The sequence below is a fragment of the Stegostoma tigrinum genome, chromosome 19 (assembly GCF_030684315.1).
Source record: "Stegostoma tigrinum isolate sSteTig4 chromosome 19, sSteTig4.hap1, whole genome shotgun sequence".
Lineage (NCBI taxonomy): Eukaryota > Metazoa > Chordata > Chondrichthyes > Orectolobiformes > Stegostomatidae > Stegostoma > Stegostoma tigrinum.
This window is the reverse complement of record NC_081372.1, coordinates 54702606-54924922: the sequence shown is the minus strand read 5'-3', so window position 1 is coordinate 54924922 and position 222317 is coordinate 54702606. Positions and strand designations below refer to the sequence as shown.

The following is a 222317-nucleotide window of genomic DNA, read 5'->3' as shown; positions in this document are numbered from 1 at the left end:
CTAATTCTTTAATCTTGATTAGTAAGGGGGTTAAGGGTTGCACAGAGAAAGGCAGGAGAACAGGGCTGAGAAACAAATCAGCCGTGATCAAATGGCAGAGACTCAGTGGGCTGGATGGCCTAATATCTTATTGTCTTATTATCTTCACATCCATTTACTGCTCCTACGTTTCATTCCTTTCTGCTTTTAAGCTTCATCTTCAGAGCTTGGACTTTGCTATTGAGGCAGATGGCATAAATACATTTAAGCAGCAGCTAGATGAGCACAAGGAGGAAAGGAATACAATAGAAAGACACACGAGTAAGATTTAATGAAAAGTAAAAGGTTAGTATGGAATTCAAAAGCCACCATATACTAGTATAGTTAAATGGACAACTTCTATGCTGTAAACTTACTATCTAACATATACCTCAGAATATTACCATCTAGTCAGGATACCAACCTTGGTACAATAAAAGACTGTAGGAGGGGAAGCTACAATGTCAGACTCCATGCATGTCGAGTAACTGAAGCAGCATACAGTAGACAGGGTGAAACAACCCTACAACCAAGGGACCAGATCCAGGTCCTACATATGCTGTCACATTCAGCTGTGAATGATCATGGACAATTAAAAAAATTCAGTGGAGGGGGACACTCTGAAAATATCTTAATCCTCAAATGGTGAGGAAGCCCACTGAATCAGTGCAAAAGACTAAGTGTTTTCACCATTTTTAACCAAAATTGCTGAGTAGATGATCCAGTTTGGCCTCCTCTGAATCTCAGCATCACAGATGCCAGTCCTCTGCCAATTCAATTCATTGTGGGTTCCACTGGACTCGAGAGCTCATTACAGCTTCATTAAAACGTAGACGAGAGAACTGGATCTCCGTAAAGGCAAGAGTGACTGCATTTAACACGAAGGCAGCATTTGACTAAATGAAGGATCAAAGATAAATTAAGTCAATGGGAATGTGGAGTAAACTCTCCACTGTTTATCATAAGCTCAGAAGTCAGGAGTTCAGTAGTGATTGAGCAGCGCTCAGCATCTTGCTCAGAAACCAAAGCAGTCCAGGCCTGGATATGTTAAGACCTAGTTAATATTATGGTACCAGCCGAAGAGAGATAAGTAATATTTGTGTCACACAAATACTAATCAATGACTATCTCCAATAAGAGAGAATCTATCCATTTCCTTCTGTTGACTTTCAACAGCATTACCACGAGCAAGTTTCACATTATCAACAGCCTGGAGGTGAACATTGACCAGAAAGTTAACTAGACCAGCCACACAGACATTGTTGTTCTCAAGGTTGGGAGTATCTTACTGACTTTTCAAGGCTTCTTCCACTGCTGAGGTATCAAGTCAGGAGTGTGACAGAATACTCTGTGTAGTTCCAATATAATCCAAGGCAACGTGGCTGCCTTGATCTGTACTCCAAGCATTCGTTCCTGCCCCAACTGACAGTGGCAGCAGTATGTATCAATATATATAAAATGCACTGCCACTGCAGCAAGTCACCAAGATTCCTTCAACAATATCTTCTAAACGTACAACCTTTACCAAATAGAAGACTATGTACTGGAGTACTGAGAGTCTCCCTCCAAGTTGTCTACCATCCTAACTTGGAACCATATCACATTCCTTCACCTGTTACTGAATCAAAGTCCTGGAACTGCCTAACAGCCCTGTGTGTGACTGCAGTGGTTTAAGGCAGCAGCTCACCACAACTTTCTCGAGGATAATTAGGACTTTAGAAGTTGTAGAGCCACAGAACTGAGACTCAAACTGGAACTTAGGGAATGAAAGGGTGAATATAGGAGGAAAATACTTTTTTAAAAAATAGAAATGAGATTTCCTTTCAAAATAACTTTTATTTAGTGCCATAAAATGTACTCTACTGCTAAAATAAACTGTTGATCTTTATAACATCTATTGTCCATAACTATCTCAATAGATATCATTGTTACTGCACCTCACCAGTGCAATACATCAATAGGAACCTAGATTCACATTCAAAACTAGGCAGAATTACATTGCAGAGAGACACACAGTCACACTCCAAGCAGAACTGTATTATGTGCATAGGCACACGCATCAGCTAAAATTCCTTCACGTAGTCAAAAATCTCCCACTTAATTTTGTTGCAATCAATCTAGATCATGTGCTAGGTTGAGTGCTGCAACGAGTCCTTCATTCTTTAGACTTGGGCTCATGGCATTTACCCTTATATCAAAGTTTGCCTGTCCTCTACGCACAGAAGCTTTAACCAGAATGAATGAAAGGTGTCATGAATATTTCCTAATAATGGTTCATCTCAGTTCTCCAGATGTACAATAGATCATCCATGGTTAATTTGTCTTTTATTATTGCATACAAAGTTTATGATCTACATTTAGGTCTGCACCACTCTCTTGTACAACATTCACAGAACAAAGTAAACAAAAAAGCTCATTTGAAACACTTTCAATATGTAAAGAAAATTAAACTGTAAACATGACTTTGTTCCCCCACAGCAAATAGTGGTGCTGAAGAAATGTTTTCCAGTGAACTCTAGGTCCTAGTGAGAGAACCTTTTGTCAGATGTACTGCAGTTTGGGCCTGGGAATAGCTTGGACCATTTCATAATGCATCAACATTTAGATAACATGATCCACAACATTCATGCACCACTAGAGATATGCAGAACTCTTGAGCAATGCAGAGCCAGCATATCACAGCGTTTTGTCTGGTTTCCTCCTTTTTTGGTTGGAACCTGGAAAACAGCATGTGCCATAGAGTTGCAGTACACACAGAAAAGTGACCACTAGTTTGGTATTTATGACTACTGTTGTTCTGTTCGAAAACAATATATTCTACTGTATTGACACGGCAGTGGTTCACTCCAGTAGAAGCTTTCAATCTGCTTTTTACTGCATGGCTACAAAACCGCTTCAGCAGCAATACAACAGATTACACTGACTGACATTAGCAGAAGAACCCATCGGTGACATTACAGAACCCTCAAACATGTATCAGCCACCAAATAAATCAAATACTGGACATTTCAAACCACTGCTAGGAAATGGGTATACAATGCTTATGGTGGTAATCTTCCAGTCTCCAACCATTGAGCAAACAACTTGTGGCAGCACTTTCCATCTGTGAATTTGGAACATAAATCTCACTGCTCTTTCCAAACCTGGAGCTGCAGGAGATCTATTAAGAATGCTAGGGCAAATTACGCATACTCTAGATAAAAGATGAGTGACCTGGGTGTCAGCATATGAAATAAATGCAACAACAAATGATTTCGAGTTAGCACTCCCCGTCCACACAATTTACATTTGACCCATTAGGCAGCAAGAGGAAGAATTTTTCTTAAACATCAACAGAATTTTGTTTTCAGAACTACACAAACTGTAGTTAGACAACTAACTGATCACCTTATTCAAGGTGAAGGCAGCGTAATAAATACTGCAAATACAAACTTCCAGCTGAGTTTAGAATTTAGTTTAAATGACGAGAAAATTATTCAAGATGTGGTTAACAATTTGCAAGAAAACTAATAAATTGTTTTGAAAAACAAATTACAATATCCTTCATTAAGAGAAAATTCTCCTCAGGTTTAAACAAAATGATGGTGGGTTGATGGAATGGCTTTTCTGGTGTGCAAAATGGTAGAGAATTGCACTTTTTCTGAGAACAGCGAGAAAAGACAGTACAAAAATGTGAGAACTATACCAAGTTACAATAAAATCAATAACATGGGCAACAAAAATAAAATTTCAATACAGATGTTTAAACAACTGGAACTCAAGTCCCTGAATAGCCATCCCTGAATCTGTGAAATGGCTCATCACCTGGTGGTTAAAACCTCAAATGAATTCTTGTTTGATGTGATCACATTTTGGTGAATAGCCAGTGTCTAATTCTGTTTATTTTTAAGATCAGTGCAAAACAGTTTGTAACTAGATCTGCAGTTCTTCAGAAAATGCACCATTTTATTTACTAACAGCTTAGTGTATGGTTTAAAAGGTGCACCAACATGAAGGGTTCCTTCAGGAAGAACAGTAGAATCTGGATTGTAAACAAAACTGCTATTTCCCCCACTGCCCCTCCCACTCTTAAGCTGATGATGGCATGTCTTCACAGTGCAGCAGGACTGTCACATTGGGGTCCCATGACAACATTATTCTAGACAAAATTTTCCAAATCACCGGGATGTCTGCCAGGCTGGGTAGGGGCAGGGGTGCGAGAGCTGTGGGGGGTGGGGGGGGGGGGGGAAAGAATTCTGGAATGCGGAAAGATGACCTACTCCCTTTTCCAGGGCTTCTGTTCTTCTTGAATTAAACCTACAACGCAGCTACCCACAAGTGCAAAAGAATCTCAAACTAAATTAATAGCTATGCTAAGTTGTAGGAGTCACAGTACTATATTATTAATCCTTTTGTTCTGTTTGAATTTTTCAAATAAATAGAATTCTGACCTAAACCAAATGGGCTGGGCTCTAACTTCATGATTTCTTGTCTACCTACTCACATAGGTATTATTTTTGTTCATCAAAGCAAAGTAACATCTTATTACAACAAGATCCATTAGTAATAGATTATTCAAGGTATGAGATTCCATCTCATATGCAATGGATCCATCACAGAAGTATTGTCCTTACACAGTTATTAGGAAATATTCAATTTCCTCTCCAATACTAGGCAGTCTAATGCCAGTTTTGTTTTCAGGGATGATTATACATTGCAGCAGCTTCTGGCCAGCAACCACAGTGTAAAGTCTAGTCCATGGATTCCATCTTAATGCTCACTCACTCCCAAGCTTGGGGTGGAAATTCATTGATGTCTGCCATGACCTCGATCGGTGCTTCTCTGTGATTATACATCAGCTTCAGTCTCATCCTCAGTGGGTGCTTTAAGAAAGGGAGAAAAGAATTCTTTAGTTCAAACTTCAATGTATTGTTGAACTGCAATTACCTTGCATGCAGGAGGAGATGGTTCCAGCACTAACCTCACATAATGTTATTCTGAAATTATCTAAACAGAAAATGAGAAAAAAAATGCGAGACTTTGAGATTAATTTGACACATCCAGATGGACTGTCTTTTGAGAAGTAGTAAAAGTGAAATCAAAACAAAAGTTCCCTCCTTTCTGATAAACTAAATGGAGATGTTACTCAAAGTCATTCCATTTGGTTCAGCACGTTTTGGAATATTGTACCCCTATTATTGGCCAGCTGTTTGGAGATCTCAAAGTGAAACCTCCAATTATGGCTTTGTTGTCAGAAATTCTTTCTTGGGTGACAGATAAACGCTAGAAGGCCAAAACCCCAGAATATTCTTTTAGCAAACGAATGCTCATTTAATACAAAATAACAGAGGTCAGGAGAATGGGTCATCTCAGTGAAAGGTAAGAGTTGACCTATAGACAATTCTTTGGCCCCAACTTTGATCCATTGCTTTCACAAAAGATGTAATTTTATGTCACACTATGGTTGTGACTTAAGCCTGTAACTTGCCCAACTGGATATTCTTGTCATTAGATTATTCGGTCAAGTTGCAACTACAGCTGGGTCTGACTTTTCCTCAATACTCCCACGTACTTTTCCTTAAAGTCGAGGTAAGTGGTAACGGTGATTTGCAATGGATCTAAATACTCACTAAGCCTCAAGAAGTTAGGTCTTTTATCTCTATGTAATCAATACTCATTTACATCTACTTATTGATGAACTATGTAAATCTACATATTCTGAACAGGCAAAGAAACTCTCAAGGAGCAACCTGCCTGAAAGATGTCAATTGCTCATTTGGAGGCTGCTTCATAACATAACCACATGGCCACTGTTTCCATGCAAGCTTAGGGGGGGGGGGGGGGGGGGGGGTTGTACAGTCACAGCTGCCCTCACTGTGGTTCAGCCTAACGTTAGGGAATCTTTCTGATTTATTCCCTCCCTGGGCCAGAGATGCTGTGGTGAGCTGTAATACCTTAAAGTTGAACACAAGTCATTCTAATCTATATGCCTAGTTTCATTGTGCTGTCTGCATTTATCATAGAGAGAAAATTAACTGAAAATGTGATTTTGAGTGCAAGAGAAGCTTAGCGTTAAATACAAGGAACAAAATCAGATGTTGCTGGAAAAGCTCAGGAGGTCTGGCAGCGCCTGGGAAGCCAAAGAAAAAATAATCAGGTTAGCACAGTGGGTCCTGTGGCCCTTCCTCACGCAGACCTGAAACGTTAATTCTGATTTTTCTTCTTCACAGGCGCTGCCAGACCTGCTGAGTTTTTCCAGCAACTTCGGATTTTGTTCTGTCTGTTTTTATTAAGCTTAGCATTAAACCTGGAATTACGATTGTAAGAATTAGCCTAACATTAAAAGGCAGTTGGACTCAAACAACGTGATGGATCCATGTACAATACCAGTGCACTTGCAGGAAGTATATGCACTTCCTGTAAGAATCAACTGCCCCTCATTTTTGTTGCTAGCTCCCCATTATAAAACAGTATGTTCTGTCAGCGATGCCATGGGAAATCTATTAGAATTAAATAAACAAAACTGGTGACAATGAGTAGAAACAGCACCAGTCCACAAGATAAATTCACGTGAAGCAGAACAAGCTTTGATTTTCTTCCGTTCACAAGGCACTGACAATCCCAGTACACTACACCAGTTTAACACTAGAGGGAACCAATGAAGCAGGAACATTACAGATACAATAACATGCACCAGAAAGCACAGCTGTCATGGCCCTGCTTAACCCTTCTGTGATGTCTTGACAAAAATTCAGCACTGCACTACTTCTGAAGAAGGAATTCAATCTTTCAATCAAATAAAAGGAACACCCTGTAATGACGTTTTAAAGAATAGGAATGTAGCACATTACAGCAGTATTTCCCAAATCTTTTCCCACTGTTACTCCATTTGGAAACTTGAAAACTGCTGGCATGGACAGGAGCAACAAAGACATGCAGGCACAGATGCAGCTGGGGAGATAAAGTCATACAGCACAGGAACAGACCCTTTCGGTCCACCTAGTCCATCTTGACCAAGTTTCCCCAACTAAACTAGTCCCACTTGCCTGTATTTGGCCCATATTCCTTTAAATCTTTCATTTTCATGTACCTACCCAAATGTCTTTTAAATGATGTAATTGTGCCTGCATCTATCACTTCCTCTGGTAGTTCATTCCACATACCCTAACCTTAACCATCATCTGTGTGAAAGCTGAGGGAGCAAATAACTTATCCCACTAGATTTTTGGTAACAGCAATCAGGTCTCTAACATTGGTCAGTTAGGCTATGTTCACTATTAAGAATGCCTACATGTGTAATGTGATAGATATTCTTGCTGATTCTAACATTCAGCTCATCCATCTGATGATACACAGCCCTGAAGCCCTGACTGAGATAAACACTGAGGTTTCTGAAGAAGGGTCGAGGCCCGAAATATCAGCCATCTTGCTCCTCTGATGCTGCTTGGCCTGCTGTGTTCATCCAGCTCTACGCCCTGCTATCTCCTACCATCTCTAAACACTGAGGTTTGCTGGGTTATGGTGGTAAGCAGCTTTCATTGTCCTCAACACCCTGAGGCTAGTGTGAGTTGCCGAGAACACAATGAGGACACCCGAAGCTCTCAGAAGTTTGAAGCTGAAAACAGAGTCGAGCTCAACTGAATTGTTGCTAAACACTAAGAGCTCATAATTTGCCACAGTCCCAGAGGGTGATTTGAAGCTAATTATTCCCCAATTTTTTAAAAGCCTTTCAGAGAAAGGCCGTTAAGCAACATTATGTTACTCAACAAGAATAAGCATGTTAGCAAAATTCTTCCCCAGTCTTTTCCCATTGTGACCCCACTTGACGCATGAAAATTGTCATGAGTCCTCAGACGATGGGGCTGAGCAAACTTATTTGACCAAGAGGTGCAGGAAAGAAAATTTGAGGGTGCACTTGAGGGTCCCCCTGGGGAGGGGGAAAGAGTTCAGAGCTGCACAGCAGCCCTTGCCATCTTGGGATCCCATTGCCCAATTTGAGAAGCCTTTTGCTAACAAAAAAAGTGCAATTACTGTAAAATATCTCAACCCAATTTCTGTGTGTTAAACTAAATGGGCTTCCACACAAAGTAGATAGTGAAAGAGGCAGCCTGTGAAAACAGATGTATTTAAAGGGATAAATAATTAGGGTGGACAGGGGAGAGACATACCTTCTGTGTATTAAGAACTCTCATCAATTGTGTGACAGCTCCAGAATTCCTTGCAGGAATGTTGCTGCCACTGGGAGACATCAACTGCAACTGGAAAGACTGTAAGAAACAGGATGGGAATAAGCACAAGAGTTTGACTTTTCAAGGCACCAGCTCAAACTTGTTTCTTTCCCCTCTCAATAATTCCTTTCTATCTTTTTTTAACCTGCAGTTGGGTCCTTACTGAGACACAGCCCCTTCTGCTATGTTACCCATGAGTTTGAGTTTGCAAACTGTTTTCCTGTGGGTTCATTGCGCCAAATTCAATGCTACCATGATCGTCTGCTTCCGAACATGTAAGCTGTCAAAAACAATTTCTGGTGAGCATTCAACTTCAGGAGCCCTGGTTAGTTTCCTTCTCTATGACCCAAGGAGTATTAAAGTTAACTGCAACATCTCACCACCTCTTTGGTTAATCTGACACAGGGCAGGATGGAAATAGTCCCTGGGATATCTCAAACCTGAATTCACATGTACATTTCATCGCATCAGCGACTAACAGACCTTTTTTTCCTGGAACTCCCTCTAGTACTGTGGGTGCTCCTACACCATATGGTTTGCTGCAGTGCAGAAAGCTGCTGACCATTACCTTAAGGGTAATTACAGATGGGCAATAAATGCACATCCAGTCAGTGACACTCATATCTCAGAAGCAAATTTAAAAACAAAACACCTTACATTAGATAGCATTTTCAGTTTAGAAAAAATGTCTCAGATGAGACAGAGCATAAAGAAGAGATAGGAGACAAACGAGAGACATACACAAGCTCAAGCCTAGTCTACAGTTTGGTGTAGGAAAAAAGCAGCAGTTACCAGCCCAATGACACCCACCCCAGAGCTCTAGAAACTGTTCAGACAGACCTTTGGTACAGCAGCTTGCAAAACAAAGTTGCTCATGTCCATCTCGGTGGAATTTGATGCACGTAAGGTGATAAACAGCATGTTCGTATTTGCTTTGGACCGTTCAAAAGAAAATTCTATTTTCAGACCATTTTGATCATATGCGATGATTGAAGGTATATCTGGAACAAAATTGGATTTCTTAACAGATTTCAGAAACAGTAAACTTCATGAACAGAATACCTCCCAAGTCATCCCAATATGATTTGCGTTACATGACTGTATTTTATGAAGTAATTCACAGTTGCTGTTTATTCAATGTTACAGCTCTTTTACATACAGCATCTTGCATATGCTAGAGGTGAATGAACCATCGATTGACTTTGGATCAGGGAGTGGGGTGAATGTTGGCCAGGACACTAGGAGAACTTCGAATACTGATCTTTTGCATCCACTGAAACAAAGCAGATGGGATTTTGGTTTAATAGTGATCTTGTGATGCGCAGCAACGCCACACTGAAAAATCACACCAGAAGATGTGCTCAAATTTAGGAGTGGAACATAAATGCACAATTTTCAGACCATGAGAGATAGGAACAGGTGTGGGCTACTCGAACCTGCTCTACCTCTCAACAGAATCATGGCCGACCCAACACTCCTCTTGTCCACTTAACTCCATTTTATCTGTAACCTTTCATTCCACTACTGATCAAGAATCTATTTCATCCTTTTAAAAAAAAACAGACTTTACCTCAACAACCTTCTGGCCCAAAAGGCCACTACCGAGCCAGGCTACCACATGGAGGTACAAGACACATTACTCTACAGTGATTTCTTAAGTGTAAAACAATGAAACGTAACTTGAAAAGGAAAAACACAGCCCCTAAGTTGTCAGGATAGGTTTGACAGTATCAGTGGAGTCTTCACCCTTCCATCCATTCAGTTGGTTCATAGCAAACCATTTGTTTATAGGTAGTACATTCTCCAAGATCCCATTCGCGGCTGACAAAAAATCTGACATTAAAAGAGAAGTTCGACTATTGGCCGAGACAATGATTGCTCTGGACTTAAACCTACGTCTTGAATAATCCAGAGGCAACTAACCCTTTGATGAAGCCACTTCAAATTCACCAAACCCATCAAGGATTATCCTCTGTCTAAAATAAAAATCGCTCCATTCTGACTTTTCTTTGTCATTCCAAATGCTACTACAGTACCAAAATTTTTATATAAACAAATGAAAGACAGCCAGAAAGAAATAACTGATTAATTTGTGAATTAATTCGCTTTTGAGAGTTCACTGAACAGCACACTCCATCATTCAGGACTCAGAATCAAGATACTACAAATGGATTCAGATTAAGACAAAAGGGAATAGATGAGCCAGGATCCTTTTGGCTAATAGGACAACTGAAAGTTTGATTGATGAGGCCCCATTGTTCAAGGACAGTTTTGGCATTCATTGCTTTATCCACTTGCAGTTCTCTCATCTCTGAATGACCTTCAGTTTGATGTACTGACAATCCCACTTGTACCCATGTATGCTCAGGTCTCAAAACAAGTGTAAATTCTACAGAGTGTTTATGCCTGAGAGTGCTGCAAATAATTTGCAAACTACTTCACTTTCATGCATACAGCTGTGTGTTATTCTGTGGCACTATGGGCTTAGCGTAAAACTGTTGCTTGCTTACCTTGCTTTAAATTGACAGTACTGTGTGAACCAGGGGCGGCCATACCATCAAGTACCAAATGTGGCTGTACACCTGACAGGCCTGATGACTGTGGATCTGAAATATATTTACAAAAAGAATTAGGGGGATGAAAAGGTTTTGTTTTCCTCCTTCTCCTTTGCTACTCAGCAAAACCATTTATAATTCTTTAGGATACTAGAACATCTTTACATATTTTTTAAAAACTTCTAATACCAACAATGTTTGGGAGCAGTGGTTCAAAGATAAGAAATCGTTTACACAGTCATTAAAATAAAGCATTTGAACAAGATTTAAATAACATGCATCTTAATATCTCATTTGTCAGGCTTCATAATGCCTTACACAACGTATTCAGTTAGTAGCTTAGTCAACAAGACTAGGAATGGCCAGTGGCAAGAGTCATTATTTGGCAGCATTGCAAGATACCTGGGTGATTGAGGAGAGACACTAGCTATCTTGCAATAGCACTGGCAACTTTATGAGGAAATGATTGATTCCAGAGAAATCACAGCCTTAAGGAGGCCACTGCCAGTCATTCTGAAGGCTCACCCATCACAACGAGGAAGCTCTAGTAATTTGCCAAGTCCATGTGTCTTTTGAAACCTGTTCTTACACCCCCTTTCTCCTCAAAATAAAATATCCAGGCCATAATGGCTTCAGTAACACAAGTTGGAAAACTATTTTAGTATTAATCACACCCAAAAACACATCACTTTACATCAGTCCAGAATCTTTACCTGTTACAACAAACAACCTCATGAGAATATGAGGCATTAGGTGAGGTATCAGATCTGGGCTGTCATGTAGATGTGCTGTTATATCCCAGAAAGGTACCAGGGTCTTTGGAAGAAGGGGGCAGGCAGTGCATAACTCAAGAAATAAAAGACAATACTTTGTTTCTTTCTGCTTGCTCAACTGACTGTGGAAATCTAGATACTAGGACTGAAGTTCAGGATCTGGCTGGGGAGGCTGAGCCCAAAGCTCTTAACCAGTGAAATTATTCCTGGAGATTTTGAGCATATCTTATTCCAATTTTGGCTTACCTTCGGAGACACCAATGAGTTAAAGTTTTGCAGGTGATTCATTGCTGATTTAACAGTGGTCAGCAGGAATCTTAGCTCACATCCTTCCACTGCCCACAGGACTATATCATACTTCTGTATCCTACAATAGTTTAGTAGTTGCACCAGAGAAAAAATTTTAAATGTGCTTCGTTGCGCAAAAGCTCCACTGATGCATCCGTTATCCTTTTGGCAAGAATCGGCCACCCTTACCTAGGATCTGCACTGTGCAGTTGATGCCTTCAAGTCAAAGGACAGTTTTTTAAAAAAATGTTTACAGTGCCCACATCCCCAAAACCAAGTTTGAAAACTTCCTGAAGAACCCTGGAACTTTTATAAATTGCTGTATAAATACATGTTACCATGTTATCAGTCTCAATGTATAAGTAAGGGCAAGAAACAAAAGATGTGCATTTATAAAGCACCAATGCTATCAATTGCATACACAGTCCATAATGTTCTTGCACACCTGGCAGGTTTAATCCATCCAGAAGGTCTAGTAACTCTCCACCTGCTTGAGGTACTTTGCTTTCTTGAGGCACAGATGAAGGTGGGTTACTGACATCGAGCAGATCAAGTAAGTTGCTAACCTGAAACAACAAACATACTATAAATTAAAGTAGTGCATCATGCACCTAGTCCATTCAACTTTGAATGGACTTAACAAGTAGTCACAAAATTTAAGTCAGAATTGTGCTATGTATGGGTTCACCTCCACAGTTACATTCTGCTGTCATCTTGTGTTTTAAGTTTGGCTGATTGTGTCAGCTGTTACTTTATTACATCATGCCAATGGTGGCGATCAGATTTTTTTTGATCTTGATTTAATTTTGGTAATTTTTTTGTGAATTTTTGTTTCATTCCTACCTGTGAAACACTTTTCACTTTGATTGGACACCTTGTCAAGTTGCTGTTTTAGATGGAGGGGGGGTGCGGTTAGAGAAAGCAAGGGTTTGATGGAACTTGGATCCACTCATTGTCGATGGCTTCAGGAGATAACGTACTGCTGGATTTGAAAGTGTGCCATTTTAAAATTTTAAATTCCGAACAGCAAAAATGGATTTTTGCCCAAGACCTTCAGTTGAGCAAAAATAGTAGGCATTCTCAATACTCTATTTCATTTTTTTATATGTAGGAATATTATTGGCAATTTAAGTCTGTACTCTGCTTCAAATGTTCGAGTATGCAGAAGGTGGTAACTGAACTCCATGAATTTAATTCACTTGAACGTTATTACAACAATTGGGATTTAGAGCATGGGGGCAATTTATTACCATAGAGTGAGGATTGTTTAATGAACATAAGTAGAAATTAACTTGTTATTTTCCTGTGGGTAAGGATCAGTTTTTTTTTAATAATCTATACAATAACTAATAGTTATTTGTTAGTACAAAACTTGAATAATGTTGAAGACAGCTTTTGTCTTGCACTCATCGGGACAATTCAGCAGAAAACAAATTTAAAGGAAGGGCAGAACCCAACAATTATGCTGTATGAGACGAGAATGCTGAGTGATTGGCAGACGTGTTGCTATGGACAATGCACTAACTTATAAACTCAGCACCCTTCATAGTTGAGTAGAGTTTAATAACACGATGCATACCCAAATAAATGGTACAGTGTGGAATCCCTATTAGGTCCAGCTCTGGGAAGCACCTTTGGTGAATTTAAGAAACATGTCTTCGATGAAATGATGCCTAAACATCCCATCCACTTGCATATGTCTAATATATAAATGAATTTAGAATACTGTGTCCAATTGAATACTGTGCCCCCATTTAGAATACTGTGTCCAATTTTGGGCCCCACACCTCAGGAAGGACGTAATGGCCCTGGAGTGTGTCCAGCAGAGATTCACCCGGATGATCCCTGGAATGGGAGGTTTAACGTACGATGAACGGCTAAGGATCCTGGGATTGTATTCATTCGCATTTAGAAGGTTGAGGGGAGATGTAATAGAAACTCACAAGATAATGTATGGCTTAGAAAGGGTGGATGCTGGGAAGTTGTTTCCGCTAGGCAGGCAGACTAGGACCCGTGGGCACAGCCTTAGAATTAGAGGGGGTAAAGTTAAAACGGAAATGAGGAGACATTTCTTCAGCCAGAGAGTGGTGGGCTTGTGGAATTCATTGCCGCGGAGTGCAGTGGAGGCCGGGGCATTAGATGTCTTCAAGGCAGAGATCGATAAATTCTTGATCTCACAAGGAATCAAGGGCTATGGGGAGAGTGCAGGGAAGTGGAGTTGAAATGCCCACCAGCCATGATTTAAAAGGAGGATTGGACTCAATGGGCCGAATGGCCTTACTTCCACTCCTATGTCTTATGGGTTTTCTATATTTAAATCCACAGGTGCATGCAAAAATTTCCTTTCATGTCTTAATGCCTTCTGTATTGCACTCAAATTTGCATTTGAAATGGAACAGTCAAATCAGTTCCCTTTCCTCCATAGATAATAAAATGTGAGGCTGGATGAACACAGCAGGCCAAGCAGCATCTCAGGAGCACAAAAGCTGACGTTTCGGGCCTAGACCCTTCATCAGAGAGGGGGATGGGGGGAGGGAACTGGAATAAATAGGGAGAGAGGGGGAGGCGGACCGAAGATGGAGAGCAAAGAAGATAGGTGGAGAGGGTGTAGGTGGGGAGGTAGGGAGGGGATAGGTCAGTCCAGGGAAGACGGACAGGTCAAGGAGGTGGGATGAGGTTAGTAGGTAGCTGGGGGTGCGGCTGGGGGTGGGAGGAAGGGATGGGTGAGAGGAAGAACCGGTTAGGGAGGCAGAGACAGGTTGGACTGGTTTTGGGATGCAGTGGGTGGGGGGGGAAGAGCTGGGCTGGTTGTGTGGTGCAGTGGGGGGAGGGGATGAACTGGGCTGGTTTAGGGATGCAGTGGGGGAAGGGGAGATTTTGAAACTGGTGAAGTCCACATTGATACCATATGGCTGCAGGGTTCCCAGGCGGAATATGAGTTGCTGTTCCTGCAACCTTCGGGTGGCATCATTGTGGCAGTGCAGGAGGCCCATGATGGACATGTCATCAAGAGAATGGGAGGGGGAGTGGAAATGGTTTGCGACTGGGAGGTGCAGTTTCCTCCATATCCTAGTTAAGAAATTGGCCAGGGCCCCTCTACTACTGTCTACAACTCATGTACCTTTACTGGTCTGTATACACATTAGGATTCCTACAGTTCTACATACTATAAGATTGGCCTTTCAGGAAGAGGTGTAAGTAGAGCCCAAGCCGTTCGATCACTGTGCAAGCGTGATGCTAAAGTAAGATGTATGAAAATCATCCTGTGGGATGATAGCTACCCTGACCAGATCATTTTGCATTGTATATCGCGCAAACTTGTGAACTGCATCCTGAAAGTGCCCAGATTTCCTCGGAAAAGTTTGAGCACTAGCTGAAACTAGATGCTACATTGCAAAGTAACAACACAACTTTAATTCACCGTCTACAGGAGGCTATCAAGCCAAACGATGTTTTGCCTATCTAACAAATGAATAATACGTACATAAACTTCAGTGCTAATGTGATACCAAGTGTGTACACTGTAAAGCTCAAAGACAGGCAGACCACATAAACAGCTTATCCCTTTTATCCCTTTTGGCTATCTGCAACAAGCAAGATACTGACAGCACCCAATCAGACTGTACATGCAAAATTCTAACAGTGATCAACATTAGACGTAATTTTGCAATTAAACATCTGTGGGGTGAGTAATCCTGACAGACAGAAGAATTACACTGACAACCAATTTACAATTGTCAGCCTGATTTGCAGTGAGGTGCACTTGTCTGGCTTCCAGTACACACATTAAAATACAGACACCGTTTTTTTGCGGATAGAAAGAACAAGTAAAAACACGGCCTCTGTTTCAGCTCCACAAAACTGGTTAAGGCATTACCATTCCAAATTAACCTATCAGAATCAACCCACCTGGTTTAAAAACTTAAAGTCTGTGATGGCAATCATTAACTAGTGCATTCTTCACAGCAGCACTTGTATTATTCAAAAGATTCCATATTTCAACAGAAGTTGAAAAACACTCATTACAATCTGTTTACCTGGGCCTGTTGTGATAGCTGCTCTTGGGCTGGGAAGCTGACCCCCTCCTCCTTTTCTTCACCATTAACCACAGTTTGCACTGGGCCATTGGCTGCACTCTTCTGTATGAGAGGCATTCGCTCCAATAAAGCTGGTCTACAAGTAATATGAATGTTCAGTATCACACAATTACAACAGTATTCATTTGATGGGTTCTCAGGACAATATCTTCATGATTTCCTAAAGCCTCAAATTTCACAACTGTTTTAACACCAGTCTTGGCATATTTTCTGCTCATACTGTTTGGTACAAACAGAAACACCGAAAATTTACAGCACAGAAGGAAATTATTCAGTCATTTGGTTTAAGCCAGTCAAAAGGTAATTGTCAAGGCTATTTGCACACTCCGGCTCTTGGTCTATACCCTCGTACATTATATTCCACATGCCATAGTCTTATCCACTTACTAAACCTCTCCAGGTCCCCTTGAAGCCTCTTTTGCTACCACCTCAAAACTCTCATCTGCTGCTCTTTTGGGGATATGAGAAAATTTGAAAATTTAGTTCCCACATCCAAATCAATGACATGGGTTGCAAATAAGTGGGCCCAAGGACTGAACCTTGAGATACACTACCAGAAGCAGCCCTGCCAACCCAAGAATGTTTTGTTTGTTCCTATACTGATTTCAGTCCATCAATCAATAGTCAAACGTGCCAGCAAGTTACTTGACATCCTCATGCTAATTTCATAGATCATAAAATCCCTAGTGTGGAAACAGGCCCTTTGGCCCAACAAGTCCACATCAAGCCTCAGACACCCCACCCAGACCCATCACTCTATAACCCATCTAATCTACACTTCCCTGAACACTATGGGCAATTTAACATGGCCAAACCACTTAATCTGCACATCTTTGGACTGTGGGAGGAAACCAGAGCACCTGCAGGAAACCCATGCAGGCTCTTTTATTAATACTACATAAGACCTTATCAAAAGTCATAAAAATCCACAAACATCCACAATTTCACATTCAAATTCACATCCACAAGTTTCTCATTGTCTATTCTGCTAATTACAAAGAACTCAAACAGATTTCATCAAATATGATTTCCCTTTCATAAATACATGTCGACTCTGCCTAATTCTTCTATTATTTTCGAGGTACCGGTTAGCACATCCTTAATGTTTTTTTCTAGAATTTTCCCTGCTAAAGTTATCAAGATAATAGGTTTCAGTTCCCCAACTTCCTTCTTCATTAAAATAGTGGTGGATACAGTTGCCACATCCTAATCTGCAGGAACTATTCCAGAGACTATGACACTTTAGAAGATGACCACGACACATTCATCATTTGGGCAGCCACCATTTCAATACTTTGAGAAACAGCTAAGTTACCAGCTTTCAGTCTTAACTTCTTCAGCGCTACTTTTTAAACTTTCCATAAACAAACTTTCAGTTTTTCCATTCTTGATAGTCTTTTGGTTCTCTGTTATTTCTGGCAAATTTTTTGTGTATCTTTTTCCGTAAGGACAGACAAAGTATTTGTTTAGTTTCTCAGACACTTTCTAACTCCCCATAATAAATTCTTCTATCTCTGCCTGTAATAGATCCACAGTTGCTTTTGCTAATATTTATGTTTTTCATATCCTTAGGAGCATTAACAGTCTGATTTTAGGTTGCATATTCATTGTAAACCATTCATTCTTTTCTTTAACCCATTGTCTGTCTACAGTCATACCTTTTTATGACGTTTCCCAATTTTCCGCAGTTTACTTGCCTGTCAAGCCGACATTGTTTCCACTCCCCTGCCATTGACAAAAGGAAACTGTGTCTAGAACCAGACAACAAAGCCTCATATATTGGACAGATCATTTAGCACTGCAGCGAGGAGGAATTTCTTCCTTCAGGGGTGATGAATCTTTGGAATTTCTGACACAACAGGACTCACAGTGTCAGGTGTTAAATTCAAAACTGAGATTGACAAATTTCTACATATTAAACACATCAAGGGATATTCGGATAGTACAGTAAAACACTGTTGAACTAGACGAAGAGCCACAATCTCACCAAGTGGTGGTGCAGGCTTCAAGGGCTGATCGGATTACTCCTGTTGTACTACTTTTGTTCTTATAGTATAACCTAAGGAGCAAGTTCTACTACACCTCAAAGCACAAAGAGACAGAGATATTCAATAACTTCCCAATGTCTTGGTGGCAGTGATCACAGCATAATAGAATTTCATCTTCAGTTCTAAGGTGCAAAGTGAGTTTCTAGGGATATCTTTTTAAACTTAAATAAAGGTAATTATAAAGGTATGAAGAAAAATACTAGCTGAAGTCAACTAAACTAAACTAAATGAAAGATAAGACAGCGATGATGTAATGGTAGACATTTAAGGAGCTATTTAATAACTCACAGCAAAGAATTAGTCTGGTGAGAAAGTCATGCATCGTTGTGGTTAAATAAGATATCAATGATTTAGAGACAAATTAAAAGAAACACTACAACTGTGTAGAGATTGGTGGCAGGTCAGAAGATTAGACAGACTTTAACAACCAAGAAAATTTGATGAAGAAAAATGAAATTAGAGAACAAGAGGAGGCCAGATGAAATTTAAAAATCACGTAGTGAACTAAATTTCTACAAGAATCTAAAAAGGGCAAAAAGCAATGAAAGCTCGTCCTTCAGAGCGTCTGGGGGATTAATCATAGGAAATGAGTCAACGCCCAGAGGTTATGAACTGGATTTGTGTCCCCCATCATGGAAGACATCAAACTTCCCAAAGAAACTTGAGAATCAAGGGGAGAAAAGGAGGAAACTAAAACAAACATCACCATGGAAAAGGTAATGAGCAAACGATTAAACCTAAAGGTTCACACACCCTGAGAAACTGATGGCCTGCATCCTATGGTCTTAAAAGAAGTGTTGCAGAGATAGTAAAGACACTGGTTATAAATTTCTAAAATTACTTGAATTCTGAAGGGAAGGTGGAGAACAGCAAAAGTAACACCACAAATGCCAGAGCCTTAACCATTTACAATCTATATTAGTGAATCAGATAACAGGGCTAAATATATAGTAGCTAGATTTGGGAATGACGCCGAGATAGGTAGGAAATGAAGTTGTCAAGAGAAGACAAACAGGTTACAAAGGGGGAAAATATGAATTTGTCTAATTTGACAGGAGGAATCGAAAAGCAGCATGCTATATAAATCAGCAGAGATTGCAAAACTCTGCAACAAAGGGAACGCTGCACCCTGGTCCATGAATCTCAGATTTTGTATGTAGATACAGTGGGTGATTAGGAAGGCATATGAAGTCAGTGTACATTGCAAGAGAAATGGAAAATAAAAGTGAAGGTGTTTTACTGCAGCTGTACAGGGTTTTGATTGGATCACATCAGGACCACTGTGCGCAGTTCTGCTCTCCTTATTTTAAAAGGATTTAACTACATTGGAAACAATTCAGAGATGGTTCACTGGACTGAATCCTGGGGAGAAAGACTTATCAGATAAAGAAATGTTCAACAGATTTCACCTTTACCGACTGGAGTTCTGAACAACAGATGATCTTATTGAAACATGTAAGATCCTGAGGGAACTGTATAAGGTGGATATTGGGAGGATGTTGATCCTTACAAGAGAAACTTGAGTTGGGGAGCAGAGTTTATAAACAAGAGGTTTCCCTAATAAGATTAAGATGAGCTTATATTTTTCTCTCAAAGGGTCATTATTCTGTAAAATTCTCTTTCCCAGAAACAACAGGGGCCAGGTCATTACATTTATTCAATGCTGAATTAGATAGATAGGCAAGTCAGTCAATGACTATGGGGCTTTTCGGGGACCTAAGTTGCCAAGTCCTTCAAGGAAGGAAATCTGCTTTCATTGCTTGGTCTGATTTATATATGGTTCCGGTTCCAGTCCCACACAAATGTTGTTGGCTCTTACCTGCCCTCTGAAATAACCTAGCAAGCCACTCAGTTTAAGGGTAATCATGCACGTACAAACGTTGGCCTTGCTGGTGACACATACCATGATAAATAGAGTAAAGATAAAAAAAGGTTAAGGACAGCACAAGAGATCTTAAAAAACCTGGGATTGTGAGCATAGACCGTGAAGGATAGTGGAAATGAGTTGCACCTTACCTTTACATTTCAACAAATGCAGCAGGGCTTATTTTCACAAGAAAAAGCTGAATCCTACTCACCTCATGTGGTCAAACCTCATGAAGAGTGCACTGTACTCCACTGCTCGTTGTTGAAGTTCCACATCTAAACTACTTCCATAGATAGAAACTGCCTTCCTGATACGACTGTAGGAATCACAGGTTGCAATCAAAGAGTGAAACAGAATTTGAAAGCTTTGTATTGTGAACAAGTAATGTTTCAAGGAAAACTACAGGTACAACAACTCCCAACATAATTGCCCCATCCTTTTTCTTAAAAAAAGTGCCAACTTTCACTGGTAGATTTCAGCATTGGCACTTGTATAACAGACAGAGAAGAGATAGGTGACAAAATCAGGTTCAGCCAAAATTATTAAATATTGGGCCAGCTGATACCAATCCTACGACACTATTTCAACATAAGGGAACATTGACCAGCAGTCAGTAACAAAGACCCAATTTGAAATTTGTTTTCCTTAGGCTCATACCACAGAGGACAACTATAATATTCCTACTGCAGACAATGGCGGAGATCAGTTAACACAATAAAACTGAACCTCAGAACTTCTGTTCTGGATAATATTCATTAAAAAGGTAACAGATTTACATTTGTCTGTAAATTCTCTCATCTTTGTGAAGCCTCATTCTCTAAGTTCTTTTAGAATTCTCATCATTGGCAACTGCATTTGGTGAACTACTGTTTGCTCTCTGGATGGTCTAGTTTCTGTGAAGGCAATAAAAATGGTACATTGTGAAGGTTTACATTGTACATTATTAGGGAACTTGGGTTCTAACCTTTAAGAGGCAAATGGGTTTTGGGTTCCCTGTGCTGCAAATGCGATTGGTTTTCTTGTCATCATCTTTTAAAAAGGATCAGAAACTCAGTTTTTAATCTGTGGGTTAAAACTGGGAGTCACAGGGAAGAGAGAGACAGAAGCAAAAAGATGGCTTAGTTTTGATAATATTTATGGCCAAAGCTGGAAAAAAAATCCTAAATATTTTAGCAACCCAAGTTTAGACAGGAGCTAAATGAAACTCAGTACTTTTTCTTAAAATTCAGCAAGTGACCGTGTGCCTTGATGAGAGATAGCAACAGGGAAAACTAAATTGAGTGAATATGCTGAAATTTAGCGAAGGATCACTGCTTATGATCTTATTACCTGAATAAAAAAATTCACGGATGAAGAAAAGGAGTGAAACTTCACTGGGGTTGAATATCCAGTGATGATTGCAGGCAAGAGAGTTTGAATCATTTTTGCTGCTAATTAGGAGTTCTTTACAAATTGGCACATGTATAGTGTTTTTTCTACATTATGTATTAAACTTTGATATTCTTTTGTTAAAAACATATTGGCAGAATCTTGTGATTGATGAACATTTCAAACTGCAAAATTAAATCTTATGGTCTATAGAGCCAGGTTTCACTTTAGGATCTGACTTGGTCAAGACTACCATCAGTTGGGATTACTATTGTTTATACAGAATAGTTAAATATTTAAGTAAGTACTGCAAGCACAAAATGGGCAGTAATTTAACATACAACTATTATCCCCTTTTAACGATGTAGTAGAAACGTCAGATGTTAAAACAGGAATTGGCGTTGCCTGTGACTAACTAATGCCATGTGGCTGACAAGTAACACTTGTCAGATCTAGAAAGTGCCAACTTTAGATTGATAACCTTCATGAGGATGGGAGTCAGACTCCCAATGGATAAAATATCATTAGGTAAATGGGAAAATCTACAAATTATACAGTGGGATCCACAACCTGGACACATTGACAAAGCTGTAGCAGAGTTAGAAGGAGTAACCAAGGTTCCTATGCTTTTCTTGTGTGGGAATTGTAGACATAACTTCGATAGACAATTCAAGTTGGTTTATGCACTAGCAAAAATAACTTGGAAATCAAAAGGACATTTAATAACCAAGTTTCAGAACTCTTCAGATAAGACTGTTTTCAGCATTCATACTGTATGTTTCAGCTGTTTGAGCTTAGATAGGATTTAAGATTTCTTACAGAAAGAAAATAAATTATTATATGTTTTTCATGTTTTAGGAAGAGGAAAGGACAAGCTTTCTATTTATAAATACTTTTTATTTACTTTGTGCTGCTCTGTAGTCGTGTGCTAAGCTTCATAATGGCAGTCAGCGCATATTCCCGTGTCGTGAGTGCCGAGAGGCTGGATTGCAGAATCTTCTCTAAAACATCCAATATTTCATCTTCTGTAACCTACATTGGAAAGCAAGAAACTAAGTATAATTACCAAGCCTGAGAAGGCAGAGTGCCTTCATGATGCTAAATGAACATTATAGAACTCAAACAGTGTTTAAGAAAGCTTGGTTTTCCCAAATAGGAAACACACAGTTGGACTGAGGTAGGCACTGGAAGATCTGAAATTGGCAGTTTTCTCTGTTGTAGACTCTACATAATAAATATCCAATTCCAGCCTTCAGCAACTATAATCAACTCAATACAATTTTAGTACAAGTTTCAGACTTGTGGTCAAGATGTTTTCAGAAATTGGTGGTGGTGGATGGAGGGTGTGGAAAGAGAAAGAGCCTGCCGTGCAGTTCAAAAATCTTTGATAGAAGGCCAGTATAAGTGGGTTAGTCCTCCTATATCTGATGCATCTACTCTTCGGTACAGCTGATTATTCAGAGAAGTGAAATCTGATTTTCACACTGGCTAGTGATGATTGAACGCAATGATCCAGTACATAGCAGCAAATGAAAACATGTTAATTTTAAAACTTACATTTCATTTGTACAATCCAAATACCAAGGAACCTATTCAGCAGTCACCACAACATTACAGTCGAAAATATCATAAAATGCAGAATCACTTGTTTTCAACCAGTTTAGTGCAGATGCAATTCAGGTATTTGGGACCCTCAGTGATTCATTCAGGAAAAGACAAGTATTCCTTGTGTGCTACTATCATCCATGAATATAACCATACCTGAACTGGTGATTCCTCCTCAAAGTTGGCAGATAACAGTAGATCCCCATATTCTCCAATGCACCAAACTGCCACTTGCACTAAGGGTTGCTGCAAATCAGAAATGGGTCCAAGTTCAAACATGTATGCCCGTCACAGATTAGTTTGTTTATAGCAATCAACCTTATAGGCTGGGCACATGATAGGTTATATGGAAAATACATACTGGGATTGCAAAAGCATAATTTTCAATCAAAGTCCCTCAGAGAAATTGAATTTACAAAAATCTTGCATTTCATTATATAAAATTTAATTAAACAGCAACAAGCACGATCATCAATGTATCACTGACCTAGGAGAGGAGAAGTTGGTGGACAGAAAGGAGAAAGTACACAACAAGCAAATATGTGGGCAAGAGAATGGGATGGGGGTGGGGGGGTTTGGAAGAAGCAGACAGGGTGAGAGCAGGGGTAACAGGGGATAGAGATTGGGAGGGAGCGGAGAGGGTGGCAGTTTAGTGGAAGAGTCCTGAGATGGCAGGAGAGAAAGGCCAGGGACAAGAACAGGCGGAGCGAGGGGGGTGAGAACAGGCGGAGAGAAAGGACACTGAAGAAAACAACATGACTGATTAAACTGGAACTCAAGTGGCTGACCAAAGTACATAGTTCTAAGGAAATGTTAGCGACCTGAAACATCAGACTTATCTTCCTCTATTCACAGATGCTTCCTGCCCTGTGATGTAACACAATGTATTTTTGTTAAAAAAATGCTGAGCCCTTTTTGACACTAAAAATGTAAACATAATTGGCATGTACGCGAGTTGAAGTTTCTTATATCACTTTACAAACCGGAAATGGGCAACTTAATTGAATCTTCAACATCTTTAGTGATGAAAATCTACCATCTGTTTAGCATACATGACTCCAGGCCAAAGCAATGTGGATGACAATGAAATGCCTTCTGAAATTGCCACATTTCGTCTGTTGTAACAAACTAACAAGTAGTACAAAAGTAATAAAATTTGAATGGACTACCTGCTGTCATCTTATCCACTCAAGACAACACAACCAGTCCTGTAAAGTCCTCCTTACTAACACTGGGGCCTCCCACAGAATAGTAAAGTGACAGCGTGTAATGACCATATTTAATGAAGCATACCTTACAGGCAATATCCCAGGCAACACCATCAGAATCGCCAGATATATCTTGACTGACCAGCAGTGCACAGCCATCAGAGCTGCCAAAGCAAAGATGTACAGCTAGGAAGGAGCTGCCTCAGGAATCCTCAACTATAGGGATGGTGTCCCTCAAAGTCTCTCAACATCAGGTCAGATATGGGCAAGGGTACCCTCCTACTAATCACCATCGTGTCTCCTCCTAATTGTTGATAGCAGTCACTAATTATCGTCCTCCGTCAGAAGAAAGAAACAATACTTCTCTATGATGAGCCACCAAGAGGAGCTACATAGGAAGGCAAGAGAACATAATATACCTCTTGGAACCACATTGCTTTTCATTGATTTTTGCTGGGTCAAAGTCCCAGGATTCTCTTCCTAATTGCACTTGGGTCTATCCAAATCATATGGGTTGCAACATTCTTCAAGGGCACTTACTGGCATCCACATTCCATAAACGACACTAAAAAAAATCCACCGAGCACGTAAAAAAGAATTTAATCAAAGTTCTACCACCTAAAAGCTCACTCAAGTTCTCTAATTTTATCAAACACTTCTTCATTGCTCAGATTCAGAAACCATTTTAACCGAGAGAGTATTACCTGGTCACAATGTTCCTCTGCATTGCATTGTATTCTATGGTGTTTGCAGTCCTCTGTTACTTGTGATAAGCTATAAGAGTTAAATATTTAAAGCATTGCTAGCCATGATGGCTGGCCAAATGCCTTCTGAACCAACTAGAATAACATTCATTAATTGTGGACAACTGAAATGGAGGCAAGTATATCGTACACCATGCTCCTGACACTCTATGACTACGAGAGAAATGCATGCGCCCTGTTACATTTAGGTATCATTGGTTTAGACGTTTTAAAAAGACAGGTACATTTACATCAATGCTTTTGAATTTTCCACAGTTAATGCTCACTCTCATCCAAGATTAATCATTATTCTTGCAACGTAACTGCTTCATCCTGGTTACCTACCTGCGAAATATCCACCCGTATGGCTTGATAAAGCTTCTGCACAATGTATGTATGAAGGGAGTTTGCATTACTGATGAGTTGAATCAACAGAGGTACAGAATCATCACGGACATAACCACCAGCCTGTAGGAGAAGGGAAAATAGAACATATCGCAGCAGTGAAACTTACTCTGTTAACATTCTCACAACTTAAAACAGCAAAAATTGTAAACAATAGCTGGGATGTGATACATACAGTGGTGAGCACTCTCATGATAGTGTCAATATGCCATCTCTTGTTTGGTGCGTATCTGGAAAAGACATCACCCATAGGTGTAGAAATTAGCCACAATGTGCTTGGGTTTAGCCGATTAAATGAAGATAATGCAGTGGATACTCTAAGTAGACAAAGAGTTGTGGCATCCAGTACAAATACAACATTTGGACTTCAATTAGACTTTATGCCCATATTTTGTTCACAATTTTTTTTCTTATTTTGTCTCATCTGATATGCATCACTTCTACATAATAGGGAGGGAAAGCTGTTTCCGTATCGTGTTAAGTTGTCTCCAACTTGGAGATGCAAGGAAAAAGGCAGTCGGATTGGGAATCAGTCACCCTCGTGGCAACTGAATTAAAATGAACATGGGCCCTAACCTCCCCAAAATACTCAAGCTAAACACCATTAAATGTAGGGAAATGTCTTAAAATTGTAGGCTGCTTATAAGCCAAAGAATTCACAACCAAGGGGATTGGATAGAGTCAGCTTGTTTGTTGGTCCATGAGATGAGAAAGTCAAGGAGCTGGCACTGATTTATTTATTTTTTTAACCTTCTCCAGCACTGAGTTCCAGTTTTACCCCAATACTAATTATTTTCTCATCAATCTGTTCAGAGATGTTATGACACACCTCTGGAGGCTGTAGGACTTGAACTCTCCTGGCTCACAGGTGGGGGCATTACCACTGTACCACAAGATCCTCCCTATCCCATTCTGCAGCACAGAACTCATTTCGGCTGTGCGCCAAGTACTGGATTCCCCCAGTTGCAGCATGCGAGACATCACTACTTTCTTTTGCAACGCAGTATATGCTAGTCCATATCGAGTCTGTTAGAAGGCTGACAGGGTTCAGCCCTGCATTTGTGTGGTCACCGTTTGCAGCTCTCAAGGCTCATCAACATTTGGTCCTCAATACCTGGTGCATGCAGCTGCAGAAGCTTCTAGTTTTACTGTCAACAACGGCAGTTTCATTTTGTTTGTATACAACAGGAACTATAACAACACCAGATCACAAGCAACTGCCATCTAAACTGCGGCTTGCATTATGTTTGAGCGTGGAGGCAGGTCTGCACAAAAATACACCTTATTTTTGATTGAAGCAATTTGATTCTGATTGAGTCAAGTGACTTTTTTTTAAAACCCCTGTACACTTCAATGGCACAGAACTGGAATATAAAGCTAATTTCAAATGGTTGTTTTTATTCAATAATAAACATCCATCATATACAGCTTTTCCTATTGCTCTTGTTCAACCCCATTGTTGCATATACCTAATGGAATGACTGCATTGTTGATAGCAGTTACTAATTATTGTATAAGCTTGCCTTCTGAATGCAAAGGTTTACTGCAGAACAAACTATAGTTCACGAATTTACTCTGTACTTTTGCTTTAAAAGGTGAATAGATTATACTTTCATGAAAGCAACCTTATTCTCTCTCATGAAATCCATACAAAATGCATCAGATCAGTTTTCATTATTCTTCTACAATTTGGATTCCTTAGCCTCTTTCGGTCTGTAGGATTTTCATCTGGAGGAAAATTGCAGTGAAGTGAAAAAGTGTAATGTACGGTGTGTTAGGGTACAGAGATACAACATCTGAGAATGGGGAAAAGGCAGGGAGCCAGTGTATGTCTTTGATCTTTGCAGCACAAGATCCCAGGAGGAACTACATAATTTGCTGAGCAAGGCTGAAACATTGCAGCATGTGTATTGTGGCTGCTGAAAGGAAATAATCTGCTCCTGTTCCAAATTCAATAACGGCAAACATGTTTGTGAGTTCTCTATTGTCTCAGATTGGGGGAGAGGTTTCAAGAGCTCAGAGAGATTTTCAGAGAGGTAAATGCAATTTTCTAGGATATGGCAATGATAACACTATTGGTTCGGATTTCTGATGATCTTCACTGGAGATCTGCAAATAGTAGGCGTTTTATCAGTAGTTTTGAAAACTCGTGTCTTTGTGAGCTGACTAGTTCCATGAACATAATTCCCTGCAGTGGGGTCAAGGTCGACAGCAAGATATTTTGCTTTTACAGTCGGGGAGACAGAAACATTTAAAACTATTTGTGACTGTGTCCAGAGAATACGAACATGAACTGTGACTGCTGTCGACCAAAAACAAATCAACATTCCTTATTTTATCCTCATTGAGTCTGTATGGCAGGCTGATATAAAAGGAAACAGGAACCTTACTTTCAAAACAAACAGTGGATTCTGCCTCAATGTGTAATTTTCCCTCACTTACTTTTCTGCTGCCAAAAATATTCCAGAAGCGCAGTCTGCCTTAAACTCTGGGTCACAATGGTCCAGGAAGTAGAGTAGCTCCTTCATCATTCCTCGGACATTGCTGCCATTAACCAAGGCAAAGCACAGATCCATTGCACGCCTTCAAGGGACAGAGAATAGAAGATCTGCATTAAAACTGGGCTGAAATTAAACATAACATCCGTTCAGAATGTGTAAAGTTAGCTATCACAGGGAGCTAAACAAGAATGGACCTTAAAACTTTGGGTAAGATAATCCAGTAAAACGGTAATGCAGCAGGGTTTCTGAGCCCAGGGCTTGTCTACGCTATCTGCTTTTCTTTTCCACTCCATGCTGTTTTCTTGCTTTTTCCCTCTCTCTTACTTTATTTACCTCTAGTTGAAGAGGTCAGTGACAGTGACAACATTACTAGCAGTAAGTGAGCCCACTCATGACTGTGGACTCAAATTAGTGTTCCTGGAGGCTTCTGCATCGAAAAGGCAGTCCTAGCGCCTACTCATGGCTGCTGCAGTGGAGGCGAATTTAGATTCCTGGTGGCATCTGTGTCCAGTGCAAATTCATAGGTGGAGTTGAGTTTGGGCTGGTGTTATACCTGGCAGCATCAGTGGCATCTCCATTGGTGACGTCCAGCGAGGACTCAGCAGTGAGGAATTTGGCGGAGGCAACATGGTGCCAAACAGTGGTGACTTTCATTCTAGCAGCAGCAATGCGGCAAAGGGGACTTGAGCCTGGCCACGAGGCCCATGGTGGAGCACTTACCACGAAGGACTGTAAAGTTGAACACTTTTCCTTTACTTTTCTGCCTTTACATTCCGGAGTTTAGTTTATTTTTCTATGTTTTAAGATGGCCCCAGAGAGTGGTGACACTATACAATGCTTTCATTGTATTTTATAACAAAATACATGGTACAATAAATCAAATCATGTGAAGTATGCATTTAATTCCAGTAAAGTTTCCTGCCACTAGAAACAGTTTACAATCTTCTCCAATGAAATTCTCACAATTTTGACAGAATTCCAAAATGGATTTGGTGTCAACTAAAAAGCAGGTCACATACACCAGTTAAAGGGCTGAATATGGCTTCCTTTCTAATGCACCCAATTAGGTGGCAATTTCACACAAACATATTGTATCGGAATGTGAGTAGTGTGCACATCTTAAGAAGTACAAAGCAACTAAGATCACTTAAGTACCTTGCAGCATCTACTTTTGTTCGTTGAAAGATATGCATCCCAAGGTCACCTTGGGAGGAAGCCCATGTACCGTGTACAAAGACCAGCATGGCACTGATCACAAACGGAATTGTACACTACCTACTTCCCTGGAGTTACATGAAAAACCAGCAACTGCCACAGTAATAAAATGTGAGGCTGGATGAACACAGCAGGCCAAGCAGCATCTCAGGAGCACAAAAGCTGACGTTTCGGGCCTGGACCCTTCATCAGAGAGGGGGATGGGGGGAGGGAACTGGAATAAATAGGGAGAGAGGGGGAGGCGGACCGAAGATGGAGAGTAAAGAAGATAGGTGGAGAGAGTGTAGGTGGGGAGGTAGGGAGGGGATAGGTCAGTCCAGGGAAGACGGACAGGTCAAGGAGGTGGGATGAGGTTAGTAGGTAGCGGGGGGTGCGGCTTGGGGTGGGAGGAAGGGATGGGTGAGAGGAAGAACCGGTTAGGGAGGCAGAGACAGGTTGGACTGGTTTTGGGATGCAGTGGGTGGGGGGGGAAGAGCTGGGCTGGTTGTGTGGTGCAGTGGGGGGAGGGGACGAACTGGGCTGGTTGAGGGATGCAGTGGGGGAAGGGGAGATTTTGAAACTGGTGAAGTCCACATTGATACCATATGGCTGCAGGGTTCCCAGGCGGAATAGGAGTTGCTGTTCCTGCAACCTTCGGGTGGCATCATTGTGGCAGTGCAGGAGGCCCATGATGGACATGTCATCAAGAGAATGGGAGGGGGAGTGGAAATGGTTTGCGACTGGGAGGTGCAGTTGTTTTTTGCGAACTGAGCGGAGGTGTTCTGCAAAGCGGTCCCCAAGCCTCCGCTTGGTTTCCCCAATGTAGAGGAAGCCGCACCGGGTACAGTGGATGCAGTATATCACATTGGTAGATGTGCAGGTGAACCTCTGCTTGATGTGGAATGTCATCTTGGGGCCTGGGATGGGGGTGAGGGAGGAGGTGTGGGGACAAGTGTAGCATTTCCTGCGGTTGCAGGGGAAGGTGCCGGGTGTGGTGGGGTTGGAGGGCAGTGTGGAGCGAACAAGGGAGTCGCGGAGAGAGTGGTCTCTCCGGAAAGCAGACAGGGGAGGGGATGGAAAAATGTCTTGGGTGGTGGGGTCGGATTGTAAATGGCGGAAGTGTCGGAGGATAATGCGTTGTATCCGGAGGTTGGTAGGGTGGTGTGTGAGAACGAGGGGGATCCTCTTGGGGCGGTTGTGGCGGGGGCGGGGTGTGACGGATGTGTCGCGGGAAATGCGGGAGACGCGGTCAAGGGCGTTCTCGATCACCGTGGGGGGAAAGTTGCGGTCCTTAAAGAACTTGGACATCTGGGATGTGCGGGAGTGGAATGTCTTGTCGTGGGAGCAGATGCGGCGGAGGCGGAGGAATTGGGAATAGGGGATGGAATTTTTGCAGGAGGGTGGGTGGGAGGAGGTGTATTCTAGGTAGCTGTGGGAGTCGGTGGGCTTGAAGTGGACATCAGTTACAAGCTGGTTGCCTGAGATGGAGACTGAGAGGTCCAGGAAGGTGAGGGATGTGCTGGAGATGGCCCAGGTGAACTGAAGGTTGGGGTGGAAGGTGTTGGTGAAGTGGATGAACTGTTCGAGCTCCTCTGGGGAGCAAGAGGCGGCCACAGTTTTGTTTTGATCTAAATGGAAACTGACTAAGAATCATGAAGTCCAAACTTAGTAACATGGATTAGATAGATTTGATCATAAAACATGATTGATGCATGCCATTTGAAGAATGAAACTGACCTTACCAGTGGTTAAGCGTAAAAAAAAAACTTTGTTACGTCAAGTGCAATTGTTCTCATTTTTCCTTTTGTCTATAAATTTCTGAATCTCTGGTGAACTGCCTCCACCTATAAACTTTTTTCTTCAGATTGTTCAGATTCTTGTTCATCAATTGTAGATACATTTTTAATAATCAGAAACAAATATAGAAATTGCTGGAAAAACTCCAGGTCTGGCAGCATCTGTGGAGAGAATAGTTCTGACGAAGGGTCTCTGGACCTGGAATGTTAACTGTTTTCTCTCTACAGATACTGTCAGACATGCTGAGTCTTTCAAGCAATTTCCGTTTTTGTTTCTGATTTCCAGAATCTGCAGTTCTTTTGGCACTTTAATAACGCTTGGAGAGAATGGAGATCACATTAATATCCCACTTGTTAGTCACCCGCTAGAGCACTGTCAAATCTGTGGTTAGCTTACTGTGAGAGACATTTTACCACTTCAAGATAGATCCTCAGTACAATCTACTTTGAGAGGCTTGCTAATAACTTGTTATTTGGAGTTGCCCACATGGCCATCACGAGAAACTCTGTAAGGCTTTCACTTTGCTGTGAATGATGAATGAATCTGGAGGTGGGGCATTATTCTGCAGTTAGAACTTACGGAGGCAAGGATATGAAGGTTTGAATAAGCGATGTGCTAGAAGTCTCTGAAAATTTTGCATGAGGAATGTCCTACTCCTATTAATCCATGGGCAATCTTGAAATAGAAACAACCCCAAAAGTTCCTTATGATTTCACTGACTGGTCTATACTCTCAGAGTGGAACATGGATATTAGTGAATCAGCAAGACGATAGATGGATTTATTAAGGAAATCAAATTCTTCATGCAAGATCCTGCCGTTTCTTTAGAAATGTCTTGACTCACCATGGCAGAGAAAAATCGATACACAATCTGTGCTCAGGAGCTGTTAAAATCAAGCTGAAAGTGGAGTGGAGGTAGGTCATGGCCTAAAAACACATCCACTGGTAAACATGCTACATCTTCTCCATACCTTCCTTCTGCAAATGAATCAGTGGATGGCCCTTTAAGGTAACTCTACCATGGAAAGAATCTCTATAATTTACACCGAGCTTGGGGTGCGTTACAATATAAAAGGTACTACACAAATTTTTCTGAAGAAGGGTCCAGAACTGAAACGTCAGCTTTCCTGCTCCTCTGACACTGCTTGGCCTGCTGTGTTCATCCAGCTCTACACCTTGTTATCTTACACAAATGCAAGTTGCTATTATTTTATTTTGTCTTTTGTCCATGGAGAAGGATGCTGGCAGCAAGTCATAGCCACTTATAACAGTACTTTCCTTTTCAATTTTAGTGGGATATTGCTTAGAAATTGGGTAGAGTATTCATGAATTGTAAGGCAGGAAGTTAGAATTTGTTGGTAAAAGTGATCAAGGAAGGCTTGCCTGACCCCAAATGTTAATTGATTTCTTTCCACAGATATGACTACACTTGCTGAGCTTATCCACCAGTTTCTGTTTCTAGCTCCAATTTACAGCATCTGCAGTTCTTCAGTTTTTAGATGATCAGACAGTTTGGTGGCACTGGTTGAATTTTGAGACACACAGGCATGAGTTGAGTCCAAATTAGAGAAAATAAGGTCTATTGTTTTGGAGATATTACTCAAGATGACTTTTGCCCAATCTTAACTGAGCTGGTGTGGGTTCAAACAACACTGCCTAAAATTTGGCAAAAAAAACACTAGAGGGCTTACTAGAGTACTAGCTGGTTTGCAAAGCTGTGTTACAATTGTGACTGCTGAATAATGTTGAGTTCACAGCTCAGACAGAGGAGAAACTGTTGCTGATACATTGTGTATAGTATACCCAAGTAAGGAGTAGTAATGATACTGGTTCGATCAGAAAGCATTCTTTTGCTAGCACCAGCTTTATCAAGCAAAAAAAATTCAGATGAAAGGGATAGAAAGACTACTAGCGATATTTGTGATGTAAAACTAAAATTCATGAACAATCACTGTTCTTTTTAAAAAAGAATTCTGATATCCTGATGAATCAGGTCATGAAGGAAACTCAGTTTGCTAATGATAAACATTTTCACTTATAAAAAGTTTTGCTTTAAAACATGGCAAATAATGTGATCTGAAATAAACTAAAAACATTTGAAGTGCTCCAATGTGGCCACCACATACAAGCTAACAAAACCAAGTATGGACATCATTGTATACTGCCGCAGGGAACTGGTTAGAGAACTTCAGCAAGATCCACAAAAAAACCCGACTTATCTTCATTTGTCCAGTGGTAAAGACAAGGTAGGTCTGAGACACATAGGCAAGGAGCTGTCAGGTTAAATGTCACATCACTATTGACTGATCCAATTTTTAAGGTTGCAGTAGAAGTCAGATCCAAAGCCAATCAGGGTAGAGGGAAATTATCTAGGGTCTGATTCAACTTGCATCTGACCACTCCTGTTCAAAAGGGGTTTAGTGAGACCGTCAAAAACCAAGTGGTCTATTAACAATTGCAGTCTGGACCTGTAAGAAACAAGCTGTATGGGTGGAGCTTTCAAAATACATCTTAGAAATACATGTTCGCAGCAGAAGGAAAAGAAACACAGGAAAAAAAACCAATTATATTTCTTACTCCAAAAAGGAATATAACCAGCTATAGAGAAAAAAAAACTGGTGTTGAGATGAAACACTGAACTGAAAAATTTCCAAAACCCAGAAGATTAAAGTGCATGAAATATCCTCTATCTGAAACCGAGTAACAACAGCCTGTAAGGGACTGTGTTGGCGGAGAAACTGAAATTACCCCACCAATGGATCAAGTTCTGCTTTTGAAATCACATGACCATCACCTTTTAATGGAGACATCAAGATCTGTTAGGCAGTCTACGATTGTGCTCCTGTGTCTCTGTACCGCGTTGTGGTCTGTCTGTACCATTTTCAACAGTGACGTCAGTGCAACGTACCTTCAGAGAGAAGAAAATGTAAAAGCCTTTAGCATAAGTTATGTATTTACTGGCACAAAAGCAAATTAGTTTAGAAAGAGGAAGTTGTATTTCCCCCGCAAAACATGCACATGATCAAATATAGGAACAAGGCTTTTGTCACTCAAGAGTCAGAATGACTGAAAAAGGAACAAAAAAAATCACACAGTGATGCTTGGAAGCCAAATCATTGAATTACAGTAAATTCAGGATCATCCTGGATTCAACCACCTCACAAAAGACAGCTGGGTAATGGGTGTCTCTTAGCTATCGCGATGAAGGGAAATACATTTTGAAGGTCGTCTTGAACATTATAGTCATCAAAAGTGAACAAGACAGAACTTTTAATTCCCTGCAGGAGTATCGATGGAGCCACTGGTTGAGTGGGAAGTAATAAGCCCATTGAGAACGCAACTGTGTTTAAACAACTAAGAGAAGTCTGCACTGCCTCACCCAATTTATGCAAATAAAAAGGTTGCTCAACCCGATCAGTTTGTGTGGACTTATAAGCTCCACTGACCTTGGTGGGATGGCAGTCAGTGACCTGGAACAGAGCAGATGGCCAGCAGCCTGGAGCAGAGTGGGGATGGTGGCCAGTGGCTCAGAGCAAGGGATACAATCAGCAAGTTCCGAGTGAAGATGGCTACTGGTTAGGAACTAGTGGAGTCAAGACGACGATGTGGAAACTGTTGTAGAAAGACCGTAATGTCTACCTTTTAGCTTCATTATATATTGTTCTAACTTATCTATATCTATGACGTAATTTAATGCCTTTATTTTCTCTACCTTTTGTGCCCAAGATTTGTAACTAGGTACCCTGAACCTTAGCGCTGTGTATTGGTGACCTTATACAATTTTCACTGTACTCCTGTTCAGTATCAAGATGGTAGCAGAATTGGATGCTCTGGTCAGAGCTTGTCGGCTCACCAGTACCTTTCCCTTCTTTTTTTCTCCTCTTTGTAGCTTCTTTTCTCCAATACACCCTCTACAGCCACCCCACCCACCACCCGCCCTACCTAGTGTGTCCCAGGGTGGGGCAGGGCAAGGCGAGCACAGGCGGAGTTCTGCAGCACAGTCAACGGGCGACTCCTGGAGCAGCTGCAAAGTGAGTTCTGGATAGAAGCTGGCACGACCTCATGCTCTGGGGCCTGCAGGCACTGACTGGAACTTAAGTACTAATGGTCACTTGTTATCTTTCTGGATTTTTTCCACTGTTTCATGCTAATCTAAATTTTTTTCCACACTGTAACAAAATTTCTTTTCACTCTAAGATCTGTACATAGGTGCTTGTACCCAAGATGGTGCCATTAAAGGCAGCCACTCTTAAAAACCTTTCACAGTACTTCTGTACTGGAGCACATTTGACAATAAAGAATATTCTATTTTATTCTTTTCTATCTTGAATATATATGGCAATAAACCTAACTTTAATTCTACTTTATCTCACTCCATCAAAATCTACTTCAGTATTTTTTCCTTAACCTACTTGCCTAACTTCTGCCCTTTGAAGCTACATGCAGTAGGGTGTTCAACACTGTCACAACAATGCAGGATACAGAAGCTTCTCCTGAAATCCTTTATGAATTAATGAAATCTGAATATTACAGAAATATAGATGGAAAGAAAGGAAAATTTGGTGTAGACACAGACTAAACAACTGGGTCCAATTGCTCTCATGAATCACTTATGAGGTGAGGTAGATTGCTGCACACATGATCATGTTTAAGCCATGAATAATTTATGTAAATACATCATCACAAAATGACTAGCACCCCGGCATCTGACATCTGCTACATACTGCAAGATTAGTGCGATGGCCTTGACATTTCCCTCCCTCTGTGGAGCTGTCTGGCTTTGTCAGATCAGAATTGGTAGAGGATGGATATTCCTACTTGCAACTCACTCAAAATGATAGGGTAGACAGCATAATAATAATTAAATATGCACTTAACAATAACTTCGCATTTTGATCCTCCAGGTTAAAAATTTAACAGCATGATTATAACTTTCTGTGCTACTTCCCAAACCACAATCTAATATTATGTAATGGCTCTTTGATGCCTAACAAGTTCAGTTTCACGATATCTTGATTGATTTAACAATCAAACACTTAAAAGTCACCGCATCAATTTATAAAACAATAAATAGTATGCCCCTCGAGAGTACAGAGGAACAAAGGTACTTTGGTGTACAAGGCCACAGACCTCTGAAGATGCCAGCACGGGTAGGTAGGATGAAAGCGGCATACAGGACGATTGCTTTTTTTTAGCCAGAGGCTGGAATATAGGACCAAGGAAGTCTTGTTACAACTTCATAAAATATTCGTTAGGCCACAGATGGAATACTGTGTGCAGTTCTAGTTGCCACACTATCAGAAGGATGTGGCTGCACCAGACAGAACAGAGGAGATCCCCAGGCTGTTGCCTGGGATGAAAAGTAGGAGGAGAGACTGGATAGATTGGGTTTGCTTTCCTCCAAGTAGGACAGGCCGAGGGAGCTGCTGATTGAGGTAATCAAAATTATGACAGGCATAGACAGGAGAGATAGGACAACCTTTCTGCAAAGCAGACATGAGTAAGATTAAACAGCACAAGTTTAAGGTGAAGAGCAAGTGGGTTCGAAGAGAGCTGAGGAAAACTTTCTACCAAGAGGGTGGAAAAATGACAGAACATGTTGCCTGAGAAGGTGGTGGAGGCAGGTATTCTCACAATATTTAAGAAGCATCTGGTTGAATAATTAATTAAATTGCCAGAGCATAGGAGGCAAGTACATATAAATGGGATTACTATAAGTTGGCGTTTGTTGATCAGCAAAGACCTGGTGGGCTGAAGGACCTGTTTCTATGCTGTTGACTATGACTCTAACACACTGGCACAGGTGTTAGTTTTTCTTCATTCGAGGCTGTATCCCTTTCAGAAGAAATGTTGCCTTTCGAGGTAACATCAATGAACAGAGATGTCATATGTCAATATTTCTACCTTATAACTGTCATGGGTGGGGGTGCTGTTGTGGCACCGTGGTAGTATTCCTACGTCTGAACCATGAGGTCCGGCTTTAAATCTCAGCTGTCCCAGAGGTGTGTAATAACATCACTGAACAGCAGGATTAGGAAAGTAGGTTTAAAAAAAGCTTTAAAAATTAAAACTGTCAAGGGACGGCTCTTGTGGAATAGTAGTAGCATCCCTGCCTCTCAGCCAGGAAACCTTGGCTCGTGTCCCACCTGTTCAGAGGTGTGTAATAACACCTTTGATCAGATTGATTAAATAAATAAAATAAAACAAAACTGTCATATTTCTCCTGCATCTCCATGGGATTAAAGCATGAATAATCTGCAAAACGCCATTCTCTTGTTATGGAATCAAAAAATTGGAGAAAGCAGTTATACTAAATTACAGTTAAATTAATAAAGGAGAAGTCAATGTAATTGAAAGATTAATTACAAGGCTAACAGAAAGAGGACCAAACTGTAAGCCTACATTTTACTGCTCTTTGGGTCCAATTTATGTCACTTCTGTCTTTGCAAAACTAAAAACATATTTTATAACTGCCACTCAATTTTTATGTCAATTTATGGAATCCATAACATCACTGTATTCTCAAGAAGAATCATCTTGTCATGTTACTCATTTCTGTTTCATCATTTCATTCTTGAAAGATGAGCAGAATTGCAAGTCACTGCAGAATTAAAATGAAACTTTTAATTATGTTAAACATTTATCATGCACAAAATGTAAAATATTTTGACAACATACAAAGTTGAGCAGCACAGGAATGATGTTTCCATTATTCGTTTCACCCAGGAGAAAGAGTTAATGGTCACAGTCAGCATATTTTATAAGAACACTTACCGAATATTTTTATCATTGTTCAATAAAAATCTACCCAAAATATTTACAGCTAGAACCTAAGATTAAACAAACAAAACTTCAGTTATTACAAAACTAACTGACATGTGTTTCAATAAACAATAGATTTATCAATTATGATCCATTTGCTTCATGAATTCAGGCAGCTATGTATTTTACAGAACTATTGTCCCTGACTGGTATTGCTCAGCAAGCACTGGAAGCACTTCTAAATTCAACAAATGGAAAATCCCAAGTTTGATTAGTTTGGAAATACTCACCAGGACAAAGTAGAGGATGGTTGCTAGCACCCAAGGAATTGCATTCAATCATTACCCAAGGAGAGGAATAAGCTACCAAATAGTCATGTAATATATAGCAATTATTACAATATTAACCTTAATTGGGGGCTAAAATTCCAAATTCTGAATTTCAGTATCACTATAAATATGCTGTCCTCGAGATTCTTTTCTCATAAATTGCCCATTATTCTCAAATTTTAAAAGTACTTTTCATCAATACATCAATGTTGTGAGAAGGAAGACCTTCAGTAGTACTTCTAGAGCAAGGTGGGAATGATTACATCAATGTCATGCCCTCTTACTGTGGGAGCATCTGTCCTGATGTATAATGTTGATATTTCTACTGGGATTGGCAACATGATAAATCATGGTAGAAATGTGCATCCTTCCACTGCATGGCGCTACTCTTAAACAATCCCGATGAACCTTTGCGAACGTATTTTTTGAAGGAAAATAAAGCATCTACAAACACTTTACCGAAACATATACGCCTTCATTTTCTTTGTTCTCTACGGATGATAACAGCCAGTTTTGACAGATTACTGAAGTCGGAATTCCTGCTCCATCCAGTCACTGGCGACTGCTGTAAAGTCTTCCATTTACTGTCATATTTTAAAATACTCCCTTATCCCTTGCAAAAAGAAACTGATAATTGATTGATGCTGCCAATGTCTGAAATTAAGTATGTTTGTACAGGAAGACAAAATGGGACTGTACATAATGATCAAACTGCTCCACAACATCTAAAGAAGTTTCCTCTCCATATTCACTGCTGCTGGCAACAGTACCACAGTTAGTCTGTATGCCTTATGCAAATCGCCAAGGGTTGCATGCATGGCCCAACAGCTAGTATAAACAGTTCACAGCTAAATTCAATGCTACTCTCAACTATCATTCACCAACTTACATGCTCCAGCACAAACACTATAATGGGAGCAGATTAACGCTGCTGGTTGTGGTCTCCCTATCCCTAAGCTGTGATGTCAAGGGCAAATATACTACTCCAACTGTAATGTCATCCGAGTTCAGCTAACTCAGTACAGGATTGGAATCAAAATTAGGAGCTTTATTGTTTTGTTAACAAATGACCGAGGGCCACTGGAAAAATCAGCTTTTCTTTTTCAAAATCTTGTATTACAGGTTCCGTGGTAACAGGGGTCTGACAACTACAGATCAGACTCAGAGTTAGAATAATTCTATGTGGTTTACTTCAGTATTTTCCAGAACAATGTCAATTTCGTAACAAGTAAATCTTACTTACCCTCAATCCACTCTCAGACTTAATATCCATCACGGTTAAAACAGTTTCATATAAAATGGCATTGCCTACATTTTTACTGGTTTCAGTGTTGGTTGCAACCTAAAATGACAAACCATATCACAAAACTATGATAATTTTAAATTCAAGCACACTTCATAAATTAGGAGAAAGGGACTATATTTTGCAAGATATAGATGAGTGTTACATTTATTCAAACATGAAAAGTTTCATTATGTCATCACGTCAACCAACTTGTCATTTTAAACAGTTATTAGTTCTGCACTGCACTGCTCTGCATCATTACAAATAAAACTCATACAATTTGTGACTGAAATGTCAGGATGGAAAGGGACTATAATAAGAACCTCAGTCAACTGCAAACCAAAATCGAGACCTGTTTGTACATAGCAACCTGAGTTCAGACATTTTGTCTCCTGGGGTGGTTCACAGTTTCTATTTCAAGAAAGGCTCATGTTATAATGCTTTAATACAATACGGTTTTATCAATTATGCCAAAATGCTTTTCCAAGACTTTATTCTATTAAAATAACAAAGTCGTACAGCTGTAAATGCTGATGAAACAAAGAATCCTCAGAACTCAGTTCAATTAACAGATATTTTTGTTAATTGAAACATGTTCTAATATAGAAAACAAGGAATGCCCGGTGACAAGTTATTTCCTCCTATTCTTTTCTCTCTTGAAAAGGTTGATCACCAATATATTCCAAATGTCATTCTCCATCTCTATGCCATCACTGGAAGTGTTGAAAGACTATCTGGTCATGGACAGCCACAGCGTTGCCTGATCCTGTTGTCACTCACTGTTGACATGTACACTTGTGTGCAGAACTCATTATTGAGGGAACTAAACTATTGAATCATACGGCATAGAAACAGACCCTTCAGTCCAACCAGTCATTGCTGACCATAATCCCAAATTAAACTAGCCCCAACTGCCTGCACTTGGTCCACATCCCTCCAAACATTTCTTATTCATATGCTTACCGAAACTTTTTAAAACGTTGTAACTGTACTTGCATCTACCAATTCCTCGAAATTCATTCCAAACCATAAACCACACCTCAAAAAAATGTCTTTCACGTCTTTAAAAAAAATCTTTCTCCTCCCACCTTAAAAATACAGCCCCTAGTCATGAAATCCCTAGCGAAAGGGCACCTGCCTTTCACCTTATCTCTACCCTGCTTGATTTTATAAGCCTCTAAGGTCACCTCTCAGCCTATCCAGCCTCTCCTCACAACTCAAACCGTACATTCACAACAATATCCTGGTAAATCTCTTCTGACCCCAATCCAACGTTTTTTTTAGAAGTTTCATTTAATTCATTGTAGTCAATATGCACCCAAGTATAGTGAAAAACTTTGGTTTGCGAGCAGTACAGAAAACAAGGACATAGAGATCGAAAGGGTGCTTAGGCAGAGTGAAGCATACAGGTTAGAGTGCACAGGAGCTGCGCAAAGCAAGATAAACATTATTTGAAGTTAGACAGTCCATTCATCAGTCTAATAATGGCTGCGAAGAAGTTGTTCTTGAACCCGTTGATGCGTATGTTCAAGCTTCTGTATCTCTATCCTGATGAAAGAAGTTGCAAGAGAGCATTGCTGGGGTGGGAGAAGTTTTTGATGATGTAGGCACCTTTTGGCAGCAATGAGCCATGTAAATGGAGTCCACGGATGGGAGGTTGGCTCTGCAATGGACTGCACTGTGCACACAACCTTCTGCAGCTTATGGGCCTGGGCAGAGCAGTTGCCCTACCAGTCCATTTTGCACCTGACAGCATGCTTTCGATGGTGCATCTGTAAAAGTTGGTGAGGGTCCTTGTGGACATGCCGAATTTCCTAAGCTGCCCAAGGAAGTGACGTTGTTGTGCCTTCTTGACCATTGCATCTATGTGGCAAGTCCAGGACATGTTTGTCAGTTATCTTCACTCCCAGGAATTTGACGCTCTCAACCCTCTTTACCTTAGCTCCGTTGATGCAGGTGGGGGCGTGACCTCCTCTTCCTGAAGAGAATGATCAGTTCTTTTGCTTTGCTGACATTGAGAAAGATTGCACCATGACACCAAGGCCTTCATCTCCTCTCTGACTCAATTGTTGTGTGGTATCTGTCCTACCATGGTGATGTCACCAACAAACTTGTACATGGCATTCATTCATAATTTGGCTACATAGTCATGGGTGTACAGGGAGTGCAGTAGGGGCCTGAGAAACATCCTTTGGGGGGGATTCCGGTGTTGAAGTGCAATTGTCTGTCTACATTGATTGTGGTCTTTAGGTCAGGAAGTTGAGGATCCAGTTGCAGAGGGCAGAGTCGAGATCTAGGTCCCAGAGTATTGAGACTAGTCTGGAAGGGATTATGGTGTTGAAGGTGGAGCTGTAGTTGATGATAGGAGTCTAAGCTAGGTACCCTTGTTATGCAAATGTTCCAGGAATCAGATTAAGACTAGGAAAATTCCATTCACTGTGGACCTGTTTCCTTAGTAGGCAAAGTGCAGGGGATCGAGGCTGTGTAACAAAATTGTTCCTATAACAGATTGACCAGAACTGGACACAGTACTCCAGAAGAGGCCTCACCAACGTCCTGTACAACCTTAACATAACATCCCAACTCTCATATTCAAAGGTGCGAGCAATGAAGGCAAGCATGCTAAATGCCTTCTTAATCATCCTATCTATACGAGAAGCAAACTTCAAAGAATTATGTACCTGAATCGTTTTTAAAGAGAACCGCTTTTTAAAAACTCAAAACTTTTCATGTTACACATCAGGGCAGATGAAAGAACACTAAATTTTCAAAAGGAACAACAATTTGTACAACAAGAAAAGAGCACTGATTTTTTGACAAGTGAATCGTGCTTAGTCGAGGCTTGTGATGGAGACTACACCAAGAAACAGTTTTCCCCAAAATTTTTGCTTACACTCGAAAAAGGTATGCCTACTTGGATTGTTTGAAGCATTGGTCAAGGACTGCCTTACTCTCTGCTTCTATTTGTTTTTTAAAAAAGTGCAATGTCTGGTTATATTTTGTTTGCAGATGACAGAGCTCTGCACATGAATATGTGCAACCCATCGCAAGCATAAATGGACCATATTGCAAGCCCAACGTTGTTAAATTAGTTGTTACACAATTATTAGTATATATAGAATTGTTTGGCAAGTGTTGTCCAACAGTGAATTACAGGCATGGGGTTCATTGACATTGGCATTCACCATGACAAGGCCACTTCTGAACAAATCAGCACCTTTCTCACAAAATATAAATTGTCACTTCCTTTAAAATGTAATATTCTTGCACTTGCCCTGATCAGTGCAAGATGAAAAGCCTCAACAATGTATCTCTTTTTCAGCAATATTCAAGTTCTATACCACAGAGCAATTATGGGAACCAATCCTTATTCCATAGCCAGAGGAAAATTGTTGCATTTTAAGAAATAGATTAGATATTGTGCAATGGATCGGGGATAAAACATGGGATATCCTGGCCTGTAATTTATTGGTTCCAATTACATTGCAGTCTGAAGCAGCAGTAGAAAATTCAATTTTAAGATACAAGAACATAAGAAATTAGAGTAGGCTATTCAGACCCTCAAGCCTATCCCAATGTTCAACAAGATCACGGCTGATCTGCCTCAGACCTCTGTTCCTCTTCATGCCAGCTCACACAGTCATCAGCTCCCTGCTATTTCAAATATCTACCTACCTCACTGGTCTAGCCTCCACTACTCTGTGGAACAGAATTCTAGACATTCATTATCTTCTTGAAAAAACTCCTGTGCATCTCGGTTCTGTCCCCACATCTTCTAGTTCAAGACCAGCCCACTACTGGAAACATCTTCTGAAAATCTAACCCTGTTAAATCCCCTCAGAATTTTGCATGTTTCATTAAGATCCCCTCTCTTTTTCGGATTCCTACCTAATGAATAAAGGCTTACCCACTTCCGTTATTTTGAATAATGTGACCCCTCATTCCAGGAATCAACCTAGTAAATCTCCTTAAAACAGCCTCCTACTCCAGTCTATGTGGTTTTTAAATATAGGGCCCAAAACTGTATGTAGTATTCCAGGTAAAGTGGTACATTTGTAACAAGACTTATCATTTTTAAAATTCCAAACCCCCAGCAATAAGGGCTAAAACTTTCATTAGCTTTCTTAATTACTATCTGCACCTACATGCTATGTTTCTGCCCACTCAATTTCTTTCCATTTGCAGATTCTTTACACTCCCATCACAATGCGCTCTAACTATTTTTGTATCAGCAGCAATTTGGAAAAAATTACATTTTGCCCCCTTATTCAAATCCCCAATGTAAGTAGTAAATAATTGACTGCCTAGGGCTGGCTTCTACAGCATATAAGTTGCGTCTTTTGAACTTAAAAATTAAGCCTGAAGGTGTCTTCTGTGTGTTAACCAATCCTCAACCGATACTAATACATTACCCCTAATACCGCGAGCGCTTATTTTGGATGGGAGACTGCTCGCTGAGCAGGAAGGTTAGTTTTCAGACATTTCGTCACCATTCTAGGTAACATCATCAGTGAGCCTCCGACGAAGCACTGGTGTTATTCTGGATGTGAGATTGCTCGCTGAGCTTATTTTGTTCTTTTCTAAATGTCATGCTATTTCTCCCTTAAAAATGGACTAGTATTTTTCAAATGACAGACATCAGAATAACTGGCCTGGTTTCCTGCTTTGTCTCAATTCCTCTCGAACAGGGCAAACAATCGCAGGGTTCCAATCCACTGGAACCCTCCAGGAATCCAGTGAATTCTGGAATATTTCTACCAACGCCTCCATTATCTCTACAGCAACTTCCTTTAAAACCCTTGGACACAGGCCATCAGGTCTAGCAACTTGTATGCCTTTAATCTCACTCGTTTGCCCCGCAAGATTGAGATTGTTGCAAGATCTTTCCTTCCATTTGCATCTTGCCTCTTATCTTGGGATGTATACAGTGCCCTCCACCCTGAAGGCTGATGCAAGACATTGGATTAAATTATCTGCCAACTTCCTGCTCCCTGTAATCAACTCCCCAGTTTTGTTGTCCAAAAGGTATTCTCTTTTCATATACTCATAGAAGCGCTTGCTGTTTGTTTTCATATTCCTTACCAATTTACTTTCATAGTCAATTTGGTCACTATTAGCTTTATAAGCTGCCGGTTCTAAAAAGTTCTGGCCTACCACTAGCTTTCTACAATTTGTATGTCTTGGGTTTTGATCGGATACTCTACTATACTGGCTTAGTTAACTATATTTTCTTTCTCAAACTGATCAGCATTTCATAACGTGGAGAAAATTAATTTTTCTTTTGTTTAGAGAAATCAAACAAAATGTCACAAATAACATGGAGGACCAAGTCCACTTTCAACATCATTTATTATTGATGAATTTTGTTGATTACCAAAAACGATATTAATCATCGTAGTTTTATAAAAACATGTGGTGCAGTATGGAAAACCTACTGATTGCTGAACTGTGGCTGAAATTAGCAAACCGCATTCTACCTTTGAAGACCCAGAAGAATAGAGGCTGGAAATTACAACGTACAAGCATGCAACAGGTCTCACTGCATAGGAAGCAGCTACATCCAGGGCAATGTTCTACTCTTGATACAGCTGTAGGGTTTCCAAGATTTAATAATCTCAGATATGAGTATTACAAAAAAAAATTTTCTCAAAGCTTTTCATCTTGTACACATCAGGAAAATTCACAAGAAATACTAAAGTAAGGGAGAAAACGATATTCATACTGTATGAGGGCACAGTATTATTAAGATTGCAAGTGGCCTCTGGTAGAGGTGTTGTCATGGAGAATGCACCAGCATAACAATGACGACAGTTAACAACCAAGTCTTCTTTAAATTTTAAACCAGGAAGGTTCACTCTGACTGGTCAAGGCACTCCTTTGAGAAACAAACTAGAAAGTGGCTGTCATGTATTTTAGTGAGTTGAAACTAGGCTCATCTACATACCTGAGATAATGGGAACTGCAGGTGCTGGAGAATCCAAGATAACAAAGTGTGAAGCTGGATGAACACAGCAGGCCAAGCAGCATCTCAGGAGCTCAAAAGCTGACATTTCGGGCCTAGACCCTTCAGAGATGAAACGTCAGCTTTTGTGCTCCTGAGATGCTGCTTGGCCTGCTGTGTTCATCCAGCCTCACATTTTATTATCTCGTCTACATACCTGTTCTGTCAGCAATGACCTCGTCCTGTGTACTAAATACACGGAGTTTCCAGCAAATACTTGCCCACAGTAAGCATTGCAGACAATCTAAATTGGCAAAATGTTGTTCTATCACAAAACATATCTAGTGTTGGGTACATTGAAGGTTCTGCAAGAAGGGGCTGTTTGAGAATGGTCAATATCTTGCTTGTTGGGAACAGCCATTAAGTTGATATCTCTTACAGTTTAATACATTCAGCAAGTACGAGCATAACATCAACATTAACAGGATGCAGCAGTCAAGCCCAAAAGACATTCTGTTTCTCACTTAACTGAGTAATGTGATATAATTCATACAATCCCTGCAGTGAGGAAATGGGCCCTTTGGCCAAACAAATCCAAAGCATCCCACCCAGACCCACTTCTCTATAGCCTAACTAATCTACACATCCCTGAACACTACGGGCAATTTAGCATGGCCAATCCACCTGAACTGCACATCTCTGAACCGTGGGAGGAAGCCACAGTACCTGGAGGAAACTCACGCAGACACTGGGAGAATGTGCAAACTCCACACAGTCACGCGGGGATGGAACTGAACCCAGTTTCTTCGCACTGTGAGGCAGCAGCGCTAACCACAGAGCCACCGTGCCACCCCAAAGGTTGACAGGATCAGGAAGTGCCCAATTTGCCGAAACCCAGGAGTGAACCAGGGATCTTTAGATCTTCTATCTAATATATGAATTTCAGTGCTGGCTTGGTGCTATTGCTACAGGAATAAAACCAAATTAAGTGGTTCATCAATATTTGAATTCTGATGAAGGTACAGCAATTTATTTGTGCTTCCTGAGGCTTTGGTGCATTTCATACATTACAATTTTCTTTTGACTCTTGGCTGAGGACAAAGTGATACAGGTGCCTGGCATAGTTTGCCAGGCTCCTGCAAGACATCCCATATTTATACCACTCTTCCATGGCCCACTAGAGTTGGCGGTTATCAACTTCATAGTAGTGACCTGGCAGATGTGGCTCTAATTTATATTAACAAAATCTAAATGCCATTAGAGAGCACCTCAAGATAGAGGTTCCCTCTGTTTGGGCCTACAGCCTCAGGAGTTGCCTACAACTTTTAAATGGACAGCAAGTGGAAAAGAAGCAAGTTAGAATACCACCTCCTCATAAGATTGTGCAAATGGGTATGTTGCCAGTAATTGCAAGCTTGGGTCCTGGAAAGAACCCCAGGGAGCAAGTAGCTTTGAAATGGATAAAATTTCAATCACTATTTCTCTAGCTTTTAATGTGGCTTTCACAGGCTCAGGCAGCCCTCAGCCTAATCTGAATTCACATCCTTCAATTGCAGTGGAGGAGCTCCAGGATGCATAGTGATACTGCCAGACTTGCTAGCAATGGAATTCTGATCAAGGGTCTCCATGAAGGGAGTAGAATTGGTATTCTAAAAGTACAGGTACAATCAAAATTTCAGCTAAAATAATGAGTTTCTACTTTTAGAAGGAAGCAGCTTGGAAAAAAAACACAAACCTCTGAATTTTTTTTCATTAGCCCTGAGAAAATTATTCCCTGTGATGATAGTGGTAATTAATTTAAAGTCACAGAAGACAGAGACAATATGGCTACAAAGAGATGTGAGGGGGACTGATCTGTGGAGCACACGCATTCTGCATGCACCACCCAACCCAACCTTCCCGTTGCCATCCACTTTAACTCCCCCTCCCAACCCCTACTCCTCTGGTGACATGTCTGTCCTTGGCCTGCTCCACTGTTAGCGTGACACCAAACGTAAACTGAAAGAACACCACCTGATATTTCACCTTGGGAGCTTACAGTCCAATGGCCTGAATACTGATTTCACTGGTTTCAAAATTTCTCCACCGCCAACCTGTCCATCTTCTGAGTCACCTCCCGACTTTTCCCATTGACTAACCACAATAACCCCCTACCTGCATCCGCCCATCTCCATTCCACTTATCCTGCCCCTAGCCCCAGCCTTTCTATTATTTCTGGGCTTCCCTTCCCCTCCACAGTACTGAAGGAGGGTTTTGGCCTGAAACACTGATTTTCCTGCTCCTCTGATGCTGTTTAACCTGCTGTGCTTTTCCAAAGCCATATTTATTGACTCTAGGACCAAAGGGCATAGTCTCAGCAAAAAGGGGCGCCTATTTAAGATAAAGATGAGAATTTCCTCTGAGGGTTAACAGCCTTTGGAATGCCTTGCTATAGGCAGTGATAGGGTCATATTTAAGTCTGACATAGATTGATTCATGATCAGTAGGAAATCAAGAGTTATAGGGTAAACGCAGGAAAGTGGATGTGAGATGTGCCAAATTAGCCATGATCCTATCGAATGGCAGCTTAAGCTCAAGGGGTCAAATAACCTATTCTTGTTTCTACTTCTTATGATCTTATAGCCTAAAAGATAAGAGGTTGGGTCAAGATTGAATGACGAAGCCATGGGGTAACTGATGGAAGCCTCTAGGTTGAGGCTACCAGACAGTATGTTGATTTTTGATTTACTTAATGGAAGAGACTGCATATTTTACTGTGTGTAGAGGAACATATAGCACTCGGTGTCTGCAGTTCAGGAATCAAAGTGCTCAAATCCCAATTCATTACAACTTGGGGTGCAGGACACAGTTATGTTCAAAGCATTGCTGTAATAAAATCTAATAAATTTTTACACTAAGACTGTAGGTCATTAAAACATCTGAAAATGCAAGACTAGACTTTCATAGCAAATGGCTAAATAACAAGTGACCTTTTCTTTATCTAATGTTTTGGTCCTATACCCAAGAGATATTTTGCAGAGGGAATTTGTCACCGTGCTGTGAATTTATCTACTAAACCACTCACCTGAGCGAGAATATCATTCATTTGTTCACTAGCTTCATCATCACTTTTCCCCAACATCCTCAACAACCTTAAAATCTGGACCTGCAATGTAAAAAATAAACCCACAAAATGCATAAACCTGAATGAACAGTGGGACACTCAAACAGACAGACAATGGACAATGGTTCAGACAATACACTTCAATCAAAAGTTAAAAGCATCTCAACACGAGATTGGGAAACAAACTTAAAAACTAAAAATATTTATATTTACAGAGGAGCAAAATAATTAGAATTCAAAATCTAGTTTTCCCAACAGGAAATGGCAAATGAAAATGTGCACCACAAAAAGTCTGTTTTTTTGGTTTGAAAAACTTTGCCTAGACAGCAACCAAATGTGATAGAGGTTGTACTTACGGAACACGTGGAAGAAAAAAAAGAGAGGATTCAGAACCTGGGCAGAGTTCAATAATTCAACAGTAAGAAGTAAAAGTTTTAATTGGAACTTATGAGCAGCAGAAACAGGTGATGATATTCCACCGTACATATTACAGAAGTCTCAGTGTTGGTCACAACGAGGGAGCTGACACCCAGTTAACTTAGTGCTGACAATCATGATCGCTTTCATGCATAGCTGTTAGCCAGTTGATAAAAATAAATGGGGAGCTGCAGGGGATGGGATCAAGGGACCAAGTGAAGAATGGAAAGCAGCAGAAGATGCAAGAGTGAGATTTGGATAGTTGAGAAAGACAGAAGTCTTTCTGTCAGGGGAGACAGAATAAACAATAAATGGAAGATTAGAACAAAGAGGGAAAGATAAAATAAAGTCAAAGGGAAGGAAACAGGTTTGGAGGCATCACTATTCAAACCAGTAAAATATGACTGCTTTTGAAAATCTGTGTTTAAATTAAGTTAAAAGCAAGAACCAGGAGTTGTTTTTTTCTTAAAAAAGGTCATTTATTAACAGTTCTTATTTAAAAGGCAGAAATGCAAGCTAAATTTCTAATGAAAACATTCTATAAAGTAGTATTTTCCTGTCATGATATTGATGCCATTGGCAGACATCATTAGGTGCTTCTATAGTTCTGTAAAGAAGGCCATTGAAAAATAGTTATTTCTTAGACAAAGCTGATCATAGAAATAAGTGGGGAAAAAAATTGCACTGCCACAATAAATGGTAGAATCTTTAGAAGCATTAACATATAGAGGGATTGAGGCATACTGATCTAGAGATATCTGCAAGTGGCAACATACGTGGACAAGGCAGTCAAGGCAGCGTAAGGCATGTTTGCCCTCATGGGCTGGGGAATCGAATATAAAAGTTGGTAAATTATGTTACACCTGCATAATAGTTTAGTTAGGCCACATTTGGAATGCTGCATTCAGTTCTGGTCACTATACGACGAGGAGGACTTGGATGCTTTGGAGAGGGCACAGAGAAGACCTATCAGGATGTTGTCTAGTCTGGAACGTTTTAGGTATGAGGACAGGTTGGATAAACTTGAATTATTTTCACTGGAAAGTTGGAGCTGAGGGCTGACCTGATAGACTTCTACAAAATTATGAAAGACATAGATAAGGTGAATAGTGAGAGATTTTTCCCAGGATGGCAAGGTCAACCACAAAGCGGCACAGGTTCAAGGTGAGGTTGGGGGGGGGGGTGCTGGCGGTGGTGGGAGGACAGAGGTAATGTTTAGGGAAGCAGCATGGGGAAAATTTCTCTCAGTGGACAGTAGGTGCCTGGAACGCACTGCCAGTGGCGGTGGTGGAAGCAGGCATATTAGCAACATTTAAGGAAGACATTAAAATAGATATATCTTTCTGGAAAGTTATTAAAAAACTCAAGGATTCAGAAGAGGGAATAAAGTTTCATGATCCCAAAGTTGGCTGAGAGAAAATTATGGATCGGGGATTAGTGGCCATTTCTCAGACTGAACCGTTACAGTTGTGTACTACAGTTCTCAGCTCTTTTTCTTGGACTAAAGCAGAGGAACGTGATTTTGAAATTTGCCAAATACATATCTGCAGCAGGTATAACAAACACCAAGCAACGTAAAAAACTTCTAAAGGGTAGACAAAGACTGCAAATACAACATAATTTCAGAAGTCAACTTTTAGAAAGAAAAGCAAGGAATTGAAGAACACAGTCAATGAAATGACCTTGATGGATAAAATTTTTAAAAATTTATTCATGGGGTGTGCATGAATCGCAGAAAGGGCAGCATATATTATACACCCCTAGATTCTCTGGACAAGGTGGGGAGGGAATATGCTGCTACCTCGAACCACTGAAGTCCATACATTGTAGGAAACCTGTAGCACGGTTAGGGACAGCTTCAACAAACTGGTGCTTGCAAAGTACATCATTTCCTGAAAAAGCGTGTGTTGAAAGTTATAAAAAGACCATTAACTTTTTGAGTTTTATAAATCAGAACAAAAAGCATATGACTAAAGGAATAATGAAAAACTTCGTCCAAGATACATAAGGTTATTGTGGACAAAATTGTGATCACTTATCTCTGCTGGAGACTTAAATGAATTGGAACTAGATTGGTCTTAGTCAGGCTGCTGCAGGCATTTTGGAAACAATTGTTATTGTGGCTTACATATGAAGAATGACCAGGAGAGATATGTAGAAAATGGGTGCTAATTGATACCGGTCAGTAGTGTCACAGTAAAAATTATACTTAAAGGTCAGATGAGAGGAATGAAGAAAATGACAAAATGAAAAAAATGGAAAAAATGTTAATTTTGCCTATTAGTTAATTAGTAATTAGTTAAAACAGAAGTGAAGACAAGTCATCTGTATTGTTCAATTCAAATGCATTGTTACTCCCATATTCAAGGCAAAAGGAGTATCGAGTGCTTTGAGAAAAGACAAAACCAACAACTGAATAACAGATATTAAGTGGTTATTTTTTCAGTGGAGATTTTACCTGAAGAAAAGGGTCACTAATTCCAGATACATCATGTTCTGGAGAGTAACCAGACATAATCAGGTTCTTCAGTGATTTGACTAACTGTGGAACAACCTAAGATTGAAAAGAACACAGATCACATAGCAGAACTTGTGCGTCATTGATAAATAACATTAAAGGAAATTAACAACATTTTTCATTATCTAAATCAATTTTTATATAATTTTTAAAATAAATCAATGATGCTGGTTACATTAGTCACCTCAATTCAATAACGTTGCCTCAGATGAAGGTAACCAATTGAATTAAAATCTTGTAAGAAGGAAGAAAAGAGACTATTTTGAGATTATTTATTAACATTGTGTAGAACGTAGTATGTAGAACAACACAGCCCAGGATAGGCCTTTCGGCCCTCGATGTTGCGCTGACGTGTGAACTAATCTAAGCCTCCAAGCACATCTATGATGGGATGTGGGACCGTTAAAGTAAGGAATGTAATGTAATTAATGGCATGATAAAGTGAGAGTACAGAAATTGGCCAGGGCAACTTGGGATAACTCTTCTGCTCTTCTCCAACATAATGCCATTGTATGTCCTTGCCTTTCCAAACGAACTGGTAGATGGACTTCAATCTTACATCCCATACAAATAATGGCACCTTCAATAGTGCAGTACATCCTCAGTACTATCTGGGTGGTAAGTCTTGTACTTCAGTTATTTGACTACATGACTAAAGGGAGTAGTGTCTACATTTTCAGACACTATGCAAGTAACTGTTACTGAAGATAAGTTATCTTTATGCAAGCATATATTGATAAGGAGGTGAAATAAGGAGTTAAAAAGTGGTACATGGAATTCAATACCAGTGGTAAAGAAAGTAAATTGGATTTAAGGCCTCATCAGACATTGTCTTACTGAGCGGCATAGCAGGTTTGAAGGGTCAAATAGCTCACTCCAGCTGCAACTGCCATGTTTTAACACCCTCTATCCAGCAGGGTTCACTAGGTAATCATCAGCAAACACCTTGGTTAGTTTTCTAAACCAACATCCCAGCTAAGGTCAATTAATTTATCAAGGAGCAAGGTTTGGCCCAGTAGCCACCTCGTCCCATCTCAATGGCTGCAATGATACTGAATACATTCAGCAAGAGAGATAAAAGCATTATACATAAAGATATTTAACATTCTTCAAAAGGATCAAGATATTCAACACAAAACACTCCCAAATAAACATGCTGAAGATAATTTTCTTTCAGCAAGGCACTGTATATTTTGGGATACAGTTCCATAGGCATCAACTAACCTCTAATCTCGATAAAGTGACAATTCTTCGGTATGTAGTATAGAAATTTATTGTCACTTGTATTTAGAGAAATACGTTGAAAAGTATTTAAGTCACGATAGTCCAGTACCATTTTAATTACACAACATATAAAAAAAGAAATAATTAAGACAAGTTTCAAGGTGCACTGTGTCAATAGTTTTTAGATTAATGGAGGTATCAGAGTAAAAGGGCCATCAACTGGACTTTCAGAAATATTTCTCACTAGGAAAGCATAATCTATTGAATAACAGGAGGAACCCTAACTAATCTCTACCGTCTCTAAACCAGGGTCCATGAAGGCAGTTGCAATCTTTTCTACTGCCAGAGTGAGAATATTTACTGTTGGACTGCATGTCAGCAAAGTCTCCAAACCTGCATGGCTCAATATCATTTCCAACTACTAAGTTAAGAGAGTATCCAGCAGAACACAACTTCCGTGCTAACAACAATACAACATTATTAACACAACATTCAATTTCCTGTTAGAAGACGATATCACACAGAATTAAATGTCAATCCGAAAAAGCTATCAACATCTTGCAACCACTGCATATATTTCATGCTGTTACACAAAGCATGAGTTTACTGCAATAATTAATGTAACACACCATGAAACAACAAAACTGCTCCTTTCCTAGGCTCAATTTTGAAAAAAAACCCTAAGCTTTGGAAGATGTACATTTTACAAGTTAAAAATACAAAAGTTTATATGATGATTTACTTCTTAATACCTTGCCAGTTCTGACACAACTCTAAGGATTCTGGTCACTCACTTTGCAACTTCATTACCCACTTTGGGAAATCAAGGTTGAGAGACTGGACTTGAAGAAAATGAGGGGCGTGGATGGGAAGAAACAGGGGAATCTGGATGTGGACTTGGGCAGGTCTGAAATGATAGCTTGGTTCAATTATTACACTCTTCCCCAAGTCAGAACCCACTCCACATTAATCGATGCTGCCACCCAGCATGTACAGGAGTGATGCACTGGGTGAACTGTCTTTAGGATGAAGTGTTAAACTGAAATCCTTTCAGTTTTCTTAAGTGGATGCAATGCAAGCGAGTTACTTCTGCTGTCCTGGCCAGTCTTTATTCATCCATCAACACAAACGCTCCAGTCATTATTGCATTATGTTTATGGAAATTTGCTATATGCAAACTAGCCATATTAAACAAAGACAAAGGTACTACTTAATTTAGGTGTGAAAATAGAGAAGTAGTGACATTAACTGCAGCTGGTTGTACCTGCTATTTAATCCAAAAATGCACTGAACTTACTGAAAACAGCAAAGTCCGGTTGAAATTGTATCGTATCAGTTACTCAGGGTGTCCTGTCATGATCCACCCCCTGGACGTGGTGACTGCAATGCTGCCTCCCAAAATGCCCCTCAGTGACATCTGTACCACCCTCTTGATACAGTGACAATTCTTCAGTATGTAGTATATTAATTTATTATCACTTGTATTAAGAGACATACATTGAAAAGCATTTAAGTCACCATAGTCCAGTACCATTTTAATTACACAAGATATAAAAAAGAAATAATTAAGACAAATTTCAAGATGCACTGTGTCAATAGTTTTTAGACTAATGGAGGTATCAGAGTAAAACGGCCATCAATTGGACGTTGAGAAATATTTCTCACTAGAAAAGCATAATCTATTGAATAACAGGAGGAACCCTGACTAATCTCTACCCTCTCTAAACCAGGGCTCATGAAGGTGGTTGCAACCTGCGACCAATGCGAGGAACAGCTTCAAATCAGGCGGTGGCAAACATCACTGAGTGTAATATTGGGAGATGGCACTGCAGCCACCACGACTGGTCTGAATATCGCAGAGAAACTCGTTTCAAGGAGCGGTTGAACCTGAAATAAGTGTTTCCCGCTCCTCCCACCTCCTCTAACCAAAAAAAAAGGGTACTAAGGAGGAGGACAGGCAAGGTGAGATTCCTATTTTTATGTGAACAAGAGCGGAGGTGGCAGTTAGGGCAGTGGTATGCTCCTCCTGCCAGGTGTGGGAACTCATGAAGCAGTCTACTGGACATTGCCACACATACAGAGGGCAGAGAGGGTGATTCTGGGTCTGACGTATAAGGAGAAATTGACTAGGTTGGGATTGTTTTTGCTACAGCCCACATGAATGGGTGGGGTGTGGGGGGGGGGGGGGGGTGCAGTGGGGTGAGCGGTGGAATCTCAGAGACTTGTAAAATTCTAACAGGACTGGATGGGGTAGATGCAGGGAGGATGTTCTCAATAGTGGGCGTGTCCAGAACCAGGAGTCACAGTATGAGGATTCAGGTAGACAATTTAGGACAGGGATGAGGAGACATCCCAAGTGTTTTACAACAAGTTGCTGTTTTTAATGTAGCAAATGTGCTCTCCAACTTAAGCAAATTGAGTCCAACAAACAAAATATGAACGAAAGTTTTTTTGGGTGTATTGGTTGATTCAGGAATGTTGGCTGAGATAGCAAGAGAATTTCTATTTTACTTTTAATGAGTCTATGGGATCTATAGTGCAGACAGGCTTGGTTTAACATCTCAGCTGAAATTTATTCGAACATACTTCATTTTACGCCCTGAGATTGCTCCGACTCTTTTCAGGACATTCTTTGAGATTAGTTTTCCGTCTCTCACATATTTCAAGTGGCTGGTCAACAACTGCCCAGAGTCTTAAAAGCAGCACATTCCACGCCACCTAACCATCAGGTCTCCAGGAATGCAACACCCACCTGACACACAAGTACAGCAACATGTCGGTAATACTGCTGTAACATTCTCAGAATCTGTCCCCAGGATTATCCACAACACTAAGACATACCATTAAAAATGTACCACTTACAAAATACCACACCCACTGTGCACAAAAATTGTAATGGTATGGTAAGTTGAAATCGAAGAACTATTGTGCAAAGAATGAAAAAAAGTCAAAGGAGTTGGAAGCCTTTGTATTGCTAAAGATTCTGTACCGCATTGAAATAATTAGTAAAAATCAACTCTTCAATTCCAGAAAGAAATTTTTAATTGTTAAATATTTGTTAAATAAGCAGATAAAAAGAATATTCTGTTAAGCTACTTTCAGCTTATTACTGCCGCAGTTTGCAAGCACAGTAGGATTTTATTAACTCTGTGCAGGAATCTGGGAGCATGGTAGCAAATAAAGCCAAATGCTCTTCCCTAAAATATGAATTTCTTTTGCACTCATTTTGTGTCTTAATTTTTATTTTAAAAATCATTTAGATGCAAAGTTCAATGTTTACTAAAAACACAAACGTTCAGACGACATTTATATTGCATGTAGTTAGGATCCATTAGCAAAAACAACTTCAGCAGTCTCATGCATATAATCAACTTAATTTTACACAACCAATTTGTAGTTCTTGTATATACAATACATTGTAAAAATAAGATTTAAGGAGCATGGACAGGTCAAGAATATCAGTTAGGGGGGGTAATTATCCATCCGCTATACCAGGATACGTACACATTATGTTGGGAGTAGTTATTTGAGTACATCCTGGTGTATCATTGAGTATATCCTATTTTGTCTGGAGCATAAGAGGCTGAGGGGTGACCTTAGTGATGCTTATAAAACCATGAGGGGCACGGATGGGGTGAATAGTGAAGGGATTTTCCCCAGGGCAGGGGAGTCCAAAACTAAAGTATGAGGTTTAAGGTGAGAGGGGAAAGATTTAAAAGGGAACCAAGGGGCAACTTCTTCACGCAGACGGTGGTACCTGTATGGCATGGGCTACCAGGGGAAGTGAGAAGGCCGGTACAAATATAACATTTAAAAGGCACTTGGATGGGTATAGAAATAGGAAGGGTTTGGAGGGATATGGGCCAAATGCTGGAAAATAGTTCTAGATTAAATTAGTATATCTGGTTGGCATGGGTAAGTTGGACCGAAGGGTCTGTTTCCATGCTGTACAACTCTATGACTATGACATTTTTTCACCCAAAGAATGGTGAGCCTGTGGAATTCATTATCACATGAAGTAGTTGATGCCAAAACGCAATGTTCTCAAGAGGCAACTAAATATAGTACTTGGGGTGAATGGGACCGAAGGTTACAGGGAGAATGCAAGATTAGGCTATTGAGTTGGACAATAAGCCATGATAGTGAAGAACGGTGAAGCAGGCCTGATGAGCCAAATGACCTCCTCCTGCTCCTATGTTTCTACAGAACTAGCTTTAGGGAGATAGTCACACCACAGATCCAGAGAGATTGATGTGTGACCACCAGGAGAGACATGCAGGTGTCTCCTGTGATATTCCACTGTCAAACAGATATACCATTTTGGATACTGTTGCAGGGTTAGCCTCTCAGGAGATGGTACAAACAGCAGCCAGGCTTGTGGCACCACAGCTGGTTCTGCTGTTAAGGAAATTTGGGCAAAATCCAGGCATGTGATAGCAGTAGGTGACTGATAGTCAGGGGCACAGCCAGGTGTTTGTGGTCGTGAATGAGGGAAGTATGTTGTTTCCCTGGCGCTGTGGCCCTGGATGTTTCTGAGGGAGTACAGGACATCCTGAAACAGGAGGGAAAACAGACAGAAGTCATTGACCCCATTGACGTAGGAAGGAGGACGAGGTCCGACAAGGGCAATTCCGGGAGTTAGGTAGGGAGCTAAAAAGCAGGGCTACCAGGGTAGTAATCTCAGGATCTGGTGTAGGAAGGAGGGCTTTAGTTATATGAATCATTAGGATGTCTTCTGGGAAGGTGGGATCTGTACAAGAGGACAGGTTGCATCTGAACTGAAGGTGTGAAAAAACAGTAAAAAGGTAGTTACGGTGGGTGACTGCAACTTTTCTCTTATTGATTGGGACTCCCTTAATGCCAGGGATCAGGTGGAAAGCAACATGCTAGATGTGTCCAGGAGGGCTTTTTGAGACAGTGTGTTGACAATTTAATCAGGCAGGAGGCCATACTTGACTTGGTATTAGGGAATGAGCCAGGAAAGGTGATCGACGTTTCAGTAGGAGTGTATTTTGGGCTTCAAGACCATAACTCCGTAAGATTTTGAATAGTCATGGACAAGGACAAGAATAGCCCTCAAAGGAGGGCACTTAAATTAGGCAAGGGCCAATTACATCTAAATTAGTCAGGATGCTGACATAAGGGAAGAGTGTGTGAATATTCTAGAAAACGTCAATTTATCGAAGAAGGAAGTTTCGGGTATCCTAAATTGCATTAAGGTAGACAGGCTTACAGAGGATGTTAGAGATAGCATCTGCTCCAAGGAAGAAGCATGCGGATTGGCCAAGAAAAATAACATATCTGAGGATTGGGAGCGGTTTAGAATTCAGCAGGAAAAGCCAAAGGATTGATTAAAGAGGGGAAAATGCAGTATGAAAGAAAGCTTGCAGGGAACATAAAGGCTGACACTAAAATTTTCTCTGGGAACACAAGGAGAAAGAGATTGGGCAAGACAAATGTAGGTCCCCTAAAGGCAGAAATGGGGGCATGTATAACAGGGGACAACGAAATGGCTGAGCAACTGAACGCACACTTTGATTCTGTCTTCACAATACCAGACACAAATCAAATACCAGAAATGTTAGAGAATGCAAGATTTGGTGAGAGGGAAGAATTGAAGGAGATCAATATTGGTACAGAAAGAGTGCTGGGTTAACTGATAGGACTGAAGGTGAATAAATTCCCAGGGCTTGATAATCTACATCCCAGAGTACGTAAGGAAGTGGCTCCAGAAATAGCGGATGTATTGGTGGTCATCTTCCAGTATTCTCTAGACTATGAAACAGTCCCTGCAGATTGGACAGTTGCCTATTTAAGGTAGCTATGTAATTCCAATATTCAAAAAGGTAGGTAGAGAGAAAGCAAGGAATTATAGACCAGTAAGTCTAACATTGGTAGTGAGGAAAATTCTCAAATCTATTAACAAGGACTTTGCAGCAGAGCATTTTGAAATCAGTGGCAGGAGCAGACAGAGTGAGCTTGAATTTATGAAGGGGAAATCATGCTTTACAATTCTGTTGGAATTCTATGAAGATGTAACTAGTAGAGCTGACTAGGGGAAACCAGTTGATATGCTATATTTTGACCTTCAGAAAGCTTTTGAAAAGTCCTGAATAATCCCACATTATTGTCCACGATTAAAGTGCATGGGATTGGGGGAAGTGTATTGAGATGGATAGAAAACTCAATGGCAGAGAGAAAACAAGGAGTAGGAATTAATAAGGCCTTTTCAAACTGGCAGGCAGTAACTAGTGGGGTGCCACAGTGTTCAGTGCTAGGACTTTAGCTATTCACAATATATGTGAATGATCTGGATCAAGAAACAAAGTGTAACATCTCAAAGTTTGCAGATGGTACCAAGTTGGGTGGGAGGGTCAACTGTGACAATGATGCAAAGATCTTTCTGCATGATTTGGACAGGTTGCAAGAGTGGGCAATGGCAGTTGCTGTAAAATTTTGATAAATGTGAGGTTATTCACTTTGGAAGCAAAAGCAAAATGGGTTTAATTACATGTGTCTGTTCTTAGTTCTCTACGTGAGAATATTTAAGCCTGAGCAACGGTGAGATATGGGGCAGAATCAGATGAGGAATCCAGCAAAGACTTGACGTCTGAGCACCTCAATCAATCTTTTATGCTTTCCACACGTGGCAAGGTGAATTTTTCACAAGTGAGTTGAAAGCAGGCCATTTAGAAAGCAGTGGCAGGATCAGCCAGAGTCAGCAAGGATTTACGAAGGGGAAAACATACTTGACAAATCTGTTGGAATTCTATGAAGATGTAACTAATAGGTAGGACAAGGAGGAGCCAGTGATGTGGTATATTTCGGCCTTCAGAAAGCATTTGACAAAGTCTCGCCTAAGAGATTATTGTGTAAAATTAAAGTGCGTAGAATTGGGGAAAGTGTGTTGAGATGGATTAAAAATTGGTTGGCAGAGAGGAGACAAAGAATAGGAATTAATGGGCCCTTTTCAAATGGCAGACAGTAACTAGTGGGGTGCCACTGAGATCGGTGCTGGGACCCCAGCTATTCCCAATATATATGAATGGTTTGGATGAGGGAACAAAGTGTCACATCTCAAAGTTTGGAGATGATACCAAGTTGGGTGGGAGGGTGAACTGTGACGAGGATGCAAAGATTTTTCTGCACGATCTGGACACGTTGCATGAGTGGACAAATCAATGGCAGATGCTGTAAAATTTGGATAGATGTGAGCTAATCACTTTGGCAGCAAAAGCAAAATGGCAGATTACTATCTGAATGGCTGTAAATTAGGAGAGGGGAATGTGCAGCAGGACTTGGGTGTCCTTGCGCACCAGTCGCTGAAGGTAAGCAGTTCCCTGAAAGTGGCAACACAGATGGCCAAGGTGATTAAGGAGGCAGCACTTGGCATATTTGCTTTCATCAGCCATGGCATGGAGTACACGAGTTGGCAAACCATGCTGCTGCTACATAAAAACCCTTGTTACATCGCATTTGGAGTATTGTGTGGGGTTTTGGTCACCACACTACCAGCAAGACATGGAAGCTTTAGAGACAGTGCAGAGAAGGTTGACAAGGATGTTGCCTAGTCTTGAGGGCACTGGCTACGAGGAAAGGTTTAGACAACTAGGATTATTTCAACTGGAAAGATGGCAGCTGTGAGGAGAGCTGACAGAGGTCTACAAAATTGAGAGGCATAAATAAGGTGGATAGTCAGAGGCTTTTTTCCCCCGCAGAGTTGAAGTTTCATTTACAAGTGGACACAGGTTCACGGTGAAAGAGGGCAAGTTTAAGGAAAACATATGAAGGAGGTTTCTGACGCAGACAGCAGTATGAGTCTGGAACACATTGCCAGAGAGATGGTGGAAGTGGGCACATTGGTGACATTTAAGAGGCATCTTGATGGTTACACGAATATGGAGGGAATAGATGGATATAGATCAAATAAGGGCTGAATGTTTATTTTTTTAGTTTAGTTGGGGCATGATGATTGATACAGGCTTGGAGGGTCAAAGGGTCTGTTCCTGTGCTATACTTCTCTGTTGTTCTTTTATTCTCTTTTGTAACCCTTTGATTCACCTTACAAGTACAAGATAAAACACTGAAAGCCATTTGGCCCACCAACCCTTTTTTGGCTCTTTTGAAAAAGCTATCAATTAGTCTCCGTCCTCTGCTTCTTTTCTACAACCCTACAAGATTTCCTCTTTCAAGTATCCAAAAAACCACCCACTCAAAACAAATCTCACAGTACTGAGACAGATCTGCAACATTGTCCTGTCCTTCACAAATGGAGCAGAACCTGTGGGTGTGTTTTCACTCAATTTCAATTTAGGTTTGTGTAGTCAGATTCTAGCTGAATTTTTGAAAGTAACTGAATAAGTCTCTCTCACTCCTTTTTCCTCAGTTTTTATTTAGCATTCTGAGTTGGGATAGGCTGAAATGGTATATGCTCATGCTTTTTTAGGGCAGCCATGAACTTATTTCAATTTCATATGGTTCAATACATAACTAGCTTGATCACCAGCATATTTTTCTCCATTTCTGGATTTCAGCATATTCAATTGTAATCCATCCCTTAATGAAATAACAGCTTTAACAGGACTGAGAGAAAAACCACAGTACTCAGAAATTTACTTGAAACTACCTGCAAGGAACCACTTGGTAAATATTGCATTGTGTCTTGGACTTATTTCTTGGCAATTGTCAGCGTACTTGTACAAGTGACTTGATACAATTTAGCTCACCAGAAATGAAAGCTCTTGCTCCTAATTACTGTTACAAGTCAATGGTATCACTGATTTTGTGTTGTAATAGGTTAAAGCTTCCCTGCAGTAATCTCGATAAGGTAGGAGTATAGGCTAAAACCCACTCACTGATTACAGCCTTACCTTCTCATTCTAGAATCCAAATTATTGAAAGCAGGAAGAAAACAAACGGAGCAATTAAAGAAAGCCAGATGCAGACAGAGCAAAGCCACTGCACAACAATTAAAATTAATAGCATTGAAAGTTTAAGTATTGATTGATCATGCAGCAAGAATTGGAAGTCAGATACCACAATTTTGTTCACAAAGCATAACAGCTTGACCAGCTCGGTCACAACCCCAGTTTCTTTCCTCGTCACTAACCCCTGCAGAGGTAGAATAGAGAGATACAGAAAGTTTCCACTGTATCATTCTGGTGATTATACTTTGTGACTAGGTCTGCACAATCAGGCACGAGTAGAACATCTGAGCACAGGGGAAGATCACAAGAGTTGGACGATAGCCTTCACCAAAATGCATATATGTGCACTTGTTAAGACAATTCACAGGAAAGCCAAAACAATTCAAAATCACAGTTGAAATTCTTCCTTCCCCAGTCCATAGAACAGCAGCAAATCTAGTAATCCAAACAGTTACAAGGGACTGAACTTGGAAGGCTCATGACCTTTAACATGGGATGGTGCAACTGATCATTGGTCCACTGGGGCAGCTTCATCTTCCCACTCATAACCACATTATTAGTAGTTTTGGCTCCTGCTGAAGAAGACGTTATTGTTGAATACAATTCTGAATTATGAGTTTTCTGAAATGACATTTTTTCATGTTCTTCCAGTGCTTTGCAGTACGTACTTGGAAATATTAGAATGCCTATATTATTCCTATATTTTAAAAAAGTGAGGCAGGAAAAGTTCAAGAGGTTTTAGGCCAATTAACTTAAGTCAATGTTGGGAAAAGTAATGGTGTTATTGCTCAATGACGTAGCAGAATTACATTCAAAAACCATAAGCATAGTAAGTGGTTGCAGAAGTGAAGATCCCACTTTGAAGTGACACCAAAAGGCATTTTCTTGAGCTGTCACATAGTAGACTCATGTCAAATCAGATAGAGTCAGAAGACAGGTAGTTGAATGGATACCAAGGTGGCTATAAAGCAGAATAAAGAGGAGTCAAGCGCAGTTACAAGACTGGCAAAAACAGGCAACTTATGGTCCACATGGATCTGTGCTGGGACCAGCATTGTTCAAAATTCACATTGATGATGTGGACTTAGGAATCAGAAGTACAACTTCAAAATGTGTTGACACTAAAAATTAGAAGGAGTACTTACTACTTGTAACAAGTACAGCAAAATATTAATAGCTTGAAAATTAGAAGTACACTTGCTAAGTGAATTTCAATATTGACAAATGTGAGGTGGTGCTTTTAAAGTGGGAAGAGTAAGGTGGTCAGATGTTTGGGTTAGTACGGATGTAGTAAACAAATCAAGTGACATGTATGTAAAAATCACTAAAGAGGAGACGCAGATTCACATATGCAGAAAAGGAACAACAAGAATGTGTTTTATTTCGAGGGACTAGACTGAAAAGCAGAAAATGGTGATAAAATTGTGCAGAACTTTTGTTGTGCTGAAACAAGTGCTGTGTACAATTTTGTTCTCCAGATTATAAAAATGGAAATGGAGTCATGTGAAGATGCAAAAACATTTCACAAGGATTATACAAAAACTGACAGGTTAGAATTATACAGAAAACGTGAAAACAGTGAGGCTCTTCTCTCTGGAAAACAAATAGCTGAAAGGTGATCAATTAATGAAATCACAAAATATGGTCAATTCTGTGCTGGAATAATTGTGACATGCAAATAAAATGATTCCACTTGCCGAGTTCAAAACAGTGGGTTATAAATATACGATAACAGCTGATAAATCCAATTGGGAATAAAGAAATTTCCTAATTGCAAGAATGAAGTGTGTGGAACTTGCTTCCACCCGAAAAGTAGTTGAGGAAAGTAGCGCCATACATTTACAGCAAAGCTAGATAAACAAGAGAGAAAGGAATAGGAGGATATTTTGATAAATTGGTTAAATGAAGTAAATTGGGAGGAAGCTTGTGCAGAACATTAATGCCACAATGACCTAATCATAGAACGACATGACAGAATAAGCAGTTGCTATGCTGTGCATCATACAAGTTGATGAGTTACAAGGGGTGAGTTCACACTCCAGGAAGTTGCCTTTTTGTATTTAATTCCCAAAATCTGGCATACCAGGGAAAATCTCAGGAGGCAAACCTGAGACCTATCACTCCACTCCATGAAGACTTTAAAAATAAAATTCTACACAAATTAGCAACATTGACCTCTATTTTTAAATGGTGCACTTATCATGGTAATATCCCTAGAGTGACTTACTAAGTTTTGAGACTGAAAAACCTAAAGGAGATGCTCGATGTTAAGACTAAAAGTCTGGTCAAAGAGGTGTTAAAGATCATCTTAAAAGAAATTGTTGTGGAATGGTTTGGAAGGTAACGCCAGTGCTCAGACTCTTTGCAGCTTATGGCACAGCTACCAATGGTGCAGCAGGTTATAACCAGGGATGCAAAGTCAACCAAAACTAGTGGTGTGCATAGAGCTTGAAGGTTATAGTAGACCAGACAAAACCAGGGACAGATTTGAAAACAATAAGGAACTTTAAAATGGAATCACTCAACCAGGAAACCCTAGCTCAGCAAGGGTAACTGGTGAATTGGGGGAGGGAGAAGGTAACAACTGCTTTTTAATTCGCTGCTTTATGACAAATGTACATGTTAACCTTGAAAGCAACAGGTATAAGGGGAACTTTTTTGCTTAGAAAGCAAGCTGTAGACATGTAGTAATTTGGATGAAAGGACTTTAAAAGAATCATCAATATCGAACATTACAGATTTGAGGGATGAAAATCTGTGTAAGAATCAAACACCAGGACTCCATCTTTAGCAGAACTTCGAAGAACAAGATAAGCAAGTCATTGGACAGGGTCCTGAGGGACAAGATTGACCAACATTTGGATAATCAAGGTCTTAATATGGGAGCAGTCAGCATGGATGTGCGCTTGGGAAGTTTGACAAATCATTTAGAGTTTTTCGAAGAGTAAACCAAGAGGATAGATGAGGGTAGGGCAGTGGATGGACTTCAATAAGGCTTTTGACAAGGTCCCGCAAGGCAGGCACGAAGGTTAGGTTGTATGGGATCCAGGGAGAGCTAGCTCACTGGATTCAAAATTGGCTTGATGGTAGGAAGTAGAGTGTGATTGTTGAAGGCTGTTTTCTCGGACTGGAAGCCTGTGACTAGTGGTATGCCACATTGGTTGGTATTGGGACATTTGTTATTTGTGATTTGCATACTGGATGTGAATGTGCAACGCACGATCAGTAATTTTGCAGATGATACAAAGTTAGGTGGCATTATTGATAGTGAGGAAGATTATCAAAAATTACAGTAGGATCTTGATCAGATGGGGAAGTGGACTGAGGATGGGCAAATGTAATTCAATACAGGAAGGTGAGAAGTGTTGCACTTTGGAATGTCAAACCAAGGCAGGACATATACAGTAAATGGCAAGGTCCTCAGCAGTACTGTGGAATAGAGAGACCTATGAGCACAAGTACGTTGTTCGTTGAAAGCAGCATCACAGGTCGATAGGGCGGTAAAGAAGGCATTTAGCATGCTGGCCTTCATCGGTCGAGGCACTGAGTACAGGATTTGGGATGTTATGTTACACTCAAGTCGTTGGTGAGGCCGCACTTAGAACATCGCATACGGTTTTGGTCACCTTGTTATAGGAAAGACATAGTTAAACCAGAAAGTGTGCAAAGAAGGTTTACAAGGATGTTGCCAGGACTATTAGGCCTGAGTTATAGGGAGGGGTTGCCCAGGATAGGACTTTATTCCTTGTAACGTCGGAGAATGAGGGCTGACCTTATTGAGAGGTATAAAATCATGAGGGGCATGGATAGGATGAGTGCAGTCTTTTTTTCTCCCAGGGAAGAGGGATTGAAAACTAGAGGGCATAGTTCAAAGTGAGAGCGGAAAGATTTAACAAGGACCTTAGAGGCAAATTCTTCATGCAGACAGTGGTGTATATATGGAATGGGCTGTCAGAGAAAGTAGTTAAGGCAGGTACAATAGCAACATTTAAAAACATTTGGATAGATACAGGGATGGGAAGAGTATGGAGGGATATGCAACAAATGCAGGCAATTGGAACTGGTTGAGCGGGCACCAGGGCCTGTTGCCACGCTGTGTTACTCTATGACTTATATAAATGCAATTTGTAGTTACTGTGTGATTTTTTTTAAATAAGTAGCTGAATTAAACATAACTTGTAGTGATTTACCAACAACACAATACAGGACAATGAAATAGCTGTTCGATAGTTTAAGTAATGTTTGTCCGTCAAAAATTTGAAATTATACCCCTGTGTAGGATTGCGTTTGTGTGTATTCATAAGGCAGGGATTCCCTGTGTAGGACTTTGTGATAAGAACCTTAACTTCAATAATCCTGTTAGATCATATTTTCTAAGCTTCCATACTTTTAATGTATATTTAGTGAAATCTTTGCAAAGCTTGGATGAGAAACAAAATAGTCTGGTACAAAACTGTAGAAACTAGTATCAGCACACAATGAGAAGAATGACAACAGCCAAACCCCTCCCCCCAGCATTTAAAATGCTCGTGTAGAAGCATAGAAGTGGACAGCTAAATAAGGAGGAGGCTATCTATTACTCTATAAAACAGAAACACAGCTTGCCTAAAAACAAGCAGACTGCACACCACTGCAGCTATGAGCTGCTGCCAATCCGTGAAACAAAAACTGAATGAGAGGGTGACTAGCTCTACAAAAGCTATGAGTCAACTATATTGACAGAGAACTAAAAGGGAGAAAATAAAAACTTAGTAAACAACACTAGTGGCCTTAAGTGAGGCTATTAGCTAGTCTGGTTGGCCAGTGAAAGTGATAGTAGTGTCAGAAAGAGGTCATAGTCTGTCAAAGGTTCTACAAACAGTGTACATTACAGGAAATATGCTTAATTTCATTCTTTTCTTCAACAACTATTCCTATTCCTGGCAAATTTCCAACATTTAGGACTCAAGAATTCTGGATTCGAATTTATTCATTTTAAAGGTATACTTTCAATAGTCAAATTAATGGATAACACCAGAAAATTAAAGTTCCCCACATTCTGCACTTAATAACTAACAAGTATTCTTTGTTCAGTTCCTGCATGTGCCTGACTAAGAGCTTCCCCCAGGTATTCTTTTCACTTCTTCACAGGATGGGGGTATCAGTGGCTAGTCTAGCATTTATGGCCCACGCTCAACTGTCCTCAAGGTGCTGGTGAGCAGTCATCTTGAACCATAGCATTTGATGAAGGGTGGCACACCCAGAATGCTGTTAGGAAGTACATAGTTATAATTTTGAGTCAATGACTGTGAAGGAACAGTGATACAGTTCCAAGTCAGGGTGTTGTGTGGCTTAGAGGGGAACCTGCAGGTAAAGTTCTCACGTATCTGCTGCCCTTTTCCTTTTAGGTACAGGTCATGGATTTGAAAGGTGCTATGAAGGAACTTCAAGCTAAACTGCACCCTGAGGCATTTCCAGTTATATTTCCATAAATGAGACTGAATAGTTCAATATTTTAAATATTAAAACTATTGCAACTTCAAATTTACTGCATTTAATTATTTTTTAACTCTGCAACTTTCTCCTTCTGCTCTTCAAGACAGTGATCTGCCTTCGATATCAATGCACAGGCAGCAGGCACTCTCCGGTCCCTTGCCTGGGTGGCCATGTTTTCAATCATGAGCAAAGAGGGAAACAGCACAGCTAACTGAAACAATATGACCCTTACAACAGACTCCATTCCTGTCTTCATGTCACATCCAGACTAGGGTACTATCCAGCAGGAATATTTTCCATTTCCAAGGATAAAGTTAATATTTATGTCCCTCCAGCTACCCAGTTAAGACTGGTCAATATATCTACACAGGTTGGCAATAAAGCGTGCAGTCAGTCAATATGCAGTCGAGCACTCACAAAGCAGTCACTTCACACTTAAGTCAGAGAAGTTCAAGGTATACTTAAAAATACATTTTCTGAGAAACACATGGCTTAATCGATACAAATACCACACTACATCAAAATAAGTTTCAAGTTCACAGAACAACGTGCAAACAAAAATAAGTGGTTTACTTTACTCAATTTGCACCCTTCGTTACTTAGCACATTTTAGAATAAATTACTTTTTGCAAGTTCAAAATGCAAAAGATTTTAAGTATTCAACAAATTAAACTTTTCAAAAAAATTTTAAAAAAAGCTGGACACAAGTGACTACATTGAAAACCTAATTTTTGATAACAGTGGGCAAAATGATGCAGTTATACCTTGCGAAAATAAGCGTGAGTGTCAGGGCTATGTTTACACATTTCTATGACAAGGACAACAGCAGCATGGAGGACACCTTTAAGATAAAGAAAGAGAAAAAGTGTTTTAACTGATGAATGCACCAAATAAATGACAAGGTAATGAATACAATGCTGATGACTGCTTCCAGCAACCTCACTGTCAGTCATTTCTAATCTCTGCTCATTAGAAAGAGAAAGCATGAGATTGTATTCAGTTTTTAAAGCAGGAACACTGTAGGTCATGAACCAAATCAACACAATTTCTTTCTTTATACAGATCACAAACTAATACATCATTCTTTACTGGAAACCTTTATATTGCTAGGGAGGTGAGCCCAATCAGCATTTTACATCTCAGACAAACCAATTCACTGAATTGCAAGGTGCTAGGTCACAACCAAGATCAGCTTTACCGAAAGCACCCACGTCAGCTGTGCAGACATACAGAAGTGCTGTGTGAAGGCTAACCATTCATCCCCTCTCCAAATAATGTATGGCAGCAATCAGGCCATTCATATGTCTGCCAATAATACTGGGGAGATGGTTGGAGTGAACTACGCACTCTTTTGCACTGAGAATGCACACTGTAGAGATATAAAATTATTAATAAAGGAACAATACTTTCGTGCAGAAAGAATCATGGGTCATTCGAAAGATTTGCTTTAAGAGTCAACTCTAATCTGATTCTTGTGATACACTAGGAAGTTCCCATTTGCAATTATTGGTCTGAGCCTTGACGGGTCCCAGCAATTTGGGTTCAAAGGCAGCAACTTCAGAAAAGGGTTAAAACAGGATATCAATTGGGGATGCCATCAATATTATAATTCATGTTATTAAAAAATACCTTGGCATAATACTTCACTCAGTCCCCTGCAATTAAACTCATTGTCATTAAGAATGTGGAGGAATTAAGGGCCTTTTAGTGCATGTTAAATGTTATTCCAGCATGAAGAACATTTGAACAGGAGAAAGCCACTCAGCACGCCTGTGCATTTTCTGTCTTTCAATTTGACCATGCTCATGTGTAATATTTAATTAATTGAATTTTTAAAAATGTTCATTAGTATTCAAAATATAGCTGACAAAGTAAAAGAAACAATTACGTTAGTTAAAACTGCAATACTCATGAAAACGTTATGAATTCAGTACTTAATTTAGAGGGCTGTTTGACACTGGAAATACGATTGCTGCCTCAAATTCTCATCAATCACATGGTATTGTATAAATTTTCTGTTCTTTCTTTTGAATATTGACTTTTGTCGTTAGATTCTAGGGCTGCTCAAATCCACTGTACAATCAGACAGACTGTATATGGCAGCGATTTAAAAATAAGTTATAAACAACATACTTCAAAGCAAACAGCACGTACAGGTCCACCTTAGCACAGTCACTTGTTTCACAAGGCACTATCTCTGGTGGGATGTACAGCCAATTCAACAGTGCCAGGTCATACTTCCTAGAAATCAACTACAGTTTATTTCTCAACAATCTGTGATGTCATGTACATTACTGCTTTAGCATTTTGTCTTTTTTATAGTATTAACCTTTTCACGAATCAAGGACAACAACTTGCAACATCTGGGTAGTTGTAGCTAGAATAAAAGAGGCGAATCAAAAACACAATTAAAAATCAATTATAAAAGGCAGGTAATTAATGGCATAAACAGTAATAAGTACTAGGAAAGTTTGAGGTTGTACACAGAGGTATAGAATATTACAGCATGGGCAGAGGCCCTTCAGTCCATCATATCTAAGCCAGTCATCAAGCACCTAACTCCTCCAATCCCATTTCCTAGCCTATTTAGTTTCTCATCACAGCTGAACATGTTGCAACCTGGGCAACATCCTGGTGAATCTCTTCACCCTCTCAGTGCAATCACATCCTTTCTATAGTGTGGTGAACAGAACTGCACGTGGTACTCCAGTTGTGGTTTAACTAAGATTCTATACTGCTCCATTACATTTGCCTTCATAACCACACTATTCACCTGTCCAGTTGCCATCATGGACCTATGAATGGGTGCACAGAGGTCCTGGTGATCCTTAGAACTAGCAAAGGTTTCTACCATTCACCATGTACTCCCTTGCTTATCAGTCCCACCAAAATGCATTGTTTCAAACTTTTCAGGAATAAACTGCATTTCCGCAACTGCTCTCGTCATTTGACCAACCAGCTTATTTCTTCCTGCAATCAAAAGCTTTCCTCCTTGCTTTTTATGACACCATTTTTGGGTGTCATATGACTTTATCAATAAAACCCTTTACATTCATGACTAAATCATTAATGTACTCTACAATGACCAAGTGACCCAGCACTGAACCCTGTGGCATGCCACTGGACACAGGCTTCGAGCCACAAAAAGAACCTTCACCCTTTTGTCTCCTGTCACTAAGCCAAATTAAAACTGAATTCACCAAATTGCCTTGGATCCCAAGGGCTCTTAGCTTCTTGGCCAGTCTACTACAGAATACACTGTCAAAAGTCTTACTGAAGTCCAGCAACTGACTGATCACATCCACACATTTAGTCACCACCTCAAAAACATGTTGAACAAATTTGATATATGTTCTTACCCTGACAGATTCATGCTGGTTATCCTTGATTAATCCTTGACTCTTTACGACAAAACAAGTTTTGTCTCTCAATTTTCTTCAAAGGTTTCTCTACAATTAATGTCAGACTTTCTGGCCAATCACTCCCTGGTTTATCCCTTCCATACTTATTGAATAATGGCACCATATTAGCTGTCTTCCGATCCACCAGCACCTCTGCTGTGTTCATCAACATTATAGTAGCATTACACTTACTCTGCCCATGAATACACTTGAATTATTTGGGGATGCAACTTCTAACTCCTATCCTACTTATCATTATTGCTTCCTCATTGCATTTACAGCAGTACTGCATCAATTCTTTACTTTCTTTAAAAAAATAGTTCTTTATAAAGGATCAAGTATGGTAATGTATTAACTATATTAGTGGATTAATAATCTAGAGCGTCAAAGTCCAAAACCCAACAATGCATTTTGAGAGATTCTGATTTTGCTTTAAAAATAAATCTGTAATTAAAAAGTTGTTGTCAGCAAAATTATGAAAATGTTAAGCTTTTTTTCCAAAAAAACTAATTGAGTCAAAAGATGTCTTTAGGAAATGAATTTTAAAGTCCTTACCTTGTATTTGTGGGCTCTCACAAAAAAAACCTTAAAAGAAAGAAGTGGTGTTGCTGTGCAAACCATTACATATCAAATGCGTACCAAGTACAAATTACTCATGGGCGACATACCATGATTCTTATCATTAAGGAGATTTTTTGTGGCAGGCAGAAACATCTCTAGCAGCTCAGGTACTTTTCTGATAATGTGCACAGCAGCCAATGCAGCCTGTGAACAAGAGAAGAACAATGGATCATTTTTGTAAGGGCCAGACACAATCAGCCAAACCTTTCAAATTCTCAAAACAGACTTAAGCTTTTTATATTTAGTTGTCAAGAAGTCCGAGGGACAGGATAACTTCATATGCAGTGTGGCAAAAAAAACACAACTCTTCTCAATCAAATTAAAAGTTTTAATTGACTATGACTATTTCCAGAAATTCCTCTTGAATCATAGTTAGGTGGACATTACAAGAAATGCATATCCTATGTCTCAAGGGTACTGTGTAAGAGTTTTAAGATCAAAGTGAGGTCCCAAAAAAAAGTGGGCAATTTTCCTTACGTTGACAGTCTTCCCTTGATGGACATGGATGTCAAAATCCATCGTCCTTTTCAAACAGTCAGTTTTCAGCCAGCTGGTGAAAATGCCTTTTCAGCCGCAAGGTCTCAAACCTGAAACTAAGGCCATTGAGGAAGGGCCACCGGACCCGAAATGTTCACGCTGGTTTTCTCTTCACAGATGCTGCTGGACCTGCTCAGTTTTTCCAGCAATTTCTGTTTTTGTTCGTGATTTACAGCAACTGCAGTTCTTTCGGTTTTTATTCACAAAAGGTTAGTAGAGGGTTTGCATAGAAGTCCAGAGATGAAGGAAAAGTGAGTTGTCAAAGGGCTGCAGGGCTCAAAGAGATTAGAGATGGGGGAGGATGAAACCATGGCGAGACTTGAACATATGTAACAATTGTAAAATCTATCTGTTGTACAGTAAGTCAAAGTAGTTCAATGAGCGCAAAGATGATGAGTGAACAGGACTTGGTGCAACTTAATAAATGGACTGCACAGTGCTTGATGTTTTCAAGTTTTATGGATGATAGAAGATGGGAGGTTAACCAAAAGAGCAATGGAATAGTTGAATTTGGAGGCAACCACAGAATTAAAATATCAGAAACAGTTGGACGATATAACAGAGATGGTACAGGAAGACTTGGTGATTGAAGGTTGGAACCACTTTGAGTCAAATAGATTAAATGTGAAAGAAAGACAAGGAAAACTAAGAGAAAAAAACCTTGCAACTGATAGTTGAAGAGATGGATGAGCCACACGTGAGAAAGCAGCCAATGTGCTTTCACTCCAGGAAATCAAAGCACATAAAAAAGATAACTGTTGGATTCAATGTCTCCCAGACACAGTCTGCAAGACCACTGTTTGCAGGTGGCCTGTTTCCCCTTAGGCAGGGTTTTTCACTAGGGTAGTTTTCAGGAGTTTGCGTCAAAAGGAGCAATGACAATTGACTCTAAACAGATGAAAGAAGTAGTCAGTATTCTCTGAATCAGAAGTCACAATACCAAGTAGCAGTCCAACAGGTTTGTTTGAAATCACAAACTTTCACAGCACTGCTCCTTCATCAGGTGGAGCAGTGCTTCGAAAGCTTGTGATTTCAAATAAACCTGTTGGACGATAATCTGGTGTTAGGCGACTTCTGACCTTGTGCAAACCAGTTCAACACAAGCACCTGCATATTAGTATTTTAAGACATGGGTGCTCACAGACTTTGCTAGTGGGGAAAAGATTTTCCACCTGGAAGCAAATTAAATGAGTGTACTGATAATAGGGCTTATGGGAAAAATGTATAAAGGTGCTGCTAGTTAAAGCTTACTTAGAGAGTGAACTTGTTACGTGCCTGATAACATTAGCGATAGTGCTGAGCTTGGTAATGATAATATTTTAAGAAACAGAAAAGGATATCCCAGAGACTGGCAAGGCTAGACAAAGCCAGCAAGAATCAAAGAGATTGGGGCATAGTCAGGTTCAGAAGTCCTACATCAGAAAGTTAAATCTGAGACTTGGATGGCTCAGGAATAGTCTCTACAATTAAACACGACAGGCCAACAGTATCAAAAGGGAAAGATCTGGACCAACAGCCAGAGATCTGGTCCATGAATACCAGCTAGGCAAACTTACAAGAGTTCTCAGAAAGGGCATGAGAAACTGCGGGTAGTTCCTCACTTAAGGGAAAAGCCAAAGGAGAGGATAGAAACTGAACATTCAATTGATGGCAGCATTCTGAGGAAAGTGGAACATATTAGCACAGAACTTATTTCCAAAACAAAGGGTAAATGGAAGGGAACATACACACAGAAGACGACTCTGGAGGTCACCAGTGCATAAAGAAAGTTAAAAACAAAGTTACACATTGGCATTTCTAAAGGAACAAAACCAAGTTTCTAACCCCATTGAATTTCTTGGGGTTTACATAAAGTCTAGTGAGAGTAGGTACTGGATCTAAGTCCAGATACCATACAGTAAGTACATTTCAGTTAACCATCTACCAATTCCCTAGAGATCAAATTTGTCTCAATGTCCAAACCTGGAACATGGATTATAGAAGTGGATTTTAGAAGTGGTTTATAAAAAGGCAAATATTGACTTGAAGAAGTGTCTGCCATAATTACCTGATCACCAATTGAGGCATTGCCAGGGCAGCAATGTGGAATAAACAAAAGGACAGACTGAAATTATCACTTTACCTAAACACATCGAAACCAAGCAACTGAAACAGCATTGAGAAATCTGTATCTCATATCAATTCATATGTGAATAATGTGCCCATACATAGAACATTAAAGGTTCCCTGTAACTGTTCAGCACGGTAAGACATTCGAGCAAGATTGGGAAAAACATATATCAACCATCCTTCAAAAGGAATACAGTAGAGGTAATGAAAATTACTTTAGAACAATAAGAGCTGGAGTCTCTCTCCCGCCTATTGGTTCCACTCTTTAGACAGTTTCTGGTAAAACTGGAGAAATAACTGAGAACTCAATGGTTTTCACAAACTTCATTAAAGCTGAGGGCATGAATCAACAATTTTTAAAAAAATCTAATATTTCAAGGACTCTAAGCATTCTTAAACTGCACAGCCTTTACTGTTTGTCTTTACTCGACACACATTGCTCTCTGAAATTATCACCTTTTTATGCATGAGATGTGGATGCTGCTGCCATGATGTGGCCAGAATCATTGTTCATTCCCCAGTTGCCCAATTCCAGCCTTGCTAGTGCTACTTGATGTCACACTCAGTGAAGACTCAGTCCTGCTAAGAGGCGATATCACACGGGAGTCTGAACCACAAAAGCATGGCAGAAGCAGAAATCTAGTACAGGAGATATCTTTATGAGCTGCATCTCATTCTTCTAAACTTCACTAAGTGAAGGCCACACTACTCAAGCTCTCTCCATAAGGCAGTCCCTTCAAAACAGGAATCAGCCCAGTGAACTTCCTCTGGACTGCCTTGAATGAGTGTACCTTTCCTTAAGGAAGGGAATAAAACTGGTCTAAAGCATTAATTGAAAATTTACCAAGTGTCAGGAGAGGCCAGCTGAATGAACGTACAGCCTGTCATATGTGCGAGTCCTGGATGACCACATGTGCAGAAGTGCTCTCAGCTGCAGAAACTGGAGCTCTGGGTCTCAGAGTTTGAGCACTGTCTGAAGAAACTGCAATGCATCCATGAGGCTGAGAGTTGTGTGTATAGCACATTTACAGAGGTGGTCACACTGCAGCTCAAGAGAAGAGAGGAAAGAAGGAAACGGGTGACACCAGACAATCCAGAAAGAACAGGCAGGTAGTGCAGGAGTCACCAAGGGTCTCATTCATTTACGGGTATTCTATTTTGAAAGCTGATGAGGTTCCCCTCGGAGGAATGCAGTCAAAGCAAAGTTTCTGGCACCTTAAGTGGCCTGACTGTGCAGGGGGTGAGGAAGAAAGGAAGGGTAGAGGGGATTCTTTCGTCTGAGGAGCTGACAGGCAATTCTGCAGCCGAAGATGTGACTCCAGGATGTGGCGTTGCCTCCCTGATGCCAGGGCCAGGGACATCATTGGAAGGCTGCAGGTCATCTGAAATAGGAGGGTGATGAGTTAGAGGTCATGGTATACATTGGTATCAATGACATGGGCAAAGTGCAGAATGAGGTCTTGCATCAAGAATTCAGGGAGCTAGGCAGTAGATTAAAAAAAACAGGACCTCAAATGGTTGTGCCTTGTGCTAGCAAGATCAGAAATAGGGCAGATGAATGCATGGCACACGAGTTGGTGCAAGGGGGAAGGTTTTAGATTCCTAGAACATTGGGATTGTTTTTAGGGAAGGTGGGATGTGTACAAACAGGATAGTCTGCATCTGAACCACGCTGGGACCGACATCCTTGCAGGGAGATTTGCTAGCATTCTTGGAGGAGTTTAAACTAGTCAGGTAGGGGGAGGGACCCAGAATATCAATGAAACAGAGACACATTATGCCACAGTAAAGGAAACAAGACACAGAGTTCAGCTATATTGTGTATCGTGAGAAGGCGGCAAGGCTAGATGGTCTTTAATGCTAGGAATGTAATGGGTAAGACTGATGAGTTAATGGCGTGGATTGACACATGGAAGTATGATATTGTTGCCACCACAGAAACATAGTTGAGGGAAGGGTGGACTAGCAATTCAACCATCCTCCGTATAGTATTTTTACGCAAGACAGAGGATGGTGTGAAAAGGGTGGTGGAGCCAATTACTGTAATAAGGAGTTGATATCTTGGAAGGGTCCTCAAATAAGACTTCATTAGTAAAATGAGGAATGTTAAAGAGGCAGCTACTTGGCTGGGCTTGCATTATAAGCCCCCAAAAGAGTCAGTGGGAAAGAGAGGAGCAAATATGTAAACAGTTCACGAAGGTGTGTAAGAGTAATAATCGGGTAACTATACTTGGAGATCTCAACTTTTCCAATACAAACTGAGATACTTAGGTGTTGACAGTTTAGAAGGGGCAGCTTTCTTAAAATGTATCCAAGGGACTTTTTTGAATCAATATGTAGAAGGTACAACAAGGGATGGCACAGTGCTGGATCTGGTTTCTGGGGAAGCAGTCAGACAAGTGTTCAATGTGGCAGTAGGGGAACATTTTAGCCATAATGATCACAACATGGTACGGTTCAAATTTGTTCCGGACAAGGAAAAAGATGGCTTTGGATTGAGGGAAGACAGATTTTTATTAAAGTAATGCAGGATCTGGCCACAATTGACTGGGAACAGTTGCTTGCAAGTATGCCTACAGCAGAGCGGGTGGGAGGGGGGGCATTCAAAAGGAGCTGGGGGAGTACAGATCCAACATGTAGCTTTTAGAGGGAAATGGAGGATCAACAAGCTGAGAAAACCCTGGATGTCTAGGACAATTCAGGACTCGATGAGTGAGAAGGGCTTTTAACAAGTCCAAAAGGGAGCAATTCAGTTTCTGCCCTAAAGGAACACAGGAAGTGCAGGAGGGAACGTAAGCAAGCAATAAGAACAAAAAACAGGGCAAGAAAAAGGACTTGTGAACAGTATTAGGGGAGAAGATCCTAAGGTATTTTATAAATATGTTAAAGGGAAGAGGTTAACCAGGGAAACAGAAAGGCCCATTAGGGACCAAAGGAGAAAACTGTATGTGAAGCTGCAGGAAGGGTGCTAAATGAATACTTCTCTCCGGTCGTCACTCTGGAAAAGGAGAAAGTAGGTACAGAATTCAGGATTAGGGACTGAGAGGAGCTTGCACAATTTGACACAAGAAATGGGGAGGTATTGGAGGCTCTGTCGGACTTAAAAACCGACAAATCCCCAGGCCCCAATGACCTGCGTCCCAGGCTGCTGTGGGAGGTGAGGGAGGAAATTTCAGGGGCATAGACACATTTTTAATTCCTCTCTGGGCCACGGGGAAAGTGTCAGAGAACTGAAGGAAGACTAATATGGTTGCATTTTTCAAGAAGAGTGGCAGAGATGACCAAGGAAATTACAGACCAGCAAGTCTCATGTCAGTGGTAGGGAAACTATTTGAGAAAATTCTGAAGGAGCAAATTAATACCCACTCAGAAAGGCATGGATTAATTAGAGATAGCCAGCTTGGCTTTGTCAGTGGAGTTCATGCCTAACAAATTTGTTGGAGTCTTTTGAAAATATGATCAAGTGTATGGAGGAGGTAAGTTCAGGTGGCATAGTTTATATGGATTTTAGCAAAGCTTTTGACAAAAGTCTCACATGGGAGACTGATTGAGAAGGTTAAAGCACACGGAATTGAGGAAAATGGTGAGATGGATCAGAAACTGGCTTAGTAACAGAACTCAAAGGCTGTGGTAGAAGGCTGTTTCAGTGATTGGAGGCCGATGTCCAATGTACCACAAAATCAGTACCAGGACCCTTATTGTTTGTCATCTGCAAAAATGCTATAGATGAAAATGTTGGGGGGGGCTGTTAAGCAAAATTGCAGATGACACAAAAAATTGTGGTTAATAGCAAAGATGGTGATTGTAGGTTACAGGAACAGGCTGGTTGGTCAGATGGGCAGACCAGCAATAGTTTGCATTTAATCTTGATAAGTGTGAAGTGATGCACTTTGGAAGGAGAAACAAGATGAGGCAGTATTTAATGAATGGCAGGAGGCTGGTAGCTTAGAGAAACAGATGGATCTTGCGGTAATCATTCACAGATCCCTGAAGTCAGCAGAGCACGTGAATAGGATAGTTAAGAGGGCATCTGGGACTCTGGCTTTCCTCAGTTGTGGCACAGCATATAACAGTAAGAAGGTAACATTGGAGTTATAGAGAATGCTGATTAGGCTACAGCTGGAGTACTGTGTGCAGTTCTCGTCACCTCAGTAACAGAAGGATGTGATAGCACAAGAGGAGGTACAGAGAAGGTTCACCAGGATGTTGCCTGGGTTAGAGAAACTGAGCCACAAGGAGACACACTATAGACTTGGATTGGGGGGTGGGCGTGTCATGATTGCAATATAAGATGGAGGGATATGTGCAGGGTGAATAGAAGGTAGCTGTTCCCTTTGGTTCAGGGGTCAATCACGAGCGGGCAGTTTTAGGGCAAGGGACAGGAGATTCAGAGGGGATTTTTGGAATAAAACCCTTTCACTCAGCAGGTGGTGGGAATTTGGACAGCACTGCCTGGGAAGGTAGTAGAGGCCAAAAACCATACAACCTTTAAAAAAATGTTTAGATGAGCACTTCAGGTATCAGAAAATTCATGGAAATAGGACAAGCGCAGGAAAGTGGGATTAGTGCACCTGTAGTGGTAGTTATGTCAAAACAGATTCAACTGACAAAGGGCCTTTTCAGCTCTGCATGAATTTATGAGTCTAAAAATGTTCACCATATGCCAGCCACGGTCTGACACATACCTCATATAATTTCAGCAAGGTTCCCCAATTTTAATATTTCAATCCCTTATAAATAAATGTGAACATTCCATTTGCATTCAACAAACAGAAATTGGGGAAAATCTCAGCGGGCCCGACAGCATCTGTGGAGAGAAATCGGAGTTAAAGTTTCAGGTTCAATTACCCTTCTTCAGAAGAGGTTCATACCATCTGCTCTCTCTGTTATACCAGCTTTGTGATTAATGCACAAGGCGTTCCAATTCTGTGCTATAACTTTCTGCAATCGTTCTCCATTTAAATTAGTCAGCTAATGACAGGAAGAAAACAGGCTAGTTTGACAGATGGAATATAATGTAAATGGGCTTAAACAGGATCTAGCCTAGAATAAGAAGCATTTCAAATCATTGACCAGATATGGAAACTATTTAAAGGGAAAATCGATGAAAACATTAACAGGTTTAAGGTAGATTTTGCCTTTTGTCCATTGGAGTCATTTACATCCTTAAAACTGTCCCAAAGGGAAAATCTCACCTTTTTACGAATGTATGAGTTGGAGTTCTTCAACAGTTTCTCCACCTCTCCAGCCAGATCTCTGCACATATCTGATGACCCCATACAGCCCAACGTACAGAGAGATAGCCCCTGGACAAACTGTGTGCTGTGGCTTAAGTCGCTGGAAGAAAACAAAATATGCTTGCTTATCAATAAGTCATACCAACTCCAAAATTTACAGCCTTAAGAGAGTTCATTCTTGACTTGCAGAATTAACAATTAAATACAGAAAAAAACTATATGTTTTGCAAGTGGAAACAGAATTCGAACGTGTGGTATAAATTCCCAATTCTCAGCTCCCACATCAAATTCATTCAGCACTTCGCTATTGGGGTGGCCCTATGCAGTTCAATTAAATTTTCTAACATCAGTGCACTTGTCAGCATGGTTGGCAAAGCACAATAAGAGTAACGCTGATTTTCCTTGCCTGTTGCAAATAAATAGATTTACTTATACCAATTCCATAAAACCCGCTCATAAATTTTCAAGATTTGTATTAGATCATCCTTCAGCCCACTTTTTGTAGGGAAAAAGAAAGACACAATCTGTATAACTCCACTTCTTATTAAAGCGAGAGTCACTATAGTCGAGGAGGGCCATAGCCTGTGCACTCATGTGCGAGATAACAAGCACGTCACTGTGCCTCAGGCATGGTGGCGGGAGCATGCACGCATGTGCACGTGTGCACAAGTGTGTAACTTTCCAAACAACAAAAAATCATCAGAACTATAAAGAAAGATAAGGTTGCACTCTACAGCATTTGTCATGACTACCACATGTCTCAATATGGTTTACTGCCAAGTAATTATTAGTCAATTGTGTACACAATACTTCAGAGATGTTCCTGAAGGTTTAAACTTCCATGGCTTTAGGACTAACGTCTACCCCCTTCTTGAAATAAATCTGCATCTATAATCCAAACCCATTCTGATCTAATCACAATCGCTTTCCACTCCCAAATCGTTATGCACAGAGTCCCCAAGGATCTAGATATTTTCCATCCCCAAGGCTTTAGCCTTGGATCCCTCCTTCTTATCTATACCCTTCTCCTTGGTTTCAGTTGACAATACAACATTACATTTCTGCATGTACACTGAAGACACCCAGTTCTATGCCATCATCACCTGTGCGAACTCAAATGTTGTTAGCGAGTTTTGAGAAGATTTGTAGCTCAGGTTGAGGTTCTGGATGTGAGTTTGCTCGCTGAGCTGGAAGGTTAGTTTTCAGACGTTTCGTCACCATTCTAGGTAACATCATCAGTGAGCCTCCGACGAAGCGCTGGTGTTAGGTCCCGCTTTCTATTTATCTGTTTATCAGATAAATAGAAAGCGGGACCTAACACCAGCGCTTCGTCGGAGGCTCACTGATGATGTTACCTAGAATGGTGACGAAACGTCTGAAAACTAACCTTCCAGCTCAGCGAGCAAACTCACATTCAAATGTTGTTATTATCAGACTGTTTTTCAGATGGCCAGTGCAGATGAGCAGCACTTTTCTTCAATGAAATACTGGGAAGACATAGTGAAGCTGTTTCGTTTGGTCCCTACCTCAAAGTGCTATTCCCTAACTACTGGTTTCAGTCAGAGTCTTACAGCACAGAGAGGCGCCCTTCAATCTAACTTGTCCATGCCAACCACGTTTCCTAAACTAAATTATTCACACTTGTCTGCGTTTGCCTAAAACCCTCAAAACCTTTTCCTATCCATGTACCTGTCCAAAAGTCTTTTAAATGTTGTAACTGAACTCATCTCTACCACTTCTCTGGCAGATAGCTCCAATTACACACAATCCTCTGTGTGAAAATGCTGCTCCTCAGGTCCCTTTTAAATCTTTTTCCTCTCACCTTAAGCCTATGGACTCCCCTACTCTGCAGAAGAAAGCTTAGCTATTCACCTTATCTATGCCCTTGATTTTACGGATTTTAGCAAAGATTTATAGGTCAGGTTGTGGGCGAGGTTTTTGACTTGCTTGCCGAGCTGGCTTGTTTTTGTTCAGACGTTTCATCACCTTGCTAGGTAATGTCAGTGAGGCCTCCAAAAAAGCAATGTTTTGGAAATAAAGCATTGTAATTTATACTGTCTGGTCTTTTATGGCAAGTTGTGTTATTTATGGTTTTGTTCTGTAAGGGATTGTATACGAGGTCCAATTCGAAATGTTTGATGACTGCTTCTAGGAATTCCCATACATGTCTATGTTTGGCTTGGACTATTACAGTTACATTGCCCCAGGTAAACCGATGGCCTTCATTGTCTCAGTGTCCTAATACTAAGGAGAGCTCATTGTGTCATTTTGCTGCTAGCTGATGGTCGTGTGTTCTGACGGCTAGTTTCCTTCCTGTCTGTACGATGTAATGCTTGTGGCAGTCGCTGCATGGTATTGTGTAAGCTATGTTGGTTCCACATGTAGTGGGAATGGGGTCTTTAATCCTTAGGAGTGTTTGCCGTAGAGTGGCTGCGGGCTTACGTGCTACCATGATTACTAGTGGTCATAGGAGTCAGTTCTGGTATGTTCTTAACGTAGGGCAGTGTGGCCAGTGTGTTAGGGCCTACTGTGTCCACTTGTTATCTATTTAGCAGGCACCTGCAGATGAAGTTGCAGGCATGTCTGCTTGATGCAAAGATTTTGTATAGGTGCTCTTCCTTTCTCCTGCGTGGATCTGGCGTGTTGCCAGTGAGTGGTGGCCCATTTAAATGAGTGTCCTAACGCAGCTATATTTGTGGACATTGGGGTAGTTGCTGTGGAAGTTGAGGATTTGGTCAGTGTGGGTTGCTTTCCCGTAGACTGAGGTTTGCTACTCTTAGTTGGTCATATGTTCAACTCTGATGTCCAGTAACGGAAGCTGATTATTGTTTTCTTCTTCTCTCATGAATTTAATCCCGGCGAATACATTGTTGATGAGGTTGTGGGTCTCTTCCAGTTTGGTTCGTTTGATGATGAAAAACGTGTCGTCCATGTACCAGATCCAGAGTTTTGGTTGACTGAGAGGAAGGGTAGCTTGTTCTCGTCTTTGCAAAATTGCCTTTGGTGATGAGTCTGTGATGGATGAATTGGCATGCCATTGATCTGTTTGTATGCTTGACCATTAAAGGCCAAGCGTGTGGTAAGGCATTAGCCTAGTAGTTTGACTATGTTGTTGTTGCTGATTCGCGTTCCTGCTTCCCCTAGTAATGTGGCCAGTGGGATGTGAATGATGCTGTGACATCAAAGGATATAATAATCTCGTTGTCACTATTTTTATGTTCTTCAGGGTATCGAGGAATTCTTGGGTTGCGTGGATGGAATGAGTTGATCCCTATACAAGCCCGTACAGAGCAAAGCCGAAAATGACAACTCACCATAACAGACCGGACAGTATAAATTCCAAGCAGAGTAGAACAAATTTGCTTTATCGGTGACCTCACTGATAATGTTACCTAGCATGGTGACGAAATGCCCAAATGAAAACAAGCCAGCTCAGCGAGCAAAACAACAACCTATGCCCTTCACGGTTTTATAAATCTCTAAGATCGCCCATCAGCTTCTTGTGCTGCAGAGGGAGAACAGTATCAGCATATCCAGTGTCTCCTTATAATTCAAACCTTCCAGTCTCAGTAACCGCCTTGTAAATCTTTGTTGCACCTTTTCCAGTTTAAAGACATTCTTCCTCTAGCAGGACAACTGGAATTCTATACAGTACACCAAATGTGGCTTTACCAATGCCTCGTGAAGCTGTCAGAAGGTCCATGACACCAGGTTGTAGTTGAACAGGTTTATGTGAAATCACTAGCTTTTGGAATGCTGCTCCTCCATCACTTGATGAAGGAGCAGCACTCTGAAACCTTGAGATTTCAAATAAGCTTGTTTGGCTATAACCTGGTGTCATGACTTCTGACTTTGTCCATCTAAGTCCAACACCAGCATTTCCACACCATTGTACAGCTGTAACATGATGTCCTGTATTCAATGCTCCGATCGAGGAACTCAAGCGTGCCAAACTCCTCCTTTACACCCTGTCCATCCATGACGCCTCTTTCAAGGAACTGTGTACCTGCATCCCTAGGCCTCTCTATTCAACAACACTCCCCAGGGCCCGACCTTTAACCGTATAAGTCCTGCCCTGGTTTGTCTCACCAAAATGTAACACCTCACATTTATATGAATTAAACTCCATCCGCCATTCCTTGGCCCACTGGCCCAGTTGGCCAAGATCCTGATGTACTCTTAGATAACCTTCTCCACTGTCCACTATAATCACCAATTTTGGTGTCTCTAAACTTACTAACCATTCCTCCCATATTCTTATCCAAATCATTTATGTAAATGAAAAACAACAGTGGGCTCAGCATGATCCTTTTGGAACACCGCTGGTCACCAGCATCCAGTTTGAACAACATCCCTCAAGGACCACGCTCTTCTCTCCCACTGTCAAGCCAATTTTGTATCCAATTGGTTAGCTCTCCCTGGATCCCAAATGATCTAACCTTACTCACCAGCCTACCCTGTGGAAGTTTGTCAAAGGCCTTGCTAAAGACCACGTGGGCAATTACTACCCTGCCTTCATCTATCTCTCTCTCTCTCTCTCTCTCTCTCTCTCTCTCTGTTACCTCTTCAAAAAAAGCTCAGTCAAGTTTGAGAGATCTGGATTTTCTTTGCGCAAAGCCATGCTGACTATCCCTAATCAGTACTTGTCTTGCCAAATGCACGCAGATCCTATTTGTCAGAATCCCCTCCAACAACTTTCCAACAACACTGACTTAAGGCTCACCGGTCTGTACTTGCCTGGCTTTTTCTTGCAGCCTTTCTTTAATAATTGCACAACCTCTGACCCTCCTTATTGTAAAGTGATTCACTTGATCCCAGCTAGAAAAAGCCTACTTTTTCCCTTGACCAGAGTCTCCATACCTCCTGTCATCGAATGTTCCCTTCTCATATCAGCGTCGCCCTTCACTCTAACAGGAATATGTTGGCCCTTAACTCTGTCTCATTTTTGAAAGCCAGCCTCCCCAATCAACTTTTGAAAGTTCCCATCTAATACCAAAATTGACCTTTCCCGAAACTAAAATTTTAAACTTGTGGACCAGACCTATTCTTTTCCATCACTATTTTAAAACTAACCGAATTATGGTCACTGGTCCTAAAGTGCTCCCCCACTAACACCCTGGTCACTTGCAATGCCTTATTTCCCAAAAGGAGGATGAACTTTGCTCCTTTTCTAATACAGCCAATACATATCAACTTTCCTGAATGCACATAAATTCCTCCCCATCCAAACTCTTCATACTATGGCAGTCCCACTCTGTTTTCAGAAAGCTGTAAGCCGCTAATACAACTATTATTCTTAGGCTATCTGCAACCTCCGTACATATCTGCTTTTCAATTTCTTGCTGACAATGGGAGACGGGGTGCTTACAATTACAATCCTAAAGCAATCACCCCCTTTTTATTGCTCAATTCCAAAATTGTGGCCTCACTGTATGATCCATCAGGAATATTCTAAGTACTGCTGTAAGGCTTTCCCTAAACAAAAGCACCACACCCCCTCCTCTATTATGTCCCCTTCTATCCTTCCAATAGCATCTGTACCGCAGAACATTAAGCTTCCAGTCGTGTGCCTTCCTCAGTCATGTTTCTTTAATAGATATGATATCTAGTCCAATGTTCCCATCCATGCCGCAAGCTCATCTGCCAACCTGTCAGGCCTCTTGCATCGAAATAAATAGTTTAATTCATCAGTCTTCGCTCATTCTCTGCCGTCCTCTTCCCTGCTCTGTCTATTTAAATTAGTCTCTAACTCTGTACTAGCTTCAACCTTCTCTTTTGTGTGACCACTGTTTAGGGCCAAAATTGCAGGTGTAATCTATCCTGTCCAGGAGTCATCTTCAAGTTTGATTAATTTAATACTTCCCGTTTTATTTTAAATGCAGTTATCTCATTTCAATTAATACCATGTTTACCTGCAGTGTTTCTCTGGCATATGTGTAAAAAATTAATTCATTTTTCTGCCATTTGTCTAGCGCTGCCAGTAATATTAAGTGGCCCTTTTCGCAATCGATCCGTTTTTCTGTTTATAGAATATTTGACTGTTTGATTTTAGCCTTGTTGATAATTTAAGTGCATCCTTTTGTTCTCCTAACAAATTACCTTCAAATTCTGTAGTTGGTTGGCTCACCAAGCTGGTTCATTGTTTCACAGATGCTTCATTACCACGCTGGGTAACATCATCACTGCAGCCTCTGATGAAGTGCCATTGTGTCTTCCAGCCTGTTATTTTAACTTTGGAGTCTGTTGAGCTGGATTACCTCACTTCTGGTTTTCCTTCACAGTGGAACGTATGTGGGAGAACCACCAATTTCACTGGGACAACACCAAGATCCTGGGACAAGCAAAGGAGAGAAAAGTACGGGAATTCCGAGAAGCGTGGTACTCCACGAAGAAAGCCGTCAACAAACACAGAGCTTGACCCCATTCCACTGCGACGGAAAACTGGAAGTGAGGTAATCCAACTCAATGGAATCCAGAGTTTAAATAACAGGTGGGAAAACATCGGGGGCTGCACTGATGATTTTGCCCAGCATGATAACAAAACATCTACAGGACAACAAGCCAGCTCGGCAAGCCAACCAACTACATCGTCCACAACCCGAGCTACAAATCTACTCTAACACCTTAGATACCTTTTAATTTCTTGTATTTTCCAATGTCACAAGCTCCATTGCTATAAATGTAATCAGTGCATCTAACTTTGATTAAATTCATTTCTTCCCCCTTTTTATCATCTATCGTATACTCATTAATGCTGGGCTTGTTCTCATTTAACAATATATGGTCCAAATATTCTGACAGCCAGATAGTTGTCGAGGTCATGTAGAATCTGCAATGCATTTAACTCCATGGGAATTGCCCAGAAAATTGAGGATTCCGGTGGGTAACTCCTCTGTACCTGGAAGCCTCAAAAAATGTCCCTTTAAGTCAGAGAATTTAGAGGGCTCAGTTAAGTTTAATTGTTGCCCCAGAGAAATTAGAAATTCAAAATCTCAACTAACTTCTAGGTAACAAAACTTCCAGACTCATCATTGACCATCCCTTCCTGCAACTACCTGAATTCCCCTCACCATAACTCCTTGATGAGCTGTGATCCAACTTTCTGCTAGACCAAACCCACCCTCCAATCATACCCTGTTGGATCAAGACACTCGGTCCCTACCATCCTCTCCCCTACTGGTCCACCATCCTTCCTCATTAACCCTCCAAACCCTACTAAATGTGACCCTCATTCAACATGACCTGCATCTGTCCAACCCTGCAAAGAGCATGATCGAAATGAAGGAAAATTCAGCTAACTAAGTCAAGGACTAAATGTGTGAAACTGGAAATATTGGTTCAAAGTAAGAATTCAACTGATTTCTCTTGTCTAAGTTCAGTTTTAGACTTCAAGTTAGATTTGTAAGTTGAAATAGTTGAATTAACAGAGACAAATGATGGCGGCAGTTAGCACTTAAGGACCTGAAACCTGTTATCTAAGTGAGGTGCTGATTACTGTAGCTAAAAAGTGACTGAATAGATTCATATAAGAAAAAGATTTTATGGTACAGGTAGTTCTCCTATAACATGATAGTTGCATTCTTACGGGACTTCGTGCCATCGAATATCGTCACAGTAAATCACATTATAGGGAAGTCACCATTGAAAAAAAAAAGAAAAAAAACAAAAATCGCTATACTTGTACAGCAGAAAGTTTGTATTATCCAAACAGCATCCACTATTTAATCGCATTACAGCCCATTCGCTTTAACGAACCACAGGTTATAGCAGAAATAACTGTACTGGTGGAGACTTCACCTGATTGAGGGAAAGGCCAAGCTAGCAAAACATGAAATCTGGTTCCAGGTGGGAGTTTGGTAAGAAGGGAGACAGAGGTGCTTTTAACAAAGGTTTATTGCAAAACGTCACCTCACCAGAGCAAGAGATAAGCAGGAAAGGATAAAAAGTGCAGTTCAAATGGCCTGCCTGCAGTGGAACTAATGATAGTCATTTCATGAACCATGGTGTAATAAAACTGGAAAAATATTCATTTGGCCGCCAGTGTTTTCCAACTATCTTTTCTTAAAATAAAAACTGGTAGGTATAAGTTTGATACCCGAGTGGGGAATGCAGGGAGCATGAGTGATCTGACCACACAACTTGGTACAAGATGCCTTTGAAGTGAAGGAGGAATGAGCGAAGTAGAGGTGATACGAAACAATAGAATGAAGGAGATAGGTAACTGCTTTCTGTAGCTGTGAATGAGGACCCAAAGGCTGCGTTGCTGATGTGGTGCCAGAGTTAAGGACATCTCTTCAGGGTGGTAGGGAATGGGAGGGGAAAAGGTTGAGATGTCTCCGTTCAGGTTGGCACCAACAATATTGAAAGGGATAGAAAAGAGTTTCTGCCAAAAGAATTTGAACAGATGGGGGGGGGGGGGCATCCAAATTATAAAAGTGGAACCTTCAAGGTAATAATCTCTGGAATTCAACCTGAGCCACAGGAAAACTGCAAAGAGTAAACACGATCAATGGCGTTAAGTGCGTGGCTCCAAAATCAATGTGGATGGACTAGCTTTCAGTTCATCAAGCACTTGCATCAGTATTGGGGTAGAAACAAGTTGTTCCAGTGGATCACTTGAACCAGGCTAGAAGTAGTGTCCTAGAAAACCTAATAATTAGGGTTGTGGGGAGGGATAAAGGTAATTTCATGGGGAAATGAGGACAGCAGGGATGGTGAAACGTGGGTTTACAAAGCAAAGAGATGTAGCAGCATTACAGGACAGCTTTCTGAATAATGAAGAGTATACAAAACGTAAGAAAATCAGCAGCAAATAGCATAAAAGGGAAAAATAAGGTTAAAATGAAAAAATTAATGGCTCTTTACCTGAATGTGCATACAATTTGGAATGAAATGAGATGATGGAAGTGAATAAAAGGTAAATAGGCATGATCTTATAGCCATTATGGATAAATCGTTACAAGGAGATCAAGTTGGTAACTAAATATTCAGGGATGATTTTTCAAAAAGACAAACAGGGAAGGATAGAATTGTGGGACAGTTTCATGAGTACAGGATAGAGTAAGTAAGACGGCAACAAACAATTTCAGATTAGATGATGTAGGATGAACTAGGATGGAGGTAGGAAATAACAAGGGCAAGATAACAGTGGTAGTAGTGGTCTAAAGGCCCCCCTAACAACAAGCATATGATAGATTCTCTGCCCTATCAGGAGTAACGAAAGCATGTAAAAAAAGCAGTACATTTATCATGAGTGACTTTAATTATCTGTAGATTGGCAAAGATAAACCTGGAGGACAAATTCATAAAATGTATCCCGCACAACTTCCTAGAACATGGGTTGTGGGTTCACTCAGGGATCAGACTATTTTGGATACAGTGATGTGACATGAGACAAGTTTAAAAGATCCGTAAGAATACAGTGACCAGTAACTAGAAAGAATTTAGCATTCAGTTTGAGAGGGTGACACTTATATGAGAAACGACTGTGCTCAATTGAGTGTAATAACAAAGGAATGAGGGCATAATTGTCTGGAATGGACCGGGAAAACAATTTAGCAGCAAATATGGTTGTGGAATAATGGCAGATGTTTAAGAAAATATAAGATAACAAGGCATAGAGCTGGGTGAACAGCAGGCCCAGGAAAGCTGACGTTTTAGGCCTAAACCCTTCTTCTGACCATTTTTTGAAGGGTCTAGGCCCGAGGTGTCAGCTTTCCTGTTCCTGTGAAGCTGCTTGGCCTGCTGTGTTCATCCAGCTCTACACCTTGCTATGTGAGATTCTCCAGCATCTGCAGTTCTTACTATCTCTTTAAGAAATATACGTAGCTCACAGCAAAGATATCTCCCAGTAAGAAAGGAAGACTCCAGGGAGGGGATAAGCCAATTACAGCTAAGGGAAATTAAGGATAGCATCAAATTTTTAAAAATACAATGCAGCAAAACTTAGTGTTAAGACAGAAGATTGGAAAAGGTTTAAAACCAACAAAAGCAACCAAGAAAGTGGAAGAAAATAAACTGAGAAAACAAGCTGTGAGAAAACTTACAAGTGATATCAAGATAGACAGCAAGTTTTTTTTTAAATGTATGAAAGGGAAGAGAAACCCAAGTAATCATAGGCCCCTTAGAGAACGAGGCTGGAAAGATAATAATGAGGAACCGAAATGGCAGTGGAGTTGAATAAATGCTTTGCATCAGTCTTCAAGGGAGAAATGGCATTTGCAAAAATATTAAATAATTAAGGAACAAAGGGAAGGGGGAAAAATAAATACAAAAACTATCACTAGAAAAATTGATGGGGCTAAAAATCAATAAGTCCCCTGGACCTGATGGGATGCATCTAGAATATTAAAGCAAGTAACTAGAGAGATACACTGAAGGTCACCTTGCAAAAATCTTTACATTTAGGAAAAACTTCAGAGGACTGGAAAATTTCCTTCCTAATACTTTTATTCCAAAAGGGAAAGAGACAAGAAAAAAGGTGACTGCAGACTAGTTAGCTTAACATCCGTTATTAGAAAAATGGAAAGAACGTAATAGAGCATTTGGAAAAACATAATAAAATCAGGCAGAGGTCAGCACCGTTTCCTGAAGGGGAAATCATTCCTGATAAACTTATTAGAATTCTTTGAACAGGTAACACACAGAATAAAGGGGAAGCACTAAATGTAATATTTGCAAATTTCTAGAAGGCATTCGATAAGGTATCACACATTAAGCTACTTCGGAGGATAAGAACTCATGGTACTAGGGGTTGTATGTTTGTACTGTAAGAGGATTGTCTAACTAATAGAAGACGGGAGTTTGGATGAGGTGGGGGGGACATTTTCAGTATGGCAACCTGTATCTAAAAAATATACTGACAACTTCGATGAGGGAACTGAATACACTTTAGCCAGGTTTTCAGACAGAGGTGGGAAGGCAAGTGGCCAAGAGGACACAGTCTGCAAAGGGACGTGGAAAGGTTATGTCAGAAGACAAAAGTGTGGCAGATGGAACATAACGTGAGAGATACACCTTGGCTGGAAGAACTGAACACAGGAAGAAGAGGGGAACTGAATATCATTTAAATGGGTGATAGACTCAGAAAACTGCAGCAGTGGGAGCTAGGACGCTTCATGCATAAATCACAAAAAGCTAGTTCAGCTGGTAACAGGGAAGGCAAATGGAATGTTGGCCTTTAGTTTCCAAAAGGGAATGGAGTAATAGAATAGGGAAATCTTGCTGAAACTATACCAGGTACTTGTCAGACCACAACACGAATCCTGTAAACAGTTTTGGTCTCTTGCCTAAGGAAAGGTACAATGGCAACAGGAGACAGTCCAGAGAAAGTTCATTAGGTTGACCTGGGTGCGGGATTTTCTTGTGAGGAGAAATTGGGTATTTTGGCCTGTACTCAGGAGTTTTGCAGAATGACAGGCAACCTTATTGGAACTTGGAAAATTCTTTGGAGGCTTGACAGAATAAATGCAGAGGAATTGTTTCCCCTTGAGGGAGAGTCTAGAGTCAGAGGGCTGCCTAAATACATACCTTTATCTCTTAACTACTCACTGGCCACCCACACACCTCTCATTTATCCTATCTCAGTCCTGTTAAAGTGAATTTGGGGATCTTTAACTCCCAAAATACAACATTGAGAATCTTGACCTGCAGCATTACCGAGTGGATTTCTCCCCAGTTTCCTATGATGAACACATTTGGGACAAGCCAGATTCAGAATCATGGAAATAAAACCTGTCAAGTAAATGGGTAACTTTAAAGAGGATTACTATTGGTTACATCTGTCCCGATGGTAATCCAAAACTTCTGGGCCATAATTCCTGGACTTATTCATTCATGTTTTAAATGTTTCCTATTGGTATTCCAGATCATTATCAGTAAATACTCTGTCCAATGTATTTTCCCAAGTTCAGTTCTCAGTTCCAGTCCATTACCATCTGCATCATATTTGCATTGTTCTCAACTGTCTTAAAGCAGTATGGTCTCCATTAGCTAGATGTTCAACTTTTAGTTATGTTTATTTGCTCTGGTTCATTTGTGTTGTAGATCTTGTAGCAAATCCCCCTTTTGGGCTAGAAAGAAATCCTGCACGGTTGGCTTTCAGATCAGTGCAAAGCATCCATCCTTAGCTTGTGTATGGAATTCAAAGCACTTTATGTATTTCTGCATTAAACAACATTTAAATGGGTTAATCAGTTTCATTTGTTCCATTTGCATATTTGCACAAAAATGTTATCTAGTTAAAGCTCACTGTTTCCATACACTGCTTTTCTCTTTGTAGAACTCAGGCTGCTACAACCTTCCACTTCCATTTGTATGTTTGATCATTATTTATTACAGAAATTATTCCTCAACTTTGGATGATGAACAGATTTTTAAAAAATTTCAATTTTCAAAAATCTGTTCATCTGCCTTACATCTGCTGCAATTCAATCTCACTGTACCATTCCACCATGAAATATACTGCGATACTAGCTTTTAAAGTACTGCTCCTTGGCTTTAGCATCTGCATTATTTAACAATACTGAAATGCTTGTTTAGTAGCTCTCAATACAAAGGCATCACGCTCAAGGTAGCAATGGGTTATGTTGTGCTAAAAGTAACAGATCATATTACACGTTAATATATCCTGATAAAATCAACCAGTCTGATAGAAGTAGTTTTATGCTGGCGTTTGCAAAAGAATGTTAGCCAGATTTCTTTCTTATGCATTGCATATCTTGGGCAAAAACAGGATCAGACTAGTTTCGATGCACACCAAAGTGACAGCAGTAGCCCGAGATTATCAAAAATCAAAATCAAAAAAGAGATTTCATCTGAATTAGAAATTAAATAACATAATATTAATGAAACTATACCAGTATCAGGCAGAGTCTTCTGGAATAGAATTTAGGGAATTAGTTAATTCCCCCTGAAAGGAACAGCTAGAATTTATTTCAAGCCAGTGGCCCAGGCTGTGGTATCAAATGAAGCTTGAAGGAACGACTTAAGACAAAATTGATTAGCACCTACTTCTTAAGGCAGTTAGTCATCAGTAGATGTACATCTTGTCTCTCATCTAGAAGCAGCATAGCTCCAAGATAACCAATTCTCTTGTCTGTGAATCTCTGAGATGCTATTAACTTTAAACATTCAAGCTGTGCAAAAATAAGACAAAAACAAAAATAAAACTGTAAATTTCAAAATACAGCTGTACCAAATCAGTGGAGCTCTCTCAGTTAAAGAATAACATTGAATTAGAAACGCACACTAATATCAATAATGTAAAAGAGGCAGACACGTGACCATTCGTGAACTTAAACACTTGAAACATCAAAACAGTTTAGTTGAGGGTAGTCTACTTCTCCATCCACGACACAATTCTCATTTGTTACTCTTATAACATATCTCTTCTAGATTCGAATAGTCCACATCACTATTTTTTGCTTTGGTGCAGTTTCCATTCTCTTAAAAAGCCACCTTTGGATGCATTGTCTACATCGAAGTTGGTGTTCAAGTCCAACAGTTGGCATTCGCTTCAGGAAAGCAAAATAGAAGATGTTTTTTAAAGAAATCTATAAAGTTATTCGTAGTCTCGGGTCAAACCTCTAATGCATACACGGTTTTAACTGTGCCCAGTTTGTGTTATTTTACCTGGAATGATGAACTGTGTTATTCATTTTCAAAGCTGCTCTTTAAGAATCATTATGATTTTAATAACAGATAAACCATGCAGGGCATTTGTTTTGTTGTTTTCATCCACTGCTGGCCTTAGTGGAGTTGTATAACATACCAAGGTGTTTATTCAAAGTGTTTTGCCAAATTGTTAGTCAGTATGGCCAAGCTCTTGCATTGGTAGCGTGCAAAGCGTGACCATGCCATAATCAATAAGGTATTTCACCCAAGCAGAAAATGTAAAACAATGTAGAAACACCCAGAATTTAAACTCCATCACTTGCTTGACAATCTGCTTGTGAGGCAAATGGAAAGGCTATTTTCAAAACAATTTGCATCATGAGAGAAGCTGACCAGTGGATAGACCACTAATTAATCTACAACAAGTTGACATTAAAGATTCACACACAATACTTCACAGGCATGACCAAAGCTAGATGTCAAATTTCTCAATAATTCTACTTTTGCCTCTAACTTCACAACTCCACAGTCTGTGCTTCCTCCTTCAAGTAATGAAGATCAAAACTTCAACATACATCCTGGGGCATCACAAACACAGACACCAAGATGTTATAAATAAATGATGAAAATATACATTCTCCTTTCAAACTGGAAGTTAGTACATGCAAGTCCTAAAGCATGCTCATAAGCCAAAAGCTGAGCATATAGCCTATTAAAATGATAAAGAATAGTGCCAGTGTGCTGCAAGAGCAATGCAGAATGACTCATAAAATGAAATAAAAAACTGCTAGAGAAACCCAGTAGGTCTGGCAGGATCAGTGGAGATAAAAACAGAGTTAATGTTTCAAGTCTAATATGTAACTTTGTTAGAACTGAAGGCAGGTGGAATAAGTGATGGGCTTTATGTTGTAGAAAAATGTGGCAGAGCAGCAAGTGCAACAGAAGGGAAGGTCAGGTTGGAAAACAAGGGAGATTAGAGATTGCAGGTGCCACAGAACAGTGAAAGACAAGAAATCATGACCTACAATACTTACCTAGGAGGCACAGTTCATATTTTACAATGTGCTGAAGAGGGTACACGATCTCCACAACCTTTGCTCCTATACTAACAACTGATGGAAGCAAACTAATCATCAATAAGGCATTCATAATGAAAAACATGGCTCAAGCACTTTGTCAGCCACAAGTCAGAGGTGGCACACCTTTAATATGTTCTCCCAAGCACAACAATAACATGAATTGCCAGTTCTGGGGGCATCCATGCTGACCTTGCATCAGACTTTTAAGTCATTAAGGAGGACACAGAGAAAGAAACGAACCTCTTGCAACTTGGACATCATTAAACAAGGAGTTTACCACCATCTTAATATAACAAGAGACAAAACTCTGATCGGAACGGGCTGCATCAATGCACATGAAAAGTTAGTTGAGATAGCAGAGGCAGTATATGCGTATATAGGAAAAAAATGGAAAAAAAATGATACTGAGAGATCTGGAACAGTGATAATTTTTCTAAACATAGAAAAAGGGCAGAATAAGTCCATCCAGGTTAGGTATAGTGTGACAGTGCTATAGCTTTCGGAGGTATATTTTGTCCATTTCTTTTTAAATGAAGAAAGATTGATACAAAGCTACCAAGAAATCTGCTCAAAGCCAATAGAGTAAACAGATTAAGAGGTTTTGGGGATATTTTTAAAAATAAGGTTGGAACAACAAAAGCAGCCTGGTTGGGTGGGATCAAGTTCCCACAGAACCAGGGTTTTTAGTTTTAGCTTTCTGCAGATACTGGAGCCTTGAAGCTTGATGTGGAAGCTCTAAATCACCTCTCTGTTATAGCTAAAACTTAGGGACCTCTTCCAGCAGATAGAATTGCACGTGAGACAATCAGACAGAATTTGCCTCAATTAAAAATACAAAGTTTGTTTTGCTTAAACATAAAAGAGTAGTATGACCAGTCAAATTGCATCTGGAATGCAATGCCTTACACCCACCTTTAAAATAATGATAACGTCAGGGTCAAGGCTATTTTCCTAACATATTTTGAGGGGGCTTGACCTTGTCCAAAACAACAGTTAGTGTCATAGAGTCATACAGCATGGAAACAGACCCTTCAGTCCAACTCGTCCATGCTGACCAGACATCCCAATCTGATCTAGTCCCATTTGCCAGCATTTTGCCCATACCCCTAAAAGCCTTTCCTCTGCATATCCTCATCCAGATGCCTTTTAGATATTGTAATTGTACCAGCCTCCACCACTTCTCCTGAAAGCATGCTCCATACACACACCACCATCTGTGTGAAGAAGTTATTCCTTCAGTCCTTATTGAAATCTTTCCCCTCTCAGCTTAAACCTATGCCTGCTAGTTTTAGACTCCCTACCCTAGAGAAAAGACCTTGGCTATTCAGCCTATGTATGTCTGTGAACCTTTATACAGTCACCCCTCAGCCTCCAAAGCTCCAGTGTAAAAAGTACCAGCCTGTCCAGCCTCTCCTTATAACTCAAACCCTCCAATCCTGGCAACATCTTTTTAAGTCTTTTGCACCATATCAAGTGTGACAATATTCTTCCTACAGAACAGTGATCTGAATTATATGTAGTACTCTAAAAGTAGCATCACCAATATCCTGCGCAGCTGCAATATGACATCCCAACTCCTACACTCAATGTTCTAACCAACGAAGGCAAGCATGACAAACACCTTCTTCAGCACCCTGTCGACCTGTGACTCCACTTTCAAGGAATCATGCATGTGCACCCCAAGGTCTCTCTGTTTGGCAACATTTCCCTAGAGCCCTTGTTTTTATCTGTCTCAGTCCTGCCATGGTTTGCCTCACCAAAATGCAATACCTCACATTTATCTAAATTAAACTCCAACTGCCAGTCCTCAGCTCATTAGTCCATCTCATCAAGGTCCCATTGTACTCTGAAATAATCTTCTACATGGTCCACTATGTCACCTATCTTGGTGTAAACTAAAACTCTGCAAACTAACTAGCCATACTTATGTTCACATCCAATTCATTTACACAAATGACAAAAATCAATGGACACAGAACCAACCCTTGTGGCACACCGCTGGTCACAGGCCTCCATTCAGAAAAGCAACCCTCCACCACCACCTTCTGTCTTAGCTTCAAGCCAATTCTGTACCCAATTGGCTAGGTCCCCTGGATGCCATATGATCTAACCTTACTAACCAGTCTACAAAAAAGTAATCTGGAAGAGAACAGGGCCCCTTAAAGATCAGCATGGTTGGCTGTATGTGGAACCACGGGAAATGGGTGAGATACTGTATGAATATTTTGCGTTAGTATTTACTGTGGAGAAGGATATGAAAGCTAGGGAACTTGGGGAATAAAACAGATGTTTTGAAAAGAGCTCATATTACAGAAGTCATGGTGCTTGAGGTCTTATAACGCAGAAAGGTAAGATAAACCCCAGGACATGATCAGGTGTTTCCCAGAAGCAAGGAAAGAGATTGCTTGGCCCTTTGCTGAGATATCTACATCATTGACAGCCACGGGTGAGGTGCTGGAAGGCTGGAGGTTGGCTAACCCTATCGCAGGTGCCATTATTTAAGAAAGGATGTAGGGGAAATCCAGGAAGCTATAGACCAGTGAGCCATATTGCTGGAGGGGATTCTGAGGGCCAGGATTTACATGCAAGGACTGGTTAGGGATGAACAACATGGCTGTGTGTGTGGGAATCTGTGTCTCATTAAACTGAGTTTTTTTGAAGAGGTGGTAAAAAAAATTGTTGAAGGCAGAGAGGTAGACATTGTCTATATGGAATTTAGACAAATGTTCAGAATTGCTTTAATACTGCTGGTCAGTATCAGAGTTCAATATCAAAGTAAAAGCATTCAGAAACTGAAAATATAAATAAGATTAACTGCTACATATTTCAGGTTGTGCTTGACTATTAATTCAAATGGTTTATTCGAAACTAAAAAGAGAGTAGACAAGGGCAACTCGGTACATGTAATATATTTAAACTTTCAAAATGCCCTTGATAGTGTACTGCACGGTATCATTACCATTGTCAAAACATTGTGGAGTCAGAGCACATACAGCAGAATGGCTAGCCAGTTGCCTAAAAGGAAAATAGAGTTTAGGGATTAAGGGCTATTGAACTGTCAAAAGATGGGTAAATGATGTTCCACAAGAGTCAGTGATGGGGCTATCATTTACCCAATGGATTTTATAACTAAAAGTACAAGGTTAAAATTTGCTGATTTGTTGATAATATATAACTAGAGGTACAGTTATTGGTAAGGCAGATAATTGGGAAATACAAATGAGCACCAGACTTTCAGAGCTGACATGTAATTGGCAAATGTACATCAATACAGTTAAGTGTGAAGTGGCACTTGTCACAGCTGTGTCATAAATACAAGACTGTCACAAAGCAAACTGGGAATTCAAGAAAAAAATACTATTAACCTAGCTAGAATGCGGAGCTCACTACAACAGGAATAATGAGTGATGGTATAGGACATATATTAGTGGAAACTAGACAATTGTACAAGGGAAAAAGAAATAATGTTGATAGAGTTGGATGAAGTACAATCTGCGAAGGTTTGTGTGGTACTTAACTGAACTCATCCATGCTGGTGTTTAAATTATTTCTATGCTATAAACGGAGAGAGAGAGAGAGAGAGAGAGAGAGAGGGAGGGAGGGAGAGGGAGGGAGAGGGAGGGAGAGGGAGGGAGAGGGAGGGAGAGGGAGGGAGAGGGAGGGAGAGGGAGGGGGAGGGAGGGGGAGGGAGGGGAGGGAGAGGGAGGGAGAGGGAGGGAGAGGGAGGGAGAGGGAGGGAGAGGGAGGGAGAGGGAGGGAGAGGGAGGGAGAGGGAGGGAGAGGGAGGGAGAGGGAGGGAGAGGGAGGGGGAGGGAGAGGGAGGGAGAGGGAGGGAGAGGGAGGGAGAGGGAGGGAGAGGGAGGGAGAGGGAGGGAGAGGGAGGGAGAGGGAGGGAGAGGGAGGGGGAGGGAGAGGGAGGGAGAGGGAGGGAGAGGGAGGGAGAGGGAGGGAGAGGGAGGGAGAGGGAGGGAGAGGGAGGGAGAGGGAGGGAGGGAGAGAGAGGGAGAGAGAGGGAGAGAGAGGGAGGGAGAGAGAGGGAGAGAGAGGGAGGGAGAGAGAGGGAGAGAGAGGGAGAGAGAGGGAGAGAGAGGGAGAGAGAGGGAGAGAGAGGGAGGGAGAGGGAGGGAGAGAGGGAGGGAGAGAGAGGGAGGGAGAGGGAGGGAGAGGGAGGGAGAGGGAGGGAGAGGGAGGGAGAGAGAGGGAGAGAGAGGGAGGGAGAGGGAGGGAGAGAGAGGGAGGGAGAGAGAGGGAGGGAGAGAGAGGGAGGGAGAGAGAGGGAGGGAGAGAGAGGGAGGGAGAGAGAGGGAGGGAGAGAGAGGGAGGGAGAGAGAGGGAGGGAGAGAGAGGGAGGGAGAGAGAGGGAGGGAGAGAGAGGGAGGGAGAGAGAGGGAGGGAGAGAGAGGGAGGGAGAGAGAGGGAGAGAGAGGGAGAGAGAGGGAGAGAGAGGGAGAGAGAGAGAGGGAGAGAGAGGGAGAGAGAGAGAGGGAGAGAGAGGGAGAGAGAGAGAGGGAGAGAGAGGGAGAGAGAGGGAGGGAGAGGGAGGGAGGGAGAGGGAGGGAGAGGGAGGGGAGGGAGAGGGAGGGAGAGGGAGGGAGAGGGAGGGAGAGGGAGGGAGAGGGAGGGAGAGGGAGGGAGGGAGAGAGAGGGAGGGAGAGAGAGGGAGAGAGAGGGAGGGAGAGAGAGGGAGGGAGAGAGAGGGAGGGAGAGAGAGGGAGGGAGAGAGAGGGAGGGAGAGAGAGGGAGGGAGAGAGAGGGAGGGAGAGAGAGGGAGGGAGAGAGAGGGAGGGAGAGAGAGGGAGGGAGAGAGAGGGAGAGAGAGGGAGAGAGAGGGAGAGAGAGGGAGAGAGAGGGAGAGAGAGGGAGAGAGAGGGAGAGAGAGGGAGAGAGAGGGAGAGAGAGGGAGGTGGACTTTTAGCTCAGGTGGTTGGATAACTGCAAAATGGTGCCAACAGCATGGGCTCAATTCCTAACGGAGGCTATCATGAAGGATTCTTCTTGCCTGAGGGATGGTGATTCTCCCACTAAGCCTCCAACAGCAGTCTCCCTCTAACGAGACAGCAGTCTTATGTTCCTCTGGGACTATGGCAACTTTACCTTCTACATGTGATGGTACATTTCGGTAGGAATAATAAAGAGCTCACACGCTCATTTGAAAATAGTCCAAAACATGGAAGAGCAATAGGATTCAGCTTACAGAAACACAAATCACAAAATGCATTGACACAGGTTAATAAGACCATTACAAGAAGCAAAGCGCTGGGATTCTTTTACAAGGGATACATTTACAAACAGTTACTGATTTTAATGAGGCACCATTCTGCTCTTTACATTTTAAAAAGATAAAGACAGAGTCGAGAAGTGCAAATTAGAAAGAATGATACCAAAAATGAAAAGTTGTGAGCAGGAAAGACCAAATGGGATAGAAAATTAGCCGCTTTAAAAAACAAGTGAGGGGTCACCAATTAGAGAATTTTTAAGACCAGGCAAATATTGAATAGGTAGAGATAGAAGTACTGCTCCCAATTTGGTCATAAATACAAAATAGTCATTACTAAATACACTAGGGAATTCAGGAGAAACCTTTCTAACCCGTGCTTAGAATCCTACCACATTGAACAGCTAAAGCAAACAACAAAGACATATTTAAGATGAAATTAGATGAACACTGAAAAGGGTTTGGAAAGTCTGCTATTCGGGTTAGATAAAAAGTGAGGAAGGAAGTGTGGTGGGCATAAACATTGTATTGATTATTTCACCTGAACAGCCAGTTTGTTTACTATACCCTTTATATTTACAAAGGACTGTTACCAGACATTTTGCAGTTTGAAAATATTCCAAACAAAACTCAATCAAGTTTCTCACAGCTAAATAACTAAGCAAGTGAACCAGAAATCCTGCTTGGAGATCTATAGAGAGAGACTCATGCTGAAAATTGCACATGTACACATATAGATAGAGACTGACCATAACCAACTGGTTCTCAATTAAAAATGTGTACTCAAGCAAAGCACCAAGGTCAACTAACACTAACTCTATGCAACAATATGAAGCATTATCTCCAGTACAAAAGAAGAAAACTACAGAAACCAAACAAAAAACTTAATTTATGTTATTACTTCACTGACAGGAATTAGGAGCATCAGTAGGCCATCAGCCCCTTCAGCCTGCTCTGCAGGCTGATCAATACTATGTTTTGATTTCTATATTCTGCTCTACCTCCAAAAACATTGGATTTCCTTGACCAATAAGAATCTGTTTCCACCTTAAAAACATCCACTGACCCATCTCAACTAGCTTTTGAGGCACAATGTTCCAAAGTCACACAACCCTGAGACAAAACATTTCTCTTTACCTCCATTCTATATTTTAAAATATTAAAAGGACATCAACAAAATTGAACAGTACCTCAAAAAACCCTTAAAATCATAACATACCTGACCAAAGTGTGCTGGATACCCAAGCATATGCATGTAGATAAGTTTTGCCACATTGCGACAACGATATGTGTTGTCTTCCTCTCGAAAGGATGATCTGATGAGCGCACATTCTTTCTGAATGACTTCTCGTTCTTCCGCTTGCGTCCTGGCAGCCCGGATAGTGCGAATCAGCTCTCGCAATCGAACAGGAGCTGGCATCTTGCTGTAAAAAATGAAGTTAGCTACCTTAGACATCAGATTAATACATGGTACAAAGACTGGAACTTTGACTTAATAGGTGATTTCAAGGCACCGTTAGTTAAAAGAAAATTATTACAATTTTCAGGAGTATCTTACTAATGGTGTTCACAGCTATTTGTTACTTTTATAATGGCTAAAGCAACATCTTTAAAATGTTTTCATTCTTGACTGCTGTCCAATATGTTTGCTGATAGTGTGTGTACATGCAATTGGCCACAGCTGTGATATAATTTATATTCATTCAACTTTTAAGATCAACCTGAAGAATACGGATATGGTTCAAGGTATCTGCCCATGCCCACAGAAATGTAAACAAGATCCTGCTCCCTCAGATAGGAAGAGGAGGGTAGAAGAAAGGAAGGTTCCTACGCAAGAACCTAAAATAGGGTTTTTATAAAACTGCAACATCTATTCTCGCGTAACTCAAGCTTCTAATTATTTTGCATAACAAAATAACGACATCTAGACCACTTGGAAACCTTCAGTGGCTGCGTCAAAAGCATATTTCTATGCTGCACAGTTTGATAGCAGAGTGTTATGTTTTATAGTTCGTCAGCAAAAATGGTCAGCTGACTCAACAGCAATATAAACTACCCAGTCGCAAACCATTTCCACTCCCCCTTCCATTCTTTAGATGACATGTCCATCATGGGCCTCCTGCAGTGCCACAACGATGCCATCCGATGGTTGCAGGAACAGCAACTCATATTCCGCTTGGGAACCCTGCAGCCCAATGGAATCAATGTGGACTTCACCAGCTTCAAAATCTCCCCTTCCCCCACCGCATCCCAAAACCAGCCCAGTTCATCCCCTCCCCCCACTGCACCACACAACCAGCCCAGCTCTTCCCCTCCATCCGCTGCATCCCAAAACCAGTCCAACTTGTCTCTGCCTCCCTAACCTGTTCTTCCTCTCACCCATCCCTTCCTCCCACCCCAAGCCGCACCTCCATCTCCTACCTACTAACGTCATCCCACCTCCTTGACCTGTCCGTCTTCCCTGGACTGACCTATCCCCTCTCCACCTATACTCTCCTCTCCATCTTCGGTCCGCCTCCCCCTCTCCCTATTTATTCCAGAACCCTCACCCCATCCCCCTCTCTGATGAAGGGTCTAGGCCCGAAACATCAGCTTTTGTGCTCCTGAGATGCTGCTGGGCCTGCTGTGTTCAAGCAGCCTCACATTTTATTATCAGCAATATAAGCTACGTTGGTTTTTTCCATACTAACATAGCCTCTTCCCTTTCAGGATCAATCCATTTACCCTTCAGCATGCCCCATAAAAGTTTATTCCTAAAATTAAAACAATTTGAATAAAAAAAGTTTAAATCTCACTCTGTTCCTCAAGTAAAATGCAGCTAATACATGATCTAATGAAACATTTGCTTATCAGAAATAGTCTATAGAAAGACTCGAAATATTCTCACCATCTGAAATATTAAGAATGATGAGGTTAAAACTAAGAATCTTGCCAAACCTGCAATTTCTGATTTCCAGGTTTAAAAAGGTATGCCCAATAAAGGCTTCTCCACTGACTCAAAGTAATTTGCCTAACATCTTCTGCCAATCATATTTATTTATGGAAACATATTCTTGGGAAAGCTAACAAAAAATATTGGCTATCAGCATTCTTGTCTGTTTAAAGTGTTAGTGAAATAGAAATCAATTTCCCTGCAATTATCTTAACAATATTCTTTCTTGCAGTCATTCTCTCCCCATTTTTATAACTGCTGCTAGATCCAAGAAATCTGATCACTCCATGGTGACTCACTCGTGATCACAATGGCAACAATATCAGTATGACGGTGAACACAGTCTTAAGCATATCTTGAGACATTCACATATGCTCTTTCCAGTGTCTAGATAGAAATCACAAATAAAAGGCTTTGTCGCTTTTTGCACAAGACCTGGTCCATGGTCCAGCTTGTGACATTGCTACCATTTATAGCTTATTACCTGTACTATAAAATACAAAGATACAATGTTTATTCCCTGAGTTTTGGGAGCACATGTGCATTTTTGTTTAATTCTAAGTCGCATACTGAAGAGGTCACATCCATCATCTGGTTGGAACATATTTTCAGGGAACTTAAATCTTAGTATCAAGAAACAAATACGGCAAACCCTGGAACTGCATTAGCCATATTAATATAGTGTCTAGAAGAGCAAACCAGAGACCAGGAATCCTGCAGCAAGCAACTCACCTCCTGACTCCAAAGCCGGTCTGCCAATTCAGATATGTAATGGAATACTGCCCACTTGTCTGATTGACTGCAGCTCCAACAATACTCAATAGTCTTGGCACCATCCAAAGTAGCCCATTTAATTTACAAGCTCATTCACAAACGTGCCCTCAGCAACAGACTGTACTCAGACACACTGAAATTCACCAAATTTCCTGTGACAGCACATTCCAAACCTGCAGCCACTACACAGACAAGACAAGTAGATACATGGGAACGCCACCTGCGAGTACCCCTCTAAGTTGCACACTGTCCTAACTTGGAAATGAATCATCATTCCTTTAGCATTACTAGGTTACAATACCAGAACTCCATCTCCAACAATGTTTCTTTGCCAAATGGACTGCAGCAGTTCCGTGTGTTAGCTCACCATTACCTTCTCAAAAGGAATGGGACATAGGTAATAAGCACTGGCCTAGTCAGTCAATGAAGCCCATATCCTTTAATGAATGAAACAAGACAAAAATTCCTGGCCATTTTTTCATTTTAATGTAAGTTACTTGAACCTCATCATTGTAGTCACAAAGAGAGGATTCAGTGAGACGTGGATTTGGTTCTTACCAAGGCAATGCTAATACAAGCTGAACAATTATAACAAGATTGCACCTTGGCTAGGAATTCTAATGCAATGAACCATTATCAGCTAGTTGTTAATTTTGTTTTAAAAATTTGATCATGGGACATCAACATCACTAACAAAGTCAGTAGTTATCACGCTTCAGCCGATGTTAGTGAGCTACCTTCTTGAACTGCTGGAGTCCGAGTGGTGCTCAGAGTGCTGTCAGGGAAGGAGTTCCAGAACTATGACTGTGTAACAAAGTAAAAACAACATAGTTCCAACTCAGGATGAGTGCATGACTTAAAAAGAGGACAACATGCAGGTTTTATATTCCTGCATCTACTCCCTTTGTCCTCCTAAGTGGCAATGGCCCCAGGTTTGGAATATGTTGTATTGGAGTCTTCGTGAGTTGATACTGCACTGGTGCACTCCACTGCCACTGTGCCAGTGCTGGAAATAAAGGGAGAAGTATTTATTGGGATGCCCATCAAGTCGGGTGCTTTATCCTGCATGGTGTACAGCTTTCAGTAGTGGAGTTTTGCTCAACCAGGAATGTGAAGAGCATTCGAAATACACATTTGGCTTGTATTCAACTTGTCAGAGTTTTCATACAGCTGATCTACATTTCTGGTCAATGCTAAGCCTTGGACTTTGATGGCATGAGACACTGTGATGGCAATGCTATTGAACTTCAAAGGAGCGATAGATAGAACCTCTCGTTAGACATGGTCACTGTGTAGAATGAATGCTACTTGCCATTTATCAGCCCCAGTTTCAATGGTATCCACCCCATTTTGTTAGCTGTCATTTCATGTCGGCAGGCGAAAGTGCTGTACAAGTGATGAACAAGTGATGAAGTGTTAACAAGCAATACCATTAATTCAGTCAGCAAATTATCATTGCTGAATCTTGTCTGCAAAACCACATCGTGTAATAATGTGGTTAGGTAAGCTGAACTGTATACTGTAAAACAAAACAGATTGTGTCAGACCAACTCTCGGTAGAATGATTAATTTAAATTGAATTCCATTACATAAGGCATGGAGTCACGTGGGTGGACGAGAGTGTAACCCAAGCCTAATGATGTTAAAAGTACCAGCAGCCTGAAAAGGTTAAAGGCAAAATAAGATGCTGCATGGAAGCAGCACATCCCAAGTATTAAAGGAGGAAGATAGACCTCACTGAAGAGACCATTGTTCCAAAGTGAGCACAACTGCTTACCATAACCGTCATATTTAGGTACATGTGATAGCCTGAATAAATTTTGTAAAGCTTGCGAAAACACACGCATCCAGCATGGGCTGTAGCAATCTGAACTAAAAGCCTCTTTTGATCAGTTCTCTCAATTCTAAGTCTGATTGCAACTGATCTAGGTCTTACAATTAAACGCAAACCAAATTTACAATCCTCAGTGAAAATCCTCAATTTTTACCTTATGCTGAGAGATTGTCATGGATGATGCAGTTCAAGGTCACTGGACCAAGAACACAGCGCTGGGGAATCTCTGCTGTAGAGTCTGGAGGCCTAGAATGGATTGTCTCAAACAATCTTCCTTTGTGTATGGTCTAACTTCAATGGGTCGGTTGACACAACTCCTCCCCCACCACAGTAATCTCCAGTCATATTGCAGATCCTTGGAAGAGGCCAAAATGGATAATCCACCCAGCATGTTTGATTGAAGACAGCTGCAAATAATGAGTTAGACCCCCAAGAAATGTGTGTGGGGCTTCCTCCAATTACTGTTTAATTGCCCTAGCATTTGCAGAAATTTGACCTTTCCAGTTGGCAGTGCGATAATTTAGCTAGGTCTGCTATATTATGCTTCTGTTGTTTAGCATGCAAGTAGTTCTGCGTTGAAGTTTCATCAAGTCAGCATCTCCTTTTTAGGTTTTCCCAATGCTGCTCCTGACATGTTTGCCCACACACTTCACTAACCAAGGGCTGACCCACTGGCTAATGAAAGTGGTACAGTGATGAATACATCACATCATAAGATTGAATATTTTGATGGAATACAATTTTGTTGCTGCTGTTATCAACTCACAGCATCTCATGATGACCAGTTTCGAGCAGCCAAATTTTAAGGGAACACAGGAACACAAGTAGGCCATTTAGCTCCTCGAGCTTGTTCCACTATTCTACGAGATCACAGCTGATCTGTGGCCTAATTCCATATACCTTTTTGTCCATATCTCTTCATACCTTTGCTTAATAAAAATTTCTCAGATTTAAAATTAACTGTTCCAATATTTACAACTGTTTGTGAAAGAGTGTTTCAATCATCTATTACCCTGAGGTGTACAGAAGTGCTGCCTAACACCTCTCCTAAATGGTCTGATCTTATTTCTCATGCTCTCAAGTTCTAAAATTCCTAACCAGCAAAAATAATTTATATTCATCTATCCTACCTTCTATTGTTAATACTTTGAAGGCTTCGACCAGATCGCCTCTTAACGTTCTAGATTCTCCAGAAAACAAGCCTAATTCATGTAATCACTCCTCAAACTACCCCATGAAGTCCAGGTATTATTCTTGTAAACCTATGTTGTGTTCCCTCAAAGGCCAACATATCCTTCCTAACACATGGTGCTCAGATCTACTCACACTACTCTGAGTGGGATCTAACCAGGGTTTCGTTTAACTACAGTAAAACTTCTGCTTCCGGCTACTCCAGTTCTCTAGATATAAAGGTCAGCATTCCATTAGCTTTCTTGCTTATTTTCTGCACCTGTAAATGATATTTTAAAGATCTATGCATTAAATCTCCAAGTCTCTTTGGACATCCACACTAACTTCATACCATCTAGAAAATATCCTGGTCTTTTTTTTGGCCCAAAATAGATTCCCTCACACTTGCTTACATTGAATTCCATCTGCCACAGTTTTATCATTTGTCAATCAATATCACTTGATAATTTAATGCAGTCTTCTTCACAGTCTACAATGTTGCCTAATTTTGTGTCATCAGCAGATTTGGATATTTAACTTACCACGCCATTACCCAATTCATTAATAATGAATCTGAATAACAGATCTTTACACAGATCATTGAGACATGGCAGGTCGCAGGCTACCAATTTGATTTCATACCCATTTCCCCTACTTTCTGTCACCCGCCACTCAATTCCCCAGCCATGTCAGTAATTCACCATAAATTCTGTGGGCTTCTACCTTAGTTAGCAACTTGCTATATGGGACTTTATCAAATGTCTTCTGCAAGTCCATATAGACAACAGATAGACATTCACCTGTCAATTACCGTAGTCACCTCTTCAAAAACTTCAATGAGGTTTGTAAGGCTTGACATCTCTGTCGTGAAATCCATGCTAGCTCTCTCTGACTGAAAATTTTTAAAAGGTGTTCAGTTACACCATCCTTGCTAATAGACTTCACCAACTCCTGCACCAGACCTGTAATTCCATCGCTTTCCTCTTCTGTCCTTCTTAAAAAAAAGTGGAGTGACTGGTGATCTGATCTAAATGTATTTCATTTAGCACAGTGGTAGTGTCACAAAAAAACAGTAATACCTTCTCTGCAAAGAATAGTGGTCACTCAATTATTACAGCGCAAAAAGAGATCATTCATTTGATCAAGTCTATGCTAGCTCTTTCCCATTCTCCACTCTATCCTCATAGGTGTGTAAGTTTATTTCATTTCAGCACCTCTCCAATTGGCTTTGGAAATCATTGATGGTTTCGCTTCCCTTTCAGGCACAGAGTTCAGGTTAATACTTGTAAAAAGCTCTCTCTCTCTGCCCCCCACCCCACCCCCACATTTCACCACATCTCCTGGGCAGAACCTCAAATCTGTGCCCTCTAGAGTTTCTTACATTTGCCAATGGAAACAATATTTAAAGTGCATCTTTCAGGACAAGAACACTAACTCAACCACTGTTGATGAAGGACACTCAAGTTCCTCACCAATAATATATCTGGTGTCCCAGTGATATTCAATATAAATGAGTACTAATTTATTAACCAACATAAAGTGATAGGCAGCAATCTATGTTATAGTTAAATGTGTATTATTATTATGCCAAGAAAGGTGCATAAGATAAAATCTTAGCTTCTACTGCAGAGGGTTCTAGCTACAAGGGCCGTTTTGAATACCAAGTAACAATAGCCAAGTAACAATTTTGCAAAGTTTTCAGATACACACAAGAAGAAATGCTTGCAGCATAGCTAAGAAATCCTGACTGATTTTGAAAGATCAATGCACAACAGCAATGCTAAGTTTTGGATCCAGTACACTCAAAATTAATTTCACGTGATGCCTCAGTCAGGAGACTGGATTCAAGTTTACATCCCAACAGTGAAAGGACATCATTCACGTGCATTGTGCCTTCCATGCTCCAATAACTGAATTCCTGCTGATTCCTCAGGAGGTCTTTGAGATTGGGTTGCAGACTGAGCCCAGTTAAGAATTTCACAAATCGAGAAAATAAGAGTGAGAAAATTGTTTCTGATCCATCTCTGCAGAAATGGCTTTCAGCATTCAATCTTATATAAAATAAACAACCAAGTCTGCACAGAGACTGGAAAGGTGTTAAAAACAATGCAGATTTTAAAATTTCAAAGTACTGCAAAATTTAAAATAGGAATATTATTCATAATTTTCACATAATTTCACACTCCCCAAGTGTTTCAGCAAATTAGCAAATGCCCAGTTTGTTTCAAGTCATACAGGCAAGATCACTGCAACTATACAGTCAATTAATCTCAGACAGGATGGTAGGAAATGTGCTTTAAGTGTCATTCGTACTATGGTTTATGGAGCAAAAGAGAATTCTTGGTTTTGAAAATCCACAATTCTTTTCCTGGTTGCTATTCAATGAACTTGGTTGAAAATTCCATTTAGGCATCAGTTGAGGCCACTTTCACCCGAAATACAATCCACCTTATGATCAAACAGCATTCCAACAACTAATAGCTCAGCTCATGGTGTCAGCTGACTTGCTTCACACCTGTATAACTTTACCAATATTCCCTGTCTTGCCTTTTACTAGGTAGCCTAACTAACTGAGCTCAAAATGAAGCTCATTCAATACATGCTCACACCTAGGCAGATTCTGTACATGTACTGATAATGTTAGTATTCCAAATTAATCCTAAGTGGAGTTTTTAAACCCCAAATTTTCTCCATCAACATGTCAGCATATTTCCAAATCTGCAGCATGGCCATCTCTACTTTGCTTCAGTTTTTTTAAATTCATTCAATGGTATGAGGGTGTGGCTGGCTAGGTAGCATTAATTGCCCATCAGACAGTTAAGAATCAACCACATTGCTGTGACTCTGGAGTCATGTGTGGGCCAGACTAGCTAAAAATGGCACCTTTCCTCCCTAAAAGGACAGAAGCTAACAAGATGTATTTTTCCAACAATTGACACAGTCATCATTAGGCTCTAAATTCCTAATATTTACTGAATTCAAATTCTAACACCTGCCATTGTGGGATTCGAAGCCAGGTCCCAAGGACATTATCTGGATCTCTGGATTAACAAACCAGAAATAATACCACTAGGCAAATGCCTCCCCAATCAGCTTATCTGTTGCTGAAAGGCTCATTCACACATGACCTCTAAATTCAGCTATTCCAACGTTTATGAACAGAAAAAGCTGAAAATACCACATCCTTACTTATCAACAAAGCCTGCCTAAATCATCCTGGAACCACTTTACATCTTGTTCTCAACACACATTCCCATTTATAAAAAGCCAAAGAACTGCAGATGCTGTAAATCAGGAACTAAAACAAAGTTGCTGGAAAAGCTCAGCAGGTCTGGCAGCATCTGTGAAGGAGAAAACAGAGTTAATGTTTCAGGTATGGTGACCATTCCTTAGGACTTATGTTTGCATTACCTATAAAATGTTACATTTGGTTCCAGGCTCCAAATTGTTGATCCAGCTTGTGAACAGCTGGGGGCCACGTATTTATCCTTACTGTACTCCACTTGTCAGAGCCTGTTAATACGAGAATTACCCTTTATTCCTATTTTTTTTGTCTGTTAATCAATCATTAATCCAGACCAGCACATTATGTCCTTTAACAACCAGCCTCCTGTGGGGAATGCTATCAAAAGCCTTTGTAAACAATGCCCATAGACACTAAAAATTTGTCAGTTACATCCTCTCACGTGTCCAAAATGTTAAGACGCAATTTGCCATTCCTGAGTGACTATGCCTAATTTGCCCAGAGAATTATCGACCAGGTATCCATTTATCCCAAACTTTACAACAGATGCCAGCATTTTCCCCTGCTACTGATTTAAAGCTAACAGATCTGTGGTTTCCTTTTCTCAATATTGGTCATCTTTCAATCCACAGGAATCATTCCAGAATTTATTGAACTTCGGAAGGTAACCACCAACGCACTGATTACCTGTCTAGCCACCTCTTTAAACACTCTGGAATGTAGACCATTACATCATTGGATTTATCAACTTTCAGCCTCACCAATTTCTCGAGTCCAATCTTATTGCTTACGTTAATTTCCTACAGATCCTCATTTTCTTGGCTCTTGGATCTCCAGTTCTGGAAGTTTTTTGCATCTTCCTCAGTAAAAAAACAGAGAGAACATCATAATTTAGTTTCTCTGCCATTTCTTCTGTAATACAGCCACATTCATTTTAGACAAATATTTCCTTTTTACACATCAACATGTTTTTTGATAGATTGCACTGACATTTTAACCTCCCTTGCCTTATCAATTTCTTAGTCTTCCTTTGCTGTAGTCTTATAAATCTTCAAATCCTCAGAATTACTGCAATTGCTGGCAACTTCAATGTGCCTTTTCTTTAAATCCCCTATAATCCTGAGCTTTCCTAATAGCCATTTTTTCACCTTGACAGAATGTATTGTTGCTGTAAGCCAATGTATAGACATGCTTTTTAAATGTATTTTCCCAACCCTCTTCAGTTTTCATAATTTCCCATATCCAAAATTTAACTCCTTGCTTCAGAATGAATTACCTCAATTTCAAACAATGCAAAATTCTATCATGCTGTGTTCACTCATCCTTAAAGGTTTTTTTACAACGAGATTTTGATTAGACCTTTTTAATTACATAGTACTATAAAATACTGTGTCTTCTAGTTGGCTCCTCACCATACTACTCTACAAAAACATCGTGAACACAATTCGAGAGAATTGTCTTGGACAGCGTTAGTGCTCAATTGGTTTACTGCTAATTGAAGTAATCCATAAAAATAGTGTTGCCATACCACATGCTTCTCTTATATCCTGAATAGAACCCTACACTACACTACCAACACCGACTGGTGGCAGAGAATCAACTGCAACTAATGCCAGCTGCCCATTAGTTCGACTCGAACAGATTCCACACGTTATTCATCCAATTGGAGATCCTCTCTTAATAGTGTACTGATCACATCGCTTCCCTGTGCAACTCCATCTCTTTTTTTTGTCTGTTGTTCCTAAACGTTCAATATCCTGAAATATTCAGTTCCTAGTCTTGGTCACCATGCAGCCTTGTTACCGATGGTTATTAAATCATATCAACATGATTCTACTTATGCTTTTAGATCTACATTGTTATGAATGCTACATGCATTCAGGTCGAGTGCACTTAACTGTCTTTTTGATATCATTCCATTATCTGTGCTCAACTTCGTTTTTCCTTGTCTTCTCATTTTCTGTGCATATTTTGAATGTTCTGTTTCCAACTTTATAGTCTTCCAATTTGTACAACCCCTCAGATACCCTTTCCCTCAAACTAGTTTAAAATCATCTCTCAAGCACTAGCAAATATCTCTGTGAAGATATCAGTCCCAGTCCCATTAAGAATGGCCTACGTCCATTGCACAATTCCCACCTTGACCCAATCACAAGAACATAAGACCTAGAAGCAGCTGTGGGAAATTTATCCCCTCAGGTCTTCAACCATTCAACAAAAACATGGCTGATCTCATCTTGGTCTCAACTTTATTTCCCTGCCTGTTCTCTGTAACCATTTAGCTCGTTACTAAGTAAACGTTTATCTCCTCACATTATTCAGTGTCCTGAATCCACTGGATTCAGAGTAGTGAATTCCACAGATTCTCAACTCTTGCACAGAATCATAGAATCCTTAGTGTGGAAACAGGCCCTTTGGCCCAACAAGTCCACACCGACCCTCAAAGCACCCACCCAAACATATCCCCATGTAACTCACCTAATCTACACATCCCTGAACACGATGCACAATTTAGCATGGCCAATTCACCCAGCCTACACATCTTTAGACTGTGGGAGGAAACCGGAGCATCCAGAGGAAACCCATCCAGACACAGGGGAGAACGTGCAAACTCCACACAGTCGCCTGAGGGTGGAATTGAACCTGGGTCTCTGGTGCTGTGAGACAGCAGTGCTAACCACTGTGCTGCCGTGAGATCTCATCTATTTCAAATCTGTCACCCTTTAGCCTAAAACTATGACCTTTTGTTCCAGATTCCACAAGGGGAAACGTCCACTCGATGTCTACTTTGTAAATCCCATTCAGCATCTTATATGCGTTAATTAGATTGCCACTCATTCTTCTAAACTCTGATGAGGTCTAAACCGCTCAAACTCTCCTCATAAGACAAATCTCATTTCTGGAATTAATCTATTGAGCCTTCTCTGAACTGTTTCCAATGCAATTACATCCTTGCTTACTAAGGGGACCTAAACTATACACAGGACTCCAAATGCAGTCTCACCAATGCCTTTAAGGTTGCAATAACATTTTCCGACTTTCTAACACATTTATCAAAAGCTTTTATAGAAATAATTACAAATATTCCACTTGCCTCCATTTTTCCTGCTTATCTGCACACTACCTTTCTGTAACTCACACACAAGGACACACTAAAGCATTTTGAATTTCTCTCAATTTAAGTGATAAATTGTCTTTTTAACTCTCCTAATCAAGAATCGACATTTTCACCATTGTAAGTATTAAATTCCATCTGCCAAATTTTGGCCCATTCACCTAACTATCAATGTATAAAGTTCCCATTTCTTCATTACAATTTACATTCACATTTAATTTACTATCATCTGCAAATATAGCTTTCATACATTCTATCCCTATATCCAAGTCATTATATCCCATCCTAATATCCATGTCTGCTCTACATTTAGGGGCGACAATGGCCTAGTGGTATTATAGCTGGACTGTTAATTCAGAGACCCAGGTAATGTTCTGGGGGACTGGGACTGAATCCTACCACAGCAGATAGTGGAATTTGAATTCAATAGATAATCTGGAATTAAGAGTCTAAATATGATCATGAATCCATTGCCGATTGTCAGAAAAAAACCCATCTGGTTCACTAATGTCTTTTAAGGAAGAAAACTATCATCCTTTCCTGTTCTAGCCTACATGTAACTCCAGACCCACAGCAAAGTGGCTGATTCATAACTGTCTTCTGGGCGATTAGGGACAGGCAATAAATGCTGGCCTAATCAGCAGCGTCCTTATTCTGTGAATGAATAAAGAAAAAAAAACATGATATTATACCCCTATATCCAAGTCATTCAAGTAATGTTCTGCTTATAAACAACTGGCACCTTAAGGATTGCATTCTGTGACATTCCACTAGTTATAGCTTGTAAATGAGAAGACGACTCATTTATCCCACTCTGCTTCTGTTAGTTACCTAGTTCTCTATCCAAGTTAATGTTAGCCCTAACTTGGTTCGATCATACTTTGCATATTAACCTTTTGTGGGATACATTATCAAAATCCTTCTGGAAATCCAAATATACTATGCCTACAGGACCCCCATGATCACTTTTTTTACATTTTCAAAGAGCTCTAGCAAATTAGTCAAAACATGATTTACCCTTTATAAAGCCATGCTGACTCAAATGGTCATTGTCCTACACTACATTGGACAAACTTGCAGAAAGCTAGCCACCAGGATACATGAACATCAACTAGCCACAAAACGACATGACCCACTATCACTCGTATCCTTACATACAGATATGGAAGGACACCACTTTGATTGGGACAACACATCCATCCTAGGACAAGCCAAACAGAGACATGCACGAGAATTCCTAGAAGCATGGCATTCCAACTGAACTCCATCAACAAACACATTGATTTGTAGCCAATCGACCATCCCCTGAGAAAAAGAACAGGAAATGACATCACCAACCCAAGGAAACCTAACCAGATAAATAGAAAGCGGGACATAACACCAGCGCTTCGTCGGAGGCTCACTGATGATGTTACCTAGAATGGTGACGAAATGTCTGAAAACTAACCTTCCAGCTCAGCGAGCAAACTCGCATCCAGAACCTCAACCTGAGCTACAAGTCTTCTCAAAACTCATTATGGCCAATGGATCCAATAGATCTGCTGCCACTTGCTTTAAGACCCTAAGAAGTGGAGCAGCAGGCCCTGGGGACTTACTGGTCTTTATTCCCAACAGTTTTTTGCTAGTTATAGAGATTGTTCCAATCTTCCTTCCTCTCCGCAATGTATTTTAGTTGACAGAAACCGAATACCTCTTAAATGTCTGCTACAACTCAATTGTCTTACCTTTTTTAGTCTTTCTGCCCAATCATTAGGACTAAATCTGTCCTCACACCGATGTAATTAACTTTGCTTAACATCAGAAAAGTCTTGCCAGACTCCAGTTTCTTGTCCTTAAACTTAATTTGAAATTACTACATGCTATGATCACTCTTCCCGAAAAGATCTTTTACTATAAGATCATTAATTAATCCCATTTTAACGCACAATATTAAACCTAAAATCCTTGGTTGGCTCCCCAAAACATTGATTGTTTCTTGGAACAGTCTCTAATATACTCTATCAATTCTCCCTGGGGGCTATTCTTGCCAACTTGATTGGAGTTACTCAGTCAATTTCTCAAAACCTGATATCATCTCTCCTACATAGTTCTGAAGCCATGTTTTCAACTGATTAATCCTCGTGCTTGTATGCTCAATATCACATGAAACTGGAAGTTATCCTGAGGTTCTTGCTCTGAACTCCTGTTTCTTAATTTCTTTCCTCCCAAACCAAACCACACTATTCAACTGCTCTCCCTACACTTTATATCACAGTACCATTTGTCTTAGCACAGATAGGCCTCTCAATCATTGCCTTATTTCCGCATCTGCTTAACTCTTGCTCTGAAGACTTCATTTTTTGGAGTTAAACTGAATCAAAGCACCTCTGCTTGGGATTTCCATTTTGACCCAAATTCAGTTACTCATTCTGCCTCAGTTTCATTCTAGCGAAATCTCCCTCAATCTATGTGGCTTACTCTATTAAGTTTCGTGCATCTTGATTTTGTTGTCAATCCATCAGACAAGATCTAAAGTTCTGCAATACTTTCCATAAGCCTTTCTGTCTTTCTAATTCTCTCTCCATCCTCTGTTTCAAGATATTCCCTAAAACTGACCTCTCTCACCAAGCTTTTTGCCACCTAATAGATTAGGTGGCTCAGGCTCAAATTTTATTTGATAATGCCCCTGTAAAGTGCCTTGGAATACGAAACAAATACAAATCATTGCTCTTGTGCAAAATATTGTCCAGTGCTGTAAGAGAGGAGAAAACCGAAGGCCTGAAATACAAAAATCACAAGAACGTATCTGTTTTGAAACATCAAAAACAAGCAGAATTGAACAGCAAATAAAGTCCAAATCTTCTTTCAATTGAAGCGTGTGTACCAAAAATAATTGGTTCTTATTTCAACATAGTTTTGCCTTAGGGAGAGCAGATGTGGCAATCTGTTCTGTTTAAAAGCTCTCCTCCTAAAAAAGTGAAAATGTGCGCAAAATAACTACAAGCATTGCTGCACTTACTCTTCTCTCCTCAATTAATCTAGTTCTTGTGTAATATCCCCCTTTATGACTGAAATTTGTACAATTACTCTCCCATGAAGCACCTTGGTATGTGAACTACATTAAAAGATGTAAGCTACTGTTTTTGATTAAGTGAATTCACCTGCATCATTCAGTAGCAATGCAAAATGCATATTAAATCAGCTAATGCGCAGTTTGATATAAATAGAAAATGCTGGAAATACCTCAACAGGTCGCTCAGCATCTGTAGAGAACGAAATAAATCAATGTTTCAAGCTGAAGACCTTGGATTTGTTCCATTCTTACTAAATTTAAGATTTCTTTTACTACTATAATTTGGTCTTGTAATATACTTTGTACACTGGCAGAAAAACAAGTGAAATATTTTTTCGGAAAGCATGCCAATGTTAAGTTTTCAAACTTTTTCAGATTGTGGTTGTTACATGTTAAGACTGCCCCCGCTCAGGTCATTCCATTTATGTTGAGGTGAAATTCAGATCTCTGACGGAGCGTCCGATATCAAGACACATGCATCAGTTTAAGTTGCACAATTATAAAATGACCACAAATGAAAAAAATCTGTTCTGTAGAATTTGGCACTTCTTTTCAAAATCATGTCCAACTCAGTACAAGGTTGTTCTTTTCCCCAGAATAGTCTTCACTGGCAGGGCCAACTCTTTACTTATTGCGCACCTCTAAATGCCTTCATGAAAGTGGTAGTGAGCTGCCTCTTGAACTGTTGCAGTCCATTTCGTGTAGGTACACCTATAACACCCTCATGGAGGGAATCTTAGGATTTGACCCTGCAACAAAGAAACCATGGTATATTTCCAAATCGAAATGGCGAGTGGCTTGGAGGGGTATTTGCAGGAGGTGGTATTCCCATGTATCTGCTGCCTATGTCCTTCTAGATTGTAATGGTCACAGGTTCGGAAGGTGCTGGTTAAAAACCTTTGGTGAATTTCTGCAGTGCACCTTGTCAATGGTAAACACATCCGTGGTAGAAGGAGTGAATGTTTGTAGGTACGGTGCCAATCAAGTGGGCTACTTTGTCCTGAATAGCATCAACTTCTTGAGTGTTGTTGAAACTACACTCATCTCGGCAAGTGGGGAGTATTCTATCACACTCCTGGCATGAGACATGTGTCTGGTGGACAGGCTTTGGAAAGTTAGGAGGTGAGTTAGTCGATGCAGGACTCCTAGCTTTTACTTATAGCCACAGTATTTACATGATTAGTTCATTACAGTTTATTTTCAAAGGTAACACACAGGATGTTAATAGTGTGGGATTCAGCCATGGTAATGCCACTGAAAGTCAAGGCATTTTGGCTGGATTGTGTCTTGTTGGAATTGGTTATTGCCTGGCACTTGTATGACATGAATATTGCTTGCCTCTTGTCAGAACAAATCTGAGGGGGGTACTGTCCAAGTCTTATGGCATTTGAACACGGACCGCTTCAGTACAGCGCAAAAACCACAAGGCTACACATGCATGTTGAAAGTTGCGCCATTATCAATAAAGGCAGCTAAGAGATGAAACATTCCAAAGGAAGGGAGGAATAAAATCAGGATGATTATATTTCCCCAGGGGAGTGAAAACTTGATGCTATGTTGTTGACCACCCTCAAAATACCTGAAAAACATGACATTACATTGGTTCATATCAACTAACACAAATCAAGCAAATTATATTTGTGAACTTGCTGTACTGTACAGCTCCTTTGAAAAACATCAATGCACAGGTCATGCAGAGACAAGGCGCATTAGAAAGACAAACATTGAAACCTGGAATAGCATCAGAATTCAGAGGACATTGAGCTGAATAGTGGAATTTTCTGTATCCTTCAAGATGACATTGGACTCAATTTTTCTGTGCTCCTGTCTTACAATTTAATTTCCATTTCAAACGTACAGTGCATTTTTTTCTTTTCATCTATTTAATTCATGCTATAGTTTCCCTATTTTGTTTAATGTTCCAGTGTTTCTGCACTTTAAACCTTAACTAAAAGTTGATTCTGGATTTCATACAGTCTCACGACTGCAGAGGACCATGTATTTCATTTGCCATTTTGTATTTATGGTCTACCCGAATTAGCAGATTTTATTCAACAGGGCATGACAACCTGAACTGCAGTTACATTGACTTATGCTGCTGAACTAATGCATTCTATTCCCAAGTGAAGTACTGCCTACATATTTGCTGCCTTAGTAGTTGTTTGCTTACAGTACATGTTTTTCCAACGACTCTTCCTGAGCAATGCAACGTTTCCTATACCCTCAACATTAGTGACTATGGTACACAGATAAGGCAGTGCAACTGATTGGGACCACAAGAAAATTCAGCTAGGATTGTAGATCTTTCCCACCCCGCAGTAAGATGAAGCACTGACAAAGCAGCATAAATAGAACCCAAAAACAGATTTTTATTCTTTAGATGACATGTCCATCATGGGCCTCCTGCAGTGCCACAATGATGCCACCCAAAGGCCGCAGGAACAGCAACTCATATTCCACTTGGGAACCCTGCAGCCCAATGGTATCAATGTGGACTTTACCAGCTTCAAAATCTCCCCTTCCTCCACTGCATCCCAAAACCAGCCCAGTTCGTCCCCTCCCCCCACTGCACCACACAACCAGCCCAGCTCTTCCCCTCCACCCACTGCATCCCAAAACCAGTCCAACTTGTCTCTGCCTCCCTAACCTGTTCTTCCTCTCACCCATCCCTTCCTCCCACCCCAAGCCACACCTCCATCTCCTACCTACCAACCTCATCCCACCTCCTTGACCTGTCCGTCTTCCCTGGACTGACCTATCCCCTCCCTACCTCCCCACCTATACTCTCCTCTCCACCTATCTTCTTTTCTCTCCATCTTCGGTCCGCCTCCCCCTCTCTCCCTATTTATTCCAGAACCCTCACCCCATCCCCCTCTCTGATGAAGGGTCTAGGCCCGAAACGTCAGCTTTTATGCTTCTGAGATGCTGCTGGGCCTGCTGTGTTCATCCAGCCTCACATTTTATTATCTTTTTGTAAAAGAAAAGTTGCCGTACCAATTTCATTATGATTTGCATATTTGTAAATCAAATTTGTACAGGACATGTCTACTTGTACTGACCATTAGAGCAGCAAATGTGCTGTCAGATTCTTGGAAAAACAGGAGACTCAAGAGCAAGCAAAACAGTGTGTTGAGGATTTCTAGCCTACATGCATTCTGGTTGATGGATAAAGCAACTCTGAAGGTCTGTTAAGTCTAATATAAGAAGGAGCAGAATTAGGTCATTTGGCCCATCGTGTCATTGCTGTTCCCAGCGTGGCAATTTGAACAGGTGGATGAGATACGTCTAACATGAATTATCTCCCTTTGCTAAGGAAAGCTGGTGAGAAAATAAATTCAACCCCAATTTTTTTGCCTTAAATTGTTATCCGGAGAATCTTGGTGGGAAGGAAATATACATGTAGGTTTTAGATTTGGTTGCAATGCCCTCCACAGCTGAGTTGTCAGCTACACTTAGGACGCTACCATATTAAAATATGGTAATTCATTAGGTACAGTACTGAAACACTTTGAGCTCTTGGAACTTAAGAGTCAGTGCCTTCAATCAGAGGGAGAACAAAGGGGCAGTGAATCTGACAAAAAGCTACTTGGATTAGATTTCTGATTTTACACAAGTCTGCATGTCAGGGGAATGTATACTCATACAGATCTAAAGTGTACCACAACTCTAATATTTTACAACGCAATCAGCCAAAAAGATCTCGTAAGTTGTGTCCAAAGCTAATGTGACCTGACCCTCCTGCATGAGTAGCAAGTACACAGCTTCTTTAATGTGAAAGCAGATTCATACCATTCCAGCAATGCTCAATAATGAATCATTTTTCCAGCCTCTTGCCTGCATGGCTATTTGCAGTCACATACACAAACAATGTCAATTACCATTTCAAAAATACAGAACTGGATTTGACCTGATCAAGATAACCAAGGACACACTCTTCCCAAATATAAAATCACCACAAATTAAAATGTAGACCCTTCACTGCTCCCGCGCATGTTCAAAAATTCCCATCAAGATTCAATGACTATTTTGCATACAATGGAGATATGTTTGATACTATACATTTCATATAAGTTTCAACACGAAAACAGAATTCTATTGAGTGTTAAAGAAAATGCTTGAGGATTTTTGTATCAGACTAAGGGCTGTAAAACCTCAACAATAAAACATCTTAACACAGAGGAGCAGAATTAGGTTATTAGACATACTGAGTCTCCTCCATCATTCAATCAAGACTGATGTGTCTCTTAAACCCATGTTCCTGCCTTCTCTCCTAGCCTTTGAGCCCCCTAACAATTAACAGCCTATCAAGGTGTGGAGCTGGATGAACACAGCAGGCCAGGCAGGAGAGAAGCAGGAAAGTTGGCATTTTGGGCCTGGACCCTTCTTCTGAAATGGGGGAAGGGAGGGGGACTCTGAAATAAATAGGGAGAGGGGAAGTCGAAGATAGAAGGTGGATAGAGATAGGTGGAGAAGAGGGACAGATCAGGAGGGGATGAAGCCAGTACAGGTGAGTATAGGTAGGGAGGTGGGATGGAGGGGCGGATAGGTGGGGAAGATGATGATGATGGACAGGCCATGTCAGGTCAAGGAGGCAGGGATGAGAGGGGTGTTTGGATGTCGGATGAGACTGGGGTGGGGAAATTTTGAAACTGGTGAATTCTACATTCAGGCCATCGGGTTGCAGGCTCCCGAGGTGGAACATGAGGTGCTGTTCCTCCGTTTGTGTGTGGCATCAGTGTGACACCGGCGGGGGCCTAGGACGGACATGTCATCAAAAGATTGGGAGCGGGAGTTAAAATGGTTAGTGACTGGAAGGTGTTGTTGATATCGCATACAGAGCAAAGCACAGATGCTCCACAAAACGGTCCAGGAGTCTCTGCTTAGACTCACCGATAAAGAGGACGACATCGGGAGCAAAAGATACAGTAGACCAGGTTGGAGGATGTACAGGTGAACCTCTGTTGGATATGGAAAGTTTGCTTTGGGCCTTGGATGAAGGTTTTTGGAGTGGTGGTGGTAGTGGTAGTGGAGCAGGTGTAGCACTTCTGGTGGTTGCAGGGAAAGGTGCCAGGTTTGGTGAAGTTCGTGGGGAGTGTGGAGCGGACAAGGGATTCAGAGCGAGCAGTCCCTATGGAAGTCAGATAGAGGTGGGGAGGGAGATATCTCTTTGGTGGGGTCAGATTCCATGTGGTGGAAGTTTCCAAGGACGATACACTAGATGCAGAGGCTGGTGTGAGGGTAGAAGTGCAGGAAATGCAAGAGATGTGGTTTAGGGCATTTTTGATCACTGGTGGTGGTGGTTGGAGGGGTGGGGGGGGGGGGGGGTTCAGTGTAATAGAGTTGTGGTCCTTGAAATAAGAGGACATCTGGGACGTCCAGGAGTGTAACGCTCCACTTTGGGTGCAGACGTGGCGGAGGCTGAAGATTTGGGAATATGGGATTGTACTCTTGCAGGAGGATGGGCGAGAGGAGGTGAAGTACTGGTAGGTGTAGGAATTGGTGGGTTTAAAACAGATATTGATATTGAGGCAGTTACAAGAGATGGAGATGCAGTTGGAGTTGGAGAAGTCCAGGAAAGGGAGGGAGGTATCAGAGATGGTCCAGCTGAATTTGAGTTTGGGGTGAAAAGTATTAGTCAAATTAATGAACTGTTCAAGCTCTTCATGGGAGCACAAGATAGTGCAGATACAATCAATGCAACAAATCTGGGAGTGGAACATTGCATCTTGGGCTAAACCCACTATTTCTGGTTTATGAGACCAACACCTTCCCACTTGGCCACCGACCCAAAACATCGACTTTCCGACTCCCCTTATGCTGCGTGACCTGCTGTATTCGTCCAGCTCCACACCGTGTTGACTATGGATAAATGTTAGCCAAGGTATCAGAATATCTTTCCAGAGAGTGCTAAGAGATCTTAACCATTCACCTCATGTTCTCAACTGAATTCTGACAATAGAGCAATTTTTAATTAACTGTTAGAAAATGGCCTGGAGTGAATCTTAAAATGGTTACAATTATAGGACAGTCACATCATGCAATGGCTTTAGTGGACATTTTCCCAGAAAGCAAATCAACATTTGCGCCTCTGATTTCATGTTCTCCTGTGCTCAATGTGGAAATATTTCTCTGAAGGGCCACTAGACTCAAAACAATAAATCTGTTTTCGCTCCACAGGTGCTGCCAGAGCAGCCGAGTTTTTCCAGCCAATTTTTTTGGAAATATTTCAACTGGTGGAGTTTCAATCAGAAGAGGACAGGACAAGCATGGCCTATATATCTCCTCCCTCCCTCTCATACAGCCTTCACCACTGCTACCATCCTCCCTGCTCCAGGCGTGTGTACATGCATACGTGTGCATCTCACATAAACAAACACACAACAGTGCCACCTTTGCGCACAGCTACTCAATCCTCATCCATCTCATCTCCATTCTCTCGCATGCACACAAAGCCTCTCCCACCACAATTCCCACAGAGGCACATACCCACTCTTCTCCCTCATGCACCCTCCCTACAACACACATGTGCATATCACCCTGGACCCCCTCCTTACCTCCACTGAATGCGTACACTCCCTCTAGCCTGCGTACAATGAGTGGGCTCTCACGGTACAGTAGTTGGAGGCAGCCTGTTCAAGCCCCACTTGCTTCACGGGTGCATAACAACATCTCTCAACAGGTTGATTAGAAAATATTTAACCTTAAGAACACTTGAAGAGGGGTCTTGTAGCTGAGATGGCTGACCTCCAACAACTAATGACCAATAGCCTTTGTGCTTGATACAACTCCAAACAACCCAGCAACGAATTTTCTCTTTGATTCTCATTTGCTTTCATTTTGCTGGGGCTCCTTGGTGCCACACTTGGTCAAATGCAGCCTTAATGTAAACGGCAATCATGCTGTGAAGCTACAGTAGCAAAGGCTGAAGAGAAACTGCCTCTGATTATACAAGCATCTATCTCATTAAAAGAATCTTATACCTTTATTTTTTGCATTTGAAACCCAGATGGCAGGCTGGATAGGAACCCTAGGCAGGTTACACTGTGGCCTGTGGGCCATTTGCATGTTATGCTGAGTGTATGTGGCCAGATTCCACTCACCAAATGGGAGAAAGCTTGTGGCATTGACTAGAAACTTTGGAATATCCACAGAGCCTTTCAGGAAGATACATAAGGTTTCAGACAATCTCAGGAATTTCAGTGTTCAGAACTATCTAAGTATGCACAACCTGAAAAGTACAGCATAAACCAGATATGACAAAATGATGGCTAAAGAAGCAACTGATGTGTCATAGAGTTGATCTCTTAAATTCACTAAGGTGAGTTACACTATTTTGTGTAACAATTAGTAAATTACTCAAGGAAAGGAGGTGTATGTTCTTTCTGTCATCCAAACTCTGTATTAATTGAGAAATAACACTCAAAATGCACAAAGGTGACACGACGAATCTGCCCCAAATCAAGATGAAAAATTTACTTACTGACCTATCAGACAAGATGTTGCCCCTGAAACAAAGTGGAAGGAAAGGTTGAGAAGGTGCTCTTCCAATCCACAGGTTAATTTCTCCCAGGCTTGATTTTCCAGCCTTATGTAAAATTACCATCAACAAAAGTAGGAGATTTAAAAAAAGTCTGACTGGAGAAGTAGCGAATAGCTAAACAAGGCAATGTCGGTGACGTAAGTGTCGGTTGGGCGGGGGGGGGGGGGGGGGGGGGGGGGGGGGTTAATGCAATTCTGCTTCTGTGCATATCCAAATGCTTTATGTCTTCAGTGAGAATGAGAAAACCCTTAAGGAAAGCCCTCAAAATAAATATGATTGTGTTCTCATTAGAAACTTACCAAATAGTCTCAAGACCACATTGTATTTTCAGACATCCATTGCTGCATTGAAACAAAACAGATTCAAGGCACAAGTCACTGTAAAGCTATGAATTACGCTGTTATGATGATTAAGTTTCTGCTGAGATGCTGGAAACACTCAGCTTTACTGTAAACACCAGTCCTTAACCTTGTGATGCTCCTAGCCACATCTTTAAAAGTCCCAGTTAGATATTTTATTCCAGTACAACAGTGTAAAATACAAAGGTACTACGGTTGGTTGACTGATCTGATTTTGCTCAATACCTCTTACTTATCAAGGACAGTCTAAAACAAATCAAACTCCTCAACTAAACATCTTTGACAAATAGTAGATCCTCATTTAATTCACAGATACATACAAGTGGATGGTTGTGGTGTAAAGAGTATCATCTGATACCCTTGTACAGAGGCAGCAACATAATGGAATTTGAAACGCATTAGGAATACTTTGGAAACTATTCATCCATTTGACAGAAGATACCAAGTCAAAGCAGTGAGACCTCTACTCTCCAGTTAACTACCGCTCCACTTAATTCTCTGATGTTAGCATCTTCTGCTCAAACGATGAGCAAGTAGGAATGAAAACAAAACCAGTTTTAAAATTTCCTTTAACTTTGTGATGCAACAGCTGTATACTAGAAAACATGAATTTTGATCAAAACAACATGCAATAAATCAAGTCTTTGCTTTAGGAATGATTAAAACAAGGCTATTTGTATTTATATTGTCTTTAACATAATGGTTGTGTTATACATCTAGGATCCAGAAAAAGCTGAAATCTCAACATGGCAGTAGGAAAAATTTTAATACGCATAACTAATTAAAAGTCAGAGTCAACAGTGACGATGACACTTAAGTTGCCAACAAACTAATCTGGTTCATTAAAAACATTTAGAGATGGAAATCTGCTGTACTTCTGGATGTGAGTTTGCTCGCTGAGCTGGAAGGTTCGTTTTCAGACGTTTCGTCACCATACTAGGTAACATCATCAGTGAGCCTCCGACAAAGCGCTGGTGTTATGTCCCGCTTTCTATTTATCTGGTTAGGTTTCCTTGGGTTTCCCTTTCCTACCCAAGGAAACCTAACCAGATAAAACAGAAAGCGGGACATAACACCAGCGCTTTGTCAGAGGCTCACTGATGATGTTACCTAGTATGGTGACGAAACGTCTGAAAACGAACCTTCCAGCTCAGCGAGCAAACTCACATTCAGAACCTCAACCTGAGCTACAAACCTTCTCAAAACTCGCTATCTGCTGTACTTATTCAGTTTGGTCTATGACTAAAGATCTATATTGGTTTGGTTGGTTGACTATTAAATACGCTCTGAAATGGGCTAGCAAGCCACCGAGTTGCAAGGAAGATGGTGTTTACCATCATTTTCATGGTCAATTAGAGTTGAACAAAAAATTGGCAAACCTAATAAATGTATGATAAGATTTCAGTCTATTGCCATTTCTCCAACTGAATCCTGACCTCTGCTGTTCCTGTCAATGGATTAATTACCTCAGTTCCAAGTCATGTTATCTTGCCGTTCAAGGGCTTCCTTTAATGGGTTTGACCAAGATTGGTAACTCAAGTTAAACATTATAATCCGCTGGTTGACACTGTTGGAGCTTCAGCAAACCTAACCACCACTATTTTGGTACTTCCAACAGCTCCAACCAGATATCCTCAATACTAATAGCAGGCATTTGAACAAACATTTTTTAAAATGGTATGCCGGCCCAATGGCTTACAGGCTACACCATCATCTCAAGCCATCCAAACCAGGACAGTTTGAAGTACCATTTATTCTGAGCCACACAGCAGCTGAGCTGGTATAATTTCCTGTCATGCTCAGGCCTATAAAAGGGAATAACAATGCTGAGGAAACATATTCCCACTGGATGGGATACAACAGGTTTCGTTGTAAAGATCAGTCACAGATGAAGAATGGCTTCTTACTTGCCCTCAAGTACCTTTGGTTGGGAACTATGACATTGAGAAGTACAGGTGACAAAAGCAGATGTTGAAGCTTTGAGAGAAATTACAAAGATAATAAAAATGCTCAAATCATGACATTGTGCCACATCTAAAAAAAGGGGAAGTGATAGCCTCATGCTACTGTCACTAGATTATTAATCCAGAGACCCAGGTAATGTTCATTTCTTCACTGTAAAGTGATGCATAGCTAAGGAAACAACAGATAAAAACCGCTAAGCAAAATTCAAGGTCAGAGTTGTAAACAGCATGAACCAGAGACCAGCATATTGACTTACATACTTCCTAGAGTGCATAACATTTGAATACTAAAAACTGCCTCGTCACTCAATCTGGCTTCCTATTTACCAGCCCAATCACCAAATTATGGTTTGTCAGCATTTAATTTTCCAATCACACCACTGGCAGGCATCTTGAGCAAAATTCCAACTCTCCTTGGTTAAATAACTCAACAGTTTCAAAACAATGCCACTTTCATTGATAGTAGGAACTGCAGATGTTGGAGGATCTGAGATAACAAGGTGCAGAGCTGGATGAACACAGCAGGCCAAGCAGCAGAGCAGCAGAAAGGTTGACGTTTCGGGCCCTTCTTCAGAAATGGGTCTAGGCCCAAAACGTCAGCCACTTTTATTTTGTAACTTGCTGCAATCAGTCATTCTATGCACCAATGAATTACAGGGAATGGTCAAAACATTTACCAAGATTCCTAACTGAATTTATGTCACATTTCTACTCACTCCACTAGTGACGTTTATAAAATGTAAATAAGTCTTGTGAAAATTGAGAGACATAAATTATCTTGTCACGGTCCTTTCAGTTTCATGATACAGTGGAGCAGGGCTATAGAAATATGTGGTGAGAAACGTGAACTCCATTATTTGAAATTTATAATATTCAAATCAAAAACAAGCGTTTTCATCAATCCACAAGGATTCAGTGTACTGCTTAACAAAGACAAATTGGCTGCAAGAGATCCATGTCCAAACTCCAGTTCATTAGAACACTACAAATGATTCAGGAAAATTGTGTTTTAGCCACAATTACAGTTCCCATTTGCTAACAGCAAACTTCACAGTACAATGCCTAAACTGACACAGGGAACAGATTGAATTGAACTTGCCTGCAAACTCCTGACTATCTGAGAAACTTGCTAATACTAGGTTGATGTATGGTATCTTACTCCAAGGAGCTATCATTCAAAGAAAACCAAACCCACAGAACACCACATTTACACGCACGCACGATAAAAAAAAAAGAGATGAATGAGTAGGGGAAAATACCTTTCGTAAAATTATGCTATCCACATCACACAATAAAACTAATCATTCAGGAATAACTATAACACCTACATTCTATTGTGTGCAGTTTAACAAATGGGCTTTGTAGTATTCATTCATGGGATATAGGTGTAGTTGGTTGGGCCAGCATTTATTGCCTATATCCAGCTGTCCTTCAGAAAAAGTGGCAGGGAGCTGCTTTCAATTGCTGCAGACCATTTGACACAGGTACACCCAAATGCCGTCAGGGAAGGAATTTCAGTATTCTGACCAGCAACATTGAAGGAACTGTGATAGATTTCCAAGTCAAGATTGCAAGTGGTGGTGTGCCCATATGTTTGCTTTCCTGGTCCTACTATGTGGTATGGTCCATTGGTTTAGAAGATGCTTTCTAAGACGCCTTGGTGAGTTTCTACAGTGCTGGTACATACAGTTGCTACCAAATGTCAGTGATGGAGAGATAAGTACTTGTGGATGGAGTACCAATCCAGCAGACTGCTTTGTCCTGAATTATACCAAGCTTGAATGTTGATGCAGCCACACTCATCTAGACAACTCAGTAGTAGTCCATCACATTCCTGACTTGTGCCTCGTAGGTGGCAGACAGGCTTTGCAGAGTCAGGTGGTGAGCTGCACAATGCACAATTCCTAGTCATTGAACTGCTCTTGTAGCCACAGCATTCACATGGCTAGTCCAGTTCAGGTTCTGGTGAATAGTGACGTACAGTTGTTCAAAATTTGCTGGGGGGGGGGGGGGGGGGGGGGCATGAATGTCAAGGGGTGATTGTTGGATTCTATCTTGGTGAATATGGTCATTGCATGGCATTTATGGGGCGCAAATGTAATTTGTCACTTTTCAGCTCAAAACTGCATTTTGTCCAGGTCTTGCTGCATTTAGACATAGACTGCTTTAGTGCCTGAGGAGTTGCAATATGTGCTGAACATTGTACAGTGAACATCCATACTTCTGACCTTACAACAGAGGGATGGTCATTGATGAAGCAGCTCAAGATGACTGGGCCTAGGATTCTCAGGAACACCTGAAGATTATCTTGGGGCACAGATACTTATCTCCAAACTCAACCATTTTCCTTTACTCTAGGTGTGACTCCAACCAGAAGAGAGTTTCTCCCCAATTCCTATTGACTCTAATTTTGCAAGGACTCCTTGATGTCTCAGATGGTCAAATACGGCATTAATATCAAGAGCAGTCATCCTTACTGCTGGAATTCAGATTTTCTATCCATACTTGAGTCAAGGCTATAATGTGGTCATGAGCTTCAATGGCCTTGACAATTCACAAACCGACATCGGTGCAAGGTTTATTGCTAAAGAAGTGTTGCCTGATAGTACTGTTGATGACACCTTCCAACACATCACTGATGTTTAAGGGTAGACTGATGGGCAGTAATTGACCTGGTTGGATTTGTCCATATGTTCTGAACAAATCAGCGCAATTTTCCTACATTGTCAGCTAGTTGCCAGTGTTGTAGTTGTATGGGAGTAGCTCAGCTTGGGAGCAGCAAATTATGGAGCAGGTGTCGTCACTGTTATTGCCAGAATGTTGTCGAGGCCCGCAGCCTTAAAGTATGCTGCAGTCATATCGTGATATCACAAAGTGAATTGAAATGGCTGAAGACTGGTATGTATGAGAAGGCTGAGGTAGATCAGCCACTTGGCACTTGCGACTTCAGATAGCTATTGACTGTATAATATTGTCCTTTGAAACAATCAATTGAACAATACTGCAGTAATTATACAGTCACGGTATATCATGCAATGTAATAACCAGAATAAGTTTAAACAGTATTGCATTGCTACTATTGGAATATAAAGTGAAGCACTGAAGGGGGAGAAAAAGCACACATAACTTAAAAATATATGAAATGAAACAAAGATACCCATTGCTAATGATACACCACAGAAAAACTGGCAAGAATAATTGGATAGATTTATCTCAGCACCGCAGTTTACAAGCTGCTTAGAAATGTCATACGTACTTATGAATTAAAAGCAGGTCATTCAGCTCCTTGAGCCTGCTCCACCCTTCAATATCATTACTGATCTGTTTGTGTTTTAAACTCCAAATTACTCCTGATGTCTTTGATTCCCTGTGTAACAAGAATCTATCAACCTCACCTTAAAATATTCCATGAGCCCACTTTGACCTTGAGGCAGTTAGTTCCAAAAGGACGACCAACTTTAAAATTGTTACTTAGTTCTAAGCCTAACCACAACAGAAAATATCCTTTCAATGCCCATCTCGTCAAGGTCATCTAGAATTAATAAATTTCAATCATGTCCCTGCATACTCTTCTAAATCCAAGTGCAAACCCAGCCCAACCAACCTATCCTCAGAAGATAAGTAGTATCAATCTTATTAAACCTCCTGTGAACTGCCTCCAATGCATATATATCCTTCTGCAAATAAGGATACCAAAATTGCAGCATCCATGATATGCTCTCACCAATGCTCTGTATACCTGCAACACAACTTCGTTAGATTTATGTTCAATTTGTCATTTAATAAAGGATAGCATTCCACTAGCTGCCTTAATTTCTTGCTGTGCAATCACACTAACATTTTGTGGTTCATGCACCAGATCAATACCAAGATCCCTACACACTTTGGAATTCTGCTGTTGTTAACGTACAATTGTTTGATTCTTCCAGCCAAATTGATTAATTTCACATCTCCCCATTTTATACTCTATCTTCAAGATCTTTTGCACACTCACAACCGATCCATAATCAGAGTACTCACGTCTTCTTAAACAACATACAGGTAGGCAGGAAAACGCGTTATTTGCACATTAGTGACCATGCCACCTTTCGCCTCAAATAAGTGGTTGATATGAATTTCAAAACACTGAGGCCAACAAAGATGCCTGCGGAGGCCCAGCTCAGCACATGCTACCAATCTGAAAAACACTAATTTATACAGACTTTTTTTTATTCCTGCCAGCCAACCTTCATCCATGTTAGCATGTTGCCACCCTACACCATTAACTCATGCAATCCTTCTTCACACTGTAACTTTTGGTGGCACCTTGTCAAAGGCATTCTGAAAATCCAACTGCGTTATATCTACAGACTCCCTTTATCATGGTGCATGTTATGCCTTCAAAAAACTCCACTAAATTGGTTAAACATGATTTCCCTTTCATAAAATCATACTGTCTCTTTACAATTACCTTGGGTTTTTCTGAGTCTGAAGCTATAAGCTTCTTAAATGATGCATTCCAACATCTTCCATGAAAGACATCAAGCTGTCTGGCCTGTTTTTTTACATTCCTCTTTCACTTAAAGAATCATATCTGCTATTTTTCAGTCTGTTTAACCCTTTCTGGAAACCAGAGAATTTTGGAAAATTAACACCAGCTTATCACCAGCAATCACACAGTATGATTCTCCATCTAGAAACTGCCCACTGGGTAGATGAGATAACAAGGTGTAGAGCTGAATGAACACAGCAGGCCAAGCAGCATCGGAGGAGCAGGAAGGCTGACGTTTCAGGTCGAGACCCTTGATTTCTGAAGAAGGGTCTAGACCCGAAATGTCAGCTTTCCTGCTCCTCTGATGCTGCCTGGCCTGCTGTGTTCATCCAGCTTGACATCTTGTCACCTGAGATTCTCCAGCATCGGCAGTTCCTACTATCTCTGTAACAATCTAAGTAGATGACTTGTTTGGGACGTCTTTTAACAACAGGATACTGTTATACATCAGCAGACACACAGATCTTGACAGAAGCTTGATCCAGTTCCAGCAGCAAGGAAAACTCGACGACTGGGGATCCTTTTGCTGGTGCAGCCTTCATCCGACGTCAAAGCCGTTGATAGAACATGATGTCTTCCACCTTAACTATTGTATTATTACTTCATTAGTAACCTCTTTTTAAGACCCTAGAATGAAGTGACTGGTCATTTCACAGCTCCATCAGTTTTCTGAGTATCACTTCCTTAGTGACCGCATTTTCACGAAGTTCCTCTTTTCCTTCTAATTCCTGACTTTGTTATTATCGGAATGGTTTTTGCATCCTCTATAGTGAATACAGAAGCAATATATTTATTCATTTTGCCTTGCCACATCATTACTATTTAATATTAACTCCCCATTCTCAATTGGGAACACCAACACTACTGACTGTTTTCCTTTTCAAACAACCATAGAAACACTTGCTATTCACTTTACTAGTGTCCCATGAATGAATAAGTTAAGAAAAAATAAAGTCTGGAAAACATTCTATGAACATCCAGCATAAGGGTGACTCCTTCACCCTTAGCTAATTTTCCTCTTTTTTTGAATGTCTCATGCCTCTCAAGAGCTTGGGCTAAAAAGTACCTCCTTCCTCAGCTTACTGCCTTACTCATCAAACTGCTACTACTTGTTCTAAGTTACCCTTAAATAATTGTTACTGCCCCCGGATCATACTCTGATTGAAGTGCTATTTTTGTGAATACTAACCTTTTTCAAGGAACAGCAGCATGAGCATAGTCACACAATAATACAACTGGTCACTTACTTTCGGAGCTCTGATCTTGAAATTCCATCTCTCTCAGTAGAATCCCCACAGAGCAGTAAGAGGCCATTCAGTCTATTGAGTCTGCACCAAACGTCCAAAGGGCATCCCACCAATCCATACCTGCACCCTATTCCTGTAACCCCACATTTACTATGGCTAACACATCGAGCCTGCACCTCTCTGCACACTACGCATAATTTAGCACTGCCAATCCACAAACCTGCATACCTTTGGACTTTGAGAGGAAACCAGAGCATTCAGCAGAAACCCGTGCAGGTCCATTTCTGGGGAGGGCAAGGCTGGCAGGTGTAGGGAATGCTGGATGACTAGTGAAATTGAGGCGCTGGTCAAGCAAAATGAGGCCGCATATGTCAGATATAGGCAGTAGGGTTTGAACGGATGCCTTGGAGAGTATAACAACAGTAGGAGTATACTCAAAAGGGAAACCAGGAGGGCAGAAAGGAGACATGAGACAGCTTTGGCAAACAGGGCTAAGGAGAATCCAAAGAGATTCTGCAAATATATTAAGGACAAAAGAGTAACTAGGAAGACAAGAGGGGCCCTTAAAGATCAGCAAGGCTACCTGTGTGCCGAACCACAGAAGATTCGGTGAGATACTCAATGAGTATTTCATGTCAGTGCTTTTTGTGGAGAAGGATATGAAATCTACAGAATTTGGTAAAAACATATAAGGATATCTTGAAAACTATCCATATTAAACAGGCAGTGGTGCTGGACGTCTTAAAACACAAAAGTGGATAAATCCCCAGGGCCTAATCAGGTATACATCAGAACTTTGTAGGAAGCTAAGGAAGTGATTGCTGGGCCCCTTGCTGAGATATTTGTATCATTGATAACCATGGATGAAGTGCAGGAAGACTGGAGGTTAGCACTATTTAAGGAACCCAGGGAACTATAGACTGGTGAGCCTGGCACCAGTGGTGGCTAAGTTGCTGGAGGGGATTCTGAGGGAAAGGATTTACATGAATTTGGCAAGGCGAGGACTGATTATGGATAGTCAACATGGTTTTGTGGGAAATCATGTCTCACTAACTTGCTTGAGTTTTTAGAAGTGACAAAGAAGATTGATGAAGGCAGAGCAGTGGATGTTGTCTATATGGACTTCAGAAAGGCATTCAACAAGGTTCTGCATGGCAGACTGGTTAGCAAGGTTACATCACATGGAATACAGGGAGAGCCAGTCATTTGGGTACAAAATTGGCTCAAAGGTAAGAGACAGAGGATGGTAGGGGAGGATTGCATTTCAGACTGGAGGCCTGAGACCAGTGGTGTGCTGCAAAGATTGGAGCTGGGTCCACTGCTTTATCATTTATATAAATGATGTGGATGTGAACATAGGAGGCATGCTTAGTAAATTTGCAGATTACACCAAAATTGGTGGTGTAGTGGACAGCGAAGGAGGTTACCTCAGAGTACAATGGAACGTTAATCAGATGGGCTGAGGAGTGGCAAATGGAGTTTGATTTAGATAAATGTGAGATGTTGCATTTTGGTAAGGCAAATCAGGGCAGGGATTTACATTTAATGGTCAGGTTCAGGGGAGTGTCGCTGAACAAAGAGATCTCGGAGTGCAGGCTCATGGTTCCTTGAAAATGGAGGCGCAGGTAGACAGGATAGTGAAGGCAGCGTTTGATATGCTTGCCTTTATTGGTCAATACATTAAGTTTAGGAGTTAGGAGGTCATGTTGCAGCTGTAAAGAACATTGGTTAGGCCACTATGTTTAATTCTGGTCTTTGTGCTATAGGAAACATGTTGTAAAACTCGAAAGGGTTCTGAAAAGATTTACAACGGTTGGAGAGTTTAAGCCATAGGGAGAGGCCGAATAGGCTGGGGCTATTTTCTCTTAAGCATTGGAGGTTGCCAGCTGACCTTATAGAGGTTTATAAAATCATGAGGGGGCATGGATAGGGTGAATAGCCAAGGGCTTCTTTCTGGGATAGGAGAGTTCAAAACCATGCCATAGGTATATGCTGAGAGGGGTAAGATTTAAAAGGCCCGAAGAGGCAACTTTTATAATGGGGAGGGTGGTGCATGTATGGAATGAGCTGCCAGAGGAGGTGGTGGAGGCTGGTACAATTACAACATTTAAAAAGGCATCTGGATGGGTACATGTATAGATAGGAAGAATTTAGAGGGATATGGGCCAAATTCTGGAAAATAATTTAAGATATCTGGTTGGCATGGTCAAGTTGAACTGAAGGGTCTGTTTCCATGCCACATCTCTATGACTGTCTAAAATGGAAACTCCACACAGTCACCCAAGGTGGGCTCGAACTCGCATCCCTGGCACCATAAGGCAGCAGTGCTAACCACTGTGTCTGCATGCCACCGAAATAGATAAAAGCCTTTATAAGTTCCAGTAGCTAACTTACCATAACTGAATTAATTCGCACTGAATGATCCTGACCTTTAAAGCTTAAGTTTGCAAAGCAGCCCCTTTCTGTATGGGAAACAAAGACTAGCTCACAAAACTGCTACATGACTACCAAAAGAAAGCTACCAATACAGCAGGTGTAACATTGTAATATCCTGCAAAATAATGCAACATTTTCGGAAAGATTTCTATCAATGACTGGGTATTTTCTAATCAGCCTATTCAGAGATATTATTACATACCTTTGGAACATGTGGGACTCGAACACAAGCCTCTTGGCTCAGGGGTAGAAACACTATCACAACAGTCCCTTTAATGACTAGGAAATAGTCAATCCTGTGTAATACAGCTGTGGGTATAAATAAATTCACCAAACATCGTTTTTGGTGTATGCTTAAGTGCCAACACTTTTTCTACATTAAGATGATGCTACATAAATGGAATGCTTCCAGCACAGAGCTTTACTTACCAGAAACACGTTACAAGAATGTTGGGATCTTAGCAGGAAAGCAAATCCCTTGGGGAAAACTGATCTGAATTTAGAACATGAGAGAGCTGGTCCAGGTCTTAAGTGTGAAAAAAGAAACAAAAAAAAAACAGAGAATTGGACATCCATTAACCAGACCCCATTTAGCCCAAACGGCTACTGCAGCGCTTTGAAACTGCTTTTGTCTCAGACAGCCCCAATTCCTTCAGAAAATTATCAGATGTTATAGTTCAGGGAGTAACCATTGATTACTTTAAAAAAGCCAAGATAGACAAGTTCTTGGCTGTCTGGTTCAACTTATATAGGTTGTGTGTAATCCATATAAAAAATGAAGATGCCTAGTGCTTGAGAACGTGAAGAAATGTTCTGTTTGTATCTCTATTATTTTTGTTGGCAATCTGTAGATTTGTGAGCTACAATGATTCAGCAGACAAAATAACCAGATAAGACTCCAGATATTTTCTAATCAACCTGTTCAGAAATGTTATTACATGTTTCAGAAGGTGGGATTTGAACTAGGGCCCTCTGGCTCAGAGATATGGACAATACCATTGTGCCTCAAGCGCCCCACCAGACAATATTCTATGCTTTATTCAGTAAAAATGAGCAAACTGAATCATGCTTCAGTCAGGTCATTGTCTAATGGAGCCACATAAAAGCATTCCTTAAGAAAAAAAATACATGCAATCAAATGCTGTTGTTGATGCCTGGCCCCATAATCGCCTACTCACAACAGGAGGTAACATTGCTCTACAAGCCACATTGGTCACAAACACTTCATTCTATTCTTGGTCTATCACAAACTACACAATATTAGTTGGATGGCAACAAGAGTGTGATAACTTGCCTCAGAAACTCTGCAAAATGGTCATCATTACAGTTTACTTTTCAATCACATTCATAACACAAGGATTAAGTTTTAGGCATTCAAAGTTGAGAGAATTTTTTTTTAATATTCTGCACGGTAATGACCTAAAACTGAGTGTGTGTAAGGTGATGGCAACAGAGATGAATAATTTCAACATAAAACTGGTCTGGTATTCAAAGGAAATAAATTAAGGGCTACATCGACAGCAAGGAGGGAGTGACACCGACTTTGTTGCTCTACAGAGAGCGCCTGCATGGACTTGATAAGCCAATGGCCTCCTGTCCTTAACGATAGGCTCAACAGAATACCTTCTGTCATCTCCAGCCTGATGTCACCAAACACAATTTGACCCTTTCTTCAGCATTCTAAAGTGACCATTGCTACTGCATTACCCTGGTCCATTCCTTAGCCATCACCAAATCCATATCCCTCCCATACAGCAACTTTCTATGCAAACCAAGGAACTGCAACGCTTGCCACTTTAACTCCTCACATCTCACCTTTCAAGGCCCCAAACAGTAAATGAAGATGAACCAGAGATCGACTTCACCGTTCATAGAGTGAACTCACCTACGTTAGGGGAGTCAAATACAAACTGGGTGAGCTTGTAGTGCACTTCTGTTTTATCAGCAAATGAATCTGAACTTTCAGTAACCTGCCACCTTAATATTCTATCCTGATTCCAGTCTGACCCTTCTACTCATTCAAAACAAAACTTCAACAAATTAGCTCACACTGTACGTGGGTGGAGCACTATAACGAAAACAAAATCAAACAGTCAACAGAAACATTCAGAATTGGCAAGGAAACTTAAAATTAAAGCAAAACATCATTATTAGGGGTGATGACGTACCCAGACCTGGTGGGGCTCACCATTCCGTGAAAGCCTTTATTAAGCCAGTTGACATGAATGCTCTTTCTCAACAGAAATTCAAGGGGTGACATTATCATGGAAGTGGGACAGACAATTGGCACTACTACTCCTTCTATAGTCTGTCACCTGGATCTGCTGATGGCAATTTGGCTAGGTCTCAAAAGCAGGCAGACGAGGAAAATCTCCAATCTGAATGCCCCTACCTACAACCATCACCACACAGGGTGCCCACAGAGTAGGAGCATGATGCAGAAGTGCAAAAAAAAGTTTAAAACCAGCCCCTTTAAGAAAGCAAATGGGGGCTGCAAACAAAAGAATTCAACGTAAACACAAAGCACACAATTTTCTGCAAGCCACAAAAACTAGATGACCTGACACTCAGTGAACCTCTAACCTTTTATTATATAGGGCAATCTTGTGCAACACTTTCCAAGCCATATCTCCAATGAAAGAGGAAGGGCCACTTACAAAGAGCCCTCCACTGCAGATCCCTGTCACCAGAACGTAGGGTGCGACCAAGGCAGAGAATGGTATGCAACAGTAACCCATTTGGCAACCCCCTATACCATTGTGAAGAGGCACAAAGGGAATTTCATCAAGATGATTCAAATTGAGGAGCATCTTATACTGAGAGTGTGTTTGGTATCTGGGTCAATTTCTAGCTTTGGCTTCACAAAGTATTCCAATAAAGCCCAATACATGCTTGAGTAATAGAAAGACGTCTTTTGACTGAATACCATACTAGCCTTCAGGACTCAAATCACATTATAACCTCTTCCCCATGACCCCATCCACATGATTCATTTGTTTCCAGACATTAGATATTCAGGATCCCACTGATCAGACCTCCCTGAGGCACAGTTCTGCTTTTCTCCTAGTCCTATTACCACTCCTATTCCTTTAATTACTTCATCTGACTTTCACACTTCTCTTTTATTCTTCTCACCTTTCACTTTCATTTGCTCAAATCCTCATACATTCTCAAATTCTGTTAGTTCTGATGAAAGGTTACAGGTCTTGAAGTATTAACTGTTTCTATCTCCTCGAATGCTGCTAAAACAGCTGAACAATTCCTTCAGAGATAGTAGGAACTGCCGATGCTGGAGAATGAGGTAACATGGCGCAGAGCTGGATGAACACAGCAGGCCAGGTAGCTTCAGAGGAGCAGAAAAGCTGACGTTTCGGGTCTGGACCCTTCTTCAGAAATGGGGGCTCTGAAATAAATAGAGAACGGGGGGGAGGTGATGAAAGAAGGTGGATAGTGGAGCTGACAGGTGGAGTGAAGACAGACAGGTCAAGGAGGCGGGGATTGAGCCAGTACAGATGAGTGTTCGTAGGAGTTGGGACGGGGATTGGTCAATGAAGAGGGAGGGGCAGGTAGGTGGAATGGGAGACAGATAGAGCAAGGAGGCGGGCACAAGTGGGGCTGGTCTTGGGATGAGGTCAGGGAGGGGGGTAGAATTTGAAGCTTGTAAAGTCCACATTGAGACCATTGAGCTGCAGGGTTCCCAGGCGGAACGAGGTGCTGTTCCTCCAGTTTTCAGGTGGCATCGTTGTGGCACTGGAGGCAGCCCAGGATGGACATGTCGCCCAAGGAGTGGGAGGGGGAGTTGAAGTGGTGTGAGACTGCGAAGTCTTGCTGTTTATCATGAACCAAGTGTAGGTGCTCCACAAAGCGGTCTCCAAGCGTCCGCTTGGTTTCCCCAATGTAGAAAGGGCCACATCGGGAACAGCGATACAATATAACACATTAGCAGATGTGCAGGTGAACATCTGCTTAACGTGGAAGGGTTTCTTGGAGCCTGGGGTGGAGGTGCTGGGAAAGGCGTAGAGGCAGACGTAGCAGTTCCTGTGGTTGCAGAGAAAAGTGCAAGGGGTGGTGGGGCTAGCGGCGAGTGTGGAGCAGACAGGGGAGTTGCGGAGAGAGCACTCCCTCCAGAAGGCAGATAAGGGTGGGGAGGGAAATATATCCTTGGTAGTGGGGTCAGATTGCAGGTGGCAAAGAATGATGCATTGAATCTGGAGGCTGATTGAGTGATAGGTGACGACAAGGGAAATTCTGTCTTTGTGTTTTGGGGGGAGGAGGTGCGAGAAACACAAGTGATGTGGTCGAGGGCGTTTTCGACCACTGTGGAGGGGAAATTGCAGTCGTTGAAAGACAAGGACATCTGGGAGTGGAACGCCTCATCTTGAGCAGGTGCGGCGGAGGCAAAGGAATTGGGAATAGGGGATAGCATTCTTGCAGGAAGGTGGGTGAGAGATGTATTCTAGATAGCTGTGGGAGTCCTTGGGTTGAAATAGATATCAGTTTCCAGGTGGTTACCAGAGATGGAGACAGAGGTATCAGAGATGGTTTAGGTGAACTTAAAGTTGGGGTGGAAGGTGTTAGTAAAGTGGATGAACTGTCCCTCCTCACTGACGAACCCCCATCCCAACTCCCTACCTACACTCACAGGTGGCTTCATCCCTACCTCCCTGACCTGCCCGGCTCCACTACCCACCTTCTATCATCGCCTCTCCCTCTCTATTTATTTCAGAGGCCCCTTCCCCTCCCCCACTTCCAAACAATTCCTTTCTTGTGTTCAGATTTCTAGCAACTGCGGTTTTGCTTTCGCACATGCGAGTTATAGGGGCTTATGGCAAGAACAAGATCAGTCACGGCTGCACGGCACCTTATCAAAATACTAAAGGACAAAATTTTTAAAAACGGTAGACCGGGGTGGGGGTGGGGGGGAGCTGTCAGCTGTTGCTGCCTGATAAAATCCCTGGGGTTACCAATAGAAACACACTCTTACAGCAGCAAGGGGCTGGAAGACAGGAAGAACTAGTGACAAAATTAGCCAAGAAAAATATCCACAAATCAGCACTGGCTAAGAATGAATTTTCATTTCGTACTTCAAAGAATGCCTTCATAGATCGGTTAATAACGGTAAACTAATACATGGTGTTAAAACTTGCAGAAATGGGGATTGCCCAGGAGACTTCCTTTTTCAATTGTACTCTTCAGTGGAATTTCTAGTACCCTATTCTCTCAGCAGCTTTCAATTCAGAAGAAAAATTCCAGTTACTTTTCCTGTGTTTTTGGTAGTAAATTCTGATGCATTCGAGGTTTAATTATTGATTATTTTTTCCCCAACATACTACCACCTCTCCAATCCTTCCCTCAATCAAGGAAAAGAAAATAATTTAGTAATGTTACTTTGTGATGTTATCTAAATCAATGCATTTTCAGAGCATAACTACGTCCTGAAAATTCTAAACTTTTTTTTTAAATAGAAAGACTGTCATTACTCCTAGTTCAGTGCCTTCTTGGCTAAACTAAAATCTAACTATAAATTGTTGAAAAGAACAGTACAATTAGATAGCACTTACATTAACTGGACATCCCTAGGTGCTTCCCAGAAATGTAATCATACAAAAATTGATATTGAGCAACAGATGACATTAGCATCATGGGGTCAGTAGAAGTGGGTTTTAATGAATGCTGATACACATATTAAAAACATGAATTCAAGAATTTGGGGCCTGGAAATCTGAAGGTACTGTCAATAGTCAGGTGATGGAAATGCAGGGGGGTGTAAAGGGCCAGATATGAAAAATGGAATCATTCTAACCCAAAGAATCATTCCTAAGCACTTTGTTGCTGCATATTGAGAAAACAAAAATGCAACATCCCCATTTCTCTGCCAACATCAATCACACTCAAAATACACAGTTCAAGGTAATGTTTCCAATACTCGACTTACATGTGGGTCTTATTCAAAAGACGTTATTTACATCAATTCGTGAATGATACTGTGGCATCTTGAATGATACCACAATCATTGCTAATTAGTGGTGAGCAAGGGATATTTTCGTGGCCTATGTGCTAAAAACGGGCCAGAGTGTTGAAACTCATTTTGTCATAAACTGTCCTGTCTGTTGATGTTGAGGGTTCTATCAGACTTATCTAGAACTGAATGCAGATTGTCAAGCTGTAAACAAAAATGAACCTGCTGTGCAATCCAGCCTCTACTAATTGGCATCATTTTGCAGGAATGGAAATAACATAAATGCACTCCTCAGGATTTCAAAAAAGTGTTTTCATATCAAGCAGTTGAGCATTCCTGCCAGTTGTAAAGCATGTAAAATGCCCACAGGCTTGACAGCCAAGCAGCATTCATCCTTGGTCACCATCAGCTATTTTTCTAGGCAACAACAACTTGCAGTGCTGGTTGCAGCTGTTCATTATCTCTTCATCTCTCATTTCAACTATCCTTGAGAAAGCTGAAAGCACCTGGGTTAGAAGCATATAACTATTAGAGACATATTTAAGAGCAACCTTTCCTAGGGAATGAGGTTAAGTACACACCCTAGGTTCCCAAACAGTGCAAGGAAAATAATTTCTTCCACAATGCACCCGTCAGTTAGTAGCACAGGAACATGTAAACCTATTACAGCATAGTTCTTCAGTTCAGGGAATTTTACCACTAGGATTCATTCAGTTAGACTGACTTTAAAAAAAAAACACATTTTAGCATAGCGTTTACTAAGTAACTAAATGGTAATAAACCATTTATCTTTCTAATGTTCTTCCTAGGATCAAAACCATAATCTTCAGAAAGAATGCAACTATTAAAATGTCTCATGATCGCACAAACGACATATAGCACACACTCCACGAGCACATCCTTAAAAAAACCTTTCAGAAATGAAGCTACATAAGTGTGCAGAAATAGAGATGCTTGGAAGTGAATCTTTGAAGTATACTGAGGTATCTGACACTACACCATCTTACATGCACATGGTACATCTTGTCAACAATTTTTTGATTATCCTGCAAAGTATATATAAAGCTGAAGTATGCAAGATTTGTTACTTTGCAGATTTTAACTGCACAGAGCAGATCACCTGCAGTGTCAACACCCTCTTTGCTGCAGAAGACAGTTGGCTGGTTAATCATCCAACAAGAGTGTGATAAGAGAAAAATCACTTTTTAAGTTGCACACAAAAAGAGTATGAATGAAGCATGAAGGAAAAACCTGAAACACAGGTGCATTTGGGGCTTTGTTCTTTATCTATACAGTATTTGCAATTGGAGCCGTATAACATAATACCAATTAGTCCCTATTCCCACCCAGTCAAATTCTTTATTTGCAGGCATCTCATATGACCCACAAACATTTGGAGCATTGAAGGATATCTTTCATTCTCACCATACAAAACTAACCCTACTGGCATTTTCCACTTTTTCTTACAACTATATTCAAATATAAAAAACAGAACATTGAGCAGCATCATTTGTGAATATATGGAGACTGACAGAGGTTCAACTACCACACAGCCCATCCTTGAATATTGTGGCATGTGAATAAGCAATGTCATTATTCAATACAACACAGTGTGGAGCTGGAGGAACACAGCAGGTCAGCAGCATCAGAGAAGCAGGAAAATTGACATTTCGGGTCAGGAACTTCTGAAGAAGGGTCCCAACCTGAAACGTCAACCTTCCTGTTCCGCTGTGTTCCTCCAGCTCCACACTGTTGTCTCTGACTCAAGCATCTGCAGTTCTTACTATCTCTGTGTCACTATCCAAGCTACATTCAGCCAAGCTGAGGACCTCCCTCCACCTCCGTGGCTTACACAAGCACTGCAAAAAGCCTCCTCTATGACCTAGGTTAGATGTGTCAAAAGCCCATCTTCGCAGCTCAGTTCAGGGTACCACCACGAACAACATGTCTCACACCCCTGCCAATGTACTGCCCCACCACATTTCTCCTCAATTCAGGGAAAGGCCCCTGAAGCAACATTCCAAAACCACCACCCCCCCCAAACACACCTTCTGCTCCACAAACCACCTCCATTGGCACAAGTGATGGCTCCTAACCACAACCACACATCTCCTCCATATCCCACTCTCCTTCTGGTGCTGGTGAGGGCCCTTTGCTTCTCTGTGCATGGGTCGGGGGCGGGGGTGGTTTCACTTACCCCTGCCCCAACGCCAAACCAGGTAAGGGCTGTCTTCTCCCCACAATTAGGGATCTGCACTCTCCTCCCCATACCCATCCCTCGGTGAGATCTCTCACCTCCACCCGCCCCCGCCCGAGAAGACGTCCCTTCACCTTTCCATCCCACTATCCCCTGAACTTCCTCTCTCCACTTCTGTCATACCTCCCACCTCATTCACCTCACCCTCCCCATTTTCCCTCGCTCATCATGCCCTCCTTTCAATCTCCCTCCTCACTCTCCTTGCTGCCGCCCCCACTGCCCGGGGAAAGGGAGACCCTCTACAGACGAGCTCTGTTTATACACCTGTCACTGAGGGAGAGGGAGGTCAGTTTTCATCCTCAATCCGCCCAACCCCCAACCCAATCAGAACCAGCTTTCGACGCCCTCTTTGGCCCAAACTTGAGCTCGGGCCGCATCCTAAGGAATTCACAGGTGCGCGGCCGCCACCTGGGACAGCTGCCAGCCTCTGATACTCACCATCACCCCCAAAACGCAATCCGACTAACAGTCTCCCCGCTTTCCTCTGTAGCGGAAAGATGGCGGCCGCTTCAGGCTAGAAAAGGCCCCGCGCGCATGTGCAGCCGCTCGCCGTGCATCCTGGGAATTATAGTTCTTCATCCCCGCCGTAAAGCGCTTCTGGCCCGGCATGAGACTACAAACACCGGCAGCGGACAGTGCGCAAGCGCCTTCCCCGCCGATGGAGCACTGTGCATTATGGAAGTTGTAGTTCTGTGCATAATTCCAGTTCACAGTCGGAGTCATTGCTCAATTCTTCCACCTGGAGTGCTGCAGGGACTTTCCATCGATCCAATTAAAAAAACCCTGGAATCAACGCGGATTATATGTATTCCCGTGAATTGCAGCGGATAAAGGAAGAGGAGATATTTTTGAGAGCGTGATTGGGAAATATCTCCCGGCATCATTGTTCATGAATCGGGCTGGGTTGCGACAATTTGTGGACTGTACATTCGATTTAACTTCCAAAATACAATCTCACTAGTTTCTGGGGATATACCTGACTCACCGTTTTACTGCGCTGTATTTTGATGCAAGCTCGAGCTGGTCGGGTCCTAAAGGACATAGCTGATAGACTGGGTCTGTGGCAGGTGGTGAGGGAACCAACAAGAGGGAAAAACATACTTGACCTCATCCCCACTAATTTGCCATCTGCAGATGCTTCTGCCCATGACAGTATCAGTAAGAGCGACCACCGCACAGTCCTTGTGGCTCCACATTGAGAATAACTTCCATTGTGTTGTGTGGCATTGTCATTGTGCTAAATGGGACAGACTTTGAACAGACCTAGCAACTTCAGACTGGGTATCCATGAGGCGCTGTGGGCCATCAACAGCAGCAGAACTGTACTCCAGCACAATCTGTAACCTCATGGCCAACATATTCCCCCACTCAACCATTAGCATCAAACCAAGGGATAAATGCTGGTTCAATGGAAAGTGTAGGAGGGCGTGCCAAGAGCAGCACCAGGCTGAAGGTGAGGTGTCAACCCGGTGAATCCACCAAATGGGACTGTTTCCATTGCCATACAGCATAAGCAGCAACTGATAGGCACATCTAATCCCTGCAGCCCTGCCACATCCAGTCACGAATGCTGGTGGATGATAAACAATTCACTGGAGGAGGAGGCTCCACAAATATCCCCAATCTCAATGATGGAAGAGCCCAGCACGTCAGTGCAAAAGATAAGGCTGAGGCCTTTACAGCAGTCTTCAGCCAGAAGAGTCGAGTGGATGATCCATCGCGGCCTCCTCCACTGGTCCCCAGCATTATAGATACCAGTCTTCAGCCAATCAGATTCGCACCACATGATAGCAATAAAAGGTTGGAGGCACTGGATACTGCAATAGTACTGATGAGTTGTGCTCCAGAACTTGCTGCTCCCCTAGCCATGCTGTTCAAGTACAGTTACAACACTGACATCTACCCGACAGTGTGGAAAATTTCCCGAGTACATCGTGTACACAAAAAGCAGGACAAATCCAACTTGGCCAATTAATGCCCCATCAGTCTACTGTCAATTATCAGTATATTGATGGAAGGTGTTATCAATAGTGCTATCAAGCAGTACCTGCTCAGTGACACTCAGTCTGGGTTCCACCATGACCACTCAACTCGTGATGTCAGTACAGCCTTGGTTCAAGCATGGACAAAACAGCTGGATTCCATAGGTGAGATGAGAGTGACAGCCCTTGACATCAAGGCTGCTCGACCGAGTGTGGCATCAAGGAGCCGTAGCAAAACTGGAATCAATAGGTATCAGGAGGCAAATTCTCACGTGGTTAGAGTCAAATCTGACTCTGATTGTTGGAGATCAATCATTTCAGCTCCAGGATATCTCTACAGGAGTTCTTCAGGGTAGTGTCCCAGGCCCAACCATCTTCAGCTGCTTCATCAATGACCTTCCCTCCATCATAAGGTCAGAAGTGGGGATGCTCACCGATGATTACCCAATGTTCAGCATCATTCGTGATTTCTCAGACACTGAAGCACTCCCTGTCCAAATGTAACAAGATCTGGACAACATCCAGGCTTCGGCTATTGACTGGCAAGTAACATTTGCACCACTCAATGCCAGACAATGAACATCTCCAATAAGAGACAATCTAACTACTGTCCCTTGACATTTAATGGTATGACCATTATTGAATCCCCCACTAACAACATCCTGGGAGTTATCATTGACCAGAAACTCAACTGGATTCACCACATAAATACAGTGGCTACAAGAGCAGGTCAGAGGCTTGGAGTACTATGGAGAGTAACTCCTGACTCTTAGAAGCCTGTCCACCATCTACAAGGCACAAGTCATGAGGGTGCTGGAATACTCCCCACTTGCTGGATGGGTGCAACCCCAACAACACTCAATAAGCTTGGCACCATGCAAGACAAAGCAACCCACTTGATTGGCACTGCAACCACAACTGGGCAACACGGTGGTTCAGCGGTTAGCACTGTTACCTCACAGTGCCAGGCACCCGGGTTCGATTCCATCCTAGGGTGATCATCTGTGCGGAGTTTGCACATTCTCTCTGTGTCTGCATGGGTTTCCTCCGGATGCTCTGGTTTCCTCCCGCAGTCCAAAGATGTGCAGGCTAGGTGGATTGGCCATGCTACGCTGCCCGTAGTATTCAGGGGTGTGTGGGTTATAGGGGGATGGGTCTGAGTGGGATGCTCCAAGGGGTGGTGTGGACTTGTTGGGCTGAAGGGCCTGTTCCTGCACTGTGGGGAATCTACTCTAATCTAAACCATCCACTCCCTCCATCATTGATGGTTAGTAATAGCAATGTGTACTATCTACAAGATGCACTGCAGAAATTCACCAAAGACCACTTGCATCTAGAAGGACATGGTGGCTCAGTGGTTAGCACTGCTGCCTCACAGCACCAGGGACCCGGGTTCAATTCCACTCTCGGGCGCCTGTCTGTGTGGAGTTTGCACGTTCTCCCCGTGTCTGCATCGGTTTCCTCCGACATTCCAAAGATGTGCAGGCTAGGCGGATTGGTCATGCTAAGTTGCCCATCATATCCAGAGATGTTTGGTTAGACATGGGTAAATGCAGAGGTTAGGGGAATGAATCAGGGTGAGACGCTTTTTGGAGAGACAGTGTGGACTTGTTGGCCCAAATGACCTGTTTCCACACTGTAGAGATTCTATGACAAGGGCAGCATATATAATGGGAACACCACCACCTTCATGTTCCCCTCCAAGCTACTTACCATCCTGACTTGGAAATGTATCACTGTTGCAGGGTCCAAATCCTGGAATTTCCTCCCTAATGACATTGTATGTCAACCTGCGCCGTTCAAAAAGGTAGCTCACCACCACCTTCAAAAATGCAACTAGGGATGGGCAAGAAATGCTGGCCAGCCAGCAACACCCACATTAATTAAAGTTGTGACCTAAAGTGTTAAATCTGTTTCTCTCTCCACTGATGCTACCAGATCTGCTGAGGCTTTCCAGTCTTCTCTGATTTCATTTCAGTTCTCTATTACAATTTTGCCTGAAATTTTCTATATATCTTATGAAAAACAAGAAAACCTGTAAATCAGAAACAAAAGCAAAAATTAGTGAAAAAGCTCAGATTTAATGTTTTGAGTCTGATTTCTCTTCACAGATGCTGCCAGACCTGCTGAGCTTTTCCAGCAATTTCTGTTTTTGTATACATCTTCACTGAACTCAGACCTTAAGCTGGTACTTTAGGCCCATCATAAATCCTTCTTTGAACATCCTACCCATTGTTGTATTTCTGGTTAAATATGAGCCACCACTGTAAAACAGAATAGCTTTTAGTGTAGAAACTGATAACCCAAAATAAATAAGAACTGGAGTAGGCCAATGTGCCTGACAAATGTTGACACAAAAATATAACCAAATGCCAGAAGGTGAAGTGTGTATATACAATATGCAAGTATTTGTTGAAATTCCCGTGTTGGAATGTCCTCAAATCATGCTTGAAGAGGTCAGACATACCCGCTGACTCATGGGAATCCTTGGCCTGTGACTGACAAAAATGGAGGAGGTTAATTCAGGTGGGCACTGAACATATTGAGAGACATTGTCTCAAATATGTAGAAAGTCATGACTTTGGAACCACTTCACTAGCTTCCAAACAATCCATTTACCCAACTCTGTCCTACATGTGGCAGAGTCTACAGATTCCACATTAAACGTATCAACCATCTCAGAATTCATGAAACAGGAGTTAAACTCCTTAAACACAAGGGACTGCCTAAGAAGAAGATTTTCTGTCGCATTACTAATGAAGAGACAGAGTGCTTTAAAGAGAATGAGGACAAGTTTAAGAACAGTAGATCATTCAATCCTTACAATAATGAGGTACCATGTCAGAAAATAGGTGATTAAAAAATTGTGAGGTGAGCTTTATAGGAACCAAAGCTAATTTGCAACCAGCGATGAAATGGAGCAGAAATCAGTTCAAGTTACAAGAATTTATTAGCTATAGTTTTACATCTATTTGTCACCAGGCTTGGATGCCAAGATTTTTTTAATGGAAACCATTTGTGGTTAAGTTAAAATCCTGGACACAAAACAGAAATTGCTGGTAAAGCTCAGCAGGTCTGGCAGCATCTGTAAAGGAAAAAACAGAGTTAATGTTTCGGGTCCAGTGACCCTTCCTTGGAACTGGACTCGGAACATTATCTCTGTTTTTTTCCTTCACAGATGCTGCCAGATCTGCTGAGCTTTTCCAGCAATTTCTGTTTTGTTTCCTGATTTATAGTATTTGCAGTTCTTTCGGTTTTTAAAATCCTGGACCTCTACTGAGAAGCACTATGACAATCCATTCCCTACACAGGTGGGAAAGAAGCAATGTCAGAATGCTCAAGGAAACTTCATGCGTGTTGCGTTCGGAAAATTAAATTGACAGTGCACACATGGTTTGCAGCATGTTTATGTTTGCTGTTTGTTTATACTGGAGCTCTGAAGATGTTAAGCCGACTGAACATGCAGTGATATTTTTAGGGGAGGGGAGGGAGGCTAGGAAGGTTGTATAGAAAATTGAGAGCTTGATCAGACATCGTCTTAATTTTTTTTGGAAGGAAGGATAAAATTTCTATTCGTTGAGGTTTGAAATGAGTCATTTCTTTGAACAGTAACAATTGTTACATTATAAATTTTTTTGTGAAATATGCTGAATGTGAGGTCATCCTGTTTAGTAGTAATAACAGCAAAATGGATTATTATTTAAATGGTGAAAAACTGCAGCATGCTGCTGTGCAGAGGGACCTGGGTGTTCTTTTGCATGAATCATACGAAGTTGGTTTGCAGGTGCAGCAGGTAATTAAGAAGGCAAATGGAATATTGTCCATCAGTACTAGAGGGATGGAGTTTAAAAACAGAGATGTTATGCTGCAATTGTATAGGGAGCTCATCCTTACTTGAGAAAGGATGTACTGGCACTGGAGGGAACGCAGAGGAGGTTCACTGTGTTGATTCCAGAATTGAGAGGTTTGGCTTATGAGGAGAAATTGAGAGTGGTACTGTACTCATATGAATTTAGAAGAATAAGAGGAGAGCTTATAGAAACATATAAAATCATGAAGAGAATAGATAAGATAAAAACAGGGAGGTTATTTCCACTGCCAGGTGAAAATAGAACAAGGGGGCATAGCCTCAAAAAAGGGGAGTTGATTTATGACTGAGCTGAGGAGGAACTTCTTCACCCAAAAAGTTGTGAATCTGTGGCATTTCCTGCCCAGTGAAGCAGTTGAGACTACTGCATTGAATATTTTTAAGGCAAAGAAAGATAGTTTTTGAACAGTGAAGGAATGAAGGGTTGTAGTGAGCGTGCGGGTAAGTGGAGCTGATTCCATGAGAAGATCGGTCATGATCTTGTTGAATGGCAGAGCAGGCTGGAGTGGCTAGATGGCCAACTCTTCCTCCTATTTCTTGTGTTCTTATGTCCTTGTGGGATGTGGGGTTGGGAAATCCTTTGGATTACTGGTAAAAGTGGAGCAAAACTTTAATATCCACCGTGTAGAACTCCCTCATCAGCCGTGCCCAGTTTTGGGACGCTCCAGTTTCGCCTCAAACCTCAGTCTGAGATCATGGGGATTTCTTTTGTGGCAAGGCACTGAGGGCACTGTCGCTAAATCTGTTGGCTTTATTATTTTTAGCTTTATGTTGTTGTGTATGTGGAGGGGGAAGGGGAGAGATTCGACCCTTGCAGGGACCACCCAGACTTGACTCGACTCCTCGCGCCATGATCCAGGTGCTTTGGACTCCGGGTAGGACTTTCCCCACGCTGAGCAATTCAAGTGCGAGTCCATCAGGAGCCACGTTAACTCTGTGTGTAGGAAGAAGGACTGAGCTTAAGAGCAGATAGACCCAACGCATGATATTAAGTATGAAACCGGGGGTACGGTGCTAGACGAAAACACCTTTGGACCATTCTGCGCAAAGAATGATTCCCATTCCTCCAAACCGTCAGCAAAATAACTTGGAAAGGACATTATTTTGTCAGAAGGAAATGGACAGGAGGAAATCGGACTCTGTTCGTTTCACTACTGCAAGCAGCGAAAAATTTGAAGTTATCTGAGTTTAACCACCGATTCTGAGCAGAGCTGATGTAATGTGGGAATAACGGTGTTGACTATAGCACTACACACACAAAAGCAAAACAGAGAAAAATAACGCAAGCTTGAGGTGAGAAGGACTGCGGTTGGAAAGCCCCTCGGAAAATACCGCACGAAGGGGAGTGGAGAAAGGAGCCGGGGGTTCTGTATAAATCTCTCCTGCGCCTGATCGCTAAAGCATTTACAACAAGCAAAACAGAAACCACCGCTTCGGCAGGGATTCATTGTTAATTCAGAAGGAAAATTAAGCACCCCTTCGACATCGCTTTTTCACATAAAACTGAAAAAAACAAGTTTTGGACAAAATGCTGAGGCCAATTATCCTGGTGTGCTACTTTTTATGTCTATTTCAGGTAAGTTTCAGTGTGTTCAATTACTGAGAGATGACTTGAAGTGGAGTTAGATTGCTTCCTTTTGAAAACCTCTTTCTTAAAAAGAAAGGAATGGAGTACGAATTTCTTCGGTGAGGAAGTGCGAAAGAACAAAGACGAGGGTATAGACTGCAGTGGAGTTGTTCAGTGATTAATGAAACATGTTTGAATGTTGCGAGTCTTATCAATAGGACAAGTGAACTGCGGACGCAAGATACTTGCAAGCATAATATCACAGTTACTACTGAGGCGTCGCTTGGGAAAAGGCAAGAAGAGCTACTGGACATTTCAGGGGGTAGGCAGCTCAAAAATAGTTGGAGATGTGAGTGGGATTGCTTGAAGAGACAATCAACCAGGAGGGACGATGTCCTCAATGTGGAATAACTGCTGGGAATATACCGTACATTCCCAATCAGAGAGAGATAGAAGAGCAAATGTAATAGGCTCGATGTTACCAAGTGTAGAAGCTATGAAGCGCTGGTAGGAGATTACAATCAGCTAGAATGCGTGCAAGGTTTTCGAGGGCACAGGATTCTTGAAAGACATTGGGGGTGGTGATTTTTTTCTAGCAAAGCCCAGCAATGGGGGAGGAGTATTGTCCTCAGTTTTGCGAAGTGAAGATGGGCAGGTGGAAGGAGTATTAGCACTTTCATGCTTATGATCAGAATTTTGTTAGCTGTACGGGTAACTGCGGAGAAGGGCAAAGATTGACCTAACCAAATAATAGGTGACAATGCAAACTGTGTGGATCCAGAGGCTGAGTGTGAACTCAGGCTGACGTGACAAATATAGTGAGAGGGAAAATAGCAACTGGTTCACCATATTTGACCATCACTAGAGCACCAAGTGAACCTACAGCAGCTGCTTGCTATCCTCACTGGCTGAAGGTAAGGTGCTCCAGTACTTCAGGACTAGTCACTTTGCACTGCTGTAAACAAAGGGAGGAAGAGGTCAGCCAAGTAACGTGGGGATCCTGCAGCCTTCTGGACTCAATATTGAGCTCCATAACTTTAGGGCTTGAGCTATCCCATATACTTACCCCAATCCTTACACAACCAGGACTTGTTATCACATTGTCTGCTATTACACACAACCATTGTTGGCCAGTAATAGTCCCCATTAAAACTGTTCGCCTTCCTAGCCAGATCATTAATGATTCCTTTGTTTGGCTCACTGTTCTTTTCCTTCTTTGGGCTCTATCCCCACCTATCGTTTACTCCTTACTCCCTCCCCCAATCCTATCTTGTGCAGATAAATCAACACTCTTTCCTAGTTACCATTAGTTCTGAGGAAAGGTTGCCAGACTCAAAATTTTAACTCTGATTGCTCCCCACAGATGCTGCCAGAACCTGCTGAGCTTTTCCAACAATATCTGTTTTTGTTTCTGATTTACAGCATCTGCAGTTCTTTCAGTTTTTAACTACAGTTGGTCTAAACATGTTGGTGGGCAAATTATTGGAAAAATATTCGAAGGCACGGTAGAACTTATCCTCAGCAATATGTGGATTCATCAAACACAGCATGGGTTTGTTACCAAAAGATGATGTTTGACTAACATGACTGGTTGTTTTTGAGGAGACAATGGATAGAAAAGGCAAGATGAGGTGGCTCATTTGTTACAGCTAACCCAGATATTTCTAAAGGTTTAGACGACATCAAAAAATGCGAAATCTCAAAGGATCATATTTAAGTTACAAGTTGGATCCAAAATGAGCTCAGTGGCTGAGGTGAAGGCGTCAATTGGTATTTTTGCGACTGGAATGCTGCTTCCGATGAAGATCAGCCCAAGATCCCGTGTTATTTTGTTATGACTAGTAATTTACATTCAATTGTAGGGGACATATTTTAAAGATAATATAAAGGTTGGCCTTGTGATTGATAATAAAGAAAAGAGTTGACCCTAAGCTAGCCGTGGCTTGAGCAGGTGGGTAAAAATGTGCCAAACGGAGTTTAGCCCTGAGAAGTGTGGGGAAATACTTTTGGGGAATGCTAACAAAACAAAGAGTACACAGCAAATGACAAGTTACCATAGATTGTCAGACATCAGAGGGACTTGGAGTGCATAATCACAAGGAGCAGGATAGATAGTTAGGGTACACAAGAATATATACTGGAAACTTTTATTCATTAATCAGAACACTGAATGTAAACAGAGGTAGGTTGGACTGGAACTAGATATTTGAGAAAAAAAACCTGTTAGGCCACAGCGAGCGCATTGGGAACAATTCTGGTCACTGCTTTGCAGGAACAATATGATTCCACTATGGAGCTATGGGAGCTTTATTTTAAATTCATGCGTAAGATGTGGGTGTCACTGGCTTGGCCAGCATTTATTGTCCATCTGTAATTGTCCTTAAGAATGTGATGATGAAGCTATCTTCTTGATGCATTGCAGTCCCTAAGGTGTAGGGACATCACTATATACCAGCATTCCCATGTTGAAGCCTCCATCCACAGATTCTTTCCTCACATAGTACTCCCTGACAAGCACCCTTCTCGCTTTGAAGGACTGACAGAGAGAGAGAAAAACAGAGAAGGGGGGAAAGCGAAGAGAAATTTTTCACCTGCAACAGATCTTTGCTGAAGTGCAGATCTCCAGTGAGATGGCTATGAGGCTGCACTGATTGGTCTCAGTGGCCTGGACAAATGGTGGGAGAAAGAAAGCCTGTCTCTGATCACTATCCAATAGCTCCATTGTTAGGAAGGCCACATGAGGGTCAAACATGATCCATTGCTTGGTGGAATGGTTTTGCCTGCAATCACTCTGCAGTTTCAAGCACAAGGAATGAACCTCAGACAAAACATGAGACAGCTGCTGGGAACAAGAGATTACTGAGTGAGAAGTGATATTTTCTCTGTATGTGGCCACATTTTAATTGTAATATTTCACTTGTACTTTTAGATTTCAAAGGGACCAGTGCCTTGTGAACATGATTCACCTAGACCATTGGTTACTGTTGTCATTTGTCAGTTAATAGTGAAACTATTGTGAAACTCTACCCCACCTTTCAACCAGCATAGTTTAATGTGGCGAGTGTGCACAACTAGACCGTTGCACTAGAGGTACCACATGGGAAGATTGAGGTGAGGGAAAGTCTGATAGGCTCATGAAAGGGAAGTTAGTAGAAGTTTCTGTTGATAAGGGGACTTGAGGTAAGTCAAGTGGGTAGAATCTGATGTACTGCACAAACATTTGTGGAGACAATGGCCTGCTTCTGCACTGGAGATTTGATGCATTTTATTGCTGCTACCACAAGGTAGAAAAGCTAATGTACGCATTGAGCTGTGCTTGTGATCTGGTAGTGAGGAGATAACCCTAAGGGCTGTAGAAGCGTCAGGCTCCATTATGCACTCCAACATAATCTGAGTTAATACTGAGTTATTATTAATCATTGTGTTATAGCCACAGACTACAATCAGAAGTAATTAATTGGTTTCCATCTTCTCAGTGAGTCCAAACAGTGCCTCTACCGTGGGTTGTCTATTGGGATTGGTCCTTTGTTGTTTTGCTGCAGTAGTGTACTCTACAGATTATGACAACATTAAACTACACATCAAAGAAGGAGGCCGTTTGTCCCATCATTCTTGTGCTGACTCTTTATGGAAACAGCCAAATTGCCCCACTACCCTGCTCTTTCTTCTCAGGACTGCACAACTTTTCAAACATACGGTCAAATCTCTTCTTGGATATTAATTACGAGGAATTTATTTTCACTGGTTGGGAGTTTAGGCCTAAAGCACAGGTTTAAACATTAGAACCAAGCCTTTTAGGAGTCAAATTAGGAATCACCATTACATCCAAATTATGGTACAGGTATGGAACTCTGAATTGTAAATATTGATGATAAATCAACTGTTAATCTTATATCAGAGATTGATAGTTTTATGTTAACCAAAGTTGTTAAAGACATGGGGCGAGTTAAGTCAGTTTGCAGATCAGTTATGATCAAATTTAATGGTGGGTGGAACAAACCCATGGGACTTAATGGACTACTTCTGTTTCTTTGCTCCAATGCAAGTTGCAACTGTGACAACACTAGGTAATATAGTAAAATAGTACTTTCTATATTCTGTGCAATCTGTTGAGTATTTTTATCCAAAGAAATGGTGATTGCTTGGATTAGGCGAGGAGCAGTGTGTGCCATAGTAACTGTGCAATTGGGAGGAAAGAAAGAGCAGATTATTTTACTTCCAAGAGTAAAGTTTATAACAAGCTTATGAGATGTCAAACTGCCTGTTGAATACAGGGGAGCCAAGTGCTCTTGTGTTAATCAGAACATGATACAAGAAAATGCAAATATTAGCAAAAAGCAAATGCAAATTGTGTATCATGTGACTACAAATAAAGAAGTATGAAATTAATTTTCAGAGAGAGTTACCAGGATTTGTGGCTATTACTAATTGTTAGTGATTCTTTAGATGGTAACACTCTGCTTCTGAGTCAGAGGGTGTGGTTTAAAGTCCCACTGCAGGCCTTGAGCACTGTAATAAAATATTGAGGGAATGCTGTATTGTTGGGAGTGCTGTCTGTGGATAGACAGTGAACCAAATCTGTCCTCTCAGGTGGACATAAATGATCTAATGGTACCATTTGAAAGGAAAACAGGGAAGTTACTCCCTGATGGCTTGGTTATTATTAGGATTAGGAATCAGCTTTATGGCTGTTTCTCCAACCTGTGCTTCAAGATTTCCCCAGTACTTTTGATAATCAGAGGTGAGTGTAATGTTCAAGATGCAATCTGACTTGGGCATATAAAGTTTGATTGTCAAGTCCTTTGCTTTATAATTTAATATTTGCGATTATATATTCAACAAGCTATTTTGGTATTTAGTGTCAAATGTACGAAGACTCCCAAGGTCTCACAATGGCAATGGTGTCTTCTTGTAAGATCTTCCAAATCTATTGACGAGAAAAGTGACCCAAAACTTTGTAGTGCGTGGGCTATGAAGTCCATATACCTGAGACCATATTGCAGAAATAACTTCGCAGGAGGACAGTGTAACAATGACCCCATAACATCTCTGAAGAAATCCACATATTTCTGCCAAGTAACCCTAGTCCCTGGCCTGTGCCTGATGAAAATGGGACTCCCAACAAACAGTGAGAGGTGAAAACAAGTTGCTGGTGAGAATGCAGAAATCACCAAATAATCCAACTGTCTGACCTGTCAGTCACCACCTTTATGGTACATGGTAGAAGTGGTTCAAGAAGGTAGTTCACCACCACCTTCTGAAGGGCAGTTAGGGATAGGCAGTAAGGGCTGGCCTGCCAGTGATACTCATATCCCATAAGTGAATGGAGAAAATGTAATAGAACAGCGTTTCAGTTTTGCATTTCTCATTTCTGAGCTTGAACCATCCAACACAATCATTCCACTTACTACATTTCTGTAAGTTACCTTGCTGCTACATAATATCTAAAATAATATTGATAGACATTTGCATAAAAATATGATGTTCAAACTGGGACTGAATATCTTTTGTTATTATTCAATGTCTTACTAAAAAGAAATCTTGCACCTGATCTAATTATCCCCCACAGTCTACGCTCACATCATCTAAAATTTCATAGAGTCATTACAGGAGACAGTGGCATTGTGCTAATGTCATTGGACAGTAGAGTTAGAGCCCCAGGATAATGTTTGTGTGATAAATCCCTTCATTGATTATTCTAAAAACTCATTTGAAAGCAGGCATCTACTGTCTGTAAGCCGTTAGGCCTCCACGTGAGTCTGGTCCCTCACCAAAGCCATTGGCTCTTACCCACTCGCTGAAATGCCTGAGAGAACTGGTTATGGATGGGCAACAAATACTGGCCTTGCCAGTGACACCCAATTCCCAAGCAAGAATGAAAAAAAATTATGGCACAGAAAGAGGCCATTCAGTCTGCCAAATCCATGCTGGATTTCTGTAAAGCAACTTGCCTTACGTACCCTAGCATTAATGAATTAATTAATGTTTAAATATAGTGAAAGAGCAGAAATAGACCATGCAGCCCATTGTGTTCTCTCCACTGATCAATGAGATCATGCTTGATTTGATAATTTTCAACTCCACTTACCTGACTTTTTCCTCTAACCCTAGTTCCCATTATTGATCAGTCTATCGCATCCTTGAGTATTCCTCATCACACAATCTCCATGGCAAATAATTCTACAAATTCACTACCATCGGAGTGGAGTGATCTCTCCTCAACTCTTTGGCCTCATTGGGTAACCCCTCACTCTGAGGTTATGTCATTTGGGCCTGGAGTCTCCCACAGAGGGAGACAATCTTTCCCCATCTGCCTTCACAAGTCCCTTGGAGTCTTATATTTTTCAGTAAGGACACCTCATTTGTCTAAACTTCAACCAGTTTGTGTTTCTTGGCAGTGCTTACAATACAGTGAACATTTCAGTTGTGAAAAGTGAGCCTGTTCCAGGAATGCAACTGACAGGAATGTGGTTGTGGACAGAACTCACATCTCCTGAATGATAAGTGCTGGAGAGAAAGCAGGGTATGTGATAAGTACAGAGTCAGCTCCAAAGGACATTTGTTAAAAGCAAAGCTGAAGGGTAGGGGGTTTTAGGTGCGATGGGCAGCATGTTGGTGCAGGCGTTGAGGGCCAAACGGCCTGTTCCTTTGCTGTAATTTTCTTTGTTCTTTGAATAAATTAAAGTTCCTTTTCGTGATACAAGTCAAGAAAGGTAAGAATACTGTCCGCTCCACAATGGGATGTTCATTTGTGTACATGCAGACTGAGGGATGAATAAACAGATACTGGGGAAAATCATTATCCCTTCAACCAGTGCCATGGGATCCTTTACACCATCTGAGAGGCAAACATAGTTTAACATGTCATTTCAAACATAGTGTCTCTGACAATGTAGCACTCTGTCAGAACTATGCTGAACTGTCAGCCTGATCATGTCAAAGTTAAACTCATGATCTTTCTGACTCAGAGATGAGAATAAGAGTCTGTCTTGGCTGCCACACCACTGGTGACAGCAGCAAATTACTGCAGATGCTGGAATCTGTACTGAAATCATTATATATTGGAGATCACAGCAAGTCAGGCAGCACCCATGGAGAGAAAAGCAAGCTAATGTTTCGTGTCTAGATGACCCTTCATCAGAGCACAACTGGTGGTGCTCATTATAATCTAATGTAGGTTAAGCTTTCATTTTTATTTGAAGGCTGCTAGCTTTTCAGCCTTTCAACAAATTTGGAGATTAGAAACTCTATGTCTTCCTCTTTCATGAGGCCTTTTACTGCTCACCAAAAATCAGGTCCAAATTGAAGCACAGCAGTAATGGGCCTTTTAGGTATTTCCCTTCAGTACAGCAGTTGCAGTATTATCTGCTGCAGCTCTGCCATTCTGCTGGAAGACAAATATTTTGTTTGATTCTGATTAAGGGACTTTTGAAAGTAAACCACTGTACCTCACCCACAAAGGTGGGGTTTATCAGATTTCCTCAGGTTGTATCAGATGAAGCATTTGTGAAAATGTGTTGCTTTAAGAAGACCTTGTTGCTTCCATATGTTTTGAACTTAATTGACCCAAGTATTATAAAACTAAATGATGAACTACAGCAATACCATTATTCGGGCTGTCTTCAAAAAGTGGAAGGAGACCAACTTGCATTTATGTAGCACCTTTGATGTAGTGAAATGCCCCAAGGTGCTTCACAGGAGTAGAATCAGATTAGAAAGAAATGACAGTAAGCTAAGGAAGATATTATGACAGATGCCATAACTTTTTCAGAGAGATAGGTTTATAGAGTGGCTTAAAGGAGGACAGAGGTAGGGATGGTGCAATGGTACTGTTCCTACCCTAGACCAGGAGGCCCAGGTTCAAGTCCCACCTGCACCAGAGGTGTGTAATACCATTTCTGCACAGGTTACCTAAATGAAAAAAAAATAAGTATAGAGAGGTTGATGGGAAGAAATTTCAGAGCCCTGGGCCCAGATGCTGAAGTCAAGTTCATCAACAGTGGAGAGATTGAAATAGAGGGTGCTCAAAATGCACAAGTCGACATCTCATAGATTTACAAAGCTGGAAGAGGCTGCAGAACTAGGGTGATGTTATGAGGAGATTTAGAAACAGGCATTGTTGCATCAGGACCTAATGCTGGTGTGGAGACAAGATGTGCTAACTTGTTGAGGCCATGCTGACAATTATAGGGGGAAGGGATAGATTGGGGAGATGGTTTGAATACTTAAATAGGCAAGGAATTCAAGCTGCAAGAATGTATTTTAGATCTATTTAGTGAAAGTCATGTAAGTGTCTGGGTGATTTCCAATTTTTAAATATCCAGGGAATGTGGTCAGCAAGTAATGTGGATGAATTGTTATGTGCAGTTACATGCTAAACCCCTTTTTGGGGGTTAGTTCATCAATGATCAGCCTTCTGGGGGTCAGTTGTGGCTTAGTTGTCAGCGCTCTGGCCTCTGAGTCAGAATCATTGCCGTTTCAAATTCCACTCTAAATGTCTAAGCACAGAAACCAAGCCTGAGACTCCAGAGTGGTGCACAGTTGGGGGGCATTATTGGAGGTGCAATATTTTGGACGAGCTGAGACCCTGTCAGGTTATGTAAAAGATCCAATTTCCAAGTCGAGCAATGGAGTTCCCAATGTCCTGGCTAATTTTGACCACTCAGTCAACATCATAGAAACAGATTAGCTGGACATTATCGCCTTCCCATTTGAGGGAGGTGGCTGTGTGCAAACTGGCTGTTATAAGACCATAAGACATAGGAGTGGAAGTAAGGCCATTCAGCCCATGAAGTCCACTCTGCCATTTAAATCGTGGCTGATGGGCATTTCAACTCCACTTCCCTGCACACTCCCCGTAGCCCTTGATTCCTTGTGAGATCAAGAATTTGTCGATCTCTGCCTTGAAGGCATCTAACGTCCCGGCCTCCACTGCACTCTGTGGCAATGAATTCCACAAGCCCACCACTCTCTGGCTGAAGAAATGTCGTCTCATTTCCAGTTTAAATTTACCCCCTCTAATTTTAAGGCTGTGCCCACAGGTCCTAGTCTCCCTACCTAATGGAAAGGTTGCCTCCTTTCAACTGTGACAACGCTTCAAAATGTGGCTGTTAAGTGCTTTGTGTTGTTCTGTAGTTATGAAAGGTGTGATATGAATTCGAGACTTACTTTCTGAAAGACTGCAAAAGGATGTATTTGTTTGAAGCAAAGACTGGATTTATTGCATGTGATAGCTTAGAAATTTCTAAAATGGTTTGGCACTTCCCTTTTAATTCGGGTCAACAATTAAAACAGAAATTATTGCACGTAAGAAGTCATTTTTTTCTATTGCAGTGGGGCAATGCAGGTTCTTAGACTGACATGGTCTGCTCTTAAACCTATTTTCTTGCATATTTCTTTCCTAAATGTTGGAAAAGCTCTTCCACAAAATAACCTGTCACCAAACCTTATGATCTGTTGCCTGATTTTTGGGCGCATTTACTGACATTGTTTACCATTGTAATTCACAATGTCAACATTTGCCCTTCAGTTTTGCTATGTGATTGCAGGATCTATCACATGGAGTTCAGTAGAATATCCAGTTGCAGCTATTGAAAGTTCGCAGGGTCATATTGTACAAGTGCCCAAGGCAGTATCACTCATATCCTGGGAGCAAAGTTTTTAAAAGCCCATGACCACCAGTTGGTGCAGTGGAGAGAATTTCTTCAGTACTTCTACCACCTTGGCTACTGTTCTGAATATAAAACTTATACTCATAAGCTGAACATAGAAAGTACCACAAGCGATTTACTGGTATCCTGTTTATAAAATAGTTTCAGAGAAATTTTGGCAAGTACATACTGTGGACTGCATGCTACTGCAACGGTGCATAGTGATGGAGAGACTGCAGGTCATACTCTGAAAAGACCTTTCCTGATTTTGAAAACTCCTTAGGACGTTGGAATCTCTTGCAGTGATTTCTCTGAGTCATTTCCGTAACTCTATCCTTTCATTCCCAGTATCGATCTAGTGAATCTTCACTGCACCTTTGCATGAATCTAATATACCTCCTATAACAAGATGCCAAATTCTACCTATGTATTTGAACCGAAATTCTCTTTCCAACATCCCTGAAAATCTTAGAGTCCACACTTCTCAATCTCTGTTCCTTGTACTATCAGAATGTACAAACTTTCATTGCTCCTTTTCTTCAAGTAGACTGCAAAACAAGGTTTTCCGCTGAGGTGTCTGCATAGGTTCTAGCATAGGACCCATCAGCTACACCAAAGAAACCAGTTCCCTATGTTATGACCCCCAGCCATTTCACCGTCCAAGTTTGATTTTTTTCTGCTAGCTAGAGACAGAAGTACACAATAATTGGCCTCAGTGCCTTTAGAGTAGGACAAGGTAAATTTGGTAGGATCTATGCCTCTGATCGCTAACTTGTGACTACCTCTCCACATGAAGTGCACATGTTTAGTGTTGGCTGAGAATAGGATTGTGCTGAACTATGGATGCTCTAATTTGGACAGATGGAGTAGGTGGGCATGCACCTGGTGGATGAGATATAAGGTGGACAACTGTGAGTTTATCTGCTTTAGCAGCAAATAACAGATTGTTATCTGAATGGCAACAGTTTGGGAAAGGGGCAGGTGCAACAAGACCTAGGTGTCCTTGTGCTCTAGCCACTGAAAATAAGCATGCAGGTACAGCCAGTGGTGAAGAAGGTAAATATGAAGTTGACCTTCATAGAGGCAGATTTTGAGTACAGGAGCAGGGATGTTTTGCTGCAATTGTACAGGACAATGGTGAGACCACAACTGGAGTGTTGTGTGCAGTTCTGGTCTCCTTATCTGAAGAAGGACGCTCTGGTTATGACGGGAGTGCGACAAAGGTTCACCAGACTGATTCCTCGGATGGCAGGACCTGAGTGAAAAGGATTGGTTAGGACTATATTAGCTGGAATTTAGAAGAATGAGGGGTGGATCTTACAGAAACCTATAAAGTTCCAACAGGGCCAGACAGGGTAAGGATAGAGTCCAGAACCAGGGGGCACAGTCTAAGGATATACGATTGAGATAAATTTTTGAGGGCGGGGGGCGTGTGGGGTGGGGTGGTGGTGGGTGGGTGGTGCGACAGGAAAGTAACACTGGACACAATCCCTTCTTTACTTTGCATACGCTAACTGTTACGGCTATTTTAAGGCTGTATGACTGTAAGAATAACAGAACAAAATTTGATGGGTGTATTCTGGTGGTTTACACACAGAGACTGCAGTGTTAGGGGGTGAGAACCAGATGTCAGTTAATTGTAAAACCACAGGAAGACAGGGGAGTTTTCACAAGAAAAACCCTAGCCAACAAGATACATTACAAAATAAAGGTACAATCACATCACTCTCTGCTTCATTGTGGCAACATTTTCTGCTTTGTCTTTTTTACGGCCAGAATTCTGCATTTAGGATAAGAGAGATGACGGAAGTTGCATCTGAGGGTAGTAAATGGACACAGGGCTTACAAAGTCAGTCAGCGAATCTGAACAAAGCTAGTTAAATATTTTTCCAAATTGATGGCAGCACAAATAAAACCCTGCATTCGAACACTGAAGGGGCCCATCTTGTTTTGAACACATTAGAATGTTGTGCTTGTCTCAACAAGGGTAGTTCAAAGGGTGCAGTGTACATGAGGATCTCTGGCCAGGGTTCAGACCAGGAGCACAGACGGGGGAGAAAGAGAGACCGCTTCATTCAGTGTAATATAGCAGCAACACTGTGGAGGCCTTGGAGATCACAATCTGTTGTCCACCAGATGAGCTAGGATTACAGAATTGTTACAATGCAGAATGAAGCCATTCGGCCCATCTTGTCTACAGCAGTTCAATTATCTGATCTCAATTCTCCTGCCTTTTCTCCATACCCTTGTACACCATTACTATCCGAATCATCATCCAATGACCCTCTTGAATGTATCAATTTAACCTGCCCCCATCACATTCCCAGGCAGTGTATCCCATACGCTAACTACTTGCTGTGTAAAAAAGTTTGTTCATGTGTTGCTTTGTTTGCACATACTTTAAATCTATGCCTCTCATCCTTGTTCCCTTTTACCAATCGGAACAGTTTCTCCCTAGCTACTCTGTCCAGCCCACTCATGATTTTGAAAACCTCTATCAAACCTTCTCTCCGTCTTCTTCTCTCCAGGAACAACAGTTCCAACTTCTATAATCCAGCCTCTTAACATAAATTCTTATTCCTTGAACCATCCTTATAAAGCATTTCTGCACTGTCTCCAATCTATTCACATCTTTCCTACATTGCAGTACCTACTACAGTACACATTATTCCAGCTGAGGTCTAACAAGCATCTCATGCAAATTCAACATCACCTTCTTGCGCTTGTATTTTGTTACCTCTTAATAAACTCAAGAACACTGCATGCTTTATTAACTTCCCTCTCCATCTCCCTTGCCATCTTCAATGATCACTGTACATCTATACCCAGGTCCCTCTACTAGAGAAAGAACCAGAATGATTTGAGCTTAAAATGGCCCCACTCTGATTGAAAATCTCCTCTGTCTGCTGGCTGCCGGGATCTGATGTGAATACGTTTGAACAGTCTTGATGAAGCTTTCAGCAGGAGCAAAACAGCATGGCCCAGAATTCTCGCTCAAAGCATTCAGAGGCAGGAAATGGAAAGATCATTTTCTGAAGAAGGGTCTCGACCTGAAAGATCAACGTTCCTGCTCCTCTGATGCTGCTTGGCCTGCTGTTTTCATCCGGCTCTACACCTTGTTATCTCAATGGAAAGATTACACCTGGTGCTGTGGAGAACACTGAGATAAGGGCCAGAGAGTGTTATTGAGCAGAATGGAAGGCACTTCACTCTGTTAGACCCAATTTGGGACTCAGTGGCTGACCTGGCTCCAATCCTCTGTATTAACATCCCTCACCTCAATGAAGATAGACATTAAAACTGAATTGTACTGTGTTTGAATTGGAATGTTATGGTTCATCTTTTCTCTGCTAGTCTCTCCCTAGCCATTCTAGTATTTGGTTTAATTTTGCACTAAGTTTGTAGGTGGTGAAAAATACTTTATCTAGAATTCAGGAGTGCAGGCTCGGCGTGAGCATTTCCTCATCCGTTCACCCAGAGAGTTGTTATTGGGTTGTGCAAACTTAGCTCAGAGATTTTTGAATTTATCATGAGTTTAAGTTTCTAATTCAAGTTGCCACTGAAAGATATAGTGCATTAATTAAGGAGATTTTAAACCGAGGTTCTGATTCAGCTTAAGCATCTCACAGTATCATTGGAAGAAGGGCATTGGGCTCTCCCACTCCTTCTAATATTACCAAAAAACATCATTCAACGAGTCTCTTGTTGCAATGCTATTTTGTGGGATCTTACACTGTACAAAATCTAAATTCATTCATTGCATCCTCACCTCTGAATCAGAGGGTTGTGGTGATAAAGTTTCACTCCCACACTGGAACTTGTCCCACTTCAAAACTTGAATGTACTTCTGAGTGAGTGTGTCATCGTGGCTGTGATTTAGTGGAGATTTCGAACTGACACCCCGTCAAACCCCTCAAGTACTGTTTGGAGTAGAGCAGATGAATCTTCCTGGTGTCCTGAACAATACTGAATCCTCAATCGACATCAGTTCGTGATGTGGAGGCGCCAATGTTGGACTGGGGTGGACCAGGTCTGAAATCACACAACACCATGATATAGTCCAACAGGTTTCTTTGAAAACACAAGCCTTTGGAGCCTCAAGCCTGAAGAAGGAATGTGAACTTGTTGGACTATAACCTGATGTTGTGTGATTTCGTGTGACGTCAGTTCACTCAGACACCTGTTACCAGGTTACGTATATTTATGCCAGAGGTTAATGAGTTAAGTTGCCTTTATCATAAATACTCAATGCATTAAAACAAAATTCCCCTTTGTTTTGCTAATCACCTATACTGATTTTTGACCACCTGGCATGTGGCAATAATTTCTCCCTATTTTAATCCTGACTACAATACCAGAAGAAAAACCAAGCCCCCTTTAAAAAAGTCATTAGTATATAATCTTTAATTTTTTTTCTTGACAAAAATATTGTCTGGATTTGAAAGTGCTTAGATTTGTGACATTACCATGGCATGTACAGTACACATGCTGACAAGACAGATGTGATTTACTGAGAGATAACAAAGTGCGGAGCTGGATGAACACAGCAGGCCAAGCAGCATCTTGGGAGCGCAAAAGCTGACGTTTCAGGCCTAGACCCTTCATCAGAAAAGCTTTTCTGATGAAGGGTCTAGGTCCAAAACATTAGCTTTTGTGCTCCCAAGATGCTGCTTGGCCTGGTGTGTGCATCCAGCTCCGCACTTTGTTATCTCGGATTCTCAGCATCTGCAGTTCCCATTATCTCAGATGTGATTTATTTGTCAGCTGTGGAAATGTTTCTGTCTTTCCCCTCCATTTTTCATGAAAAAATGTGTTTTTTTGCGGGCATTACTAAGAGACATTCAGCAATATATCGGCAGAACAATCTGTACTATTTGGTGCCAAATGGTTTAAAGTTATGGTTGATTTCTGTGCTAAATAAACAAAAACAAAGAACAGTGGATGCTGGAAATCAAATTTCTGTGCTATTGGCTCCTTGACATAGACTGACATTTAGAGAATACCTTTCATCCCCCTTCAAATGGACAAAATGGAGATTAATAAGTTCTGTTGAATGATGTTAAATACCTAGTAGTTGAAGGTAACAAGGTAAATGGATGTTGGGTTTTAAGTTGATAATTATACTAAAATGCAAACATAAAGAAGAGCCAGGCCGTACCAGGTGACTGTTTAGAGATTGGTGATGTAAACTTTGTGTCAATCAGTAAACAGTCTCCACCAAAGTATTCTAGTCTTGAAAATAGGCTTGGAGGTCCTGTAACATATAATAATGCTGTTAGCCCTAATTCATTCATATGAAACAAATTGCTCGTTATGGCACACTCGAGTCTTTAACTTTGGAGTGACTTTGCTATATTCAGTACTCAGTCAAATACAGCTGTGTAGCTGACAGATTCTCACTTTGATTTACATGTTAAAGACAGTGAAAAATTACTCAACACTAAGGGCACAAGTATAACAAGCATATTTCTGTAAAGCTAAGGCGTTACAGTTGATCTCCGTGCAATGTGGCCATGGAGAGCTAAGCCAGTCAAGGAGACAGCATGCCCACCTGCCTGCTGTCCAATGATAGCTGATGGAAAGTGCATGCGTATAAACGTTGGTGGGGCTAGGTTATGGATAAACTCCGACATCGCACCCATTTGAAAACTCAATGTGTTCTTTCACCCAAACCACAACCACTTGGACACAATGCAGGAGGCCAGTAAAAACCAAGTGAGATTATACTCCAGAAAGCATCCAGGCTTTGAGGAAAGAAAGGAGAATGTGAGCGAGAAAGCAAATCACCCAACTCTCAGGTTCAGTTTGCTGTAAAATCGCCTGGGCTGGCCCAAGCATCAGGGGATGTGAGGACACATAGCATTAGGTTCAGAATCAGGGACCTGGAGAAAGCAAATAGAAATGGACCAGAACAGATTGGCTGACCATCAAGTTTATTCCATCTGGACGTATCTTATGGACTTATGGACAGGCACCATAAGCTCCTTCTCCCCTTTTCACTCACACAATTCCCCAGGCGGGATTAAAAAGAAACAGAAAACAGACAACTTTGGGCCAGTTTAACAAAATGGGATAGTCAGGGAAATTCCACTCTCATTTATGAAGGCAGTCAAGCAGAGACCTGAAAGCTGTAGTGACTGATCTCTGTAGCCCGAATTAACCCTACATGCAGTTGTGATTTCAAGTGTCAACTCTGCAACGCGTTTGGGATTTTTCAGTTACAAGGAAATCATTGTTTCCCTGTTGGTTGTCTGAACTTTGAAAACATTTTGGATTTCTGGAGTCAGGAGTTTTCTCACAAATGTGATTCCTGTTTTATTGAAACTTGCCCTGACAGGGAAAGCCCAGTGATTCATGGTGATGTGATCAATCCTCAACAAATAGGCTGTGTTTCTTGTAATTGACAAGAAGAGCCCAGCGCTGTTTTTTTCTGTTGTCCATGGTTTTCAGCTGAGTTTGCTGACCTCCATTAGTTCCACTATTGTTGGCATTAGGTGTGCTAACCTCGGCAGAAGAGGAGGTGGGTCGGAGGGAGCCGTGTCTTTCTATTACACCCACTGGAAAGTGACCCACTGCCGACCCTGTGAGGTGGCAGATCCATATTCAGCTGCATTGCCGCCTTGACCAGGAGGTCCTCTGACCATTAGTTAGGGCTACACATGCCAATGACCATTAACAATCAGTTCTCACTGTGGAGAAGGAAGGGAGTGAATTTTTGTTTGAGTTTGTGCGAATTAAGAAGAATGGTGACAGGCAGAACTACACGTTATCAGGGCAGGAGGAGGGGGAGCTGAAATTGGGAGTTTTCTGGAAAGGATAGGAACATGCTAGCTTGCAAAGATTTCATTCCAACTCATGTCAACAGTAGCTAGCACCTTTCATAGAGTTGTGCATCATGGAAATGGACCCTTTGGTCCAACTCATCCATGCCAACCAAATATCCTAAATTAATCTGGTCCCATTTGCCAGCATTTGGCCCATATCCCTCTAAACCCTTCCTATTCATGTATCTGTCCGGATGCCCTTTAAGTGTTGTAATTGTACCAGCTTTCACCACTTCCTCTAAAACATCATGACATTGTAATCAGATACAATTTGGCTACAGGCCAATGAAGGGGTCACTATCACAGCATTTCCAAGGGCATTTTAAAGTGGGAGAGAGAGGTTGAGAGATGTTTCAGGAAATTAGAGAGATACACAGTTTCCATTCCCATAAATCATACCCAGTCGATTTGCTGAATTCATGGATGTGTCTTTTTTTTCTTTCAAGTTAAAATATTTCAGAATTGAAATGTGGCAAGACATTGAGTTTATGCACGGAAAAATGGCTTGGATTTCTGAGTGGAAACTGTGTTTGACTGGCCTGTGGGTTGGAAGGAAATGCAGGTTCCTGGTTTTCATTTTGTGACTGTACTTCTTTCTCAGGGCTTTCAGCTCGTGTCAGGCATCAGCTGCAAGACCAGGTCTCGGTACTTGAAGCTGAACAAGTGCTGCTCAAAGTGCCCTCCTGGTGAGTAATGACATTACAATAGCAGTGGTCTGAGCTGTGAAAACACATGGAGCCTAGTAGTCCCTTGGATGCAAGCCACTATTCAATTAGATTATAGTTTAGCTGGTCTGCACCTTAACTTCATCAGTTTCCAATTATGGTGTAGGAGGAATGGCATTCTGAAATAGTCCAAATCAGAAGAGGGCTGCGGTTTAGACTGTGACTTTTCACTTCTGAGTTCACATTTATCCCACGTTGAAGACACACAAATCTTTTTTTCTTTTGGCCTATGAGAGTCTCAGCAAAAATAAAATACATGCACCAGTAACTCAGACCCCATAACATATCATTCAATCTAACTGGACATTAAGCTGATTTGGAGAGGCTGAAAATGGTTTGCTGGGTGGGATATGAGTAAGTCGCATTGTGCTGAGGCTAGGAAAGTGTAGAGGAAGCTTCTGTCAATTCTTACCTCAATTAGGCATTTCTCAATGGTCTTCAATATCCCACATTTTATTCGAGGCAGTGACAATTAACGATGTGGTGAATGAATGCCACTGTTGACTCATCAGTGACAACATTGTTACCTCTGAGTCAGAAGGTTGAGGATTCAAGTCCCACTGCAGAAGTTCAAGAATAAAATCTAGGCTGACTTTCTCTGCAGTTCGGAGAGAATTCTGCACTGAAGTTCCAACTTCCAGAGGACAGAGCTCCTTTCAAAGCCCTGATGGTTCTCTCAGCTGGATGTAAAAAAAACCCGTGTCACTTTTCTGGAGGAGAGCAAGAGCATTATCCCCGGTGTCTCGGCCAACATTTATTCTTCAAATAAAATGACCAAGGGAAGCGACAACCTGGATATTATCTCAGTGCAGTTTGAAGGACATCGCTGTGTGTACATAAATTGCTGTTCTCCCTAAGTTGAAGACTGCTTCGCAATTCTCCCAGATCCTGAACAGTGGTTGTTCCCCCTCCTTTTAATACAAAATTTGCATAGTATGAAATAACAAGCTAGTGAAATTTATCTGAGATTCGAGAGGGAAATGATGATGAGAACTGACTCAAATATGACCATATCTTTACTCCTTTCCTGAAGGTATTGCTCTGACTGTTTTAATGGTTTGTGATTCATTTTGTCATATATTCTGTTATATTTAGTTATTTAGACTTTCCTACTGCACTCCCTTCAGTTTGGTTCAAGATGAACCACCAATGAATAAATTAGCCCCAATTTCCTCCAGCCCACAGCTATCCTGCAAAACAAGAACATTGGGTACCCAGTGAAGTCAGATACTTTACCATACCTAGTGCTATTGGCAAGCACAATGGGACTCCCTCAAGAGCTTTGAGTCATCAGTCTTAGCTGGGCTTCTGGGAAAGGGAGAAACGCTGATGGAGTTAACAGCCAGAGAGACTGAGAAGAGGAGGCAATGTTGGCATTTGAAGGATTTCCTCCTGTGTGACCAAGGAGCATGATCGGAAATTGCCATTACGTCCAGCCTAGCTTCATCTTGCTCCGTCACCCTTGCTGCCTCACATCAATGGCCACGTTTCAGTTGCGTGCCTTTGCAGTGGGTGTTGGTAAGTCAATCCTGTCCCCAATTTCCACTTCCCAGAACTGGCAAATCCACCCTGACCTGGGTTCACCACGACCAGGCAGAATGTCTAGTCACTGAGGTCAGGTGACAGACTGCCAGCTGAACGGTGGGAGGTATTTGCCAGGTTTATGGAGACATGGGGAGGTGTGGCGATACAGAAGTAAAATGCAGCAGACGTTGGAAATCAGAAATAAAATAGAAAAGGGTGGAAAGTTCCAGGAGGCCTGGCAGCATCTGTTGAGAGAGAAAAAGTTAATGTTTCAGGTTGATGGCATTTCATCCGATGTTGTTTGTCCAGTGACTAATTTAAAGACAGAAAATGAAAGATTTCTTTGTTATGCTGACTGTGTTTGCTCTGCTAAGTGTGTGGAATGTTTGTTGTTTGCAGGCACTTACATGAACAGTGAATGTACAGAGACTAAGGACTCAGAATGCTATAATTGTGGCCCTGACCGTTATCAGTCAGAGTGGAATACACTGGATCATTGCCAACTGCACAAAACCTGTAACCGTAGTAAGTATCAATTATTGTCAGGTGTCGCACTGATTAAGATCCAGAATGAGAAGTAAATTACCTATACCAGTCCTGACTATAGATCTAATGCTGCCGCAAGTTTCCACTCACACTCCCCTCCTGCCTACTGTCTCTGAGAGTATGAATCACCCATCACCAAACACACTACCACAGCTTCAATGTCCCATCGTAGTGCCCAGCCTTCAGGTGAGCACTGGCATCTGACTGTCTCCAGGCCATTTGACCACTAGGGACATCGTAACCAAGTTGGCATCATCTATATTTGAAAATTACTTGGCCAGTCATTTCATGGAGGAGGTTGCTTTTAAATTTTTGTGGTGTGCTTTGAAAGTTCTTTTAAATTATTTCTTTCTTATTATTGTCACATGTACCTAGGTGCAGCGAAAAGTTTTGTTTTGCAGGTAGATCATACCATTCAATGTGCATTAGGGTGCAGAACAGAGTGACAAACATAATGTTACGGCTGCAGAGAAGGTGCACAGAGAACGAAATCAGCTGAGAGCACATCTGTGAAGAGACAAAACCTGTTTGACCAAACACTTCACCAAAATATTGGTCCTTTAATCATGTTAATAAATGAGCCAGTTACAATTCTCCTCCACGATCACATTATTTGGTTATATTATTATTCGAGCAATGATGTCTGTTAAGTGGGATTGACATCACCAAAGTGTCAGTTTAAGTTATAATAAAATTTAAATAAAATTTAAACTAAAGTTGGAATTGAAATCAGTCTTCGTATTGATGACCACTAACCTATTGTCATTATAAAGGCATTCTGCAGAAGGATCCAAACCTGAAATGTCAACTTTCCTGTTCCTCTGATGCTGCCTGGCCCACAGTGCTCCTCCAGCTCCACACGATGTTATCTCTTATTTTGCTCCCCCAAGTCCTTTCAGGAAGGAATTCTGCCATCCTTACTTGGTCTGGCCTACATGTAACACCTGATCCAATTTGGTTGACACTTAACTGCTGTCAAGGCAATTAAGAATTGGCAACAAATGCTGCCTTTGTCAGGAATACCTATATTCCATGAATTTTTTTTAAGTTGGAGTTTTATAAAGATGTGTTCATCCTCTGGATGTAATATGCGGACATTGTTGCTCCTTTAACTCTGTTTCTCTCTCCCTCTGTCTCTGTTCAGATGGAGGATTTGTGGTTGAGAAGCAAGGCACCAATACTGCAGACACCATCTGTCAGTGCCAGTTGGGAATGTACTGCATCAACAAGGATTGTGAGATTTGTGAAGAAAACAAGGTGTGCGGACCTGGATATGGAGTTGTTTACAGACAAGGTAAAATCTACCACATTTCTGAGTCATGGCAGGAAAAAAAAATCTGGAGTAGTGGGACCTTGCTCAGAATTACTGAAGTAGCAAACTTTTGTGTTGTGACTTTGTGAACATCAGAGATATTAACCTTGGGAAGGGGCCAATAGCCCAGCTTATTTTATGTAAATTTCAGCTCATCCAACCCTTTGCTTGTTACCTGAAAGTCCCATTCACTTGTTATCACTGTGCTCACTGACCTACATGGAGTTATGGTCCACTAATGCCTCAGATTTAAAATTCTGATTCTTATGTTCAAATCCCTCTGTGATTTCAGCCTTGTTTATTGCTGCAACATCCTGCAGTTCCACAGCACTATGAGAGTGCTGCTGCATTGCTCCAATTCTGGCTTTGTATGCATTAGCTGCTATTTACACCCAAGCACTAGAAGCTGTGCCTTCACCTGCCTAGTTCCCAAACTCTGGAACTTTAATTTTTAACCTATTCTCCTCTCCACCCTTTTAAATGACTCCCCAAAAAACCTAAGTCTTTGACCAAACATAATACCTTTATCTGAGTACCTTGTTCATGTGATCAGTGTCAATTTTTGTTATATTCTGGTTTGGGTGGCTTTTACTATGTTAAGATGGCATATTCAACGTCAATTGTTATTGAGGTACAGAGGGACCTAAAGTGGTCACAAAATTGAATGATGTGTAAAACAAAGTAAGGGAAAGGTGCCAGCCCAAGTAGTATAATCTTAAATAATGCTGTAGTTCTGATTTTTGCTTTCAGATGGGGGAATTTCAATGCCAATGTGTGAGAGATGTGAGCCTGGATATTTTTCAAATGTGTCCTCTAATATGGCGCCTTGCAGAAAATGGAACGAGTAAGTCTGGATATAATCTTCCATCAAATTATCAAGATAGCTGTATTGAACAAGACGTTGCCTGGTCTAGTGACATTGAGAACAAAACATCCTGGTTCGTGCTGTGTTTACAATCTTAGCCTCGGTATGAATTGCGGGAACATTGATCCCGTGTGCCTGAGAGAGACTCTGTGCGTGTGTGTGTGTGTGTCTGAGTGTGCCCATGTAAGCCTTTGAGTTTGCGGTGTGTGTGAGTGTATAGTGTGGTGGAGTCACCTGTAGTGAGACACGTACCCAAGATCCCAGTTGAGTCTGTCCTCATGGGGACCGGACTTGGTTGTCAGCCTCTGCTTGGCAACTCTGCGTTTTTGTGTATCCCAAAGTCCACCTTGGAGGTTGTTTACCCGAAGATCCGAGGCTGGGAGGGAATACCCCTGTCTGATTGTTGCGTGGTATCTATTCATCAGCTGTCGTGGCGTCTGAGCACGGTTTCACCAATATACCATGCCTTTACTTCGCTATCCATTCCCCAACTGTTCTATATCCCACCCTACTGCCTGCACTATCCTGCAGCAAGAGCACCACCTGATGGTCAACTGTGATAAGGCACTCCTGGTAAGGTTTAGCTGCAATGTGGAGCTGTCTTTATTGACTGATGGCCTGTGCTCAGTTGTACAAAGTTAGGAAGCTCTCAGTGGAGTGCAACTGTGATGGGAAGAAAAATAATAAGAGTACTTGCTATTTTTCTCCTTTTAGTTGTGGGTCACTCCCAATACAGGAAAATGGAACTGCAACAAAGGACGTGAAATGTGGTGAGTCTACCTAAGAAACTTTGTTTCTGAAGAACTTCCCGGAAAGCAAGCAATGATTATAAGTGATCAACTCACACTAGGTGTAATTTTGACTTTGAAGGTGTTGAAATTGGGGGAATGTATAATGGAGACCTGATCCAACAGTGCTGTTTTTCTCCCTTGTTGCCAAAAGATAAAATCACTCACACTGTCACAGTCTGCCACATTCTTTGTAAGAACACAAATATATCTATCTTCTTATATCAGAACATCCCTTGCATTTTACATAGAGATACATAAAGACCTAGAGCACAGATACAAATCATTCAGTCCAACTCATCCATGCTGACTAAACTTCCCAAACTAAATTAGTCCCACTTGCCTGCATTTGGTCCCCTCTAAGTCTTTTCTATTCATGTACTTGTCCAAATGTCTTTTAAATGTTGTAACTGTACCTACATCTACAACACCCCTCATGCAGGGAACTACTCTCTGAATAAAAAGGTTGCCCCTCAGGTCCCTTTTAAATCTTTCTCCTCTCACCTTAAAAATATGGCCACTAGTTTTATATACTGAAAGCATTTGCTTGGTGCAGTCTAATTACTCATTATTTGTCCTGTTTCCTGGTGAATATTTCATCATCTGAGGTACTCAGGGTGGCTAGGGTGAAGATTAATTAAACAAGGCTTGATTATGATGTTCTCACCTTGTGACAGTGAGGAGTTGGGGATGTGACATGGGGGCCCCCGAACACACCCTGTCTGATCTTTTCCATCCTGCTCCACCCCACTCCCTAACAACGCTAAACTCCCACAAATGGTCTCTCTTTTGAACTGCTGTTGAGGAAGGTTACTTGCTGTTTCTGAGGTTTCCTGTGTTCTTTCAACTTTCTGCACTTTAGACCTTATTAAAATTCAAAACTTGTCATCTGTTCAACAAAGCCCCAAATTTCGTCTGAGGTGAATATACAAAAAATCCCATGGCACTGTTTTGAAGAAGAGAAGTGAAATCTCCTCTGGTGTTATGGACAATACTGATCCCTCAATCGGAATTTCATTGAAAAGAAAAGATTACCTGGTCATTATTAACATTGTTATTTATGGGAAATTTCTATATTCAAATTAGCTGATGCATTTTTTGAAGTCCAGATGACTACATGCCAAAGTATTGCATTGGTTGCAAAGCACTTTGAGATATCCTGTGGTTGTGAAAGTGCTATATAAATGTAAGTTTCTCATGTTTAAGAGATTCCACAAATAATACCTCTTTGACCAAGTTTTTGGTCACCTGACCAGTGTTTCATTATGTGGTTCAATGTCAAAGTTTGATTGATATTACACCTGCAAAATGCCTTTGTGATTTTTTTACAATGTTAAAATTTTGGGCGGCACGGTGGCTCACTGGTTAGCACTGCAGCCTCACAGTGCCAGGGACCCGGGTTCAATTCCAGCCTCAGGCGACTGTCTGTGTGGTGTTTGCACATTCTCCCCGTGTCTGCATGGGTTTCCTTCGGGTTCTCCGGTTTCCTCCCACAGCCTAAAGATGTGCAGGCTAGGTAGATTGGACATGCTAAATTGCCCATAGTGTTCAGGGGTGAGTGGGTTATAGGGAGATGGGTCTGGGTGGGATTCTTCAAGGGGTGGTGTGGACTTGTTGGGCCGAAGGGCTTGTTTCCACACTGTAGGGAATCTAATCTAATCTTTCATGAATGCAGACACAAGAACAGGGTGGGGAAGAAAAAAAACAAAAGAACACATTTGATTATTTTGCCTTGTTCCTTAAACCTCACCATCTTTCTGCTATAACATTTGCTGGGAGTATGTTGAGCCCCTTATTTGTGTATTTGATTGATTCATAAATCTGTCTCTGAACAGATTCTGAAAATAGCAGCAGTCTGTCCTTCTGCTGCTGGATTTAATAGGCTTGAGTTAGATCTAGACCCAGTTGAAATTGGTTGAAATCTCAGGCATCACACACCAAATTACTGATGGGTGCTCATTAAGTGGTGTCAGATAGTGACACTGGTTAAGAACATTGGAGCTGATGCAAACTGATCTCGTGGCCAGTGAGTTGAATTTTCACCCATTATTCCTCTCCTGATGAATCCAGTGGTCTTGTACCAGGGTACATCTTCTCTTCAGCTGCTAGGTTCAGCTGTGTGAGTCAAAGCCACAATTCGATCAGCCATGATTGATCAAGCAGCAGAGTGAGCTCAAAGAGCCGAATGGCCTCTCCGAGTACCAAATGAGGCTGGAAAAGCACAGCAGGTCCAACAGCATCTGAGCAGCAGGAAAGTCAATGTTTTGACAGGACAGGGAAGGGGGCGGGAAGCCCAGAAATAAATAAGGGGAGTTGGGGATATGGGATGGTGACAGGTGGATGTAGGTAGATGGTTATTGTGATTGGTCTGTGTGAGGGGTGGAGCAGATAGGTGAGTAGGAAGATGGACAGGTTAGTTCAGGCCAGGAGGGGGAGGGCTGGACGTGGGATAGGGTGGGGTGGAGGGATTTTGAAGCTGGCAAAGTCAATGTTGAGGCCATTGGACTGTAAGCTCCCAAGGCACAATATTAGGTCACACTTCTCCAGTTTATGTTTGGCCTCACTGACAGTGGAAGAGGCTAAAGATGGACTCAGGGGAGTTGTAAAGATGTTGTCATGGGAGTGGGAGGGGGAATTAAAATGGATGGGTAAACGAAAGGTTGGGTTGGTTGATACGTGCGGAGTTTAGACAGCCCACGAACTGGTCCCTGAGCCTGCGTTTGGTCTCCCTGATATAGAGGAGACCACCTTGGGAGCAACGGATGCATTAGATGAGGTGGGATGAAATGCAGGTGAATCTCTGGCAGATTTGGAAGGATTATCTGGGGCCTTGGACAGAGGTGAGAGGAAAGATATAGGGCCAGCTGTTGTGCCTCCTGTGGTTGCAGGGAAAGGACCTGGGGGTGGTGAAGCAGTCGGCGGGGAGTGTGGAGCTGATGAGGGAGTCACTGAGTGAACAGTCCCTGTCGAAAGCGGACGGTGGTGGGGGGCGAAATATCCTTTTGGTGGTGGGGTCTGATTGTAGGCGGCAGAACTCTTAACAACTTTTCCTTTGACTCCACCCACTTCCTACAAACCGAAGTGGTTGCTATGTGCGCCCACATGGGCCCGAGCTATGATTTATGGGTCAGTCCCTCTTCCACAACCACACCAGCAGCATCCCTCACCTCTTTCTCCGCTATATTGATGATTGCATTGGTGCTGCACATATTCCTGTGAGGAGCTCAAGCAGTTCATCAACTTTTCCAACATCCACCGTGAACTCAAATTCACTTGGACCATTTCTGACCCTGTCGTGAAAGAGATATTTCCCTCCCTGCCCCTGTCCACTTTCCACAGGGACTGTTCACTCGGCAACTCCCTCACCAGTTTCATACTCCCCACTGACCGCTTCGCCACCCCTGGCATCTTTCCCTGCCACACCTGCCCCAACTACTCCCCTCCCATCTCCTTCCGAGACCCCAAACCATCCTTCCAGATCCAACAGACAGTCACCTGCTCCTCGTCCAACTTGATCTACTGTATCTGTTGCTCCTGATGTCATCTCCTCTATATCGGGGAGACCAAACGCAGCCTTGGGAACTGGTTCATGGAGTATCTGTGTTCTGCATGCATCAACCAACCTGACCTTCCAGTTGCCATCCATTTTAATTCCCTCTCCCACCCTCCAAGTGACATGTCCATCCATGGCCTTCTCCACTATCAGAGTCAGGCCAGATGTAAACTTAAGGAACAACACCTGATACTTTGCCTCAGGAGCTTACAGCCCAGTTGCCTGAATATTGACTTCATCAGCTTCAAAATCCCTGTACCCCCACCCTTATCCTATGTCCAGCCCTTCCCCTCCTGACTTGCCCTAACCTGTCCATCTTCCTACTCACCTGTCTGCTCCATCCTTTCCGTAGATCAATCACAATAATCCCTGACCTGCATCCACCTATCACCATCTCTCCTACCCTTCCACTATCCCCACCTCCCCCCCTCCATTTATTTCCGCGCTCCCTTCCCCTTCCCCAGTCCTGACAAAAGGTTTTGGACCAAATCATTGACTTTCCTGCTCCTCTGATGCTGCTTGACCTGCTGTGCTTTCCCGCCTCACATCTTTAGACTGCGGCATCCAGCATCTGCAGTCCTCAGTGTCTCCAAGTATCTACATCCTGTGTTCCTATGTCCATCTCCTCTCGAGGAGTTGTTCTTCTCCGTAAGGCTGAATTGCAGTCGGTGTATAGTGAGCAATCTCGCCTGACTCCACACAAGCCACTCGCCCACAATGAGAGGGAGGGAATGGGGTAAAACCAAGGCGCAGCACTCCCACTCACATGACTCTGTGACCATTTACAATGGTGTTAGGGGTTGCTGGGAGAATGTGGCTTCTCCTGCAAGAAGTAAAGACTGGAAGTGGGGTCATAGATCTTGTTAACTTCTGTGTACTCTGGTTCTTTTCAGGTACCTCAGGACTTCCATCGAAAGCAGGATTATTCACAGTGATTGTCCTCCTTAGTATACTACTCGTTATTATTATCTTGCTTTCCTTTATATGCATTGGAAGTAATAAGGGTAAGTAGTACAAACATTTCACCTTGTGCATTTTTAAATTATTTTTTATTAATTTTACACATGTTGGAATGAGAGATGTTGGTCCTGGGAAACTGGGCTTTCATCATTCAATACCAAACATTCTCAAAGTTAAAATGTAGGACAGATAACAGAGAAAAACTCCCTCTACACTGTCACCATTCAGGGCAGGTACAGCATGGGGTTAGATGCAGACTGAAGTTCTCTCTACACTGTCTCCATCAAGCAGTCCCAGGGCAGATTCAGTATGACTAGATATGCATCAAACCTCCCTCTATTTCGATCCAACTGAGCGTTTAGCCAACCTTAGAAGACCATCTGCTATCACCCAAGTGGGACAATGTTTAATTCCAATACTCACCATCCTGTAGTTTTTCCAATCACCCATTAAGTTATTAGTAGTACCAGGGAATCTTGTTTTTGGATGAAATGTTAAGCAGGAGCTCCATTTAGTTCTTTGGCTTGACATGAGGCGTTCCATTAGTGCACTCTGAAGGATAGAATGGAATGCTTTTCAGGTCTTGACCTACATTCCTCTTTCAGGTATCACCAAAATCATGTTTATCAGTCAGTTATTATTTCTGGGATTGTGGTGTGCAATGGGATGTCCTCATGACACTGTAAGGGATTTACATTGACAGATGTCTTCTTAATTATGCACTGTGGATGGTGTCAATTAGGAGCTGTAAGAGGACAGTGCAAGGCCATTGTACACCCAACATCATTTTATATAGATCTCCTCTCACTATGGGTTGGCACTGGGTGCCAGGGGCTGGGTACAGTGCCACAGGTGATTCCATTTTGTTTCTCTCTCTTTCAGAACATCGGACCAAAATAAGGGACATCGTCAACAGGCTGGTAAGTTTCATTTTGTATGTAAATGTTAGTTCCTACAGTTTGTTCACCTGGTACCGTATTCCAAACGGGGCTATATAGGAATTGGAAAAGGTTCACTGAAAGAGATCAGGTGAGGGATGACTGGGGGTGATTGGCTGAGGAACCGCGGAGCATGATTGGCTGAGAGATGGCAGAGCGTGGTAACAGTGATTAGGGGAGGGATCACCAAGAGTGATCAGGTGAGGGATTGCCAAGTGTGATTGGGTTGGGAGAGGCTCAATGAGACTGATTGTGTGAGGGATCACCAAGAGTGATCATATGAAGAATCACCCAGGATGATCAGAAGAGTGATCATCAGTTGCCTGAATCTCCCTGACCTGATTGCTCTTTGGTTGGAGCGCAGGTAACTCCAGACCAGGTTTTGAAACTTGTAACCTTTCATGTTCGGTATTGCCATTGTTACAAAGTGAACAATTGCTCTTTATAAAATAATGTAATTGGGTTTTGTATTTATATTTCATTGAGAGCAACCTGTTTCTGTGTTTTTTTTTAAACTGAAGTGCCGTCATAACATGTCCAAACCAGTCCAGGAACATGTTAAGACTGAGAATGGAAGGATATTAGCTACAGCAGGAGATGAGGACAAGAGCCCTGAGGATGGGACTGAGCTGCTTCCTGTGTAAAATGCAGCTAATAAGGACTGTTCAACCAAACACCAGTGTGAAGAGGCAGTGGATATTGTGATGATGCTGATGTTTTTGTGGGGTTTCTTCGAATTCAACATCACTTTGTCATAAGCAAAGACCAGAATGGGCATCCAGCAATGGACCTACTAATCCCAGCGTCAAAGATTTCTGCACAGCCTTGGAATAATTGACACAGGCAAGGTGCCTCAATAACCTCTTCACTGCAGTATCCCATGATAATGTATTTTACAGTCTGCTAACTCAGTGACAGAACATGGATGCAGCTGCTTCATCTACAGCACGTCTCTGATTTGATGTAAAGATAAAATATTTTCTGATCCTGAGCTCTTGCAATCAGATTGCTGCTTCCTCCTCAGTGCAGCAAAGTCACATTCTGTACCATTCCTCCTGTTAATCTCCAGTTGTGGGTCCTTGTCCTCAACTGCCTTAAAGCAGACCATTTTTCCTACACATCAGTGCCTGTAAAAGCTGAACTTCTGCTTGCAAATTTGTTTGGAAGTATGGACAGTTTCTGACCCTTAGTTTTCTCTGCACTGGGGGTTCTATAACTAAGGCCATGATCCCTTGTGTATAACTCCAAAGGTGCCTTTGCATCTCTCCCTGATGGTTCTGATGGAACAATGTATATTTTGATAAGTGTACAGGTGTGATTTAAGCATGATGACTTTGTAAAAATGAATAAAATGAATAACTGACTGTCATTTAATGAAGTCAAGTTATCTCCTTGAATGCAAGCTAGTGTTTATATGAGGGAGGATCCCTGAAAGCAATTGATCCAGCTGAATGTCTTCACTAATCATCTGTTCTAAGCTTTGTTAGCGATTGTTTTTATAATGTTATCTCTTCTCTTCATTTTTGTCTCTTACCCCTGACTTTTATTAACATTCAGTTCCATAAAACAATATTTAAATATTGCCTTTCAGGAGCTTAGGATGTTCCAACGTGCTTTCCATCTACTTTCAAAGTCGAATCACCATTTTTTTTAACTTTATTCATTCATGGGATGAGGGAGTCACTTTTAGACAGCATTTATTGCCCATCCCTGATTGTCCAGAGAGCAGTTGAGAGTCAACCACATTGCTGTGGGTCAGGAGTCACATGTAGGCCAGACCAGGTAAGGATGGCAGTTGGGTTTTTCCAACAATCAGCAACAGATCCATGGTTATCACTAGATTCCTAATTCCAGATTGTTTTAGTTAAATTCAAATTTCACCATCTGCCGTCGCAGGATTCAAATCCAGAATGCTTTCTTGAACTCTGGATTAACAGTCCAGCGATAACACACTAGGCCATTGCCTCCCCAATCTAAATGCAGGGAATTGCAGAAGCAAACCGTGCGCTGCAAGATTCCACAAGGAATTTTAAGATACATTCAAAAGGAATAATTTAATATAGCACTACTTGTGACCACTAGATTTCTCAAAGCACCTTGCAGTCAATGAAGCACAGTCATTGTAATCTAGGAAAGATGGCAATCAACTTGTGCACAGCAAGCTCCCACAAACAGCAACTTGACAATGACCAAAGCAGTCAGATTTTGTGATGTTAATTGAGGAATAAATATTGGCTAGGGAATCAGGAAATAATTCCATCCAATCCTTCTTGAATAATGCCATGAGATTTCTTTACACCAGCCTTGGAGGACAGGGAGGCCTCAGTTTATTATTTCTTGCAGAAGATGGATCATCACCGTTCAATATCCAATGCACTATTTAAAAAAATGATTTGATGACATGACCACTGTAATGATGACTACTTTTTAAACCTGTGTTATAAACATAAAAACTTCTGAAATTTGGGGGAGTAGGTATTGGTGAGAAGCAATGCTTTAACACTGGTGACTATCAACAGGATGGAGTTAGTTGCAAACCTATTTAAATAAATGTAGCTAAAGTCATTTTTTAGGTGTCTATTCCCATATTAAAATGTTTAAACTAAATTTAATGCATGCTGTATCCAGCAAGTAAAGTCTGGCAATGTTATGCAGTATACAGCACCTTGGCATCCACTTGTTGCTCCAGGACATGAACTTACAGCCTTGATCATTGCAAATTTCTCTGTCAACATTACCCATTTCATTTGCATAGTTAACAATCACAGTGTAATTGCAGGCTCCAGCCACTAGCTGGTTCTGTGGAGTGGGACTTGATGTAAAAGCATCCCTTCTCATTGACTGACCATAGGCAATGACGGGGGCATTTTATAAATACCATTTTAAACATTACTCCCAAGGAGACATACAGGTAATTGTCTTTTGTCTGTGTTCAGTTAACCAATCTCATCCTGTCAATAAATTTCAGCAACTGACCTCAGGGCATCTAATACAGGGATGGAATGGGATATTCCCAGTGGAAGGTTGAAATGGGCAATAATTGACACTCTTGATTGCTCATTTGTGAAAAAAAAAGATTTCATGCATGGCGATTGGGTGAAGGCAGGACAGGATTCAATATTAACAGACCGGGCCTGGTTGGAACTGGTGGGCGGACCAATAATGGCACTTGTCCACTTCCCAAAGGACAGATGGCACTGGTTGAGCTGTTAAAGGGTTTGAATTTCTGTTGTGATTATAAAGGTCCTGTGGCATCCCAAAGCACTTTACAGCCTGTAGAGTTCTTTTGAAGTGCAGTCACTGAGGTATTGAAATGCAGCAAGATCCCACAGAGAGCCAAATGAATAATAACCTGCTTTAGTAGTGTTAGTTAAGTAATAAATTTTGTTTGGAACACTGAGAGCTCTCCTCCTTTTCTCCAGGATGATACTTTATGATATTTTGTATTCACCTGATACGGCTAGATGAATCTGAGGTTAGAAAGGCACCTCTGGGGTCATAGTTAACAAGGTGTAGAGCTGGATGAACACAGCAGGCCAAGCAGCATCAGAGGAGAAAGAAGGCTGATGTTTCAGGCCTTCCTGTTCCTCTGATGCTGCTTGGCTTGCTGTGTTCATCCAGCTCCACACCTTGTTATCTCAGATTCTCCAGCATCTGCAGTTCCTACTATCTCTGGGGTCATAGTGCCTGACCACCTGCATCCCTTTCACCTCTGCACTTTGGTGTCCATTGAGGGGGAGCATGTAGCGCCCTGTACCATCCCTTTAGAGGGTCGTGGGCAGGGGTTTGCAGCGTTATCACCAATACCGACCCTGATATTTTACCAACATTTTTAATCACAAGTTTCCATTTCTAGTTTTGTGAATTCTGTTGACCGTTGGATTTCACTTTTGTTACAATGCCCCACTGTTCAAGGTGATCAACTTATTTTAAAAGAGTAGAAAGGCAGTTCTGACAGTGCAGGACCCCAGGATTGCGTGTTTGCCTGGATTTGATGTCTGAATATGGGTGTCAGCAACACACGAAGGTGCGAGAATGAACACATTCCCAACTGAGAATCACATATTTACTTAAGTGAACTACCATGCCTGCTGCAAATTCTGAAAGAAAGGCAGGAAGGGAAGGTTGGAATCACTCAGTAGGTCAGGTAGCATCTGTGGTAAAACAGAGAGAGAGAGAAAAAACTTATTGGATCAAGCAGAAGTGAATGATCTATCCCTGTTCTCTCTGCATTTGTAATACCCTTTCAAATCTCGAATTTCCCAGTCTGGGAATGAAACGCTAATTCAGAACCGTAAACCTGGAGGAAGAGGATAGGGTGGGAGGTTGTGTGTGTGTGTGGGAGAGAGAGAGAGAGAGAGAGAGACTGTAGCGAGTCGTGTCAGGAATGGGACGCCTCCTCGGCGTTTCTGATTCCGCCTTCCGGCCAACAAGCCAGTCCGACCCGGATCGTGCTTGGGAATAGCTCGGAGCTGAAGTCCAGGCCTCGCTCTCTCTCCCCAGACCCAATCCAAATCCAAATCCTCACTGGGACTGAGTGTACGTGACTGAGATGCGATCCGTTCAAAGACAGGGATCAGATCTTTCCGGCTGGGAAATCGGATGCCATGCAGAATGAAAGTGCGGCGGTATCTCTGGCTGTTCCTGCAGGCGATTCAGGTTTTTATTTCTGTTTGTGTGTCCGGAGGAGATCGTTGAAACCAGAGGCTATTGTTTTGTGTTTACGAGGCTTTAGGATTCATGAGAAGGGGAGGAGGATAGTTCTGAGGTTACAATGTAATTTCCCCCGGTCAAGGTGCCTGAGTAACATTCTCCGCAGACACAGAGACCCGGGAGGTGCTGCACAGCGAGAGTGGGGCCCCGAGCTCCGAGCACGGAAAACTGGATTACTCTCTGGCCTTGGCTGCAGGCCTTTTCAGGATGGCCCAGCAGAGCTCAGAAGTGACCCCTACTCCAACACTGCAAATAGTCAGGGTTCAATTCCAGTGACAGCAGAAAAATGTCATCACTGTGTTCTCAAACCCTGCAGTGATATACATTTGACAGGGTGCAATCGCTGGGCAGTGATATACAATTGATAATCAATGACCTTCATAATTTTTGATGTTCCCTACCCTTTGACGTAGCTGTGCATCAATGTAATCTCTAAACCCATTTAACAAAACCTGATTCGGGTTAATCTTGAAATGGAGACCGGAGGTGTATTTAAATACAAGGAGAAGGGGAGTGTGTTGGTTTCAGTCATGTTGACATTCAGGCGGCTGCGAGATGGGAAAGATTTTTATTTATAAAGCGTCTTTCACAATCGCAGAGTGTCCCAAAGCGTTTTACTGGCAATTAAAAGCCCTTTTGTAATGACTAATGTGACTTAGGAAATGCACACTTCTGTTTGGACACATCAGACTCAAATACCAACGTGACCACATACTTAACGAGTTGTTTTAGTGATGAATATTGGCTGCAACACTGGGGAGAATGCTGGCAATGCGGGAAGCTGGTTTACTTGAAAAAATAAATTGTGCATTATTTGAGTGAATTGACTTTGAGTCCAAAGGAGTGAATAAGGAATGAATCCAGAGCACAAACTAGGTGCTTGTCTGGATGCTGGAGATTGGTCGAGCAGGTTCGTAATGAACACACGGGACACGAATGTAGGTTCAATTCATGATTATCAGCACGTCATCCCAAGTAATGGTGAATAACTTCTCTCTCTGTGTAGGAGAAACACTTAAATAACATGCTTCACTGTGCAGCCTATTGGCCAGATTATGGTGGGAGAGTTGACATAGCACTTTACAACGGTCAGTTGATAGAAACATCTGACCAAAAAATAATTGACTATAATAATTGCTCATGGACAGGAATCAGCTGGTCTACACAAGATTTTAACATTTTATATATGATTTATAATACTCACACATTTACACATTATATAATCACTCATTAAGCAGTGTGACTGTGCAGTTATGTTGAATCGGGTTTTCAGGATATTTTGAAAAAGCTAATGAATCTGATGTTATTTTCATGTTTCCTGTTTTTTCATGAACCCCCTTCTTCCCTCATTCAACGTTCAGTTACTGCCCCAGACCCTTCACTTTATATTACAAGCCTCACCGTTATCTTGGGCAGTTGTCCATTTGCCTACTTTTCTGTTTTTCTGTTCAATCCTAGGCTCAGTTTCAAATCCCCTCCTCTACCCATTATTAGGATGGCCTGGTTCCACCTCAGCAACATTGTCCGTTGGTTCCCAACTCTGTGTGCCTGGTGCTGAAATGCTCACACATATTTTCTGTCATTTCCAGAGTCCGCAGGAGTATGTTCAACTTTGTATGATAGTCTAATACAGGTAATACAGGATTAACCAACTGTTAAACATCTCTTCCAGTTTTCCATTGTGGAAAATTAAACAAAGAGGGAATTAAGAGTTTTGATCAGTCATCACCACTTTTATGACATAATCGAAAGTTAACATTACCCACTGCTCTTTCACACTTGCAAACTTTAAAAAAGTCATGCCCACATTGTATTCCCCAAAGACTCCCTTGCCCATTATTATAATTTTGAGTGCCCATGTCGTTATGGTGTAGCTGAGTAGTGTTGGTAGATTCACTGCCAGCAATCCTTGTCCTTGGTTTTAAATCTACATTCCTGATACTGTGAGGAGAATGATGCCTGCACAATAGAAGATAGGCTTAATTTTGATGAACAGCAAAGGTTTGTTACATGTTGCTAATTAGTGTGTTACTTTGGAGATATGTAATGGTCTCTTGCAAGACATCAGAGTCAATTTAAGAGTATGCATTATTGCTAGCTACAAGGACTTTGTATCATAACAATCACACCTTGACATATTAGAACACGTTAGAACACTTTAGTTTACTCCTCCCAGGGACTATCTATTATATCCCGATAAGCAGAGCTTATCTGATAATGTCTTTGGGTACTAACTGCTGTACGCAACACCCATCGTCTCTCCTTCTGTTCTTGCTGATGTTAAGTGGCTGTCCTGACATTTTATGCAATACTCTGAGAATCTTCAGTCTACATCCCAATATTCCATTTGTCTGAAGTAAGCCTCTTTGGCGTGTCCATTCCCTTCATCTTATCTGAATGTGGCAGGACCTTCACCTCAGGGTTCTACACCTGGAATTCTAACTTGAAATGGTTGTGTTCTCATTTGAGAATCTGTTCAAAACCTGTCCCTTTAACCAAGTTTGTGCACAATGCATTTAGCATGGCTTTCCTGGCTCATTGCCTTTTTGAGCAGGCACTGCTGCCTGATAAAGCCATGCACGCTGGATCGATTCTGTGCACGGGTGACTGTCTGAAAGCCCACAGTGTAAGTGCCATGATTTTTTTTGTTATGTTACAAACATTATGTAAATGGATGCTATTGTCACTGGGTAATGCAAACAGATGCAAGTGTTCCTAAGAGTAGATCACAATGCACCATCCTCTGAGGCCCAAAATGCATTATTGTTTCGGCTGTCCAAAGTGCCAGACGAATCTAGGAATTCATCATTCACAAGGATGTGAATCCCATGCCCTACCAGAGCTGGGGCAGTTATACAGCACCAATCAATAGCTTCTGCTCAGTCCCGAAAGGAATATGATTAATAGCAGTACTTATTCAATGCAAGTTGCATTTCAATTTCCATAATGCTAAGAGTTAGGATGGTCAAATAAAATGTAGCAAATGTGAAGTGTTAATAAGTGTGTGCCCACACACAATGTTTGAAATAAAACCTAACATTTCCCCCCTCCTTCAGAATACTGTAATTTTGGAAATGCAGAACACAGACTTTTGTGTTGATTAGTCTTGAATGCAACAGTGAGACACCAACAGCTCAAGCATAACAAGTTCCTATCCCGCTGCATTCTCAGTGTAGCTCCTTATTTTAGCATGCCTTAGGTGAGCTATACTTCAGCTTCCGCCTTGAGTTGTAGACTATATCCTTCTGCACTTGTAAAACTCATGGTGTTCCATGTCATAAAAATGTAATGTAGCTCACTGTAAAACAAAGGCTCTGCCTGGAGGTCTAGCTTGTGAACTGCATTCAGATTTACTTTTCAGTTTTCCTGGCATTGTGTCAAATCCCATGAAACTACTTGTCAGCTATTGCCAATTTTCTAATTGCCTGCATTCCTCTTGTTCATATCTTGAGACCAGCCTGCTCTCCCATGTCCCCGAGTCCACTGGATGTTGATTGCTTTCAGCTCCCACCCTCAGTGGCAAACCTGTTGCAAATCTCCTGGTTCCACACCCATCCACCACATGGTGTTCAATTATCAGTTTGTATCGCACATGATGAGTTATTATCTTCTCCATTGATGTAATAGCTTTGACTAGATTGAAGATGCCATTACCTCTGAGTCAGCAAGTCATGAGCTCAAGTCATGCTCTAGAGATTTGACTGCATTATGGAGGCTGATAAATCACTTCAGTGATGAGGGAGCTGGGCATTGTCGGAGGCACTGCCTTTTAGATGAATCATTAAACTGAATCCTAGTTCCTCTTTCAGTTTTATGTGAAAGATTCCATGACAGTATTCTGAGGAAGAACATGATCTCCACCGTCTTAGCCAACATCCTCCTGCATTTATCCGTCAACCAGTATTGTTACTAAAACAAATTAGCTGATCATCCAGTTTATTGCTGTTTGTCAAGTTCACACCACTTGACTGCAGCGTTTATTACATTTCTACAACAAATGCATTTCAGAACCCTTTATTGTGTGAGAGATGCATTGAGACATTCTGAAAGCTGCTGCATAAATGCAAGTTCAGTCACGCCAGCTATGTCAATGAACCTATTGGGCAATAGGGTGTAGTAACTATGCTGTTTAATAAGGGAGCATTAATTAGGATAAAGCACTAATGTTAGTCAGCTATGTGGTAAGACATGTCCATGGTGGAAGTGGGTCTGTGTTGGACTGGAGCCATCACCCTGATGCCTTGTCTCAAAACTAGCTTGATGGGCATCGGGTTCGAGCATGGAAGAGAGAGGGAGATGAGGATGGGAAATCTACACAATAAATATTCATTTGTATTTCAGGTGTCCCCTAGTAACTGGCTGCGAAACTTCTTTCAGAAGTCTGTCTCGACCCAAAACAAGAGCCAATTTGTTGTTACTCCTTCCTCATTACTGCTATCTTACCACTTCTCCGAATCAGTCCTCCTGGACTGAGCCAATGTGCTTCATGTTGTACCCCTCAGATGGCCACTTGGCATCAACTGACCCTTCACAAATCAATACCACTCGTTTATTAGGAATAAGGTTGTGAGACAATAGTATACAAGCCAAGTTTACGAACCCCGTTCTCCTGAATTAATCTGTTAGGGCTCTGCTGACCATGTTTTGGTTCCTGTCCAAGGTCCTGAGGCAGGCGACCTCAGACCTGAGCACTGCACTCGTGTGAGCTCTGATCCAGGCTCTGTACAAATGCATATTTGGTTGATTTTGTATCTCAGCAGTCCTGAGGTAAATTAGGTGGCCTTTTACCAGTGTTGGGGAGATGGTGTACAGCCTCTTGCCCTTAGAAGATTTGAGGCTCTTATGTGCCCAATGAAGTGGTGGCTTGGCACCACAGTCACATATACTCCAGGAATATGCTCGTGGTCCCGTTGTGGGCTTAGGTTGTGGTGGGGGAGAAGGGGCATTCCTGATCTTGGCCCCAGACCCCCAGCCCCATAAAGGGTTACCCCCTGAGTAGCACACATCTCTGGGCATGTGGAAAGGACACAGCAGAAGGTGCTCAGGCCCTAACTGGATTGAACTCACTACTGAGCCCTGAAGATTGCTGGATCCCCAAATGGAAAATGAGATGCTGTTCATTCAGCTTGCGCTGAGCTTCACTGGAGCACGGCAGCAAGCCAGAGGAAGTGATGTTGGCCGGGGAACATATTGGTGTGTTGAAGTGGCAGGCAACTGGAAAGCCAGTGCCAATTTTTGTGGCCGGAACAAAGGTGTTCTGTAAATCGGTTGCCCAATTCGCACTTCATCTCTCCAATGTAGAGGAGACCACAGTGTGAGGAGCGAATACAGTAGACTAGGTTGACTGAAGTCCAGATAAAGCACTGCTTCATTTAGAAGGTGTGTCTGGGGCCTTGGATGAAGATGAGGGAGGAAGTAAACAGGGAGGTACTACACCTTCTGTGATGCCAGATGAAGTTGCCGATGTGGAGAGGTATTGGGAGTGCAGGAGGAGTGGGCTAGTGTGTCCTGGAGACAACAGCTCCTGCAGAAGGCTGATGAAGGACGGGAGGGGAATATGCATCTGCTCATGGCATCCCACCACACTCAGATAAATAGTGGCTTATTATCCTTTGGGCGTGGAGGCTGCTGGGGGGAAGTGAGGATCGGGGAACGCTATCGCTGCTAATGAGGGTGGAGAGTGGATAAGAACCGAAGAGTGCAAGATAGCTCAGACTTGTCTAAAGGTCCTGTTGATTATGGCAGTGGGGAATCCTCAGATGAAGCAAATGGTGGACATTTCTGAGGCCCCCTTCCCACCCAGTGGCAGGTGGCACCATCAGAACAGATATCATGGAGATGGAGAAACTGGGAGAAATGGGGTGGAGTCCTTACAGGAAGCAGGATGTGGGGATGTATAGTCCAGATAACTGGGAGTCAGTGGGTTTGTGATTGATATTGATGGCCAGCCCATCCCCAGAAATGGAAATACAGACATCAAGGAAGAGAAGGGAGGAGTTGGAGGAGCACCAAGTGAATGTGAGAGTAGGGTGGAAATTGGAAACAAAGTTGATAAACTTCTCCAGTTCATATAGCACATATACTGGAGAAAGAGTTGTGGGTGTGGGCCAGTGTATGATTGGAACAGAGAATGTGCCATGTACCCCACACTGAGACAGACATAACTAGGGCCCATGCAGGTACCCAAGGCCACTCTTCTGACCTGAAGAAAGTGAAAGCAGTGAAAGGAGAAGTTGTTCAAAGTGAGCATGAGCATGTTACAGTTCTCTATCTTCAGGTACTGCCCCTTTAGATTTTTCATCGTCACCTTCTCTAGAATTTTTGACACAGTCAACCTGTGATTCTCCTTCAAGATAACTCGCCCAGTGCCTGACTCAGTGACACTGCCCTTGTTTCATTATGTCAGTTTGTCGTCATGATTTCTCTTCTCAACTCTGCAGTGTCTCTCTGGAGAGCTCCAAGGTTCCCATTATCTTATAAGGTTGCCCAGTATATCCATACAAGTGGTGTCAATGTTCATGCTCTTTTATACCCACCTCTCGCTCTCGCCATTACCTCTCTCGATCTGTCTGTTATCTCCATGCTGTCAGAATGCTTGTCGACATGAAAAGTCAGCACTTTGTCCAGTTAAAAGACGGTGGTGGAGGTGCTGGTGGTGGTTCCAAAACCACTGTGTTTGGTGAATGACCCACTTGTACACGGTTGACATTAGTTGATACTGTATGTATAAACACTCAGATCCTGTGCAGGAGTGTTAGCAGTTCTGAAAGTCTCTAACTTCCTTCTGATATGAGTTTGTAACCACTGCAAGATCAGGCTATGAGATAAGTACTCGCTTGCAAACTCCACTTCTCCCACTGATATATTCACCTTGAGGGAAGCCACCGCAGCAGTTATCATCAGTACATGATGTGAAGTGTCTAGGTTTGGAGATGAGCTTCAGGAGACATTGGAACACATTGGCATGTTCAGTAACAAGAAGTAACATAAAGCAGCACAGAAACATCCTCATTAGTTTTCTTGTGGGAAGCTGGGGTTAGCCGTGGTGATCAGCTGCATGGCTGCGGGTGGGTTGCTGTAGAAACAATATATACAAGAACTGTTCCTCTTCCTCAACTATTGCAAATGTTAATATGTATCAAATATTAAATGCTGGAGGGACACAGGTTAATTTTGATGCCTCACAGATTTGATTCCACCTTCAGGTGACTGTCTGTGTGGAGCTCGCACATTCTCCCCAAGTCTGTGTGGGTTTCCTCTGGGTGCTGAAGTTTCCTCCCACAGTCCAAGGATGTGCAGGTCGGGGTGAATTGGCCATGCTAAAAATTGCTCTGTAGCGCCCAGGGATGTGCAGGCTAGGTGGGTTTGCCACGGGAAAAACTCCATCTGGGGTTACCGGGAAGGCTTGAGTCTGGGTGAAATGCTGTTTGGAGTGTCACTGCAGAGTCATTGGGCTGAATGGCCTCATTCTGTGGGGTTTCTGTGATTGAAATTAAAAAAGTAAGATGTGGCTTGATTGATATGTGACCCAAGACAGATCTTGACAGAGTGCGTGTGGAGAGGATGTTTCCTGTTGTGGGAGATTCTGGGACAAGGGGTCACCTATTTAAGACAGAGATGAAGAGAAGATTTTTCTTACAGAGGGTTGCAGGTCTTTAAAATTGTTTTGTTCTTTATTCATTCATGGTATGAGGGCGTCACTGGCTAGGCAGCATTTATTGTCCATCCCTAATTGCCCAGAGGAAGGTTAAGAGTCAACCACATTGCTGTGGGTCTGGAGTCACATGTAGGCCTGACCAGGTAAGTATGGCAGTTTCCTTCCATAGATTACCAAAATAGATGGGTTTTTCCAACAATGGATTCATGGTCATCATTAGATTCTTAATTCCAGATAATTATTGAATTCAGATTCCACCATCTACCATTGTGGGATTTGAACCTGGGTCCCCAGAATGTCGTCTGGGTTTCTGGATTAACAGTCCAGCTATCATACTGCTAGGCCATCACCTCCCTGTCCAAAAGGCTGTAGAAGCAGAATCTTTGGTCTTGAGTCGGAGATGGATAGACTCTTAAAAAGCAGGAAGATGGAGAGATAAGATCAGCCATTACTTTATCGAATGGTGGAATATGCCTGGGGGCCTGAACGGCCTACTTGAGCTCCTAATTCATGTGTTTATAAACAATTCTTTAGCAAGAATTAATTGGCATAATCATTTAAAAAAGAAAGAGGTCTAAATTTGACATTTTATTCATTCGTGGGATGTGGGCCTCACTGGTTAGGCAGCATTTATTGCCCATTTCTAATTGCCCAAAGGGCAGTTAAGAGTCAACCACATTGGTGTGAGTCTGGAATCACAGGTAGGCCAGTTTTCCTTCCTAAAGAACAGTTCTGAAGAAGGGTCACACAAACCGAAATGTTAACTCTGATTTCTCTGCACCCATTCTGCCAGAGCTGCTGAGCTGGCTCAGAAGTGTTTAGCATGGTTGCCTTCATTGCTGAGGCTTTTGAGTAGAGGATTTGGAACATTATGTTGAGGTTGTACAGGATGTGGAGGTGCCACTGTTGGACTGGGATGGACAAGGTCAAAAGTCACATGACACCAGGTTATGGTCCACAGGTTTATTTGAAAACAAAGCTTTCAGAGCACAGCTCCTTCATCTAGTTGAAGTGGTATGGGTCATTAGTGAGGCCTCTTCTGGAGTACAGGGCGCAGTTCTGGTCACCCTGTCATAGGAAGAACATTATTAAGATGGAGAGGGTTCAGAAGAGACATACTGAGATGTTGCTAGGGATGGAGGGTTTGAGTTAAAAGGAGAGGCTGGATAGGCTGGGACTTTTTTCATTGGAGTGTAGGAGGTTGACAGGTGATCTTGTCGAGGTTTATAAAATTATGAGGGGCGTGGAGAAAGTGAATGGCAATGGTCTTTTCCATAGGGTGAGGGAGATCAAAAGTAGAGGGAATATTTTTAAGAAGAAATAAGAAGGACATGAAGGAGCCACTTTTTTTACACAGAAAGTGATTCCTGTGTGAAATGAACTTCCAGAGGGAGTGTTGGATGCAGATACAGTTACAACATTTAAAAGACATTTGGATAAGTCCATGAATAAGAAATGTTTGGAGGGATAGGGGCCAAGCACAGGTAGGTGGATCTAGTTTAGTTTGGGATAATGGTTGGCATGGATTGGTTGGATCAGAGGGTCCGTTTCTGTGCTGTATGAGCCTAAAACTATACTGGGTACTTTGATGGTAATGAGAAAGCCATCACTCATCCACAAATGGCACTTTCCTGAGACAGCAGTGGTCTGACAGACTGAATGGCCTGCTGTGCACTGTGTGTATTTGCAATTCTGTGACAGTGTTAGTTGATTGAAAGATTTTTTTGATCTTTGCTCAAACAACCAATTTTGATCCATTTCTGATTTCTTTACAGCTAAATAAAAGTGTGTAAACAAAATAACGTCTGCATATGATACACTTCATTTCTCCTGTTGTTGTTTTTCTCCTGGACTTGCTTGTTTCATTGTCCAGGGAATTAATCTTTCATTCCCACAGAACACTATGTAGGATGAGCAATGCAGTTAGAATTCTGGTTCACTGTCTGTCTTTCTGTTTTCAGCTGTACCACTGTGAGTCTGCCGCCAAATGTAACAATATCACACAGTACTCACTATTGTCCCGCTGCTGTGCCAAGTGTCCACCGGGTAAGCCCAGAATTGATGATGGAGAATACTGGGGCGGGTTGCTGGAAAGAGAACTGGGATATAAACTGGGCCACTGATCGACATTTTGGGAACGGAATCAGGAAACGCACAGATCCATAAAAATCGAGAATACTGCCCACTGAAAGGCTGGGAGCTTTCAACATATGGCTCAGAGCTTCCCAGAGTGGGAGGTTGGGACCCCAAGTGGGGTCATGAGCTGAACCTGTAGGCCTGCAAACTCTCTGGTACTAGCAGAGCTCTAACCAAGTGTATAACTCTTCTCCTAACTCTGACCAGTCTTATTGATGGGTGGTGACAGTTTTCAAGCCTTGAAATGGAGCCACAGAGGGAAAATGGTTGGGACTTGCTGATTCCAATCAGTAGAGTTGGATGTAGGAAGAGTGATGCTGAGTTAAGGTTCTAATAGAAAAACCTAGGAGGTCAAATAGCCTCCTCTTCATTTACCTAAGAAGATTGCCTTGCATTTATATGAGATTATTTTCTGAGATTAGTTCAGTGTTTTGGAGATTGTTTTTGAAAATTATTGTTCATTCAGTGGAAAAGTACAGATCAATGTCATTGCATAAGAGCCAAGTTATTGGTTTTTCATCCATTATATATTGTACTTCAGGGAGTTCCAGGATGAGTAGTTGGTTGGTGTCTGAACGGGTAGAACTGATCTGAGTGTTCAGATGACAAAGTAAGAACCAAATTTGAGAAACATGACATGGTGATACCAAGCTCAGCTTTGAGCTGTGGAGTGGGACCAGGTTCAGGCTTGATGAACAGTCCTGAGCATTGCATTGCGCTGGGAGATTAGTGAATCCACAGTTCAGGTGTGATAACCTTCATAGCAAGTTAATCTGTCAACAGTCACAGCCTGGATTCATGGCTCCACTTGATTTCTAAACCGTAACTTTGGAAAGCTCTGATCTACATCTTGAAAGCCCTAGTCCTTGAGGGAACAGTATTCTCGATTTTTGTTGGTTTGAGTGTGAAGACCTGATTCCATTCCCAAATGGCCGGATGTACATGTGAAGAAGAGAGTTGTCTCAGGTGCTGAAAAACTAATGGTATCTTTTGCACTCTCAGGGTCGGAGAAGGAAGGGGCAGAAATCTAAGAATAAATTGAAAGCAGATTGAGTTGTGTGAGTGAGTACCTGAGCTGAGGAGGTCAGGAAGTTCCTAGATTTCATTTCTGGGTCAGTTGCTGACCTGCACTGACTTTACTTTGTCTCAGTTGAGGTTGTGATAGGTTGCCAACTCTGGGTTAGGGGGTATCAGATTGGCCATGGTTCTGGTGCTTGTTTCCAATGTTGGAAAGTACATATATCGTCAGGCTGATATTTTATCACCCTGTCTTCGGGTTTACTGTTTTTATTTGCTGCATCCTCCACTCTCTTTCCTCCAAACTGATGGGGTAATTTCTTGTTATCATGGTGTACTGTCTAGTCAATGGTCTCTCCATTCTTACCATCTTCAAACATGTCAAAGCTGACTTTTTTTTTTGCTGAAGTTTCCAGCCACCCCATCTCCATTAGTCTGCAGCTGTAGCCCAGTGGGGAGTATCCTTGCCTCTGAATCAGATGGTTGTGACTTCGTGCCTCACTTAAGCACAGAACTGTGCTGGCACCTTTGTACAATACAGTGCTAGCCTGTCAAAAGAGCACATTTCAGAAGTGATGTTAAAGTTTTCCGAGGTGACCTTCTCATGTAGATGGAAAAGTTATTCAACACCATCAATAAGAAGAACTGAGCAGTATTCTAGCTTTTGTTTTGTCACTCAATCAACACAAATTATCTTGCGTCTTGCTGTAAAAGGACACATTTTGTCAAAGCTTTTGATGTTGCACTGGTCAGGACAATTTTCAAAAAGAAAATACCAATTCAATGGGAAAATCAACATTTATTTTGAAGAGTGGAGATTGCTGCTTAGTTGGCAAGTGCAGTCTGATTGGTGAAGGTGTTGATCTGGAGAATGCACAGGCAGTGATGATTGACAGTCAACTAACAGGCTTTGTTTAAATTTCAATTCGGACAGGTTGACTTTGATTGTTCAGGGCTTTGCCTTGAAAGATGGAACAGTGAGAGGCTATTTAGTTCAGTTGAAACAGACGCAGTGTTTCTTACAATATACCAATGTCAACTTTCCACACTCTTCCATTTGGGGCACCTTGAGGAAAATGCAATTTAAATGCAAATTCTTTCTTCCCATGGCATAACAGTTTAATCCCTTATCTCTTTCTATTACCTTTCCACTCTTCTATAAAGTGATTTTGAATATTTTCTATACAGGTTGAAATTGCCACAGAATTGATATCGAAAAACTTGCTGAGAGGTTTATTTCTACATAAATGACCAAAGATTTGTTTGCATCAGACAGTGTCAAAATCCATTCATGTCTGTGGAAGAGATTTGTGCAAGATCTGAGAGTTGCCTTCCTTGTGCAATAAATTTGTATTTGTGGTATTTATCTTGCAGGTACCTTTTTGAGCAGTAAATGCACAGTACAGAAAGACACTGAATGTGGCCCCTGTGAAGAGGGGCTGTATCAGTCAAAGTGGAACTTGGCGGATCATTGCCAGAGGCATACATACTGTGATCCAAGTAGGTCCAAATAGTATCAGAGATAATGGGAACTGCAGATGCTGGAGAATCCAAGACAACAAAATGTGAGGCTGGATGAACACAGCAGGCCAAGCAGCATCTCAGGAGCACAAAAGCTGACGTTTCGGGCCTAGACCTTTCATCAGAGAGGAGGATGAAGGGTCTAGGCCCGAAACGTCAGCTTTTGTGCTCCTGAGATGCTGCTTGGCCTGCTGTGTTCATCCAGCCTCACATTTTGTTGTCTTAGGTCCAAATAGTGTTCCCTAGTTTTCTGCTTACTTACATTTCTGGCATGGTTTTACTGATGTGTGTGTGCGTGTGTGCTTCTGTGTATATGCACATGTGTATGCGTATGTTCCTGTGTCTGTGTGCGCACCTGCATGTGTGTAGTCGTGCTCCCGTACTTGTGTGCCACTGTATTTTACATTGTGTGTGTGCACATTCCTGTTAATTTGGGTGTCTGCATAGGTGCATGTGTCTTTGTGTGCGTATGTTCCATTTCAGTGCAAGCAAGTCAAACCAAATCAGCCTCACCAGCACTGAATTTGTAAAAAAATGTCCATTTGTTCCTAACCAGACTTTACAAATGACAGACCTTGGATACCTAGTTTATGACTTATACAAAAGTTAACAATTTATTATTAATAATGTGACTTTAGCAGAACACAGATAAGTAACAATTTAATCTAATTATTATCTATGATTTAAAATGCATGTTTTAAAATCATAAATCACACTCACACACAGACAAACACGTGGGCACAGTTAAGGAATAACTTAGAAAGAAAATAAAATAATTGTTTAATTTGCCAAATCGATAAACAGTTTCCAATGAAGGATATAGGCCTCCATGAAAACTTTAGATGATGGGTTGTTCACAGGCAAGGAGAACTGTATAATAATGTAAGAAACAGACATAGGAAAAGGATGAGACTCTTGAAGAGAGAATATAGGAAGTTAGGCAGGAATTTAAAAAATATGTCCTCGAGGGTAGTAATATCTGGGTTATTCCCAGTGCCACGAGCTAGTGAGGGTGGGAATAGGATGATAGAGCGGATTAATATGTGGCTGAAGAGCTGGTGCATGAGGGAAGGATTGACATTCTTGAATCATTGGAATCTCTTCTGCAGTAGAAATGACCTGTATAAGAAGGACGGATTGCACTGAATTGGAAGGGGACAAATATACAGGCAGGGAGATTTGCTTGGGAGGATTTAAACTAGTAAAGGTGGGGGATGGGACCCACGGAGCTAGTGAGGAAAGAGATAAGTCTGAGACCGGTACAGCTGGGGAAAAAGAGCAAGTCAAACAGTCCGGGTTGGCAGGAAAAAAAGTAGCGAACGATGTAGGACTGATAAATTAAACTGCATTTATTTCAGTGCAAGAGGCCTAACAGGTAAGGCAGATGAACTCGGGTATGGTTAGGAACATGGGACTGAGATGTCATAACAATTACAGAGTCTTGGCTCAGGGATGGACAGAACTGGCAGCTTAATGATATAGATGCTATGGGAAAGATAGAAAGTGGGGAGGGCAAGAGAGGAGGGGGAGTGGCATTTTTGATTAAGGATAACATTATGGCTGTATTTAGGGAGGATACTCCCAGAAATACGTCCAGGAAAGTTATTTGGGTGTAGCTAGAAATAAGAGATGGATGTTGACCTTATTGGGATTGTACTACAGATCCCTCAATAGCCAGCGAGAAATTGAGAAACAAAAGTGTAAGGAGATCTTGGATATCTATGAGAATAATATGGTGGTTATGGTTGGGGAATTTGACTTTCCAAACATAGACTGGCACTGCCATAGTGTCAAAGGCTTAGATTGAGAGGAATTTGTCAAGTGCGAACAAGAAAATTTTCTGATTCAGTATGTAAATGTACCTGCTAGAGAAGATGCAAAACTTGACCTACTGTTGGGAAATAAGGTGGGGCAGGTGACTGAGGTGTAAGTGGGAGATCACTTTGGGGTCAACGACTGTAATTCTGTTAGTTTTAAAATAGTGATGGAAAAGGATAGACCAGACCTAAAAGGTAAAGTTCTAAATTTGAGGAAGGCCAATTTTGATTGTATTAGGCAAGGACATTCAGATGTTGATTGGATGTTCGCAGGTAAAGGGACGGCCGGAAAATGGGAAGCCTTCAAAAATGAGATAACGAGAGTCCAGAGACAATATATTCCTGTAAGGGTGAAGGGCAAGGCTGGTAGGTGTAGGGAACGTTGGATGACTAGAGAAATTGAGGTTTTGGTCAAGATAAAGAAGGAAGCATATGTCAGGCATAGACAATGTACATTGAGTGAAGGCTTTGAGCAATATAAGGGCAGTAGGAGTATACATAAGAGAGATATCAGCAGGGCAAAAAGGGGACATGAGATAGCTTTGGCAAATAGGGTTAAGGCAACCTCAAAGGTTCCTCATGGTAGACTGGTTAGCAAGGTTATATCACGTGGAATACAGGGAGAACTAGCCATTTGGATGCAGAACTGGCTCAAAGGTAGAGGACACAAGGTGGTGGTGGACAGCAGATTTTCAGATTGGAGGCCTGTGACCAGCGGTGTGCCACAAGGTTCTGTGCTAGGTCCACAACTTTTCACCATTTATATAAATGATTTGGATGTGAACATAGCGGGTATAGTTAGTAACTTTGCAAATGATACCAGAATTGGAGGTGTAGTGGATAATGAACAAGGTTACCTCAGAGTACAATGGGAGCTTGATCGAAGCTGAGGAGTAGCAGATGGAGTTTAATTTAGATAAATGTGAGGTGCTTCATTTTGGTAAGGCACATCAGGGCAGGGCTTGTACATTTGATGGTCAGGTCCAGGGGAGTGTTGCCAAACAAAGAGACCTTGGGGAGCAGGTTTATAGCTCCTTGAAAGTAGAGTTGCAGGTAGACAGGATGGTGAAGAAGGCATTTGGTCTGCTTGCCTTTATTAGTCAGCGCATTCAGTATAGGAGTTGGGAGGTCATGTTGCAGCTGTATTGGACATTAGTTAGGCTACTTTTGGAATACTGTATGCAATTCTGGTCTCCCCACTATAGGAAGGATGTTGTGAAACTTGAAAGGGTTCAGAGAAGATTTCCAAGGATGTTGCCAGGGGTGGAGGGTTTGAACTAAAGGGAAATGCTGAATAAGCTGGGGCATTGGGTAGGAGGCTGGGGGATTACCTAATAAAGGTTTATAAAATCTTGAGGGGCATGGATCAGGTGAATAAACAAGGTCTTTTCCACAGGGTTGGGGAGTTCAAAACTGGAGGGCATAGATTTAAGGTAAGAGGGGAAAGATTTAAAAGGGACCTGAGGGGCAACTTTTTCATGCAGAGGGTGGTGCGTGTATGGAGTGAGCTACCAGAGGAAGCAGTGGAGGCTGATACAATTATAACATTCAAAAGGCATCTGGATAGGCCCATGAATAGGAAGGGTTTAGAGGGATGTGGTCCAAGTAGTGGCAAATGGGGCTAGAATAATTTGAGATATCTGGTTGGCATGGACAAGTTGGACGGAAGGGTCTGTTTCCGTGTTGTGCATCTCTATGACTGGAACTGGAAGCAGGAGTAGGCTCTGCCATTCAGTACGATCATGGCTGATCTCACTTTGACCTTAACTTTCCTGCCTGCTCTCTATAACTCTCCAAACCATTACTATTTAAAAATTTGTTTATCTTCTTAAAATTTATTCCATGTTCTGGCATCCATTGCACTCTACAGATTCATGACTATTTTAGAGAAGTAATTTTTCCTCATCTTTATTTTAAATCTGTTACCCTTTATCTTAATATGACCTCTTGTTCCAGATTGCCCTACGTGAAGAAACATCCTCTCTTCATCCCAAAACCAGCCCAGTTCGTCCCCTCCCCCCACTGCACCACACAACCAGCCCAGCTCTTCCCCTCCACCCACTGCATCCCAAAACCAGTCCAACCTGTCTCTGCCTCCCTAACCTGTTCTTCCTCTCACCCATCCCTTCCTCCCACCCAAGCCGCACCTCCATCTCCTACGTACTAACCTCATCTCACCTCCTTGACCTGTCCGTCTTCCCTGGACTGACCTATCCCCTCCCTACCTCCCCACCTATCTTCTTTTCTTTCCATCTTCGGTCTGCCTCCCCCTCTCTCCCTATTTATTCCAGAACCCTCACCCCATCCCCCTCTCTGATGAAGGGTCTAGACCCGAAACTGCTCCTGAGATGCTGCTGGGCCTGCTGTGTTCATCCAGCCTCACATTTTATTATCCTCTCTTCATCTACTTTGTCAATCCCCTTCAGCATCTTGTGTACCTCAATTAGAAACCCTCTTATTCTTCTAAACTTTAGACAGTGTAGGCCTAAACTGCTCAATCTCTTTCCTTAAGACAAGCCTCTCATCTCTGGAATCAATCTAGTGAATGCTTTCTGAACTGTTTCCGATGCAACTACATCCCTCTCGAAAAGGAAGACCATAATTGTACATAATACTCCAGCTCACGTTCAATGTCAGTAGTTAATACAAACAGCTTCAGCAGTCATCTAGAAATATTTATACGTATTTCTTACAAACTAGGCTGTCTTCGCAGAGCACTCAATAATTCGATAACCAGATAGAAAACCAGAAAGGTCAAAACACAGCAGTCACCTCTAGAAGCTTTCAAATAATCACTCTCCTGTTATAAATAAATCAGAATCAGTTCTCTCTTTCCTTTTATCCTTGTAGATCAACATTCTTTATGGTTGACTGGTTAACACCAGTTCTCCCTTTTTTGGCAAATTCGACATTGAACCGCTGCCAGCTTGGAATGTAGAAACAGCTCAGTGCCAATTTGTCCACGGTGCCCTGAGCGTAGTAATTAGGTTGCATCATCTTCGAGGCTGGTTCCCAACTTCAAACATCTGTCATTGTTCTCTTCCCCTTTAAAACAAGCCTGCTGTTCAAAGTTCAACTCTTAACTTAGACTTACAGTTCCAAACCAAAAAGAAAAGAGAAAAATAAAGCTACTGAGGACTTCTGCAGTATGTGCACATGTTCCTGTGTGTATGTGCCTGTGTATGTGTGTACTTTGTATACATCTGGTCCTGTGTGTGTGTGTGTGTGTGTGTGTGTGTGTGTGTGTGTGTTCCTGTGTGTATATTCCTGTGTATGTGCTTATGTGTATTTGTACGCTCCTCTGTGTGTGTGTGTGCACCTGTGCATGTGCATATGTGTTTGTGAATGTGCATGTGTTTGTTTCAGTTTCCAGTGTGTGTATGTGCTTGTGTGTATGTTTCTTTGTGACTGTGCACCAATGCATGCATGTTTCTGTGTGTGTGTGTGTGTGTGTGTGTGTGTTCATATGTATCATGTTTCTGTGTGTAAATGCCTGTGAATGTGCACATGTTCCTGTGTGTGCATGTGTGTGTTCCTGCATGAGTCTGTGACCTTAATGCCAGAGCCAGCTTTATGGCCTGATTCAATTGTGCTGCACACAAAATGGACAGTATTTCCTCTCACACACAATTGTCTGTGGGTAAATATAAAACTGTTCTTTGGGGGAAAGAGAGGAGGGAAGTGAGATTGTGGCCAAATTAAATCCTCAATAGAATGTGGAGAGCTTTGTATTTGAAATCGATGTTATATTATGAGAATGCAAATTCAGCATTCTGTTGGAATACTAAATAAGAGGAATATTTCTCCCTCCACAGAGACTGAAACAAGAAATTGCCAAAATTATTTTATCTGTCATTTAAAATATACCATTGCCTCCCAATGAGACACTGTATGAATAAAAAAAAATTACCTTAGCCCTACTGGGGTCAAGATAAAACAATGGCCTGTGCTGATTAAGTCATGTTTGGGCTTTTTCATGACAGGGCCTGCAATTTAACAGTTTCCCAAAGCATGTTCACTTCATAAAAGAGTACACTGCTTGATTTACAGGAAGTGTTGAAGTCAAACTATGAGCCAGATTCGAAACAGGATGGAAATTTAAAAAAAAACACAGGCACACAGTCCCTGTCTCTGTCCCTGGGTGCACAGCTTTATCACTCTTATCCAAGAGGGAGGGCTCTGCAATCACGAAGATTCTTACAATCTGCCTTTTTCAATCTTCAGATGGAGGATTTGTGACAGAGTCTCCTGGCAGCACCTTGACCGATGCTGTGTGTTTGTGTGCAATAGGGAAGCACTGTATCAATGAGGACTGTGAAATGTGTGTGGAGGACAAGATTTGTGAGCCTGGCTCTGGAGTAGCTAAACCAGGTAAAAACTGAACCATCTATCAACAGTTCTGACTTATAATGTACAGTTTGTAGTACTATTACTGTCATTGTCATTTACTGACATGCTCACGTGGTTTGTTTGCCAGCGGACCGTAAACACAGGGACACTGAGTGCGAGGAATGTAACAGTGGTTATTACTCAAATGTCTCGTCATCTGTAGAGCTCTGTTGGAAATGGACAAAGTAAGTAGCCCAGGTTAACTGGGAGGAGTGGGAAACATTCGGTTGAATGGGGTGGGACAATATTCATGGGTTAAATGGACAGAGTTTCAAACTGCCTACAGGTCACTTCATACCTGTATCCATGCTGAACCATTCTTTGACTCTCTTGTTTGATTGCCTTGTCTCGAACAATATCTTTACCCTGTTCCACATTGATTGTTCTTCCTACGTCCCAACTTTTGTTTTGTCAGGTCTAAGGGGCTCAGACCTGGCACAAGATTGATTTAACCATCCAATACTCAGTCTGGCTAGATCACATTAAGCACCTATAGGTCAGTCCCTCTACAAAATTGCTCAAAATCCTGGAATTACTCTGGAGAGGAATTAGTTCTCTGCCTTTTCTTCTCTCCTCTCTAAACAGTCTGTTTAACTCCGCCTAGACATTCTGGGTAAGATGTGCATTTATAATACATCACTTGTTAGCCTCAAGGTGCTGTTCTGGTGTGAATGTATTCTGATTATACTGTTAGAGAGTGGTCATGAGTCACGTGACACCAGCTTATAGACCAATAGGTTTATTTGAGATCACAAGCTTTTGGGGCGCTACCACTTCGTCAGGTGCAGTTACGAAGGGGCAGTGCGTCGAAAGCTTGTGATTTCAGATGTGGTATTGTGTGACGCCTGACCTTGCCCACCTCAGTCCAACATCGGCACCTCCATGTCATGGTTGGAGAGAAAGCTTCAGGACTTTGATAAGAGCAATAAGTGATATTGTGTGACATGGAGGGGATTTAGAATTGGCGCTGTTTCCAAGTGGCCATTGTCCTTCACCCACTAAGTGACTATGTTGTGGGGTGTGCAATTAGTCTGATCACGGCCTACAGTAAAAGTATAAAATGTAAACCTAGCCCGTGAGGATTTTTTGCCTCAAAGGGCAGTTAAACAGGACATGAGCTAGGATGGGCTGGATCTAATTGCTGTCCACCTAATCAAATTGATGCCTTGAAACTCCAAATGTGTCCCTTGGTGTAGATTGGGATCAGTGAACAAAGTAAATGGGACATTTACTGTTTATAATTGGGACTTCTGATTATATACATTATATATTTGGTACTTTCTGTGCTCTGAATCTGTGATGATCAGTGTCCTTTTGCTTTTAGTTGTGGGTCACAAGGAGAGCTGAAACCAGGCAATGCAACGACTGATGTGAAATGTAAGTACCTCATGCTCCTAGCAAAAGATCACCATAGAATCATATAACATGGAAACAGACTTTTCAATCCAACTCAGCCCAATCTGATCTCGTCCCATTCGCCAGTATTTGACCCACATCCCTCTAAACCCTTCCTATTCATGTGACCATCCAGATGTCTCTGAATTATTACAGTTGTACCCACCTCCTGTGGAACCATGTTCCGCACATTCACCACCCCTGAATGAAAAAGTCACCTCTCATGCCCCTTTTGACTCTTTCCCCTCTCCCTTAAACATATGCCCACTAATTTTGAACTCCCCACCCTTGGATATTCACCCTATCCATACCCCTTATGATTTTATAAACTTTTATAAGGTCGCTGCATAGTCTCCAATACTCCAGGGAGAAAAGCCCCAGCCTATTCAACCTCTCCCCAAACTCAAACCTTCCAATCTCCTTGTAAATCATTTCTGCACCCTCTCAAGTTTAACAGCATCTTTCCTATAGAGGGGCAAACGGAATTGTACACAGTATTCCAAAGGTGGCTTCAGCAACGTCTTGTACAGCTGCAACATGACATCCCAATTCGTATACTCAAATGTTATGACCAATAAAGGCAAACATGCCAAATGTCATCTTCACTATCCTGTCTACCTGCAACTCCATTTTCAAGGAACAATGTACCTGCACCCCAAGGTCTCTTTGTTTGGTAATATTCCCCAGGGCCCATTAACTGTATAAATCCTGCCCAGGTTTGCCTTACCAAAATGCAACACCTCACATTTATAAATATTAAACTCCATCTGCCACTTCTCGGCCCATTGGCCCATCTGATCAAGGTCCTGCTGTACTCTGAGATTATCTTCTTCATTGTCCACTACGCCTTCAATTTTGGTTTCATCTGCAAACTTATAGCCATACCTCCTATGTTCACGTCCAAATCATTTACATAAACGATGAAAAGCAGTGGACTCCTCACTTTTACTTGAGGCACACCAATGATCACATACCTGCAGGCTGAAAAATAACCCTTCATCACCACCCTCTGCCTCCTACCTTCAAGCTAATGTTATATCCAATTGGCTAAGTCTCCCTGGATCCCATGTGATCTAACCTTGTCAAAAGCCTAGCTGAAGTCCACATAGACAAGGTCTACCACTCTGCCTTCATAAATTTTCCATGTCACCTCTTAAATAAAAACTCAATCAAGTTAGTGAGACACAGTTTTCAACACGCAAAACCATGCTGACTATAGCTGATCAGTCCTTGCCTTTCCAAAAGCATGTATGTTCTGTCTAACAGAATCCCCTCCAACAACTTACCCACCGCTGGCATAACACTCACCAGTCTATAGTTTCCTGGCTTTTTCTTACTACCTTTGTTAAATAATGTCATCACATTAGCCGATGTCTAATCTTCTGGCACCTCATTCCTGGCTGTTGATGATACGAATGCCTCAGCAAGGGGTCCAGCAGTCTCATCCCCAGTTTGGGAAACATCTGATCACGTCCCCCGGGATTTATGTGCCTTTGTGTTTTTAATACCTCCAGCACCTCTGCTTCTGTGATAAAAATTCTTTTCAAGACGTCACTATTTATTTCCCCGAGTTCCCTAGCTTCCATATCCTTCTCCACAGTAAATATTGATGCACAATATTCATTTAGTGTCTCACCCATCTTCTATGTTTCCACACATAAATGGACACATTGATCTTTAAGGCATCCTATTCCTACCATAGTTATTCTTTTTCCCTTAATGTGTTCATAGAAACTCTTTGGATTCTCCTTAACTGTATTTGCCAAAGCTATCTTATGTCCCCTGTCTGCCCTCATGATTTCCCTTTTAAGTATACTCCTATTGCCCTTATACTGTTCTAGAGATTCACTCTAACCCAGTTGTCCATACCTGATATATGCCTCCTCCTTTTTCTTGACTAGAGCCTCACTTTGCGCAGTCATCCAGCATTCCCTACACCCACCAGATTTGCTGTTCGCATGCACAGGAACATATTGCCTCTGAACTTTCATTTCCTCACTCTTAAAGGTCTCCCACTTCCCAACCATACCTTTACCTGCCAATAGCCTCTCACAGTCAACTTTTGAAAGTTCCTGACTAATACCGTTAAAGTTGGCCTTACCCCAATTTAGAATTTAACTTTTTCATCAGTTGTAGTCTTCCATAACTATTTTAAAACTAATAGAATTATGATCTCTTGCCCCAAAATGCTCCCCCACCAGCACCTGTCACTCACCCTGCCTTATTTCCCAGCAGAAGGCCAGGTGTTGTTCCTTCTCTAGTATGTACATCCACATATTGAATAAGAAAATTCTCCTGTACACACTTAAAAAGTTCCTCCCTAACCAAACCCTTAACACTATGACAGTCCTCCTCGGTGTTTGGAAAGTTAAAACTCCCTACCATTACAGCCCTATTATTCTTACAGATATCCGAGATTTCCTTACATATTTGTTTCTCACTTTCCCTTTGACTATTGGAGGTGCCTCTTGTACAATCTCATTATCTCTTTCTTATTTTTAAGTTCCACCCAAATAACTTCACTGGACTATTTCCCAGAAATATCCTCCCATTTTAACAGGCACTATTACATTAATAGAAATTACTGGAGAAACTCAGCGTGTCTGGCAGCATCTGTGGAAAGAGAAACAGAGTTAATGTTTCGAGTCCGGTGACCCATTCTTCAGAATGTGGTTTAGGGTAAAATTGGTTAACTGGCCCAATGTTGCAGGTTATAATCTGACATCTCTATTTGGCTCCCCATATTCCCTAGCTTCCAAGCCCTTCAAAATACTGACACAAAATATTTCCTCCCAAATGTTATGTTACCTCGGCCATTTCACGTTCTTGTAGACAATGATTGACCAGCAAACTGGTTGTGGAAGAGACATCATAATCAAGTATTGTTCTCACCTGAATTCTATACATGTTGTGCAAAGAGATTGTGAGTGATGACCAGGAGCCTGAAAGGACCAAATTACTGCAGATGCTGGAAGCTATGCTGAAAACAAAATATGCTGGGAATCTCAGTGGGTCAGGCAACATCCATGGAGAGAGCCTGACTGATTACTTTACAACAGTGCATAGTCAGGGCAATACCATTAGTTCGTTTATTAGTAATATCTCACTGAGATTTTGTCGAGATGATTATACATGTAATGCACCATATTTCACATAGTGTGATCATCTTGTACTGCAGTTTGTTTTAAGCCATTGCTGCTGGATAGCTACTGAAACAAGTTAAAGAGGAAAGAATTGGAAGCACTTATGTAAATGGGTTTAAGGAGCTAGAATGTCACTGCTGAGGGTGATCTATGTCGAGGAATGAGCTCTTATCCCTGGGGTGCCCATCTGTTCCATGTGGGAACTTCAGGATATACTTAGATGGTGTACAACTGTTCGTGCAAGAAAAATCATCAGCTACAGCAACTCAAGCAGCAGCTAATGCCACTGCTGCACATTTATGTAATTGAGAGCACTGGGGATATCATGCTGGTACATGTGGTGGCCCGGTGGCTCAGTGGTTACCACTGCTGCTTCACAGCACCACGGATCCGGGTTCAATTCTAGCCTCAGGTGACTGTCTGTGTGGAGTTTGCACTTTCTCCCCTGTGTCTGCGTGGGTTTCCTCCGGGTGCTCAGGTTTCCTCCCACAGGCCAAAGACATGTTGGCTAGGTAGATTGGCCATGCTAAATTGTCCATAGAGTCATGGTATGTGTAGGTCAGGTAGATTAGCTGTGGGAAATGCAAGGATAGGGTAGGTGGGTGAGTCTGGGTGGGATCCTCTTCAGAGAGTTTATGTGGACTTGATGGGCTGCACGGCCTGTTTCCACTGGAAATTCCCTGGAGGGATTCTATCCTGCAGTACAAGAGACCCTCATTCAAAAAAATGGCCACTAAAGAGAAGCCCAGTTACTAACAGTCAGTCAGTTTGACTTAGAATACTTTTAGAAATGATCATTTGTGGTGAAATTAAACATCAGTAAACAAATGCGGATTAACTCAGGAAATCTAAGGGAAGCCTGTATTTATTTAACTAACTTGCTCGAGTGTTTTGGTGAAATAACAGAAAAATTTCATGAGGGTAATGCTGTTCATGAGGTGGACTTCCATAAGACATTGATAAAGTGCCACTCGACAGACGGTGAACAAAGTTACAGCTTGTGGAATAAAGCGGACAGTAGCAATATGGTTAACAAAGTGTGGAGCTGGATGAACACAGCAGGCCAAGCAGCATCTTAGGAGCACAAAAGCTGACATTTTGGGCCTAGACCCTTCATCAGAAAAGGGGGAGGGGGAGAGGGTTCCGAAATAAATAGGGAAAGAGGGGGAGGCAGATCGAAGGTGGATAGAGGAGAAGGTAGGTGGAGAGATGACAGACAAGTTAAAGGGGATGGGATGGAGCAGTAGAGGTGAGTATAGGTGGGGAGGTAGAGAGGGGATAGGTCAATCCGGGGAGGACGGACAGGTCAAGGGGGCAGGATGAGGTTAGTAGGTGGGAAATGGAGGTGTGGCTTGAGGTGGGAGGTGGGGATAGGTGAGAGGAAGAACAGGTTAGGGAGGCGGAGACGAGCTGGACTGGTTTTGGGATGCAGTGGAGGGAAGGGAAATTTTGAAGCTTGTGAAAATCCACATTGATACCATTGGGCTGCAGTGTTCCCAAGCGGAATATGAGTTGCTGTTCCTGCAACCTTCGGGTGGCATCATTACGGTGTTGCAGGAGGCCCAGGATGGACATGTCGTCTAAGGAGTGGGATAGGGAGTTAAAATGGTTCGCGACTGGGAGGTGTAGTTGTTTATTGCGAACCGAGCGTAGGTGTTCTGCAAAGCGGTCCCCAGCCTCCGCTTGGTTTCCGCAATGTAGAGGAGGCCACAACGGATACAGTATACCACATTGGCAGATGTGTAGGTGAATATCTGTTTGATGTGGAAAGTCATCTTGGGGCCTGGGATGGGGGTGAGGGAGGAGGTTTGGGGGCAAGTGTAGCATTTCCTGCGGTTGCAGGGGAAGGTGCCGGGTGTAGTGGGTTTGGAAGGGAGTGTAGAGCGGACAAGGGAGGCACGGAGAGAGTGGTCTCTCCGGAAGGCAGACAAGGGTGGGTGTGGAAAAATGTCTTGGGTGGTGGGGTCGGATTGTAGATGGCGGAAGTGTCAGAGGATGATGCGTTGTATCCGGAGGTTGGTGGGGTGGTATGTGGGGACGGGGGGCATTCTCTTTTGGTGGTTATTGCAGGGGCGTGGTGTGAGGGATGAGTTGCGGGAAATGCGGGAGACACGGTCGAGGGCGTTCTCGACGACTGCTGGGGGTGGGGGGAAGTTGCGGTCCTCGAAGAACAAGGACATCTAGGGTGTACAGGAGTGGAATGCTTCATCCTGGGAGCAGATGCGGCGGAGGCAAAGGAATTGGGAAGAGGGGCTGGAATTTTTGCGGGAAATTGGGTGGGAGAGGTGTATTCCAGGTAGCTGTGGGAGTCGGTGGGCTTGAAATGGTCATCGGTTTCTAGATGTTTGCCTGAGATGGAGACAGAGAAGCCCAGGAAGGTGAGGGATGTGTTAGAGATGGCCCAGGTGAACTTGAGGTTGGGGTGGAAGGTGTTGGTGAAGTGGATGAACTGTTCGAGCTCCTCTTGGGAGCCCGAGGCGGTGCCGATACAGCCACCAATGTAACTGAGGAAGAGGTGGGGTTTGGGGCCAGTGTAGGTCTGGGAGAGGACCTGTTCCACGTAACCCACAAAGAGGCAGGCATAGCTTGGGCCCATGCGGGTACCCATGGCCACCCCCTTTGTAGGAAATGGGAGGAATCGAATGAAAAGTTGTTGAGGGTGAGGATGAGTTCGGCTAGGCGGATGAGGGTCTCGGTGGAGGGGGACTGGTCGGATACTAGTTGACTGAATGGGAGGAAATAGAGAGTTGTGGTAAATAGTGTGTTTTTGGTAAGGAGACAGGTTTATAGTGCAGTTTGCTAGGGCTCAGTGTTAGGGCTCATGCCATTCCTGATGCAAATTACTGACCTTGATCAATGTGTACACAAGCAGGAAAACCAGACAGACTGATTAAAGTTAAATTTAATTTAAATTATGATTAGTGCTGGATGCAAGAGCAGTTTGAACTGGAGCATAGATAAAGAAGAAATTGCAGGGTTGAACCGAGTACTCTGGAACACTGAAGGGCCCAACAAATTCCAATGTGAGTCTTTAAAGGAAGATTCTCAGGAAAACTGGTTGCCAAATGGATATTTCCCTTCACTGCATTAGATGAAGTACACTGGTTTCGTAAGAAATACGCCTTTTAATCCATCTTACCTATTAGGACAGCATTTGCTTCATTCCTGGATATGGGCATCACTGATATTAGGTGGAGAGGATGTACAAATGGAAGACCTAAATATCACATCAGGGCACAATTTGAAAGAGAGCACAGGGTGTGAGTGTGCATAAACCATTACACATGGCAGAACAGGTTAAGAGAATGGTTAATAAAGCATCTGGCACCCTGGGCATTGTTCAGAAGGGGCTCAGAGTATAAAAGAAGCAAGTTATACTTAACCTCGACTAAAAACAACAAAAAAAAATCAGTTAAGCCTCACCTGGTGTCTGGTTCTGGACAACACACTTTGGGAAAGGTGTGAAATGTTGAACAGGGTGCAGAAAAGATCCATGGGAATGGTTCAAGGTGTGAGAAACTTGAGGTCAAATGTAAGACTGAGATGAAGTTCGATACGGTGCGCAAAATTGGGATAGAGGAGGTAGAAACTGCTCTGATTGGTGGAAGGACGGAGAACCAGAGGGCACAGATTTAACGTAAGCCATGGCAGTATGAGGAAAAAGCGTTTTGATACCTTGAATGTTTAGCATCTGAAATGCTCTGCCGATGTGGGTGCTGGAGGCAGGGCCATTAAAGGTTTTCAAAGGGAGATGCAATCGTTACGTGAAAGGAAAAAGTGCAGGGCTACGTGGAAAAGGAGTGGCTTTAGATGAAATTCTCCTTCAGATGGACAGTACAACTGCAAAGGGCCAAATGGTTTCCTTTGGTGTTGTTACTATTCTGTACTATACTGATTCTATTCTGGATGGAGCTGGGGATGTCAGAGCTACCTTCAGCAGGAAGGGACAGAATACAGGATGGCAGAGTGGCTCAGTGGTTAGCACCGCTACCAGGAACTCTGCTTTGATTCCAGCCTCAAGTGACTGTCTGTGTGGAGTTTGCATGTGTCATGAGCTTCCCCGTGTCTGCGTAGGTTTCCACTGGGTGCTCCGGTTTCCTCTCACAGTCCAAAGATGTGCAGGGTAGGTGGATTGGCCATGCTAAATTGCCTGTAGTGTCCAGGATGGGCAGGCTAGGTGGGTTAGCAAATGCAGGGTTACTGGGATAGCGTAGGGGAGTGAGCCTGGGTGGGATGCTGTTTGGAGGGTCGGTATGGATTTGATAGGCTGAATGGCCTGCTTCTACATTGTAGGGATTCTGTGAGAAGCAAGGTACAAATAATTAAGGTAATATCCATATTCAGTAATTTAATGGCTTGGCACCACTTGAAACTATTTCTATGTAACCATTAAAATTATCAATACAATTGGATGTCTTTGTGTTTCTCGATGTTTATAAAGTATGGATGGAATCTTTACTTTGTTGCCATTGGCAATGCTGCTGGAAATGTGGTGATGCTGGGGCTTTCTGGCATTGTCCATGTATTTCTCTACTTTAAAACAGACGCTGTTTGTTTCAAATTCCATTTTAACTAAATAAACCAGAGAAAAGCAAAGAGTGTTTTTTGTTAGCTCTGAATGACCAGGTACCTGTTTTTATCCAGGTAAGCCTTGGCCTGCACCAGTCCCTAATGAGACTCCAACGATTGTGATCAGTGTTCTAGTCACAGCTGCACTGGTAGCTCTAGTTGCTGTCATTGTCTATCACCGAGGTAAGAATTAAACTCCTCCCCATTGTTGTAATGGCAGGCTGAATGATGCTTCACAGCACTTTTTCCAACAGTGTGTAGGTACAGCAAATGCACAGATACTTTCAGATGAATCAGAGAATGCCGATCACCTTGTTTTCTCTCTGTTCAGAAATTTTAGATCTAAGATCCACACTGTATCATTGCTTTGTGAACCTTTTGACCTCTTTCATTGCACGATCCTCGTACAAAGCACGAGTGAATGATTGTTACTTATACAATGCAGATCTTGACTGTAGAGAATGAAACAAGAGACACATCTTCAGTCACTTGATCCCTGTGCTGCTTAATCCACTCTCTGAACCATACTACCTCTTTATCCTATTTCGTAGAATCCCTACAGTGTGGAAGCAGGCCATTTGGCCCAGTGAGTTTGCACCAACCCCCACCCCCTGCTCTATCCCTGTATTCCTGTATTTCCCATGGCCAATCCACCTAACATGCGTATCTCCGGACTGTGGGAAGAAACTGGAGGATCTGGAGGAAACCCATGCAGACACAGGGAGAATGTGCGAAGTTTGCACAGACAGTCGCCCGAGGGTGGGATTGAATCCAGGTCCCTGGTGCTGTGAGGCAGCAGTGCTAACCATTGAGCCATCCTGCTGCCTCAAAGACTCCGTTCTTTCAGAAAGCCTTTTATCATCACTGCTTTTATCCCCTTCTCTGGCTTTGTTTGAGTGCACTCTTGTGATGGAATATAAGTGCAAATTTATGATTTGTGCAGAGGATGATCATTTCACCCACTGCCTGGTTGCTGGCTCTTCGTCAGGTTGTCCAGCTACTTCCTTTACCCTGCTCTTCCTCACAGTGCAATAATTGTTTTGCTTTCAAGGACGAATCTGTTTCTGTTTTGAAAGTTGCTATTGAATCTGCTTCTCTCTAATGTTTAAGCAGCGTGTCACAGACAATAACATCATGCTGTGTGAATAAAATGTTGCTGAAAGCCAAAAGGAGTCTGCCAAGGGAGTCTTGGCCTTGAGAAAATGACAAACATTCTACAATCTATTTTAAACAAAGAGCGATGAGTTTGGATCCAAAAATATTGCTGCACTCATCTTGAGAAGTTACACCTCTGATAAAAAGCTTGCTTTGCATGGTATGCTGGTAGTTTTTATAGACAAGCAAATCTCTGGTGATTTAATAAATCCATATTTAGTTGTTTCACAGTGATTCTCTGGCTAATCAGACCTCTGTCCATGAAAGCGCCCATTCCTTGGGCAGGATTATTCTGATGGGGGTTTCTAAGCCATCCCACAACCATTTAATGTTCTGTAGAGTGTTCAGAGGATGCAGACTGGACTTGCTCCTTACTCAGGACCTCAGGAAGCTGTCAGCCAATTCCCAGTTCCCAAATTTTGAGTATTGGTCATCCAGAGAATAGGATGATTCCAACTGGTCTTGGAGTGGGGGCCAAGTAGGGGTCTGTTGAGGGACTTGTTGGAAAGGCCCCAGTTAAAGGTTGGGAAAGGGGGCCGGTGTTGTAGCAGGCCACAAACCTGCCTGACCTCTGGGCAGGAATACCTGCCATGTGTCCTCCCGTGACCACGTGCCACTCACCCAATGATTGGCTGTTTAGGGCGTCAATAGGGGTGAGGGCAGGTGCCCACTGCCACCTACCCTTGTGACTGTTGTTGGGTTATCATAGATATGGTAAACTCTACTGCAATATCGGCCCTCTTCAAATTAGTCTGAGCCCCTGTCGGCCCAAATTCCAGTGCATTGAGTCTGAATGGCAAAGAATCATTTCAGGTACTTGTTGATTTAATTCATTTGCAATTACTTCTCTTCATTTAGGACGTGGAAGAATCAAACCTCAATTTAGGATATGCCTTCTGACATATTGGGGAGGGGTGGCTAGGTGGGAGGAGGGACAGATTCCTGCTGCATTTTACATGTCACTAGAAACCGGACAATGGAGGCTTGGAAAATGAGCAGCATGGTGGCTCAGTAGCTAGTACTGCTGCCTGACAGCGCCAGGTACCCAGGTTCGATTCCAGCCCTGGGTGACTGTCTGTGTGGAGTTTTTAAACATTCTCCCTGTGTCTGCGTTGGTTTCCTCCCACAGTCCAAAGATGTGCGGGTTAGATAGATTGGCCAGGCTAAATTGCCTGTAGTGTCTAGGTTGGGAAATGCAGAGAAATGGTAGGGGGTGGATCTGGGTGGGATGCTGTTCAGAGAGTCGGTGTGGACTCGATGGGCTGAATGGCCTGCTTCCACACTTGTAGGGATTCTATGATTCTAAAAGTTTGAACCTGGTATTTGAATGTGAACAAAGTGGGTTGGCTCGTCAGACTCCCAATATTCTCTTTCAGTGTAAGAAGCAAGTTGTGTGCCCTCTCTTGCTCTGAGAACAGCATAGACAAGAGATCAAATTTTGAACTGTCCCAATGATTTGGTTCATTGTTGCATCTTTCAGGACGGAGATCTGTAATTCCTCTCCATCGCAGGCTGCTGATTATGTTTGGACATTGTGTAAAGTACACAACTGCAACTAATTACTATTTCCAATTCATTTATTTAGTTAATGACTCTGCTTTTCCTTTGTAGATCACCTGAAGGAAATGTTGAGCCGATTCCACACGCGGGTACGTAATACTATTATTGGTATTCTGATTACAACATATAGATCTATCCAGTCTCTCTTTCTGTCTCAGGCTGAAACAAACCTTTTGCAGTTCTGGCTTCCTGTCTGACTGTAAGCTGAACTTCCAGCCATTGTCTTCTCCATCACTAAAACCGTCGAATTCCAGATCTTCAGCCTCACTTCATCTGCTGCCGAATCCCTCATCCATGCCTATTCTAATCTGTGCCTATGTTCACTCCGCTATTCCTGACCAGTCTCCCACCTGTAAACTTGAGGTCATCCAAAACTCTGCTGTTCATATTCCTAACTCTTGCTAAGTCCTGTTCACCCATTGATCCAGACACATTTTGCTGCCTATGCTTCAGCCCAGTGGCAGTTCAGTTGTAACATCTTCGTTCTAGTTTCGGCTTCCTCCTTGGCCTTGCTTCTTCCACTTTTGTTGACACTTTCACCCTACAGGCTACAGTTCTTTATTCTTCATCATACTGTCACAAATGGCTGCACCTTTTTTTGCCTGGGCCTTGAACTCTGAACATTCTCTGTAGAATTCTTTGTGTGTTAACTTCTTTCTCCTCCTTTAACCTCTTTGACCATGGTTTTGGTCACCTGTTCTAAGATTTCCTTTTGTGACTTAGTGTCACAGTCTACCTGACAACATTCCTACAAAGAGCTCTGGGTCTAATTTACTGTGCTAAAGTTGTTATATGAATGCAAGGTGATGGCCGAGTGGTTTTATCGCTGGACTGTTAATCCAGAGACCCCCATAATGTTCAAGGGATCAGTTTTGAATCCTGCCTTGGCAGATGGTGGAATTTGAACTCTATAAATGTCTGGAATTAAGAATCTAATGATGACCATTGTCGATTGTTAGAAAAACCCATCTGGTTCACGAATGTCCATCTGTACCTGGTCTCGCCTACATGTGACTCCAGACCCACAGCAATGTGGCTGACTCTTAACTGCCCTGTGGGCAATTAGGAATGGGCAATAAATGCTGGCCTAGACAGTGATGCTCACATCGTGTGAATGAATAAAGAAAAAAAAGTACATATACACATGTGATTCAGTTGGGAGACAGTTATGTAATGGTAATGCCACAGGTTCAAATCCCACTATAGCTGCTGGAAGGTTTTAATTTCAGTCACTAAGCTCATTTCAGTACTGATAGCAGTCATCGATTTCCAAGGGGGAACCTAACTATCTTACTTTGATGATCAGTGGTGTTATTATTGCTGAATCGACAAGTAGGGCAGAAAATAAACTGGATTTGCCAATAGAGGCTGGGAATTGTGCAGTGAGTAAATCACCTACAAGGCACAGGTCAGGGACTGTAATGGAATACTCCCCAGTTTGCCTGGATAGGTGTGGTCTGACAACACTCATGAACCTTGACACCAGCCGATATAAAGCAGCCTGCCTGACTATCCATTCACTGCTTTAAGCGTCCGTGCACACCAGCAGCAGTGAGTTGCATTTATAAGATGCATTGCAGAAAAGCATCAATAACAGCCTTCAAACCTGCAATGTTTACTGCATAGAAAGACAAGAACAGCAGACATTACGGACTACTGCCACCTGTAAATTTCCCTCTGAATCACACACCATTCCAAGGACGCTATCCCTAATCCTTCACTGCCACTGGAAAATTCTGGAACTTCCTCCCCGAAAGCACTGTGGTGTGCTCATTTAAGAAGGATTCTCACCATGCCTGTGACATGGAATTAGGGATGGGCAACTAAGACTGGTCTCACCAGCAATGCCCAGAAAACCACAAATAAATCATAAACACATACATTGTGCGAGGTACAGGTTCTCCTGTTATCAGTCACAGAATGAGAGACGAATCACAACTGGATTATCACAGAGGCAGTGCAGGCAGGTGCTGGCGATACTGGAGGGGGCCAGGATTTAAAGGTTGACTTAAATGCCTCTCACCCAAGTGGTCACTGTTCACGTGGGTCAGCTACAGCAGGTTTTGAAACCAGCATCGACCCACTTAAAACAGTTCAGTTCTTACCCGCCCTGATGTTTATGTGAGCCGACTTTCTGGCAGTGGGGGAACCGAACACCTGAGACGTATCCTGTCTTTGCCAAATATGTGTGCTGTCCTCCTGGAGGTGATGGGGGAGTGGTTAAGAGCTGGAGGCCTTCTGTTTTCACCCTTCTTGTAACCTAGGGGCTTTGGAACTAACCGCAACAGTGGTCCACAGATCATAGCATAGAATCCCTACAATGTGGAAACAGGCCTTTCGGCCCAACAAGTCCACACCAACCCTCAGACCACCCACCCAAACCCATCCCCCCATAACCCACCTAATCTACACATCCCTGAACACTTTGGGCAATTTAGCGTGACCAATCCACCTACGCTGCACATCTTCAGACTCTGGGAGGCAACCGGAGCCTCCATCTGAGCTTGATTGATTTTATAGATATTGTGAGTTTTATCCACTTGGTGAAAGTAAGTAACTTAGTAATTAGACGGATCATTTCCTGATGTTTATCAGCTACAGAAAAAGAAGTATGATGCTACAACTCACAAGAAGGTCCTTTCAGTGTGTAAGAAGGATCGTCTGCTTTGTAAACATGCCTGACAGAATCAGTCTGTTTGAGGCCAGTCTGTAGATTGTGGTAATGATTGCTATATGCAACTGGCCGCTATGTTATGCAACTCCTAATGATTAATGATTGACATAAGCATTTGAATTATCTTGCAGAGATTCTGTTTAGTTTCAGAGACAGCAGTGAACACTTGCCCTTATTTTAAAATAACAAATGACAACTTGAAAAATCTGAATGAAGAAGGCAACCGGTTTGATCCTTGGCCTGTGCTGAGTTCAGGAATGCTTGCCTATCCTCTCACTGTACCTGGACAGTGCAGGGCAAACAGTCCTGCCTGGTCTCCTGCCCCTCATTCCCATTGCTTGCTACAGTGGGCATGTTTGTCGAACAGAAGCTGAATTCGGAGCTCAAGGTGGCAGAGTCTAATAAGTGATATTCATTGGCTGTTGAGGAGACAGAGTATTGTGTTGTAGCAGAGGGTTAATTATTAAAACTGTTTTAACTGAACAGTAATTTAAACAGGAGGAATATATGCAAGTTAGCCTGGCAAAATTTTCCAGTTTTTATATTTCACTTGATGAAATACAACAATGTTTGACCTGAAATTTCTGATGGGACTACCCCAGTCTCCAGCTACAGGTATTGAAGTGTTGGCCGAGATAATAAAGCAGGCATTTAAGATCAATTCTTTCTCGGGTGTAGTCACAATGCAGGCATTTACTCCCAGCTCAGCTTCCCGGAGAAGGTGGGGCTGCGTGTTTATCTTGTGTTGCTGACACTACCTTGATATACTTGAGTAACTTGCTTGGCCTGTTCATCGGGCTAATGACAGGCAATCATGGATTGTTTGGAATTGCAGCCATATATAGGTCAGATTGGGTAATTATAACAGCTGTCATTCCTTAGAGTAATAAAGAGAATCATATGGGCTTTTAGAATAAGTTCTAGAATAAGCGAAGACCTCTGCAAGCCCGGTTATAATCTCTTCTGTCAGGCATTTGATACAAAAGCTTAAACACACATACCGACAGATTCAAGAACAGCTTCTTCCCTGCTGTTATTAAACTTCTGAATGTACTTCCAAAATTTTAAACTTAATGTTGATCTCACTCCTTGTGCACCTTCTCTGTAGCTGTAATGTTATATTCCTCACTCTGTTCTATTACCCAAAGCACTTTGTATGGTATGACCTGCACTGCGTGCAAAACAAAACTTTTCGCTGTAACCAGGTTCATGTGTCAATAATAAATCAAAACAAATCAAGTTGACAGCTATTATAAAATTCTTTGATTCGACTAGGGCTGGCAAGGACAGCATTTGTTGCCTGGGTAATTGCTTTTGAATTGAATAGCTTATTAGGCTATTTCAGATGAAGTTAAGAGTCGGTCACGTAACTGAGGGCCTGGAGTCACATGCGAGATCAGGTAGGGATTTCCTGAAACATCATAAGTGCCTAGATGGGGGGGTTTTACAATAATTGACCACACTTATTGGTCACAATTACTAGGATGAGTTTTTTTTTAAACTTGATTATTATGAAACGAAGAACTGCAGATCTGAATCAAAAAAATCAGAAATCGCTGCAGAAACTCAGCAGGTCTGGCAGCATCTGTGAGAAGAAAGCAGAATTAACATGTTGGGTCCAGTGGCTCTTCATCAAAATTATTAGTGGCTGGGAAAATGTATTGTTTATGCTGAAGCCAAAATGGGAGAAGGCAGAGCTGAGAGGATAGGTGGAGACAAAGCCAGAGAAAAGACAGAGAAAGAGATCTGGAAGGGGTAGGTAAATAAGGAGATTGCTGATTTATTCATTGAATTTTTAAATCCCACCATCAGCCATGGGTATTGTACAATTGTTCCCTGAGCATTAGCTTGGGTCTCTGGACTATGTGACATTATCAGTGCACAACTGTTACCCCTACATGCATGTTTATTGATGCAAGTTTTATATTTTCAGCTGTTAAAATGTAATGAAAATTCTCGAGCTGCCATGGTGGAATTTCAGCTCACCTTCTAGTCCAGACCTCTAATTGACTGGTTCAGCAACATGACAATTAACACTCTACTTGTTATTTATAATACCTTCCTTATTCTTGTTGATTTTTTTCACTGATGTTGCAGCGGAGGATAGATTAACATTGCTCCAATAACTCCCCACCCCACACTTGCTAGAGCTGATATGTTTACGTATCATGAACAATAAGTTGCATTCATATATTTCCTTTAACGCTGTAAAGTACGCCATGCACTTCATGTTACAGTTTTCATAGAAACTGAACTTTAAAAAAATGCTTGAATTTCTGGTTACTGATTGGAAGGGTTGCATGACAAAGTTTAAAACTTTTCCTTTTCATTATTTATTACATTAACAGTGGCTAAACACTATTCACTTGGCAATTTATACTGTAAATTCAAGAAAGTATTCCTCGTTCAATTTTTTAAATGACCGGTTACACTTTTTTCTGTTCCTTATGTGGACATTTTGTTCTCCATTTCATTTTTACAACCAGACAAGTTCTAATCTCCAAATTGGCTTCCACATTGATGGGTATGCTGGAAATTGCTCCTCCTTGCTCCTTCTTCCAGGGAAAACCTGGCAGCGTTTATGTGGTTTCTTTCTGTCACTCAAGTTCTGACAGCCTAACCTGTCTGTGTCTGTGTTGTGGTTCAGGGATATCTTAAGTGGTCTGTAAGCTGATATACGATGGCTTGCTACAGAATCAAAGCCTACCTTGAGTGGGCTTTGTATCCAGATAGAAGTCTATACCACCAATCAGTTCTATCTTGAATTTAAAGGATGTTGCCAGGGTCGGAAGGTTTGAGCTATAAGGAGAGTCTGAATAGATTGGTGCTATTTCCGTGGAGCATTGGAGGCTGAGGGTGACCTTTATAGAGGTTTATAAAGTCATGAGGGGCACGGATAGAGTGAATAGACAAGGTTTTTTTCATAGGGTTGATGAGTCCAATACTAGAGGGAATAAAAAATGAAAGAACTGCAGATGCAGTAAATCAGGAACACAAACAAAGTTGCTGGAAAAGCTCAGCAGATCCTCCAGCATCTATGAAGGAAAAAACAGAGTTAATGTTTCGGGTTTGGTGATCCTTCAGCATGAGACCTGCTGAGCTTTTCCAGCAGAGCTCGAGGGCATAGGTTTGAGGTGATAGTGGAAGGACTTAACAGGGACCCAAGGGGCAACTTTTTCACACAGAGGGTGGTTCATGTACGGAATGAGCTGCCAGAGGTAGTGGAGGCTGGTACAATTATACTTAAAAGGCATCTGGATGGGCATATGAGTAGGAAGAGCTTACAGGGATATGGGCCAAATGCTGGCAAATGGGACTAGATTAATTTAGGATATCTGGTCGGCATGGATGGGGTGGACTGGAGGGTTTGTTTCAGCTATACAGCTGTATGACTCTAAATAGACGGTTTGAAGTTTCATAGTCAACATATCATTCATACCTAACACCTCCATGTTACACCTGGAGAGTAATAGTCTATCGTCTGCCAGCACAGTTGCTCTGGTCTCTGTTTACCAGGTGTGAATATTGCATATTTTCCAAGTAAGACTATCTGGGCCCCCTTTCTAACCCTTAACAAACAAACACTTCAACTTGTTGCCAGGCAGAATTCAGAGTGGGACACTTGACTCCGTTAATTCCACTATTTTTGTCCTAAGTATAAGAGAGAGTCTTAAACAGAAACAACCTTATGAACTTTACATTTGTAAAGCAGGAATGCAATCAGGAAATATCTGACACAAAGCCAGAAGAAGTTACTCAAGGTGACCAAAAGCTTGCTGCAAGAAGTAGGTTTCTTGTCACTACTTATTTTGAATGCAGTGATGCTGGGAATCACTCATAAAAGAAGGTGTACGGTGTGTTAGGTTTTATTGGTAGGGGGATTGAGTTTCGGAGTCATGCGGTCATGTTGCAGCTGTACCAAATTCTGGTGTGGCCGCACTTGGAGTATTGCGTACAGTTCTGGTTGCTGCATTATAGGAAGGATGTGGACGCATTGGAAAGGGTGCAGAGGAGATTTACCAGGATGTTGCCTGGTATGGAGGGAAAGTCTTATGAGGAAAGGCTGAGGGACTTGAGGCTGTTTTGTTAGAGAGAGGAAGGTTAAGAGGTGATTTAATAGAGACATACAAGATGATCAGAGGATTAGATAGGGTGGACAGTCAGAGCCTTTTTCCTTGGATGGAGGTGGCTAACAAGAGGGGACATAGCTTTCAATTGAGGGGTGTTAGATATAGGACAGAAGTCAGAAGTAGGTTCTTTATTCAGAGAGTAGTAAGGGCGTGGAATGCCCTGCCTGCAACAGTAGTAGACTGGCCAACTTTAAGGGTATTTAAATGGTCATTGGATAAACATTTGGATGATAATGGAATAGTGTAGATTAGATGGGCTTCAGATTGGTCTCACAGGTCGGCGCAACATCGAGGGCCCGAAGGGCCTGTACTGCGCTGTAATGTTTGATGTTCTAATAATTAACTTTGATGTTTCCACAGTTCAAGCAACCAAAACACCGTGGCTTTGAAGAGGTTAATGGTGCTGCTGCAATCTTCCAGGAAACCAGCTGGCAATGTAGGGAGCAGCTGAGTGAGGAGGCACCGCTGCCAATTCCTGAGTCCTTGGCAGAAGAACAAAGCTTGATCATAGCTCAAGAAGATGGCAAGGAGAGTCATCTCCCAGAGCAGGAGCAGGCAACTCTGCCAAACAGCTAGCAAGCACACTCACCAACAGATTAGCTTGTGTTATTTTTTGCTGGATGGGCTAATGGGCCTGTCTGAAGAACATTGAAGCCTTGGCACTAAGTCAATGAAGTGACATCTACCCCCCCCCCCCTTTCTCACCCCCCTCCGCTTTCACGATTTGACTGTCTTGTGATGGCTTGTGGTCGTCATTGGTTGACGTGCTTCCTGAACTTGTGTTTGCAAGGCAACCCTGCATCTCGATCCTGATAACGTGTGTTCCAGGACCTGGGAAAATAAGGCTGTCGTGCTCCTGTTGCAGATCGGCATGAGAAGCCAGGATAACCCTATGTGTTTAAAAAATCCGATTATGTACTCAACAAGAGCAAAACGGAGTGCTACAATTAAAAGCGTTTGGCTGTGGAGATGAGAAAGGTTTCCAGTACAGACTGGGCCTCTGGTGAATTCCGTTGATCTCAGTCGGGTGGCAGATAAGGATGTTACAACCTGTGTTAGTCAGTTAACTTACCACAGTAAACTCAATAATACAACACAGTGGACCCATCATCACCTGCTCAAGGCCATTCAGATGGTAATACATCTTTCTAATGATGACCACATCCCAAGAAGTAATTAAGTGCTTGAGGGCTGGTAGAATCATTGAAATTGGAAGCAGTATACCAGAATACTTAGGGGTAGAAGCAGGCCATTCAGGTCATTGAGTTTGCTACACCATTCTGTAGGATCATGACTGATTTGATAATCCTTAACTTCTCTGACAGTAGACCATTTGCGCCCACTCCAAGATTTAACACGGTCATAAGCTGGTCGTTTATCTCAATGCCATACTCTTCCTTTCTCCTTTAAGGTTGCTAGAAATGTGTTTCTTTCATAAACATGGCTCCACATCCTTATGTGGTAAAGAAACCCACAGGTTCGTCACCCTGAGTAAAGAAACCTCTCCTCATTTCAGTCCAAAATGGTGTACTGTGTATCCGAAGACAGCAGTCCCTCGTTCTGGACCCCTTGGCCAGGGGGAGCATAATCCCTGTGTCCAATCTATCTAACCTTGTCAGAATTTAACATGTTTCGATCAGATTCCCCCCCAATTCTTCTAAACTCCAGTGAATCCAGGTCCAGTTGACCCATCTCTCCTCGTAAGGGTAATGCTGCCATTGCAAGAGTCCATGGCAAGCCTTTGCTGAACTCCCTTCAACAGCAAGTAGTTTCTTCCTTGTGTAAGGACAGTCATATTGCACACAGTCTTCTCAGTGTGGTCTCACACATTCCATGTACAGCTCCAGTAAAACTTCCTTGTTCCTCTACGCACACCCACTTGCAATAAAGCTTGACATACCACAGCATCAGAGGAGCAGGAAAGCTGATGTTTCGGGCCTAGACCCTTCTCTAGAAAATTTCTGAAGATGGATCCAGGCCCGAAACGTTAGCCTTCCTGCTCCTCTGATGCTGCTCGGCCTGCTGTGTTCATCCAGCTCCACACCTGGTTACCTTAGATTTTCCAGCATCTGCAGTTCCTACTATCTCTCATACCCCTAGCATTCCTCGCTGCCTGCTGCATAGAAGAAAGGAGAGGATAGGATGGGATCAAGGAGCTTAAATTCCTAGACAAATAAAACATTGGGTGTTACGGCAAGGTCAGAAATCACATGACACCAGGTTATAGGCCACCAGGTTTATTTGAAAACACAGGCTTTTGGAGCCTCACTCCTCCTTCAGGTGCTAGTGAGAGAGACAGTATCAGACACAGAATTTATTAGTAAAAGATCAAAGGGTCACACCACAGATGAGAATGTATTAAACAAACCTAGCATGCTGTTAAATATTTAATCAGTTAGAAGGTTTTAATTGATTAATATGTATATATAAATCCCCGAATTCTTTTCAAGTCACTGTCCTGAGAGAACTAAAGGTTTTATCGGTGTAAAGAAGAGGTGACATTTTAGTTCAGACAATGTATGCCAGGTACGAGGCCCTGCCCAGGACCTGCCCAGTGCCTTGGCTTGGCGCCAGACAAGTCCTACTTTCAAAGTAGGAATCCACAAAATGCCACATTGACTGATCGTCCACAAACTGTGTGCCTCCTGAACAAAACAGAATGTATCTGCAAATACAGATCCACCCCACAGATCCACATGTGTGTATGTGTGCGTGTGTGAGAGCGAGAGGGAAAAGTGTATGTGTGAGAGAGGGAATGTGTGCATGTGTGTGGGGAGAGAGAAAGAGTGTGTGTGTGTGTGTGTGTGTGTGTATACGCAAGCGCACATGCTGGAGAAGATCTGTGTGTGTGTATGTGCATGAGAGCAAGCGTGTACGAGAGAGGATCTTTGTAACTGTGTGTGGGGCTGTGTGTAAGTGTGTGTTTGTGTGAATGAGTTAGTGTATGTATGTGTGCATGTGTGAGAGAGAGTATACAGTGTGCTGGGGGTCACCTGTGGTCTGACATGAATCCAAGACCCTGGCTAGGGTCATCTTCATGGGTACCGAACTTGGCTATCAGCGTCTGCGTGGCAACTCTGCATTGTTACGTATCCTGAAGTCTGCCTTGGAGGATGTTTCTCTGAAGGTCCGAGGCTGAGTGTGCTTGACCACTGTTACAGTAGGCAAGGGTGAAAAATGGCTGCTCACTGATTGGACTGTGGAAAGGTCATATTTCTAGGCAACTCCTTGATGACCCTGGATTGTTTGGACTTTTAGATGTCTCTGGGGTGTGGACAGAAGGGCCATAAAGCTGAGAGACAAATTACTTGACCATGGCTCTGTGTATACAACCACAACTCTTGCGCTGGTAAAATGAATGAGATGCTTCACAGGAGTCCTTACTGAGGCTTATAAAATCATGAGGGGGTATGGATCAGGTGAATGGCCAGGGTCTTTTTCCTAGTGTGGGGTGTTCAAAACCAGGGGGCATAATTTTCAGGCAAGAGGAGAAAGATTTAGAAAGCACTTGAGGGGCAATTTTTATTTAACACAGTGTGATCTGTGTGTGGAATGAACTGCCAGAGGAAGTGGTGGATGCAGTACATTTAAAACACATTTGGACAATTTTGTCAATAGGAAAGGTTTGGAGGGATATGGGCTAAAGGCAGGCAAGTAGGACTAGTTTAGTTTGGGAACATAATCGGCATGGACTGGTTGCACCGAAGGGTCTGTTTCCGTGCTGAATGACTCTATGACTCCATTATCAGAAAATAAAGGTTGACACCAAGTGAAAGGAGAGTTTAGAGCCTGGTCAGCTGGAGGTATGGTTGCTAATGGTGTGGGGGATGTTCAGGAGGTTAGATTGGGAACGATACTGTCTTCAGAGGGTTGAAGGCATTGAATAGCTTATAGGGAGAGTTCTGCTCAGAGTAGGACTTAACAACATAAGAATGTTAAAATTGAAGCCTTTCTGGATGGGGAGCCAGCTTTAGTCTGGAAGCACATTAGTGATGGAGAGGGAACCAATGAATTGGGAGGAAGATTGATGGGGTGTTTCCCAGCCCAATTAACAGATGCATTCACAGACCTTGGGGAAATTCCTCACCAGAAAGCTGACCAGTTAACGGGTACATACAGGACGGTGTAATCTGGTTGTGTGCCTGGCTCAGCCTAGATATAGACCACCTAAAGAATGCAACAAATAGCTCCTGCCTTGATCATCTTGTCAGTCATACAGTCATGAGTACAATATGGTATATTTAATCTCGTGTAACATTGTGATTAGATTCATAAAGGAGCCTTGTGCAATTTGAGTAGATTATTGAAAATGGAGCAATTAGTTGAGATTTGTAAACTGTATTGTGTTTCTAGTTTGTATTTCCTGATGCCTGATTATTTTATTGTATATATACAGCCTGGACCTGATCTTCTCTGGAACTCTGTATTCCAGACAAACCTTCCTCCAGTCTTCAAGG

At 41.8% G+C, this 222317-nt stretch overlaps 3 protein-coding genes across 6 annotated transcripts; 2 read left to right on the top strand and 1 right to left on the bottom strand.

Moving 5' to 3' along the window:
* Window positions 1-1850: 1850 nt before the first annotated feature.
* LOC125461358 (AP-1 complex subunit gamma-1-like) lies at window positions 1851-141409 on the bottom strand. The gene is made up of 23 exons (XM_059652849.1): window positions 141321-141409; window positions 99688-99892; window positions 91572-91696; window positions 78519-78660; window positions 70725-70821; window positions 67420-67496; window positions 50970-51065; window positions 48056-48136; window positions 39009-39107; window positions 37449-37504; window positions 33469-33582; window positions 27625-27765; window positions 25358-25412; window positions 25123-25245; window positions 22983-23072; window positions 22126-22253; window positions 20065-20169; window positions 15879-16014; window positions 12287-12407; window positions 10736-10831; window positions 9066-9226; window positions 8166-8264; window positions 1851-4880 (listed from the first exon to the last, which is right to left on the bottom strand). Exons 2-23 carry the CDS (start codon window positions 99886-99888, stop codon window positions 4779-4781), a joined length of 2445 nt encoding a protein of 814 aa, XP_059508832.1. The 5' UTR covers window positions 99889-99892; window positions 141321-141409; the 3' UTR covers window positions 1851-4778.
* Window positions 141410-147623: 6214 nt separating this feature from the next.
* On the top strand, window positions 147624-177308 carry LOC125461507 (tumor necrosis factor receptor superfamily member 5-like). The gene is made up of 9 exons (XM_048550365.1): window positions 147624-148308; window positions 165375-165459; window positions 167422-167547; window positions 168713-168862; window positions 169631-169724; window positions 170460-170515; window positions 174980-175090; window positions 175929-175966; window positions 176506-177308. The coding sequence occupies exons 1-9, from the start codon at window positions 148261-148263 to the stop codon at window positions 176626-176628; spliced, it is 831 nt and encodes a 276-aa protein (XP_048406322.1). The 5' UTR covers window positions 147624-148260; the 3' UTR covers window positions 176629-177308.
* A 2910-nt stretch (window positions 177309-180218) lies between these two features.
* Window positions 180219-219791, top strand: LOC125461545 (tumor necrosis factor receptor superfamily member 5-like). Of its 4 annotated transcripts, none has more exons than XM_048550464.2 (9): window positions 180219-180643; window positions 190316-190400; window positions 192882-193007; window positions 199136-199216; window positions 199323-199419; window positions 200559-200611; window positions 208417-208524; window positions 211108-211145; window positions 218221-219791. In XM_048550464.2, the coding sequence occupies exons 1-9, from the start codon at window positions 180587-180589 to the stop codon at window positions 218434-218436; spliced, it is 861 nt and encodes a 286-aa protein (XP_048406421.1). In that variant the 5' UTR covers window positions 180219-180586; the 3' UTR covers window positions 218437-219791. The 4 variants fall into 4 exon arrangements, with proteins under 4 accessions (XP_048406421.1, XP_048406423.1, XP_048406422.1 ...); XM_048550463.2 differs by having other exon boundaries at window positions 180248-180643; window positions 199070-199216; XM_048550466.2 differs by lacking the exon at window positions 208417-208524 and having other exon boundaries at window positions 180238-180643; window positions 199070-199216.
* Window positions 219792-222317: the final 2526 nt, after the last annotated feature.

Coding starts and splice junctions, on each gene's coding strand:
- LOC125461545 (XM_048550463.2), top strand. CDS start 180,587: ATGCCATGCAGAATGAAAGTGCGGCGGTATCTCTGGCTGTTCCTGCAG. Junction 193,008..199,069: donor GCATACATACTGTGATCCAA/GTAGGTCCAAAT, acceptor TTCAATCTTCAG/ATGGAGGATTTGTGACAGAG. Junction 199,420..200,558: donor CTCTGTTGGAAATGGACAAA/GTAAGTAGCCCA, acceptor TTTTGCTTTTAG/TTGTGGGTCACAAGGAGAGC.
- LOC125461358 (XM_059652849.1), bottom strand. CDS start 99,888: ATGCCAGCTCCTGTTCGATTGCGAGAGCTGATTCGCACTATCCGGGCT. Junction 39,108..48,055: donor TGAATGATATTCTCGCTCAG/GTGAGTGGTTTA, acceptor TTGTCATTTTAG/GTTGCAACCAACACTGAAAC. Junction 12,408..15,878: donor AGCTATCACAACAGGCCCAG/GTAAACAGATTG, acceptor TTGTTGTTTCAG/GTTAGCAACTTACTTGATCT.
- LOC125461507 (XM_048550365.1), top strand. CDS start 148,261: ATGCTGAGGCCAATTATCCTGGTGTGCTACTTTTTATGTCTATTTCAG. Junction 148,309..165,374: donor ACTTTTTATGTCTATTTCAG/GTAAGTTTCAGT, acceptor CTTCTTTCTCAG/GGCTTTCAGCTCGTGTCAGG. Junction 168,863..169,630: donor TGGAGTTGTTTACAGACAAG/GTAAAATCTACC, acceptor TTTTGCTTTCAG/ATGGGGGAATTTCAATGCCA.